The 268,595-nt window shown below is 41.8% G+C and overlaps 7 protein-coding genes and 1 long non-coding RNA gene across 11 annotated transcripts; 5 read left to right on the top strand and 3 right to left on the bottom strand.

The window, feature by feature from the left end:
* Window positions 1-14,885: 14,885 nt before the first annotated feature.
* Window positions 14,886-27,287, bottom strand: LOC117269430 (alpha-2B adrenergic receptor). Its single transcript, XM_033646432.2, has 2 exons — window positions 26,617-27,287; window positions 14,886-22,437 (listed from the first exon to the last, which is right to left on the bottom strand). Exon 2 carries the CDS (start codon window positions 22,291-22,293, stop codon window positions 20,722-20,724), a length of 1,572 nt encoding a protein of 523 aa, XP_033502323.2. The 5' UTR covers window positions 22,294-22,437; window positions 26,617-27,287; the 3' UTR covers window positions 14,886-20,721.
* Window positions 27,288-42,771: 15,484 nt separating this feature from the next.
* Window positions 42,772-46,373, bottom strand: LOC117270183 (low choriolytic enzyme). The gene is made up of 10 exons (XM_033647697.2): window positions 46,261-46,373; window positions 46,154-46,186; window positions 46,008-46,073; window positions 45,862-45,911; window positions 44,988-45,057; window positions 44,795-44,909; window positions 44,453-44,625; window positions 43,391-43,472; window positions 43,110-43,231; window positions 42,772-43,018 (listed from the first exon to the last, which is right to left on the bottom strand). Exons 1-10 carry the CDS (start codon window positions 46,310-46,312, stop codon window positions 42,921-42,923), a joined length of 861 nt encoding a protein of 286 aa, XP_033503588.2. The 5' UTR covers window positions 46,313-46,373; the 3' UTR covers window positions 42,772-42,920.
* Window positions 46,374-47,347: 974 nt separating this feature from the next.
* zcchc9 (zinc finger, CCHC domain containing 9) lies at window positions 47,348-50,989 on the top strand. The gene is made up of 6 exons (XM_033646325.2): window positions 47,348-47,478; window positions 48,220-48,609; window positions 49,990-50,140; window positions 50,238-50,330; window positions 50,409-50,477; window positions 50,698-50,989. Exons 2-6 carry the CDS (start codon window positions 48,241-48,243, stop codon window positions 50,808-50,810), a joined length of 795 nt encoding a protein of 264 aa, XP_033502216.2. The 5' UTR covers window positions 47,348-47,478; window positions 48,220-48,240; the 3' UTR covers window positions 50,811-50,989.
* A 21,922-nt stretch (window positions 50,990-72,911) lies between these two features.
* On the top strand, window positions 72,912-128,952 carry LOC117269545 (DNA repair protein XRCC4-like). 2 transcript variants are annotated; one of them, XM_078161898.1, is made up of 8 exons: window positions 72,912-73,044; window positions 80,931-81,074; window positions 83,620-83,810; window positions 100,281-100,447; window positions 102,415-102,546; window positions 104,444-104,580; window positions 110,484-110,604; window positions 126,398-128,952. In XM_078161898.1, exons 2-8 carry the CDS (start codon window positions 80,933-80,935, stop codon window positions 126,504-126,506), a joined length of 999 nt encoding a protein of 332 aa, XP_078018024.1. In that variant the 5' UTR covers window positions 72,912-73,044; window positions 80,931-80,932; the 3' UTR covers window positions 126,507-128,952. The 2 variants fall into 2 exon arrangements, with proteins under 2 accessions (XP_078018024.1, XP_033502510.2); XM_033646619.2 differs by lacking the exons at window positions 110,484-110,604; window positions 126,398-128,952 and adding an exon at window positions 105,025-105,190.
* LOC144458723 (uncharacterized) lies at window positions 87,316-99,217 on the top strand. The gene is made up of 2 exons (XR_013488110.1): window positions 87,316-96,381; window positions 96,588-99,217. It is a non-coding gene; the product is annotated as an uncharacterized LOC144458723 (long non-coding RNA).
* Window positions 128,953-131,194: 2,242 nt separating the features above from the next.
* vcanb (versican b) lies at window positions 131,195-185,782 on the top strand. 2 transcript variants are annotated; one of them, XM_078162401.1, is made up of 16 exons: window positions 131,195-131,407; window positions 135,389-135,466; window positions 137,660-138,085; window positions 142,084-142,258; window positions 142,600-142,727; window positions 144,430-144,726; window positions 155,006-155,722; window positions 162,415-162,602; window positions 162,913-164,332; window positions 166,115-166,228; window positions 166,337-166,450; window positions 177,669-177,827; window positions 178,729-178,811; window positions 180,356-180,500; window positions 182,408-182,590; window positions 182,695-185,782. In XM_078162401.1, exons 2-16 carry the CDS (start codon window positions 135,400-135,402, stop codon window positions 182,922-182,924), a joined length of 4,446 nt encoding a protein of 1,481 aa, XP_078018527.1. In that variant the 5' UTR covers window positions 131,195-131,407; window positions 135,389-135,399; the 3' UTR covers window positions 182,925-185,782. The 2 variants fall into 2 exon arrangements, with proteins under 2 accessions (XP_078018527.1, XP_078018528.1); XM_078162402.1 differs by having other exon boundaries at window positions 131,196-131,407; window positions 137,675-138,085.
* Window positions 185,783-189,557: 3,775 nt separating this feature from the next.
* hapln1b (hyaluronan and proteoglycan link protein 1b) lies at window positions 189,558-233,453 on the bottom strand. Of its 2 annotated transcripts, none has more exons than XM_033647750.2 (6): window positions 233,067-233,453; window positions 205,450-205,584; window positions 201,147-201,310; window positions 200,436-200,634; window positions 199,775-200,077; window positions 189,558-196,047 (listed from the first exon to the last, which is right to left on the bottom strand). In XM_033647750.2, the coding sequence occupies exons 2-6, from the start codon at window positions 205,553-205,555 to the stop codon at window positions 195,758-195,760; spliced, it is 1,062 nt and encodes a 353-aa protein (XP_033503641.1). In that variant the 5' UTR covers window positions 205,556-205,584; window positions 233,067-233,453; the 3' UTR covers window positions 189,558-195,757. The 2 variants fall into 2 exon arrangements, with proteins under 2 accessions (XP_033503641.1, XP_033503642.1); XM_033647751.2 differs by lacking the exon at window positions 233,067-233,453 and adding an exon at window positions 206,036-206,097.
* Window positions 233,454-251,541: 18,088 nt separating this feature from the next.
* cetn3 (centrin 3) lies at window positions 251,542-257,834 on the top strand. The gene is made up of 5 exons (XM_033646393.2): window positions 251,542-251,676; window positions 253,603-253,738; window positions 254,597-254,711; window positions 255,396-255,587; window positions 257,231-257,834. The coding sequence occupies exons 1-5, from the start codon at window positions 251,660-251,662 to the stop codon at window positions 257,272-257,274; spliced, it is 504 nt and encodes a 167-aa protein (XP_033502284.2). The 5' UTR covers window positions 251,542-251,659; the 3' UTR covers window positions 257,275-257,834.
* Window positions 257,835-268,595: the final 10,761 nt, after the last annotated feature.

Below are 268,595 nucleotides of genomic sequence, written 5' to 3'. Positions count from 1 at the left end.
ACAGCGTTTACTCTGCTCTGTCTAATCCAGCCAGCTACATCGGTTCTGCTCCTCAGGACAGATGGCTGCAAGAAGCAGAGAGAACGTCAATGACAACCACTCAAGTTGAAACACTGCCAAACATCCAGAAAAACCTCCAGAGAAATGTGTAAGCAAAGCGTGTCTCTGTGACCCTACAGAAGTGCAGCGTCAGCAGAATGCGTCTCGCAGAGATTGCTCGAATCACCACAGCAGCAGCATAAATGCATGACTAACAGCTGTAACCCTGAGCTCTGCGAGAGCAGCCGCTCATGTAAATATCCACATCCCAAAATCAATTATGCGCTCCTCGTGCTGCTGAACGGCCCTCCAGCTCGTCCTGAAGGTGCACACTCCAACACGCACTTCAAACACTCACCTGGTGATTCGACAAACTCAGGCGCTGTTCAACTAAAAATACTCTTGAGTGGTGCACCGCTGTTGTTAACTTTCCAAATCTGTTACTTAACACCTGAAACGCTACCACTGCAGCTGAGGCGACGAGTGCAGTGAGCTCATGAATATGTAGACAGATATAATATATGATGAGCAGCAGAGAGTTTATCTCTCAGATAAAGTCTCTGCCCTTAGAAATCCCTCAGAGAAACATTAAAGCTGCAAAGAACCGATCAAACTCTGCACAGCTTTCTGCACAGATTAAAGAAAAACTGCTTCTTTTAATGTCATTTATTCATTGTCATTTCTGACAAAAAAAACCAACATTGACTTAAAGGAGCTATATGTAAGAAATCTAAAGCAAATAGTTGTAAAATCCTCCTCATATGTCACAGAGACTAAGGAATAATGTTCATATAACATACTGATCTCACCGACAACAATAGTACAGCCAGAATATTTGCATTTAAAAAAAATTTTACGGTCTGCAAATCATGTTTATGTTTTGAATTTGTGTTTTGGCCTGTTGCGCCACCCACCGCCGTCTACCAGTCATGTTACGGCTGAGCTACAATGGCTGACGGTGCAACTAAACCTCATTATGAGTCCCAAAAATGCCAAGACAGAACTCTGAGATAGAGATGCTTGTGAACGGTGGAGACGGTTGAAAGCGGAGAAGAATTTGAAATCGGATGTCGAAGTGGCTACTCTTCTCCTCGACAGGTAAGCTTTAGCCAAAGTTGGCTAACTAGCATCATAGCTAGATGGGGATGGACATTTCGAATACTTTCAACTGTTATTCATTTTCAATCATGCATTGTAGCCCATGTGCACGTGGGTCATTGACCCGACTGATTTTTTTGAGAAACAAACATTAGCAGCACGGCAAGCAGCATTAGCAGTGTCCCGGTACATAGCATTAGCAGCCGGCTCCTCCTCAGCTGTATCCCAGCAGCAGCGTTAGCAGCAGAGAAGACGGACTTGCTCGAATGGTCCACTGGAAAACCGAAAATCAAGGATGCAGCGACACGGCCCTGCCACAGCAGCTGCCCGTGGGCAAACAAATCACCCCCAGTTTCCGACACGACTCGCGGCAGTATTGAGACAGGCTACATGTCATTTTCAATGAAGCTGGTGACGTGAAGCTACAAATTGACGCCCTACACTTGCCGCTGCAATGGTTGTGAGGCCCCACAAATAAAAGTTTAGCTGGCTTCAACTTCTTTCAGCGCTCAAATGACACAGTGAAGTGTCACTTAGACATTTGTTTTTGTTTCTAACTGTGGTTCTGTGTCATTTAGATAGCGAACCCTATGCTAGCTTTCTATGCATCACGGTGCACACAGGGATGCAATAGGGCGACGGGGCTATTGATCATAATCATAGATCGTTCAGGCGAGTTGCTCTGTAGCAGACACACACAAGCTCTTGATGATGTAATGTTGTTAATGAGCACTCGAACAACACTTCAACGATGACTCGCGATAATGTAGCAAGTCGCGCTGTTGCTCATAGTATGAAGAGAACTGAAGTGTCACTTTCGACTGAAATAAAGCCGATAAATCAAAATCCGGTCTTTTCTTTACTAAACTAGTGTTTTGTCATGTTGCCTGCTAATGTTGCAGCGCTGCTCTCCTTTACTACAGCCTCTACGGTGCCTCATTTCACTCCATATACAAGTGAAGATAAGTGTGTTTGAATGTGAAAAATTATTTGGGTACATGAGTGATTGACTGATGATGCAATCTCTAAAGTATAAACGGATATCTGCTACACACATGCAGACTCTTAGGCAAGATTTTGGTAACTGGAAGCAGTCTGGTTTCTGTTTGTTGTCCTTTTGTAGTCTGAGTAGCAGGACCCACCCACCAAAGTGGGTTTAAGGCCCTGATCACACAGAGAGCGTTTTGCAGGTCTTTTTCTTTCTTTTTTTAAATTGAATTGTTCTGGTTGAGGGTGAGAGGCTGTCAGCAGATAAACAGAGATCTGTGTGGGTACATGAGACCCTAAAAACAAGGCTGGATCATGCGGAGTACCACCAGTTGGTCCAGCAGCTTCTCCTCCATGATGGACGTACAAGAAATGGACATACATGCTTTCACACCTGCTGTTTTCTTTTAAGATGGCAGTAACTGCAGTTTGTAGAGTTGTATAGCTCTGGGTATTCAGCGACCGCTACCACCAGTTTCTCCTCCATTGTTTACCAACTGTAAACTTGTTGTCGTGACCACCACAGAAGGCCCGCCTCCCAAATCATCCGATTGGACGATGGGAAAAAAGCGAGGATGACATGTGGTGCTTTTCTGGTCTGAGTTGAGGTTTTTTCAGCTCGAGTTCAGAGCACTGCGGCAAAAACGTCAGGGGCCCTGAGCGCAGAAACCTGAGGTGTGTAGCTACGAAAAAACAGCGAGCAAAAAGCTTCATTCTCATAAAAATCGATTACAAAAAGCTGCTAAAACCTTTACTTACTCTGAGTAAGTATTTCACAGATCATTTTTATTTCCGGGCTGGGTATCATACAGACCTATTATATGCCAACACGGTGCCTGCAATGCCTGGTTGCCTGCAGGACGCCAATGAGTTGCCGTAAGGCACGCTCTAAAAATAACTGCGGTTAAACCAGTTGTCACTCACATCTCTGTGGTTAAATCAGCCATCACTACAACTGTAGTGCAACCACACACTGACACTCTTGGTAAATGCGTTCATATGGTGCAGGCTGAGCTGACAGGGAGAGATAGTGACGGACGTGGCAAAGTTAGCAGAAGGATGCACATGTGTGACTGTGTCCGATTTCAAATAAGATGTTAACAAAGGGTTTGTAATGATGTGGTTGGGATAAAAAAGACTGGCCAGCTGGAGAAAAAAACGCCAATTAACAGTAATAACCAGTCCACACCTACGTCAGACCGATAGCTGATGGGTTCCAAGATGGCGGATGACATCACTGAAGGAGACATACCTGTAAATAAACAGCTTTACCTCAAGTTAACTTCATTTTAAGTTCACTCAACAGTCATGTCTCTCCATCCAGGATCCCACCAAACTCTTAGCTATTTTTATCAGTTTTTTTGGACTTTTCAGCATCAATGTCACCACATACAAACAGTAAACAAGCTGCTGTTTGGCGTCCATGTTTGTTTTGGTACAAGAACAAGAGACAGTCGGTGTTGTCATTGGATTTGTGTTCTCCTCTACCTCTGGAGCTCCAGTGGCTCAGTGTGTTTCTGGTGTATTTACTCAGTCGTCAGGTTTATGCTCCTTCCTGACTGTCATACACTAAAGCATCTTTATGTGTGGTTTGTCCAGTCTGTGTAGTCTTCAGCTCGTCTTCTGAGCTTTAGAAATGTTTTTTTTAGGAGATAAAGACATAATTTTTATCCAAATATCAAAGAGCAGCACATAAAATGTAAGGAGGATAAATGTACACTGTGACACTGTAGAAAGAAACGTCCTTTTACCAAAGAGTTTGGGCATTTTGTGTCATTAGTAGTTAATTGTATTTGTTATATTTGTCTTGGTATATTACTTTTTTGCCGTTTCAGTTGAGAGGACCGTCACAAAACCTAAATATTATGACCTTATGAAGTTGATATATTGAACTTATTTCCACATGCAGCAGTTACACGGCGACATGATGATTCATTCATTAGTCTTTGTGTTTGTGTCCTCCTGATGAATGTCAGTCCAGTTTTCCCTTTTTCAATATTTTTAGCTCTGTCTTTGGTCTCCACACTCAACGTGTCTTCATACATACTATTTATAGATAGATAGATAGATAGATAGATAGATAGATAGATGGCTTTATTGATCTTCTGGGTGAAAGTCCTGTGTTTGGTGACCAATCCACCATCCCAACCTGCCCATCCACTCAGGTCACGTGATTGCAGCCTTACTGTATCCGTGGGTTATGCACAAATTAGTGGCTCATGATTATGTGGGATTTGTATGAATTTTTGTGGATTACTTTTCGTGGGAAAACGTACTAACAGTGCCTGAGAACAGCATGACCAACTCCTGTAGGAAATATCTGTCTCTTTAGCTCTTTAGCTGTTAGAGTACTGTGGCTTTTTACAGCTTTTACTCTAAAAACAATGCTATGAGAGCGATGAGAGTTAACCACAACACAAAAACAAACAGCTGAAAGATACTCCAAATGCTCTCTAGCGAACAGGAGTGATACTTCTCTATGAGTTCTTCATTGACACCTTTGTGAGCTATAGAGGTGTTGATTAGCCTGACATTGCCAAACCAATTCACAAGTACGAGTTAAGGCCTTTTACACAACATGTCCATGACTAAAGTTTGAAATTGTCTGTTTGGTGCAGAGCAGGTAGAGTACTATGGATTTTAACAGTTTGTTTGGTGAAAAGAGCTGCTGAAAATGAGGATGATGTGAACGCTGAGAAGAGTGAAACAAAATGTAGGCAGTAAATGTGATGTTAAACCCAAAACAAGGAGCTAAAAGAGGCTAAATGGCCTCATGTCTCTGTGTGTGTTTGTCACTAACAGTGATTACGTTCACATAGTAATTTGACCCATTGTTACTTAAAAAAACATGGGTGCAAATAAATGAGAATGATAAAATATACTATTTGTGTGTGTGTGTGTGTGTGTGTGTGTGTGTGTGTGTGTGTGTGTGTGTGTGGTCCTCTGCTCTCATACGATTAGTCTCTGCAGAGATGGGGTCTGACATTTAACCATGTCACAGCAGACCCTCGAGCACAACAGCTACTTTCTAACAGGATAACATCCTTATTTGTTATTGGATTATTACACACACACACACACACACACACACACACACACATTTCTGTCTTTCTGGTTGGTGCTTCTCTCTTTTTCTCACGCTTATCTTTACATTCAACACAAAGAGATGATAAGAGATCAGACTGTATTACTGATCCCTGAGCGGACATTTAAACGTTACAGCCGCACAGAGATGCCAAGAGGTAACAAATATAAAGAACCATTTAAATGAAAGCAAATAAAACAAGAAATTAATGACATTAGAGGGCATTAACGACTATATGCAAAGTATATTTTATGATAGCTTGTGATTGTGCCAAAATGTGTGCAATACAAGTGACTAAGAACTTTAGTCGACCAACAGTCGTCATCAGGGTCCATCAGTGGACTAGTCTCCTGCATGTTCCTGATATGAATGTAATGATTAAATGATATATTTTGGTGGTTTGAGTTGAAGGTGTGAGAAAGAATAGTATCAGTAACATTGTTAACACTGTGCTACATTACAGAGAAACACAAAACCGTACTAATGAACCTTCATTAATATAGGCTTATATTTTATCTACAAGTGCACGTCACACACTGAGCAAGCCGCCTGTTAACGACGCTGTGGGCTAATGGGCATGTAGCTACTTCCATGTTTCAGATGATACGTCATGTTTGTAGTCGACCAATGAAGATGAGTTTACATATCACCTTGGGTTCGTCCTTCACCTTCTCAAAATGATCCCACACTTTGGATTTCCTGCCCGACATGTTATTAACTAGCCTGTGGAATAACCGCAGGTACCAGCCCTGGAAATTAACCTGACTCCTGTCTGACTGCTGAGCGTGGACACTTCCTGTGTCTGTCCTTTCAAATTAAAGTCCCACATGGTCCAGTCATATAGGTTTGGATTTATTTTGACAAGGTGCAGCTCCTAATAGAGTTTCACATTTGTTTTTGTTTTTTCCTGGGACGAATGACCTTTCTGTTTGGCTGTTAGGGGGCTGTCCTATCGAACACATCGTGGTAACATCATAATTAACCTTAACCATAATTAACAGCTGCTAACAGCTACCAGCTAACGTTAACTAGCTCTCCTCCTGCTGATGTCAACACAGATTTGTTGTAAAAAGATGTAGCGTTATCAGGGAAACAATAGGACGCATCACCTAATGTGACGATAGTGAGTTTCCTGCGTCCCAAACATATTTCCTGTCGTCCCTTGGATGCTGTTAGTCTCTGTTTGTTTAGGAATAATGCTGAGTAATGGTTGAATTAAATCATTGATTGATAAAGTGGACGAAGGACATCCATCAGCACAGTAACCTACAACACGGAGAGATAAAATACACACACAAGCGCAGAGTCTGTTCTAGGATTTGTTCGCTGATGAGTTTATACTGTAGAAAGAGGGGCAGTGTGAAGAGTTGAATGCATGACACACACACACACACACACACTCACACTCACAGCAGGTGAATTTCCATGCAGCTGACTTGCATTGAGACTCTTTGTCCCTGATTGCATTGGTGTGAATCGGCAGGTTTTTAGAACGTTGCAGAACGGCGCATTGCAAGTAATTGCCTGTTTCAACTCATCTTGTTGCGAATCTTTGGTCTGAACTGGGCTTTATGCGTGCAAATCACCGCCAGAGATTTTAAAAGTAGCTGTTAGCAGTTAGCAGCTAACCCAAAGAAGAAGAACAGTGGCCAAAAATGTCCGCAAACTGGGAAAACAATAAAGTCCAGGAGCTCCTTACCCTCCAAGCAGAGGACAAGATCAGCAGCCATGTGACAGGGACAAAAAATGCTTGATATTGTCATTTTATTTTGTAACTTTAAGTTAAGTATGTCATGTGACGACGCCCAACCATGATTCTTTTCCGAAACCAAACCTTACTGGCAGGGGCACTAATTTGTAAGACATCATATTAACTGGTGTATGAGGATTTACTTAGTTACTTCCCACCCCAGTTATAGTGGTAAGAAATATGGCTGAATGTAAAATAAATAGTCTTATAGATATGTGGCTACTTCCTGTATTAGTACTCCCAGAGTAATGAGAAATACTGGTAGAGGGGCAAGGTGCAGGTGAATGGTAGTAAATTGTATGAACACTTCTTTATTTTTACACTATAAATAATTTTTATTTAAGACTTTATTCGCTGCCAGCAGTAGGAATCTTTTACCACCTCAGAATATGTACTGTATATTATTCATGTTACAGTAGCTCCGTGACTGCGAGTCATGTCAGTAAATCACAGTGTCCCCCCGAAGTCACCTGGCACTTGGAGCTACACCACGTTAGCCCATCCTCCTCCACCCCCTCAGCTGCCTCCCGCTGACACCCGTCACTTATCTTGACAAGCTGTCTGCAGCAGGAGCCGTCACCCGAGGCAGAGGCAGCCGCCGTGAAAGCACCACAGGCAACGAGGCAGCAGCAGAAAGAGAAGAAAAACAAAAGAAAAGGCCAGTGGTCACGGTGTTTCTTTGTTATTGCAGTGGCTTTCCTGTGGAGCAGGCTGCTACACCTCACCCATGACCACAGGATAAAGATGCACATTCAGAGATATCACCGGAAAGTCAGGCAGCAGGATTCGTGCACAGACACTGGAGCTCTGAAGAAATAGTGGAACGCTGCGGGAAATACGCTGACTTGCTTTCTTTGTGGGGGTGAAAGGAGAAAATGGATGTCAGTCTCATGTTGAGTGTTAGAGAAATCACAAAACAAGAAGGTTTACACATACAAAGAATTTGTCTTGGTGTTTTGGTGCAGAACGATAAAAACTGTCTGACATGATATAAAACAGAAAAAATTAACAATAGAAAATATAAGAAATGTGTAAAAACAAAAATAGGGCTGTCAAGTGATTTAAAACCGTCAGTTCAAATGACTTCCTCAGTTTCCGTCTGAACGTCTGGTCGAGTGTGGCTTGACGAGGCTGGCTGCTAGCATTAGCATCAGAGGCTGTGCTAGCTCAGACCTCTGGGTTTGCTGCTAAATGCTTTGTGTTGAGGTGAAATTTCAGGCTTGAAGTTCTCCGATAGGACGGAAATTCCTCACTGCAGAAACTGCAGAGAGCAGTACTCCTATCAACAGTTCAATTTGGGTGTTTTTATATGTAAATGTTCCATTCACAGGGTCGAGCAGCGTCGCCTCGTCTACTCCATCATGTGACAAAGCCAAAAAATGTTATTTGTGTATTTTTTCTGTGATAAATTCATCGAAATTATCACATTATTTTGACAGCCCTAGTAAAAACATATCTGTTTTACAGTTTGTGCAGTAATGTTCAGTATATTGAGCGGGGGATGTGCAGGGATTCACAGTGACATACAGAGCTGGAGTCACAAAGTGGTTAGCTTAGCTTAGCATAAATACTGGAGACAGGGGGAAACAGCTAGCCTAGCTCTGTTCAGAGTTAAAAAATACACATACCAACCAGACGAAACTGCAGCTCAGGTTTTATTTGCTCTGGCGTTCCCTCCCGTTCAGACAGATTTCCAGCCAACCTGTTCTGGCTCGACCAATCACAACCATTTATCTAATATGAGGCAGGTTTGATAGGATGACTGACAACTTGTGGAGGTGATGAGGTCATTTTTGTCTCCAACAATCTCACGCTAGAGACACTGCAGTGTGCATAAAGTCACATTCACCCTTTCACACACACGTTCACACACTGGTGGCCGAGGCTATCATGCAAGATGCCACCTGCTACTTGGTTACCATTCACACGCTCTCACCCAGCCAGCGGGAGCAATTTGGGGTTCAGTATCTTGCCCAAAGACACTTTGACATGCAGACTGGAGGAGCCGGGGATCAACCTGCCAATCTTCTGATTAGTGGACGACCTGCTCTACCTGCTCTCTAAACCACAGCTGCCCCCTCATTTTCGAAAGCAACCAAGATGGCTGCAGCTGATGTGAAGCTTCCTGTTGAGGTGCTTTTTTTTTAAATTGTCTCAAAAACAGTAACAGTCGTTTACAGACATACTGATGCTGCACCATCACAGCTCATCACTGTGACACGTTTCGTTGCTCTGACTGGTTGGAGCTATATCCACTTGTGTCCAGAGGCATTTTGATCTACGGATGTTGATAACATCTCTTCGAAATCGAAAACGAACCAGCCTCTGCACACCAAGTCCATAGTTTTCATATGTGTTTTTTAAAATCCGTCATAAACATACAAAAACCGATACGCACAGACACCTCGCTCAGATGTGTTTGATTGTTGTGTTTATTGTGAAAATTCACAATAGGAGATAAACTGAAAAGACACATTTCCTCCCTTGCTTCTCTCCTCTGGAGTTACTTCCCCGGCTGTCACCACTCTCTGCCCGTGTCTTGCATTTGGCACGGCGGCTACATGAAGGGGCTGAGCTGTCCTCCCTCTCTGTCTCCACACTGTCACTGTCTGTCCATGTGCGCTCCACGTCCTACTCCTCATCCTCATCATCCACCTGAATATTTCTATCTGACCTGTCGAAAGTAAGCTATCCATGGTTATGTAATGATGCTGTGCACCCAGTTCTCCTCTCTCATTGCAGATGTATGCGTCCCTACAGGTTCTGCCACATTTACTTCGCTGCTTCTTGGTCAAACAACTCTCTAAAGGCTTTTGACGGATGTGAAAAAACACAAATAATCGAACCTGTTCTGAAACTTTAATGACTGACGTAAGTTTCAGAGTCAATTTGCAAATGTGATTGACACAAGTTGACGTTTTTATTTTTAAACGTGTGACAATTTCAGTGTGCAAAGACCTTAACTGACAGTTGGTCACGTTGCCAGGCTCACCAACACCTCTAAAAATTGCAAAGGTATTACATTTAGTGACAAACTCATGAAGTGTCACTCCTGATGTCTGTAGAGCATTTTGAGCAACTTTTTGCTCTTTGTTTTGATGCTCTGGTGCAAAACTTTACTGTTCTGCTTCACTCTAAGAGAAAAATCCTGTAAAAAGCCAGTGTGCACTTCCTGCTCTGCAGCAAACAGCAGACAGACACAGTTAGAGACGAGCTGGTGGACACAGTGGAGCATCTAACAGTTAAAGAGACAAGTGCTGGATGTGGAAATAATCAACTGTTTGATAATAAGGGACAGATGTGCCGCCCACCACTGACTGGACAAGCCACAATTTTGTTGTCTTTACATTTCTCTTTGTGTACCTATTAAACGAAGGAAATTCAAGGTGTTAATAAAGAGCTGCAGAGGTGTTAGGTGTATTTTCTTCTGTTTGGACAGAGCCAGGGAAGCTGCTTTCAGCTGCTTATATCTTATGTTAAACTAACTACATCCTGAATACGAACAGATATGAGGTTGATATCGATGCTCACGTCTTACTCTCAGAAAGAAAGAGAAAAACTGGAATATTCTCCTCTGCTGTACTTCTTCTTGTCATTTGTCACTTTCTATTTGAGCATCTGGAGTCTGACGAGACTTCCCGTCTTATCTTTGTCAACATTTATGCTTCTGTGTATTGATATGAATCTTATTTTTATTAAATACACATGCACAAACAGTCCAAACACTTTGGTACACAGTAATTGGAGCTCAGCTAATGTGCGCTGTGTTGTTGTGACTTGAGATTTATACGAGGGACTGTTTAAAATGTTTTGCTTTATACAATTTTAAATAATGCCCCGTACATGCATTGCAGTCTTTATGACCGGGCTGCATGAATATGTAATCTGGCTGAATTATTCACAGCACTTTACCTCCCAAGTCATGGCGAGTTCAGTCACATGTGATAATGTACAGTGTCACTAACACGCACATACAGCAGACACATTGATGGTGTTGGTGTGTGGTGTGCAAGAGAAGGTGCTGACATAAATATCAGCAGGCAGATAGAGCCTGTAAATGGACCAGTGTCCCGAGGAACTACGTGTGTTGCATGCAGCTCGTGATAACTGATGGTCATCGTCAACGCCACTAAGCGTCTGTGTCCTTTATGCACAGAGATGCAGCGGGTTGGAGTTCATGATATTTCATTTATGAGATTAACACTCACATCCAGTCTCAGACCTGCAAGCAGTGATGAGGGATGTATTCCATGCCCCTCGGCATTTGATAGTGACGCACAGGGCACTCTTTATTGTCTCTATGTGACCCACAGCTGAAACACATTGTAACATGTGGTTAATGTTGTGAAACAGTAACGGTTAGGTTTTGGTAACAAGACTACTTTGTTAGGTTGAGAAAAGACACGTCATCTTTTTGATTAAAAAAATATGTTTGGCACGGAATGGAATGAAATGGAACATGACTTAAATATGTCAGGTGAGTGACATCAGTATGCAAAGACCCAACATAAAACATAAATGACATAAAGTTGCATTAAAGCAACATTTTACAAGGGACACAAACTGGGTACTCCCGGGTCAAAGTCCTGTGTTTGTTTGACCCATCCACCTCCACACCCAACCACCCTAAGCGGACTCTTTCTGCACATGGGATTTGTTGATAAGAATAAAAAATATGTGGTTAGGTTTACACAAAGAACAACACAAAAAAATACATTTGGCCATAGTTTAGGGAAGATCATGTTTTTGCTTGAAATATCTGGTTTAACAAGTAAAATACTGCCGTGAAACACAGCATTGTCTCAATAAAAACAACTGATTTTCATGGTTCTATCCACAGTGCAAGAACAGTGATGGGTCGCTAAAAAAAGAACCATGTGTGGTGCCAAAAAATCTGCTGGAAAAAAAGCAACTGGTCGCTAAAACCACCCATGTTTGGGACCTAAAACGCTGCTGGAAACAAACTTGCTAAAGTTTGCTACCTAAAAATCCATCAGAAAACCAGCAACAAAATGCCAGTGAAAAGACAGCAACAGGTCGCTAAAAACAACCAAGTTTGGCATCTTATTCACTGCTGGAAAAAAAACAGTTGCTAAAAAACACTTAAGCTTGGTACCAAAAAACATGTTGAAAAAAAAAAAGCAACAAAAAGCCTCTGAAAGACAGCATGGGTCGCGAAAATCACCCACATTTGGTATCTAAAAAAGCCGCTTGAAACACATTTATGAGTTGCTAAAAATCACCTTTGTCTTGTAGCCTACCAAAAACACCTGCTAGAAACACAGGGACAAGTCGCTAAAAAACACCTACATTTGGTACCTAAAAATCTGTTGGAAAAACATTAACAATTGCTAAAAATACCGATGTTTGGTTACTAAAAAAGTACGTGTCACTCAAAATCATCCATGTGTGGAAGCCTACCAAAAATTCCACTGGGAAAAACAGTAACAAGACGCAAAAAACACCCATGTTTGGTATCTAAAAAAAACACTGGAAACACAGGTATGTATCACTAAAAACAGCCATGTTTGATATCTAAAACTCCGCTGTAAACACAGGGACAGGTTGCTCAAAAACACCTGTGTTTGGCACCTTAAATACTGCTGGAAACACAGGGACATGTGGCTTAAAAACACCCATGTTTGGTATCAAAAACTATGTTGGAACAAAAGCAACAAAAAGCCACAGGACAGACAGCTAGAAACACCCATATTTGGTACCAAAATAACCGCTTGAAACACAGGTATAGGTTGCTAAAAATCTGCCATGTCTTTTAGCCTACCAAAAAATATGCTGGGAAAATTGCCACAGGCTGCTAAAAACATCCACATTTGGTATCTTAAATACCGCTGGAAACACAGGGACAGGTTGCTAAAAAGCTACTGTGAATGCCCATGTCTGGGATCCAAAAAGCCGCTGAAAACACGGGTACAAGCCACCAAAAATCATCCATGTCTGGAAGCCTTCCAAAAAAAAAACCATTTGAAAAACAGTAACAGCTGTTGCTAAAAACATCCATGTTTGGTATCTTAAAAGCCACTGGAAACACAGGGAGGGGTTGCTAAAAAACAACAATGTTTTAGGAACCAAACAGCAAGGGTTCACTAAAAATGCCCTTATTTGGTACCTAAATGTAGCCTCGCGTCACCAGGCTCTAGAGAGCTAGAGCCGTCTAGAGAGCGGATCCGGAATTCACCAAATTCACCAAAGTAAAAGTGTTAACCAGAGTAAAACTTTAAATTCTGGCGAACCATCGTCTCATCGCATCCTTTTGACAGGTGTAACATTATCAGGCAGTGATGTTGGCGATGCCATATTGGTGTTGTTGTGGTTGATAGAGCATGCTGCATGGTGAGCATCACTCAGTTTTCCTCTCTCTTTCGCCCCTACTGCCCCAAACTTTATCAAAAAATGGATTTACAAACTACAGGTATAATGTACAAAACTAGGATCAAGTGCCTATTAAATAAAAAACTGAAATAGACAATAACTTGTAATACAATTAAATACAATAAAAGAAAAAGGTTAACTTAATGGCTTGCGACTTTTCTTGTAAATTATATTCTTTAAATTAAAAAGTTTCACCGCATTTTTATTAGCTTGGTGCTTTTATTTTGACGGAAAGGCACATCCATCGAATTCCGGATCCTGTCTCTCTCGCCCTGGTTCTGGTTCCTTACCAAAACAGCCACCCACATTTTGCACTTGACAAGCTGCTGGGAAAACAGTGATGTGTTGCTTGTTTGTTGGTCTTGTACAGTTGTCTGCAGCTTGTCAAACATCTCACCTTGGTGTCATGCCCTCCACCATCCTCTCCACCTCCTGGTACACTACATCACTTAAGTCACCGTGATATGACACATATGAAACATACAAATGTAACGTATTCGTAGTGTGCAGAAACATACAATGCCAACATCTTCTTCCGGTGACTGAACTGTGTCCTGCAGTGGGGTTAAAACTGATATATATAGAATACATAATCTGTATTTTACAGCATTTTCCTATCATGAATATCTTGAGGAGACAGCATGTGACACTGAGCTGTTACCGTGATGTTAACTGATTGATGAAGCATCGCTGCTGAACATCGTGACTGACGGAGACAAATGATGTCGGCTTTAATATGGTATAATAAAAAAGACATTAAAAATCCAATACCATAATACCTTGGAGCTATGAAACTGTCATCACAGATATACAGAAGTGAATATAATATTCCACTCTCTTAAAATGTCTCCAGCACAGTATGAGATCATTCGACACCCGAGTGGACTTTATGATGTTTGGACATTAAGAGTTTCCTTAGATGTTCAGAGTTAAAGTGGTGCTGAGAGAATAAAGTTTGGAGCCTTCAGAATGTTTTTCAGGAATGAGATAAATGTAAAAGTGTTTTTTGAAAAATAACTCCCCGGCTCCTGCAGACAGAACACTGGGAGATGATAAGAGCTGTCCTAATTACACTAAATTATACCACTGGAGGACTTTAACACCTTTAATTATATTCAAATCATAAGTGCGTCTTCACTGAAGGAAGTAAACAACACATTCTGCTATTTGGCTCTCTGACAGCTCATAGTTCACAGGTATTAAACAGGGCGAGCTAATTAGTTAATTATCACCTTTAATATTACAGATACGTTTATTTGAAGGACGTGTGGTTTTTTCTTTGGTAAATTATTAGGTGTGTGTGTGTGTGTGATAACATGGTGCTGACAGGAGGTCTAATGTGCCTATTTTTCCATAGCAATATGTTGTATTTTATATTCTGGTCGAAGGTCAGTGAAGCAGACAAAGATAATTCCCCTGAAACACTTTGACAGAGAGCAGCAATGCTAAATTGTCTGATTCCATTATTCTTTGCTCTGTAAGTGCTCGCAGTCGATCCCACCCACTGTCCCCTGAAACAGCAAGCATCAGTGCGTGTAGCTTCTCACCATGTTCTTTATTCAAACCCTTTAATATGAAGAGATTTTCAAAATAAAAGCATAGCACTGGGACACAACAACACAGGAGAGCAGAGATAGAAGGTACAACAAGGCAATACGGAGAGGTAATTATTCTAAACTTAAAGTCCAGCTGAAATCACAAAAGCTCTCTCTTTCTGCAGCAAAAAATAAGTTAGAATTTGTTGGTGATGTTATTTTCAGTGTTGAAAGGATGTGATTGATTGACAGGTGAGATGAAGCACTGAGACCATGAGGGTTTGTTTGGTAGCTCGCTTAGCAAGTCGAGGTTTTGAATGGATTGCTGTGAAATTTGGTTCATGCATTCATGTTCTCCTCAGGATGAATTGTTATAATATTAATGACCACATATCTGCAGAACTAATGGCATTTCCATTAGCCTCTGTTGCCTACTTAGTGCTCAGTGCTAATTAGCAAATATTAGCATGCTAACATTTGCTAGCATTAGATAAGTACAGCCTCACAGAGCTGCTAGCATTGCTGTGGACTTTTAGGGTCCTATTTAAATGATCTGTAGCTCATGGTCTAAAGTGCATGGTGCAAGTGCATTACGTGGCGTCCAGCTCCACTTTGCTAATTAAATGGTGCATAATCTAGGCACAGAGTAAGGTGCACGGGGGAAAGGGGTTGTAAAACAGCAAAACTGTAGTTGTAAACTTGACAGATAAACAGCACTAAACTTTTAGCATCAAATATAATCAATAAAGTTAGGCCTGCCAGTGTTAGCAGCGGGTTTTTCGGCGCTTGTGTCAACAGGTTAGAGCAGCCACACTGCCCGCGTGAGCAGTGTTGCTCAGGTGTGGCTCAGCTGCTGCTCGGGTGCGGAACATCTATAGATTCTGAGGCTAACTGATTTTTTTTTTTTTCATGTGACGTGCGTGGTCCTGAAATGGTCTTTTGACAGTTTCAATGTCGAGATCACTCACAGACATGAAGAAATGTAAATACTTCCGTTTCACTCAACCTCTCTGTTTCTGTTTCTGTGGCGAGGCTTTTTATCATGAAATATTTGCATGACCGTGTTGTTGACGATGCAGTGGCAATTGCATGGTTCCATGAATGAGTGGAGTGTTGGCTTTTAATTGAGGAAATACAGTAGATACAGGAACAAGCAAACTCTGCAGGAGCGCTACAGCAACAACGCCGTATATGTGAACACTGCAAGCAAGCGAGCCATAGAAGTTCAGCAAAGTAGCCGTCGCACGCTGCTCATGCATGCAGTGTGGCCTGGGCCTTACACCGCTCCTCCTCCATAAATGTGCACAACGTCTCTCTTAATGGGAAGTTGGACAGCAGCTCTGCTCTGCTCTCTGCTATCTTCAGATTTTACAGATTATCATTGAAATTTTCTCAAATTATGTATGATTTCACCCACCTGCAACCCATCTGCATATCTGATATCTGCGTCCCTGTGTGTGTAATAAGCAGAGTGCATGAGTGTTGTGAAACCGCATAATGCGTCCTTTAAATAGCAGGAAAATACTGCGCCATTCTGACTTTAGACCATGTCGCTGGTCAATGGCACAATCGCTTTCTGCTGCCTCAAAATAGCAAAATGCCTACAATTCGCCTGACCACCACTCATTTTAAAACCTACACAGCCATGGGCACACAGATGTGCACAAATATATTTACTACCTACACAACGTGGGCGCTGACTGTGGAAATGACAACTGCGTCAGTCTGAAACTAGCTGTAACAGTTGCTCTGCATTGTGCACCACTTTGCACCACGTGTAAAACAGGAACTTACGTTTTGTTTCTCAAAACAGAGCACAGGATTTAAGGGATAATTCTGGAGGTCTGCTGCAGAAAAAAACATGCAATTCAATTTCAGCCGGACTTTAAAACAATCAGCGAGAATACTGTTTTATGTTGAAGCTAATACACTGTACAAAAGCTGATTCCAACACCAGTTATCTTACAAGTGTATACAGTACTGGATGCTTCCGTCAAGCAAATTTCTATTGGCTTTCAAAAGGATAAAAGAAGTGCATTTTTGAAAAAACATGCAGCTGCAGTCACACACGCGCACACACACACAGACCGTATTCACACACCCACAACATCAGATCAGTCCAGAGTGAGGAGGAGCATCTTCATCGGGGATTCTACTCATCGTCAGGGTCATTGCCGAGTTCAGATACAGTCTGTATTGCTTTGGCAGAGAGCACACTGAAAAGGATACGAAGCCCTGTCCATCATGTTCATTAAATATTGACAAATGAATCTAAAAGTACTAATACCACACGTGGAAAATACTCCACTACAAGTAAAAGTTCTGCATTCAAAACCTTAAGTGTATTTAACATACTTAAAGTAAGAGTATTCACCATGCAGTCAGTGTTTTCCTTATTCTGTCTGATGTTTTTGGATTAATATTCCTGCTGCATTAATGTGTATGTGTCATTTTACTGCTGTAAATGTTTCAGGTTGTGCTCATTTTAACTCCTTTATATACTTTATATCTAAAGCAATGCATCATATTCTATAAGATCATCATATGTTCGTAGTGTGGCTGTCCTGTGAGAGCCATGCATCCCGAAAGTAAACTTTTCATGGTGTCAGAGAAACAGCTTTGTGACGATGCATTTTCCAGCTGATCCAAGAGGGATTTTAAAGAGTTTATTTAGCTTGAGAAGAAGGATGTTCTCAACACATAAAGGAGCTCTTCATTCTTCAGTTTATCACAAACATTCAGCATCAAAACATCTGGAGATATGATGGTTTTCACTGGACAGGAAGGGGATCAAAAGTTGGGAATCTGAAAAGTAACTAAAGCTGTCAGACAAATTTAGTGTAGGATTGTCAGTTTCGGTTACTTTTGCTTTCGATTGGCTGACACCTATGAACTAACTGGGTAATTTTTAAGAACAAAAGATGTAAAATACAAGAGGCCTTTGCTTTAGTCTCGTGCTCCACTGCCTCAGTGAGCTTCAGCGCTGCATTTCAAAGTGCTAACCATTTAGAGGTGGTGAAATTCAAATGTGTTGTGGTGTAAATGCTTTACGTATTATTTTATTTTCTTTGCTAATAGATGGGGGCATTAACGTGAAAACATGCCTACTGCCTACCCTCAGGTCTCCACTGTTTTTTTGGTCACTCTGCACTGCGCACCGCCCAGGTCAGGTGGGTGCTAACGCTAGCTAGCTAGTGGTGCCGCTCATTCAACGATTACCGCTGATAATGCCCATAGATTTCTAATAATACCAAGATACTGGATGGCAAGATGTTGCCGATTGATCCCATTGGCATTGTTCACCTGGCGTATACGCCAAAAACAGTTCCTAGCTCCTGGGTGAATAGGCGCAGTAGTGTTTCTGCTGCTGGCCCTGCCCGCAAGTTCCTGCCTGGCTCATAGACTTTACATTGTGATGACGTCACTGATTTTACAAATATAAAGAGTCATAATTAAGCTTCTTTGCAGCTTGAAGTGTCCTGTCAACAGTTTTACAGACATCTCTTTTATAATGGTAGTCTATGGGGAAAATTCTTTTTGGTACACAAGGGATTTTTGTCACAGCAAATCTGCAATGGCTACTGGGAAAAATTGGCTGTAAGACTGGACAGCGTTCCTGAGGCCTGGTAACGCCCTCCTGGTGGGATGTGTTGCTGACTCTGTGCCCACCCTCCGGTCTACCCCCAGGGTAGCACCGCTTCATTTTGAGCTGCCAAACCCCTTTTGCATTTTTAACTATGTTAGCACCATAGCCGTGTTGACACTTCTAACGATGGTAACAGAGCTAACAGTGATAACATTTTCAACAATGCTAAAGGGGGTTTTACGGCTCAAAATTAAGCCGCATAATGTTACACACTGGAGCAAGCTGGGGGGATACCAGACGGTGGGCACAGTGTTTCCATGGAAACGTTGTTGGGTTGGGATGGTGTTACCAGCCGAAACTGCAGGAAAAGCGACACCACAAGCTAGCTAGCTCTTAACAGAAACATCCCCCTGCAGAGCGGGAGAGGCACCACCATTTTAGACTTGTGCATGTGCGAGTACCAGACTCCCAGTTGTACGGATGGAGATTGCTAAATACATATTTTAAATCGTTGTTGTAAAAATAACATTAACCTTACGTTCACAAATGGTTGTTTAAAGCAGAAATAGAAAACGTTTCTACTACCTAGCGCACTAGCTAACACTGTCTCCATATTAGCTCCTTAATCATGGACCAATAGAGACTTTCACCACTGGTTATTTTAGGAAGACCACTCAAAGGAAACGTTGTCTTTGTTTAGATTAACATTTTATAGTCGAAATAGACAACTTTTCAGCTCACTTAGCTAGCATTAATTATGCTATAATTTAACACGTTTTCTCGCAGTGGTCCTTCTAAAATGAGCAGTAGCTGAAGTTACTATATTCCATTATGATCGGGGGGTTGATACGCAGACGCTAGCTAGCATTAGCATAGCTAGCTAGTTGAAATGTTGCCTACTCCCACTACGGTGAAGTGATTGGCTGCATTAAAAACTAATACGTTTTTGACTGACAGGGGATTGTAAGCCTCTGATTGGCCACATTAAAAAATGATTGATAGATACCCCGTCCTCTCGAGCTCGTGCATGCATGCACACGTCTAAAATGGTGGCTCTGAAATTCACACATGCGCACTCCGTCTCTGCATGATGATATTGGATCCAGGTTGTGCACAGTGTAGTAAACTTAAGAGTAGCTAAATGTACCTATCGACTGACATGTGTAACCGGTCAAAAATATTCTTGGTGGTTAACCGATTAACGATTAACCACTGACATCCCTCAGGTGCAGTAAAAAGTATAATATTTAAGATGAAGTGGAGTAGAAGTATAAAGTTGCATACAATAGAAATACTTAAGTAGCCTCAAATTTTATCTTGAGTACAGTACTTGAGTAAATGTACTTCGTTACATTCCACCACTGCCTCAAACACATGCACTGACTTCCTGCGTTATTTTTAGTTTCCAGGACGGAGAAGAAAAAAATCGCAGGTGGAGAAAAGATTAAAGGAGGTGGGGGGAGCAAACACCTCAGCTCGTATCACATTCACACAACGAGTTTCCATCTTTCATGCAGCCTCTGCTGATTCTCTTGCTCTAGTTTTTCCTTGTTAAAGCCTCTGGCTATCACCTTAATGAGAGATTCCCAGAGAGAGGTGTAACACCCAGCACTTCACAGAGACTTGGGAATAACAGCTCCATCCGTCATAACGTACATGACAAAGTTACAGCTTTACATGGAGGAAGAAGCAGAAGGAAAACAGTGAAGGGAATAGGCACAGAGAGGAAGGATGCTCACATTTTCCCTGATCTTGTGTTCTTTGAGTGCCCATTTTATCTCCGATAAAGGACACTTAGTGATATTTGTTCTCTTCCAGTAAGACCCTTAGGCAACCCTCCTCTACTCCCATGCACACACACTCACACAAAAACACATCATTTGTACTTTAAATTACTGAACACAGACCCTGTATCCTCTTGACTTCCGTTTCAAAATATAATCAAATCATTCTTCTTCAGAGTAATTGAATATACAATTACAGCATATTCTTAAATAACATTAAAGATAATTGTTTTGGCCACTTGACTGTGGCTTTCTGAAATCTCCCTCTTTGTTGGTGCTGCTGTGACTCAGCCAACAGCATTCAGACAAACAAGGCGAAGAGACAATGGACGCAATTTCCTCCTAATGTACAAGTGTTTATGTCGATTCTGAAGAAGGTCAATCCCGGTCAAAAACAGAAAGAAATAAATTGTTCAGATAAACTGTCTTTGTGTCCGCCAGCAGTTCAAAACACAACACTTTTCTTTCTAGAAGAACGTACCCTTTGTGTCCCTGCACAGTATCCTCTTGAAGGCCTTCCTGAAATCGTTGTTGAAGATGGTGTAAATGACCGGGTTGAGGCAGGAGTTGCAGTAGCCAATCCAAAAGAAGAACTTAAATAAGGGGTTTGGGATGCTGCAAGTCTCGGGGCACACCGCCTGAAGAGAGTAAGAGAAGAAGAAGGGGAACCAGCAGATCACAAACACTCCCATCACGACAGCCAACACGAAGGTGAACCTCTTCTCCCTGTTCACCATGGCTTTGCGGCGGGATGTGGGCGTCCCCTGAGTCTTAGGTGTCTCCTCAGGTACCAGTTTGGTGCCAGATGCTGTGGCCACTGTGTTTTTGTATCTGGACGCCAGGTTCAGCATCTGAACTTTGAACCCTTTATTTTGGGATGATCCCAAAGTTTGCTCGCCAGTCTTGTTCATCTCGTGTTTGCTGTGAACGCCTTCCTCGCCCATTTCAGAGCCAGAGCTGGACGAGTTGTCGTGTTGCGCTTCCCCCCCTTTGTCAGGATGCATCTGGGACTCTTTGTTAGGAACAGCTGAGAGGATTTGGCTGTCACGTTGGGGAATTGAGGGGGAAGAGGTGGATTTTTGGATCGGAGCTGCACTGGAATTAGCAGGGTGGTGCTGAGTGTCCTGGCTTGTGGTTTTCTCAGGCAGTTTTTGAAGTGATGACGGGGTGGAATCACAGCCAGACATTTTGGTCAGGACTTTTTCTTGTTGGCCGGCCGGCGTACCTACTTGATCCCCGTTCTGTTGTGACTGCTCGGATAACTTCGGCGGAGGCTCATTAGTTCCGACATTGGCATTTCCTCCTGCTGCTGCTTTATGTTTCTGTCCAGGCGGGCAGCGTGTATGCTGCTTAGCGATCTGATAAATCCTCACATACACCAGGATCATTATCACACAGGGGGCGAAGAAAGAGCCAATGGTGGAGTAGAGAATATACCAGCGTTCATTGTTTAGCTCACACACCTCTTCACCTCCCTCGCTCTTGTCCAGCGTGAGAAGAGGAGGGAAAGAGATGACAGCAGAGATCAGCCAGACTACAATAATGGCCGCCTTGATTCGTGTTGGAGTACGTTTGGCGCCGTAGGACACGGGCCGAGAGATTGACAGGTAGCGATCCAGTGCGATAGCGCACAGGTGCACAATGGAGGAGGTGCAGAAGAGAACATCCAGCGCCAGGTAGATCTCACACCAAATGGAGCTGAACGCCCAGTAGCCCTGCAGCTCGTTGGCCAACGAGAAGGGGATAATAAGGGTGGCCACTAAAATATCTGCTGCAGCCAGCGACACCAGGAAGAGGTTCTGAGCCCCCCTCAGGGATCGGGATGTAAGGACGGCGATGATGACCAGGATGTTCCCAACGATAGTGAGGATCATCATGAAGGTGATTGCGATGGCAAAAGCTGCGGTGGCTTGCGGGGTGTAAGGTGAGGTCCTGGTGGTGCTCCGGTTGCAGGGGCGGGACCCGGAGACGAGGCTGATGTTCCTGTTGGGGAGACCGCCAAGCTCCGACAGGCAGGGGGCATCTGGAGCAGCTGCCATGGTGGTGACGGGGGGAAAATTACAAAATGAGAGACGGTGACAGGGTGTTTCTGTGGTGAACCATTGAGAAACTGGATTTTTTTTTCCAGTTAGAGGAGAGACTGAGGGGCCGGATGGTTGTCGGTCAAGGTGAAGCCATGTGATCTACAAGAGAGAGACACACATGACGGTCAAGATATAAGTATAATCCATGTTGTTTGCATGTTGTATATATAGATAGATAGATAGAGAGATAGAGAGATTTCTAGACTATAAGCAACAAAATATGATAAACACACAATACATACACAGTGGCAACTGGGAGGACAGTGAGAATTCCTAGTCGTCTGGTACTATAACAACACTTGTACTTAGTATTTTCATGTCATGCAACTTCATACTTCTAGTTTAGAAGACACTAAACATTGTTAAAATTAAACAACAACTTCTGAACTTTTCTGGTTTATCTAACACAAGACATCAGTTTATATACTGAACAAAAATTTAAAAGCGGTTGGATGTACTGCCAAATTCACGGAGATGACATTATAGACAGTTTATGGTAGTGAAGTGAATTTGTGTGCATTTTCTTTGCCAATGTTCTGAAAATTCGCTTTTAATTTGACTCTTGTTCTTCTGTAAGCCACTGGGTTTATGTCACATTCTGTACACTTAACATCTACTGCATCTGTACATTGTGGTGATCCCAAGCACCTTCTGTCCACCCCAGATTGCTCCCAGTGGTCAGTTGCTGGCCTGACCACCAGAGCCAATTTAAGCTCAGATAAGATGGATAACATAAAACTTTATTCATCCTGAGGGAAACTGTTGTTCAGCAGTTGCAATAAAGTTTGTGCAGTGAGCTGCATGGTAGCATTTGGTGTTTGAGTGCAAATTTTAAAGTGCCTTTGATAAAAGAACTATATGCTTTCCTGACCTGAATCAAGGTTTCTGAAAGCCAGTTCACATTATTGTGGATAATACGCTTTTGTGTGTATGCTGAGGAATGAACAGTGTATCTGTGCTGCTGTCCGTTCAAATTTAATTGCCTTTATTGTGCAGCCAATCATTGTTTACGACTGCAGGAACTAAAAGACAGACAGTAAACTAAGAAGTTGGCATTTCACATTTCTAGAAGTGGACAACAACAAACTGAACACTGATAGAGACAACCAACAAACACGACGTATGCTTGGCGAAATATCAGCACCTTATGGAGGCCTTGAGAAGCGAGGTGAAGTTTATCTCCTACGTATGGGATGTAATTTTCTGCATAGGAGATAAACTTTTGGCTTTACTAGGCTGTTTTCAGAGTGAGAGAGAGCTGTGCAGAATGAAGCGCTTAGTTCATGATACAAAGGGCATTAAAAGTTTAACCTAATGCAGTGTAAACAGAAGGTTTTACCTTCTCACATCCAAGCCACACTGCCTGTGTGAGCAGCATGTGTGCATTGTGGAACCTCTTTTTTTTTGTTTGTTTGTTTGTTTGTCTTTTTTTTTCAGTGCCCGTGTAAACAGGTTTAAGCAGCCACACCACCTGCATGAGCAGCATGGCTCACGCTCTGCACTGGTACGAAAACTCACCTATTGTTTCACTTATTGCAAAACTAGCCGATGAAAATGGTCTTTTTATTGACATCATACCACCTTATACTCCAATTTCAACGCGTCTATCTATCCCAGATGTGACAAACACTCAAAATACTCCACACTTCCTGTTTCCATTTCAAAATAAAAGCCACCTGACAATATTTCCGTGGTAAGAAACCCATTCTTGGAACCCATCTGCTGTATTCAGCGTCTGACTTCCAGCAGACGGCGATACAGCCTCTGGGGGCAGACCCCCGATTTTTTGGCATTCCGGTTTAATTTGGGCGGAGGAGGCGAATTTCCGTTTCCAACTTCCATTTATGTATAAGTAAATATGCTGAAACATTGCAATGGATTCAGAGTTTGCAGTGACAGCAATTATGTTTCACCTCGTTAGTTCACCGCACGGACTGTTTAACCTGGCAACAACTGCAGCCGGCTCAAACGCGATTGATCAATAGCCTTGCGTCACCAGGCTCTTCACATCCTATGCAGAAAATTACGTCCCAGGCTCTTCACATAAAGTGAAGAGCCTGGGACGTAATTTTCTGCATAGGAGATAAACTTTTGGCTTTACTAGGCTGTTTTCAGAGTGAGAGAGAGCTGTGCAGAATGAAGCGCTTAGTTCATGATACAAAGGGCATTAAAAGTTTAACCTAATGCAGTGTAAACAAAAGGTTTTACCTTCTCACGTCCAAGCCACACTGCCTGTGTGAGCAGCATGTGTGCATTGTGGAACCTCTTTTTTTTTTTGTTTGTTTGTTTGTTTGTCTGAAACCAGGCTCTTCACATAAAGTGAAGAGCCTGGTTTCTATTCACTCCAAATTTTGTCTGGATTCTGGTTCCGGTCTAGAGAGCGGATGCCGAATTCACCAAATTCACCAAAGTAAAAGTGTTCACCAAAGTAAAACTTTAAATTCTGGCGCACCATCGATTTGGGGTGATGAGGGGTGTAAGAAAATCGATTAACTTAATGGCTTGGGGCTTTTCTTGTAAATTATATTCTTTAAATTAAAGTTTCACTGCATTTTTATTAGCTTGGTGCTTTTATTTTGACGGAAAGACGCATCCATCGAATTCCGGATCCTGTCTCACTCGCCCTGGTTCCGGTTCCTTACCAAAACGGCCACTAACAGCCCCAGACTAATTGATCAATATCACGCGGACTACAAACAGCCTACAACTGGAAACCAGGGCTCTTCCGCTCTTCTTCTGGAGGCAAGATCTCCGGGGTTTGGCTACAGACTGTCTGTAGAGTCTGTATATAGAGACTATAAGAAACCCTCCTCTTGTTGGTGAGCAATCATTACCAGTACAGCCAGCATGGTGGTTAGCATTGTTACCTCACGGTAAGAGGGTTCCTGGTTCAAACCCAGGGTGGGGGAGCCCTTCTGTGTGGAGTTTGCATGTTCTCCCTGTGTCAGCGTGGGTTTCCTCCAGGTGCTCCAGCTTCCTCCCACAGTCCAAAGACATGCAAGTTAATTGGTGACTCTAAATTGTCCGTAGGTGTGAATGTGAGTGTGAATGGTTGTCTGTCTCTATGTGTCAGCCCTGTGATAGTCTGGTGACCTGTCCAGGGTGAACCCTGCCTCTCGCCCGATGTCAGCTGGGATAGGCTGCAGCCTCCCATGATCCCTAACAGGATAAGCGGTTACAGAAAATGAATGAATTAATAAATTAATGATACACCACCAATATAAATCTCTGATTAACCCACCACACGCATTTCAAATAGAAGCCAACAGGTCGGGTTTGCTGCTGTTTCAGCACCATGGAGAGCTGCTGCTTAAGTGGCAACCACCATGCCACGTAGAAGATAACATCCAGTGCATCGGTGATAGTATCTCACATGTAGGAGATTAACTTGGCCAATATTGCCTGTAATATCTCAAAGCTTCCGTTGCATCTACCAAAACGCAGTTTGAGTCTCTGAAACAGCAATCTACTGCTAACCACATTAGCACTGTAGCTAAGGTGGGACACACAGCACAGGACCTTTGCTTTGCTTCTGTAATGTGAAAACACCTTCAGGACAGAGGGTCCCATATACCGTACACACTGTGAAGAAGATGTCTGTGATTTGTAATATTTTGCTTTATACAGTAAATAAATCTGACTCGACTCCTGTTTGCTTGTATTTTTAAATGTTATTTTTTGCAGAGTCAGGTCAGGCATGATGATGATGAGGATGATGAGGGTAGATGGAAGCAGAGAGACGGATTAAAGTATTTTTGTCAGGATCTTTTTAGTAAATAAGACGAGTCAGTGCAGGACTATATTGTTATATTTTCAGAAACCTACAGTTAATTTTAATGTGTTTTGTTTTTTTGAAGCTGCCACATTTGAGGCTTGTTGCCTTTTATTGCAACATTTTCCTTATTTAGGTTTTATGATCCTTTTCCATAATGAAATCATACTCTATATGTCCATTTCTGCAGCTCTTTCTGCTCATTGGTTGGTTTAATATTCCTTATTTGTGCAAGTCGTTTAGTCCAGTAAGATTATGTTGTTGTGGGGCACAAGCTGCCTGCGCCCATATATTCTTTACGCCAATTGTCCAAATTCAAACAGTAAATTTTCAGTGTTTACTCCATAAAACGAGCCCTCTCACAGGCAGACAGCCAGATATTTCCACAGTAAACATGCTGCTCAACAGAAGGGAATCAGTTATTTTCCTGAATCTCTGATGCAGACGTGAGTGTGTAGGAATAATCTCCAGCTGCAGCCTTAAAATAAATGTAAATTCTGACTTACAGGAATATGTGGAGCTTCACTTGAGCTGCGTCAGTGCGTCATTCCACGTGAAGAACTTTAAAAGTTTATTTTCGTGCACGGATTTGCAGAATACGGACTAAACTATCCGGTGGAGCTCCACTTTGTGTCCGGTAACAGAGGCAGAGAGTCCACCCTGGGTGCACTGATCTCCTCAGAAGCGCCGGGTCAGGACTGAAGACAGCAGAGCAGGGAAATATAAAATCCAGCTCGGTGTGTGGAGATAATGTTGGAAATAAATTCGACACTTTAAAGTTTTCTTTCAAAGTAAAACACAGGATTGTGGACACCCAGAATGAAAAGCTGATATATCCGTGTGCGGGGCTCCTCTCTACATCCCGGGTTGTGGTGTCAGTCCGGCCGCTGGAGACTCTGTGCTCTCACTGGGAGATGTGGAGGAACTGATGCGGATGTTACCGGATAAACGACGACGCGCTTTTTACGCACAGCTTCTTCTTGTGGTGTCCAAAGTGTCCACGGACCGGCGGTGCGCTTCATGTCCACTCTGAGAGCTAAAGGTGAACCAGCGTGTGTGAGCGTCACATGTGGGGTGGATTTCACTTTCACTGACATGGGAAACGTTTCATCTGTCATTTTCATGTCGTTTGGCGCGTGTACAGCGATTTATTTTACGCACGCAGCTTCTTACTAATGATTTTAATGATCAGCAGCCGCTGTTTTCATAATCCAGTGATTAAACAAGTCATTTTAAAAGCAAACATTCACGTTACAGCTTCTCAAATGTCAGGGTTTGCTTCTTTTCTTGGTCACGTTGACAGTAAACGGAATATTTTGGGGGTTTTGGTTGGTTGGAGTATGAATAGATAAATAGATAAACAGATAAATAAAAGAAAAGAAAAAACGCGAGGAGTCATGTTGGACTCTGAAATTAAAATCTGTAATTTTCCACAGTGTTTTGACCTTTGAATACATTTTGCTGAAAAAAACATTTTTGAACAATTTAAAATGCACAAACTCCTAATTATGATGATAACATTTATTTATACAGCACCTTGGAAAACATTTTTGCTTTAAAAAATATTGAATTGTTTATCGATTATCAAAATATTTAATATCACAAACAGAATACTCAAGAAAACTGAATATTTCTGTGATGTGGGACTGTTGGATGAAGAAAATAAGACACTTGAAGACGTCACATTGCACTCTGGAAAAGGTAGACTTTTATTTAGGCTATGTAGTATTTTCTATCTTTTTACTGACTAGAACTAGAGGTTCTTAAGTTAATGTTCACCCTTTGAAATATTTGGTCAGATAAGTGCATTTTTGCAGTTCAACATGTCATTATCTGACTGATTTTTTATAATGGTCATTATAATAGAATTATTTTAGGAATAATGCATGACTGGTAGTTTTGAAATTAACATTAAAAAATATATAGCTGCAAGCACAATTTGGGGTTCTTTAAAAGTTGAGAGCTGGGTAAGATCAGGACTTTTGACCGTTCAGGACGCTGCATTAAAGATAACCAACAGATTTTATGACAATCAGACACATGGCTGTTCATTAACGTCGTAATTTCTTCCTTCTCCTTACTGTTGCTTCCTGTTGGTCAACCGCAGGAACATTCTGGGGACATGCTGTTATAGTTAAAGGCGCCATATGTAAGAATGTGGCCAAAACGGTTACTGCACTCAAATTCAAAATACCGCGAGTCGTGTCCGCCCCCCCTCCCCTACAGATTTGAGGCTGCTGGACAGCAGCACGCTGGAGACTGACGGCAAAAATAGAAGTCCTGCGTATCTGTTGTGGAGGGCTCCGGAGTGCCGCAGCTGAGACGGAGCCAGAACGCAGCACAGCCGCAGCCAGCGGAAACACACACATTGACTAGAACTGAATCCTAAAAAATGAATAACAGTTGAAAGTATTCGAAATGTCCATCCCCGTCGAGCTATGATGCTAGTTAGCCAACTTTGGCTAAAGCTTACCTGTCGAGGAGAAGAGTAGCCACTTCGACATCTGATTTCAAATTCTTCTCCGCTTTCAACCGTCTCCACCGTTCAAAAGCATCTCCTATATAGACCCTCGCTTTGCCTCGAGTTTTGTCTTGGCGTTTTTGGGAATCATAACAAGGTGGTTTGGGTTTAGTTGCACCGTCAGCCATTGTAGCTCAGTCGTAACTGTAACTGATGCTGAGACTCTACTGACTGCGTGACTGGGAGACGGCGGTGGGTGGCGCAACAGGCCAAAACACAAATTCAAAACATAAACATGATTTGCAGACCGTAAATTTTTTTTAAATGCGAATATTCTGGCTGTACTATTGTTGTCGGGGAGATCAGTATGTTATATGAACATTATTCCTTAGTCTCTGTGACATATTAGGATGATTTTATGACTATTTGCTTTAGATTTCTTACATATAGCTCTTTTAAGTTAAAAAAGTCCACTGAGTTTGGTGATGTTTGAACAAACCCTCGTTGATATATGGCCAAATTTTGTGAAACACCATTGCCCTTGTTTGGAACTTGTGGCGCCCCCTATTGACTGATTTCAAAATAATTTAACACATGTGGTTCCTGGTTATTAATTAACATACTCTGCAAGTTTTGTAATGTTTGAACAGTACATTTCTGATTTATAGTCTGATTTGTGTTATGCCACACCCATTTTTTTGCATGTGTTGCGCCCCCTAGTGGTCAATTTAAATAAAAATTTCAGGATATGTTCCTGGTGCCTCTTCAGACATTGCCTGCAAAGTTTGTGGTGATTGGCCACGTCCCCTCTAAAGTTCATTGGTTAAATCTTCAAAAAGCAATCAGATATCAATAACAGTTAAAGCATCTGTGATAAAATTCAGGAAAAAATCTGACATCATTCTGCTGGTTTTAGGTATATTGTCAAATATTTTGGTGACATTTGGTTAAAAATGAGATGAAATAAAAAATGTTGTGCAAACTGTACAAATTACAACAAGATATTGAATTTCACTGTGGGCGAACCGTTAAACAATAATAATAATAATAATAATAATAATAATAATAATAATGAAACAGCACGAAAACAATAGGGTTTCAGCCCTTCAGGCTTGAACCCCTAAAAATCTTATGTATCTGCAGTACTCCAAAGTACCCCTAGGAGTACTCATACCCCCATTTAAGACACACATGACTAAACCATTGATCTATTAATTGAAATAATTACTCACTCGCTCACTCACCCCTCCCGTCGGGTAAGTGACGGTGGCCTCGTAGGACAAAAAGCCTTGCGCAGACGGCAGAGTTTTTCGAGTTTTTCAGGAGTATCTAGCGACGAGGTGAATATTTATTTAGGAATCTAAACCATGTTACGATATGTTATAGCTTACCAGTGAGATATAGGTTATCTGTGAGATATTTGTTAGGAGTGTTTTATTTCTAATTGTTTTGGTAACACGAGCAAACATTAGCACGGTAATGCTAAAATAACACGTTTTATGTGATAGTCACGGCACAGTGCAGCAAATATAGGTTGGTACGATTATAATATATGTGTTTCCAGAGTGTTCTTCCACAGGACACAGGGAGATGAGGGAGAGGGAGAGGAGAAAAACCAGGGAGAGGGAGGGGGCGAGGTGGTAGAGGCGGTGCAGGAACGGCCAGGTGAAGAGGTGTGTGTCGGCCACCCTCTCCTCCGCCAGAGGAATCAACAGGTTAGGCTGTAGGCTAGGCTAACCATTTAGCTGTAGCTCTGGGATAACGTTAGCCAAGGCTAGGATAACGTTAGCACGTAAAAGTAGCCGTCACTCAAACTTAGACGAGAGGGAAAAGTAGTTGCAAACATGAAGCCAAAATGATTCTAAAATATCAGATTGAATTACCTGTCTAGCAGAAAGCAGGCAACCTCTGCATCCCTTGTGAAATCCTTCTTTCCACCTGGAATAAGCAACGCCGATATTCACTCGCGTTTTGTCCCGTCCTCGCTTATCTGATCTTTTTCTTTTATTTGGTGGCGTGGTTTCCCTCTTACGGGGCAAAACGTGTGTGGTCCTCCATTTAAAGTGCGACAGAATCATAAAAGTACAAAGCAGGTTCACGCAGAAGTGCCCCGGATTGAGTTTCACCTTAACCGTCTCCAGTGACGGCAAGTTCTAGGTAAACGCAAAAGGCAAAGCGCGTATATCCCTTTTGGCCACTGTATTCAAATACGGCGACGCAAGACGGCAGCCTCCAGCAGACCCTGCCTGTGTATATATAGAGAAATCATTCTAAGCCTATGAGAAAGCTTCCATTTGTATGTGAATTGCATTACACTTTAGCAAATATATATTTATGAAAGCAATAGTTGATATTTGCTAATAAACAACCACGTAAATTACACATTGTAACTTTAAAACCAGGTTTCTGGCTACCTCAAATTATGTTGCCATACCTTGATTACAGTGTAAGTTATTCATATTCATTTTGTCCGTAAGGGTCCTCAGATCAAAAGAATCAAAAGAGTATTGTTTTAACAGGATAAAGTGGTGTTGTGTCAGTGTGCCAGGTGCTGTAGCTCTCTCTCTGATGCTCTGTCTGTTGGAGCTAGATCAAATAAATGATTCATAATTGACCTAACCTTTAAGAAACACGTTAAGCATGTGTGTAAAACCGTAAAATTCAGGTATATTCAAAACCAACTCCCCTTCGATGCTGCAAAAACACACATGCATTCAATTATTTTTTCACATATTTCTCACTGTATTTACAAGCTGGTCACAATCTGGAGAAGCAACACGCTGCATCATGTTATCACCACTGTAACATCATTCAAAGGCATGATCTACTGACCTTTGACAGCTGCGTGTGCTTTACTGATGCCAGTCTAGTGTACAAAGTGATTAAAGAGTTCACACAGCTACAGCTGGAACTCAGTACCAAGTGAGATCAGACAAATTTAAGATGAAATCATGGCTAAAATCAACCCAGTCATGTTCCCATCACACATGAACTCACACTTGACGCAGAATTTCTGTACAAGTAATATTCGTATTGGTTAAAATAAACAATTTGATTGTTTTTCCCATCTTTGCTGAGCAACAGTTTTGTGTGACAAATAATAGCCCGGGCTATTTATTGAAGTTTGACAGTGTGATCTCCTCGTTCATTATGACTCTGACGTCTCTGCTGCTTTAAAAATGTGAGTTAGCTCAACTTAGATTGAATAAGTTGGTTCAAAATCGTCTTTAAAATACAGAAAAGAGGCCCATCAACCAGTGCATGCTGGGAAGTCTGCTCATACACTGATTATGCTTCTTTAAATACTCAATGAGTTGAGTGAACTCTCAACAGTTCATTCACTCAACACATTAAAGGTCACATGAACTTATTAGCTCAGCAGTGGCTTTGATTAACTAAAAAACTAGACATTTTTTGAGTTAACTTTAAAACTTTATGTTGATATTTATGTTTAGTTCATGACAAAAAATAGTTCCCTTGTGATAAACTTGTCTCTATCTCATCATCATGAATCACGAGCTGACTTCCAGAGCAGATAATGACCCCTGTCGTCTGTATTCCCGGGACACTGAGCCCAGAATCAATCCCTTCAGAGTGTGCTGGATAAATCTTCTTCCCTCTGGCTCTCGTCCCTGTCACAGCCTGCAGAAATCCTCCGTAACCTCACATCACATGAACTCACCTGCCCCGGTCTTCTCTATCATTTCCGTGTTTGTATTTCTAAGTTTGGCGCGTTTGACCAAATTATTTCCTTTAATTACCCTCTGCACACGCTGTAATTAAAAGACTATTAGTGGCTGTTTGTAATTCAGGTCCTTTATGATCTCTGGACTCGTTTGCTCTGTTTTAACGAAGCCAGCGTTGTGTTGAATATCTGATATAATGCCATGGAAATGTATGCATATCAGGAGCTGCTCTGTGGGCGGATTCCTGCAGGAGACACAGAGGATTAATGTTCTGGGAGCTGCTGCAGAGAATTGGGGGATTTTTTGTGACAGCTGATGATCATTTATGTACATCTGAATTCATCACAGCTGCTCAGTGGAAGCTTAAATTTTTCTTTGTGTCTGTGGTTGTTGCAGTTCAGCTGACAGCAGATGAAAATCAGTGACCAATCAGCAGCTCATTTTCTCCCATTACACACACTTCTTTTAGCTAATTGTTGTGTTTTCGTTACCATAGAATGAACCGTATATATCTACATAGGGAGCAGGTCCTTGTCTGGAGATCTCAGAGTGCACTGCCAGGTTTCTACATCAGAAAACACAGATTTGTAACACAACACTGGTGGAATCCATACCTTTATCTCTCTAAATCCCTGAGTCTGTTTGTGTTGGAGAGGAGGAGACCACTGTGGATAATTCATCTCCCTGTAGAAACCTCCTGAACATCTGGGTCGTAACTTATCAGAGAAAAAAGGTGAACACATATTAGCAGGCGATGGGCTAATGGCAGTCTGCAACATGCCAAACAGCATTGAACAAGCAGATTTTTTTAACACATGAAAGACCCCAACCATGTCCTCCATCATGAGTACCTACTTCTCCCCTCAGGCAGACCCTTCAGAGTCCCCCAGTGCAGCTTAGCCACTTTAAAAAATATTTTGTCCCGTTGCCCATTAAAGCCTTAATTGGGAAGCTAATTGCATCTTGTTGGCTGATGGCAGTTTGTACATGTACTGTAGGTACTGAGTGTGTTAATAGCGACAGCTCTGTGTATGGACTGTTTAGATGTAGGAACTGTATGTATAACTGTACGTTCACACCAACAGCGACCACAACTTCCAAAACAGCGGAAGTCATTCATTTTCAACGAGAGCCTGGTGACCTGGTCGTCAGCTGCGCGTCTTGGGCAACCAAGGTGACCGGAGCGGTCCGGAGGGGAGTTAAAACTCATTTAATGCTGACGTGGTTCAATGAAACGGTCCCAGAGAACAAGCCATGTAACTTTGGTTCCTACAGCACTCTTGTTCCGACAATGGATATCGAGAAGTTTATTACTTGCGTTCGCGCCCACTCAGTCCTTTATTATGTGTCGCTGTTTGGACCAAAATAAAAAGAAAGAGGCTTGGGACTGCGTCGTGGAGGTAGTTAGTTGGTCTGGTGAGTTTTAAAGTGTGTAATGTTTGTAATAGAGGAGAGGATTGCAGGCTAATGTTGCGACGTAGCATGCAAGTCTTCCTTGCTATGAGCTTTTTGACTGGACAACAGCAAGCAGCAACTATTCAAGCCAGTAGTCCGCTTTGCAGCTCCTTTAAATTGACAAGCACGATCGAACGTTCAATGATTCACGTGATGAGCAACTAGAGCGACCAAAGCTGCCACAAATATTTTTGACAGTCGTGCTTCTTGGGTGACCGCGAGAGACTTTGCCTCTTTGGAAGCTTCTGGTCTGAATGCACAGTAACTCTTTTGTATCTTTTAATGGCAGGTGCCACATGTATCCATGGCAAATTTACTTCAGGACAATAAAGTCCTGCGTGAGATTTTGACGACTTTGGAGTGAGACCTGGTTGGTTTTGGAGAGGACAAGACCTCTGTGGATAATTTGGCTCCCAGAAAAACTTCCTCAGCGTCTGGATCTTAAGTTATCAGAGTAAAAAGGTGAGCACACATTAGCAGGTGCTAGTGGCCTGTCTCTAACATGCCAAACAGCAGTAGAGAAAAACTAATTTGTAACTTGAAACTGCTTTATTCAGTGTTTTGGACAACAAACACTGAAGGAATTCTAACCAGGAGAAGTTTCAGCTGGTTGCAATCTGCAATCCTCACCACTAGGTGCCACTAAAACTCCTTAAATTTTACTCAGTGCTCCTTTAAAGCACAGAACTCATTTGTGCATTCATCAACATGTTTGTTCTTTGAATCCTCACATGCAAAATATTTGAGACAAACCTGGTTCGTATTTTCAGCTGCAATTCATCATCTTGAAATTTAGCTACAGCAGTTAAGATGTGCAACATTACTACAACATGTCATGTTAAATTCACTCAAAATTCTCAAACAGTCTCACCACAGAGGCCAAAGCAGGGTTTTCCATGATGTACAACGTTACCTTACAGCTGCTTTGGATTCTTATCTTCAAAACAATGAGAGGCTTCAGGGATGAGGCTCTGACACATTTGACTGTCGTGATTTAAAGCTTGATAAAAGGTAAATGATGTTGGTGTCAGTGATAAGCTCTTTGTATTTATTTCCCTGTAACTCATGACCTCAACGTTTGAATGAGTGACGACTGTTCGCAGGATAAATAGACGGTCTGTTCCGGTCTAAGCAGATGTTCACAATGGAAAAGAGACAAAACAAAGTTTATTCAAAGCAGCTGATGTGCAGACTAAATATAGCTGATGTGGAGTGTGCTGTGATGCACAAAGGAAATGCAGGAGCTGCACATGCAGGTGGAAATACATTGTTGTTGGAGGTGAAACAGTTGCAGAAAGATCTTAGAAAAAAGGTACACCTTAAAGACAATTGGCTTCCTGTCTGTGAAGTATAACTGGCAGTTTGACGGACGTCTTACATATTGCATTACGTTCTGTCATGGGCGGATTATGAGACAGTGGGTCCCTGGGCACAAACATGCAAAAGGTCCCACGATATAGGAGCAAGGCTCACAACATGCTGTGGTTTTGCCTCTCTTTGCTTTTGTTATGTGTCTCTTTGCAGTTCCTTTGCATCTCTTTGTGGTCATTTTAAATCTCTTCCTGGTCGGGAGGTGTTAAAGTAATACTTCACCCACACAGTGACCATTTGTTAACTAATATTGATGCAGTGTTACCTTGAATTTGTGAAGATACCTCCCTCACATGCCTCAGTGGAAAACAACGAACATATTGATTTATAGATTGATTGGGGAGCACGTTTAACAACAAATAGTCCATACATGGTCACTTCTGGCTCCAAAACACCAAGATGGCGACAGCTGAAATGCAAAACTCAAGGCTTTAAAACAGGAGTCCACAAACCAATGGGTGGCATCACAGTTGCAACGTCCTTTTTTTCATACAGTCTATGACTTTCACTAAAACCTTAGTATTGGGGTCTGACTGTGAAGACAGCATAGATACGTTTCACTTTCAGTTCAGTTCTAAATAATAAGGTTTCAGTCAAAATGTGTTTGAAGTACTGAGCATACAACTGGATAACTGAGACTTGAAGTAAAAATATTCACAGTAAATGTGTTTCTATTTGCCTCAGTGCCGGCAACAGCCATGGCCCAAGGCTGTATGTATGTACGTCCATCCGTCTGTCCATCCATTGTGAATGCGATATTTCAGGAATGCCTTGAGGGAGAAAGCCAAATTTGGCACAAATGTCCACTTGGACTCAACAACAAAGTAATCATATTTTGGTGGCAAGTCAGAGGCCAAGGTCACTGTGACCTTGTCTGTCTCATTCTTGTGAATGTGATATCTCAAGAGCAACGTTAGGGATTTTTTTTTTTCAAAATCCACACAAAACTTTCACTTGAAGGTCAAAGGTCAAGGTCACTGTGACCTTGTGTCCATCTCATTCTCATGATCTTGATATTTCAAGAATGCCTTGAGGGAATTTCTTCAAATTTGGCGCAAACGTCCACTTGGACTCAACAACAAAGTAAGTATATATTTTGGTGGGCATAAGTCAAAGGTCAAGGTCATTGTGACCATGTCTGACTCATTCTTGTGAATGTGATATCTCAAGAGCAATGTTAGGGATTTTTTTTTTCAAAATCCACAAAAACTTTCACTTGAAGGTCAAAGGTCAAGGTCACTGTAACCTTGTGTCCATCTCATTCTCATGATCTTGATATTTCAAGAATGCCTTGAGGGAATTTCTTCAAATTTGGCACAAACGCCACTTGGACTCAACGATGATGCAATTATATTTGGTGACCATAGGTCAAAGGTCAAGGTCACTCTGACCTTGCCTGTCTCATTCTTGTGAACGCAATATCTGAAGAATACTTTTGGGTAATTTTTTCAAAATTGACACGAACTTTCACGTGGTGGTCAAAGGTCAAGGTCACTGTAACCCTGCGTCCATTTCTTTCTCGTGAACTTGACACTTCAAGAATGCCTTTCTTGAAATTTGGCACAAACGTCCACTTGGACTCAAGAATAAACTGATTAGAATTTGGGCCATAACACGAGAATTCATATGCTAATTATGACAAAATTTCACACTTAGAGGATCAAATGATGAAGTGATGACATTTTATATCCAAAAGGTCAAATGTCAACTTCACTGTGACATCATCATGTTCTGCATAAAACACTTTTTTTCTGGCAATTACTCAACTCAGCCTTAAAACTGCTGACTGTATGGATCTCAGACTTGTGTGCAGTCAAGCATCAGGTTTCACTGACATGGATGTAAACTGTGTGTACAACTTGACTGGTGTGCAGAGGCGTGTAACGGCGAGGTGGTAATTCTAGTTTCAGTGTTTTTCTGTTTGTGGTCTCCGATTTCCTCCAGTTGGTCGGGTATGCAGGTTGTTTAACACAATACAGCAGCATCAGCTTATCTCCCAACACCAGGTAGGAACTCATTTCCAAAGGGGTCAGTGTTAAACCCTGTGTCCTTCAGTCCTCACCAAGTCCTTTCTTATTTCTTAAGTTTAAATTAGTCTAAAAGTTGTAAATGTGTTTTTTACTCTGAGGCACCTTTAGGGATCAGGAAGGTTTCAAACCGCTGCTTTCCTGTAATCTCAGCTACCTGCCAAATATTTATCTCCAGCTCAGGTTATTGTCATGCAGGTCGGCTGCTCTGACATTTACACCTGACATATAATATCAAACAGTGAAGCCCAGAGAACCATTACTGTCAAATCAAGTTGACAGAATGAGGACAGAAACTTACACAAACTGTAGTTTGAGCATGAGATGTTTCACTCTCCAGCTCCAGACAGTTTCTACTGTTTAATGACGGAGGACAGATGGGTCAGATATATTCAGAATGCTGACGATTACATAATACAGGAACGATGGAGTACAGTACATTAAGACATTAGATAAATCTCTTAAATTAAACATACATCTCTTCCTCCATTAGGCAGGCAATAAAGTAAATGAATAAAAAAACTAAATAAATATCAGTGTTTATATGTATAATTACTCCTCACCACTGCTTACAGTAGGTCAGGTGACAACAGCTAAACCATCTCCATGACAACTGAACAAACTCAAGCTGATGATGAAGACTGTGAGATGCGTCTGAAAGCTCTGGAACATTTAAGTATGTGGATCCTTGGTTAAAGAGGAGCTTCAGTATTTTTCAACCAGGACTCTGTGTTCCTGTATTTTTGTTTCTAAGTTACTAATGAAAATAAAACATTTTTTAAAATATATCTAGTATTGAGAGAGAGCGCTGCAGCCACAGCGGCAAAACAGGCTGCAATGTTACCACTTGGGGCAATTGTACACCATCACTGTACGTCCAAAAAAGGTGTTTGTTTTTGCCACTGACAGGCTCAGATTGTTATTCCAAGTGTCTGACAACATTCCGGAAAGGATCCCTACAGAGAAACAGTTTTCTTTACCTTTCATTCGTCTTGTTGTTATTGTGACAGTCTCGCTGAAGGAGAAGTCTGAAATCTCGTGAGAAGTGACTTGTTGCAGAAAAAACAGTGGTGGAAATATGAGTGAGAGGTGGAGAGAGGAGCACTGGGAAGAGTGTTGTTTTGGAGCACAGAAAGTGTATTTTAAGGCCAAAAACACACCAGCAGCGATTCAAAAGAATACGCCCCTATTTTTTTCAATGTACAACCCCACACCCACGTTAGCTAGACGTGCATCAGCGCTTACGCCACTGTCCTATTTCCAGCCTTGCTCCCCCCACCCCCCACTCACTCTCTGCTTGTACATACCAGCTCCCGTAGCAGCTCGACTCCTCTCCTCACCATGAATGTATAAAGAGAACTTTGTTGCTGTTGTTGTGTCGCATGTGTGACAAAGACTGGATGAGGAGAGACTCGTTGTTGAGGTCAAGAAATATCTCGAGCAAAACAACCCATGATACCGTTAAGCTAACGCAGAGGTTGAAGAGGTACAGATCTTTCGGTGAAAGACGTAGTAACTTAGTTGGGTCGTCTGTTAACTAACTGCAGTGCGACGCATCCATGTGTGCTACAGACAGCACTTTTCACACGTCACATGATGTGCCATGTCGCAGTGGCGCCAGTATCTAAAAAGGTTATCAATGTCATGGGTGAATATCATAGACTGTAAAAATAATGGACGTAGCTGCCATGACGTCACCCATTGGTTTTTGGACTGAGTTTGGCGTTTTAACCGTCACCATCTTGGTTTTTTGGAGCCAGAAGTGACCATATTTGGGTGAGAGGGTGGAGCTGTGGAGCTGTGCTGTTATGAATGTTGAAATCAACCATAGAGACCAAAACCATTTTTTGCACCAGGCTGTAAACATGTTTATTTCTGCTGTAAAGTTGAGTATTTCAACATGGAGGTCAGTGGGAATTGACTCATTTTTTAAGAGCCAACCTCAAGTGGCCATTAGCAATATGGTGCACTATATTGATTGTACACAATTGCACTGAGTGGTTACATGTGTCGCCGCTGCAGCACTCTCTCTCAATACTCCAAATATTTAAAAAGATATTTGTCATTTAGACACAAAACATGGAGAAATGTTGATTTGGGGTTTGAAAGAGTACATTTATTGGAAAAACTGCATCTCAGATGTTTTAAATATATCCCAAAAGTTGAAATGACAACCTGCAATAATATGGTCCATGGGGAGTTAGGAAGATATCCACTCTGTACTGCAGGTAAAGGGAATTATTGGCTACTGGGAGAGGGTAAAGAAACTAAACTCAGTCGAATAATATACAACTATTTGCTCAGCCTAATACAGGTGTATATGTGTCACCATGGGTCTTGCAGGTTCATAACAACACTTTTTGGAAGTGTCTGAAGTGTCTGAAGTGTTTGAAGTGTCTCTTTACCTTTCACCTGATCCGCTCTGTGTGTTATTGCTTCGTTAAGCAGAAGTCTCTCTCTGAAACATCACGAGATGTCACCAGATGTGTGTGTGAGGTCTCTAGTTTATAGAACCGCTCCGTACTGGACCAGTTTCAAAAGCTGTTGTTCACATCAGTTTCTTTCATCAGTTTACACAGGGAAATAGGGTCCAGGGTGAAAAATTCTTCATGAAATTATTCATGTGATCACATGATGTCATACATCTGAGCTCACTTTGCCACTTTTGAAGGATAACATCAGCATTGTTTTTAAACCTATGGCTTCATGACGACATATACAGTATCTCACATAAGTGAGTACACCCCTCCCATTTTTGCAAATATTTCATGATATCTTTTCATGGGACAACACTATAGAAATGACATGGTGCTCTTCACCAAGGTGCCACACATGCTGAAAGAGTCCCTTGCCTACAGTCAAGTATAGTGGTGGCAGCATCATGGTTTGGGGCTGCATGAGTGCTGCTGGCTCTGGGGAGCTCGGTTCATTTAGGGAAACATGAATTCCAAGCAGAGCATGATCGCCCCTCTTCAGAAACTGGGCTGCAAGTTTTCATTATCAAGTTTTCCAACATGATAATGACCCAAAACACACCTAGAAGATGACAACTGCCTTGCTGAGGAAGCTGAAGGTGAAGGTGATGAACTGGCCAAGTATGTATCCAGCCTTAAACTCACCTGTGCACCTGTGGGGCATCCTCAAGCTGAAGGTGGGGTAGCGCAAGGTGTCTTCACATCCATCTGCTCCATGATGTCATCATGGAGGAGTGGGAGAGGATTCCTGAAGCAACCTGTGAGCTCTGGTGAATTCCATGCCCAAAAGGGTTAAGGCAGTGCTAGATAATAATGGTTGGCACACAAAATATTGACACTTTAGGCACAATTTGGACGTGTTCACTGTGCGGTATACTCACTTATGTTGCCAGCTGTTTAGATGTTGATGGCTGTGTTTTGAGTAATTTTCAGAGGAAGGTAAATCTATACTACTATACAAGCTGTACACTGACTACTTTAAGTTATATCAAAGTGTCATTTCTATAGTGTTGTCCCATGAAAAGATATAATGAAATATTTGCAAAAATGGGAGGGGTGTACTCACTTATGTGAGATACTGTATATGTCGTCATGAAGCCATAGGTTTAACCAGAGAAGTAGCAGTTGCATGGAAAACAGACAGGACATTTGTAATTTCAGAGTAAACAACACCAGAATTCCTGAAGTCAGTGGGAGATATAAAGAGCTGGACAGACACCAGAGGATCTGCAGCCTCTGTGATGATAACCCTGTGGGAGGAGAGTATCATATGTTGTTTGAGTGTCCGAATGTAACTTTAATGACATACAGAGAAAGGTATTTGCTTAAGTATTATTTCCGTCTATTTTTAAATTAACTTTGTTATTACAATCAGATGAGCCAGAAGTTATTGTGCTTTGTGTTTGTGTGCCATACCATGTGATATAGTCCTTAAATGAAAAATGACTCACTGAATGAAAATTGAGATTTCTTTAATTATTTGATACAGATTTCAGATTACAGTTAAACAAGAGACACAGTATGTATCTGTATGAATGAGAGCTGGTGTACAGTTTTGTAATATTAGTGATTTATTTTCTACATAAGCAAGTAAAAAGCTTCATTGTCATTAAAAAATTACAAAAAGCCGCCTCCAGCTGCTAAAACTCTTTCTGTGTGATCGGGGCCAAAGAAGAACTAGGGTGATTTTCCGGCAGGTCAGTGTCCTCTGGCTCTGAATGTGATTCTGGCTCTGGTGGCTCAAACATGTTTGGCTGCACAAATCCAATAAAGCTGCAACATGGAGCATCCATTGTCATGCTACTGTTGAAATAGGCTTTCCTGTGAGGGGGTGTGGCTTCATGACATCCCAGCATCTCAGAGCAAAGGATAAGCCTATTTTTTCATGATTTTGAAACGCAATTTTATACTTGCCGAATTTTTTAATTATTCAGTTTTGGCTGGGTGCTTTATTATGGAAGCGTATTGCATTCACTTGACAAATAAAAAAGCCCCGTTTTTCGGAGTAATTTTTTTCTGTTTTTTGGAGTACTTTATTTATTTTTCTGTTTTTTTTGTGTATTTTTTTCTGTTTTTCTGAGTAATATTTTTTCCCTGTTTTTCCATGGTAATTTCTTTCTGTTTTTCATGGTAATTTTATTCTGTTTTTTTTTTGTGGTAATTTTTTTCCATTTTTTTTGTGTTATATTTTTATGTTTTTTTGGGGGTATTTTTTTATTTTCTTTTTTTTGGTGGTAATTTTTTTTCTGTTTTTTTTTGTGTTTTTTTTCTGTTTTTCATCGTAATTTTTTTATATATTTTTTTGGTGGTAATTTTTTTTCCATTTTTTTGTGTTATATTTTTCTGTTTTGGGGGGGTATTTTCTGGGTTTTTTTTCTTGTGGTAATTTTTTTTCTGTTTTTTTTTCTTGTGGTAATTTTTTTCTGTTTTTTTTTTTCTTGGTAATTTTTTTCTGCTTTTTTTTTTTGTGGTAATTTTTTTGTTTTTCGGGATATTTTTTTTCCTGAACGAGGAGACGAGATATTTCAAAATCATGCCTTACCCTTATTGAAACCATAGTTGAAATTGTCTAGGAGCAGGAGCACGGATGCAAAATACATCCATGAGCAGGAGTCACCATGGATGCAGGGGTCACTTGCAGGTGCCAGGTGGGAGCTTCTCACGAGATTTTGAAGTATCTCGTCTCCTCGTTCAGGAAAAAAAACACCCCGAAAAACAGAAAATATTACTCAGAAAAACAGGGCTTTTTTTATTTGTCAAGTGAATGCAATACAATACGCTTCCGTGCTTTATGACACAATTTCTGTGGTGTGACTCACTCATTACATATATTGATATTTATTTTTGCTTTTCTCAGACTTTAAAAACGTAATCATTCCCTTTGATTTCTTTCAGAGATCTCTACAAAACTATTAATATTGAAAAAGGGCTGAAATGTTTTTACTGCATTGGCAGGTTTTTTATGCCGTCAGCAAAGTTAGGTTTTCAGAACACAGTTATTGACAGAAATGACACAAAGTTTGGGATTTTATTGCAGTGTATTGACTCAATGTTGAGCTGAGTAAAGTTTTCACTCTTTCCCTCAATCTGAAACTTTCTTTTTTATTTCAGGCATCAGCATTTGGAAAGTACCTTTTTCACCAAACAAAAACTTCAGCTTGTCGTGTGACACCAGTGAAGACAAATGTGAGGTGTATAGTTTGGTTTTATTAATAAATAAAGTCAGACAGTTCAGTCTAGGTGCTGGTGTGATTGTGCCCTCTAGTGGTAGCGTTGAGGTGCTGCAGAGAGGCAGATGAGGCAGGAGCAGACGTGTGAGCTTGTGTTCCTCGTCCTTCATGCAGACGCCACATCGTGCATAGGCACATACATGTTTGCAATCTCCTTCCTGACATCGCTGCTTTCCTTCTCTTTTGTCTTTTGTTCTGGGGCGTCTGGTAAAGAGAGGAGGGAGGAGAAGGACAGTTAAGCATCATGGGCCTTGTGTGTTATACTTTCAGTAGCCAGGTGTCAGTAACAATATACCACAGCTGTAGAGAAGTCGAACTCTCTCGATGTCCATCTTTGTCATCTTGTCTCTCTGTCCCATGCCCTTCACATCAGTGTTCGGTACGATGGTGGGGAGGCCGTTCAAAGAAAAATACCCACTGAAACAGATCAGAACCTCACAAACTAACCATCCATCTGTTTTTATCTGCGTATCCAGGGCTGGGTCGAGGGGGCAGCGAGTTAAGCAAGGTTTTTCCAAACAAAATAACACTTACAGAAAAATACTTTTACATGCTTTAGTATTCTGGACACGTTACCTTCCATAGTGCATGATGGAAGTTATGTCGTAACGAAGATCGAAGGTTTTGCCTTGCTGCTTTTTGAAGTTTCTCTCCATCCCTGAAACACATCTGTATTAATTTCACACAGAGAGCAGACAACAGGAAAATGCTGGTAGTGTACGTCTCTGCAAATTATGATTGTTACATTTGTATGTTTCATATCAACGTTTATGAAGCGGTGAAGTTTTTATAGTAATCTTAATTCATAAAGTGCTGATCATGTCAGTAAATAAAACAGACAGGACATGAAAACAACTTTTAAAAGAACGGATAAAAACACTTTAGTGTATAAAAACTGAGGAAATAATAGACAGTCTAAATGAACTGAAATCTCAAGAGAAATAAGGAAAGACTCTCCAAGAAGAGACTTGAAACAGATCACTCACTCGGCCGACCTGATTTCCTCGGGCAGACTGTTCCAGAGCCTCGGGGCCCTGACAGCAAAGTGCTTTTTGAGTGATTGTGATTTTTGAGTTTCAATATTTGTTTTCACTTTTATCTGCTGAAGGAGGAAGTTTCTCTTGACGTGCCTGCAGGATTTGGTGATATCACAACTACTTTGAAGCCGATCAGGGTCCAGTATGCAACTCAAAAACCAGCTCACAAACACTGAGAATGGACTCAGCAGTTAAACTTCATTCTCCCCCCAGGGCTGGATTTATATCTCTAGGGGAGGTGGCACTGGTTCTCTCTTTGGAGCTCATATGTTAGCCTATAATTGTTCACATATTGACGAACTAGCACCATTAAAAGTTTGCTGAATTATCTGTTAGCAGCTGTTTGCAGTGGACCCATGGATGTACAGAAAACTGTCACTGATAACTCTGATACTGATGATTCTCAGGAAAGTTCTGCAGCGTCTTTTTTTTAAATTTTTATTTCTAAGCAGATTTAAGGACGTGATATCAGTATGTTTTCAGGTGTCACTGAATTATGACTCCCTTCAACTCTCTCTTTATCAAAACCATACTGACATCAAAGCAGAGGATTTTTACACATCTAGAGATGATCCCAGTGACATGAGTAAAGACATATTACCGTCCATGATATTACTGGGAAGAACGGTGATGTACTGTTCACGGTCTTCCCTCGTGTGTTCATGGTGGAAGCCCAGAGCGTGGAGAATCTCATGGACGATGTTCCCCACCTTGCACAGGGGCCCGACGAACACGTGCTGCTCAGCGCCGATGAAGCCCACGTATGATGCACAACTAGAATATGACAAACACAAGGTCTTTATGTGACCTGAAGGATTTGTTGACAGACCTTTCCAGCTGCCCATCAGCATCATTAAATGTTGAACTGAGGTTGTGGCGTTTTGCCTCCAGACAGCCTGAGTCCGCCTCTGATTCATGGTGCAGTATTAAAACCTTTTCATACCCTTTGCTGATGACGAAGAGCAGGTAGTTGGTCTCAGAGGTTCGCTTGTGGAAGGACACACAGGTGTGTTTGGACACCATCGCCATGGCAGAGAGAATGTCGTCTGTCCGACTTTCTGCAAAAGACCCAACAGTAAAATGAAGGCTGCTGTGAGTAGAAACATGAGCCAGTGATTGGCTGTCAGGCTGCTTACCTAACTCTGGGCTGATGACGTACGGTATCTCAGGTGTTGGCCATGTGCTCTCCACTGCGTTCCTGTCATTCTGCAGGCTCAGATAATACAAATCAGCTTTGTGCACTTACACAGAAACACTTCTTGAAACCATAATTCTCTTTGGGCTCTTCTCTAACATATTGATTATATCTAATGGTGCATGTACGGTATGGAGTCTTCATGTTCTCCCCATGTCAGCGTGGGTTTCCTCCAGGTGCTCCAGCTTCCTCCCACAGTCCAAAGACATGCAGGTTAATTGGTGACTCTAAATTGTCCGTCGGTGTGAATGTGAGTGTGAATGGTTGTCTGTCTCTGTGTATCAGCCCTGTGATAGTCTGGTGCCTCTCACCCAGTGTCAGCTGGGATAGGCTCCAGCCCCCCTGTGACCCTCAAGAGGATAAGCGGTTAGAAGCTAGCTTGGCAGACATCTCACCAGCCACCATCCCCTCCACCCCATGACGTCAAAGTCAGCTCATATATTACATCACTTCAGAAATAAAGATATGATCCACAGGACACACGCAAATGTATTCCTGGTTTGGCAGAAACGTACAATGCCAACAGTTTACTCTGGTGACTGGGCCGGTTAAACGTGTTGATTTCTCAAACTTTGAAAACCTCTGTGGTTTTTCCTGCAGGCACTGTGTAACTACAAATGTAATCGAGTGGCATGATGGGAAATGTAGGCTCTAAAAGTCTGCTTCTCTCAGCTGCTGCTGCTGCTTCAGTTTTGACTGTTCTTGTGCCTGAATGTGTCTCCAAACTTTGTGCAGTACATGTCTGGGCTTCTCTTAAGAACAGCAGTTAAAACATATTTTTTTTTATAAAGGAACAATGATGTGGTTTCACTCACTGACAGCACCATGTCTCCCTCCAACACTGCAGAGCTGTGGGTCATCAGCTCTGTCCAAATGGGATCAAGGAAAAGAATGTTAACAGATATTCTGTCTGTGTTTCCTCCCAGCTGCAGACATTAAACATGTCAGCTAACACACTGACCTTCTAAAGTCTCAGGGTTAGACTCCATATAATCCAACATCCTGTTGAACCAGTCCTTCTGACTCTCTGTAAAAACACATTTACACATTAAAGTAACTCATGTAAACACCTTGATCGATCCAGACTTAAATCAGAATCAACTGTACCTTTTTTAACTTCAGGTAGAGGACTGGAGTCGACTGAGAAACACAAGACATCAGAGAATAAATCATCAGTTCATCAGAGAGTGAAATCAAATGTGTTGATTTCTCACCATCTTTACAGGATCCAACCAGCAGAAGAGCAGCGAGGAGCCGATGCAGCATGTTCTCCGGACACACAGACTGATGCTTTCACTCCCTCGTTAGTCACATTAAGTAAAATCACCTGTGAGCTGCGGCCTCATTCATGATCTCCTGTTACTACCAGTCAAAAAGTTCATATAATATGAGGCATTATTATAGATTAAAATATCCAGCAGTAAATGAAATAGATAAATTTAGCTCCACTTTAAACAGCTGCGTCATGTAAATGCTGCTTACATGTTAATATTTCTGCTTTGATAATAAATTAAATGCAATATTTCGGCCAAGAACAATAAAACTCTGCCAGAGGCTCTTCTGCCTGATGAGTACTTTTACTTTTGATACTTAAAGTACATTTAGCTGATTATAATTTTGTGCTTTTGCTCAGATGAAGTTTTGAATGCAGGACTTTGCAGGTACTTTTACAGTGTGGTATTGCGCCATCCTTCACTAAAGAAAGGGTGGAGCTTTTAATGTTATAATTTACAGCTACCATGACTCATAAAAATGTCTATTGCTCATGACCATATAGAGTCTATTTCACAGACAAATTATATAATTATGCAATAGCAATTTGTATGTTTTTTACAAAGTAAATAAGAAAATATTGGAGTGAAAACCTGCATTAACTGATTTTTTGGCCACTGAGAGGAAGTTAAAAAAGCTGTGAACACATTACGGTCTTAATGGAAGCAAAGGAAGGCCTTATTTATTTGAATATTTGAATAGCAACTCAATATCTAAGTAATTTTGAAATTCAAATACCACTGAAATATGCCCCTTTGAAAAATATCTGGCGTAATGTTGTTTGAATCCTCCTCTGTGAAGTTTATTCCAAACCCAAAACCCACATTTTCCAATTGCAGTTAGTTGTGCAAAATCAATTTACTATCCAATTAATCATATTTCCATTTTTTAATATTTATTTATTTACTTATTTGGCCGAAAAAATGCCCTCCAATGAATGATAAGGGAAAAGAAAACACTGACTGAAGTACTGCGTTAATCAAATATATCCTTCAGAGGTCTGATAAACGTTATTTACACTAGGATACAGCAGGTGGCGGTGTGCAGCTTGTCCGAGCCGCCAGTGAAAACAGAGAAGAAGAAAAAGACAGCGAGAAACCGTAGAAGAAGACAGAACACCTCCAGGCAAAACACAAACGCATGGCTGGGAATCTCTCACGGTAATGTTGTTTATAGCTCACATTTACATATTTTAAACGACACGTTATGTAGTCAACACTTATTTTGAACTGCCCTGCTGTGTGTCGTCACCTCACTAGTTTTAGAAAATTGTGTTTTACGTCAAAAACAAAGATAACGCTCTTTGAGTAAGCTAGCTTAGCTGCTACATGCTAACAGGCGAAACAGAGAAACGTCAGCGAAGGTAATGAGAGGTGTTTTCTCGTGTAATAATTTCTCCTAACGATGTTTAAATGGTAGTTAGATTCAGTAGCTCCAGACAGTGTCAGTAACGTGGTATTTGTTTTGTTAAATTTAGCATTAAAGGTTCATTTTGTGCTTCAAACTGATTAGAAAGTGGTGGAGGAAGGATTCAGATCCTTTACTGAGGTAAAAGTATGCACCAGCAAAATGTACTTAAAGTACTCTCTGTGCAGTTAAAGTGTTTTTTGAATAATATTACTGACGCATTAATGTGTATGTGTCATTTTACTGCTGTAGATGTTTAAGGTTGTGCTCATTTTAACGCCTTTATATACTGTTGGGTAATTTAATCTACAGTAATGCATCATAGTCTATAAGATCATCATATGTTTGTTCGTGGCTGTCCTGTGAGAACAACTATGCTCTAAAAAGTCAGTTAATCACGAACATTTACCATCAACACATCTGGAGAAACAGTCTTGACTTGAACAAAAGTATGAAATACTCTATTCCACCTGAAATACTCTTTCTCCCTTCAGCTTCAGTCAGAGAGTGCCGTCATGACGAGGTGGGCCAGAGCCAATAACGTCCATAAACACAAGCCAGCTGAGGCCACCCCATGGAGTCAGCTGAGAGGAGGAAGAGGAAGAGGAGGGGGAGGAGGGCCTCAGAGGGACCAGCTGAGAGGGACTCAGCCTGGTGGATCAGCTGTGAAAAAACCCAACCGACCCAAGAAGGAGTACCTCAACGAGGACGTGAATGGCTTCATGGAGTATCTGAAGCACAGCGGACAGCCTCTGCCCAGAGGAGATAAAGGAGGGACGGAGGGGGAGCGGGAGCTCAGGGAGGAGGTGGAAACGGCCCTGAAAAAAGACAGAAGAAGAGAGGACAGGAGGGTGAAGAGGCAGAACGACAAGAAGAACAAAATGGTGAGTGATGTTCCAGATACTGACGCAGGGCTTGAGGTCATCAAAACGTCTCAGAGGACGAAATCAGAACGGCCTCAGTGTCACACACATTTAGTCTGAAGATTGGGACGAGAAGCATTCAACCAACTGTCATAAGCTATAAAATCACTCAGGAGATGGAGGGCTGAGACATTGAGTGGGAGGACAGATGTTCATTAAACTTTTTAAAAGATCGTTATGGCAAAAATTAAAAAACTTTTATGACCTGTGTGAGATGCAGGCAGGGCTCAGACCATCTGTCAAGTGAGACTAAACATTTTCATTGGTCGCATGGGTGTGCCTGACATTTAGCTGGTCTGTCTCCGTCTGAAGCTTTCTTTCATTTTATCTGATTTTTTACCACCCACATAAAAAATAAGGCGTGTGTATGTGTAAAACTGCGCCCTGTACACTTCTTTGAGTGACATCACAACTTTAAAACACCAGTAATCAAAAGTGAAGAAAAGTATTGATAATTTTTCCGTCAGTAAAAAAACTGTGGTGTCCGTTACATTTGTCCTCAGCCCAGACGTGACATCATTGGCAGAGGTAACGGCTCTAACGCCTGTCTCCCTGTCCCCTAATCCTGACCCTCCTTGCTGGTCACAACAGGGCTGTACAGTGCGACATACTCTATATATGCCACATGTTTGTTTGATGTGAAGATCCATGTGTGAGGTAAATTGACAGGGCGTTGCTATTTTACTTGGTAGGTGTAGTTTATCGTGTGATGGTGTGGCTGCGTGTGGATGCAGGCGACAGGTTTGATAATAAAAATGCAGTGTAGTGATGGTACAGACATTTCACACATCAGACGACCTCGCTTTCTGCAAGGATGGTTGATGAGCTGACGCTGGATCGTGACGTCAAGGAAACATTTGAGAGAATGTTGGTTTTCCCTGAGGAGAGACTGCACGGATTATAAAAAATCCAAACTCTAAGGGGCAGTGCATCGAAAACACGTCTCCAGCATGGTTCTCTGCCCATCTGCATCCGCGTAGTCCCAAAGCATTGGATGTGCACGAACAGTTGAAAACCTGCCGCATGCAACCCCTGCAAAGGGCTGTGTCTAATGGTGTGACGTCACTTTGGCCGCACAGATGCTCAAATATTGGACACTTTTATTTTAAAGAATCAGAAGTTATGAATCCTTAAAACACAACTTCAGACTTCAAAGTGGGGAATTCAAATCACATAAGGTCAGATATTTTTCAAAGTAAAATAAGTGCATGAATAATTGTCCGTCTCTGGTGTATGACTGGTTTTAGTCCTGGTTTATTGCCTTAATATTCCCTCTGATTTTTCTCCTGCCTCTCATCACTCTCCTCGTTCCCTTCTCTCCTTGTCTCCTTCTCTGTGCAGCTGTGTTTTAACTGCAGGAAGCCCGGTCACGGTTTGGCTGACTGCCCGGAGGCGGACAGAGACGAGGAGATGGGCCGAGGCATCTGTTACCGCTGCGGCTCCACCGAACACGAAATCCAGAAATGTCGAGCCAAAGTGGACCCTGCTCTGGGTGAGGACAACCTGCAGACTCTCTGCTGGACACCTGTGATACATTAATATTTAATTCTGCTTTGATAATGTTTAATGTTCCTGTGTGTGTGTTTCAGGTGAACACCCATTTGCTAAGTGCTTCATCTGCGGTCAGACTGGACACTTGTCGCGGGGCTGCCCTGATAATCCCAAAGGACTTTATGCACAAGGTACAAACACAGATGTTCAACACAATGTAGAGTTAATTATTTTTCCACCAGTTTACATGATGCTGTGTGTGTCTGCAGGAGGCTCCTGTCGTGTTTGTGGTTCAGTGGAACATTTTCAGAAGGACTGTCCAGAGCACCAGGCTGCAAGTGAGTCTCTCCTGTCTCCATCTTTAAACTGATTCCTCTGGGTTTCCTGCACGGTTTTACGGATCAAATCACTGTGACGTCACACTAACAACGACAGTCACTTCGGGTACACAAAGAGTGTTGGCTTGCCACCGTCAGACAACTCTGATGGATCGCATAATTTGAAGCACGATCTCGTCTCCCAAACCTGATGTCTAACCTTTAATGTGTCTCCCTCCAGCTCACACAGTGACAGTTCCCTGGTTGTCCAACAACATGAGTGCAGACTATGAGGAAGTCCATGTCCCAGTGAAGAAAGCCAAACCCAAACAGACCAAAGTGGTGAAGTTCTGATCTGCAGAGATTCTCTACAGCTGATTGATCACTGGGACTCTGCTCAGGAGCTTCTCTCTTTCTGGACTCTGATAAATGGACTAATTATCTGCTGACATGCAGTGAAAATGTGCCTCAGACACATTCTGACTCTCTTTGTGTATATTTGAAATCCTTTTAATAAAAACATGTATCGTATATTTACAGTGTTACTTTGCTCTCGTTCTGTAACAATATGTTTGTTACATTAGTTGTTACAGTTACAAAAGTATGATGAACTTGTTTCTTAACAAACAAACTCATATCCATTTCCCAAAACTTAACTCAAGGTCCACTTACCACATTTTTCTAGAGCATCAAACTGCATCTGACATTCTTTCTCAGCAGATGGCAACTGACAGACTCAGTCTGCTCAGGAAAACTGAGCAAAAAGCTTGTAAGTGGACCTTGAGTTAGACCAGGAAACACATCAATCAATCAATATCAATAATTTGTACCTGTGAATGTTATTTCATGAGTTTATTTTCAACCTTGGAAACAGACGTTGACAAAACAATCACTGCATGCTCCATGTAGTAACTGTTGTAGAGCTTTTGATCATATAACATGATCATCAGCAGATAGAATTTTAATTATCGATTAATTTGCAGATTATTTTTTCAATTAATTAATTGTGCTTTTTTTAACCAAGAAAAACAAGTTTAAATAGAAAAATACAGTTATAAAATACAATGTAAGAGATAAATATTTGATTAAATAAAAGGCAGCAGCAAATGTAAATGTCTTCAGCCTTAATTTAAAAGAACTGAGAGTTGCAGCAGACCCTCTGTTTTCTGGGAGTTTGTTCCAGATATGTGGTGCATAAAAACTAAATGCTGCCTCTCCATGTGTTGTCTTGACTCTTGGAACCAAAGCAGACCTGTCCCAGAAGACCTGAGAGGCCTCAATGGCTCAAAACATTGCAGAAGAACACCACATAGAGCATGAAACAGGTTTTAAAACATATGGCACAGAGGTCTGAATTAGATAAAATATGAATATGAATTATCAGAAATACAAGGACATCAAAGGCACAAACAAAGATTGATAAAATAAAAGCAGTAGATATGCCAATAAATATAACAAGTGTCAAAAAAAGTGAAAATTATAAACTTCCTAGAGGCCAAGTTGATGTCCTCAGGTAGCATGTTTTGTTCAACCAGCAGTCAAAACCCCCAACATCATCGATTTACTAACCTTACCTCACAGCTGAGAATCTGCAAATTGGTCATGTTTGGTATTTTTGCTGTAATAAAATAAAAAATCCGATTCAAACGATTCATCATTGATCTAAATAGTTATAGATTGTTTCAGCTCTTGTTAGCATCGAGATTAATCCCGTTCTTTATGGATCTTTGTACTTTCTTTTCTGAGGATGAACTGTGAGTGATACGACAGTGATTAATCTGATTGTATCTCTCACTGAAAAGCCTTTAAACAACAATATGAAAAACAAACGTATTTACATGCACAACACTGGAATTCATTTGTACTGTTGAAGTCGTGACTTCTTCTCATGTGAGAGAATTAACAGCAGCTGCACGACAGACCACAACAGAGAGCGAGACACATTGTGAAATTTGTGATCATAAATCTTAAAATAATCTGTTATTAGTTATTCTTTCAGTGTAACTGAGTGTGTTTAGTATTATAGTTGTTGAGTTGGGAGTTGGTGTGTAATCCCGAGACTGTGTGTGTGAACAGAATTGCCTTCTTGAACAGTGTTAGCGGGCTGCGATACGTTAAATCCAGAATGTTACAGCGGATGTGCTGAAGTGTCATGTGACTGCTTTTAATGTATTCTTTTACCTCTGCAAAGATGTGTTGTAGTTAATCTGGATTTCTCAAAAACACCCTGACACTTGAGAAACCCTCTTAGGAGACTTTTCCTCTGTAGACCTCCTTGTAAACTCCGCAAATGGCAGTTAATCACCTTTTAAAAATGGGTTTGGCATCATGGATACTGCCTTTAAATCATGCAGAACTTCTGTAGTTGTTGGTGATGCCTCCTCTTCAGTTTCCACTCTGTGGTGTTCCCCAGGGCTGCGTCCTCGGCCCCCGTTTTTTTCTCATGCTTTCCCAAGCTGACATTATTCCCAATATTCATTGTTGCTGTTTTGTGGACGACACTCAGATCTTTTCTGCTTGAAACCAGCAAAGAAGCCACTTACATCCCTTAATATGGTGGTTCCCAACTGGTGGGTTGTGGGTCCATTCTGAACGGACCACAGGTGACTCGCAAATGTGTCAACTTTGCAAAAAACACACTTTAATTTTGAAGGACAGTGAATTTATGGCACAGAGCTGTTATTTTGAAGTGTTGTTTTCAGCTGTAGAGTGAGTGACCACTGGACAACAACTTAACAGAGACAGCAAACTAGCTTGACGACATGGCCAAATGCAAGTATGACGCTGACTGTATTAGACTGTGTGGAACTTTAATTAATGACTAAGGAGAAATCTGGACACCATGGCTGGACCAGTTGGGAACCACTGACCTTACATCTTGTCCCTTTGAAAACAAGTGTCAGAAAAGTTTCTCCAGCTAAATTAAGATGAATTTTTAATGATTGTATGTGGTCATCCAAAGGGTTCTAAATCATCAGGTCTGCTACTTGACTGTTTTCAGTTTTCAGTTTAAAGCCAAAAGAAAAAAAAGATCACATGCTTTTTATATCAGTCCTGTTATCACCACTCTTCACTGACTGGTAGAAAAATTGCCCATACTCTATAAAAAACCCCCCCACTTAATTCCATGTGTAAAGGAGTTCAGAGGCACAAAGTGTCACTTGTGACTTTGGTTTGAATGCAGCTGTAATGTGAAGGTTCGGCCACTCAGGGGCAGCACTGATCCAATCTGAGCTGCTCTGCAGAGAGTTGGTGTGAAGGTCATCCTGCTGCTCTGTTAATGATGGAGACGTGCTGTTATGCAGAATGAGAGAGGGTGTATGTGTAAACATTTAGATGACTATTACTGAAGAAATGTCTGTGAACAAACTGGTTTAAAAATACCAGTAATAAACCCTGTGTTAATACATGCAGGAAGCAGCAGTGTAAAAACCCATGCTGAAGAGCGATGCTGTGGATTCATCAACACACAGAGATACAGTCACTGGTCACAGAGAAGTTAATGTGATAATGAGGTGGATGAAGACGGTGCATGTTGCAGGAGAAATCAGGGAAGCTGGTTTGGGATGTTCATTGTAATATCTGGAAGCGGAAGGGCTCGTTCCTCATGGAGCCAGCAGTGTAAGATGTAACTTCCACAGTACTGAGGAAATTCTTTCAAAAACTTAAGCTGAGACATTAAAGAAGTGGCTCACAATTAGTTGACGTGTTGCTTACAGCTTGCAATATAAAGATGTGGAAATTCATATTGTAGTGTAAGAGCATAAGAGAGAGTCGAGTGTATTAATGTGCCGGACAGACTTGCATTGTAGGTGTTGATCCATAAGATTAAAAGACAAATAAATACATAAAATGAATTCATAAATACACAGCATTACACATACAAATTTAAATGTAAAAGAGCAATATAATTTACATAATATAAGCTAGAGTAGGCAGAAATTTCCACCCTCCTCCTCCAGTTCTTCCCTCTCCGTCCTAAGCCCCTCCCACCAGACAACCACGGGCATGTTTCACACATTGATTTGTTTAATCTTATTTCATTGTAGAGCTGTACACAGATCAGTCTCTCAGCCCCTCCTTGCCCTGCTCTTTCTTTGTTTAACAGACCACAAGAGACAAGAATTAACTGCTAGGTACCCCACATCCCTGCGCCTCACTCCCTGGGCTGTGGACTGCTTCTCTGGGAGGAGAGCAGGCAGCAGCACCTGGTGTCACAGCAGCGGCAGCACCAGTTCAAACCTGTGTAACGGCAGCAACAGAAAGTTTGCAGATCCAGTGGGGAGTTGAGGCCATCTGGTCCCTCAAATTCAGGTTGCTGCTGACTCAGGGTCTGTCTCTGGAGCTGTTGCCCACTCTCCTCCCAGCGAGGTGGTCTGTAGTGGTGGGGAAAGAGGCGGAGGGCACACTGATTCGGGGTTTTAGCTAATATTAGCTGCATAAATGTGACCTTGAAGCTGCAGCCATGAGTCCTTAACTTCAGTTAGCAGAAGGCTAAACTATTAGCAACATTTTCTCTCCATCTCTGAATCACTTCACCAATATTGACGTGCCTTTTGTTACATTTATTGTCAGATTTTGCCCCATGATGCCAAAATAAAACATCCTACCCCAGCTTTAAACCATTTCAGCCACTTTGTGTCAGACAAATTGCCGCTTAGTTTGTTATTTGACATTTTTGTGAACATGTTTTTGCAGCATCTCTCACTAATTATATTTACTTTTACTATTTAGTTTTCTAAACACATACTTGTCCCTTCTGTCCACCACTTCTCTCTGCATTTGCCCCAAAACTTAAAAATGATGATTGTCAGATAGTTGTGTGCAGTAAGACCTGATTGTGACAAGCACATCTTTTCCTCTTTAAAGGATGTTTCAGAGCTACAAGTTAAACTTCCTTCACATGGATGCAAGGGAATAATGTGATAATACGGTGGTCTCTTAGCAGTTTCCACAGCAGGGGGAGGACAGAGCTTTTTGTGACCGATCAATAAGACTGTCAACACCCTGACTTCATTAAAAAAAAAACAACCCTCAAACATAATGCGTCAGCAGCTGAAGAGTACAAACACATTGCAGACGCTCAGAGAGACTCTCAGAGGAATCATCAGAAACTGCAGACGAGCACACTGGACTGTTTTCACTCCAGACTCTCAATGGAGATAAAGCTTTTTGTTTTCTAGGACACAGAGCAGAGATCCCTGCGTAGTGTGTGTGTGTCTGTGTGTGGGTGTGTGCGTGTGTGTGTGTGTGTGTACCCCCGGAGAGTGTGTAAAAAGATCTTACATCACTGATGATGCAGAGGTTTCTGGGAACTCCTTGGCTCTTTGAAAAGCTGACCAGGGTTCAGTCCGCAGCAGACAAAACTCATATGTTAGCACACAAGAAAACACTGAGACTGATTTCCAGATTCTGAATCAGACTATTTTAGAGCCACATTATGGCCTCTGGTGCAGTCACAGATCGAGTTATGATACATATTAAATCACCAATAACTGGGAGTCATGTCAGTTTTATCTGCACAGCCCAATATGATAAATTACATGTTCCCTAAAGGGGCTGCAGACCCTCTGTCCTTACATGATCTTGTATGCTGTTAGACTGACCTAGCATGGCTCAAAAGAAGCATCTCTTAGAGGAATACTTCACCCATAAAATGACCATTTGAATGTATTCATTCACCCCTTTGTTTTTCTCTCACGCCTCCAAGGTGAACAGATATTAAAAGTAGTATAGTTTTAACAAAAATGCGTGTGCTTTTGAAGTACTGAGCTTACGACTAGATAAGGAGACTTGGATTATGTTGCATGATTTGTGTAGTTTTTGTATAGTTTTTATGTTTTTAAATGTCCCCATCAATGTAGACACACACAAGTTTTCTTCGTGGATTTGAGGTGAAGGCCCAGACACATCAAGCTGACAGTCAGCTATCAGTGCAACACATTCTCACTTCGACATCGTCACATATCGACGTTTGGTTGTGGACTTTCCATGCTGAGATATGACGTCAAGGTCCCCTAGGTGCGTTGGTTGTTGACGTTCTGGGACGCTGTGTCAACTTCAGCCTCTTCGTTTTCACAGGAAATGTACAGTTTGCATACAGTCTCTTCGAAAATAATGCTATAATAATGACGTTTTTTCTCCCTTCAACAACAAAGGCACGTGGTTATGTTTTGCCTACATGTGCACATGGTTTGGTTTAGGCAAAAAATAGCACATGGCTGGGTTTAGGAAATAGAAAAAAAACAGGGTTTGGCTTTACAATCTTTATAGAAGTGAACACCGGCCTCCAATGTGAAAGTCCTGACCACCCCACTCTGACTTTCGCCACCAAAACTTCCATTGTTGTCCTGCTGCATTTCCCCCGATGTTGCTGGGAACTGTTAAACAATAATGCCGACCGGCCATTTATAAGTCAGAACGCCGCAAGTCACTGACCAAGCACCAAATTTCGATGACTTTGTAGCCAGACCGGGTTTGTTGGTCAATGTCAGGCTGTTAGTCAGCATCTGTCCCCTTAGTTTTTGCAGTGTGTCCCACACTGCTGACCCTCGTTGGCTGTTTTCGGCCGATTCAACATGTTGAATCGTGTCGGAGCCAGCGGAGTGGACTGGCAGTTCAGCTCAGCACATGAGAAGAGAAATGGAAGTAAGGAAAGCAAACAAACGGCCAAAGTCATGAGGGAGTGAAATCAAAACAAACTTGTTACATAAGGTAAGATTATTTTTTATCCACTGAGCTCTTTGTGTTCACTAGAACACAGTGAATATAATTTGTTCTTTCAACATCAGGTTGTGTTGTTAATGTGCTAACTGGCTAACTAGCATCTTGAATCCATCCTGTTGGTCTTCAGGTTTCCCTTTTTGAATGATGAATACAGACCAGGCACAGAACGTACATAGTAGTTGGCTGTTAGCTGTAGTCTTTGCGGTGTGTTCAGGTGCAACTCTTTGGCCGAGACACAGGTGACGTGAGGTAATGCAACAGTCGGCCTATGTCGCCACTATTTCTGTGATGTTTGTTGTGTCTGGGCCTTTACAGGTGGCGAGTAATTGATATAGAGATGGTCATTTTGTGGTTGAAGTATTCCTTGAGCAGATTAGCTGAAAGATTGTGTTAAATACGCTTATTTACTAGGGATGCACCGAAATGAAAATTTGTGGCCGAAGCCGAAGCCAAATAATATTAAACACTTGGCCGAATACCGAGTATCGAATACCGAATATCGTTGTTTAGTTTTTCATTAGTTTTTGCAGATGAACCCCCTCCAGATTAGTGTTGTCACGGTACCAAAATTGGATCCCACTGTATGATACCAATGAAAATATCATGGTTCTGAGTAGCATCACGATACCACAACGAAAATGAGACAGATGTGCCTTTTGTCATTTATAAAAAGATAAATCACTTTTCTATAATATATCAATGATATTTCAATGGAATAAATTACTTATTGACTTATTCATACTTCAAAAACAGCATCAATAAGTGATTAACATAGGGGGGATCAAAATAAAATAAATAAATAAAATAAGAATCAACCAGCCACCCTCCTCCCCTGACAAGTCCCTTCATAAGTAAAGAACAGTCCCTAAAGTGCGGTGAGGTTTGTGGGCCGTGAACGGCTCGTTTCTCCTCTGACACGTCACATACCTGTGTTCGGCTGGCTCAGCTGTTCAGGTACTTCTGGGCAGTCATGACGCCAAGAAGAGGATATTATTGGAGCCGACTGATCCGTCGCCAGTAAGCCGATGGCCACCGTATTTGACAGGAAAACATTCCTGTCTGTGTCTGTGACCCCCGTTCAACCTACAATCGGAGGCATTTGCCTTTCGTTTCTGCTGCTGGTTGAAATCTGTAGGCTGCTCGCACAGCGTGCTGAATGATTTAAGCCTATTTTGCTCGCTCAAAACTATTTTTAGTTGCAAATGCGAGTGCAGTGACGGACGGATTGCCACACTGCCGACATTTTACTCCGCCCGTCATGGCACGCTGTTTGATTGCGTTATCAACCATCACTTATTGATGCTGCGCTATTATTCGGCCTTGCTTTTAACTTATTCCAATATTCGGACGAATATATTCGGTTACCGAATATTCGGTGCATCCCTATTATTTACTTTTGTTCTGAGAGTGAGTTGAGAAGATGGACTCTTATGTCTGTGTGTTTAAGCTCCAGTGTGTAGGATTTAGGAGGATATATCGGAAGAGATGGAATATAATATAATGGATATGGTTTCTTTAGTGTATAACCACCTGAAAATAAGGATCGTGTTTTTGTTACCTTACAATGAGCAGTATCTACATAGGGAGCAAGTTCTTGTCTACAGAAAATGCTGTGTTGCACCACCATGTTTATACAGTAGTACAGAACGGACACCAAACACTGGCTTTTTGTGTCGGCCACTGTAGTTAGCAGCCCCTCTGTGACAAGCAGCGTCAGAAAAACACAGATTTTTTTTTTAGGTGAAACTGCTTTATTAAGTGTTTTGACTGGTTTCAAACTCAAAGTCAGTTTGTTTTGGAGAGGAAGCAGATAATTCAGCTCCTGTTAAAAACCTCCTGAACAATGAACACTGAAGGAATCGTAACCAGGAGAAGTTTCAGCTGGTTGAAATCTGCAATCCTCACCACAAGATGCCACTAAATCCTTCTACATCCTACACACTGGACCTTTAAGTACAGAGCTGGACGTTTTCCAGTGATGAGAGCATAGGTTTCTAGATATGGTCAGTAGGCACGATGGTACAAAACCTGGCAACAGGAACATAACTAGGAACCAGTGAAGAAAGGCTTGAACAGGTGGGATGTGGTCTGTATAGCCACCCAGATGTATTCTTTAACGCGCATACGTTATATCCTGCTGTTTGTTTTCTGGTGGTTATTACCACAATCTTGTTCATGTTTGAGCTGTATCACATCGTCCTCTTAAGTCTGCCTCCAAAACTAATTAGTGAATTGACTTGCAGAGGAAACACTGTGTACATTTGCATTATGTTTGTGTCTTGTCATATTATTATTAATGAGACTGTATGATTTACGTATTTGTTCCGTTCACCAGGTGCTTATACGAGTTGTTTTTGCTCCACAGAGTCCCTGGTTGGGTAACAGTGCAGTATAAAGTAAATAAAGATGGGGGGGCACACAGAGCCTCCTGGAGGTTGCCCTCAGAAGACCCCCTGCGTGCTGGTTTCCACAGAGCCTGATGCGTTCTCATGGAGGCGAAGTGAAACTGCAGCCAGACAGCTGCACACTGCCAGCTCGCTGAGGCTGATTACACAATTTACCCATCCATAGTGTGTGTGTGTGTGTGTGTGTGTGTGTGTGTGTGTGTGTGTGTGTGCGCCTCATAACAAAAGCACAGAGGGCTCATTCACTGATGTCTCCTGGATCCAATTTAAGAGGAGCTGAGAGGGGGTCTTTCCTCCAACTATTGTCTTGCTGTTACTCAATTGCCCAACATCCACTCTTCATCCTGCTCTGCTCCTCTGAGCCTATACATACGTCTTCAGAGATGCTCCATCTGAGCATCTTTTATCATCATAGTGTTTATTTCTCCCAAGACGACGACTACGATGAAAAATACTCACTGGCAATTTCTTTTAACCAGGCTAACCACATGATGCAGCCTGTCAGCCCAGCACTCCGGTTCAGACTGAAATATCTCATCAACTATCGGATGGATTGTGATGACATTTTGTAGAGATGTTTATGTTTCCACAAGGGAACTTTTCATCTAGCGCCATCATCAGGTCAACATTGTAATGTGTCTAATACTTTGGTTTGTGACCAATGCATTCATGACATTCCCATCAGCCTCAGCTGTACAACTTCTGTATTTAGCGCTAAATAGCCAATGCTTCTAGCACACACTGGGGCAGTTTGTAGCTGAGTGTGAAGCGGTCGGGATGAGAGTCAGCACCTCTAAGTCTAAGGCCATGGTTCCCTGCCAGATGGAGCTCAAGAATCTCAGGGTCTTGTTCCCGAGTGAGGGTATAATGGAGTGTGAGCTGGACAGACAGTTTGGAGAGGCGTCAGCAGTGATGCAGCCATTGTGCTGAAACATCATGGCGAAGAGGAAGCAAGGAAATGAAAGGCAAAGCTTTCGATTTACCGGTCCATCTATGTCCCAACCCTCACCTATGGTCACGAACTCTGGGTAGCGACCGAAAGAATGAGATCGCGGATACAAGAAGCCGAAATTAGGTTCCTCCGTAGGGTGGATGGGCTCAGCCTTAGAGATAGGGTAAGGAGATCAGATATCCAGAGGGAGCTCGGAGTAGAGCCGCTGCTCTTTCACGTTGAAAGGGGTCAGTTGAGGTGGTTCGGGCATCTGATCAGGATCCTCCTGGACGCCTTCCATTAGAGGTGTTCTGGGCATGTCCCACTGGTAGGAGGCCCCGGGGCAGACCCAGAACACACTGGAGGGATTTCATATCTCGTCTGGCCTGGGAACACCTTGGGGTCCCTCAGGAGGAGCTGGAAAGCGTTGCTGGGGAGAGGGACTTCTGGGGTGCTTTGGTCAGTGTTCATTTTGTCCGTATTTGTGCACATTTTCCAAACAGACGAAATGGAGCAGTACCACCAGAGATCATGGAGACAGTGTAGCATTCTTCAAGCGAGATATGACCTTAGGAGATGAGGAAGAAATTTAAACAATGGCAGAACTGAACAAATCAATCATATAGTGAAGAGAATTGTTACTGCCACAGTTTCTGGCAGCTCACTGAGGTCCCTTTAACAGTAAATATCCATAATCCCTGCCACGTTCTGAGACCCCACTCTCTGCCCCTCTTCATCACTCCTGTCTCCAAAACTAGGCCAGTCCTAATGAACTTCACTGCCCACATTTATGGACTTTGTTGTAACATTTTTACTGTAAAAACTAAGAGGGAGTTTTCTCCTTTTTTTGCTAATGTAGCCAAACTTCACAGCAGCATCACAGGTTAATTGTCCTGACCTAAATGCCTTCACATCCAAACCTACTGCAAGCCACTGTAATGGAAACCTCATTTGTCCCCTGTAGCAGGGTGGAGGTCCTCTGGACTAGAAACAATAAATTCTATGTGAAACAAAGTTGGCAAAAACCAGCTGAAACCCAGAAGTATCCAGAAGGAGCCAAACCAACAGTGAATGTATCAGTTAGATTAAGTATTGTGTGTGTATCTACAGCCTGGTGTGTCTTTTTCCTCTGTAGCTGTTAATAACACATCAGAGAGCCACACATGTTTCTTCATTACCATGAACACACTGTATTTTACTTTGACTCAATCCCACATACACCGTCCTGCTGTCACAAATACTCACTAGATCAGGGGTCTTCAGTGTTTTTCAGGCCAAGGACCCCTTAGCTAAAAGAGACCTGGAACAGGGACCCCGAACTACATATTGTATAAAACAGATTTGGATTTGAGATCCAAATCTTCTCTCGTCTGCACTTGCCTGTAGCTGCTAAGTCAGCAGCTGCTGGGCGGCAGTCCATGGGGACTTGGCTAGAGAGCCAGAGGGTCAAGTTCAAGTCCCTGTACCGACCAAGTACAGAGTGCGGACTGGTAGCTTGAGAGGTATATGTCAGCAGATTGAAAAAAATTAATGTATCCTCAGGGATTAAAGAAGTATATGTTCTTCTTCTTCTTTCTTTGTAGCCTGTTTAGGTGCATCAGCTTCACCCTTTGTACTTTCGCCGCTTGTTTCAGAGGTGGACAGTCGGACTATATCAGAGTAGTCTCGCCACCAGACAATCAGAGATCTCCGCCTTCTGATAGTCTGGGGACACTCCTTTCTAAAGTGTGTTTAACACACCGGAGAAAACGGCCGGCAACAAAGCAACGCCTCTTGCATTTTTTTAAAGGACACGCCCTCCCGGAAATGTGCACTCCCCCTTTTCTCGTCCGCAAGGAAACAAACACACAGAGAGCTTGAAAATGGATGCCGAGAGATTTAGCTCCGTTTTAAAACGTGTGCTCAGTCCACAAGATTGTGGAAATGAAGGACTTAAAGCGACTTTGTTTAAAACTTTTAATGCAGTCGGACTATGTTTACGAGCACAAGAGTTCAGTGAGCCGCCAAAGGACCGCCCTGCAGATTTACTATTGGTTCTGCAACGTAGGGAGTTTTTTAAACTCTGAAATTGTATCTGCCCATCTAAACACAAAATCAGGGAGAAAGACATCAGTCTTTAGTTAAGCAAAGTGTCTAAAAAACTGACTATTCAGTGCATCCCTATTATTTACTTTTGTTCTGAGAGTGAGTTGAGAAGATGGACTCTTATGTCTGTGTGTTTAAGCTCCAGTGCGTAGGATTTAGGAGGATATATCGGAAGAGATGACTTGTGAGTCTAATATCAGAGTCTTGCTCTAAAAGTTACAAAATGATCCATTATATTTCACGTGAATGTCTGTACATTTGAAATAATAATACAGCTAACTGGCCAGTATGTGTTAATAGTACATACGTGTTAGCTAACGAGTTTACCTCACTGTTATGGATAAGTGCTGCTCAGTGATTTAGTGTTAGCTAGCTCACGTGAGTGCCCAAGAATTCATCAGTAACCATTAGCTTATCATTTATCATTTATATTGTATAATAACACGTTGGAATTATGTGAATGTGTATTTTTAGACATTTTAATTTTCTGGAATAAAAAAAACTTGAATTAAAACTTAAATTATCATTCAATATGTTTGCAGCCCCCCTGCAGTAACTCTGCGGACCCCCTAAGAGTCCCAGACCTGCTGTTCAGGACCCAGGCACTAGAGCATCAAATGTGTATTAATCCACCACTGAAAATAGTCCCCAACAAATGCATTATTTCCTCCTGTTTGTTCAGCCCTGTCTCCCAGAAATTACGTTTCTTTTATGAGAAAATGTTGCTACTTAATGTAACTGGCAAGTCGCAGAAATGTCAATACAGAATGGATCAGCAAAATGTTGACACCATATTTGTTTAGTTTCGCCAAAATAAGCAATCCTGCAATACACTGTGAACTTAAAGTGACTACAGCATTATTTTTTATTATTACCTTTTTCAAATTAATATTAATTAATATAAATAATCTTTCCCTAGACTCAACCAAAGTGCTTTGTTGTCTTAACCACAGACAGGAGTCTGGACACAAACATAGGGTTCTGTAGTCACAGTCTACTTTGTGTCTGCCATCCATTCCAACAGCCTCTCGATTCCAGCTTGTTTTATTAATTCAAAGAAACGTTATGTCTGAACATAATCCAGGCAGCAATTATGCTGTCATCCCAGCATATGAATGCAGTTTAGCCATGTACAAATGTAATTTCTAGGAGACAGGTTTGGTATGTTTGATAAAAACTACAGTTACCAGCTTTTAAAGGAAAATAATGAGCCTTTTTTTTTTTTAAATCAATCAATGTTTCTAAGGTGACGTAGTAAATGAGCTGACTCTGCCATCAGTAGGTGGAGGAGATGGTGGATGATGTGAGCTGCCAAGCTGTAGATTATTGTTCAAGACCAACAAACAAAAGTCATCGCTGTGTTTCCGTCTGCTTTTTAGACACGGATCATGGGCATTTTTTGGTGACCCACTGATGTTTTTCCAGCGGGGATAGTGCCACGAAGAATAATTGTTTTTGCAAAGACATTGCCGCATTTCTTGCTGCAGTAGTGCCATGAAAAGCAAGTACTTTAAGCCAAAACGTAATCTTTTTTTCTGCCGATCGCGTTGATCTCTGACACACAAAGCCATCACTTGAACAGATGGATGAATCCAGTAAAGGACCTTGGTGGGACAAAGACAGGACTCAAAGAGACCACAGGGAGCTCAGTTTGTCCTCGGGCAGACACAACTAGCAGGAAATGCTTGTTACCTAAATATTGAGCTGGAAGTCATTACTGCAGGATCAAGCCTCAAGTGCTTGACGCACGGACACGTTCATGCACATGTGTCTGCTCGGGGCCATTAGGTGCAGGCAATGCTAAAGACGGGCGGAAGGAAGGATCCCTGAGTGGTACAGAGGAGGAGATGAAAGTGAAGAGTTAATGACAGAGAAACTGAGGGCCCCGTGTGGATCTGTTAGGACTCTCTTGGAGCTAATAAGACTGTTGTGTCTGCTCGGCCCTCTGGTGCTGCCACGAGCCACCGGGAAACATGTTTCTGTTTATCTGAGGAGTCCCAGCAAGTTCTAAAAGCTCTGGTGGGTCCATGATACAGTCTGAGTCACTGTCTCATGGCTTATAGAGTAAATTACTGTTTGTTCCAAACTAAATCATGAGTATTTTAAACCTTTAAAGGATGATTCTGTTCAGTTTTCTCTCCAGTTCCGTTGTTTTACCCATCATCTTTCTCAGTAACAATAAAACTGCACTCACCAAGTCAGTAGCTGAGATCAGCCAACTGATTTTCGTGAGTTTCTTGACCCGTCGCTAGAAAGAAGTCAAACAGGATCAGGATACATGAGCAAATAAAACCCTACACTTAGTCAAACTTACATGTGATAGCAAATGAAACTGAACATTAAATTTGTTACCAACCTGTCTGTTGTAAATAGATCTGCAACGATAAGTCAATTAATCGATTAGTTGATTGAAAGAAAAATATCAGCCAACTTGTTTGATAACTGAATAATCGTTTTACTCATTTTTCAAGCAAAAAACGTCAAACACTTGCTGGCTCTAGCTTCTTAGGGTGCGCTCACACCTGTCCTGTTTGGTTCGGTTCAGTTGAACTCAAGTTCATTTGCCCCCTCAGTGCGGTTCATTTGGGCAGGTGTGAACACAGCAATCACACTCAGGTGCGCGAAACAACCAGACCAAGACCTCCTTGAAGAGGTGATCTAAAATTTAATTTTGAATTGTGCAAATTTGCAGGAAAGCCCAATCAGTCTTTTTTCAGCATTGGCAGTATAAAAACAAAATCGGGGAGTGCAGCAAAATGCCGCCTACCTACTTTTGTTTATACAGAATGCGCCTTTTTCGGGGCAATGGGGGGCGTGAGCAAGTAACAAAACGTGTAGCTCAGCGTGTGACGTAAACAGTGACGTGGGAGGGAAGCCGCGGCTGGTAAGGCGGCGATTCTTTCGTAAATCGGCCCGTCCTTCACCGTCCCCGTCATCTGACTCTTCGTTTGCGAGGACAAGGAGGGCGCGTAATTCCATTTCTCCCCAGTTGCTCATCTTTACAGTGTCTGTCAGGTTTGTGTTTCCATCTTGCTACTAGCTGCTCGCTAATTCCTGCTATCAGCTGTTTCCTGTTTATCCACCGCCAGTGGGTCGCACGTGCGGCGTCATCAACAGCTCCTCCCACAAGTCATCAACAGCCCCTCTGTCTTTTTAAACTAAAAGGGTTCCGCCAATATGTCTACCCTACAAGGTGGAAAATTGGGCACCTCGGATCAACTTGCCATTCCGCCTCTGTGTGTCTAAACGCTCGTAACTGGTCGGCAAATCGGCCCAACATTTGGAGAAAATCTGGCAGTCATCCCATTAGTCCGACGGTCTGCAGTGCTGAATGGCTCATGGCGGGCGTATTTCTACCTTGATGGTGCGCCACGACCGGCTCTGGGTCAGCTGGGAAAGGCTTGAGGCGAAGCAGGCTCACGGCTTATGTGTTTGCCACTTTCTTTTTCATTTTAACCCACATCATGATCTTTTCCTGACCCTAACCAAGTGGTTTTTGTGCCTAAACCTAACCAGACCTTAACCACAGGGCATCATGATGATTTCGGAATGGACTTCGGAACAATGGGTTTAATATGGTCGGAACAATGGGATGTCGGACCAATGGGATGTCGGACCAATGGGCAGTTCCCTGACATGACCTGTATGCTCTTGTCTTGTTAGTCTTGTTTGTCTTGGGTTGTCTCCACTTGTTTTATTTTTGTTCTTATATTTATTCCTAATGCACCTTCAGGTGTGGCACTCCCAATTTCGTTGTATAGGTGTCTGTACAATGACAATAAAGGCTATCTTGAATCTTGAATCTTAAACATGAGCATGTTACAGTCCTGGAGGATTATTAATGTGCACCTCCTCCTGTACTGCCTTAATATGCACATTCAGCACATCCAATGTATCAAAACATTGTTTCCTAGTTGGAGCCGCGCCTCGTTTTCAAACTGTATGGTTTGACTAAAATGAACAATGACAGCAATATAGTCCACGATGAGCAGCGCTAAAATCAACCTGCATAGTTGTCCCTCCATTGTGACATTAGAAAGTGTCACATTTATCTTGCAAGTGTCATGAAAATACCTCTTGAGATACAAATGCTGCTAGATCACTGGTAATTAACACTTTTCCCTGTGCAGGAAACTCTATGCAACTGAATGTCAGAGTAACGTCTAGTACTGAGGTCATAGATGAGGTCAAATGTTATCATAACTGCTGGCCAATACCACAACAATAAAGTACAAGTTGTTCTAAACTCGAATGACCCTTTAAAATAGACTCTTGTCCACCTTCCAAACACTGCACTCAACTATTCAGATCAGATCTTCTGAGCCTGTTCCCATCAACACCCACCACTCTAACCAGAGACCAGAATCTTACCCTCCATGTGCCAATCTAAATAAATGACCCAGGTCCTGGAGACAGCGCCGGTTTGTTGACCTTCTCTATCGCCAGGCCCTCAGAGGTCTGTGAGCATCGACCAGCCTCCAACTCTCTGAATAAACTCTTTATTCTGAACAGCTGCTGTGGTGCTGACTCTGTGTAGTCAGAAACACATACAAGGCTTCTAATACTGTCTAGGGATCGTCCTATTTGGAGCGTTCAGGAGTAGGTTAGCTAACGTATTTAAATCTGACTGGTTATCATTCAGCACTGTTTGAATGGCAGGAGGAGGCCACAGACATTATGACTGAGAAACCCACCAGATCTTGAGTAACGATGCTTCACTCGGCCAGTATAAAGAGCATTTCCAGGAATAACAAAGTTGCCAGGATGTGTTTGACCACACATCCAGCTACATTACTGGACAGCATAAGAAAAGACCTTTGTTTTACAAAATTGTTGCACACCACACACGTCCGTAACGCCAAATTAAATCGCTGTCTTTCGAAGGCTCAGCGTTCTCCAACAGTACGAGGAGGTCGATCTCATACAGTCAGAGAGGACTGAATATGTTGCACAGTAATAACTTCAACAATAAAAACAATAACAAAAACACAAGCACAGATGTGTTTACATAGATGTCTGGAAGCCAGCTTCGTTAACTGATTGAGGCCGGATTATGAAGGCCTGTGGGCAGGATGGAGGAGGTTGTGCTCACCGTGTCCAAAACTGACTGTATCAGGACCTCTAATTAAACACAGGCTCTGCACTGTGATGGTGCTGTGTATGAAGGCCGTGATTTAGTACATGGAGGAACATCAGTTTCCCTACATGAAACTGTCAGAGGAGTGAAAACATGTAATTCTAATGTGTGCAGAAGTGTTAAAGCTGTTAATTGCTTTTTTGGCCACTTGGGGGCAGCAGAACGAGCCATAAAACTTACATTGACATAGCATCACCTTATAGAGTTGACATGTTGAACTTGTGAGCAAACAGTTGCTTATTTCTGTTTCTTTACAGAACAACATGATGATTCATTTTTGTATTTGTGCCACCTGATGAATGTTAGTCCAATATTCTCTCTCCTTTAGCTCTGTTTTTGGTCTCCAGCAGCTCCTGAGGGAAATATCTGTCTCTTTAGCTGCTAAATGCTTCACTATGTTCACCAGCTAGTCTCTGACTGTGACTGTTATCCATCCATCCATTTTCATCCGCTTATCCGGGGCTTGGTTGTGGGGGCAGCAGGCCAAGCACAGCACCCCAGACATCCCTCTCCCCTGCAACACTTTCCAGCTCCTCCTGGAGGACCCCAAGGTATCTCCAGACCAGATGAGATATGTAATCCCTCCAGCATGTTCGGGGTCTGCCCCGGGGCCTCCTACCAGTGAGACATGCCCTGAATATCTTTAACGGGAGGCACCCAGGAAGCATCCTGATCAGATGCCTGAACCACCTCAACTGACCCCTTTCGACGCGAAGGAGCAGCGGCTCTACTCCGAGCTCCTTATCCTATCTCTAAGGCTGCCACCCCACAAAGGAAACTTATTTCAGCTGCTTTCCTCACCTATGGTCATGTGTCTGTTAGAGTTCAATATTTATACAAGAGGACAAAGCTAATTGTCTCGTAATAACAGATTAATATGTCTCCATTCTCAAGGGTAGAATTCTAGAAGATAACGCGATAATATATCAGGAGAAAATTACTTTTGTTTTCTCGAAATCAAGAACTTGAGAATGAGCATTTGGTTTGTTTGATCACACCTAATTCCAGGTGTTATCAAGAACATTATCAGTCCAGAATTTTTCACATATTTCAAATTATTTTAGTGGCAAAAAAATGTTTTATAGAAAATCTGAGTTGCAGTTGTTTTCAGCCCGTTAATCTTCCTCGGGTTGGGGAAATGAAGTGTCTTTTTTTATCACCACTGGAGGGCACCAAAGTCAAGATTTTTTTAATTCACCATCAAAGGAACGTATTACTGATTTATTACGATAAATAAAATTGCTTTTTTAATCATATAAGAGTGGATCTTATGAGCAGGAATAATTCCTGATCCTGTCATACACTCCATGAAAGATTATTTATAATTATCTGACCCTTAAATCAACAAGAGAACATTACAGAAATCAAAGAAGGACACAGCCTCTGAGGGACTTCCTAAAAAAATAATAATAACGGCCTATAAAAGAAATTAAATAATGAGAAATACAAACAGATAAACAGGAAGGAATTACTGCGGGGATCAACTCAAACATCTAAGCAAAAACAACAGCAAGGTCATCACTGGGTCTTTTATCCCAGTAGCTTTCACCGCTTCAGGGTAGGACATGTTGCTAAGTAAGAAGCAGAGAGCTCCATCAGACTGTCAAGCTTTCTGTTCTCACACCGCTAATACACCATTTACAATAACAGTGGCAGATTTACCATTAAAATTCATGGTGATTTTTGAAACAATGGGTCCTCGATTTCAGAATTTGTAAGAGCTTTTATTTCAGTAAACAACCCAAACACCAGAAAAAATGTTGACATTATGTGTCTCAGTAAACCACAGATACTATGTAGTATTTCTTTTACTACAGCTCCATGTGCACCAACACTTCAACATGTGGAGAATCCAAACACTGGCAGACATGGTTATGGTTGCTCAGCTATTATTGAACAATCAGCGTTCTGGGGAGGAGGGTTTAGCAAGCTTGTTGGGCAATTTGTGGTCGTCTCTTTTTATAAACAAGTCCAAGCTGACTCTGAGAATCTCCGACTGAAACTTAATATTTCCCACAGTCCTGCACTCATGTGATCACGCACTCAGAGGCCACCTGGGAGAGCTGCACAGGTAACTCTGTGAACTCCAGTCATGCATGCAACGCTGAACTACTGCACACACACACACACACACACACACACTGTAAATCCCCACAGAAAAACAGCTGATCTGGGCCTCAGTGTGTGGGTTTCTTTAATAGAAAGCGCTTTAATGTCCGAGCAGCCTCTTAGAGCAATTATTCTTGGAGAGAGTGTCTGTTTGCAGAACTCCGATCATGCTCTTGCAGTAATCCCTTCATTTCCCTCTCTGCAACATGTGGCACACAGCTTGTTTCCTTTGCCTCTCTGACGAGGAAACCAAAACAACCCAGAGGAGGGGAGATCATTATATTCTAACTTTAACATGCTTCATCTCATCGGATGTAACATTTGTCTGTAGTTACTGCTGTTCTTAATATGCAGATGAGTTGCTCCAGTGTGTCATTAAAGTTTACGTCTGTCAGGAGGACACAACATCTAAGACTGACAATGAGAAGTTTAAAGGCCACTTTTAGTGACCAGCATTCTTATAAATTGTCTCAAAAATGGTTCGACGTGGTAATGATTGCATGCAAACATGCAGATAAACAAGAAAACTCAATATTGATTATTGAGTTAATGTATTTTTCGGGTGCTCCAGCCATTCTGGAAATGTCCAGTCAAAGGATAAGTCCCATAATATTCTATATTTTCCTTATTTTTGATGAATCCCACATGCAGAGCCAAACCAAAGCCACCATTACTGTAATCTATTTAAGGTACTTCTACTGTACCCATGTATTTCCATTTCATGCTAAGTTATCATAGCACAAATGCTGAATATTCAGATACTACTATTTTGCCTTTACCACCCTCCTGAAATATGACATCATGAAAGAAAGTACGAAAGTATAATATTTCCCTCTTGGATGTAGTAGAGTAGAAGTATAAAGTAGCACAAAACTTTGAATTTGTACCCGAGTAGGCTACCCTACAGTACTTCAGTACATGTACTTACTTTCTGCCACTGGAATTAATATTCATGTTGAAGATGGCGGTGCTGTTTGGGCTGAGAAAGCCATGCGTAAGTAAGGTAAAGGAGGTTGTTGGGTTGGTGCGGGGAGCAGTGAGACCTGGCATTAGGGGAGTGTCTCTGGGACGCCAGAGATCACTGTCTAGCCTCCTGGAGGTGTCGTGGGACTAACTAGATGAAACACTGGTGAAAGGAGGTTCCCACCCGATGACCCCAAAGACATGTTAATTATCACTGCTCACAAGTCTGTATAGTTAAGCCTTGCCATAATAGCTTATCATAGGGTTTAGGAGGTTATTCACTGAGCGCTGATCCTTTCTCTAGAGCACACACTTCTTGTGTTTGTTTGAATACGTTCTGCCTTGTGTTTAAATGTGCACGATTAAGTAAGTTTAGTTTCTTTACAGATTCAGATTATTAATACAAAATATAATCAGCTAATAAATGATGAAGTCAGTGGCATAAGGTTATTACAATGGGCCCCAGCTCACACTAATATGACTGGCCTGATAGTGTGCGCTATCGTGCACATATTGTCTTGATTTGAGGCTTGACACTGGATAACATTAACATACATTTTACCCAGCAATCATCAATGCACATCTGTATATCAAAAAAAGGAGAAATTATCAATTTAATTTCACAATTTTAATAGTTTATAATAGTTTATTTGGATTAAGCATTTTTATTTTATTTTACAAAATAAGAAAAAAAAACATGAAGAAGTTGGGTTTGCCTTTTTTTTAAGAGCATACATAGCAACTGGCACTGTTTTTTAATTTAATGAGAGTTCCTCTTTGAACACAGGCATATTTACAACCTCATAAGGGTCCATTCTCCACCCAACACACTGTTGGAGGGCCCGCTCTCTCCATTGCACTGTCTATATTTACACCCCTGGATGAAGTATTATTATAGATTAAACTACCCCGCAGTATATAAAGTCATGAAGATGAGCTCTACCTTTACCAGCTGCAACATTAAAGCAATGAACACATTAAAGCATCAATAGTTATAATCCAATTTAATATAAATTATTTTGAAAGTACTTTCACTTATATTTTTCTAATTCTGATATATATTGTATTTTTTTGTATTGTCTTTATTCTATAAGTATTTTATTGCCATCCAACTTGCTTTTCTCTCTTTGCTATTTGAGCTGCTGTAACATGTAAATTCCCTGGTGTGGAATCAATAAAGTTTTATCTCATCTTATCATATCTTACTTGTAACACAGTATATATACACTGTAGTATTAATACTTTTAAAATTTAATTTAGAAAAAGAACGTGTTCAAAACATCAGGTACTTAATTACTGATATACACTCATATAAAATAAGAAACCCTATGTATGACAAAAAGTATGTGAAAAGTGTAAGTACCAGTATTTTAAGATAGTTACATAAAAATAACAAACAAACAAAAACAAAGATTAAAAAACAAAAACAACAAAATAAAAAAAGGAATCAGGGGAACAAGCATGGAAAGAAAAACATCTATTCAATCAGAGGATTCGGGGGGAAAAATTGGATAATTTTCCAAAAGCTAATCACTTCTGAGCAGTGGTGTAAATTTGTTGCAACGGGCCCCAGTGCACGCTATTATGACAGGCCCTAAGGGACGCTACTTGTTATGCACCCGAACTAGCTACTGTTTAATCTTATCGTCACATGATCAAATATAGACTTGACACTGGACAACAGCAACACACATATCAACCAGAAATCATCATGGCATATATGTAAAGGACAAAAATACCAAAGAAAATAAGGAATTATTCTTTTAATTACATCGTTTTTATACCTTATTTATAGCTGATGTAGAGCAAGCACATATTTTATATTTTTTAACATATTTTGTTGCACGTTGCTACTGACTATTTTACAAAATGGAAGAAAGAAAGAAAAAAGGAAAAATAAAGTCTTAAAAATAATAATAGAAAATATTAAATCTGTGATCTAAATTACTCTCAAGGACCAGTTTATGCCTAATGTATAGTTGGAGGGCCCCTCTCTATGGGCCCTCTCACCCCATGGGCCCCCACTATCTATATCTACGCCCCTGCCTCTGAGTACAGGACTGAAACCACGTTGCTGTGTTGTGGTGCCGCCCACCTCTTATTTAACCAGCTGTTCGGCTGCGTCGCATGATGATGACGTAGCAGCTAACTTTCCCCGCTGCAGCTGCGAGCTGTTTGAACCGAAGATAACTTTTACTCCTCAAAACAAAGCGTCAGCAGGAGAAGCTGCAGGTAAGAGAAACCTTACATGTCGTTACTGGAGGTGTGACCGAGTCTTTCTTCTTCTTCTTCTTCTTCTTCTTCTTCTTCTTCTGTGTCCTCGCGTGTCTTAGCTTCCGCCTCTGTGTTTACAAACAGCGTCTGTGTCAGAGTTAGCATCGAGCTAACTCATTCATTCAGTGTTGTTGGATGACAGGGAGGTTTTCCTGTGTCCGGTGTCACTGGAGGTTCAGCTGGACATCAAACACTGTGAAACACCTGGGTATATTTAATCGAGGGAAATGAGGGATTAGTTTATCCTATTATAGTTTCCAGAAGATTCACTGTGTGGACAGAAACAACGGCTATGCTAACACCTTAATATTATACATCCAAAAGCAGTAAAAATCTTTTATGACAGATTGTAAAACAGTCTTTACATCTCTAATGTGAGCATTTTCTGCCTTTCTCTGTCTTATATGACGCTGCAACCAGTGCTGCAATGTAACCAAGTACATTTACTCAAGTACTGCTGTTCTACAATTTGAGGTACTTTTACTTCACTTGAGTGTTTCCATTTTATGCTACTTTGTACATCTCAGAGGGAAATACTGTACTTTTTAACTGCACTACATTTGTTTTAGCTACTTTACAGATTTAAATTATTGACACAACATATTACAAGTTAAACTACCCAGGTGGAAATAATCAAAATGTGCTCCAAGGTTCAAGATTCAACGTCAACTTTATTGTCCCCTAATGTGGGAAATTTGTCTTGGGCACTTTCACAGTACTGCAGCCATAAAACTACAGCATGCAACATAGTAAATAAACAAATCAACATTCTACACCAAATGTAACAATAATAAAACAAAACAAAAGATAAATAAATAACATCAAGTGCTAAAAAATATCTCTAACAAAACGCAAATCATCATAATCAGTGCCTGTTCTGATTTTATCTGCCATTATTTAAAAGCTTTATAGACAAAGGTATAAATTCATTTTTAAATCTCTTCAGTCTGCAACAGATTACAGGCACTGCAGTATGGATCAACTGAAACAGAAAGAGAGGTTACCGGACCAAGCTGTGATACTGTACCTGATTAGGCTCTGTAGGACTGCCAAAACTATGAACTCTCAGATGACGTGAGAAATGCAGCCATTAACGTGTGTTCCAGGTTAGTGAGCTGTCAACAAAGACACTGAGATATTTATATGAGGGGACCTGTGTGATGGTTTGGTTGTGGACGACCACAGGCCTGTGGTTACTGACTGCTGTAGGGTCAAACACCATCTCTTGTGTCTTATTGATATTCAGAACAAGGTGGTTGTCCTCAAACATCCACCTTTACCAGCTGCAACATTAACGTGCAGCAATAATTATAATCTAATAATGTGATATACATTAGGGGTGTAAATCACCAGCTTAATCACGATACAATATTATATCGATTTGTTTGGATGTTTGTTTGGATCACAAAGTCTGTCACAATACGATTTTGATTCGATTCAGGAGCCTGCGATCGATATGACGTGATATCATATGCCCATCTAACACAATCATTTACATCAACTCACAAAAACAACTAGAATATGATTTGACCATTTTATTTCTGAGCTCTGTTTGTTGTTTGAGTGGAGGCGCGCTTGCCCAGAAATGGTGACACAGACGTGCTATGTGAATTTCAAAATAAATGTGTATCTTTAAGATGACGATATGGATCGATGTTTTCATTTTGCATCGATATAATCGGATCGTTAATCAATGAATCGATGTATCGATGTGGATCGATGTATCGTTACACCCCTAATATATATATTTTCCGGAAAGGGCCATTCTGCATAATAAGTACTTAAAAACATTTTATTCATTCTTCTTCTTCCTCTTATTATTATTATTATTGTATTTTTACATTTTCCACCATTATTTTGGTTACAGGCCAGAGCTTGATAAAATAATACACAGATGAATATTGCAGTAATTAGATAAGATAAAAAATAATAACAAAAAAAACAAAATTAGAAGAATAACAAAAAATAAAACAAACAACTCAGATTAAATTAAGTTAGGGAGAAATAAATACATTTTAAAATTCTGGGGTGGAGTTGTAATGATGCATTTATGACCCATAAACACACACATTTGCACATGTTCCTAACACAGTGTCAGGGGTCAGAGGAGTACTTAAGCACTTTAAAGTGGACACCACCAAAATTAAGAATTCCAAAATATTATTTCCATGGCCTAGTGAAGTTTCATCAATATTCTTTCTTTCTTCCTTTTTTTATGCCTCAGCGCCGGCAATACCCGGCAACCTTGAGAGAATATTTCAAATTTGGCACAAACGTCCACTTGGACTCAAGAGTGAACTGATTAGATTATGGTGGTCAAAGGTCACTGTGACCTTGCCTTTCTCGTTCTTGTGAATGTGATATGTCAAACACCCACAGGGACGTTCACTCGGACTCAACGATGAGCTCATGAGAATTCCGTGGTCGAAGGTCAAACTTTACTGTGACCTAACTCAAGAATTCATACGCTAATTATGACACAACTTCATATGAATGTCTGACATGACTGAATGATGAAGTGATGGCATTTTAAAACCAAAAGGTCAAATGTCAGCTTCACTGTGACATCATAATGTTCTGCATAAAACACTTTTCTGGCCATTATTAAGCGTCATAACCAGCCCCATACAGAATCTACACCTGAGAACTCGACCTGCAGCTAGCTTTGTTAAAAACACAGGAAATAGCTAATTAAATAACCACATCTTGTACAATTTAATTATTGAATGTAAAGTTGCTAAAAGTCCTAAATTACCAGAACAAATAGAAATAATGGTGGTTGTGTCTGTGGTGCAGAGACAGATGCACTTCCTGCTGCAGAAGAAGCACAGTGTCTTTAAATGTAATAAGTGACACTTTCCAGAAGTGAGAAGTTCTCGGCCTGTGTGTATATTTAGCTGTGAAGCAGGTGTTGTTAGGATGTTGTTAAAGATGCGGCTGCTGTTGTTGCTCTGCTGAGACGTGTGTGTGTGGCTGTGTTAGGAAGCATGCTGCTGTGGTTGGTCGCTGCTTTACTGTGCTGAGCCTGTACTTACAGACCTAATGAGAGGTTGTGTATTACTGCATTACAGTGCTTATGGTGCTATGATGACACGGTTACATGGAGCTGGACTAATCATTTACACTTCGGTCATTTACACCTGCAAACTGCAGCCAGGATAACTAGTGTTTACATAACACTCACTCCAGCGTTAGGTGTGCGCATGTTTCTGCTAAGTGAACAGATGATGAATGTTGTTTTTTGGTGTTGATTAAACAGATTAATCAGGGTGAAAAAAATCAAGAACAAAAGAATCCAGACATTATAAAACTGAAGCATGTACGCTCACCAGCCACTTTATTAGGTACACCTTGCTGGTGCCAGGTTGGACTGCCTTAATTCTTGGTGTCACAGATTCAACAAGGTGCTGGAAACATTCCTCAGAGATGTTGGTCCATACTGACATGATGACATCACACAGTTGCTGCAGATTTGTCAGCTGCACATCCATGATGAGAATCTCCCGTTCCAGCACATCCCAAAGGTGCTCTATTGGACTGAGATCTGGTGACTGTGGAGGCCATTGGAGTACAGTGAACTCATTGTCATGTTTGTGATGATGTGAGCTTTGTGACATGGTGCGTTATCCTGCTGGAAGTAGCCATCAGAAGATGGGTACACTGTGGTCATAAAGGGATGGACACGCTCAGCAACAATACTCAGGTAGGCTGTGGTGTTTAAACCATGCTCAGTTGGTACTAAGAAAATCTCCCCCACACCATTACACCACCAGCAGCAGCCTGAAGCGTTGATACAAGGCAGGATGGATCCATGCTTCCATCTGAATGTGGTTTTCCCAATCTTCTATTGTCCAGTTTTGGTGAGCCTGTGTGAACTGTAGCCTCAGTTTCCTGTTGTTAGCTGACAGGAGTGGCACCTGGTGTGGTCTTCTGCTGCTGTAGCCCATCTGCTTCAAGGTTGGACAAGGTGTTGTTGCTTCAGAGATGGTCTTCTGCAGACCTTGGTTGGAACCAGTGCTTATTTGACTTCCCGTTGCCTTTCTATCATCTTGAATCAGTCTGGCCATTCTCCTCTGACCTCTGGCATCAACAAGGCATTTTGGCTCACTGGATATTTTCTCTTTTTGGGACCATCCTCTGTAAACCCTAGAGATGGTTGTGCTGAAAATCCCAGTAAAAACTCAGACCAGCCCGTCTGGCACCAACAACCATGCCACATTCAAAGTCACTTAAATCACCTTTCTTCATCATTCTGATGCTCAGTTTGAACTTCAGCAGCTCATCTTCACCATGTCTACATGACTAAATGCATTGAGCTGCTGCAGTTGAACAGGTGTACCTAATAAAATGGCCGGTGAGTGTATATGAATACAATTATAATTAAATAACAGATAAGATTCGATAAAACTTTTATTTATCCAGAGGGAAATAGTTGTGCAGCAGTTGCAGTACTGAGTGGGAAAGAGTGCAAATAAACAATAAAAAATGATCAGATTATATATATTCTTTATATGTTAGACTATATTTTATTCCCATATTATAATCTATGCTCTATTTTCTATGTCTTAGAGTCTCATTTTTAACTTGCATGATTTTCTTGTTATCCATATTTAATGAGCACTATTAGAAGGAGTCTGATAACTACAACTTCATTGCCAACATGTGTTTATTGCGTACGACAATAAACAGTTGAATCTTGAGTATAGCAGCTCTAAACCAGCTAACAACAGGCCGGCCTTGTTTGTTTCCTCTTGTGGGGGCTTTGTGGTTTCTCGTGGCCAAGCCTTATGGGGTCTCTGATGGTTTACAGATCCATTTTCCCCTCGGACCTTCAGTACGTCTTCTGTTCTCTCTGTACAACTATAGCTTGACCCCCTGCAAACGCTGCGGCTCTGATAAATTCACAGCACGAAAAAGTAGCTGCGTTCTGTGCAATTAGTGGCTGTTTTCCAGGAAGGTCACAGCCAACGGTGAAGGGAGTTAAATATACTGTAAAGTGTTGGCTGGCACGTGAACAGCAGGCTGGGACACATGCCAGGAGAGTGATGTAAGAACAGCTGCACTGACACACCTCCAGCAGCAGGACTGTCAGCTTACACACTGAGTTTAAGTGTTTTACTGTTTGGGATTGAATCTGAAGCTAAATAAATAAATAAGAACTTCAGAACGACTTTAATTTGACAGAAAATGACATGAATCTAATTTGAAGTGATCTGATGAGACTTGGAGTCGTCATTGCAGGTGCATGCTTTTTCCTCTCTGCAGCAGTGCAAGCAGATCTCTTTCATCAACTCATTCATCAACAGTTTCATCAACTAAACAATAAAAAATACTCTATACAAACGTCACATAGGCCCATAGCTCAGAGATACCTGCTCGTAATTTAAGTCTCAAATCACAGTGAATTTGTGGATAGTGTTTTCAGTGTTTCTAGATTTTCTGTTAAGATTATCATTGTGTGTCATTTAAATCCACGCCACTGACATTTTACTGTCTGTCAGTCTCAGACACTTTGGCCACTGTTTCATCTCATAAAATATGAAGCAGCCGACTTCATTCATGGTTCTGATGATGCCGCTTGTCATTAACAGCCCCTCCTCTTTCACATGAACGCACTCGTGGCTGGATAGGAAAACCCAGAGTTGACTGAACTAGTTGATAACCAGCTTTGCAGTACCAGTTATCCAGATGTCCAATGTTAGGGTTAGTCAAACCAGATAATGAGAGTGTAAGTTGAACTGGCTTTGTAGTACAGGCCTCTGGTCGGGACCAGTTTATGTTCCGAGTTTTGGCTTGAAATTGGCACAAAGAACCTTTCACAGTTCCTTGAGTCGCGTCACACTATAGTCAGTATTCAATATTATGAGCGATACAGATTGTCAGCAGAGAGAAGATGTCGTAAATGCACTTTATCCAACTTGTTGAGCCATAAAAACAGAATGACAGGGTTCTTACGCAAGTGTGGAAAGTATGGAAATAAATTTGATTAATTTCCAGGTATTAAAAAGTATGGAAAATGAAAAATAAAGTATGGAAAAATATTTATGTTTCCAGACTATTACCACTGTTCTAAAATACTGTTTTCTAAAATAGAAAATTAAGTATTTCCAAAAATAATTTAATCAATCTGGATCGTGCTTTATGCCGGGCCAAGCACAGTTTGTGTGAAAGCAAACATCTCAGAAAACATACCACCCCTTTTACCTGATTGACAAGTGGTATGTCCAGTCCGCTGCCCCATGACCCTCCTCCAGCCCCCCAGGTATCAAGTTTCACTCCAACACTGCACTTTCTACAAGAAGACGAGTTTCACGTGGTTCACAATGGGTAGATGCAAGTTTGTGGATGGATGGCTTGACAATACTGTATATAAATACTGGTTGGCCAAGGATTCCCAATTCACACACACAGCTAGATGCAAGCTTTGTGTGAAATCGTTTGACATCGCCAATGTGGGGGAGAAGGCGATTCTGAGCCACATGAAAGGAAAAAACACAGACTTCTCATTACTGCATCGCTTGCACCCAGAGTCCCAACCTTTTTGCCTCAGCCCAGACATTGAACTTACCTGAGTTTTTATTTGCATGCCATTATGGTACTTGGCTACAATCGCCTATTAAGAATAATTAAAGGGCCAGTGTGTAAAATGGGTTGAAAACAGTGACATCAGTGGTCAAATTCTAGATTGCAGGGCTCACTCGCTCACTCCTCCCGTCGGGTAAATGATGGTGGCCTCGTAGGGACAAAAAGCCTTGCGCACGAGTTTTTCAGGAGTAGGTCTTTCCTCACGAGCAGGAGACCAGAGGAGCGTTTGGGAAAAAGGCCCGTTTATTTGAGCACTCCAGAAACTCCGGTAACACTCCAGGGGGTAAAAGACTCTGTCCCAAACTCTGACTCTTCTAGCGTAACACACACACACCATACACACATACTCGTTTACCATTCCTAGCGGGCACCCCCTCCCCTCTCTGCTCAATCTCCAGCCCGCACACTGACTGACAGCGTAGCCGGTAAACAGAGCTCAGCTGTTTATTTAGCCTAGCAATATCTCTGGACTATAGTAGCTGCAATGGACGACTTTGAACGCGATTTTGAAGAGTTTCTTGTAGCGGACACAGACCCAGAGCCATACCTGTTTGAGCCGGAGCATACAGATGAGGAACTCCATGTGTTGGATGCTGAGCGGGCGAGAAGAGAGGCTGAATGCACAGAATGGGATTCGGTGCTACTGCTGCCATCGTTGGGGAGATATATCACCAGGAGGAAAAGCGCCGCAGAGAGTGCATCACAAGGAGTGAAGTTGCGTCTTCTTTTCCTCGCAGATGACGGTTCGGGTTCATTCTCTCCTGTTGCGTGATAAGTGTGGTCCATTCGCAAACTTTATAACTAAAAAAACTTTTCACTACTCTCTATCGACGAACTAATAACACTCTCTGCTGTTTCCTCCTCCTTCTTCCTTCCTTCCGCTGTCCTCGTTGGTTCATTTATACACGCGAAACGCGTTCTCTGGCTGGCTGGATTATCCGCTCGGTCTGCCTTACATACAAGATGGCGATCTCTCTAAAGCAAGGCCCTTGCTATATATATATATATATGTATATATATATATATATAAAAACCCCCATATATGAATTTACAATTATATAAAACACAAAAAGGCAGAAAATCTACATATTGTAGTGGCTGAAAATGGACATCTTTTAGTATTGTTGCTTGAAATATTGCTTAAATTCTGAAAATACTTGCTGATTAATATCTTTATGCATTTATCAATGTACTGTTACAGCTGTACTCATGTTGCAGACATGTTGCTGACACTCAGGTTTATCTGCTGTTTTCTGCAGGGATGACGGTGTCTGTGCGTGAGATCTACGTCTCATCGGAGCCTGACTCCTCCTACTTCCTGCGACTGGACTGGAGAGGGCAGGACTTAGGCTCAGGCTTCCAGTTGCTGCTGACTGACGGACAGGACGCCTGGAGAGGAGACGGTAAAAACATACAAATGTCACCCAGCGTGACCTCACAACTCACATTTCAACATGTCTGACCTGACAGAGTTATGCTCACCTGATACCTGGACGACCTCACCTGTCTGACCACACACACACACACACACACACACCTTTCTCACCTCACCTGTCAACACTTCAGAGTGTCGTTGACCTTGTCAGCTTCACTCAGAGGAAGATTTATTGTGTACCTACAACAGCCTGAATTCTCTGAGGTGACACAGAACTGAAGGTGTTTAAACTTTCCGCTATCTCATCACGAGTTGAGTATCGTTAAAATTTTACTGCTTAATGGCATCAATACTTTTTTATTTTTCACCCCCCCTCGTAAATTTTATTAAGAGGGAGGATTTATGACCCACCTTTGCTCATCACTTGAACATCTTATCCATGTTGCCGTAAAAGTTGAGCTTGAAAGTTAGCTGATTCTTGACCTCAGAAACAAACAGACTCCACTCGAGCTCCACATATTCTCCTCTGGGGCCCTAAAACTACCACTATTTCATCAACTGAGCAATATTCATCTTCTGATGAAGATGTTGTGGAAAGGTGGAAAGCTCCAGAACAAACAAGTTCTACTCCACATATTAGTGTTAAGTTATTTGATATCTGTAATTGTTATAACTGTTTATTCTTGTTTTTTACTTTAAGTGAAGTTTTGTTTTTTTTTCTTTTTTACCCTTTATCAAGCTGACAAGGATGTTACATTTTACAGTGGTGGAAGAAGTAATCAAATCTTGTACACAAAGCCACGTTATATAAATTTCTTACCTTGAAATAACAGCTTCAGAATCGTGTAGATGGTACCCTGATATGTATTAGGGAGAATGGTGCCTCTGTCATTCCCACTCTGCACCAAACTTTTGTTGTTACATTATTGGGCCTCTTCTGCTGTCACTTTTGGCCCCGCCATGTCAAGCAATGCCGCGCTGATTTGTATTTCCATTATAAGGTTTAAGGTTTCAAACTGTTGATCTTGTCCTGACGTATACTGTAGTGATCTGTCTCACGCTTAACGGGAAAACAGTGGCAGCAGAAGCCCTTTTTAAACAGGAATTGTTCAAATTTGCAGGAAAGCCCAATCAGTCTTCTTTCAGCATTGGCAGTATAAAAACAAAATTGGGGAGTGCAGCAAAATGCTCGGTTAATGGCCTCTTCGTTTGCGAGGACAAGGAGGGTGCGCAATTCCTTGTCTCCCCAGTTGCTCATCTTTACAGTGTCTGTCAGGTTTGTGTTTCCCTCTTGCTACTAGCTGCTCGCTAATTCCTGCCATCAGCTGTTTCCTGTTTATCCACCGCCAGTGGGTCGCACATGCGGTGTCATCAACAGCTCCTCCCACAAGTCTTCAACAGCCCCTCCCATTGTGGAAGGGCGCCTCAGTCTGTTTAAACTGAAAGGGTTCCACCCATATGATTACCCTATGAGGCGGAAAATTGGGCACCTCGGATCAACTCACCAGTCCGACTGTGTGTGTCTAAATGCTCACAGTTTGCTTGCAAAACGGCTCAACATTCGCGGAAAATCTGGCAGTGTAAAAGGGCCTTCTAGTATATCCTAGCCAAATCCAGTGTTTCTCATACATTAATTTATTTGTGGCGGCCCCCAGAATATCAGCATTGACTGCCACATATTCTATTTTTTTTACTATCTAAAATGGGTTAAATCTTATTTAATAGTAAAGCTATACGCAGTGCATTAAGTCAATCAGCCCCTCCTCCACCTGCTCTTTCTCTCTGTTTATCATAAAACAAATGAGACAAGAATTAGCTTGCTAGCCACCCCATGGTCCCTCTGCCTCTTTCCTGCCACTAGGAGGCTACCTCACCAGGAGAAGAGTGGACAGCAGCTACTTCTATAAGTGGATGGACCTTCATTAGTGGCTGTAGCAACTCAGATTCATCCAGCACAAACCATCCAGCGCCAGGGGACTACAGCAGACTGGAAAGTTTGTCGATCCAGCGAGGAGTCGGGGCAGTCTGGGATCAAAGACATGATGCTGGGGTTTGTGCTGAATGTATTCGAGTTGCTGACATGGATGTCAAAAGAGACCTGGATACAGCGTTGCAGGCGAGACCAGGCTGATTCCTTTGAAAGCTGCTCAGTGGCTCTTGAAGTCAAAGAGATCAACTGCTGCGTAGAAAATTACTCAGATGATCAGCACTGCTTCTACATGATTGGGCACTTTAGAGACTTACGCCATCCTAGCCAGCTACTTCCAGTTTGTGGGCAGAATGTGGACAAAATGGGACAAAGTGGAATAAGATGTTTTACAAGGGTTGTGACACTCAAAAAAATGATCCACTGATTTTTAAGTTGTCTCTTTCACAGTGTAAGTCTATGGGAAGAAGTATTTCTGGGCTCAATGGCATCACATGACAGACCCACAAGTTCCAATATTGTTTATTTGTTTAGTTCTTCTTTCTGCTAATTTATCTTGCTGTTTCCAACACTTAGTTTTCCTCAGGCTGATTCTGTGTCGCCCTCTTTGTAAATCTAACATTCCTTATGTGCCATTTATTTACAGTGAGTGAGTCAGTGGTGTGTGAGGAGGCGGAGGAGCTGGAGATGCAGACGGAGAGGTACATCCAGGACCTCCAGCAGGCGCTGACCGAGACACAAAGCTCCGTCACTTACAGCTTCACCCTGACGCCGTCTCCACCCGACCACAGCTCCACCGTCACGCTGGCGTATGAGAAGGTTCAGAAGGACATCTCTGTGAGTGTCATCAGTCTTTACAGTGTCTCAGTGTGATACACAGATAACTGATAAACTGAGCGTGTGTTTATTTAAATCTTCCCTCCTTCCCAGCAGACGAGTCACAGGGTTAATTTCAAAAGCAGGCGTTTGTTTTCACTGTGCAGCTTTATCAGTTAAATGTAAGGTGACTGTTGATATTTCACGTGACGTCAGTGCTGCGTTTGATGACTTCCTTAATCCCCCCTGGGTGTTCAAAAGCTGCAGAGGAAAGCCTGTTTTGATTTCTTGACTGAGCTGAGGAAGTGATGAATAGAGTGTGAAATAGTCACAGTGTTGCCTCACCAGAGACCTGTAGTTAAATTAACAGACCTAATACTTTAAGAACTGAGAATAATCACATGCTTTAGATCTATGAAGCACCTTTAAATGGCTCCTACAGTCTGTTGCTGTATTTGCTCTGATGTGAGTTTCATGCTGTTCAAATCATCTGCAGGTCACACAACAGTTTAGCCGTCACAGCTGCTGCAAACTGTTTACAGATCAGTGCTTTTGGTCTTAATAAATTTATTATGCAGTACATTTTTCTATCATTATGCATCACTGGCTTTAAATGTTGCTCCACTTGTACTGTCATACTTTAGTTGAGCTTCTCAAGACACCTCAGAGCAAAACATCTCTTTTCTTGCAGTTTTCTGGTATAAATGTTCCTCAGAGGATGAAGTTTAAATCAGCAACAACAATTTTTGGCCTCCAACAAACTTTACACTGTACACACTGACATATCATCACCTTTCAAAGGAACAGTGTGTAAGATAAACTGGCATCCGGCAGTGATAATTGCAGATTGCAACCAGCTGAATCTTCTCCTGTGTGCAAAACGTGAACTCGCGATGAGGGGTTCAGGAGGTTTTTACCAGGAGCAAAATTATCCACAGAGGTCTCTTCCTCCTCAAAAAAACTCAGACCAGGTGATAAAAACCCTGAATAAAGCAGGTTCATGTTAAAAAAAGTAGTGTTTTTCAGATGCTGTTTAGCTCGGCGCAGACAGGCTCTAGCCCAGCACCTGCTAATGTGTGCTCACCTCTTTGCTCTGATAACTTAAGATCCAGACGTTCAGGAGGTTTTAACTGGGAGCTGAATTATGCACAGAGGTGTCTTCCTCTCCAAAACAAACAGACTCTGTGATTAAAACAGGTAAAAACACAGAATAAAGCAGATATATGTATATTATAATAATGCTGGCGTTTTTCCAACGCTTTAGTTGCGGAGGGGCTGCGAACTTCAATGACTGATGCAAAAGCGCAAATGTCCCTGTCTAAAGTCACTGAGTACGTTTACATGCACAGTTAAGTCAAGCTACAGTTACAGCTCGACTAGGCCATTCAATCAGATTACTGTCCTTGTCCCAGTATACAAGCACGGGAGGGGAATTGATTTAATTGACCCAAGTATGTCCGACTCCGCTACAATAGGTGGAGATATGCCCCCTTTCAGCTTGTTAGTATTGGACCTTTTTACAGTTGACCTATTACGTCACCAGTGGTGTAGTGGAGAGTATACTCAGGTATACGGAGCACACTCACCTCTTTTTCTAATGGTTTACAGTATACCCACCTATCCAGCCAAAAAGTCACTGGAATATATTGGAGAGTAAACTTGTTCTCTCCTCGACAACTCACCCATCTACCTTGCAGTACCCCCACCTCATCAACTACCACTACACCACTGTGCATCACAGACCACAGCTACCGTTAGCTAGCAGCTAACTGGTACCATGGTGGACAACTTTACAGCTCTGTACATTTTGTCCGTCCAAAAAGTCACGGCTCTCGATGTAGATTTTGCCACGTTGTTACCGGCTTCTTCCTCTGTTACGCATTTAACGCTATTCAGCTTCCGGGTCAAAACCTGGGGCGGAAACTGTGGAGCATGCCCAGAGTGCCTCAGCCATTTTGGAGTAATTTGACCCCCAATCACATTATCTGGTTGTGTTAGTCCAACTTTCAGAAAATTCGATTTAGTACGATTTTTTTCATGTATTGTAAGGGTCCAGTTTTAGTCGGGCTAACACAATAAATTTGTTTTCTCTAGTGCCATGTAAACGCTCTAAGTGTTTGGTTTGTCCGTTCTGTATGGAGCTACATTAGGGTCAGAAGTTTTGTACTTGAAAAAATAAAATTTGAAACTGAAAATTCATGTGTTGATCTGGAATTTTGTAAAATACAACAATGTATTCAAAATAAAAATAAGTGTATGAAACGTTTTTTCAGGTTAAATATAATTTTGATTCACTTCGGTAACTCTTTTGAATGAATAATTTATTTTCACTTTTCACTTCCATATATATTTTGACATTTGAGGTCTTATTTTTTTCAGTTGCATGTTTTATCTTTTCAGATTCAGATCTTATTTTTTACAGTTTCAAATCTTATTTTTTCACTTTCAGATCTTTTTTTTTTTTCCAGTTTCAAATCTGTTTTTTGAGTTTCAGACTTTTGACCCTGATGTGGCGTGGGGGGCGTGGCATCAACTGAGAGGGTTGTGGAATCATGAGTGACAGTGCCTTCAGGGAATGTAGGAACTGAAAAAATTCTGACTCAACACTTACATACAGCATATTCATGTGACTGGCAGTGTAAAAATTGATGCCAGTGACAAACTTCCATTTAGAAATCTATTTTAGACAGTACTGAGCACCAATTGCTGTAAAAGAGCGATAAATTATGCCAGATTTTGCAGATCAACAGCCACATTTTAAGTGCTGATATGTCCGATTTCCACATAGCACTGTGAGCACAGCGTAGTGTCCGTTTTGCTTGCGATGATGGCATCCAGTCGGTCGGGTCAATCTGCTGGAGCCCATACATTCAGCACACAGGTGAGAAATGTTAACGAAGTTTTGGGAAATCATAACAAGTATTAAGGGGTCGTTTTTGTGACAACATACATTTTCACAGCTCCATCGTCACGGCCCTGTTGATGCTTCCACATCTAGACGTGTCCCCTGGATGAAACCTTTGAGCTTGGGGAAAAGGAAACAATCCTAAAACACCTCCCTACTCACCTGACCTGGCTCCAGGTGATTTTTGTGGCACCAGGTGAGTGTGCTGGATGTATGGGCTCCAGCAGATTGACCCGACCGACCGGACGCCATCATCGCAAGCAAAACGGACACTACGCTGCGTTCACAGTGCTATGTGGAAATCGGACATATCAGCACTTAAAATGTGGCTGTTGAACTGCAAAATCTGGCATAATTTATCGCTCTTATACCGCAATTGGTGCTCAGTACTGTCTAAAACAGATTTCTAAATGGAAGTTTGTCACTGACATGTTGATGCCACGCCCCCCACGCCACATCAGGGTCAAAAGTCTGAAACTCAAAAAACAGATCTGAAACTGAAAAAAAAAGATCTGAAAGTGAAAAAAAGATTTGAAAGTGAAAAAATAAGATTTGAAACTGTAAAAAATAAGATCTGAATCTGAAAAGATAAAACATACAACTGAAAAAAAATAAGACCTCAAGTGTCAAAATATATATGGAAGTGAAAAGTGAAAATAAATTATTCATTCAAAAGAATTACCAAAGTGAATCAAAATTATACGCTTATTTTTATTTTGAATACATTGTTGTATTTTTCAAAATTCAAGATCAACCCATGAATTTTCAGTTTCAAATTTTATTTTTTCAAGTACAAAACTTTTGACCCTAATGTAGCTCCATAGTTCTGGGCTACAGTAGAAACTTGGCTGTGCAACATAAGGGACTCGAAGACAAGAAACCGCTCCCTACGTAGCCATAAACCTGACTTACTGCTGAATTAGCAAACTTTCTGTTGCTGCCATCGCATGAGCCGCTCTCCTCTTATTAGATAGTCAGTTCAACGTCTGACTGGTTAGCACAAGCTAACAGAGCAGCAGCATCTAACATCCAACACCAAGCCAGTGCCAACAAAGTCACACAGACACCAAAGCAGGTTGACTCTGTCGTTACAAGCGTTAATAATTATGAGGTAATGTTAGTTCAGACAGCTCACACTCCCACAGTAGAAGCTGTAACCCATACAGTCTGTGGTGTGGTGTATTTGACAGAGGTGGCACTTCAGCGTGCTGAGATGACAATTTGCTAAAAGACGAAAGAAAATAGTTGGTAGATTCATTTTCAAATATTTCTGACTCATTATTAGCATCTTTGCTATTGATTTGGGAAGACACATGTTGTTAGGAGACCACACAAATAACTGATACCAAGGAACGCATGTTAAAGTATAACAATAATGTATCTGTACTGGGAGATGGAGGGAAGCTGAGCAGCATGATGGTGTTTAGCAATAATCGACTGAATAATCCCTGTTCAGGGGTCAGTTGTGTGAACACACACACTGATGGAGGCACAAAAACTTGTTACCATGGCAGTTATGACCGAGTGGAAATCTAAGTGCGTCTGTTGCAATTTTTAAAACTGAGAGTTAGGAACAGTGGTTTTACAGAAGTGTGCTGGTGTGTGTCATCGGAGGGTTTCTCTTGCTCAACATAAAAAAAAAAAAAATAAAAAAAAAACAGTAATTCATCTGTCATAAAGTTATGAGTCATAATGAAAGGCTGCTGCTAATGCCGGCTCATTCCCCTCTAATCGCAGCTCCTGTTAAAGCTGCAAAACACAGAAAGAGCCCAAAAGTGAGACCCTCACACACACACATACAGGTGTTACCTCAGGTGGTTAGCATACCAAACGTCTGTGTGTGTGTGTGTGTGTGTGTGTGTGTGTGTGTTTGTGCGTTTGTGGTGACGCATGTTTCCTGTAACACGGCTGACTTCCACCTCAAATAAGAAACATGTAAGACGGAGACATTTGGTATTAATGTTGGTTTGTGTTTGGCAAATGTTTTGTGTTATTAAATCCACTGACTTCAATAGATTTAAAGGCTTATTCTCACAACTGATATAGTATTGTGTTCGGTATAATCACAATCAGATGCTCACTGTGACGAATGTTACCAAATTAATGTGCATTTTTCAACAAATCTTTTTATTTAAGTGGAACAGAACAACATCTTTATTAATCGAGAGAAGGGGATTGTCTTTAGCTCACCAAAAAACATTAAAGCAGCACAAGAATATACCAACTATAGAACAAATATGGTAAGAAAAAAATCATCCAAGTATACTAGTGGACAGAAGTCCTTAACTACTCCTTGCTAAAATCAATAGACAACCCGATTGTGCATCATACCCTTAAAATAGGAATTGTGCAAATTTGCAGGAAAGCCCAATCAGTCTTTTTTCAGCATTGGCAGTATAAAAACAAAATCGGGGAGTGCAGCAAAATGCCGCCTGCCTACTTTTGTTTATACAGAATGGGCCTTTTTCGGGGCAATGGGGGGCGTGAGCAAGTGACAAAACGTGTAGCTCAGCGTGTGACGTAAACAGTGACGTGGGAGGGAAGCTGTGGCTGGTCAGTCCTTCGGCGATTCTCTCGTAAGTCGGCCCGTCCTTCACCGTCCCCGTCATCTGACGGTTAATGGCCTCTTCATTTGCGAGGGCAAGGAGGGTGCGCAATTCCTTGTCTCCCCAGTTGCTCATCTTTACAGCGTCTGTCAGGTTTGCGTTTCCCTCTTGCTACTATCCTGCTATCAGCTGTTTCCTGTTTATCCACCGCCAGTGGGTCACACGTGCGGCGTCATCAACAGCTCCTCCCACAAGTCATCAACAGCCCCTCCCGTGGCGGAGGGCTGCCTCGGTCTGTTTAAACTTAAAGGGTTCCGCAAATATGTCTACCCTACGTGGCGGAAAATTGGGCGCCTCAGATCAGCTCGCCTTTCCGCCTCTGTGTGTATAAACGCTTGCCGGCAAATTGGCCCGACATTCGTGGAAAATCTGGCAGTGTAAAAGAGGCTAAAGTGTGGGCCCAGTTTAGGAAGTCCTTTGGTCACAGAGACTTCTTTCTTCAGAGTCTAGTCACCTCTAACCATCTTTTCACCCCATCTCGATCTGACTCAGCGTCTTTGCTTTGGCACAGGAATGGCATCAGTTGGTTAAAAGACATGTTCGAAGATGACTGCTTTGTCTCTATCGATAAATTATCAGTACAACCCACCCAAATAACATTTTTTCCCAGTATTCACAGGTCAGATAAAAGCCTGTGTCCACCAAACACTTTCGGTATGGTACCTTTGGAACCAACAGTAACCCTTCAGACATGGTACCTAGACCCTAGTGTTTCCACCACAGACAGTCCTCTTAAATGTGGGCGGGGTTGTTGTCACTCACTGCTCCGTCCAGCACTCACTGTGTTTCCTCCTTTATCAGTCTGCACCTGGTTTATCGTCCACAGAACGAGGCTGCACGCCCACATTTTCAGAACAAAATAGAACAGGCTGCAGTGAGAGTCTCTCTCCATGGGATATTTAAAGACAAGTTAACGTTCCATCTTAAAAGTCCAGTGAATTAAGTTATTTTTTCTCCGACTACAGCTGCTCATTTTATACTTACCATTTACTAATAAAACTCTCCACAGTATGAACAGTGGTTACATGAGCCTCAAAACCAGACACAACTCAGCCCTGAGCAGAGTGACCGTCCTCTACTGACCAATCAGACTGCAGTGTTCACAGCTCCACCTTTTAGTACCAGATCTGTGTGCTAGGTACCCCAACAGAGGGGGGACCAAACATGGGGACGGTATAGAACGGTTCTATTGGTACCATCCACAACTTTTCACTCTGGAAACACAAAAAAAAAGATGTACTGAACTGAACTGAACCGTACTGCTCGATGGAAACGGGGCTTAAGGTAACCAAAATGCAACGATTCTTGGTTTCAGGTGATTCTACACTAATAAATACATAGTTATGAATATTATATCCCATTTCTGCCAATAGATGCCCCTAAATCCCACACACCAAACTTTCAGAGTCTCAAACTGAAGAAACAAAAGATGCGAGTTGTCTGTTAGGATGCTCATGGCTTCATCTCAGCTTCATCAGTCGTTCTGTATCCCAAATCACTTTCCTGTTAACTGTTTTTACCCCTGAGCCTGCAGTTCAGGTGACCAAGCCATGACGTCAAGTGGAACATTAAAACATGTAATCAGAGTTTTGCAAACTATTTCCAAGAGTGACTTATTCAGTTGGAAGCTGCTGAGAAGATGAAGCAGTTGTGTGCATTTCTGGAAAATATGGGAGTTTCAGAGAAGCTCAGTTGGCGGTCAGGGACTGAAGCAAGACATTTGAGACCTGCCTGGTTTTTGTTTTTTGGCATCTAAAATCTTTATTACAGACAGTAGAGATATCACAGATGACAGGAATTGGACTCAAACCAAGGACCTCGAACACTGTGATTCATGGTGGGCATCTTAACCCTTTAGCTGCAGGGGATTTTCAACAAGTTCACCATGAAGTACAACCAAGCCTCTGGTGCTGAAAAATTAAGCCAACATAAAGTGCCAAAAACTGCAGTTCCTCTAATGGCCACTTGTGGCTGGCTCTAAGAGCGAGTCAATCCTCAGTAGTCCCCCAAAAATGGTTTTAGTCTCTATAGAGAGCATTCAATACTCATGACAGCTGCATTCATGACAATTTTTTTTTTGGCGCCCATGTTAACAGGTTAGAACAGCCACATGGCCCGCGTAAGCAGTGTTGCTTAGGCGTGGTTCGGCTGCTGCTCAGCTGCGGGACATAGAGAATAGGAGTCCGTGTGACACGCACCGCAAATATAGACTGTGAAAGTGGTCTTTTGATAATAAATATGCCATCGTACCACCTTTAACTACAGTTCAATGTCTATATTTGTCACAGACATGAAAAATATACATATATATATTGTACCTCACTGACTGATGGTTCATGAAGCTTTATTTTCCACAATATTCTCTAAAGATACCATGAATGCACTGTAAGAGCTACAATGAAACAAAACAAAAACAAAATATTACATTTCTTTCTTAGCGTAACAAACCGGAGGCACACTGAGCTAACAGCAACATAGTGTATTTTCTAACGTCCACATGCTCATTTAAACTCACAGAAACCATTAAAAGATTTTATAAAGTAACACAATGTTAAACACAATATGAAATAAAATGTAGACAAACCTTGTGCCTTTATCAGCCAGGCGCTAAACCTTTACTGTCGTTACGTAGACGTATTAGTCTCACACTAACGGAACTGAATTCTTTCAAAACAAAAGCATCCGCCTTTACTTTTTAACTTCCTGGCTTTTGCCTTTCAAGATGAGAGCATGCATTTACAATTCAACTAACAAAATAAAAGCAAATTTAAATAGAATGTGGCGAAGGTCATTTACATACATATATATATATTTTAACAATGGGGGGAAGACATATTTTCAGGACTGTGTTGTTGAAAAAGCTGTGGCTTGCACTGCTCTATAACTTTGTAGAGTGCCAGCTTTTAATCGTGGAAATACAGTCCTGCAGCAGCAATGCTGTCTGTGTGAACACCGCAAGAGTGCAAGCTGCAGCAGTTCAATAAGGTGGACGTTAGATGGTGTGGCCCGAGCACCATCACATCAGTGTAGTTACTAGATGATGGTTTAAACAATCACTTCATTCATTAAATATGTGGCCTTTGCTGTGTCATATAGCTCCGCTACAGTTTATAAACCTAATAATTTCTTCTGATGTTACGAGCACTCTTTATTTATTCCACCATAAACACAGAGGGGACCCTGAACATACAGGTTTTTTTCTTTAGGTTGTTCACATGAGAAATGTCTGAAGGAATAAACTTGCTGAACTCAAATGGTTTGTATTAGAACAGATTCTCTAACTAAAAATGAAAGAAAAGTATAAATGAAACTTCAGCTATAATGTGAACTGGAACCATTGCCATGCCTCATGACTTTCCCAGGAGACTCCCGTTTTTCATTGCCTACTCCCGATATCCTCCCGTATGTCACAGTTCTCCTATATTTCTCCAGATTTATGACAAACTCCCACACCCTTTTTTCTTTTTCGATGTAACTACTGGCACTGTACAGCGTGTATTCGCCCTACGACTCTTGAAGTCTACTGTTTCCACATGGACAACAATACAGCCACACCAATATTCGTTTCCTGGTGTGCACGTGACTTAGAACGGACACACTCAGGACACACCTCGTCCTCCTCAGCGACTGAGAGATGGAGAAAGAAATGGAGAGTCCTAAGAGAAAGAAACACTGGAGGAAAAAATAATTCCCATTTCTTACAGAAAGTATTAAAGGACAGGGGAATGCATTTTGTAAAATCTGCCCCATTGATTTTTCCGTCAAGCACGGCGGTCACACGGTGTGAAGAAGTGACTGAATAAAAACTGATTCATTAGTTTATGCCAGAGATTCACGCAAAAAGGGAAATTTATTCTGTATTTTTTCCAGAGAATTAGAATGAAAACTCCCTGCTTTAATTTTGAAATCCTTCCTATTTTTGAGGTCTAATGGTTGGCAAGTACGACTAAAACAGGAAGTGAAAATAAAAAAATTACTTTGAGATGACTTACTCTGAATAAGTACTGCTTTCAATTTCTCATTTGATGCGTGGAGAAAGTGTACTGCTGCTGCTGCTGTGATTAATTTCTAGAACTGGTGTTTGACTGTTGGACTTATTATAGGAAACTGTGACAACAACTAAAGATGAATCAGAGCAAAACTCAAGTGCTCGTTGTCAGAGAACAAAAACTGAAAATGTAAATTTTAAATAAATGGAAAACTAAAACAAAACAAACCTACATTATAGCTGCTCAGTACATTCTCTCTTTTCTTTTACATTTTAACCTTCCCCTGTGTGTCTGAGCGACTCGGCCCACTTGTCCTGGATCAGTGGGAGTCAGTGAAGGATAAATATGAAGAGTGTGTGCTTCATGCATAAATTAATTCAGCACTGCAGCTGAACAATGATTTGACATCGCAGGTGTTCTCTACTGGGGCTTGGTTGGTATTTTGTTAGTTTCCACTGTGTGTGTGTGTGGGAACTTGTGTGGTCGACAAGTATCCCAGCATGCATTTCACATGAATCAGAGGTGATGGCAGACGATGTGAGCCAGACTGTTGCTGTGTCACTAAATTCTTTCATTTTAAGGCAACAAATTGACTGTCGAGATTTTCAGTATGTGGGTGATTTATTAAAGATATCGCCCACTGGAGAATTTGCGCCAGTGTTTTCAAAGATGCGAGCAGCAGCAGCTCTTCGGTAATTCAGCGGTGGCTCTGTTGTCTCTGTGGTGATTTAAACATGAGATGTAATAACTTTTAGAATATAAATTATGCCATGAATGTTGAAATCAAATGTTTGTTGCTGCCAAAATTGGTTTGTGTTGGGTAAAGTGTATGTTTTCAGTGATGATCATCCTCCAGTAGAATGAACCCTACTGGAGGATGATCCTCTGACTTTCAGTGAAGTGCCACCATGAGGTTTTTGGTTTCTCTGTGTGGTCATCAGTGAAATATCTCGACCACTATTGCATGGATTATGATGAAATGTGGTTCATCATTCATGTTCCCTTCAGAATCATTTGTTATAACTACGGTGGTCTCTGACTTTTCATCAGCAGCATTTTAATGTGTTCAACACTTTGGTTTATGACCAAATACCTGCAGAACTAAAGGCATTCCCATCGGTCTCAGCTGTAGCTGATGCTTTTATACACCCCTAATGTGCAATGCAGATGCTAAAGGCACCTTTTTGCATCCCTTTAACATCTGTATGTGACACACAGCGGTCTCCTGGGTGAAACTCGTAAAGCATGATTGTCAAGTAATCGTCAAACTGTTGGTTAGGTTTAGAAACTTAATGTGTTGGGCTGAATAAGTTCGCAACTGATTGTAAATACATCATGTGAGTGACGTCAGTGCATGATGACCACGTTCAAACAACATTGGATTTTGGTTTCACACGGGACACGAACAGTGGTCTCCTGGCTGAAAGTTTTGTTTGTCTGACCCATCCAACTCCTCTCCATCCCGCATTAGATGGACTTTCTCGCTCTTTATAGTTCATCAGTTTCTCTGAGAGTCGAATTATGCAGCAGCTGAAGTTAGCTGAAAGCCTTGTGCATCCCATAGAGATGCCAAATGGTGCCACTGGTGTCGGTATCAAATACCAAGAGGCTTGATAGAGCGTTGATTTTGGCGACCTGGTAATGAGGATAGGCTGACCCTTCTGACTGCCTATGGTTGCTGTGCAGCTTACGAGGTTATTTTATCTATGTATTTGTGCATATCTTTCAGGATAAATGGGTGATTTTTTTTCCCCCAGGAGATATTTACTACTCAGTCCACTCCTCCATTGTTACCTCCGCCAAGGAGGTTATGTTTTCGCCAGCGTTGGTCTGTTTGTCAAGAATACATAAAGTTTATTGGGTGACTGAATGGGGGTTTTCCTGACTCAATGACACAGTATGTACAAGACGCTGCTGTTGATTACAACTCCCTCCCAACTTGAATAAATACACCACAGTGTCTCCATGGTGAAGGTATATATAACCTAATAATAATGATAGTGATGCAAATAACCTAATTGTGATGCAGGCTGCAAAATCTGATGCGGAGAGGGAGGGAATATCACCTGCTTGGCGGAGGTCTGCACTAGGCATGTGCCAGTATGAGATTTTGAAGGTATGATAACCGTGGGCAAAAATACCACGGTAATCGGTAGTAATAATAATAATAATAATAATAAAACAGGCGTCGTCCTATTTTTGTGCTCTACACTTTAAAACGGTAGGCTAATATTCATTTGACCGTTCATGAGCGACAGCACGTACCAGGCATCTCCTGTCAGTGCAACGCATCATCACACCAGTTGTTTAAATGTGTAATATAGACCCGTTAAAAGTAATAGAGCCATTTCTTAACTTCGCGATGGTCACTCCGCCCACCAGCTTGTTTAGCTCCTCGTCGTTGCGGACAGCCAGCTGCCGGTGACGGGGATGATACGGGTCTTCTTTTTGTCGCGGGCAGCGTTTCCAACCAACTCCAGGATCTCAGCGGTCAGATACTCCAGCACAGCCACCAGGTAGACGGGGGCACCGGCACTGACACGCTCCGCATAGTTTCCATTGCACAGCAGCCTGTGAACACGGCCCACTGGGAACTGGAGCTCAGCACGGGAGGAGCGGGTCTTTGCCTTTGCTCTGGGGGTTCTTCTGATAGCCTAAATGGTCCCACACCACCAACTTCGTCCTTTTCGCCGGTGGGAAAAGTTCAGCTTCGCCTCCTCCAGCCATGTTTGCAGTTTGCACGTGAGTGGATTTACACTAATTACTGACGTACTGACTGACTGACTGAGGCTGCCCCCCCAGTAATTGTGCTGACTGCAGCGGCTGCACATGCATGATTTCAGAGTGTGTGCCAGGTGAAATGTACGACTGGCACAGAGTTATTTCTGAGTTTTGAGTTCCTGAAGTTCCCATTTATGACCCGTAACCCTTATGACCGTACCATTTATACCGTCGGCCTTTACCGTCGGAACGGAAAATGGGCGGTTAGTGACACTGTGACATTCTTTTACCGTGGTAAACCGTGACGCCGGTAACCAGCACGTGCCTAGTTTGCACTCTCTGAGTGCTTTTCTAGTTAGTCCACCATGGAGGTTGAAGTTGACCTTAAATGTTCTGTGTGTAGGATTTAGTGGCATCTAGTGGTGAGGTTGCAGATTGCAACCAACTCAAACTTCTCCAAGCATGTAGGAGAACTACACGAATGGTCCTATGTAGAGCCAGTGTTTGGTTTGTCTGTTCTGTGCTACTATAGAACAACATGGCGATCTCTGTAGACGAGGACGCGCTCTGTATGTAGATATAAACAGCTCATTCTATGCTAACGAAACCACAACGATTCTTAAGCTGAGTTCAGACCAATGATCTGGACGAGCCGAAACCATTTTAGAATGTCTGAGCTCGACTCAAGCCAGCTGATGGTGTCACCTTCAACTCTGGTTTTAGAACCTGTTTCAACAGCCAGTCGGCTTGTCGAGAAGTCCTCTGGTCAAGTCAAAATGACCACAGACGGCGTGTTGGCTTGTTGCGGCAGGTGTTTTGTCTCCGCCGAGCCCTCTGTTTCTGTCCTCATGGTGTGCTGGTCTCGGATAGTGGTACGGTGGGGGATGTATGTAGGCTTTAGATTTAGAGAATCCACACTTAAATGAAAGTGCTGTTGTTTGAATAAACAGAGTGTTCTGTTCCTACATGAATTAATGACTGGTTAAGGTCATCACACATTGACTCTGCTTGGCGCTCTGCTGCTCTGAGAGTGTGTAGTTCTGAATAACTGAAAGGTACTGTACATTCCAACAGAATTCAGCTATCCATTTTCTAAATGCTTTTTATCTGAAATTTACATTACAGTGACACTAGTGTAGTCACTGGTCCTCCTGTTCTTTGCAGCATGAGCTTCTGAGTTCAGCTTGACAGGTTCAAACTCCCGAGGATGTGAGTTCAAACTGTGTTGACAAAGTTCCATTCTTTCACCATAAACATGCAGGTTCATTAATGACTTTAACATTCAGCAGCTCTGCAGTATATCAGCACCAACTCTCACCCAGTCTGGCAGTAAATCTAGAATAGGTGGAGCTGCTCTCAGAGGTTTCTCCCCAAATAAAAGCATCCAGCAGTTAATTAGTGTGAATCAGTGAGTCAGAAACAGCTTTTGAAACAGTAGCGTCTCTATGACAACATGGGAAACCTTTGCCCACATCAACAGTGTGCAGCCAACCCCGCTGGTGTCTCACGCCAGTCAACAACATCAAACTGCGAGCAGTAGCTTCTCAGTCAGGTGACAGCTCAACTTCTTGTTTGTGCTTAACAGCTTAATGCACACTGAGTGAGTATGATGAGGCAACAACTGGAAGTGTTTGAGCTCAGAAGAGGTATTTCCACTTCCAGCAGTATTTTAGTCTGAGCTTATTTACTTAACATTTCTAAGAGGTGGTGAAGTAATAGCTGGCAAATATTAGACGCTTGTAAATAAGCAGGTGTGATGGAGGAACACAGAGGAGGGTGGGAAGACATGGAGGATGACATGAGACATGAATGGTTGGTTTCTGTCACATTATGACGTATCGTCGTGTAAGCAGAGGACGTGCATATCTCGGTTAATGACTTAAACAGAAAATTCAAATAATCTCACCGATTACTGAAATTTGACCCACAAGGTCCATAAACACTCCGTCTCTTCTGTCTTTGCGTCAATAAAAGAAATAATGTCTATTTGTTGTGTTGTAGATTAACTGGTTCACGCAGTAGCTCGATCACCACACTTTGACTGTTTATCTCTGTTGTTAACTGGTCTGTACACACACACACACACATCTGCACACACACAGCTGTAAAGGTCAGTTATTTAAGGAGCTGCTGGTCACAGAGGTCAGTGGTGATAGTCGTTGCTCTGCCTCTTATCTGTGTGTAAACATGTCTGAAGGTAGATGATGTTTCCCAGAGGACAGTGGTCTTTATGTGTCAGTGACCAGGTCAAACATGTTACATGAGGAGTGGAGCATCCAGATACAAGTGGTGACCTTAATCACACTCATTAACTTGGATCAACCCAATCGTTAGAAAAAAATTTGGCATTATGAATTTCTGCAAACCACAGGCACATTAAACTGCATTATTTTGTCAGGAATACATTCAAACAATTCTCAAACGCCACTGTGATGTGGTGGCAAAAAACGTTCAGGTCAGGTGGCTCAAATCCCGCTGGAAAATACTGAGATAGGTTGGTGAAAAACTTGGTGAAAACTAAGTCCCAAAGCACAAACGCTAGGGAAATACCACAATATGTCAGTGAAAAACGTCCAGGTTTTGTGGCAAAAATGTCACAGGGAAACGCCTTAATGTGTTGATTAAAATGTTGGGGTTTGTTGGGAATAGAATGATGTTACGTGTTTTACTATAAGTTGTGTTTCACTATATAAGTTTTAGATGTGTGAACAATGAGAATACTGAGATGATTTCAGCTGATCTGAATGTGTTTGCTTTGCAGAAGTGGAGAAGTACAGGAGAGGAAGAGACATGAAGTCTGAGGAGCACATACCGCAATGCTTAGATAATTAATTTCATATATGGTAAAAAGAATAGAAAGTGATATACAGATAGTAAGGTACAGCACGTGTAGGGAGTTGTGTTGTTCTCTTGTCTTTCAAAACAGGAACCACGCCCCCACCGCCAGCGGGAAGGAGTCAGATTAACACGAGGCAGGGGCGTGGTGTGGTGAAGGAGGAAGTGGAACTGCCAATGAGAAGAGGACAACGCCTTGCGTGCACAATGACACTCTGTTACGCTCAAATATACTGGGTCAGGGAAAGGACAGGAGGTCAGACTTCGTGAACTGACACACCTTTGTTGTTCGTCAGGGACGTGAAGTTGAGACCCAGAGCTCTGTAATTTTATTCCTTTACTGCTTAATAAACTACATTAACTGAGACCGAATATCTTCTCCTATTGCTTCATTAAAGAACACGCAGGACTGAGCTCACACATAGCACATTAGAGAGTAGGATGGGACTCCTAGTCCATCAGGTTCCATGGGTCAACGCTGATTGGAAATACCGTGATGTGCTGGTGAAAAAAGTCCAGGTTCCGTGGCTCATGGTGTGTTCGTTTTGTACTCGAAGGTCAGAAATTCCCAGTTCCCAGTCAGAAGTTTAAACTCGAAAGCACACTGAGATCGGATTTCCGACTCGGAAACTCGGAGCAACTGCATCAACGGCAACTTACGAATTCAAGATGGCTGCCGGTCACATACATAGCACGTAAACACTCTGCTACAGTACTGTTTATAGCAATTTTATCTTACTTGTTTTACATTAGGTTAGCCTCATCTGCAGCGTTCATCAGTTGGAGTGCATGTTTTGAAGCTGTCAATACTCCGAGAGTGCAAGGGCAACAAAGGCTTTCTTGCGGGCGTCCATGTTTTTTTCCGACTTGTTCATCGTTGTCAACTAGAATTCAAAAACTGCTGTCAACTCGGAGGTGACGTCATTCCCACTTCTGACCTCCAAGTACCAAACAAACGCACCATCATATGCCAGTGGAAGATGCTGTGATGGGTTGAAAAAAAACTGCCAGGTTCTGTGGCACAAACGCTGCTGGGAAACACTGAGTGTGTCAGTGAAAACTGTTGCTGCTAAAAACACCTAGGTTCGATGCCACATAAACCAGTGGAGATGACGTTAAGGGTTGCTAAAAAAACACAGCTGTTATTGTTTGTTGGTTTGAACAGTGGTCTGCCACTTGGCAGAGATCTGAGATTACATCAGTATAGGAAGGTTGATATGATAAATCTGAAATGTACAAATGTGACAGTGTGCATGTCTCAACACATGGACATGATGCATATATTTATAATTTCAATTGCGAAGTTTTACTCTGCATTCTCCAAAGAATCATAGGAACTAACGTTACTTGTACCTCGTACTCGAAATGCTTAAAACAAGCTGGTACCCTGTGAAAATTCAGTGTTTCCTGATTTCTTTTCACTCTCTTCTTCCAGTTAAGGTTGGGCTCTGTTTTGCTGAAGGCCATCCCGGAGCCGGCGGAGGCAGTGAGAGAGTTACTGATCCACAGCCTGCAGAGGGGAAACACACTGGAACACCACAACCAGAAACTGGAGGACGAGAACCAAAGACTGAGACGAGAACAGCAACGCATCACTGCAGAGTAAACACACGCAAAACACAGAAGAACCAAAGTCTCCTCAGCTCCAAACCAGAACCAGGCGGGTCGGGATGATTTCCACATTGGAAAAATCCTGAAGTTTCATTATTACCCTCTGAAAGTTTGGGGAAAATTTTGTTAATAAGATTATTTTGGGAGATATAAGGGCACGAGAGTGCGAATGCAGGACTTTTACATGTAGTGTAGTAATTTTAGTGTCATGTTACTACTTTTACTTTAGTAAAATATCTGAATACTTCTTCTACCATTGTTGAAATGAAACTTCTGAAATACATCTGTGTACAGTTATGTCTGAACATACAAAAACATTGCCTAAAATCAACAAAAAAATATTTAAAATCAGGAATTACATGATGATAGAATGATTCAGTTAGACTGTAACTACTTTGTGGTTTGTAAAGAAAAGGGTTAAGTCAAGTTTTACATGTGGGAACCCTGCACAGCCCACTCTGGCATCAGGGTTAAAATCACAAGTTTTAAGTTCCCTTAAAATCCATCACATTGAGTTATTACCCAACTCATGTAACAGTGTGTGGGGAGGGGCCGTCATCCTGTAGCTGTACGTCACTTTGAGCTATGAACTGATGTCACAGCTGTGAGTGTGAGTTGATCACAGTCAGTGAAGTATGAGGAGCCGCTGTGATTCACATGACTCAGCATTAGTTATTTTAATGTAAAGGATAAGGCAAGTGTTGTAATATATTTGTGTTATAGTCGACAAATCACATGAAAGGATTCAAACCAACCATGTGTTCGTCTGTCTCTCAGTACTTTCTGACTTCCTGTCTGTGGCTCTCAGCTCCAAGCTAACTGGCTCCTACTGAAGACAGAGTTCTCTCACACTTGCCCCGTTTAGCAGTCACACTCAGGTGTGCACCAAAACAACTGGGCCAAGACCTTCTTGAAGAGGTGGTCTCAGTCTGGTTCCAAAGGAACTCTGGTGCGGTTGGTTTGTGGTGAGAAGGTGTTCCGACCTGGATGTGAAGCAACGGCAGTCACATGACACATTGTTTGGGTTAAACATGAGCATGTTACAGTCCTGGAGGATTATTAATGTGCACCTCCTCCTGTACTGCCTTAATATGCACATTCAGCACATCCAATGCATCAAAACATTGTTTTCTAGTTGGAGCCGCGCCTCGTTTTCAAACTGTATGCTTTGACTAAAATGAACAATGACAGCAATATAGTCCACGATGAGCAGCGCTAAAATCAACCTGCGTAGTTGTCCCTCCATTGTGACATTAGAAAGTGTCACATTTATCTTGCAAGTGTACTCTTCTTCAACGTTTGCTTTACTTCCTGGATTTTTCCCGCGTGGAAATTCTGACCAATCAAGAGCAGCTTTCATACACAAGGCATTTGATCTGGTCCTTTTGTAAATGCTGCTGTGAAAACATGAACTCTAGGCAATTATACAACTTTGGAGCAAAATTAGTCCCTGATTCAGACCAAAGGAGACGACTCTAGGTCTGAGAGCACCCTAAACACTTTAAAAGCAAGTTTCATGTCTAAAAAGTCTCAGCTGGTCAGTTTTTAACAAACAAAGAGGAAGAGGATTTGTTGGGAACTATTTTCAGTGGTGGATTAATCCACATTTGTAATAAAAGGAATTACACAGTTAATACTTTTGTTGGTTTGGATGTTTTCGTTTGATTTGTTGACAGTAAGAAAAGTATAGAATATCACCAGACTTTACTTTAAAGATCTTTTTATTAAAAAACAAGACCTGCTTTGAAGTTAATACCCAGGGCCGCTCAACTCGTGTGATTCATGGCTCTGTAATCGCTCCCTCGACTGCTCTATCCATCACTGATCAGCAGCAGAGGTGTAATGTTGCTAAAAGGAAACATTTGTGTACTTTTCATGTCATCCAGGGGAAGGTTTCAGTCACTGATGAAGTGTGAGCTCCAGATAATAAGACGTGTGTGTGTTTCTGTATATTACAGACTGAAGCGCTATGCTGGTGGTAAAGAAGCCTTGGAGGCAGAGCTGTACTCTCGCTTTGTTTTGGTCCTGAACGAGAAGAAAGCAAAGATCCGCAGTCTGCAGGAAACTGTGACACACCTGCAGGAAACCAGGTATACTACACACTTATATTTGTTTACCCTGTCATCCTGTAAATCCCCTAAATATGAGCTTTACTAAACAGTACTTTGAAGTGGTGCCAGGTTTTTCTAATGAACAACTGTTTTGCGCACAAAGTCCTGCAAGTAATATTTTAATCATGTTTTGGCCTTACTGCATTTTGCAAGAGAAAAAAAAAGATTTAAAATCGTGAATTGGCCCCTAAGCTTGAAAAAAAAAAAATCACAATGATGATTTTTGGGCTTTATTACACAGCCCTACCTTCAACTGCTATGTTACTGACATCTCAACTGCTGTCATTTTTTAGAATTTGACTGTAACAGCATTCAGTACTCACACACCAGCTGGCTGTCATGTTTAAAATGAAAACACTGACGGGGGCCGATTGTGTGGGAAGAACTGCAAAAACAAGGGTGCAGGTGCTAGCTGACGGCCCAACATTGACCAGCACCTGGCTGTCGGCTTGGTGTGTCAGGGCTGTAGTCAGCCCTTGACAGCTTATCTTTGACTGATTCAGCATGTTGAATCGGTGTTGGAGACGGTGGAGCCTGTCACTTAGAGAAATCACCCTGATTGGCAGTTTAGCTCAGCACACGAGACGAGAAACTGAAGTGAGGAACGTAAACAAATGGCTAAACATCAGGAGGGAGTGAGACCAAACAATCTTGTTACATATGGTAAGATTATGTTTTTAGTCATGGAGCGCTTCAGCAGCAGCGGTTCGTAATTGTTTGTGCTATTGTTCACTGGTGCACGGTAAATATAATTTGTTCTTTCGATCAGGTTATGTTGATAATGTGCTAACTGGCTAACTAGCATCTTGAATCTGTCCTGTTGGTCTTTTGGTTTCCCTTTTAGAATGACGAATACAGACCACTGCCACCTGCTGCTATGGAGAGTAGTTTCCTCTTACACAGTCGCAGAATGTACATGCTAGTTGGTTGTAGTCTTTGTGGTGTGTTCAAGTGCAACTTTTTGGCTGAGGCAGGCAGCATGAGGTGATGCAACAGTCGGCCTTTGTCGCCACTAGTTCTTCGATTTGAGTTTGGTGTGTCTGGGCCTTAACATTTGTGACTTTAAGAATAATCCCTGCTCATCTGTTTTCATCACTTTCACATCTGCTGAAGCCCACTGCAGTGATAACCTTCGACTTATAAATCAGCTTCTTTCATATACATATAAGTTAAGCTGCATTCAGTGCTCACATTTTGACTGATACTTCAAACCTTTTCAGAGCTTTAATTGCCACCATAACTTCTCTGGTGCTTTAACTGTAGCTCTCAACATCTGGTAAATTACAAACATTTAAATAATTTCAATTTTACATTGCTAAAAACAAGAGAACTGTTTCACCTGCAGATTTTCAACACTTGTCTATAGGTCTGTACCCAAATTAGATTTTTTTGTTCCAACTAGATACAAAGATTTCTTTGTTTTTGTCTCTTCTAGAGACAGTATACCCTGGCTCCAGCGTTTACATCAGTCTCTTGAATCCTGCACCCTCAATACTTAAGGTTGACATTGTGGCAGGCTGCTACAAATAAATGAATGTATGGAGACATTAAATAATGCACACTGACTGAAGAAGAAAAAAAAAGATTGCTCAACTTGAAAAATTTCAAGTTGACTGAGGGTTCACCAACGGATGGTTCATCTCATCGACTCTCAGGGATCACTTTTCTAATTGCTCAATAAATTGCTCAAGACTTTTTGACGTCTGTTCCTGTGATCACTGCAATTCTCCGATTCATCTCTTTTGTTGCAAAAGTCATGTGATATTTAATTATTGTTTAATTCATTTTAATTAAAGTCTGATGATTATTATCTTAACTATCATGTCTCATGTTCTTTGACTGAAATGAATCATGTACTCTCTGGTCTCTGTTGTAGTTCTGAGGGACAGAAAAAAGGGGGTTCAGAAAAGTCAGAGCGGACAGCAGGTCAGGAGGAAGATGATTATGGAGGAAGTACTGATGAGGAGTCAGAGGAAGCACACGCGACTGCAGCCTCCACTTCATCGACACAGGGTAAGATCTCTATCAGCGAAGCCTCTTAGCTTCCAGCCTGGGTTTCCTCAAACTTAACCCCTTAATGTGAATCATCAAAGTGAACTTAGTTGTTTGTGTCCTCTCACACATATAGCTGCATCAATTTATCAATGAGTTGTGAATTAAATTGGTAAATTTGAGTACATTTTAAAGAAAAAAAAAAGGTCAAATTCTCTGATTTAAGCTTCTTAAATTTTAATATTTTTTGGTTTCTTTCCTCCTCTATGACAGTAAACTAAATATACTTAGGTATATTCTGGTGATCCACTGACTAAGTGAGCTTTAGCGCCTCATCTCAAAATGCTATTCATGCAGAGGTGGTGAAATTTTAATGTTTTGTCATGTAAATGTTCTGCCATTTATTTTTTGTCAGCTTTTCTGACAGACAGCTAACTAGCGGCACACTCATGGCAATTACCGCAGGTAACCAAGCGGCAGCATCCAAAGCTGGAAAGTGAAGCCAACACAGAAGTGCCAAAAACTGCAGTTCCTCTAATGGCCACTTGAGACTGGCTCCAAGAGTGAGTCAATCCCCACAGACCCTAATGTTAATATGTCCAACTTTACAGCAGAAATAAACATGTTTACAGCCTGGTACAAAAAACTGTTGTGGTCTCTATAGCTAATTTCCACCTTCATGACAGCTGTACAGGGGGTGAATTTATTTATAACTCACCTGTGTACATTTTATTAAGGTTTAAAGTTACGCATAATTAAAGTCGGGCTGCTTTGAGTGACAGGCTGTCTGAGGTTAGTGCCCACCCCTCGCTCCTCCACAGCTCCAGCCTCTCACTCAAATATTGTCACCTCTGGCTCAAAAACATAAAGACATCAGTGGCTAAAATGTTGAACTCCAGACTTCAAAATGGGAGTCCACAAATCCGTGAGTGACGTCACAATAGCTGCGGCCATCATTTTTACAAACTACGCTTGTACCGCCATCCTGATGACAACATGGTCTCGCTGCGGCACATCGTGGCCACGTTCCAATCTCCCCCAGGTACCCACAGTGAGTAAGCAGCTCAGATTTGAGCCGCAAAACTCCTTTAGCACTTTTAACTATGTTAGCACCAGCAGCTGTGCTAACGCTGCTAATGGCAGCTAACAGAAGCTAACTATGCTAAAGGGGGTTTGTGGCTCAAAACTGAGCCGCTTGCTCACTGGGGTGACCTGGGGGCAGACCAGAGGGTAGGCACAATGTTTCCACAGCAACAGTGTTGGGTTGGGATGATCAGTAACTGCTGAATGAGCGGCGCTGCTAGCTTATGTTAGCTCCCACCAGACCTGGGTGATGCGCAGTGCAGTTAACTGAAGAGTAGCAAAATTAACCTATAGACTGACATGCACAACCGGTCAAAAATATTCTCTGCTGTTAACCGTTGACATGCCTACTATTTATACAACAAGGGCGTAGCCGTGAAAATGTCAACTGCGTCGGCTTTGAACTGGCTTTTCACCAAGTGTAAGATGGGCTCTTTATGTTTTTAAACGTAAACTGCTCTCTCCTGTGTTGCATGATTTTGTGCCTGAGCCTCCGGATGTGTCTCTTGCCTTTAAAGGATATTTTTAAAGTGTTTTGACTGGCTTCCAGCTCATGATTGATAACTCAAGAGGGCAATTTTAACAATTGAATCATGTTCCAACTCCACAGCAGCTTGCTCCACTGATGAGCCCCCATCGTCTGGTTAAAGTGCTGCTAATCAGTAACATCAAGTAAAAGCATAAACTCCCCAACTTGCCACACACTTTCAGCACTGTGTCAAAATTCCTTAAAAGGGGAACTCTTCCAGGAGCAGCAGTTACAGGCAAAACGGTCATGACCTTGTCTCAGTCATACTTTTTAAGTGAACATACAGACAGTTATGGAGTAAGTTTTTCAGGCGGGAACTCGACAGAAAGTGCTTCATCCTGTCATATAAACGAATAAGTCAACATGAAATCACTTATGGCAGAAAATTGCAGTTGCAGGTGTTCTGCCTTTCACGGCTGATGGGAAACACCTGCTGTGACATCACTGATTGAAGTGTGGGCAAATATGAGACATGTGTCACAACACACCGGTAATTAGTGCCACAGCGTTGTAAAAAAAAAAAAATGCAAAATGTGTTTTTATTGTAAAGAATTTCACATTAAAAGTTACACTGTGTAAAATATGACTTAATATTATATGTCTGGGAGCTGTTGTCATGAGAGCTGAGTGTGTTTGCACCATTGCTGAGACCTTCTGTGTTTTTCATGCCCAGAAAGTAACCATGACATCACTGCAGAGTTATGTAATGCAGAGTCGTGGGCCTCCGCGAGCTGACATCCCAAAACACCTTTAAATACAAGCAGCTTCATAACGTTGACGTTTCACTTCATCAACCTCCAGACTTGTGCTCCCAGATGGGCCTGGCTGTGATTAATGTGCCACCAGCAGGAGGGTGGATGTATGTGGTGTAGGTGTGTGTTACAGTAAGAGCATAAGTTACCCATCATGGAGCTGAACTGTGCTGTCAGACGGAGTTTTAGGGGAGTTTTTGCCCTCCTCTCAGCTGTTTACATCCCTGATTTTTCCACTTTCTCACATATGTTAAATCGACCGCAGCCAGGTTGGGTTCGTTTTGATACGTCAAGGCTTTTTTCGGCAACGTAGGTGTCCCTGTTCTCCGGGCCTTCCCCTCCATCTGATGAGGGAAAGCTTGCAGGATGTGTGTTGTCTCTGTTGCCACGACAGTGACTCAGACGGCCGCGTGTTGCCAGTGTGAGCCAACAGATAGAAGGAAGGGAGGGGAGGTTTTAGGAAATTAGTGGTTTCAGTTTGTGTGTGTATGGGTTTGTTTTGTGTGGTATGTATAGAGACTGCTGCTGTTGCTGCTGTTGTTGATGCTGAGAGAGGCTTTACTGAAAGATCCATTCAACAAAACAATCTGTTGTTGATGTCAAACTGTCTTTGAGCCCATTTTGGTGAAGTAAGTGTGTGTGGATAAAAACTTTTTAATAATCCCGCCCAGTAAGAAGTAATTTTCTTGGCACCTTGTAGCTCCTTGTTCGTAGATTTTTAATTACAAGCTTCTACTGAATGGTTGACATGTCCAACATTTATTTGTCTCCATTAAAGTAAGATAAGAATTTCTTTAACGTTTTTCATTCCGTATTTTATGGATTAGAGCCATGTTCGTGTAAAACCCAACAAATACGCTGCGAACAAAGTAAATGTGAAATCTTTTTATGCCTTCATGCTGTTGATAGCTGCTCCAATGGTTTTTGGGTTGTTATCTCAAGAACACCTCAAGGAATTTCTCCAAATTTGGCACAAACGTCCACTTGGGCTCAGAGACGAACTGACTGAATTTTGGTCATCAAAGGTCAGTGTGACCACATTTGTCTTATTCCCATGAATGTGATGTCTTATGAACACCTTGAGGGAATTTCTTCAAATTTGGCACAAACATACGTGGACTCAGAGATGAACTGATTGAATTTTAATGGTCAAAGGTCACTGTGACCTCACGAAACATGTTTTTGTCCATAACTCAGGAATTCTTACGCTAATTACAATAATATTTCACATAAATGTCTAACAATATAAAATGATGAAGTGATGACATTTTATAAACAAAAGGTCAAAGATCAGCTTCACTGTGACATCATAATTTTCTGCAACAACACTTGTCTAGTGGGGGGGCAGTGTAGACAAGCTGTAAAGACAAAAACTGACATATTATCACCTTCTAAAGCTGATAAGCAAACAGTTGCTTCATTACACATTCAGCTATCCATATAATTGAACATAGCATTAGTTCAGGCAGGACACGAAGCTCAGCTCACATCCCAGCTACATCAGCTGATCTCAAACAGCCCAATCAACTGATGGATCAGCTAATTGATGGAAGGGAGTCAGCCAATATATCACATGATTCCTTTCTATGCAACCAATCGGCGAATCTCATTCATGGCACCCTATTTAAACTGCTCTGGCCTGCCTACTGTTGCTGCTTCCTCTGCAAGCCGCTTTGCAACCTGCCTCCACCCCAGCTCCTCCTTTTCCTGTGTGTCTGACTTATCAGTGTCATTTCTGTTTGTCATTGATGCTGCTCTGTTCTGTCCCTGGGGGGTCTTTGCTGCTGCTCTCCCTGCCTTAGACTTTCCATGTAGGCGCATGGAAGGGCAGAGAGGTTTGTTCTCTCTGCTGTAAGCTTTCTACATAGGCGCGTGGAAGAGACTTTCTGTGTAGGCGCGAGGAAAGGCAGCGAGGCCTCGGAAATCACCAAATACAATACTGCAAATTGAAATAAAATTGTCTTTGATGAAAGTGCTCCTTACTGAAATAAATGTTCTGTCTATTTTTAGCTCTGTTTTTGGTCTTCACCAAGTCCTGAGGGAAATATGTCTCTTTAGCTGCTAAATGCTCTGCTATATTTGCCAGATAGTTTCTAACTGTGTCTGCTGTCGGACTCTGGAGCTTCTTAGCTCTAAAATCTTTTCTTTTTTTTCTCATCTGCATTTTCCTGCTGCTGCTGGAAATGATGACAATGAGACCAAAACACACAAGTAGTTGGGCTGTTAAACCAAATCAGTCAATTGAAGGACTTAATAAAGCTCTATGGAGCTGAACCACAGAGTAGGTGATTAATTTCCGTGAGTTTAACACATACAATATCACAACTTAAAACCTGACTGTAGTTAAAAAAATAAAATGGAGGAAGGGGATAGAAACACCTGACACCTGCTGTCCACTTTGTTATGGTTCCAGTGTTCATTGGGGTCTTTGAGTTTAACAGACAGCTTTAACAGACTGCTCCAGAGACCTGAGTCAGTGTGTTCTTAGAAACCAGTGGAGAAAATGTGGAAACCAGTCACTGAAACTGAACGGAGAGAAATATATCAGCGCAGATCAATTCAAGAAAAGGAAGAACACGTAATTTGAAGGATGTTTGCACATTTTCCACCTTCGCCATCCTGCTGTTCTTTGATCCCTGGAGAACGTGCTGGTTTGCGGGCGGAGATCAGAGCCATCTGCCTCGCCGTTGTTCCATACACTCGTCGCGGTGTTCTCATGTTAATGGACAGAGGAGAGGTGGTGAAAGCAGAGTCACACTCCAGCAGATGTTGGCTGCTCGGCAGCAGAAGAATGACACGTAAAAAAGAATATTCAGCTGCTCTGAATTACATGACTTAGTGTCATGGTGTCATAGATTCAACAAGGTGCTGGAAACATTCCTCAGAGATTTTGGTCCATACTGATATGATGACATCACACAGTTGCTGCAGATTTGTCGGCTGCACATCCATGATGAGAATCGAGTGGCACCTGGTGTGGTCTTCTGCTGCTGTAGCCCATCTGCTTCAAGGTTGGACAAGGTGTTGTTGCTTCAGAGATGGTCTTCTGCAGACCTTGGTTGGAACCAGTGGTTATTTGACTTCCTGTTGCCTTTCTATCATCTTGAACCAGTCTGGCCATTCTCCTCTGACCTCTGGCATCAACAAGGCATTTTGGCTCACTGGATATTTTCTCTTTTTGGGACCATCCTCTGTAAACCCTAGAGATGGTTGTGCTGAAAATCCAAGTAAATACTCAGACCAGCCCGTCTGGCACCAACAACCATGCCACGTTCAAAGTCACTTAAATCACCTTTCTTCATCATTCTGATGCTCAGTTTGAACTTCAGCAGCTCGTCTTGAGTTGCTGCCACGTGATTGGCTGATTAGCTATTTGCATTAACAAACAGTTGAACGGCTGTACCTAATGAAGTGGTCAGTGAGTGTATTTTCCCATACTTTTGTGTCTCAGTGACTAATGGAAACAACAACTTTTGAAATTGTTGGATGTTTAAGTCTCACTAAACTACACTTTGAATTTACTATTATGCATAAACATGACTGTCTCATGTCCTCTTCAGAACGCTCTACTGCGAGCCCATTGGACGACAGCCTGAAGGACATCACAGACGTGGCCCCTAGTCGCAAGCGGCGCTTTCGTAACCTTGAAGCCCCTAACCCATCAAGCTCCCAGAGAAAGAGGTACATGACTGCACCGCAGCACAGCCACAACAACATGTAATGTCATTAACACGTGTCACTGTTACTGTTTGTTATGACAATGTGTAAGGAGTTGTTCCTCCTGCTCTGTGGTTTCAGTCTGTTTTGGAGCAGTTTACAGGCTCTGTAGCTAGTTAACTGATGTCATCAGATATGTTCATTCAGCCGGGTGTGACACCTCTAACCAAAAATAGGACACAATAACACACATTTGATCTATTTAAATGCACTTTATTGTCGCCAGCAGAGGTTAAACACACCTCCCTTCTCCCTGTAGAACAAATATACAAGATGTAGAGATGATGTGTCTGTGTTGTCTCATCTTTCTTCTGTCTTGCTTCACCTCCTCCCCCTCCTCTCTCTCGTCTCCCCCTCTTGAATGGGAAAATCAAACATCATAAAGTTCCCTGTCAGAGCTCTTATTTATGTCGGGGTCATCTGCAGTGGCTCTCTGAACATTCACATGCGTGGAGGTTGCCCCCTAAATTGCCGTTGACACAAAAGACTACAGTCTCATTCACACTGACTGACTGCAACACAATCAGTGACGTAAATATGCGAAGGAATGTGCTGAGCAAAGTGTGTGTTTCACAGGAGATAAACACACACACATAAACATCTGAAAACCCTGCTGTTGGTCTGTGGTGTTGGTTTGTTTCACAAAGACGATTGTGAAAAATATGAATCCATTCCACAGTGAACGAATAACAAAAAAACTATTGTAAACAAACACCATGGCGACTATGCTAGTACATTTTTATGACTCCGCGGCGTCCGTCCATCTCATTATATCGATTCATTCATTTTCCTTCACCACTTATCCTGTTGGGGGTCACGGGGGGCTGGAGCCTATCCCCGCTGACGTTAGGTGAGAGGCAGGGTACACCCTGGACAGGTCACCAGACTATCACAGGGCTGACACATAGAGACAGACAACCATTCACACTCACATTCACACCTACGGACAATTTAGAGTCACCAATTAACCTGCATGTCTTTGGACTGTGGGAGGAAGCTGGAGCACCTGGAGAAAACCCACGCTGACACAGGGAGAACATGCAAACTCTGCACAGAAGGGCTCCCCCACCCTGGGGTTCAAACAGGAGCCCTCTTGCTGTGAGGCAACAATGCTAACCACTGCACCACTGTGCCGCCCCAACTTGTTATAGTGAATACAATATCTCAAGAATGGCCGAGGTAGGGATGTCAGTTTCAGTTATTTAAAAAGCCCAGTATCCATTAAGTGGTAACTTATGGTTAATGTTTTGGGGGGGAAATGCAAATCTACGTGAAATACAAGAGGCTTTTTCTTTCAGTCCAGCATTTTTTTTATTTAACCTTTATTTAACCAGGAAGATCCCATTGAGATTAACAACCTCTTTTTCAAGGGTTAGGGTTATAGAGGTGGTGAAATTTTAATGTTTTGTGATGCCTTTTATTTTATTTTCTGTTGGCCTTGTTGAGAGACAGCCGGTGAGCCGCATTAACATGTAGAAACATGGCGCCGACAGCCTTCCCTCCGATCTCCACTGGTTAGCTAGCCACTGCACACCATCCAGGGTTCAGGGTCCATGCGTCCTTTACGTTGGCATGGATGTTAACCAATATATCCACCAGTGGGCAGCCCAGCGTTAAAAGTTTATGACAACAACAAACTCAAAAACAAACATGGCGACTGTGGAGGAGATATTGATAATGTACCTCTTGCATAAAAGACAAAAACAGAGGCAGCGTTGTAGGAGGTGGTGGTCGGTGAGGCCGTTAAATACATCGCGACTGGAGGACGTAGAATTCTTTTCCTCAAAAAGTTCCTCCATTGTTATTTCTTCTTCGTGTCTCACTAGAGCTACGTATCGGGTAGTGACAGCAACACTGCCCCCACGGTTTCCGGTGGTACTGCTCCGTTTGGCCCGTATCCGTAAGCTTTATGGAAATGTGCAGAAATATGGACAAAATGAACACGGAGCACGGACAGAAGGCTCCGTCCGTATCCGGATCCATATTTAACATTGAGCATAAATGGGCTTTAAGACTGCTACAGTGCTAACAGAGCTAACAGTGCTAAGATAGTGAGCAATACTAAAGGGGGTTTGCAGCCTAAAACTGAGCCGCCTACTCACTGGGGCTACCTGAGGGAAGACTGGAGGGTGGGCATGTTTCCACAGCAACACTGTTGGCTCAGGACAGTCTTACCAGTGAGCTGCGTTGCCAGCTAGCTCCCACCAGACCCAGTTGTTGGGCAGTGCAGTAAACTAGGAAGTAGCTAAATTAACCTTTTGACTGACATGTAACCAGTCAGAAATATTCCTGTGGTATCTTTAGCCTGGAGGGAATGTCAGTACTCCAGACACAAATGTCCACTTGGACTTGGCAGTTAACTGATTAGAATTTGGTGTTTAATGGTCAAAGGTCAACTTCACTGTAACATCATAATGTTTCCTGGCCATTACTCAACACCGTAACTCAGAAACATCAGGGGAGACATTCGGTCAGAGAGTGAATTGGTGACAACAATCTTGAAACTGTGCTGATTTGTGGCTTCTTTGCAGCAACATCCATATTTGAAGCATCATCTGTTGTCATGGCGTCATGTGAGTCTGGACAGACATGGATGTAAACTGTTAACTTGAGTGGTTGGCAGAGAGTTAACACAGATTAGACTGTCTGTGTTTTCCATCTGTTGTCTTCTGACTTGGTGTTGGTAGTAGAGTCGCTCACAGTAAAACTGCCTCTTTGTCAACATCGCTGAAGATGTGGTCATCTTGATTGAGTAAACTTACTTAGAACTGTGTCTGGACAAACAGAACGGGGGATTTTGTGTTTGAGGTCAGTGTGAGCTCCGCATCATAGATCTCAAATGTGCCACGAAGAAGACTCTTTAATTTTCTCATTGTCTTTCAGCTCTGCGGTCCTTATGTTGTGTGTTATGTTGTGAAATTAATGAAATATTTGCCAAAATGCCGGCATGAGGATGTCACAAGCAGCTGTCATCGATATACACAAGTAAAAACATCCTCACTTCTGGTGCAGACACAATTAAAGCATAAAATACTGTAGTGGAGTGTGTCCTTGTCGCTAGGGGACGTACAGTGGATACAGGGCAAATTAAAATGACCTAATGACCTCAGAGTCCTGATTGCAAACAATATATGACACTCATATATGACAAGTGATGCTGCAGAGCTCACTGAAGAAGTAGAGCAGCTGTGTGACCTTGTCCCAGTGTCCAAGCTCCCGTAGCAGCAGTTTCCACTCCTGCTCTGTCCAGAGAGAACACCCAGCTGTTCACCTTCAGGCCGTTATCACGTTTACAACATTCCTCGGAGAGGGAATATCAAATTCAAGCTCTGCAGAGTTTTTATTGGTGGTAAAAGAGCAGCGTTTTCCTGCAGGTTTATGATTTGTGCTGCTGGTCTTTTCTATCTGTTTTATCTCTCTCCAGCAGAGCAGCTGGTGATGAGCAGAGCTCGCCTCAGGAGGTGAGGCCTTTTTACACTGTGGACTTTATGTAGAGACACAGCTCCACTAATGAGAGCGTGGAAAACATCAGGAGGCTGCGTCAGGTCCCGTGTTGTTATTTGTTCGTGTCAGGATCTTTGGAGAGGAATCAAGAAGGGTTGGTTCACCAAATTACAAATTATTCCACTAGCATAACGGCTGTAGGAAAACAATGATACACTTAAGTAAGGTGATATTATGTTTTGTTAATTAGTAACTCACATGTGAAGACTTGTGACAGTGGTTAGTTTTGTGTTGTTTTTAAGTCTCCACCTGGACAGCAGTGTTGTGTCTTCAGCCATTTGACTCTTCCACTTCAACATAACATATCACTCCCTCCACGATTTCATGGACTGCTTTTGGGATTGTTGTGGCCTGAAATGCCAGATTTCACAGCAGCTTTTGTAAAAAAAATTTGATGCATGTTGCTGTTTTTACGCGTTTTTGGCACATGTATTATGGGAGCACGTGAAAATGCTCCGTGAGCCACTCTCCTCCTGCCCTCTCTGCCCGGTAAGCACAAGCTAACACAGCAGCAGCAGCTAACATTCGACACCAAGCCGTTAAACAGTCCCAACAGTCTCACACTGACACCGGAGCGGTACGACTCTGTTCTTAATCCATTAATGAATGTTGGCTAATGTTAACTGAGTGTTGCCAATGGTTAGCCCTGTCACTGTGTCTGTGAGTCTGTCACAAGTGCAGCAGTAGTCTCATGTAGGCTTGTCACGATACCAGAATTTCAGTAGTCGATACCAATACCAGTGAATTTCCACGATTCTCAATACCACAATAAAAATGAAAAAACAGAAATTGAAACTCACTCACCTTGAATTCAGGGTGTCCGTCTTTTAAGTGTTTAGCCAGGTTTGAAGTGTTTCTTCCTTTGGTCTGGAAACTTCGGAGACACCGTTTGCACACTGGTTTTTGCGAGTTTATAATTACTCCGCTTTCATCTGCCTCAAATGCAAAATATCTCAACACACCACTCCGACTACCTGACTTTTCCACAGCACTTGTTAGAGCTTAGATTCTCTGCCTGAGCCCAAACCCGAACCCGAACCCGAACCCGACCTGACCGTAATTTCCCGCCACTATCCTCGGGCTCGGACGGGTCGGGCTCCTCATTATAAACCTAGGCTATGGAACCAACTACTTGGCGCCTCCCCTTAACGGCGCACCTGTGGAGGGGCTGAGCGAATCAATACACTGCACTCAGCTCTACAATGAAATGAGATTTTATTAGGGCTGTACCTGACTCAGAATTATGCCAGTCGAATCCAGTTCAGCCGTTCAATACAAATATATGACGACTCCTGTTTTTTTTGTTTTTTTTTTTTTTCATATTAAGTTTTAAAGTTTTAACAGGACAGGAAAATAGTAAACAAGCTAATTGAGCTAACCACCGATCGGAAAATGTGCTGCAACATTTTTTTACAACACTAGACAAAACTAAAAGCCAGACTGTATCGTATTAAGTTATTGCGAGCTGTAAATTCACCACTTCCAAGCAGAAGCGAGAAGATAATGTTGTCTTAAAGCCTTGCGGTGAAAAGCCTCTCTTCCTCTGTGCTGCTGCACCTTGTTCACAGCCCACTCCACAACTAAAAACAAGTGCTCAACTTGAAGCAATCTCAGTTGACTGTGGGGTCTCCAACTAATGATTAAAATCTCTGACTTTCAGGGGGCAGCTCCAAATCTTACCCGTTTGAATAATAAAAGTTGCAGTGATTGGACAAATTGCAAGGTCTCACAGTGATTGGCTGAATTTGCTTTAATTGTTGTAATTGCGACATCCTGGAGGGGCTGACATATTGCTAGTAGGGGTGGGAAAAAATCAATACTCCTAAGTATCGCAATGTTTTGAGATTGTTTTAACGATTTTTAAAACAATTTCTTTCAAATGATTATTTTTTTGGGCTTTTTCGCCTTTAATGGACAGAACAGAGTGAAGAGTGTGAAGTGGGGAGAGAGACAGAGCGGGGGGACGACGTGCAGCAAAGGGTTGCAAGCCGGAGTCGAACTTGCGACCGCTGCAGTGAGGCATCGCCTCTTAAAACAATTTCTTAATGCCTGAATCGACATAATTAAAATGAGAAGGTGGAAAGAAGTCCACAAGTAACGTGACATCACATTTATTGAGAAAAACAAAGTCAAAGCCAGAAAGCAGAAACGGGTGGAGGGTCAGAGGTCACAGACCTTCAGCTGCTCCAAAGACAACTTGAATTCAGCCAGCCCGGCGTAAACTCCTCACTGGATCAGCAAACTTGCTGTTGCTCCCGTTTCACAGATTAGACCCAACCTGCTGTGAACCCTGGGACTGGGGTTTACACCAGCTGATTTAGCAGCTGCTACTAAGACTGTTGGAGGAGCTTCCGCCTGCTCTCCTCTCAGTGAATAGTCTCAGAGCGGCAGGAGGAGGCGGAAGGACTGTGGGGTGGCTAGCTAGTGAGCAATATCTTGGTACAAATCAACTGCTTTTTGTGGCACTCTCCTGACAGGAAGTGCTGCAACTTCTCGTTGTGTTTGTTGGTCTTGAACAGCGGTCTGCAGCTTGGCAGCCATCTTATCTAAGTGTCACGCAGTCCACCACCTCCTGATGACAAAGTCAGCTCATATACTACGTTAGAAACCTTGATAAGATGTAACGTATCTGTGGTTTGCAGAAATGTACATCTACATCTTCTTCTGGTGACTGGGCTTTAAAGTTATAGATGTTGCTGGTTATCCAGACGTCTCGATCGAGGCTGTAGAAATCAAATAGACAGATATCTGAAATCCTAGATACCACCAGAGTTAAGTGAGAACATGAACCAGCCCTTTGATTATCTTGGATTTTGGTAAATGCCATTCTTCTCAGGTCTGAACACAGTGCAGCAGGGGCATTTCTGAGGGAGGTCTAAGGACATGAACTGTGAAGCCAAAGTCAGTCAGCCGGCCTCAAAGAAACAATTATGCAACTTTCTTCTCTTTTTCTCTCCTTCTCTTTCTTCTCCTCACACTCCTCTCTGTTGTATCTTTAGTCTCTGTATCTACACTCAAAGTCAGACCATCACACAGCTCTGAAGCACTGTTGCCGCACATCCAAAAACCTCACAATACCAGCGCTTTAATTCCCATATCTCCCGTTTGCCAGTTTCTTTTTGGATGTGGCCATTTAGAAAATATTCCAAAGAAATGTCTCAATCTGATGTTGTTTCTAACAGAGGGAGAATAAACTGTGTCCAAGCTCCTGCGAGTGCCAGCGACTGTAAACTGTGCCACATGCAGATGGCCGTAAGTGGTGCCATCCATCCCCAGCTGCTGTCCATAGTTGGTAGCAGTGCCCATTAACCGGGCCTTATTACCAGCTCTGACTGCTGCAACAAGAAGCAGCAGTGAGCTGATGAGCAGCTGGGGCTGGCTGGATGTTTGATCGCTGCAGAAGCTGCCTCCCTCTGAGCTGGCAAACAGCAGCCGCAGAAGAGAGGCCTTTGTGTGAGGAGGTGGGGGGGTCGGAGCTGCTGGCACTCCTACACCCACCTCATTGTTTTTTTTTCCCATTTCCATCACTACTCAACCCGTTCACCTTCCTCTGTTACCTCCATGTTTTCTACGTGCAGGTCGTCCACAGGGAGGATAGAGAGGAGGAGGAGGAGGAGGAGGAGGGAGTGAAACAGCCTGAAGAGAATTAAATGAAGGCCACATGAGCAGAAGACGAGGATGACTAATTAAAGAAATTCCTCAACATTTTCGGAAATGAGCTTATTTGTTTTCAGAGCTTGAGATGAGAAGAGTTAGGGCCAGGACACATGCTGCGTCTTTAGCCGCCTGGAAAACGCAAGGTCGGGCGTTGGGTGCTTCTCTGTGCGAAGTTTCAAAACCACAGAGGCAGACTGCGTCGAAAGTTGCAAAGCGACCATAACCAGCACCAAATCATAGCATGCTTACCAAAAATCCAGATTTCGGAGCTCATCTGGATCTGATACCGAAGAAAATGAAGCTGTCGACCAGCTGTGATTGGTCATTCCTCGCCACACATTCCAAAAGTTGGGGCACAGCCATCACGCCCTGAAATACAGGTGCTTGGGAACAGTTTTGAGCGCACCTTCTGCATTTCTCCATTGAAAACAATGTTTTTGAGGGCGGTTAAAACGTGGAATGTGTATGAGCCCTTGGGCTGTGGTTAGCTTAGTTTAGCTTAGCATAAAGATTGGAAGCAGGGGAAACGGTTAGCCCCACCAACACCTTTTAAAACTCACTAATCAACATGTTTTATCACGTTTATTTAATATGTACTTAAACAGAAATGTAAAAACAGTGACTGTGTGCAGCCTCTTTACGTCAAAGTGAGGTTGCCAGGTTTGCTATCTTCATACCTGTACAGACACCACAACCAAATTCAGCAACCTGTGCGTCAAAATTTGCCAACTAGAAGGAGCTGCTGGTTCCAGAAGTGTTTTTGCCCTGTCTATATTCCAATTTAAGATTTTTCTTTAAATAATATCCTTAATGTTTCTGAGCAAAGGGACATGGGACTCATTCATTCATTTAACCACTCATCCTGTTAGGGATTTTGGGGGTGCTGGAGCCTATCCCAGCTGACACTGGGCAAGAGGCGTCCATGGGCAGCCCCCTCTCTCTGACATCTCTCCATTTAGTGCATGTAAAGGTCCTGTTTGTGCATGTGTGTGTTAAAAAAAAATTTAATTTCCCCTTATGGATTACTGAAGTATATCTTCTTCTAAGCTTCTTGTACCTTCAGCTTTGTATCAAAGACCCAGGTATTTTCTGAAGACGTTGAAGAAAGTTGGTTGAACAAATAGTTTTGGTACTTATATCCCACTGAAACCACAAACTGTAGTTTTCACACTTGTTTTCAAACAGAAAAAACAAGGTATAACAAGTTGATCAGTGAGCTGTAGAAGTGCTGGCAGACGTAGACTAGCTGTTTCCCATTGCTTCCAGTCTTTATGCTAAGCTAAGCTAACCACATCCTGGCTCCGGCTCTGTACTTCACACAGATGTGAAATTGATGTCCATGTTCTCACTTCACTCTCAGAAAGAATTCAGTTGAAGTGTTCCTTTATCAAAACAAATCTCTTGATGTTTGTCTGTGTCTGACACTTCCTCAGAAAAGTAGACACGTTTTAGATTTGTGTTAAACAGCCGGTTTTCGGTCAAATTCTTATTTTGACTCGGTGTAGTTCCTGTTAACATGTCCTTGAGATGTAAGTGTTTGTGTACTCAAAGGACCATTTTCCCATGAAAAGAGACTTACAGTGAAACACACTCTCTCTGCTTCACACACGGACCGGCTCTGTAAATGATCAAACATCGCTCCTAGCCATCGCAGATAATCACTACAAGACATGAGGCTGCTCCAGCTTTACTGTGTGCAGATACTGAGAGGGTTTATAGTGCTGCGTCCCTCTAGCATGATCCAACTCAGCTGTTAAATGTATAACATTTGTAGAACATGTGAATAAATGGGTGTGTTTCAGTCAGAGGAAAGAATCCATTACAGCAGTGGTCACCAACTCTGAAGGGTCACGGGATCAATCTCAGAGGATACAAGATGGGGGAAACATATTCCTGCTCAGAAGTACTCAGGTCTTTTAGTGAAGTAAAAGTAGTAATACACAGTGTAAAAGTATGCCGCTACATGCTAAAGTCCTGCATTAAAAATTGTACTTGATTAAAAGTACAAAAGCTGTAGCATCACTGGTACTTTAGGTGCTAAAATCTTAAGTACTCCTTATGCAAAAGAGCCCATTTCAGAATCATAGACAGTATATTATAAAACTGGATTCAACCCCTACAGCCACATGGGCCGTATATACCTACCCTCTAACATGACCCACAAGAGCACTTCCTAAATTAAGGCCCCAACCTGTGCAAGATAGAAAAGGCCGTCTACTGTATGACCGTCAGCGGTCGCAGTTTTAAACAAATGAGTCATGTTGTGAAACTGTTGCTTTTGCACCAAAACTCTGTGTTTACCTTTAGCTGGATTCAGACATGTTCCTCTGCCTGTTGCTGCTCCCTCTCTCTCCTCGTCCGCTCTTCAGTTTCAATGAGCTCTGCGTCCGTGTACGTCCGTGTACTCCGTGTTCAAATAAATACGGGCGCTCATCAAATTCAAATGGCTCATCCAGATCCAGTTGGTCAAAATCGGGTCAAAATTCAGCCATGACTACTCCAAACAGAGTAACTCCTTGTGTTTGTAAGGTCACTCCAGCGGTAACTTCCTGCAACAACTCAAATCTCGCGAGACGTGAGATTTCAGAGCCAGACTTTCAGGTCCTGTTTATACGACAACGATTTCAACTGAAAACGGTAAGCATTGCATTTTGGCCGATTGTTTACACAACAGCGGCGTTTTGGGTGCCTGAAAACGCAACGATTCGAAAACGGGTTCCAGAGTGCAACTTTTTGGAAACAGCAGCATCTCCGTTGTCATGTAACCTTGCAATATGCAGTTCCTGCTTGTTCTTTGGGCATTTTCCTTTCAGTTTTGTCTTCAGCAAGTGAAATGCATGTTCAATCGGATTCAGGTCAGGTGATTGACTTGGCCATTGCAGAACATTCCACTTCTTTGCCTTTAAAAAGTCTTTGGCTGTTTCACAGTATGCTTCGGGTCATTGTCCATCTGCATTGTGAAGTGCCGTCCAATGAGTTTTGAAGCATTTGGCTGAATATGAGCAGATAATATTGCCCGAAACACTTCAGAATTCATTCTGCTGCTTTTGTCAACAGTCACATCATCAATAAATATAAGAGATCCAGTTCCACTGGCAGCCATACATGCCCACGCCATTACACTACCACCACCATGCTTCACTGATGAGGTGGTATGCTTTGGATCTTGAGCAGTTCCTTCCCTTCTCCATACTTTTCTCTTTCCATCATTCTGGTACAAGTTGATCTTTGTCTCATCTGTCCATAAGATGTTGTTCCAGAACTGTACAGGCCCTTTCAGATGTTCCTTGGCAAACTCTAATCTGGCCTTCCTGTTTTTGAGGCTCACCAATGGTTTACACCTTGTGGTGAAACCTCTGTATTTCCTCTGGTGAAGTCGTCTCTTAATTGTTGACTTGGACACAGATACACCCACCTCCTGGAGAGTTTTCTTGATCTGGCCAACTGTTGTGAAGGGGTTTTTCTTGACGAGGGAAAGGATTCGTCTGTCATCCACCACACTCGTTTTCCGTGGTCTTCCAGGTCTTTTGGTGTTGCTGAGCTCACCAGTGCGTTCTCTCTTTTTAAGAATGTACCAAACAGTTGATTTGGCCACACCTAATGTTTTTGCTATCTCTCTGATGGGTTTGTTTTGATTTTTCAGCCTAATGATGGCTTGCTTCACTGATAGTGACAGCTCTTTGGACTTCATATTGAGAGATGACCTCACCAGATTCCAAATGAATATCCCACACTTGAAATGAACTCTAGGCCTTTTATCTGCTCCTTGTAAGTGAAATAACGAGGGAATAACACACACCTGGCTGAGTAGCCAATTGTCCAATTACTTTTGGTCCCTTAAAAAGGTGGAAGGCACATATAAAATGTGTTGTAATTCCTACACCGTTCACCTGATTTGGATGTAAATACCCTCAAAAGCTCAGAGTCTGCACTTAAAGCACATCTTGATTGTTTCATTTCAAATCCATTGTAGTGTTGTACAGAGCTGGAATGCTGAAAATTGTGTCAATGTCCAAATATTTATGGATCTGACTGTATCTCAACAAGGCCGTGAGGGAGCTTTCTCAAATTTTGCGCAAACTTCCTCTTGGGACTGATCCGATTAGAATTTTGTGGTTGAAGGTCACAGGTGACTGTGACCTCACAAAACATGTTTTTGGCTACAACTCAGTAATTCAAATGCTAATTCTGACAAAATTTCACACAGATGTCTGTCCCACTTTTTAGTATTTATAAATACTTCTCTGGCCATTATTTAAAGTCATATCTCAGGAGCAAAAGGGGAAACATTTGGTCAGATGCCAAATTTGTGACACTAATATCAGGTGCCCATTTTGGAACAGTGCTGATTGTATAGATCGTCTGTGCTGCTGGGAGGAAGATGTGTGTGAACTGTGAAGCATTCATGTTTTCACAGACATGGATGTAAACTGTAACTGCAACTTGACTGGTGTGCAGAGGCATACAACCGCAAGGTGGTAATTTTAGTTTTCTTGTAATTTGGTGCACTGAACCTTTAAGTGACAGAACTTCGACACAACTAATCCTTCTGCCCGGCTTGTTCCAAACTAAGCCTCTGTTTAGTTTCTTAAGCTACAAACTAGCACATAATTGGTGTGCATGCTGCAGCTCTGGTATGTCACCAGACCAGCTCTTTGTGGGGGCTCCACAGCGCCCCATCATGCCTGAGCTTAACTTCACCTCTCAGGGCTGAAACCGCTCTGGTCATGTCCCCCTCTGCCATGTGTTCAAGTCTCCGGTGGTCCTCTGTGGCAGCGTTGGACAGCTCCCCCTCTCCACAGAACACATCTCTTGTTTCCTCTTAACTGGTTCCAGCAGCGCTGCAGTGTTTGTCATACAGTTGGTAATGATTTAAACAAGCTCAGGGCCTCTCCTCTCTCTCCTCTGCTTTCTCACATCGCTCTTTTTCTTCTCGTTCCCATTCAGCTAATCATCGTTACAGCGGGGCTGGATTGGAGGGCAGAGAGTCGCAATCATATGTTCTCGTTTCTTGTGACTTAAAGCTGGAGATTCTGTGATGTTGGTGGTCCTCAGGTCACCTGGGAGTTATGTTTGTCAGTCACTGTGATGTGAGTGCTCCATACTGGATGGTTTACAGCAGTTACCTTTCTCCACAGAGGTTATATTTTAGTGACCTTATGCAACTATATCCATTTTTTATTCATTCCATATCTGCCTTTGTCCAGGGGGGGCCCCCAAATATTTTTGATAGGGGTGACCAGATGTGACCCCTCAAACTCTTGGGGTGGCAGCAAAACCAAAAGCCATCACTGAATTTCAGGAACTCTATTATGCAGGCCCTTTGAAAACTATGTCAATCAGTCCCTCCAGGATTTCACGTGGAATTGTTGCAGCTTGAAAAACTGCGATGCATGTTGTGATGTTTACAGGTTGGGTGTTTTTTGCAGTGAACTTGCGGGGGCAAGTGAAAATTGCAGAAACAGTCGCAATGCTGTCTCGCATTTGGAGCCTGTTATTATTTGCATTTAGTGGTTTCCACAGAATTAGAATCTATTTGTGATGGTAGAAGGAGTGGGTAGAGTGGGCACTTTTGCTGATGTTCAACACAGCGCTGAAGGATCGTCTCTGTGAGTTGCTCTCTCTGCTCAGTTAGCGCCAGCTAACACAGTAGCAGGGGCCAACATCCAACAGCCTCAACAATCACACCAACACCAAAACCTGTACCAGTTGTACAGCTAACATTTTGAGTTCCACAACAGTTCATGTTTTATGGTCCAATGTGTAGGATTTAGGGGGATATATTGGCAGAAATTAAATATTCATCATTATGTTTTCTTTAGTGTATAATCACCTGATAATAAGAATTATTGTGTTTTCGTTGCTTTAGAATGAGCTGTTTATATTTACATACAGAGCAGGTCTCTTCCACAGAGTCTGCCATGTTGTTTCTACCGTAACCCAGAACGGATAAACCAAACACTGGCTCTACAAAGGGCCATTTGCTTTTTCTTGGTGGCCACTGTAGTTCTTCCACATGCTTGGCACACAGTAGAAGTTTCAGTTTGTTGCAATCTGCGACCTCACCCTTAAGGCCCGCTTCCACTGAAGAAGTTCCTGGTACTATTTGGGGGGCAGGAACTTTACAGGAACGTCCTCTCGCTCGGCCCTCTCAACGGCCGTGTCTCCACTGAGAGAGCGGAGTAGGAGGAAGGTTCCTGTAAAGTTACCGGGCTCTGGATGTGACGTAATCGTTGCACAACCATTTTGACCGGGGTGACGCGGCAAAGAAACAAAGAAGAAGAACAACAAAGAAGAAGAAGCAGTAGTACGAAGCAGAAGTAAGAAGAAGAAAGCAGACATAAGAAAGACAATATATCTTGCTTTTCTTCTTAGGACTCCTTTTAAAAATGCGACTCCTCGTCTGCTGAGTTTTCAAAATGCCGGCTATTTTGTCGCTTTCTGTTGACGTCACATCCCGCCTTGAGTATATCCAATCAGCACCAAGTAAACCCCAAGCCCCACCCAGGAGTTTTTCAGGGCCGTTCTGAGTACCTACTCCGAGGCAGGGACTTGTTTAGCCCCTGTAAAAGTTCCGAAACTCTGTCCTTCAAGGGTGGTTCCTGCGGTGGAGACGTGCACCAACGGCCCCGGCCCCGTAAATTTACCCCCCAAGTTCCTGCGGTGGAAACGGGCCTTTAGATGCCACTAAATTCTTTGCACTGGACCTTTAAAGTAAAAGTTTGACTTTTGATTTTGAGAATTAAGGTTGTTGTTTTTCTTGCCAAGAGTCAGACGAGAGGACTGACACCACTCTCATGTTTTTATGGTGAATATGTAGCTACCACCAGCGGCTGGTTAGCATAGCTTAGCATGAAGACTGGAAACGGGGGGAAACAGTTAGCCTGGCTCTGTCTGGTGATAGCAAAAGGCCCGTTTCCACTGAAGAAGTTCCTGGTACTATTTGGGGGGCAGGAACTACTACAGGAACGTCCTCTCGCTCGGCCCTCTCAACCGCCGTGTCTCCACTGAGAGAGCGGAGTAGGAGGAAAGTTCCTGTGAAGTTACCGGGCTCTGGATGTGACGTAATCGTTGTGCTACCATTTTGACCGGGCTGACGTAGGGACACCGTTAGCTGTTAGCAGTGTCTGTAATAACTCCGGTCATGGTCCATGAAAAAAATATTTTTTCCAGCGGATGTCTTAGTTACAACATGATTGAGCTAACTGGAGTAGTTTCATGTCGTATCCGACAACGGGCTGATGTCCTGATGTTAGCTTTGCTGCTGCTGTTAGCTGTCCCTGTCAGCTGCAGCCACTGATGCTTTCTAGACATCGTGATTTCCCAAAACTGAATAAATACCACACATAGCAACACAAAACTGCTTTGCTAGCTCAATCATGTTGTAACTAAGATATCCACCGGAAAAAATATGTTTTTCACGCACCAGCCCCAGCCAGGAGTTTCTCGGGGCCGTTCTGAGTACCTTCTTCCGAGGCAGGGACTTGTTTAGTCCCTGTAAAAGTTCTGGAACTCTGTCCTTCGGGGGTGGTTCCTGCGGTGGAGACACGCACCAACAGCCCCGGCCCTGTAAAATTACCCTGAAGTTCCTGCGGTGGAAACGGGCCTAAAATCCACCCATCAGCACCTCTTAAGATCACTGAATAACACGCCATATCATGTTTGTTTAATCTGTAGAAAAACTGAAGTGTAAAAATGACAAATCACTGTTTGACAAGGGACTATTTTATTTTTATTTTTTATTTTTATGTCTTCACAGTTCTCATCCAAGAAATCGTCCAGCACATAACCCCGTTCAATGGTGATTTATCGTTTTTACACTTTGTAAGATGACATGTTAATCGGTGAGTTTTAAAGGAGCCGGTAGGTGGATTTTATTGGCTTTGGACAGAGCCAGTCTAGCTGTTTCCAGTTTGTATGCTAAGCTAAGCTAACAAGCTGCTGGCTGTAGCTTCATGTATATCTTAAAGACATGAGATTAGTGTCAGTCTTCTTATCTTACTCTTGACAAAACAACCAATAAGCACGCTGTCCATCATGTCAGTCTGTTTCCCTAAGACTTACAATTTGCTCTCGTCAAAGCAGCAGCCTCTCAGGATAAAGCACTGCTGACCTCTCACGTCATCGCCTCTTGCCATCATTTCTACCCACTGTGCATGTTTGATCCTTCCGTCAGCCTCTATATGTCTGACATTTTGTTTCCTGACTCCTAAACATCATATGGTGTTACATTCAAGTGAAGGCAGAATATATGAGCGTCAGTAGAGCTGCAGACTGGAGGAGAACACGAGCCTCGACGTGGTAAAACACACAGGTAGTCGTCAAGACCAGCATTTGATGTAGACCACTTAAGGTGGGGGAGCTGCTGGGCCACAATTACACATACGCACACACACATCTACCTACCTACACACAGGTATAAAAGTTGCCCATGTGTTTCTAGTCTTGCTCCTTATGGGCCACATGATACACTTCCCGTCTCAACAGGAAAACTCTCCTGTAAACCAGCCTCATTAGCCCACTGACCTGTTCTGTGTGTGTGTGTGTGTGTGTGTGTGTGTGTGTGTGTGTGTGTGTGTGTGTGTGTGTTGCACAGGGCCGACCCCCCTGCAGGATCCAGTAAGCAGCAGCAGACTCCCCCCCAGCGCTCCACAGATGCTGCAGCAGCAATTTCAGCAGAGGAGGACCTGTTTGATGACTTTTGACCCTTCAATTCCACACTGGTTCCACTGGTCTGTACAACGACAGAACAGTGGTATATTATTTGGTAAAGGTGTCATATTTTTATACTGGAGTTATGTATTAAGGTTCACGGATCGCAGTAAAATTATTTCTAAGGAACTGATCCGGTTACAAGGGAGAAAAACAATGTGCCTCTGTAAGGTGTTTTTCTACGACAAGCCTCCAAAACAGCTTTACTTCACTTCACTCATTTGGTGTTTTGATGATGCTGGTGTTCTCTTAGGTGTTCAACCACTTAAAGGATCCCTAAAATCTCAAGAACCACCTGAGGATCCTAAAGTGACACCAAAACCACCAAAATCAACCCTAGAAAGTCATTAAGAATCACTGCAATGAGCTTAAGATCCTGATTGAGCCTCAGCAACACCTAAACATTCTAACTGATTGCTAGAACCCCTAAAATCTCCTTCAGGCCCACTACAACCACCGATAGGACACCTAGAACATCCCAAATGATTGCAAGAACTACCTAGAAGAACTTACTACCTCCCGAAGGACTACTTAAACCATATAAAGGAACCCTAGAACCTCCTAAAGGACCCCTTGAACTGCCTAAAGGAATGAAGAACATCCTAATGTGACGCTTCGACCACCTACAGATTCCAAAGAAGTACTAGGACCACACCCTCAAACCACCTTAATAAACCAGGACCTCTTAAAAGATTGAAAGGAAACCTAGATATTATGGAGGATCGCTCAGGTTACGTAACGGAAGTGTGAAACATCCTATAGATTGCTAGAACCACCTAAAGAATTTTAAGGATTGCAAGAACCACCTAAGGGAATCCTAGAACATCATGAAGGTTTCCTTAAGTCACCAATTGGAAGTGTAGAACATTGTAAATGACCACTAGAACCACCTTAAGATCTCAAAGGATTGCTAGAACCACCTTAGGTAATCCTAGAACATCATGAAGGTGATTGCCAGAATCACCGAAAGATGTTAAGGATTGTTCGAATCACCTATAAAAAATCTAGAACATAACCCTAACCCTAATGAAAGCGTAGAACATTCTAAATGATCGCTAGAACAACCTTAAGATCTTAAAGGGATGCTAGAACCACCTACAGGAATCATAGAACATCACAATGGATTGCTAGAGCCACCAAACAGAAGCCTAGAACATCGTACATGATCGCTAGAACCACTTTAAGACCTTAAAGGATTGCTAGAACCACCCTAAGGAATCCTTGAACATCATGAAGCATTCCTGGAGCCACTTCATTTGAGTCTAGAACATCCTAAGTCATTGGTAGAACCACCTAAAAATCTTCAAGGATTGCCCAAACAATCTAAGCAAACCTTACCAGAACCTAAATGATTGCTATAGCCATCTAAAGTAAAACTAGAACCTCATAAAGGATTGCTGCAACCACCTTAAGATCATAAATGATCACTACAACCACTTAAAGGAACACTAGAACATTATAAATGATCGTTAGAACCACAGTAAAATCATAGAGCATCTCTAGAACCAGTTAAGGCAACCCTAACTATTCCTGTAGGATTTCCTGAACCACCTAGAAAAATTAAAACCTCATAAAGAATCACTACAACCATCTAAAGATCCTAAATGATCCCTGGAAACACCTACAGAAACCCCAGAATATTCTAAATGATTGCTGGAAACGCCTAAAGGAACCCTTTAAATCTCCTACACCTAGGACATCCCAACTGATCGCAACAACCACCTAAATGAACCCCAGAAAATCCCATAGGCCCACTTGAACAGCCTAAAGGGAGACATAGAACACCCTAACAGGTTGCTAGAACTTCTTCAAGATCCTAAAGGAATACTCAAAACACATAAAAGAACGCCTAAAATCTCCCTTAGGCCTTCCTAGCACAATAGATCTTAAATGGTCCCAAGAACCACCTAAAGGAACCCCTAAAATCTCCTTCAGGCCCACTAAGACCACCTGTGGGATATCTAGGACATCCCAAGTAATTGTCGGCCACCTAAAGGAACCCTACAGGAACCTGAACGATTGCTATAACCACCTAAATTAACCCTAGAACCTTGTAAAGAATTGCTGCAACCACGTTAAGATCCTAAATGATTAGTAGAACCCAATAAATATTCTGAAGGATCTCTAGAAACACAGAAAGTGGCTCTTCTTCCTAAAGGATTGCTAGAACCACCTAAACAACCCTAGAACCTCCATGATGTGGTGTCTTGGAAGGCCACAGTGAGCCTAATGTCCTGTATGGAAGATTCCGCGTTCACTGTGTTTCTCCACTCATTTATTTCTTAACCCTGTCGCCTGTCTGAAGTTCTGCAGGATTATGGTGTATTTTAAAAGCTGGGAAGAACTTTTAACTTTTGTAATGTGCTTCATGAACTGAAAATGAATTGTGATTTTAATATTTGTAATAAACAGTGTGATCATGTTATTTTGTCATATAAATTAGGTTCTGTGTGTGTTTTTTTAAAAGTTACCTTTAAAGGAGAACCAATTTTAAATGTCAAAATCAATGTGCTAATCAAGGGACCTGAGTCAAGCTTGTTTTCAATGATATGCAACTCTGGACTGTGAAGTTAAGCAAGACTTGTGGTTCTTCATACGTGGCTGATGGTTAACTAGTTGTGCACCATGCTCATACTGGTTCTCTCAGTTTGAGGGCTTTGAAGGCAGCGGTGGACTTGAGAGTAACTAGTTTGTACAGTGTGTTGTCCGACCACATCTGAAGGCAAAAGGCGTCGTTACGGGGCGTGATAATCGTTTAAATGTGGGAACAATGCTGCACGGTTTCAGACTGTCTCTCCTGGAAGGCAGTCATAGTGTTTCATCCTGTCCAGGGGCAACTTATGGTTATTCTCAGTTAAATCAGCTCCACTACAGCAGTTGCTTTTATAAATTGAAAGCTTTGTGATTTAAGAGGCTTTTACAACTGTCGGATACAAAAAACCACACTGGTAACTATAGTTTACCAGTACGGCAGCACAAGTACTTCCCATATGGGGTTTTGTCCATATCCAGTGCTCAAAGTGGGCCAAGACACGCCAGTACACGGTATTGTTACTTCTACTTTTTACTCTTTGGTGGACCGTTACTTTGCCTTCTTACAAGCTGGTCTATCTATATCAGGTTCTTAATTGATGGCCCCATATGAACTGCATTACCCAGGGGGCAACGGGGAAATACGTGGCGCTCACCTGTTCCCATGCTCGCCTGCCTGCTTTCTTTGTCGGCAGCGAGTCTAACATTACATTACAGTAATGTTGGCCCGGCTTGAAAAATGGCAACACAAAGAGAGTAGAGTCAGAGGACGAAACATATCAAATCCTACGTTAATAAATGCAGCCCGGGAGCAGCAGGTTAATGTTATTCTCACTCCTATAGATGTTTTCCCATTTCCCATTTTTGCGCCAATTCATTCCATTGAGAATTGCTTGCCTTGTGCATACACTGACAATTAGTTTCTGGGTTTACTTCCACAGTTACCGGCCTGCTGAATATGAACAGTGGTGTTTCTTCTGCTGGCCCCGCACTCAAGTTCTCACTAAGCATTAATACCATAGTCTGTATTTGTCAAGCAGTAAAGGAAACAGATTAATGATGCTGGTTAGCCAGTTAGTACATTAACAACACAACCTGATGTGGAAAGAACAAATTATATTTACCGCATGCCAGTGAACAGTAACACATTTTCGAACCGTCTCTGCGAAAGAGCTCATTGGCTAAAAAATAATCTCACTTAATATAACAAGGTTTTTTTAATATATCTCACTCCCTCTTGACTTTAGCTCCTTGTTTACTTTCCTCACTTCCATTTCTCTTCTTGTGCACTGAGCTAAACTGCCAATCAGAGTGATTTCACTTATTGACAGGCTCCGCTGCTGATTCAACAGGCTGACTCGACCAAAAAAAGCTGACAAGGGCCAATGTTGCAGGACACACCGCAAAAACTTTGGTGACAGACGCTCACAAATGGCCCGATATTGACCAAGGGCCAATATTGTCAGGGCCCAAACACAAAAACTTGACTCACTCACAGAAAATTAACCTGGAATGGTGTGTTCACTGGTATTGCAATATGTTTTTAAATCTGTGGCGTCCTGAATGTTTTATGAACAGCCCGGACTTCTCAGACTCTATTAGCGAGTTACTGCTCAGAGGGAACTCATTCAGCGGCTCCTCTGGCAGCAGCACAGCGTCTCTCCCTCTCCTCCCTTGCAACTATTAACTATATTGATACTACTAATATTGTAATACAAATACTATTAATATTGTAACAGAATCTGAATCTCACTCTGAGTTACTGTTGTTGTTCACAAACTAAAGAAATGAGAGATCATTTTAGTTTTTACTGAATATTTGAAGGTAAACTGTACTAATTTGTCATATCGTCAAAAATATCGTTATCGCTAGAATACCCTGAAATATCGTGATATTATTTTAGGGCCCACCCCTAGAAGAGCAATATTAAATCAGTGCAGTGTCCCTTTAATGTCTCTCAGTGTCTCCCTCCCATTCCTTCACTCCTCTGTCTCTAACACTCTCTCCCACTCAGGCTTCCCCCTTCCTCACTTCCTCCATCTCACTTCTGTCGCCCCGCCCCTCCCTCCTTCTCCCCCCGCGCTGGGCGGTGTATTATCGGGGGAGGTGTACGGACATGTGCGCCCCTCCTCTGCCTAATGTCTGGATAATAGCGCGTGTAAAGTGGATTTGAACTTGCAGCCGGTGCTGAGAGGAGGAAGAGGTCCGAGCAGCAGACATCACTGCAGAAACAGGCGCTGTCGCACTGTGTGCGGTTTGTTTGGGACCTGCGTGGATTTTCTTCTGGAAAAGTTTGAAGTGATAAAGCAGCACGAGCCAAGTGGACTTTTAGATTTTTTTTTTTATTTTTAGGATTTACAAGGTAAGATTTTCAGTTTTCTTCCTGCACAGAATATTCTCAAAGTGTGTCTAAATCTTACTGAAGATGCAGGATTCATTTAGATCTTTACTGTAAATCAGTGCAGTGATCTGCATGTGTGCATGAACCCGCCTGAGGAGCAGATCTGTTGGCTGGGCAGGAATGTTCCCACACTGATAATCCCTCATGATAAGACATCCCATTGATAAAAGTGACAGTTGGGACCAATTAGGTCCATTTACATCCATTCACAGTCTAACCACTTGATCACTTGATAAGCTTTATCACCACAGCTGGGCTCTCTCTGCTCCTGCTGCAGCTGTGGTCACATCTGTCACTGAAACTTCTGCCTCTCTGGCATCTTAAAAGTGATATAATTAACTATAATCGTTATAAATATATAAAACTCTGTTGGACAACCAATGTTAGGAAATACTTTCCAGCAAAACATCTAAAGCATAGATATAAAGTACAAAAGCTCAGTACAGTCAGTGTCAGGGATTAACTAGTTACATGTAGTTACTGAGAAAAAAAAGAAATTAAAGTTTCTTATCAAAAATATTGGTGACATCATTACATCTGAATTTTACTATTTTATTTATTTTATTTTATTTTTTGTAAAAAGTTTATATTTATAATTTAACATTCATTATTGCTTTGCTATTTGCTGTTTTCTTCTGCCATATTTCTGGACATTTTTTAGGCTTTATTCCCAAGTTTGTTAGAAAAGTAATCAAATGTAATAAGTTACATTACTTTGAAGTAATTTAAATTGCCACATTACTTTTGATTTTGATCTGTACCCTTTTACATTTCAAAAGTAACCTTCCTAACTCTGGATACAGCACAGAGTTTATTTACAGGTCACATATTTAAACTGTGCAGGGTTACAAATATTGTAAGAGTGAAAAGAAACTTATAATAAATGATATGTGGATAGTGTAGTAATGTGAGTACATACAGTTGGTAAATCAAAGCTTACATGCAGTGGAAGGTGTACTAGAGCTGTAACAGCAACAGGAAGTTATTAAGCAGCGATTTTGATAATAATTTCAGTCAGTTTTTAATCAAAAATTCCAAATATTGCTGATTTTATTTGTCTTATTTTAAAATAAATGAAATATTTCAAAGTTTTGGACGGCTATTGGGACTCCAGTAAGGGCACTTTTTTTCTCCATGTGTTTTATATTTGATAGTGAAAACTATTTGTAGATTAATCGGTGATAATTAAAATCATTTCTAGTTGCAGCTCTTCTCAGATTCTGTTCTTTAGCAGAAGTTTATTTCAGTAAAAGTACAGAAGTATTGTCAGCTAAATGTGCTCTAAGTATTAAAAGTAAAAGTACTTATGGTGCAGCAGAGCTGTCCCTGCAAGTGTCATATTACATATTATAATATTAAATGACATGTTCTTTACTGTGTTGAGACAATCTTTAAAGTCCCTCTTGAGCTTAACTGTGCAGGATGATGTTTGTTTTCACATCACTGTGCTGGAGGAGGACAGTTTCTCTGAGCTCACCTTAAATCTCAGTTTACCATCTGGCTGTACCTGCAGGATTTGTGACATCACAACTAGTTTGGAGCCAATTAGGGTCCAGTGTGGAACTTGCATCACCAGTGTGATGTGGAAACATACACTGAGACTTTTCAGTGAAGTAGGAGACCTCTTGTGTCCAGCAGCTCAACTTCTGAGAAAATATTTGGGTATTTTCAAATTCTGGATTCATCAATGAGAGAAGGGAGGAGGAGATTCAACTTGTAGAGATTTTAAAGAGGCAACTTTAGAAAAGTTTTTTGGGTATTATTCAAAGCAGAGTATGTTTTTATGTCTTAAACATGTCTGAGGGGAATCGTTGAGTAAAAGAACAGAAGTCAAAATATCAGAATAAAGGTACTTAAAGTATCAAAACTAAAAGTACTTATTATGCAGCAGAACTTCCCCCTATCAGAGTCTTACTGTCATTCATCATAATTAGGGTCCAGGCAGCTAAGCTAGGTATTCTTCTTCTTTCTTCTTTCTTCTTCTGAGGAAATCATACTTCCCATGGGTGAAAACTCACCAAACTTTGCACAAAGGTCCAGTCTCATGCCAGATATCCTCAGCTGTAAACTCAAGCCAATAGTCCTGATGGTGGCGCTACAGCAAGCGCCTAAAGTTCAAAACTTTGAAAATTCATAACAAATCAACCATACGTGCTACAACTTCGCAAATTTCTTCAAACTGTAGCCCCAATACTGAAGAAACTTTTGTACATTTAAACCTATTAAAAATTATGAAGTTCATCACTCTGTTTTTTTCAAAAACTGTAAAACTTCTTAAACCTATCTCCTCCCACAATTTTTGCTCAATTGACACCAAACGTGCTACAGAGCATCTTCAGACTGTCCTACAAAAATGACCCACACATATTTTTGATTTATCAAAAATTGAGCCTGCAGTGCATCAAAATGTTTGACTGTAAACGGTACTGTAAACATATACATGCAAATTCTTGCTAAATAAATCTTCAATGTTCATGAAAAAAAGACAAAATTCTAGAGTCATGGTAGATGATGTGTGGCAAATTTCGGAATTTTATCTCAAAAACTGAATTTTTGACAGCATTTTGAATTTTGCTCTAATGTGAACAATTGGAGTCAATGTAAAAATGGTAATTTTAAACATCAGTTTTTCACTTATGGAACAAATCAATCATTGTTACAAACAAATTACCAACATCTCCATGCTGTCTAGATACAATATGTGTATTTTCAGATTTTTGTTTCGATAACTGAATTTTTTACAGTGGTTTGAAATCTGCTTTTCCATGCACGGATGGCTGCTAAACCTGCACATCTGGCTTAGTCAATTTGTGAAGCTACACATGAATTGTCACTGACTAATTAGCTCAGTGAGATAGAAATTGATTCTTAGTCTCAGAAGTTGTGAGTTCAAGCCTCAGCTGATGCAAAAGGCAGATTGTGTTGCTAAATTCCTAAATGTCTTCCAGTTCTTCTGCTTGTTGCTCAGAATTGCCTAAAAATGCCTGGACCCGACCCATCACTGCGCAGCAGCTATAATATGGTTTTATTATTACTTTTTTTTTTGTGTAAGCCACACTTTAATGTTCCTCTGGTCAAAGTGGAGCTAATTTTAATCACTTCTTATGTATTTTTATGTATTTTTTTATCTGCAAAGTCACTTAAACTAAGTTAATTAAAGTTGGAACTCATTATTGTTTTTATTATCAATGAATCTGCAGCTTGTTTTCTCCATTAATCGATTATCTGATTTGTTGTATGCATGTTTTGAGTTTCCACAGCACACTCAAATGCATTCAAACTTCTTGTTTTATTCAACCAACACTCCAGAACTCAAATATAATCAGTTTAATATCACATATAGAAAAGAAAAACATAAAATGTTCACTCTGGAATTAGTGACAAATAACAATTGCTCCAGTAATAAAATCGTTGCCGATTATTTTCAAGTAGCAGAAAATGGAAAAACTTAAGTAACATACCTCAAAACTGTACTCAACCTCCTGCGACCATGTGAGAGCCTGGTCTCACTCTGAAGTCGTTGAAATCCAGCCCTTGCGGTGACTTGCAGCGTCAGAAACCAACAAGAAAAGGCGTCCTTTAACCTTATACTTCATTCTGCTTAACTGAGACCTGCTGTCCTCATTCGTGGACACATGTATGCGCCATCTAGTGGTAGCAAGACCACAATACACTAATGAAATAAGCCGTTTTATACTTTATTGCACATGAGTGACTACTACAATGAGCCCATCGTCCTCATGAGGACATCAGTTCAAAAACTACTTCCAGTTCAAAGACAGTGCTTAGTTTTCTACACTTATCAGGTCCCTCTCATCCCAAATAGCTCAGAGAAAAACACACACTAAACACAAGTTCAGGTCTCAGGAGGTTAACTATCAGTGTTTCCTCTCCATCCCTGATGTTTGTATTATTTTATGACTCTGCTCTCTGTCTCTCCAGATTGTGTTGAGATGCTTCTACACGTCCTCACACACCTGCTCTGCCTGGTGTGTTTGTGTTCCGCTCGTCCTCAACCAGGTGAGTCCAGTCCAACAGAAAATTAAAAGACTGAAGCTTAAATCCAAAAAACTCCATCACCAATATTTTCCCCTCCTCGTGCTCTCTCTGTTTCTCTCTGATGAAGACGTAATAACACGTGAGACAGGTTTCAGGTCCAACACTGACAAAGTGGAAAATGATTATTACTCCAACACAAGAGGCTCTGAACACATGCTTTCCACTCATCCCTGGTTACACACACACACGCAACTTTCTGCATCTTTGTAGCAGGAATCAGTGTGTGGGAGCCAGAGTCTGATTGCTGCTGTGTTTGCTGCCAGTTGTAGAAATGCTCCAGATACTTTTCAATGGCCCCAGAAAAATGGATCTTTTCTTGTCTGTCAGCCTGATGCATTACTCATGTGTTCATCCTGTTTCACACCAGTTTGGGGAAACTGAACATGTACTCCAGGCAGAGCTGCTGGGTTGAAAAGATTAAGGAGGGCGTCTTCTGCTCCTTTGATCATCTTTTTAAATAATCAGTGTTGGAAAAAGTACTCAGATCTTTCACTCAAGAAAAGTAGAAATACCACAGTGTGGAAATATGGTTACAAGTGAAATTGATGCATTCAAATTTTTAGTAAAAAAACAACAGTATTGGCATCAAAAAATGAATAAACCTGGCGTAGGCAGTTTTCTGATAAGGGCAAAAAAACAGCAGTATTTGAAAATACTCTCTCCTCCTGCAGCTCCACCCTCTCTGTCTTAAGCTCCTCCCACCAGATGACAGTTACCCTGTGTTTCCCATCTATCTGTATTTATCAGACCACAAATGAGACAAGAATTAGCAAGCTAACCCCGCGGGACTGCTTCACCAGGGAGAGAGCGGGTAACTGGGTCTTCCTTGTGTAACAGCAGCAACAGAAAGTTTGCTGATCCAGTGGGAAGTCGGGGCTTTCAAAACCACCGGAGTTGGGATTTGTGCTAACTGGATTCGGCTTGCTGTGGCCGCTAACTGGGGCTCCATCTCCGCAGCTGTTGCCTGCTCTCCTCTTGGCGAGATGGTCTGTGGTGGCGGGGAGCGAGGCAGACAGGCTTTAGCTAATATTAGCTTCATAAACGTGAACTTGAAGCCACAACAGTGAGCCTTTAATAGTGATGCACCGATCTGATATCTGGATCGAATATCGGCCCCGATATCATCAAAATAGATGGATCGGGTATCAGAAAATGCAACCTATACCTGAGGCGATCCTTTCCCGTTAAATCTATTGTGACGCGAGCTACGTCATACGTCATGGAGCAAAGGAGAGAATCTGCTGTGTGGAGGTATTTCACACTATTTCAACTGCTGCTGCACAATTGTTTATTTTTGTTAAACATAAATAGTTCATCATTGCATTAATTTTGTTTCTTTTTATCAATGCCTGATGCATCTAGTCTTTTCTGTTCTACATGTAAAGGTATATAGCTTTTTAGGTTAACCATGGTATCGGATCGGTATCAGATATTCAAAGCCACAGCATCGGGATCGGGATCCAAACTGAAAAAGCTGGATCGGTGCATCTCTAGCCTTTAACTAAAGTTACTAGAAGGCTAAACTATTTGCAACAAGTTTTATTTGGTTTATTGTCAGACTCTCTTTCTGATAAGTCCATCTTCATTGTTTGGGTTGCTTTGCTGTGTCGTTGCCAATGCTGGAATAGCAACTTTCTCTGCAGGATTCTCCACCATTGAATCAGGCTTTCACCATTTGAAGGGACGTGCACACATGTGCATTTGTAGAACAGCCAATAGGAACGCCCTCTCTCTGAAATGACCTGTCTCCCATCACGGGCTAGATTTTCTAAAGCCTGAAAACAGAGCCAAGAGGAGGTGCAGGGGTCTACTTTTCTCCCAGACCACTTGAATTACAATAAACTCAAAGTTTATTATGGGATTTTAGCCCAGTGGAGCCAAAATAAAACTGCCTGCCCCAGCTTTAATGCATCAACAATTAACATCCAGTATTGTTCTGAAATGGGCCATTCTCCATAATGAGTACTTTTGGTATGTTAAAGCTGGATTAGACAGTTTTATTTTGATGTTTTTTGGCAAAAATCCCATAATATGGTCTGAGAGAAAACTCTAATATGTAAAAATATTCTCTAGTTTAGCTCCTAAATGAGAAGATTTTCTGTAGATCTTCGACTAAAGTTGCTGTTTCATGTTATGGCTCACACACTCATGCAGGATCCTGTCTTCCAGCACCACCACACACAATGACGATACACACGAACCCTCCTGTGACCGGCTCTCTGGCAAGCCGGGTGGTGCTTCCCTGCCACTTCTCCATCCCAAGCGGCCCGACACACACTCCTCCACCCGGACCTCCCGTCCCCGCCGCTCACACCACCCCGAATCCCGCGGAGGAGCTCAGGATCAAGTGGACCAAACTGGAGGAAGCAGGAGAGAAGGTGGTGCTGGTGGCGCAGGGAGTGGTGGTGAAGGTGGGGCAGGACTACAGGGGCAGGGTGTCGGTGCCCAGCCATCCGCTGTCTGTCGGGGACGCCTCCCTGATCATCGTGCGGCTCAGGGCCAGCGACGCAGGGCTTTACCGCTGTGAGGTCATGCACGGGATGGAGGATACCCAGGACACCGTCAGCCTCAACGTCACCGGTGAGTACAACAAACACACCCTGCCAACTCTACACTTTTATTGGTCAAATTAACAGTCAGTATGTGACTTAATCCAGATGTGTGAACGCACATACTGTTTTCTTTAAAGCTGCACTAATTTGAAGGTCTTAAAATGAGGTGTCGTCAGCCATATTGTTGGCGTTTTGCTATTTTGAGGCAGCAGTGAGTGATTGCACCACTGACCAACAAAATCCTGGTCTAAAGTCAGAATGGCGCAGCATCTTCCTGCTATTTAAAAGGCTTATAATTCAGATAGTAGGATGCACCTACATAGGCAGTGTACATACACTCTGCTTGTTACACACAGGGACGTGTGGATGGGTTGCAGGTGGATGAAATAACACATCATTAATAAGGAAAATGTTAATGACATTCTGTAAAATGTGAACATAGCAGAGATCAGAGCAGAGCTGCTGTCAGATGCCCCATTAAGAGAGACGCTGTGCACATTTACACACGAGGAATAGCGTAACTTCATTGATTATTTCAGAAGCTAAAAGTTTAGTTCTGTTTCTTCTGTGAAGTCTATGAGTACAGCTTTAATTTTGATGCTTAAATGTCCAATGATATGTGCTGCAGTGACATAACTGCTTCTCCAATTTGCCAAATCTACTATGTAAATAGCAGTGCGTCAGGTGCAGGCACACCTGGCTTTTAAAGGGCATGGGAGATGACACTCAACCCAAAGATTTTCAGTTTAGTATTAGCTGTTTGAGCATCACATTCTCACTCCGACCTTTTCACATATTTAAGCAATATCACACTCAAGCTTGTGATGTTGTACTCGTATATCGTCACAGCTGTGATTTGGTCATAGGCACGAGATAACATCACGAGCTCAAGTGTGATATTGCTTTTATACAACAGTTCAACAGTTAAATAAGCAAGGCTGATTAAGAAATGTTGAAAAATTTAAGCATTTTATTTGTCTTCCGCCAACAAAAATAGTTCCCTCAGGACTCCGCTGTCACCACTGCTATGTAACGCAGACATGGTGCGCCAGGCACTTACTCTTTATAAACATTTATCTGCACGTTTCCATTAATTGTGCAGCCGGTGAAATAAGTCTCTGGTGACTGCATGGTGGACTGTCGCTTCACAGGCACAGCCGACTCTGCCTTCTGATCTGACAGTATGTTGCTCCGTCGTTTTCTGCTCTCCATGGATGGCTTCCAGTAGCTTTTTAACAAGCTCTCAGACATGCAAGACAAAAGGTATATTTAGGGCCCGACTCCTTATCAGAAGACTAACTTTACACATAGCCTAAGTTAAAACAACATCATACCTGTGCCCACTCACTGTCATGATCTCCCTCGCTTCAAGACCCGCATCTGACAGCTTCTGTATGGCAGTCGCCCTGAGGCTGTGATTGGTGTAGATAGCTGTTGTCCCCGCCTCTTTACACATCTTCGGCAGCATCTGTGCGAGTGAGTTTATTCCCAGCAGAGCTTTAGTGTACCAGATATTGTCTGTGTGAGCTGCCGTCATCCTGGGCTTCAGATAAAGGGCATTTGCATCTGGTGGAAGTTTGTTTAAATACTGTTCCAGGGATGCAATGCAACTGCTGACCTAACTGACACTAACCGTCAGTTTTGATTTGATTTTTGATTGCAATCAGCTGTGAGGCGGAGTGATACATACACAGTGAAATAACCATGATGCTGTACTCCAATATCATCACGGTTTTACTGTCTCTCGACCAATCAGATTGCAGGGCCGGAACTAACTATTATATAATGAGAGTTTTGGTCATGGGCTTTTTACTTCCACGTACGACAAACAACAAACACACATGGTTGGATTCAGGCAATAAAAGCCTAAGAAGCACAGGGGAAAGAAAAGAAAAGGAAAAACGAACAGGGTTTGGCTTTATGGCGGCCAGCCACAATTAAAACATCCACCGCCACAAATAGATTTTCTATCTTTGGAGATGGACCACTCATATGCTTGGTTATTGGAGTGCAGAGCATAGTCAGGGCAGAGATGGAACAGCAGAACAACAGGCACACTGAAAATGAACGCATTCAGCCTACTGGGTCTGAAAGTTTGCATTCACTCGCAGCAGCTGCTCCTCTCGGATCTGATCAGCTCTAAACGCAAACACCACTCTCTCAGGTGAAAGTCAGCGTTTGTTGGACTCATCCACCACCCCTCCTGCCCGCCCCATTCAGACTTTTGCCACCTTATTTTTCGTCCTTGTCCCGCTGCGTTTCCCCCTCAGGCTGACGATAGAGGACGCCTTTTTTCATTGGATCCTGACGCCGCAAGTCACTGCCCAAGCGCCAGATTTCAATGACTTCTGAGTGAGACCGGGCTTGTTTGAAGCGACTTAAACAAGTTAATTAGCAAATTGTTGCAGATAAATGATCTGGCCTTTTAAAAACTTGAGCACAATAAACCCGTTTATACAACACGCTAAACACAACTCAAGAGGCAGTAAGTGATTGGTCCTTCTGTATAAACAGCAGTCTATATATAAACATCACTTCATATATTCAGTTGTAGTGAATGTCAAAGATTTGCGGTGTTTGTCCGTCAGAGGGAATCCAGTGGAAATCCCACAGAGCCGTGAGGACACTGACCCTCACTCCCAGACATTTACACAGATTCCACATTTATACTGAACAGGACTCTTTGTTGAGCAGCTCCACACAAAGACGCTCCCTATGAGTGACACACAACTCTCCATTTCACAGCTCAGCCCATCTATTCACATCCTCCTGCAGCTCTGCCAGGATTATAATAATCCTCCCATCCAGCTGGAAATAAAGGAGCTAATGACACAAGACAACAGATACATATAGTATCAGGATGACAGCTGAAATCGCTGCAAGCTCTTGTTTCTCTATACTGTCGTGTAATGATAGGCGGAGTGATCCGGTTTCTGTCAGGAATCTGAAGTGTGATAATGTCAACAGGAGATGATCTCTGTCTCGTCAGGTAGAACAGGTTCAGAAATGGACAGAAGTTTCCTCAACTTCATCTTCTGCACTTTAACTTTAACAGTAATGTTGTTAACAATAGAAATCTTCACTTGCTACCAGTTGATAACCAACATGAGGTGTGCTTGTTGTGAGACAGTTGCTTAAGGGGTCTTAAAAGTCACCAAATTTATCAAGAAAGATGCTACGATCCTGTTCCTTTTCCCCACTGACGATGTTTGGTAGCTGACTGTTTGAGCTCCTCTGTGGCTTTGATGAAATGAAACTTTCCCAGTTGAATTATCAGCACAAAGGATGAACAGTTGCTTCGGGAAGTATCAGATTATTTGATAAAAACTCCCAGGTACAAGCCTGTGGACATAGAAAAGGAGAAAAAGAGAGAAGTGAACTGTCACTCCTAAGATGCATCTCAGCAAAAACCATCCAAACACAGCCTAAAATTCTGTTATGTGCATCACTAACGGTGAGCTGTAAAAGTAAAGATTGCCCTTCATCTTAAAATGAGAATGAGTAACTCTTGAAATAAGGAATAAGTGGTCATGTCCACCAAAGTGTTTTTTTCTAAGGCCGGAAGTTTTTAAATTCTTTGTAATGTGAGTGCTGCGAATTTATGCTACCTTACAAATGCCAACAGAGTGACAAGGTGCTAAGTGTCTATTCTGCGCTAAATGCTGCACCATTGACTTTTTTTTTCTGATCGCTGAAAATTGTTCATTTTGGGTAAACCGTTGCGCTCATCACTATCACTTTAGTAGGTTCCCCGTGCTCCCCTACCCATGGTGGTGGGTTTTATTTACAACTGCAACAACCAAGTGTTTCAGATTCACTCAAGCTCTGATTTGCAACTCTGACTGGTTTCTTCTCGACAGCAGCAGCAGCCGAGGCTCATGGGTATTGTGGTATATTCACAAAAAAAGTTGAAATGATTAAAACTTGACATTAAGGATCCTAAGAAGAGCACTTTCTGGTACCAGCGTCCCCTCACACATCACAGCTCTTCGTCTAATGTAGCTACTGTCTCTGCTCTCTGTCCAGGCGTGGTGTTCCACTACAGAGCCAACACCAGCAGATACACTCTGGATTTTTCTGAAGCTGTGGAGGCGTGTCGCTCCGTAGACGCCCACATCGCTACACCTGAACAGCTCGCTGTTGCTTTTGAGGACGGCTTTGATCAGTGTGACGCAGGATGGCTCTCCGACCAGACTGTCAGGTGTGTGTATATCTGCACCGTTTGTTTGATAAAATCTGTGTTGTCACTCCGTTTTTATCTGTCTTTGACATTTCTGAAACCAAGTGAGAAAAAATCTAAAATCAGGAACATCTCAATGTGTTTCTAATCAGTTTAAGTATTTTATAAAATTAAGTTTCATTTGTCTTGATTCTGCAGCGACCGCCTGCCGTATACTTTCTGTTTCATGACACTCATTAAAAACGGGTTTGAAAATGATCATTACACATGCAGAAGATCAGATTTGTAGGACTCAAACATTGTCAAAAATGTTTGATTTGTTTGCAGTTAAATCATGAATGTCAATTTTTTGTTTTTTCCAGGTACCCAATCACAGTTCCTCGTCCCGGCTGTGCAGGTAATCTGATGAGCAAACCAGGAGTGAGAACGTACGGCGTCCGCGACCCCACGGAGAAATACGACGTCTACTGCTACGTAGATAAAATACACGGTAAACACAAAGTACAGAAGTTATATCAGTATCATGTCTGTGTGTCTGAATGCAGAGTTGGAGTCAGAGCATTGTTAGCTTAGCTTAGCTTAGCATAAAGACTGGAAGCAGGAGGAAACAGTTAGCCTGGCTCTGTACAAAAGTCCAAGAAACACTTACCAGCAGATTTAAAGTTCACTGATTAACATGATGTATCCCATATGTTTAATCTAGACACAAGCAGAAACATAAAAACTGCTTTAAGGGGAGTTAAATGCTGGACATAGTTTAACTATTTGAAACTAAAGTTATATATAAAAACAACAATGGAAAACATACAATACAGTGTCTTTATGTCATGTTTAAGTTTCTTTGGACAGAAGCTTTTGCTTTAATGTAATATTAATGCAGGATGTGCTGGTACCCGTGATGGGGCCTCCTTGGATCGGACTTAGCTCTGACCTGTGGAGACATGGACACAGGTCAGGGTTTCCCGCTCATTCATCTATTTATGGCGGCCTGCCACAATTAAAACATCCGCCGCCACAAATAGATTTTCTATCTTTGGAGATGGACCACTCATACGTTTGGTTATCGGAGTGCAGAGCAGAGTCGGGGCAGAGGTAGACTCACAAGTTAGTCTTTAGACGCTTTGCTTAACTAAAGACTGATGTCTTTCTCCATGATTTTGTGTTTAGATGGGCGGATACAATTTCAGAGTTTAAAAAAACTCCCTACGTTGCAGAACCAATAGTAAATCCGCAGGGCGGTCCTTCGGTGGCTCGCTGAACTCTTGTGTTCGTAAACATAGTCCGACTGCGTTAAAAGTTTTAAACAAAGTCGCTGTAAGTCCTTCTTTTCCACAATCTTGTGGACTGAACACACGTTTGATAAAACAGAGTTAAATCTCTCGGCATCCATTTTCAAGCTCTCTGTATGTTTGTTTCCTTGCGGACGAGAAAAGGGGGAGCGCACATTTCCAGGAGGGCGCGTCCTTTTCAAAAATGCAAGAGGTGTTGCTTTGTTGCCGGCCGTTTTCTCCAGTGTGTTAAACACACTTTAGAAAGGAGTGTCCCCAGACTATCAGAAGGCGGAGATCTCTGATTGTCTGGTGGCGAGACTAGGGCAGAGATGGAACAGCAGAACACCAGTCACAATGAAAATGAACACATTCAGTCTGCTGGGTCTAAAAGTTTGCATTCACTCGCAGCAGCTGCTCCTCTCAGATCTGATCAGCTCTGAACGGCTCGACAGATCAATTATCCACCCTGCAAGCAACAAACTGCTGCTGAAGAGAACAAACTCATGGAGAGCTCCACCTACGTGGTGTTCACAGACCACAAAAACCTCTGAATTTAGAGAGAGGACACAGAATGATACACAGGGACACACTTTTAGAAGCTAAGCCACGAGAGGTGTGTTTGGTCTGCAGCAGTGTTTGGGTGTGTGGTGCGTGTCAAGGACCTAAAGTTTCTCAGCAGAACATTGCACTGATATGAGGTGATCTGTGTTTTTCACTCTACCTCTTGGTGGCTTCAAGAGCGGGCTGGTTGGTGTAAGTGTAACAGGGGCTTATTGCTTAAATCGTCACCTAGTAACTACATCTATAACAACTTGAGATGCATGAAGATGTGAACTGTAATATGAGCACAACATGTATCATTAACTGATGAAGCTACGTACCAAACCTTCAACTGACTTTGTGTGTCTCTTCTGTCTGTAGGTGACGTCTTCTACCCTCCCTCCCTCAAGGATAAAGTCACCCTGGAGCAGGCGAGACAAGAGTGTGTGAAGCACGACGCAGTGTTGGCGTCACCTGGTCACCTGTTCGCAGCCTGGAGGGCCGGACTCAACCGCTGTGACTACGGCTGGCTGTCTGACGGCAGCGTCCGCTACCCTGTCACCGTCCCCAGGCCGCAGTGTGGAGGAGGCCTGCTGGGGGTTCGCACACTCTACAAGTTTGAAAACCTAACAGGGTTCCCGGACCCCACTGACAGGCATGGACTGTACTGCTTCAAAGGTAAGACTGAAACACACAACTCTGCTGTCTGTTACTGTCTGACACAGCCTCACGTCATCAGGTGGATTTGTAATATCGGGGAGGACGTCTGGCAGCTCTCACCAGATATTTAAGTTACTGTTGTGGCTGGTGTGAAGTGCATCCTGCTGTGGGCTGTCAGAAGCTGCAGCCTGAATCACACCAGTGTGGAGACTCTGAGCAGCAGGAGGAGGGAGTGACGGACAGACGATACTTAGACGTTGTTCCATATGGTTAGGCACACGTTTTGGCACACAGGACTGAATCTGTAGCTGCTGTTACTCTTTGCAGCGTCACTGAAGGTGTTGATTCCTGTACTTAAGGTCTTTGCAATCCCTAAGCAAAGGGAATATCTTATAAATATCTTCCAAATGAAATGACCCCCCAGAATGAATCTGACACCTCTGTCAGCAGGACCACATCATTTATTAATTCCTCCCAAAACTGGAGCAAAAGTAAAATAGTTTTCTGATTTTCTGATGCAGAAAAACCCAAATAATTTGGTACCAACAATTGTGGTCGTGGTTATAAGAAATCAGTGTCGGGTGGAAACAGTAAGGGGGCAATCACACCGAGATGAAACACCAGAAACGCGACGTCAGTAAAACCATTGTTTTCCTATGATACGTCGCGTCTGACCGGCGTTCAAGCGTCTTTTTAGACGGCCGTTTTTCCGGCGTTTTTGTAGACGTGTGTTTTTAGACGCGCGAAGACACTAATAAGTTAAAATATTTTCAACTTAGTAGCTAGCGCGCATTGAATAAGCGCTTCCAGTGTTTCAAGCGTCTTTGAAGCGTCCGCGTCTCTAGCGTTTCATTTCTGTGTGATCGCCGCCTAACAGCAGCCTCTGAATCTGACTTCGTAGACCCATCCAATCACTTGACTTCTACTTTCCGTTGGCTTTGTAGCTGTAGAACGTCACACTGTATTCCTTTGCTACCAGCAGACAAGAGTCATATATCTCATGGCCATTAGAGGGCTTTGCATGACGGCATATTAGAGCCATCGTTAGTAAAAAAAATAATAATAATATTAATAAACAAAAATGGGGCTGGGTGAGGGGATAATATTCCAATAAAAAAAAATCTGAATTTTCAAGATTTAAGTGGTAAACTCACGAGATAAAAACTTACAGATGTTCTGAGATTAATGTTGTAAATTTACTGGACAAAAAAAAATCTATCCAAGTTTTTCTTTTTGTTTTTAACCTGAATATTATTATATTATATATTTAACCCCTCCCTGAACTCAGTTTTACCTACAGCACACTGATATGCCACCATAGCTTTGTCACTGTAACGGAAACATGTGTAAAATACGTAGTGACGTGTAGTTGTGTGATTGATGACAAAAGACAGCTTGAGAGAGAAGTTGCTCCACACACCAATCAAACCAATCACCAACTGATTGGACTGTCAAACTGTCTGTTTCGGAGAGTTGTTGGAAAGGAGGTTTTAGACACCTCAAGACAATCCAAGCACTCAAGGAGTGATCCAACAGAATCCTCAAAAGCAACGAATGTGACAAATTCTAACTGACTCCTCTTGGAACATTTCTGGTTTTGTTCATGAGTGAGAAAGTGGAAAAGTCTGCAGGATTCATCACTGGAAGCTGTTTGAACTTATTGTTATATTGGGTTTTGCTCTTGTAGCTAAGGATACATCTGCAGCAGAAAATTAACTTAACAAAACCCCCTTAGAGCATTGATAAGCACATTAGGATAGAATCGTCTTTATTTAAGGATATTTCCTGAAGGGATTAGGGCTGCACAATGTGCAAAGAAAATCACACTGCAGCTACTTTAACAGATGTGATCGCGATATGAGGCCTGATTTTAGTGGTATTGATAAATTATTGCATTTCATTGTCACTTTTTCATTGTCAAACATGTTCCATTACATCTGGAATATGATTTGTAGGCCAGGGCGTCTCTGTAGCACCACAATGCTTCATTTATAAAGGCATGTGTGACACATTTTACCTTCATCGAAAACTTGCAGCTCCTGCAATTTAGATATTGCACTTGTCTTGGCCATATTATGATTTAGATAATATTTTGATGAACTGGGCGTAGAGATGCACCGATCCAGCTTTTTCAGTTTGGATACCGATCCCGATGCTGTGGCCACAGAAACCACTATTCAATGCAACTATCTGCAATCAGCACATAAATGTATCTCTATATCTCCCGTCACATCTGATGTCAGATCAAAGGGGATTGGCACAGTTTGGCACAATTGGCACGTGTAATGGAAACCCAACCTGATTTGATTAACACAGCTGCAAACTAATGAGTTCACATCCCTCTCAGCCAACCACAAACAGCCACAGCATCAGATAGGGAGTATATATTCAGCATCTGTCATCTTAGAAAAGTCAAAAGAAAAGAAACAGAGTGAGACTGCGAGAGAGAAAGAGAGAGAAACGCAACATTGATTTACAATTGTGGTGACCTCCTCCCAGGCTACCTTTGCATCATCAGCCCGTGGAGGTCTGCTCGCAGTTCCGTATATTCGGACACTGCGAGCTTGGACCTCCCGGACCAAAACATCTGTTTCATCCTGGGAGAAGTTTGGCCGTCTGACACTGCTGCTCTCTTCTGCCAAGGCGAATTGAGTAAACTCTCATTACGCCTTTGCGCGGCGCATTTCAGGGCGAGGAGAGGAGCTCATTTGATTGGTGTGAAGTGAATGGGCTGTGTAAAACCCACTCCACGCCTTCTTTCCTCCCTCTTTCCGACTTGCGCAGGTAGGAGGGACGGAGGTGGGATAGAGGAGTAGCTGCGCCAGGCGCACGGTGTGCCAAACTTACAAAATCCGCCTGGCCACACCCAGTTGGCGAAGCGCAGGTGCGCTGCCTCGCCTGGTCTGCGAAACTAGAGGCCGATATATGTACCATAGGGTGCACTAGGGCCCGTTGTAACTACCGTACGTCACTGGTCACCTCTTTGATCCATTGGTTGTGTGATGGAGGGGTTACATCCTTAGATTTTAATGGAATTGAGAATCTAGCTAGTAGAGAGGAAAAGAAAAGGCAACAACCATCGTTAAGTGAGCAAGGACCCCAGAATCATCTGGAGCTGAGAGTATTTCCTCCACTTCCATTTAATCATCGACACAGATTCAGTCCAGCTCTCTGCCTTTGTGCACACTCCAGTCTGACTCTCCTCCAAATGTCCAAATCACTGAAGGTCTTGATTCGTGAGGTCACAAGAAGTCTGCAGCTCCCCACATAAACGCTGAGGTGTGTTGCAGCACAAACATGCCACAATGTGCGGCCGTCTAAAAGCAGCGGGGCGTTTAGATGTGGCAGCAGAGGGAGAACAAACCCAAACAACAGGAGAGTAAACTCCCACTGCCCTGTTTATGGTGGGCCACGCTCTTTTTTTTTTTTATGAGGGGAAAACCCAACTCATGCACTCTAACACAGATACAGCAGAAAGGGGACAGGTCCCTAATGCTTCACAGCTGGACCCTGCCCAAACACACAGACAGACAGACAGACAGATGGAGGGAGGGAGGAGAGAGGAGGAGGAGTGCAGATCTCCCATAACTAACATCAACATTAAAAACCAGAAATCAGAAACACAAACCTGTAAAAAGAGCGTCTCTATTAGTGCGGTGTGAAGGAGGTAGGAGCCGAGAAGGAACCGATTACACACGTCAGCTCTGATGCCCTACACATGACATAATTGCAAACAGTCGCATGTTTGGCGCGGAGTAAAGGTACTTTCTGAACCTGACGGCTGTGTAATGTGTTCTGCCAGGCGCTGAGTGAGGTGGCAGGGCCGCAGGAGGCAGACGCAGAGGTAATGGTACAGTGAAGTGACAGACCCCAGCCCAGCCAGATGACTGCAGCTCGCCAAACACATGACATCATATCTGGGCTGGGCCGAGCGGTGCGAAAGACCAGAACACAGCTAATCCCTCAGAGACTGCAGGCCAGTTAACACCTATAGTATGTGAAGTGGTGGAAGAAGCACTCAGAGCAGCCTGAAGATACTCTGTTAGTCCTGCGTTAAAACCTTCTCAAGTATCAAAGTATTATCAGAAAGGTGCGAGTGTTGACAGGCAGCTGCGTGACATATTGGAGCACTTACACTTCCATTGTGAACATGGCGTCACCTTTCACATATTAAAACATGAAACAAACAGAAATGTTTTTTAACACGGGTTTTCCATCATTTGAGTTTCAGCTGGAGCTCTTTTAATGACATCATCCTGTTGTGTCCTCTTCTGCAGTGGTGTAATGGCATACCATGCAGGATTTGTTGTTTACTGTTAGTAACGGTGGTGCAGTGGTTAGCATTGTCACCCCACAGCAAGAGGGTTCCACCCCCCATCTGGTGTTGAAGCCCATCTGTGCGGAGTTTGCATGTTCTCCCTGTGTCAGCGTGGGTTTCCTCCAGGTGCTCCAGCTTCCTCCCACAGTCCAAAGACATGCAGGTTAATTGGTGAGCGTGTTGAAAATGTTGAAAAATGTCGGTCTGTCTCGCCCAAACCCCAAAATTACGTCATCTAATGTCTTGTTTTATACTCACGCCAAAGGGTTTTAGTTCACCGTCATGGGAGAGTGTGTAAAGCTGCCAATATTTGAACGTAAGAAGCCGCAATAAGAGAATTTTGGGGTACTTTTATACTACTTTTCTATGATTCAAACCGATTAGTCAACTACTAAAATAGTCACCAATTATTTTAAAAGTCGATTAGTCATCGATTAGTCGACTAATCTTTGCAGCCCTAGCTGTAAGCTGTTAGCTGTTAGCTGTTAGCAGTTAGCAGTTAGCAGTTAGCAGCAGGTGGCCAGAACTAACAGCTAACAGAGGTTACACTGAGTTACATAATGATACGGTCAAGCTCTATTCAGTCAAAATGACAATTGGGCTAAGGTAAATTCTAACATTCTCATGATGTGTTCAATGTGATCTTGTAAAATGTAGTTTTTGGCGAGAAACCCAGATAAATACAGCTGCTTAAAGGAGAATGTTTAAGGAGGTAGATGTGGTCATGATAAATATCTGATGGACTGATATTTGTTTAGGTCTGAGGGTGACGATCTTGACTGCTCAGCTTGTTGTGACATCTTATCTTACTATATACTGACAAAAACTCTGTCTGTGTGTGTGTGTTCCATGTTTTTCTCCTCACTGACTTGGTCAATCCATGTGAAATTTGGCACAGTGGTAGAGGGTCATGGGAGGATGCCAATGAAGCAACATTACATCAATTGGCCAAAGGGGGGCGCTATAGCAACCGATTGAAATTGCAAACTTTGAATGGGCATATCTCATGCCCCGTATGTCGTAGAGACATGAAGCTTTGCACAGAGATGCCTCTCCTCATGAGGAACACATTTGCCTCAAGAACCCATAACTTCCAGTTATATAGATTTTCCGCCATTTTGAATTTTTTGAAAAACACTTCAAATGGATCTCTTCCTAGGAAGTTTGACCGACCGCACCTGAACGCTGTGCTTAGAAACATCCTGAACACAGCAACATCAGAAGAAACTAAAGGGCCATACACATGCCGCGTCTTTAACCGCCTGGAAAACAGGAGGTCGGGCGCTACTCTTGTGCCTTTTTTGTGCCACCTTTTAAGTAGAGATGTACCGATACCACTTTTTCCTTCGCGATACCAATTCCAATCCCTGAACCTTAGGTATCTGCCGATACCGAGTACCGATCCGATACAGCGTGTAAAATAAAAATGGATGGGATATGAATTGTTGTATGTCTCAACTCCTAAAACTCTATGAAAAATATTAATAAATAAATACATAATAGTAGAATGAATGCCATAAAACTTTTTTTTATTATTATTATCCAGTGTTGACACAGATCAAGACACAGGTTAAAGTGCAGCCACACAATTTGGTAAAAAAGACATTTTAAAGGCTACAGTAGAATGCTTTTTAAACTCCGCTCCGTTTCCATTTCGTTTGCCTGTAGCGTGCATGTGCGTAATGACGTGAGGCATTACATGGTACATTGGATTGGTCATAGGCTGTACTCGCCGATACCCGGTTCTGCATTTTAGGCAGTATCTGAGGCATTTCCGATACTGGTATTGTTATCGGTACAACTCTACTTTTAAGAGCACAGCGGCAGGTTGCGTCTGAGGTTGCTAAGCAACCGTAACAAGCGTCATAGAAGCATCATTTACCTGAAATCCTGAGTGCAGAGCTGATCTTCCTCCAGGCGCTGTTTATAAGTGTGTAGGCCTATCGTCTGTGGGACAGATGTAAAGCTCTGGGTAGCCCTGCACTAACATGATCAACTTTTACGTATTTATCAGACTGAATATTTACAGAAGATGGGAAAGATATCTGTCGCTGTGATTGGTTGGTCCTCTTCACATGACATGCAGTGCACTCTGCTGCGTTCCTGAAGTTGAACTCTGTTTATCTCGGGGCACAGCCATCGCACCCTGAAAAATAGGCGCTTGGGAACACGGTGCGCGGCACTCTGGCACCGCTCTGGTGTTTGAGCTCCTGCAGTGCGTCTACATTTAAACAATGAATTTTAGGGCGCAAAAAACGCGGCATGTGCACAGCCCTTAAGAAAATCCAGTTAGAGGACAGATGCATACACCGCCACACACTGCGAGTGGGTTATACGTGATAATTGAGAGGAATTACTTCTGTTTGACATTGCTTTTTAGGAAAATACTACATAGTTAATCTTTAATGGCACCAGCTGGAGAATTAGCTCCACCAGCTGTTTGTCTCTATCAGCCAACAAACTCATATGCACACAAACGTAGTGGATGGAAACAAGCGTTCATTCAAGTTTTATTTAGTCAGTTTTTGGGGAATTTTGGTTTTTAGATGGAAACTTTTTGTAAGAGGTCACAATCTGAAAAGACCTGAAAACACCATTTAAACCTACTGGATTTATACTCATCCAAATGTTTTTAATGTTAAAAAAATGTTCTCAATAGTAGCTCTAGCTGTCATAAAGTAAAAAGTACAATATTTCCCTCTGGAATATAGAAGTAAAAGCAAATGGAAATACTCAAGTAAAGTACTTAAACAATGTTCGCAAGAGAAAGAGAAAAGGGGAACCCCTCCTAATACCACCCGCCCACGCCTCCCACCCATCCCTATGTGCTCCTGACAGCCAGCGCGGAGGGACGGAGGGGAGTCAATTACGTAGCGTTTATTAAAGCATTATGCCAGTGACGTTCAAAGCCGGCTGCTTTCTCCCAAGACACCAACTACATGAACTCAGCACTTAGACCTCCACAAAGGAGAGCATTGTGTGTGTGTTTAGGAGTCCCATTTCCTGTCTTTGCTCATATGGTATGTATTCCATCATAATGAGATATAAATCTTTGTGACCATCACAGCAGAGCTCGTTACAACAAAAGCCGTATGGTCTGTGCAGGGCTGTAAATAGTTTGTGTTTAGAGGAGAAAGATGGATTCAGGCTATAGAAAGAGAAACTGGTTCACTGTGAAAGCCACAAAGAAAAACACGGCTCCTCTGGCCACACTCAGGTCTTCATTAGTGACTGTTTTTATTCTGACACGGCTGGCACCGCAGTCTGTTTTATTTCTGACAGGTGACTTCATGTTTTAAAAATCAAAGCTGCTACATTTCCTTTTATAGCTGTCTGTAAGCTAACGGCCGTCTGACAGCTGCATGATTAGCCTTTTCCAGATAGTGCAGTTTTCTTTTTGTAATGAGTCACGATGATACAGGTTTATTCTGTAAACATTTAAACTTGGATACTATACAACTATAGCAGGACTGGACTACGTGCTTCATCCCTGTGATGACAAATGATGTATACTTTACATGACTGCAGAGCATACCACCTCTCTTTGGGATGATTTTCTGCCTCTTTAGGCAGCCATGATTATTTTTAACGTGATATAAATCAAGGTTGCTCTTCGGTGTGGCATTCACCGCCACCTGGGCATTTGAGTATCTGATGACTACACCTGATGGACTGTGCAGTGTTACTCAAACATTCATGAAGCTTGATCAAAAACAAACTGATGAAATGCAGAGAAACCTAAAATGATATTTTAGGTTTTAAAGACAAAACAAACCTGATTCGCTTTGACAGAGAAGTTGTGAAGTCTATTTTAGACAGTAACTGAATCTTTTTCTTTAATTGGAGTATCCTGGATCATTTAATGACACTATAGTTTGTATTATGGCCATCATTTAAATGGTTTTTAAAGGGACAGTTCACCCCAAAATCAAAAATGCATATGTTTCCTCTTACCTGTAGTGCTGTTTATCAGTCTAGGTAGTTTTGGTGTGAGCTGCAGAGTGCTGGAGATATCAGCCGTAGAGATGTCTGCCTTCTCTCCAGTATAATGAAAATAGATGGTACTCGGCTTGTGGTGCTCAAAGTGACAAAAAAATACATTTGAAAAACTCAACATCAATGTCTCTTTGCAGAAATCATGACCTGGTTACTCAAGATAATCCACAGACCTTGTTGTGAGCAGTTTCATGTAGGAACTATTTTCTTTCTACTGAACTACACCTGCCAACTGTATCACTACTCAGAGGGAAGTGTGCATCCACTGCTAGCTCACCTAGCACCACTGAGCTAGCTAACGTTACAGCTCAGCTGAGGAGGACACCATTAATATTTACATCTCGCGCTGTCATGAGCACGAGCCTCTCGTCCATGAGTAGATGCACATGTCCTTCTGTGCAGTGATTCGGTTGGCAGGTGTAGTTGAGTAGAAAGAAAATAGTTCCGACATGAAACTGCTCTCAACAAGGTCTGTGGATTATCTTCAGTAACCAGGTCATGATTTCTGGAGAGAGACACTGATGTTGAGTTTTTCAAATGTATTTTGAAAGCTGATCTAGTTCCATTATACTGGAGAGAAGGCAGACATCTCTACAACTGATATCTCCAACACTCACACCAAAACCATTTGGATTGATTGAGCACTACGGGTAAGAGGAAAAATATGTATATTTGATTTTGGGGTGAACTGTCCCTTTAAAATATAGTCAGAGAAGTTCAGAGTTTTCCGTGAGGATGGCTCTAAATACTCCAATACCCATGAGCCTTAGCCGATGTTGCTATGGAGAAGGAGACATTATCTCTTTCCATGACTTCTTGAGATACTAAAATGTTAGTTTTCTCAGAAATCCATAACTGTATACTGTATGTATTGTACCAAGTCATCAGAGTCTCTGCTCCTGCCCAAAAAGGTAGGAAATCAATGTACAAAGAAATGTGGTATGCTTTAGAAAAAGCTTCACAGTAATGTAAAGGCATGAAAATAATTTAGTCTTTTCAAATTATATTGGACCTGATGGACGGAATTCTGATTCTATAAAGTTTTAACATCCTGAGACCCGAGTTGTTTTTTAGTTTTTGGTAAGCATTTTGTATTTTCTCCAAGCTATTTGGATTTTTAATAGTCACAAGTTCGTAACAAAGTACGAAACTGTTTATTTCAATGCCTAAAAATGGCTGTGCAAAAACAAAATTGCAAACAATGCAACATTTGTTCAATGTTTCGTAACTATGGGTGAGGGGGGCACTGCTCAAGTCTAAAACTGTTTGAAAGTGTTCATTCAACGCCTGTACATGGCTGTGCAAAACAAAACTGCAAATAATACAACATATCTAAATGTCTTAGTTTGTTCCTGGTTATATAATTCAAGCTAGGACTGTCCATTTTGTCTCTAGGAACAGCCTGTTATAGCGAATAATAATAAAGTCCCAGTGTCGTCAAATGAGTACCTCCTAATTCTCAGTGTCAAATTTGTTGCCATATCAAACTACAAACATTATTAAGCATAAATAAACAAATTTCAATCATAAAATGTGATCAGGTTTTGGACCTTGTCCACTTTTGTGTTGGAATCGGCTGACTTGGCAGAGAGGGCTGCCATCTTGTTTTTACATGAGTGTATGGTGCTTGTGCCACCACAAGATGGCACATGAAAGTGTCCACGAATGAGGACAACAGGTTTAAGTTAAGCAGGATGAAGTGTAAGGTTCAGGAGACCAAAATGTGATGTCCTCATATGACGCAGGAGGTTTTAAACTATGGTTCCTTTTGTTCTGATTGTGTGGGGAACAAGACTTATGGGCCAGTGTGCATGGCGACATCCTGCAATACCAACTTTGACCACTAGGCTGATGAGTTTCAGTATCATTAAAATATGAATTTGGTCATTTCTTTTATTACTGACGTTTCTGTTTGGCAGCTGAGTCTCTGCAGGCTGAGGTTTTAAATCTTCCTCTCTCCTTCTCTGTGTCCTTCTCTTACAGCTAAAGAACCAGAGCCGACTACTGAGAGTCCACCGATGATCCCAGCTGAGTACAAACCTGACAGCCCCGTATACGCTCCACACACTCCAACACCCGGACCAGCCCTAGTTCCTGAAAGAGCTGAAATTCAAAGAGCCCCCACAGCCACACCACACCAACACACCTCCCCTCACACTGTCATATTAGATGACTACGATATTCGAGATTTTGACTCGCACAAAGTAGAGTCGGTACCAGTTAGAGGAGACATTTTGCTCCCCATGCAGCTCCCTCCTTTACCCACCACCCGCTCCCAGCCCGCACACCTTGACATCTTCTACGGGGGAACGGAGGCAGGCCAGGTGGGGTCAGGCCGAGGGGAGAGCAGCGGCAGCACTGATGGAGGCAGCAGTGATGACAGCTCAAGTGGCGCTGAGGTGGGAGTAGTGGTGACCCCAACACGGGTGTGGGTGGAAGCAACGTCCAGACGGTCACAGCTTCTAGAGACAGCTCCAGGGGTGGTCATTCCAGAAATCCACACCCCAGGATCAGACGTCACTGCTGGGGCCGGAGAGGAGGGGCAACAACCGGCTGTTGTTTTTAAAGAAGACGTCACCTCTGGAACTCCACCGACGTTTGACCTCGACCCATCACTGGCTCTTCCTGTAGACAGGGAGTCTTCAGCCAAACCACCTTTCCATCTCATCATCGTCAGCTTGCACGACCAAAATCAGTCAAGTAAGTCTGGGTCAGCTGGTGTGATGGATAAAATCATATGTGTGAGATATGTAAGAGTCTAATCTTAAGTCTTAAGTGTCTGTTGGTCATTCTCCAAAACGTTGCCTTAAACATGTTTGGTAATTGCGACTGATTGCAGCTACCGATGACGTCAGCTCCATTTCCCTCCTCAGGCCCTACTCTCCTACGTGTCACTCCCTCCAGGATCTCACCAAACTGGACATTTTTACCTTGTTTTTTCTTTTGGCCTTTTCAGCACAAATGTCGCTGCATTTAAACAAGCTGCTGGTTGGCCCCCATGTTTGTTGTGGTATGTGAACATGTGACAGTCAGCGTCCATGTTTGTTTCAGTACGAGAACATGTAACAGTTGGCATCCATATTTGCTTGGGTACAAAAATGTGACAGTTGGCATCACTGATTGTTTTGGTAAAAGAACATGTCACAGTTGCGTCCGTGTTTGTTTGACAGTTGGTGTCCATGTTTGTTTTTGTACAAGAACATGCAACTTTTGGCGTCCATGTTTATTTCGGGACAAGCATACATAACACTTGGCGTCATCGTTTGTTTCGGCACAAGAGCACGTGCCACTTGGTGGCCATGTTTGTTTTGGTACAAAAGCACATGACAGTTAGCGTCCATGTTTGTTTTAGTATGAGAATGTGTGTCAGTTGGCATCCATGTTTGTTTTGACAGTTGGCAGCCATGTTTGTTCTGGTATGAGAACATGTGTTGGTTGGCGACCATGTTTGTTTTGGGATGAAAACGTGTCAGTTGGCAGCCTTGTTTATTCTAGTATAAAAACACGTGTCAGTTGGCGGCCATGTTTGTTTTGGTATAAGAACATGTGACAGTTAGCAGCCATGTTTGTTTTGGTACGTGAACACGTGTCAGTTGGCGTCCATGTTTGTTTTGGTACGAGAACACGTGTCAGTTAGCCGCCATGTTTGTTTTGGTACGAGAACACGTGTCAGTTAGTGTCCATGTTTGTTTTGGTATGAGAACACGTGTTAGTTAGCAGCCATGTTTGTTTTGGTATTAGAACACGTGTCAGTTAGTGTCCATGTTTGTTTTGGTATGAGAACACGTGTCACTTAGCGTCCATGTTTGTTTTGGTATTAGAACACGTGTCAGTTAGCCGCCATGTTTGTTTTGGTATTAGAACACGTGTCAGTTAGTGTCCATGTTTGTTTTGGTATGAGAACACGTGTCAGTTAGCCGCCAAGTTTGTTTTGGTATTAGAACACGTGTCAGTTAGCGTCCATGTTTGTTTTGGTATTAGAACACGTGTCAGTTAGCAGCCATGTTTGTTTTGGTACGAGAACACGTGTCAGTTAGCCGCCATGTTTGTTTTGGTACAAGAACATGTGTCAGTTAGCAGCCATGTTTGTTTTGGTACGAGAACATGTGTCAGTTGCCGTCCATGTTTGTTTTGGTATTAGAACACGTGTCAGTTAGCAGCCATGTTTGTTTTGGTACGAGAACACGTGTCAGTTAGCAGCCATGTTTGTTTTGGTACGAGAACATGTGTCAGTTGCCGTCCATGTTTGTTTTGGTATTAGAACACGTGTCAGTTGCCATCATGTTTGTTTTGGTATTAGAACACGTGTCAGTTAGTGTCCATGTTTGTTTTGGTATTAGAACATGTGTCAGTTAGCAGCCATGTTTGTTTTGGTATTAGAACACATGTCAGTTGCCGTCCATGTTTGTTTTGGTACGAGAACACGTGTCAGTTAGCCGCCATGCATGTTTTGGTATGACAACATGCAACAGTTGGCATCCGTGGTTGTTTTGGGACAAGAGTACGTGTCAGTTGCCGTCCATGTTTGTTTTGGTATGAGAACACGTGTCACTTGGCATCCATGATTGTTTTTGTACAACAACATGCAACAGCTGGTGTCCATATTTGTTTTTAAAGTTGGCATCCATGTTTGTTTTAACAGTTGGTGTCCATGTTTGTTTATGTACACGAACATGCAACAGTTGGCGGCTATGATTGTTTTGTTTGTATGTTCTCAGTCATCACATTTGGTGTTCAGAGTTTTTGCTTTTTGCTTGATCAAAGAAAACAAAAGAAGGTGAATATACCAGCTGGACAAGAGTTTAAAAATTAGACTACACAGAGGAGTACATGGCAGGCATATTGAATTCACACAGATCTTTACAAATTATATTTAAATCAGTATTTAATTTTTTAAAATCAAAAAGTAGTTTTAATTTAAAAAAACACTGTTGTGGGATGATGGAAAGACTGTTTCAGAGGTTTAACTTGGAATTAAAGAGAAAAAAGACAACTTTCATGACATGATTCACAGTGAACTGTCCACTGGTCAACTCACGGACCATAACGTCATTAGAAAAACACTGCTGGAAGGTCAAACCCCAGTATGGATGCAGTGGGATTCACAGACTGACCTCCAGAGTGTGATTACTGCAGAAATATGGCGGACAGTAACCAGTATTTCACAGCCGTCTTCTGTTTGACATCCCTGACCTCAGCTGAACCGCAACACATTTTCCACATATGTTTACTGTAATGTGTTTCCCCCCTGCACCTTTCGCAAGCCTTTTGTGCTTTGGACCGAAACGTTCTCACATTTCACGTGAAACTGTTCCATCTTTCAGCGGGAACATTTATCTGTCAGTGACCTCATGTTTGTTGCACTGTGCTGTCAGGGACTCTACAGTAATCTGCTGTGGCTGATTAGTGTTGTTTGTTGTCTTCGTAGGAAACAGCGAAGAGTTTGTTACCTTTTGTTTGCTGACAGATTCTCACACACACACACACAGTTTGCAGAGCCAGATGTGGAAAGTTATGAAGTCAGTCATCTCTGCTGGGCCAGTTTTGTAGCTTAACATATTGTAAACACATCACAGTGTGTCCAGTGGGGAAAGCAGCTTCATGAATAGTCAAATACATCAGAGCAAATTAATCTGTCGTTTCACAAAGACACACTGGTGGTCCGACGCAGTGATTAACCACCTCTAAAGAGCTCAGTGTTCAGCTCTCTAAATATCCGTAGACAGAGATGAGAGGACCCCAAATATTTGACCTTAATTGTCTTCTCTCGAGGGAGCTGCTTGAGTTGCCACAACTAACTCCTCCAACTGTTTCCACATTCTCTGATTCTCTGTCTTTCCCCATTTGTCTGTATTAGCTCTATTCCCACTATGGAGGGATTACTGAATCAGGCCCAGGGACCCCGAATGCTCAGGGGGCCCCAAAGTCTAAATGTCTTTAACTAACATTTCTTGTTGGAGAGTTCTCAGTCAAAAGTGCCAAAGAGATGTTTTCTTTGCTCCAAATCTTTTGATTGTATCAGCTGATACTGCGTCTGATCTAATATTTGTCTTTATTATATTTTTATTAATATTCCCTGACATGATACAGCTGCTCAACATTTATAAAGTAACTTTTTACTGCCCTTTCGCATGGAAAGTTTCAAGTGTTTAGAACAAAGATTCGCAATGACATGAAAAAGTTTTGCCGAAGAAAGTTGCAGCGGTGTGAACTGGCCGCTCTGAGCTTGGCTCAAGCCAATCAGCTCATTGTGAAGTCTGCTGGTGAAGTCCAAATGACTGCAGACGGCGTGTTTGCTTGCTGCAGCATGGGCTCCGTCCCCACCGAGCCCTGTTTCCATCCTCATAGTGTGCCGGTGTTGGACGGTGCTGCTGCTCGCTGTACGTGCTGTTTTACACCGTTTCATCACTACTACAAATGCAGCTGTAGCCAGTATCTCACTATCACTATCCTCATTCATATTTTAAGAAGCTACAAATTATATTCAGCCACAAAATAAGTCTGAAAAGCTGCAAATCAGAACAGAAGTAGAGAGCTGTTGCATAGAGATGATACACCGTCTCATCTAGTTGCATTGGTGTGAACCGGCAGGTTTTTAGAACGTTGCAGAACGGTGCTTAGCAAGTAGTCTTCTGTTTCAACTCGTCTCGTTGCGAAGCTTTGGTCTGAACTGGGCTTTACACCCGACAGTGATGCATTTAATTTTGACTTGACCAGCAGACTTCACCACAAGCTGATTGGCTGTTGAAACAGGTGACGAGCTTTACGTTCTAAAACCAGCCACCAGTGATTTGACCGGCTGAGTCGTATGTGACATACTGAAGAGCATAAAAAAATATCGACGCACAGAATGTCAGCACAGGGGTCATCTCTGCTGTGGGACGCCGTTTTCTGCTTCCATGAAGTCCATCTCATCTTTAAGTGGAATGTCGTTGCTAGCACGCAGCATCTGACATGCAGCCTGGGCTTGATTGGAAATTCAAACTTATCTGCAGCTTTGAGAGCATTTGTTTGCACTTACCTTAACACAAGTAACCTATGATTCAACTTGTAAGCTAGGAAATGTGATGGAGTAAGAGAGAAAGTTGACAGAAATATAAAAACTCCAGACAGACACACACACACACACACACACACACACACACACACACACACCCTGGTGGGTTTTTTTGTCTCTCTGTGGTAATTTTGAGTCTCTTCATGGTCGGTACGTGTTAATTTGACATTTGACATTTTGCAGGTGAAGGCCAGAGGGGCCCCCTGACACTTTGGGCCCCTGGGCCTGTGCCCGGTAGGCCTGTCCAGTAATCCACTCATGAACCTGAGGAGCACATTAAGAAAACAGGCGTGGCTAAAGCGATTTAAAAACAGCAGAATGAAACCACAAACTAAAACAAACAAAAGTTTACAAAACACAATAATGTGCTAACTAACCCTGACTGGAACAAACACCTTCAGGAGGATCTGACCACAGGGGTCATCAATAACTTCCTTAACACCAATCACGTCTCCAGTGAGAGAAAGAGTGATGATAAAGCATGCATTAGGCCTCATACCTGGGTTTGCCTCAATGTGAGTGGGGGTTTGGTGCAGGGGCCACACACACACACGCAAATTACAGCGCTCATGTGTTTGTTACCCCCTCAGCCAAGTGGTGCCATCTTCCAGCAGTTGTTTATTATTGAAATGCTGAAGGCGTATCCTGTTGCAGAGGTAATACATCATCACATAAAGCAGCCGCCGGTTTGTGTGAGGCCCCCGACTCACTGTTTCCACGTCTTGAGGAAATTAGGAAAATTGAAGCATCGAGTGCTTTAATGAAAACTCTTCCTGTTTCATGTTGGATCAAGTTCCGAGTCACACAGAGGCTTTTTAGACTTGTTGCGTCTAACCCAGGTTAACTCCTTAGATTTGTTTAGCTGGAAGAGGAGCTCATAATCCAGTCACAGCGTGCGCTTCTCCTCACACGAGATAACCAGACTCAGGTCTGTGTTTATGTCACGTTCAGCTCTGTTTTTCTCACAGTTTCCACAATATAGCTTCCATGTGTACCGTAAAGTCTTAATGAAGAGACACAAGCATGCTTTGTTAGAGAGCGGCCCCTGGCACCCACTGACCTTCATCAGAAGCTGATTGTTAACCGACCAGATACACACCCTGGCTTCCTTTAATCAATATCAGACACATGCTGCACTGAGGAAGATGTTTTTAGGGCCGAGTTTCAAAGCCAGTTACGTTTTTACTGCTGAGTTTAATTATGAGTTTCTAAAAAAAACTGTCCAATCAAACCAAAAGTTGTTTGGAGCTTGGTTAGATCAGTCATATGCGTCATATTTACCCTTTTTTTCTTTAAAGCTGGGGCAGAAATCTGGAAAAGGCAAAAAAAAGGCAGGATTTGAAAATACTCCCTCCCTCTCTGTCCTAAGCTCCAGACAAACATGAGCATATGCACACGCTTCATACAGTAACCCTGTATTTCCCATACAGTAATTTATTTAATCTCATTTCATTGTAGAGTTGCCCCCAATGTATTTGCTCAGCCTCCCTTTGTCCCTGCTTTCCCCTTCCTGTTTAACAGACCACAAATGAGACAGGAATTAGCTGCTAGCCACCCCACGATCCCTCTGCCTCACTCCACGCTACTGTGGACTGCCTCCCCGGGAGGAGAGCACACAGAAACTTGGGAGATGGACCCTTGGTCTGCAGCTGTAGTGGCTTGAATTCAGTTAGCACAAACCCCCAGCACCTGGTGGCACAGCAGGCTGGTGGCCAGTGGCAGCACCAGGTTCAACCTGTGTAACAGCAGCAACAGAAAGTTTACTGATCAAGTGAGGAGTCAGGGCTGTCTGGTCCCCTGGATCTGGGGTTTGTGCTGGCTGGATTGGGATTGCTGCTGTCTGGGGGTCTGTCTCCAGAGGTGCTGGCCGCTTGTCTCCTGGTAAGGTGGTCTGTGGTGGCGGGGAGTGAGGCAGAGGACACACACTTTGATTCAAGGCTCTAGCTAACGTTAACTTAATAAACGTAACCCTGAAGCTGCAGCCGTGAGCCTTTAACTCCTTTAGCTAAAGGCTAAACTATTAGCAAAATTTTCTCTCCATCTCTGAAACATAACGATACTGACTCATTATCGTTTATTTTACTCATCTTCCCCTTTCATCATCTTTTAGAAAATTGTGAGAAAAATGTCCTCAAAACTTCCCAGACAAACACACAGTCACGTCCTCAAACTGCTTGTTTTGTCCAAACCTACAGATGTGATAAAAAATGTTGAATTGCATTAATGGAGGAATAACCAAACAAAATTATCATTTCTTTCGCCGTATTGTCTGCATTTCTTCTACTTGACTTTTGAACTTGGCATCTTGTTTGTCTGTTTCCTGTTCGTCTGTCAGTTGACCAGATCGTGGACATCTTAAAGCAGCCTGTGGTCGACGGCTCCCACTTACAATTCCCGCGGATCACTGACCTGTCGCAGATCTCTAGTGAAGCTGTTCTCCACAGCAGCGGAGACCTCGACTCTCTGGATGCTTCCCCCATCAGCCTGCCTCCAACTGTCAGCTTTGTCAATGGAAAACATGAGGTATCGTCCATACACTGAAGTGTTTCATCAACAGATTAAAATTTTAAATTGGGTCTTTTTTTTTTTTTTGCAGTTTTGGGCGTCATTTCTCTTGGTTTTGAACTAACTAACATACTGTTCACTGTCTGGGTTTAGTAAGAGATAAGCAGTTAAAATGTCCAATAACATCACTACTTTTCTATTTAGTTTAGATGTTGTTGAGAAAAACAGGTTGTCAGTCAACATTTTTGGTCATAGTCTTCACTGATGAAATAACGCTGATAGGAACGATGTCCAAAGTTACAATCCATCTACCTTTTGTTCCATTCAGGTGACATTTGCTCCAAAGCTGCCGGAGGAAGCCAGAGGAGACCAGTTTGAGACAGCCACACCTGTTCAGGTAGAGGAGGTGCCAGAAGAAGAAGAAGAAGAAGAAGGAGAAGAAGAAGAAGAAAAAGAGAAAGAGGTGGAGGAGGAGAGCGTGACGACCTTTGACTACGGTGTCATAGAAATCCAAACAGAAGAGACACCTACAGAGGAGACACCCATAGAGGACACCAGTGAGACAATCCCTCATCCAGATACATACCCAGATGTAGTTCCAGACTTGGGCGTTGACGGTGACACGGCCCCTGATGTCTTTCCTGACTTAGAGGAAGTCAAAACTCAAGAACCAGGTGATCAGACAGCAACAAGAACCACCACCATGACCCCGTATATTCACTCAGTGTCATCAGCAGCACCCACCACACCATCAGGACCAGTCCCTCCCAGTGTCTCCCAGCCTGTCACCATTGGAATCTCCACCTACGAGGACATGGAAGGCTCTGCAAGCCGTGGCATTGATGAGACTACACAGGAGGGCTCTGCAGACGGCGCTCTGCCCACCCCGGCTGCAGGAAGCCAGTCTGGTGTCATGACTGATGAGACTGAAGGGCCGGAGCTTCCTACTTTAGTACCAGACACACAGTCACCAGAGACAACCACACAGACACAGACGCAGACAGAAGACTTCGAAGGATCTGCCTCTGGAGAGGACGAAGCGTCAGGACAAGACCCACAGGAGACGCCCAGCTTTGCCAGCACGCTATCACCGACACCTGCAGCAAGTACGACAGTAACAGAAGGGCCTGTAGTTGTGCCGGCTGTTGACACAGTCACAGAAGCAGACTCAGGTGCAGAGCAGCTGTCCAGAGAGGGGGAGGTTTCTGGGGAGCAGGGTGGTCTGGTTGACCCTCAGAGAGAGGTCACTATTGCTGTTTTCCCAGATGTGGCAGCTGTGACTTTTGAGGATCAAACCACATTCGCCACAAACATTAAGGACGTGACCTCAGAGCCTAGCACACCAGAATTCTCCACACACCCCTCCCATGTTGCCACAGATGATAAGAAACATCCCGCTGTTATGGCCGAGCCTGCAGCCACAACCCCTGAAGACCACACCCCACCTGCCAGTGAGCTGCACAGAGACCAGACTGAGCATTCTACCACCATCTCCACCCAGACGATGCTTTCCACCACCTCGCCCTTGTACACTTTCGACCGCATCACCCACTCTGTCCCCCAGTGGGCTCTGAGCCCCGACCCCGCTGCCACACCTCTACCAGATGATGAATTTGTGGACTATGACACAGAGATTGCCCCCCTTCTGCCAGAGTCACGCCCTCCGATACCAGAAAGGATCCTCACAGCCACAGAGCACCCAGACAGCACCACTTATTCTGTGGAGGCCAGCACTGTGAACGTCCAAGGTACATGATCCTCATTGTTCTTTAGGCTGCTCTCAGACCTAGAGTCGTCTCCTTTGGTCTGAATCAGGGACTCATGTTGTCACAAAGTTGTATAATTGCCTAGAGTTGGTTCGTGTTCTCACGGCAGCATTTACAAGAGGACCAGATCAAATGCCTTGTGTGAGAAAGCTGCTCTTGATTGGTCAGAATTTCCATGTGGGAAAAATCCAGGAAGTAAAGCAAACGTTGAAGAAGAGTACACTTGCAAGATAAATGTGACACTTTCTAATGTCACAATGGAGGGACAACTACGCAGGTTGATTTTAGCGCTGCTCATCGTGGACTATATTGCTGTCATTGTTCATTTTAGTCAAACCATACAGTTTGAAAACGAGGCGCGGCTCCAACTAGAAAACAATGTTTTGATGCATTGGATGTGCTGAATGTGCATATTAAGGCAGTACAGGAGGAGGTGCACATTAATAATCCTCCAGGACTGTAACATGCTCATGTTTAACCCAAACAATGTGTCATGTGACTGCAGTTGCTTCACATCCAGGTCGGAACACCTTCACACCACAAACCAACTGCACCAGAGTTTGTTTGGAACCGGACTGAGACCACCTCTTCAAGAAGGTCTCGGTCTGGTTGTTTTGGTGCACACCTGAGTGTGACTGCTGTGTTCACACCTGCCCAAACGAACCACACTGAGGGGGCAAATGAACTTGAGTTCAGTTGAACCAAACCAGACAGGGCAGGTGTGAAAGCACCCTTAATTTGTTCTTAAGCTTCAGTGGTTTACCTCTGGTCTCTTCAGCCTAATCACCAGAATAAATGTTGGCAGTGTACGTTTCTACGAACTGTGGATACATTACATCTGCACATTATAATGTAGCAAATGCGTAGAAACTTTACATTTTAACAGTGCTGTTGCTAGATGTTTAGGTAGAGGTTTAGGCATAAAACGCACTTGCTTATGGTTAGAAAAAGATCATGACTTGGCTTGATATGCCTGCTTTAAGTGCCACAATCCCTGCTGGAAGATAGCAATGTCTAGGTAAAAAACAACCACTTTTTGTGGCATTATTCCTGTAGGAGATGCAGCAATGTCTCAATAAAAAAAACAATCACTTTTGCTGCCACTATCCCGGCAGAGAACGCAAGAAAGTCTCGGTAAAAAAAATAAATAAATAAAATATATATATATAAATTTTTGGTGCCACTATCCCCACCGGAAATGCAGCAATGTCTCTGCAAAAAATAACCACTTTTTGTGGCACTATCCCCACTGGAAAAACGGCAACATGTCGCCACAAAACACCCGTGTTTGGTGCCTGAAAACACAGCAACGACTTGCCAAAAAGTCTTCACACCATCCACAATCCCCTCCACTTTGCGATGACAGAGTCAGCTCTCATATAGATCATATCAAATGCCACCTGTAACCTCACAAAATAATGTCACCACCTTAAGTGATGTTCTTAAGCTTGGGAAGTAATGTAATAGTTAGCCGGGCATGCTAACGTTAGAGCAGACAATTCATAAAGCTTTTGCTCGTGTGTTTTTGGTTTATTGTGGTTGCAACTTCCCTCTCAGCCACCTTAAAGAGGTACTTGAGTAAATATACTTAGTTACATTCCACCGCTGCTGTTGCTAAGCTATTATTGGACAGTCTCTGGTCAGGGTTTAATAAATAGTTAATTATGGAGAACACCTAAACTGCAGTACATCATAGCACTGCTAATGATTCATGTTACTGGTGTTATTTAACAGACTCATGTTTGCATTGTGTCGTTTGTGTAGATCTGCTGCCGTGCTCAACCAGTGTGTGTCACAATGGAGGCTCCTGCTTCCAAAAGGGGGAACAAAATATCTGCGTGTGTGCACCTGGATACACTGGGCAGCTCTGTGAAATAGGTATACACACACACACACACACACGTCCTGTCTTTAAGCTAACCATATTGACCCCATACTGACAGATGAATGATGCGGGATAATGTGGCCTGTGTTGTGTGTCTGCAGATGTTGATGAGTGCCAGTGTAACCCGTGTCTAAATGGAGCCACCTGTCTGGATGGAGTCAACTCCTTCACCTGTCTCTGCCTGCCCAGCTACTCAGGAGAGCTCTGTGAACAAGGTCAGCTGCACCTGAGCCACGACAGAGTGCTACTGTCACGCTATGAATGTGCAAAGTCAAGGTAGTGCTGCAGTCTCTGACAGACAAATAATGAACGGACAATACGGCTTTTAAATTTGGGCCTTGTCTTAGTTTTGGCCATTATTAAAAGTCCAACTCCAGACACATTTAAAGTAAAATACTAATACTCATGTTTTGTTTCAGTTTTCCAATATAAAAGCATCACCGAGATGTAAGTGTTACCGTTAGGCCTGGACTCAGATGAAGAGTCTGTATTACACCAAAATTGGCGACTAGTAGATGTACCAGAATAGTAAGTGTAGTCAGCATCTTTTCATAAAATAAGTACATTTTTGATGTGTCAAACTTATGTACGTACAGTAAAATAACTCAACATTAACATTTGTAGTGCGTCTCAAATCACATAATTCCGTCAGTACACTTCCATGTAGCATCATATGTGCACTATGTACTCATTGATGTAGTGTGCAAATTAGGGTAGTGTTGTCTCAAACCAAACACAGCCGTTGTGCACTTAACGGAAATGACGGCCGCAAATTAGCTAGTTAGCAAACTAGCATTGGCATTTGCGTTCGCGGTACCAAATCATTACAGACTGCTAAATGAACCCAATCAACATACTGCTGGCTTATACCTGACAACAGTATAGTGGTGCTTAGTGCAAAAAACACATGTATTTGTACAATGCGGCGACGTTCACTGTCGCACAGTCCTCGGCCGCCATTTCCAGTTTGAAAAGTGGTCCCTCCCCTTCCACTACGTAGCCAAGATGGCAACCACTGAGAGCGAGAAGTGTCCATAGTTCCACACTCAGCTTCTTGACCGTTTTGAGTGCACCATCTAGGTACTCATAGTGCACTGCATTTTTCCATACTTTTCTGTCTGAACGCACTCAAAATATGAAGTGTAAGTACAGAAGTACGCGATTTTAGACACAGCATTGGTTTCACCCAGGACACATACAGCGTGTCCTGAGTGAAAGTCCTGTGTTTGTTCAACCCATCCGTCCACCCTGACCTCCAGCCTTCACAGACTTTGTCTCTCTTTATACTACGTCACCTGGCTTCCTCCTTTGCGCCTGTCATAATTACTTTGGCCACTAGAGGTCACCACCTAACAATAAACACGTCCTTTTAATGGACTAACAGCGTTCTGAACCTACCAGTAGGTGTAGCAGGCCTCTTTTAACACTTACCTATGAGGCTGATAACGTCCATTCAGTAGAGTGATAACTATGGTGTTTAATTAGTCTCAAAACCTATGCGTACACACAACAGTATCCGTGGGCGGAAAAACATTCTTGCAAGGGAGCATTTCTGCTCTGCACGCACAAAATGAGGTCTGCCAGCACAGTCGAGTGCGCTGTCAACCGTGTCTACACGCGCACTCGACTCTCCCAGAGCTGTAGAATAGAACAAGGGCTCTGGGAGACCTCAGGCACTGTCCCCGTCTCCAGTCTCAAAATGCAACGTTTTGCATTGTGCTACTTTCGATATCGTGCAAGTGTTGAGCAAAATCGAGCAGGTAATAAACAGAGAGTTGAGCATGCGTGTAGGGACGGTTGAGGGCGCGTGTAGAGAGGGTCAAGCACGTGCTTGGAGCACCCGTGGATGCTTTTCCGGTTGCGGACACTGTTGTGTGTGTCATCACACCAGTACACGTTTGCATCAAGAAAAATTAAATAAAACCAGACAAGTTGGAAACAAACCCAGAGTTTATCGAGATTACCTAAACCAGTGGTTCCCAACTGGTGGGTCACGGTCCAAAAGTAAGTCACAGGTCCATTCTGAATGGACCACAAGTGACTCGCAAGCGCGTCAAGTTTGTAAAAACACACTTTATTTTTGAGTACAGTGAATTTTCGGCACAAAGCTTTTACTTTGAAGTGTCATTTCCTGCTGTAGAGTGAGTAACTAACGGACAGCTGCTTGACAGAGACAGCAAACTAGCTCGTCCACATGGCCAAACACAAGTATGACACTGATACATTAAACTGTGTGGACCCTGAACTAATGACTAAGGAGAAATCTGGACCCCATGAATGGACCAGTTGGGAACCACTGAACTAAACAAATTTATTTGGAGGTCAAACTGAAAATGAGCTCACCTTTAAAACGTTAGTAATGATCCCTTGTTGCAGCTTACACTATAGTTAGCAGAGTCGGTCAGAACTGAAGTTTATAAACTGTGATGGATGTTTTAAATGGACTGTTTGGATTTTCAATTTGCCGTGTCTTTGAAATAAGTTTGTGTAACCTGGAGACGGAGGTTATTTTCATTTCACTGCTCATGTTCCTCCATTTGTCAGACTTCTGATGGCCCTAGCGCCCCAAGCTAATAAATATGTAGATTAATTAGTGCACACAGTGACAGACGTGCACTCAGGTGGATACAGCATGTAGTCTCCAGTCATGACAGTGTTTAGTGCTTAGCTGTGCTCCAGCACTGGGCGTTGGCTCCTCTGCAGATTAGTTCCAGCCTCTCGTCCAATATTTCTGTCATTACTCAGCAACTAATCGAGGTTCATACGCACAAGCGGACTCCAAGGATTAATATTTTCCATGAAAAAGATGTCTCTCTCGATATTATTTAAACAAAAGTAATTGGAATAATAAGGTCACATTCCTTGTTTCTAATAGTGGGGGCTGCTTGTTATTCTAACACTGAACTGAAGGCTGATTTAGCATCAGTTGTACTAACAGATTTAATCGTCGGGGTATTATTTCTAAGGAAGAAAATAAATAATTGTTAAAGGTTTGTTGGGATTTTTATCAGTGAACTTGAACTCTTAAACTTTTGTTCAGCTTATCGCAGGGTGAGAGCGCACTTTAATCAGACAGGGAAGCAGGCTTTGTGCATTTTATATACTTGTACACACACATTTATGTACTTATATTTATTCATTGGTGGATGAAGTATTTTGATCTTGAGTTATAAAAGAAAATGTTATTTAAGTAAAAGTATTAGCATCAATATATACGAAAAAGTCCTCATTATGCAGAATGGGCATTTCATAATAACATATACAGTACAGGCCAAAAGTTTGGACACACCTTCTCATTCAATGCGTTTTCTTTATTTTCATGACTATTTACATTGTAGATTCTCACTGAAGGCATCAAAACTATGAATGAACACATGTGGAGTTATGTACTTAACAAAAAAAGGTGAAATAACTGAAAACATGTTTTATATTCTAGTTTCTTCAAAATAGCCACCCTTTGCTCTGATTACTGCTTTGCACACTCTTGGCATTCTCTCCATGAGCTTCAAGAGGTAGTCACCTGAAATGGTTTCCACTTCACAGGTGTGCCTTATCAGGGTTAATTAGTGGAATTTCTTGCTTTATCAATGGGGTTGGGACCATCAGTTGTGTTGTGCAGAAGTCAGGTTAATACACAGCCGACAGCCCTATTGGACAACTGTTAAAATTCATATTATGGCAAGAACCAATCAGCTAACTAAAGAAAAACGAGTGGCCATCATTACTTTAAGAAATGAAGGTCAGTCAGTCCGGAAAATTGCAAAAAATTTAAATGTGTCCCCAAGTGGAGTCGCAAAAACCATCAAGCGCTACAACGAAACTGGCACACATGAGGACCGACCCAGGAAAGGAAGACCAAGAGTCACCTCTGCTTCTGAGGATAAGTTCATCCGAGTCACCAGCCTCAGAAATTGCAAGTTAACAGCAGCTCAGATCAGAGACCAGATGAATGCCACACAGAGTTCTAGCAGCAGACCCATCTCTAGAACAACTGTTTTCTCTCCATGAGCTTCAAGAGGTAGTCACCTGAAATGGTTTTCCAACAGTCTTGAAGGAGTTCCCAGAGGTGTTTAGCACTTGTTGGCCCCTTTGCCTTCACTCTGCGGTCCAGCTCACCCCAAACCATCTCGATTGGGTTCAGGTCCGGTGACTGTGGAGGCCAGGTCATCTGCCGCAGCACTCCATCACTCTCCTTCTTGGTCAAATAGCCCTTACACAGCCTGGAGGTGTGTTTGGGGTCATTGTCCTGTTGAAAAATAAATGATGGTCCAACTAAACGCAAACCGGATGGGATGGCATGTCGCTGCAGGATGCTGTGGTAGCCATGCTGGTTCAGTGTGCCTTCAATTTTGAATAAATCCCCAACAGTGTCACCAGCAAAACACCCCCACACCATCACACCTCCTCCTCCATGCTTCACAGTGGGAACCAGGCATGTGGAATCCATCCGTTCACCTTTTCTGCGTCTCACAAAGACACGGCGGTTGGAACCAAAGATCTCAAATTTGGACTCATCAGACCAAAGCACAGATTTCCACTGGTCTAATGTCCATTCCTTGTGTTTCTTGGCCCAAACAAATCTCTTCTGCTTGTTGCCTCTCCTTAGCAGTGGTTTCCTAGCAGCTATTTGACCATGAAGGCCTGATTTGTGCAGTCTCCTCTTAACAGTTGTTCTAGAGATGGGTCTGCTGCTAAAACTCTGTGTGGCATTCATCTGGTCTCTGATCTGAGCTGCTGTTAACTTGCGATTTCTGAGGCTGGTGACTCGGATGAACTTATCCTCAGAAGCAGAGGTGACTCTTGGTCTTCCTTTCCTGGGTCGGTCCTCATGTGTGCCAGTTTCGTTGTAGCGCTTGATGGTTTTTGCGACTCCACTTGGGGACACATTTAAATTTTTTGCAATTTTCCGGACTGACTGACCATCATTTCTTAAAGTAATGATGGCCACTCGTTTTTCTTTAGTTAGCTGATTGGTTCTTGCCATAATATGAATTTTAACAGTTGTCCAATAGGGCTGTCGGCTGTGCATTAACCTGACTTCTGCACAACACAACTGATGGTCCCAACCCCATTGATAAAGCAAGAAATTCCACTAATTAACCCTGATAAGGCACACCTGTGAAGTGGAAACCATTTCAGGTGACTACCTCTTGAAGCTCATGGAGAGAATGCCAAGAGTGTGCAAAGCAGTAATCAGAGCAAAGGGTGGCTATTTTGAAGAAACTAGAATATAAAACATGTTTTCAGTTATTTCACCTTTTTTTGTTAAGTACATAACTCCACATGTGTTCATTCATAGTTTTGATGCCTTCAGTGAGAATCTACAATGTAAATAGTCATGAAAATAAAGAAAACGCATTGAATGAGAAGGTGTGTCCAAACTTTTGGCCTGTACTGTATATTACCAGTATATTACTGGATTATAATTAAGATGCATTAATGTGTTCATCACTTTAATGTTGCAGTTAAGGTGGAGCTTTGATTACTTCATATATATGACTTTATACACTGTGTTACATGAATGCTGCTGTTCTACTAAATGTCCAGCTGAACACGTTCAGACTCTAAAAATCATCGAATATGAGTACTGAACAGCCAAATCTGATTCAACTGACATATTTATGAGCCCAAAATACTTCATTACAAGTACAAGTCGAGCCAAATATGTCCTTTCACTAACCAGACAGTAACTGTATTTACCATGAGTGCACACTGGTTGGCGTGTGCAGGTATTTTGGGCTCAGTGAATAAAGGTGAGAAGGACATTGTTGCAGTCAGGTGTTTGACCCTGGAAGGGCTAATGGTTTTTGACTGCTGTGGCGCAGAAGATTGTTCGACGTGCTGAAAGCTGTGTGTTCGTTTTTTTGGCTGAAAATGAAGAAGTGGACATTTATTCAACTGTATGCATGCTGGTGTGAAAAACTATGATGACTGTCATTTTCTAAATGCAAAACAACAAATGGAAGCCCTTTTTAGACAGGAAGTGTGCAAATTTGCAGGAAAGCCCAATCAGTCTTCTTTTTAGGGCTGTACCCAAATATTTGGATATTCGAATATTTGTTTCTATGGGTCGGTATTTGTTATGAAAATTTGGTATTCGATATTTGTTTTTTTATTTACTTTTTTTTTTACATATTTTTTTGGTGCTAAATGTAGTCTTTTTATTGTTGGTAAATGTAGGTTATCAATAAAAATCCAAACTTTTAAATTGCATTGTTAAAAATGTGAAAATATAGTATCACCTATAACTGAGCTTGTGCGCACGGCACACTTGAGCGCATCCGTCTGAGGCTGTGGATCAATGCCAGGTTTTACCACTTTATCACTATTCCCTCTAACTTGTAGCTGTTTTTTCATTATATTTTGAATTTAATATGAATTATGGAACCGTTTTTGTCAACGTTTGTTTCCCCCGTTTTGTACAATAAATTATTGTTTAAAGTTTCAACAAGTTTCTTTTGGAGTGCGTGACACAAGTGTGTTTTGAAAACGACCGTGGACTGTCACCTGCTCAATGCATCAGTACCTTTGGATGCCATGACAGTAATAGCCAATAATGTCAAAATATCATTTACAGACCGATTTAACAGACGATCACTGCTGCCTGACCCGCAGGTCCATTTGCGGGTCCCGTGGGTTACAGGTCAACCCGCGCATCACTAGTCAGCTCAGTCTATAAGGCTGTACACAACAGTAAGGCTATAGACATTATATTCTATTCAGGCCGGCAGAACCAGCAGCGCATCGACTCTACAGTGCACGGCACTGCTGATTAACCATTTTATTGCAGCACAGAGTGTCTGCCAGCAACCAATTACTTGCAGAGGCTTCCTACAACTTGTTTCAACGGTTCCGATTGTTGTGCCATCACATTTTTTTGTGGTTTGAGAGCAAAGATCCGGTCGCCGCTGTGCAAAACTCCGCAGCGCAATTAGGTCCGAAAAAACCCCGGAGTCCGCTGCCCGCCGTGAATGAATATTCGAATATTCATTATAAATTCTGCCCAAGCTCCAAATGTTAAAAAATAGTATTCGGGACAGCCCTACTTCTTTCAGCATTGGCAGTATAAAACCAAAATCGGGGAGTGCAGCAAAATGCCGCCTACCTACTTTTGTTTATACAGAATGTGCCTTTTTCGGGGCAATGGGGGGCGTGAGCAAGTAACAAATGTGTAGCTCAGCGTGTGACGTAAACAGTGACGTGGGAGGGAAGCCACGGCTAGTCAGGCGGCGATTCTCTCATAAATCGGCCCGTTCTTCACCGTCCCCGTCATCTGACGGTTAATGGCCTCTTCGTTTGCGAGGACAAGGAGGGCACGCAATTCCTTGTCTCTCCAGTTGCTCATCTTTACAGTGTCTGTCAGGTTTGTGTTTCCCTCTTGCTACTAGCTGCTCGCTAATTCCTGCTATCAGCTGTTTCCGGTTTATCCGCCGCCAGTGGGTCACACGTACGGCGTCATCAACAGCTCCTCCCACAAGTCCTCAACAGCTCCTCCAGTGGCGGAAGGCCGCCTCTGTCTTTTTAAACAAGGGTTCCAGCAATATGTCTACCCTACGAGGCGGAAAATTGGGCACCTCAGATCAACTCGCCAATCCGGCTCTGTGTGTCTAAACGCTCACAGCTTGCTGGCAAAACGGCCCAACATTCGCCGAAAATCTGGCAGTGTAAAAGGGGCTGGAGGCTGCAAGCGCATCAGCGAGGTCAGGCTGGGTTAAATATCGCGACTAAAGTACTCTACTTAGCTCCTACATTATTAGTCAAAACAATGCAACAATAAATGAAAATTAAAATGTTTAAAGAAATAGAATGGTTATTCATTTCCATATAATTTTCTGTCAAAGCCACAGGGAGCCACTGGAGACGGGCAAAAGAGCCACACTTTGATTCGGTCTATATGGGCACATTTTTTGTTTCAGAACTGAGAACGCTACGATACAATAAAGCAAATTTGAATATAAAGAAGAAAACAAACACTGTGGGGCCACAAAATCAGGCTCCCGTTGATCGTCTGTGGAGCAGCTCCAGACTTCATACCCTATGACATCACAAGTTTGAGACCTTTTACCATGACGATCTGACCTACATTAAAATATATATAAGAAGAGAAAAACAATGGAAATATACAGTAGATGAAGAATGTTTTTCTTTCCCACCTTTTATTGTCTTTCCTTCTGTTTATTGTCCGTCCTCAGCTGAGAGGTGGAGTGAACAGAAAGTGGAAACCCCCGCACCCGTATTCCCAGTCTGCAGGGTGTTTCCATCATGTGCATCCATGTATGCAGGATATATGCAGTGTGCACAACATCACGTAGATGTGCGTGTGTTCCATCCATCCTGATACGTGCAGCAGCAGATAGACGCACACAGCTGTTCTCTCGCAGCTTTCTGCCAGTGGAAAGATGGAGAGAAAAAACAGATAATTGCTGCATTATTCTGCCAGAAAGCTTTTGCAGCTGTGTGGCATTAAATCAGTGGTAAATACGGTTAAATACTGCCTCGGACTTACTCAACTTCTCCTTCATCTCCTGGACCAAGCTGTGTTTAGGCTGGCTTTCTGTCCTAAACTGATTCTGTGCTCTCAAACTGCCAGCAGCAGAGTCATGGATTAAAGCTCCAGAGACCTCACCTGACCCTCCAGGTGGCTGCACAGCGGAGTTATTACGATGAGGCGGGTTGATGATAGTGAATGCCTCGAAGCCTCGACAGCAGCTTTCCATCATGGCTCTATTGGCACGCGCGTTAGTCTGAAGCCACTGATACAAAACATCCATTGTTTACTGAGCCTGACAAAGCACAGAGCTGATTATACGGCTTACAGTCGTTGTATATCGGACTAAATGTGTGTGTGTTAGTGTGTGTTTGTGCGCTTTTGACCTGCAGACAACTAGAGAGTTATGAAGGTTAATAAAGTCCAACTGTTCGTTCAGTGAGAGGCCTTTGTACCCGCAGCTGGACCTCAGCTCTCTCTGTCTCTGGTCTGAACAGAGGTCGAACGGAAACAGAGACGAGACAATTTGATCACGGAGTGTACCCATTTATCAGCCGCATGTCAGTGTCAGCTGATATTCACCTTATTGACAGCAGTGGCCGATGTTTTTTCTGTTGTGTCACATCAATTTTACGCAGGCTGAAAAGCAGAGCTCGAGACGAACATCGTCCTGACGTCCCAGGAACAATAGAAAATGTGTCTTGGACAAACAGGGCCACCTTCAGGACAAAAGGCCGCCGTAAACTCGCTATCGACACGTCAGAGGATGCACCCTGTTGTTTCCCTGATAATGCTACATCGTAAACAACAAATCTGTGTTGACATCAGCAGGAGGAGAGCTAGTTAACGTTAGCTATTAGTAGGGCTGCAACAATTATTTTCATTGTCGACTAATCTGTCGATTATTTCTTCGATTAGTCGACTAATCATTTTATCGAAAAATGTGTTCAAATGTTGAAAAATGTCGGTCTGTCTCTCCCAAACCTCAAAATTATGTCATCTAATGTCTTCTTTCATACTCATGGGTTTTAGTTCACCATCATGGGAGAGTGTGTAAAGCTGCCAATATTTGAATGTAAGAAGCTGCAATAAGAGTATTTTGGGGCACTTTTATAGTACTTTTCTATGACTCAAATCGATAAGTCGACTACTAAAATGGTCACCGATCATTTTAATAGTCAGTTAGTCATTGATTAGTCGACTAATTATTGCAGCCCTAGCTGTTAGCTGTTAGCAGCAGGTGGCCAGAACTAACAGCTAATCTTGTAAAATGTAGTTTTTGGCGGGAAACCCAGATAAATACAGCTGCTTAAATGAGAATGTTTAAGGAGGTAGATGTGGTCATGATAAATATCTGATGGATTGATATTTGTTTAGGTCTGAGGGTGACGATCTTGACTGCTCAGCTTGTTGTGACATCTTATCTTACTATATACTGACAAAAACTCTGTCTGTGTGTGTTCCACGTTTTTCTCCTCACTGACTTGGTCAATCCATGTGAAATTTGGCACAGTGGTAGAGGGTCATGGGAGGATGCCAATGAAGCAATATTACATCATTTGGCCAAAGGGGGGCGCTATAGCAACCGATTGAAATTGCAAACTTTGAATGGGTATATCTCATGCCCCGTATGTCGTAGAGACATGAAGCTTTGCACAGAGATGCCTCTCCTCATGAGGAACACATTTGCCTCAAGAACCCATAACTTCCGCTTATATAGATTTTCTGCCATTTTGAATTTTTTGAAAAACAGTTCAAATGGATCTCTTCCTAGGAAGTTTGAGTGATCTGCATGAAACTGGGTGAACATAATCTAGGGACCAATATCTAAAGTTCCCTCTTGGCAAAAGTTGGAAAACTTACTAAAACTGAGCTTCTATAAGGCAATGAATATTGCGGAGGGCGTGGCTCATCACATAAAGGTGTATAACATCTCAAGGGTTTCACCCATCACCACGCAACTTTGTAGGCATATGACCACACATAATCTGAGGGGACCCCTCCATTATTGACCCCATCAAACAAAATGGGGGCGCTAGAGAGCTCATTTCTTATCTAGGCCTAACCGCCTTATGGATTTTTACTAAACTTGGTAGATATGTAGAACAGGACGCCTCAAGGTGACTGGAGAAATTTAACTCTAATTGGCAACTGAGTGGCGCTATAACAACAGAAAAATGCTTCAAAATGGCTAAAATGTGACCGATCGCTGTGGCTCCCCCTGTGGACCACTGTTGTTGTTTCTAATGTTTGGTATGACTAAGTCATGGTATGGTATGCTGTACATAATCATGGAAACTGTCAGTATGTCATTCTGTCAGTCAGTCATTCTGTCTGTCCCACGTTTTTCTACTCACTGACGTGGTCAATCTATGTGAAACTGCACTTTGAGGATTGGCATAGGTAGAAGGTGATAAAGCTACCAATGAGTATGGACTAGTCTCAACAACTATCAGATGTATAAAGTGCTGCAAGAATGAGTCCCAAAACCCAGAAATGAGTTCGAATTTTTGTTGATGTTTTGCTGAAATTTGTTGATTTCATAAGGGATGCAGGGGACACGCCTCCTTCAATATTTAGAGCATGTGCATGTGTTCACCACATGTTAAAAACATGAAAGCAGCAGAGGACTTTTATTTTTAGGACATTTACACCATAAATTGTTGCCGAAATGGCACAAACTGATGCACATAAAGTCACCAGAGTACTGAATTTAAGAGTCTGACTGGCGGAGGACCCCAAACCCCCCACTGTATACATGAACCCCCAATGATGCTGAATATATTAAGCTGTGTGGAGCTTGAACTAATGACTAAAGAGAAATCCCGACCCCGTGGCTGGACCACATCATATGTTGTTATAGTACATCCTACAGATGTGTGCACCAATGCCTTGTTATAGACAGTAATTTATGACACTGTATTTTTTCACCTTGTTTTTTGCAGACACTGAGGTTTGTGGATTCGGTTGGCAGAAGTTTCAGTCTCACTGCTACAAGTACTTCACACACCGCCGGACGTGGGACGCTGCTGAGAGGGAGTGTCGGCTGCACGGTGCCCACCTGGCCAGCATCCTGTCACAGGAGGAGCAACTGTTTGTCAACCGTAAGTCTGCAATGTTGCACTGATGTTGCACGAATTGAGGATCCTGTGACAACAGCGATCAACAGCCTCATTTAAAGGACAGTTCCAGTTTTCAGCCACGTCACTTTGGTGCAGACTGATATTTCTGAACTATTGGGTGCATTTCTAAGAAATTTGGTTTAGACGTTCATGTTTACTCTCCAAACTGTTAAGTGAAAACATCTGCTGCTGCTTCCTTGTTTAACTCTGACTCAGAATTTACTGAACTGGTTTCAGCACACAGTTTTATAATTAAGTGGATTATCATAAAAGAAATGTGCCGCTGCATTCACATTGATGTTTGCACCAACAGATTCTTCTTTAGAGCCAAAACTTCCAAATCTCAGACTCCAGCTGTTGAAAAACTGATTTTGTCTTTAAGATACTGAGACTATTGTTGTTCCTTCCACTGATAAACTAAACTCTGTGACTATCTAGAAGCACTGCTGCTGTTTTATAGGCCAGTGCACTTTGAGAAAACAGCGTGTTTAGAGAGAGGACAGTTGCATCTGTGCTCTAATCCAATGATGAGTGTCAGTAAGATAAAATAAAGTCTTTAAACAGAGACTTTCCATACACACAATCAGACTTGAGCAGCATGTAAACTGTCTCTCACTTTATTGGGGACACTGAGATGAAATGGACTTGTGCCGTTCATTAAAAGCTGCTCAGCCTGAACGTCTCTTCTGATTTCTGCTCTCGTGTTTGTTCACACTCTTGATTATCACTTCTGCTGCTGCTGCTGCTGTACACATGTTCACACCACAAGCGTGTAAATCAACACATCGTCTCCTCCTCTCTCACTCGCTCCTCTCGAGACCTCTCTGCATTGTGACACTAACACAGACTCTAAGTTTAACTCTGATGTGTTTTGCCTCTGCAGGTCTGGGCAGTGACTACCAGTGGCTCGGCCTGAACGACAAGATGTTTGAGAGAGACTTCAGGTGGACTGATGGAAACCCATTGGTGAGGCAATTCAATAGATCAGTCTGTGGAAGAACCACGAGCATCTAATGAAAATATTTAATCTATAAAATCAGAAGGAAGCCTTGTATTGTAGCCTCCTCCAGTCTGATTGTCGAAGTATCCTTGAGCAAGATATTGAACCCCAAATGATGATGGCTGTTCCATCGGTGTGTTTAAACCATGTAGCAGGTGGCAGTAGCTGTGTGAATGGGTGAATGTGAATGTGAATGAACTTTGGCGTAGAACTGGACTGAAGAACAAGGGACCAGCTGCAGAGCTTCCCGTCCTCTAAAGCCCCATTTCCACTGAGCAGTACCGTTCAGTTCAGATTGGTACTTTTTTTTTCTGTTTCCAGTGTAAAAAGTTATGGATGGTACCAACAGAAGCGTTCCGTACCGTCCCCATGTTTGGTCCCCCCTCTGTTGGGGTACCTAGCACACAGATCTGGTACTAAAAGGTGGAGCTGTGAACACTGCAGTCTGATTGGTCAGTAGAGGACGGTCACTCTGCTCAGGGCTGAGTTGTGTCTGGTTTTGAGGCTCATGTAACCACTGTTCATACTGTGGAGAGTTCTATTAGTAAACTGTAACTATAAAATGAAAGGATGTTTTGCTGCCTCTCACAGCAGCTGGAGTCTGAGAGAAAATAACTTCATTCACTGGGCCGACTGCCAGTGGCTTTTAAGGTGGAACGTTAACTTGTAATGTTACTCACTTACTGTTTGGTGGAAACGGGGCTTTATTAAGAAGTTAAGTTTTCTAATGTTGTTAAAGGTGTAAACATCAATGGCTTTAATGGTCAAACATTACACTCACAAATACATAATCTATTTAGGGATGTTTAGGCGACACTGTTGCACGTCTTCTTCTGCTGTTTATTTGAAACAAAGCAGAAACATAAAACACGTCCTGTGTGCTGGTCGTGATGCAGCACCTCATATGTATTTACTCACGATGACACATTCTCACACACATTGTGCGTCTGCTGGGAAACACTAAGCTGTTGCAGCATGTGAGCTGGACTCTGCAGTGAAAGCGAGGCCTGAAACCTGACACTGGGGGGACTCTGCTGTTGTCATGTGTTATCATTCAGAACAGAGGCACACCCTGCCCGGGGTGAAGCTCTGTACGTACAGCAGAGCGCCTGTTTTGTGTAGCATGTAGTTTATGTAGTTTTGTTTTCTCTCGGTTTTTCTTTTTAAACAAACCAGAGCAGCTGATTTGTGGGTTTGCTCCTGCAGGAAGCTTTAGGTTTGTTTGGGCCTGTGGAGCTGGCCGTCCCAGCAGCACCACTGTCTGCTGTCTCTGTGAATTACATCCAATATGCATCATCTCCTCATGGGGATATGCACACATGAGCAGTATCGATCATGGCAGGATAATCACAGAAATCATCTTGAGTGTCTCGGTATGATGCACTCGAGTTTGAGATGCAGCACAATCAGGAATGTCTGGGGATTAAGTAATACCTCACTGCGCATTTATAGCTGAGTTTATTGGGTGTTTGACAATAAAGTGAAAGAGGGAAAATGTGTGTTGTGGCAGCAATACGACCACTGGAGGCCGAACCAGCCGGACAGCTTCTTCCAGTCAGGAGAGGACTGTGTGGTGATGATCTGGCACGAGGGAGGACAGTGGAACGACGTGCCCTGCAACTATCACCTGACCTTCACCTGCAAGAAGGGGACAGGTACACACACACGGACACACATGTACACACTCTAAAGATTTCGCAGGTAAAAGTCAACAACACAACTCAGCCTGTAAAAACAGTAAGGCTGCCCCCTGATAGTCGACGAAACCCAAAAACAAACCTGAAATTTTATCAGGAGCTGCCCCTTGTCAAAATAAATCCAAACCTATATGACTGGAGCATGTGTGACTTTAATTTGAAAGGACAGACACAGGAAGTGTCCACGCTCAGCAGTCAGACAGGAGTCAGGTTAATTTCCAGGGCTGGTACCTGCGGTTATTCCACAGGCTAGTTAATAACATGTCGGGCAGGAAATCCAAAGTGTGGGATCATTTTGAGAAGGTGAAGGACGAACCCAAGGTGATATGTAAACTCATCTTCATTGGTCGACTACAAACATGACGTGTCATCTGAAACATGGAAGTAGCTACATGCCCATTAGCCCACAGCGTCATTAACAGGCGGCTCGCTCAGTGTGTGACGTGCACTTGTAGATAAAATATAGGCCTATATTAATGAAGGTTCATTAGTACGGTTTTGTATTTCTCTGTAATGTAGCACAGTGTTAACAATGTTACTGATACTATTCTTTCTCACACCTTCAACTCAAACCACCAAAATATATCATTTAATCATTACATTCATATCAGAAACATGCAGGAGACTAGTCCACTGATGGACCCTGATGACGACTGTTGGTGTACTAGAAAGATTCTATGTCGGGGGGGCAGCCCTAAAAAACAGTAAAATAAAATGTATGCTATGCCAATCCTATGTATCTCTGAGAAAATAACAAAAGTCACATCATTTGAGGCGTCTGGGCTTCATCTCGAGACAAACAGAGAGCCTGGAGATTCTGAGATGTGCATGGGTACTTACCATGCAGCTATCCTGTTGCATTATGGGAATTGTAGGATAAAGTGTTTTCAGAAAAGTCAGGATATCTCGGCCTCTGCTGCTTTGATTTATTCCTTTCTCACAAGTCTCCTGTACAATATGAAGTTGTCGGAGTATTTAATGATGCGTGTCCTCTAGGACATCTTTAGATGCAAGGGGTCATTGACTCTTTCCAACAATGGACACTTGATGAGCCAACCACTAGGCATGTGGGCTGTGACAAAAATAGTCCACTGAATTGTGTTTCTGAAACATTTGAGACAAGAACAACATGGATCTGTCTTCATTTTAGTTCAGCAACAGCAGTGGTTCCCAACTGGTGGGTCACGGGTCCGTTCTGAATGGACCGCAGGTGACTCACAAACATGTTAAGTTTGTAAGAAAACACACTTTATTTTTAAGTACAGTGAATTGCCGGCACAGAGCTTTTATTTTGAAGTGCCGTGTCGTGCTGTAGAATGAGTGACGAAGGGACAGCTGCTTGACAGAGACAGCAAAGTAGCCCCAACAACATGGCCAAACGCCAGTATGATGCTGAACATATTTAACTGTGTGGACCTTGAACTAAAGAGTAAGGAGAAATCTGGACCCTGTGGCTGCACCAGTTGGGAACTACAGTTAGTTTAAAAGTTTTTGGGGAGTTTCCAGAGGCAGCAAGTCACACTGGAAGCCCCTGATTTGCATAACGTAGCCTAAAATCGACATTATGCAAATGAGGAGCAGTTGCCTTGTCTCTTGAAACACAACAAACCTGAACTTTGCGCTCAGCTTTACGGAGCTTTTTAGCATCTTTGTGGTCACTGTTTTGGTTTTAGAGCCTAAAACTTTATTGTTTTAGGTTTACGTCCGTTTACAGCAGTTGCATTTGCATAAAACATAAAATTAAAAACAACTTTACAGCGTTGATATGACGTCAGATGTACTCAAAGTGTGTTGCGCTGCCTCCTAGTGGTCATAAAATCAGTAAATAGAAGTTTGAGTGAGCTCTTCCTGTTCTCTGCCATCAGTCTCATGCGGGCAGCCCCCTGTGGTGAAGGATGCTCGTGTGTTCGGGGCCATGAAGCCTCGCTACGAGATCAGTACCCTGCTCCGCTATCACTGTAAACAGGGCTTCATCCAGAGACACGCCCCGACTATACGCTGCCGGGCCAACGGCCAGTGGGACATGCCCAAAGTCACCTGCACAAGCCGTGAGTGTTTCAGACTCTTTGGTTCACAATCACAAGGCTGTGTGTACTGTGCAACATTTAGAAATGTTTTCACTTCTAATGCTCTTTTCCATCCGTCTTCTCAGCCGCCACCTACCACAGGTCAATCAGTCTCCGGCGCCGCAACAACCAGAACAACGAGCTACAGAACCTGCGCTATAACCACCACATCCATCACACCAAGAGTCATCAGAAACACAATCAAAACCAAGAGCAGCAGAAGAGTTACAAGTTCTTTCAGAGCTTGTGGACCCCTTTCCAGAGGGAGAAGAGGCACCAGCAGCAAACACACGTCGGGGACCAGATGAGACACTGATTGGGTTTGTGGGTTTGTAAATGAGTGTTGGCAGCCGAGCACAGTAGGCTGGCTACGTCGGTCCAGAGGCATCGATAGACAGAGAGACAAACTGTCTATCAATGTCTCTCTGAAGGACAAGAGGCGTGTTTTACCCGTGCATTGTCCCCAGAAACACTCCAGGATCTGAACTGTAACACTAGAGAGATTTAAGTTTCATGTGTAAAGTTAGCTCACTGATTATATCAAGTCACAACGCTCTAAACAAGACGGCTGGTACCTTAATGGCTTCACTGTGTGGTCGTCTTAATGCACCACATCAGCGGCCTGTGAGTCAGAGTTCATGACCTGGCAGAGGATCTGAACAGTCTGTCAGTCCGTCTTATTTTAAAGGTGCCCTGTGGATGAAAATTAACATTCATTGTTTTGTATCCTTGAGGCCTCACAAGTTTTTCACAATAATCACAGAGATATTTGTGGTTTATTTTTATAAGAGTGAGCCCTGTAGTTTAGAGACTTTACATATTGTTACTGACAGACTATAAAGCACAGAAGCATAATGCATTCACTGAAGAAAAGAAATCACGCTCTGTTTTTCGAGATTATTATCTCACAACTATGAGAAGTTTTTATGGGAAATATTCTGCTGTCGTTTTTTCTGAATCAAGAAGATAATCTCAGACAAACAAGAATATAAGAAATTATTATCTCGTTAATTCGGAAAAACGAGCAGATTTTTTTCCGTGAACTTTTTTTCACAAAATTCTAAGATAATAAACACAAGAATTGGCAAGATTATTATCTCGTTAATTTAGATTCAGAAATTATAAAAAAAAAAATTAATTACGGATAGATCATAATCTTGTAAAGAAAAACAGCAGCTTTTTTTCGAATTAAATGTTTTTTACGGAATTTTAAGATGAAAAAAAAAACAAGAATTCACAAAATATTTTAATAAATTAACAACAGGTGATAATTACTCATTTTTTTCATTACATTTTGTCTCAGAATCCTGAGATTAAAAAAAAGAGAATTTCCAAGATTATTTATCTTGTAATTTATGAGATTATCTTGTTATTTTAAAAAAAAGGCAGATTTTCTTTAATAAAATGTCATCTCAGAATTTTGAGATAATAAAAGAACAAATATTTCCAGGATTATCACCTCATTAATTTACAAGGTTGCTATTTTGTTAATTCAGAGAACAAAAGCAATTTTTATTATTCATAGAATTTTTTCTCAGAATTCTAAGATGATAAAAACAAGTTTCCAACATTATTATCTTCTTCATTTAGGAAATGATTATCTTGTTAATTCAGAAAAACAAGAACAGATTTTTTTCTCAGAATTCTGAGATTATTTTTAAAAAAAATAATTTACAAGATGATTATTTTAGTCATTTATGACATAATTATCTTGTAAACTGAGACAAACAAGAGTACTTTTCTTAATTTATACTTTTTTTTTTCAAAAGTGAATTTACAAGATTATCATTTCGATAATTCAGAAAAACGAGCAGAATTTTTTTCCGAAAATTTCCACTCAGAATTCGGAGATAATAAAATAACAAAAATTTGGAAATCATTACCTCATTATTGTCGAGATTGTTATTTTTTTAATTCAGGAAAATGAGAGCAAATATTTTATTCATACATTTTTTTCTCAAAATTCTGGGACAATAAAAAACAAGTATTTTCCAACATAATTATCTTGTTATGTACAAGATTATTATCCTGTAAATTTAGGAGATAATTTTCTTGTAAACTGGGACAAACAAAAGCACTTTTTTTTTATTCATAAAAGTTTTCTCGGAATTTTGATATAGCTAAAAAAAAAAAAGAATAAAAGATTAATAATAAAAAAGATTATTAATATTGATTATTATCTCCATAATTCAGAAAAACAGCAGAATTTCATTTTAGAATTCTGAGACAATAATCTTGTTAATTCAGAATAATATTTCAAATATTTCTTTCTGAAGTAAATGCATTATGCTTCCATATTAGAGAGCATGAATTCATCACTTTAAATTATTATCATAGAGCATTTTCCACTTTGTCCAGTTTCAATTTATTGTTGCTTATCAGGACCCATTTTTACTGGCTAATTTCCACATGTAGATTTTTGTACAAAATATTTTTAGCTGAGAAAAGTTTTTTAAATAAAAAGGAGAGGTGAGATTTAAAGAGACAGCACACAGAGCTGGAGGGGAGATTATTATGAATGTGTGTGTGCTGTGGCTATTAATCATAGGATATATAATATAGATACTATATGAAGCCATATAAATTTAACTTATTGTATACTTTAAAACTATGAATGGACTGTGATATTAAATAAAGGTCATTGGAACTGAAGTGATTCTGTTAATGATGACTTTCCTTGCTGTTTACAGATCTGATCATGTAGTACATCAGCTTGTCCAGGTGCTTTTTAATGTGCTGTGACTCAAAATCAACCCAACAAATTCACCACCAAACCGCTCCGGATTGTTTCACTCATTTTCTACAATATTCAGTCACAAGGTTTTACGTTAGCGGTACTGTAGATATTGCTTTTTGCTACAGATCTGGAATCTGTGTTTTTAATCCAACAAATAAGGGAATGTGAAACAAGATGTTTTTATGTGACCTTCTCCTCTTCATGTTCTGTATACATCTTTCATTTTATATATTGTTTGTCAATGTATATGCATTTTTTTAAATGTTCTTTACTCCATGTGGTTGATGGGGTTCACTGTATCTGTGGCACAAGAGCTCATTTTTATGTAATCATTGTTTCTTTCTTCATTTGAGTTACTGTAAAAAAAGAAAGTTTCCATCATCCTGGTTTCAGTGTCATTGTCAGCTGAGTGTGCAATAATAGGAACTATTATAACACAACCTGTCTTTGTGCAGTTTCATTTTACAACACTTTATTAAATGACAATTTAATTTTTCTAATTGTTAACAAATCCCATTAAAACACCAAAACCACATCCCAGACGCCAGAATAAATGTTGGAATTGTACGTTTCTGCAACACCATGTTACATTAGTGTATTAATGATACTAGTTACCTGGAGAGGTTGGAAAAAGATTTCTTCCCTGTTCCAAAACCAAAATCAAACCCTGAAAAGTGTAGGGTTAGCTAGCTAGCTACTGAAGATATAGCCTACTGAATGTATACACATGCTGCTTTTGCTTTTTAATGATTACTAGTCCATACCCATTGAGTGCACAGTTGCCCACGTACAGTTTCACATGGTGTGTGTTTGGGATACAGGTCATAGGAAACTGCAGATTAAATAGTCAACTGAACCCATTAAGAAGAGCAATGTATTCAGACAGAGTTTTTGTGAATTTGATAGTACGATGTCTGATGAACAATTTCCTGAACCTGCTGTCCTACTATTCGGCCACAGGGGGAGCCACAGCGATCGGTCACATTTTAGCCATTTTGAAGCATTTTTCTGTTGTTATAGCGCCACCCAGTTGCCAATTAGAGTTAAATTTCTCCAGTCACCTTGAGGCGTCCTGTTCTACATATCTACCAAGTTTAGTAAAAATCCATATGGCGGTTAGGCCTAGATAAGAAATTAGCCTACAAAGTTGCGTGGTGATGGGTGAAACCCTTGAGATGTTATACACCTTTATGTGATGAGCCACGCCCTCCGCAATATTCATTGCCTTATAGAAGCTCAGTTTTAGTAAGTTTTCCAACTTTTGCCAAGAGGGAACTTTAGATATTGGTCCCTAGATTATGTTCACCCAGTTTCATGCAGATCGCTCAAACTTCCTAGGAAGAGATCCATTTGAAGTGTTTTTCAAAAAATTCAAAATGGTGGAAAATCTATATAAGCGGAAGTTATGGGTTCTTGGGGCAAATGTGTTCCTCATGAGGAGAGGCATCTCTGTGCAAAGTTTCATGTCTCTACGACATACGGGGAATGAGATATGACCATTCAAAGTTTGCAATTTCAATCGGTTGCTATAGCGCCCCCCTTTGGCCAATTGATGTAATATTGCTTCATTGGCATCCTCCCATGACCCTCTACCACTGTGCCAAATTTCACATGGATTGACCAAGTCAGTGAGGAGAAAAACCTGGAACACACACACACACAGACAGAGTTTTCGTCATTATATAGTAAGATAGGATAACAGTGAAACAAAGACCGGCCCTGCTGTACAGGAACCAGTGAAGGGAAGCAGGGAAACTTTGCTGATATTCAACCAGCTGTGTGTCATCGCAGTGTGCGCAGATATACGGCGTATGGCTTCCCCCGAAGATCCCTGGGCATTCGGCGGCAGAGGACCGAGTCCTGGCAGCAGTGGTTCACTTTTACACTGTGATCTGTAGCCTATAGTTCGGCTTTAGCTTCTAACTATCTTTGTCTTTTTAACCTGTTGTTGCTGCTGAGTCAGTTTGACATCCTGGATATATCCTTCAAACACAGACTGTAGACCCCTCTGTCTGCTTCTCTCTGGAATCAATGTTTCATTTTTCAAAAATATGATAATGTTTCTTCAGGGAGCGCAGTTAGTGACAGTGTGGGCTCCATGCTTACTGTGACAGCTTGTCGGACGGGGCTTAGCGAAAGGTCAGTTGCCGCTGATGTCTCGCTATTATCTGATGTTGTTTGTTAGATTTGAAGAGTGGTCTGTAGCTCGGCAGCTTTCTTGCTTAGGTTTTACGTAATCCAGCTCCTCCAGCTCCAGATGTCAAAGTCGGCTCATATGTAATCAGAAGTAAATCACTTTAGAAACGTTGATATGGTACCTATGAAACGTGCAAATGTAACATATCAGTGGTTTGCAGAAACTTACAATGCCAACATTTTCCCCTGGCGACTGGGCTGTGAAAACCAACATGGCACATATTGGAACATTTAGCAGTTAAAGAGACAGATATTTGCCTCAGGAGCTGGTGGAGACCAAAAACAGAGCTAAAAGAGAGAATGTTGGACTCGGACTGTTAAAGCAATTGATAATATGTCTATGTTGTGTTTATAGCTCATTCCACTGCCCCCTATTGGTCAAAAGATATTACTGTAGCTTTAAAAAACGGCTCACTAATATATGGTTTGATTTTTATAAAAACGCTAAATCATTTCTCAGGAGTCTTTCACATCAGTGACCCGGGCCTGAATACAAGTACTCGTGACCACAGAGCCCATTTCATTTGGGCATGTTATGTTGATCCAAGCCTGGGTCCACTTGTAAATCATTCATGTATCCAGGTACAGTTGGCATCAGGCGTGAAAACCAGCTGTACCAAAACACGAAAGTGAACTGCTTCATATCAGGAGCAGCAGTTGGCCAGTAGAGTTGCAGACGAATTTGTCAGCACTGCTGGTCTCCTCTGAAATCTGTGCATGTCTGCAGTGTGAGCTGATCTGGGTGTTGGGTTGATGAGGAACGAAGGCGAGATGGTCGTTCTTGTCATCTCCAAAAAAACATTAACAAATGTCACGTGAATGATGACACCATTGTTCTCTGTTAACTGCTGAGAGGGGGGGCAATCGCACTTAGGTATGGTGTGAATTCATCGTACCTAAAATGAAAACGCCTGTAAAGCAGCTGGTCGCTGTGCATTTCAGCAAATGTTGCTTAAAGAGTAACTTAACAGCAGGCTGGAAAGTTGAATTTTGCTGCCCTCTCTGGCTGAAGGTTTCAGGCCTGTTCGACCCTCACCACCCAGAAACACTGATGTCACAGAGTCCTGGATCACGCCTCTACATCTCTGCAGCAAGGTAAGAAGTTAAGCAAGAACAAGCTGTGTTAGGAACTGTTAAGTTATTCTTTAACCAGGATTTGTTGGGGACTATTTTCAGTGGCGGATTAATCCACATTTGGTGCTCTAGGGCGTTTTTGTGGCTGCAGGATGGTGTATGTAGGATTGACACAAAATAAACTAGTGTGTGTGTTCATGGCGATGAAGAATAATGTCAATGACTCACTGATGTGTTTTTCTTACAATTGTGGAGCTGTATGACACAGAGGAAGAAGATATATCAGGCTGTAGATACAAACTAAACTCAGTGTTTTTTGTTGGGAATCTGTCACAGTAAGAAAAATATATAATATTAACAGATTTTTCTTTCAGTCACTGTGGCTTGTTGGTCAGCAGATGGCGCCTCCTGAGTTGAGGAGTTGCTAAAAAAAGATTAATTTCGAGCTTTTATTTAGATGTTTACCTTTCTAATACTGGAGGAAAATAGATTTAATTGCATTCTGATAAACGGTGGTCTGACACCTGCCTCTCAAACAAACAGCCTCTGAGAAACCAGCGTGTGAACATGAATCACCATAAAACCCAGCACGTCACCAACATGCCGTCACTCAGGTCCTTAAACAACTCCATGCTTCGCTGTGTTTCAGTTACAAGATCAACTGAAAGCAGCACCATGAATGGCGTCGGTGTTTCTGGCGTGCAGCACCCCTCCCTGTGGAAACATTACTGCATTACCTAGGAACTACACCTGGCACTGTGTGCGAGGCGAGCAGCCATCCTCAAGTCAATTACAGCCCCGGCTCCAGCCGACGTGAACTCTGCTGACTTTTATTTTTTATTTTTGCTTGACTGCAGTGTGATTGCTCATAAGTTGTCATGATGTATTTGGGATAATAGGCGAACTCAATGAGCCCTGTGTAAAGAGACGGAGGCAGAGACGTGGTTTATGTACTGTTTTATTGTCCTTTTGTCTTTGGGTCCCACAAGGTTTCCTTGTAATGCTGCAGTTATTAACAAGGCCGGCAAAGTTGGTCAGATTACACACAGAGTAAAAAGGCAACAGATGTGGGCTGTCTTTAAATCTTTTCAGGGGCAGTTTGGCATTTTGGGAAATACGCTCTCATGTCTGTACACTAAATATGAAGCTTTAGCCAGCGGGCAGTTAGCTTAGATTAGCATAAAGACTGGAAACAGCTAGTCCAGCGTTTAAAAATACACCTTACAGCACCTCTTAAGGTCACCAATTAATATGTTACATCTTATTTGTTTAATCCATCCAACAGCTGAGTTAGCTGGTTAGCTTTAGGCCTTGTCTACACTATAGAAGGATAAAATAATACGTAGCTACCGTGACATCATCCATTGTTTTGTGAGCTCTCATTGTGAAGCCTCGAGTATTGCATTTCAGTCGTCACCATCTTGGTTTTGGGAGCCAGAAGTGACCATATTTGGGTGCAAGGCTGGAGTTGTGCAAGAGCAAGATGTGGATCTGACTTGGATGCGGCCACACCCTTAATTATGCGTAACTTTAGCCTTAATAAAATGTAAACGTGCGAGTTGTATAAACATTCACCCTCTGTACAGTTGTCATGAACGGGTAAATTAACTATAGAGCTTGAACATGTTTATTTCTGCTGTAAAGTTGGGCATTTTATCATTGAGGTCTATGAGGATTGACTCACTCTTGGAGTCAGCCTCAAGTGGCCATTAGAGGAACTGCAGTTTTTGGCACTTCAGCGTTGGCTTCAGATGTTGCTGCTTGGTCTACATGAATACAGTTATTTTCCTCCATGTTTTGGCCTCTCGTCTACACGCAAACAGTTTAAGTCACTAAAATAGAGATGTTTGAAGACACCTCAGTCAATACACTCTCAATCCGACCTTGTCACATATCGACGTTTGGTCATGGACCTTCCACGTCCACATATGACGTGAAAGGTACCCTGGGTGTGTTGGTTGTTGATGTTCTGGGACGCCGTGTCACGTTCTGCCTGTTACATGCATTGTCGTCTTTCAAAATACACAGTTTTCTCTTTCATAAATACTGCGTCAGTACAACTACGCAAATTAAGGGTTTGGCTTTAGAATCTTAAGCGTAAATAGCCCTCCCCTCCCCTCCCTCCCACCCTACTCAGACTTTCGCTGCTTTAACTTTTGTTCTTGTCCCACCGCGTTTCCCCCTGACACCGCCAAGCACCATTAAACTATAACGGCGACTGGCCGAGTATCATGCCGACGTTAAAGGACAGCTTTTTTCGTCAGTGTGTCACCACTGACACCACAAGTCACTGCCGAAGCACCGGATTTCGACGACTTCAGAGGGAGAACTTTGTGTCTGTGTGGACGTGTGAAAGGGAGCGTGAGAAAGTTGACATCATCTCCTCAATTCACAAATGCCCATTGCTTCTTTGTGTAATGGGCAGAAACAGCAACGACAACAGCAGACTATGGGTTTGTTTATTATTACCTTTTCGTCCGTCCACACATAAGCCACATTACAGTTTCTCTACAGCACTTTAGGCCGTGGACCTGAAAGATGTTAAGTAAGTAGGAATCAAACGTATGAATATGTATGAATAAAGAAAGTTAGCTACTATTGTTTGACTTGTTACAGAATTTTCCTCACGGTTATTTAATGTATTGTTGACGCAGCCTTTATCGCCACCTACTGGCCTGGCAAGCAAGACCCGAGGGATAGCACCAAGCTTTGAAGCCATAGTGGCCAAACGTGGAATTACAACTTCCTGGTCCATCATGTGATGTCATTGGGCCCAGCAAGACTTTTCCCCATAGATTTACATTGTGAAAGAGGCGTTTGTAAATCATTGGATACATTTTTTTGAGCTTCACAACCCCCACAAAATGACTCGTTTCACTATCAGGATTTGATCCATTCAGTCCAATAACATTTCAAAATTCTAGATGAGCCTCATGATTGAATTTACTTTTATTCCCATTCAAGTTACCGCTTTTTCGTGTCATGGAAATCTACTTTTTTGGCTTCGAGCACCACTGAGCAATGTTTATAGGAATGAACGGCAACACCTCTCCAATGCTGTATCCAGTTCTCTTTCTAAATCCATAACGTGGACAGAGATATTTTGTAAATGATGGTCGTGTGGACAGAATTTTTACTTCAAATGGAAGGCAAAAAAATCTGATTTGGATGATGTCCATAGACATGTAGCCTTAGTTATGTCGTCAGAGCTAGGCTAGCTGTTTCCCTTTGTTTCCAGTCTTTATGCTAAGCTACGCTAACCAGCTGCGACTGTTGCTTCATAATTAACGTACAGATCAAAGTGGTGTGAATCTACATCTCTTCTAATCAACATAACATATGTTTTTGTTTAACGTGAACACAAGCATAAATGTAAAAACAGGAAGTTGTGGTTTCATGGGGAGTTACAAACTCTGACGTCCTCAAGTATTTCAGTGAGGTTGCACTCCCCAAAATGTCAAAGTATCCCTTTAACAATCTGACACTTAACATTGTTTGCAAAATGTTTACAATAACTGAAAATAATACAAGTTAAAAGGAACCTTTTTTTTGTTTTGTAATCCCTCAGAAGACTCTTCAGTGAGTGTTTCACTTCACAGCTGCTTTTCTGTAAAATCACTGTTAAGTTTCCCACATTGTCTAATCATTACTGAGATCTATTTATACAAGTCTGTCAAGCAGTTCTGCAGTGATAAGTGTGGCTGATTGTTCAGTGGCTTGTCAAAGGTGGAGCCAAGTAAAGCTGACCGTGTACCAGGCCCAAGTGGATGACCTAAACCAGTATCTGGGCCAGCTGGGCCTGCGTACAGTGAGCTTACACTTGATCAATGTGCACCGATTACTCTCTGATAACCTTACATGGAAGAAGCCCTTTGTGCCTCCACGCAGGAATTATTGGTATTTTGAATGTATTGTATTTCTGTCTCACGCAGCAGGCTGGGTGCAGGTTGGCTGCAGGCCCGCTGTGTCGGCTGGTTCAGAGTCTCTGCAGAGCTCAGATAACAATCAGGGCGCCAGTCGCTGCCAGGAGAACCATGCTCACTCTGTGACCTCAGCACTTTGTACGTTACTCCATGATTCAGCAACGCAAACCTCACGGGGAAAATCTGCATATTTTTATTTGCATTTTATCCAGCTGCATCTTGGTTGCACAGATGTCTAGTGTGTCATCAAATGTGTGAACTTCAGCACCTGGCGTTGGTTTGGTTTAGTCTCTGACAAAAATGTACCTTTTTAATTTTACGTCATCTGCACACTCTTTGTGTTCAGAGAGAACACTGAGCAAATTTTTGAGAACATCAAGCAGCTTTTAGACGTGGAAAGATTGTGGACAAAGTCAAAGATGCAGATTCACCCAGGCAGCATAATTTCACGCATGCCAAAAATGTCTCAGCTTGAGCTAAAAACCTGCGTGAATCTTGGCACTTTATGAATCATTAACAAAAAGAGAATAAAATATATATCAGGAGTTTCTGGTGAGTCAAAGGTCCTGTATTCAAATTCGTGCAAATACATAAGGTGAAAATTCCCTTCGCTGTCCGCCTGACAGCACCATGAGACTGCAGCTGTCGCATTATTTGATATGTTGTTGCCAAAGTTAAAGCTTTTGTTGAATACAGTTGTCATTCTCTCACGTGTCTAAGTTTAGACGAGCAACCAAAGGGTCATAGAAACAGAGATCTAGATGAAGATTTAGACTTTTGACAGCCGACATTAATCCTGAACTCATTCCTGCCGGTAGTCTTTGGGATTGTGGATGAACTGGTCCATGAATCTGTTATATTTTTTCTCTTCCCAAGACTCACTGGCATTAGCTAATATTACTGTCAGAGACATATCTTTACCAAAATGAATGATGTTGCCCTTAAGTGCACCAGGTCAAGCAACTAAATCCACCTCTGAATTTGAGCGGCATAGTTGTTTTACCAACGTCTGATTCCACCACTGAGTCTACACTAAAACATTAATTAATAAATGTCCATTCATCAGGCACTATCATCATCATTTAGTTTTTATTCTTGGACAGAACCATGCAATATTTTGTGTTCCCTCATAATAAAGTAGATTTTTTTTCTCACAATAAATTTAGCATTTTCTTGCAATACTTTTATGTTCTCTTACAATCAATTTTGCGTTCTTGCAATACTTTTGCATTTTATTAAGATAAATTTCTTGTTCCCTGACGATACTTTTGCATTCTCTCGCAATAAATTTTGGTTTCCATGACAATACTTTTGATTTCTCTCAAAATAAATTTTGAGTTCTCCCATAATCAGTTTTGCTTTCTCTCGCAATAAATTTTGTGTTCTCTGACAAAACTTTTGCATTGTCCCGCAATCAATTTTGGGACAATCAACAACTTATGTAGCAGTGCTGCAAAAACACTTTAATTTACAAGGCGATCTTTAACGCTATCTCACCAGAGTGACAACACAAATGCTGTGATTAAATCTAAAAGGAGTCGGACTCTTCTTGTTACCTGCAACCTAAGAATAGACCTATGTAACATTAATTTTTAAAGGTTTTACATCTTAACTGGACAGTTTGCTATCAACTACTGCGGTTTTCTTATCCTGTGTAGCTAAACGATTGCAAGAGAATGTCAAAATAATAATAATATTAATCACCTCGACCCTTGGAGGCTCCGTATGATACTTTTCCTGTCACAGAAAAAAAGGTTGTCAGTAATTAATTTTCTTAGTTTTTGTTGAAGAAAGTAACTGATCAGATGTTTGTAAAATTTCCACACTCTGCGCTGGCCACTACTATAGCTAACAAGTTTTTTTGTGTTTAGACTCAAGCAAAGATTTTATTCGTGGGATCATGAAAATACCTTAAAAGGTTCGATCCACTGCTGGATGACAGGTTAAAGAAACAAAGTTTAGACTCTTCCTCAAAGGTTTACCTGGGGAACCCTCTGAGTCCGATTCATGGAGTTACAAACGCAGGGCTGACGTCACAGATGAGGCCAGCCCGGGCTCTGCTCGTTCACTATAAGAAACTACAGTATTTGTATCAAAAATAGCAGTTTATCAAGGCGCTAGATAGATAGCTAGATAGAGTGTGTAGATCTACACTGACAGCTGCTTTGTGCTGGAGGAAGCTAAGTCATGCTCTGAAGTCTAAGATGAAGCCAAACAGAGAGATACAGCAACAAGAGTGACTCTGCAGCACAGTTCCTATTCATGCCAGGCATTTTCTACTGCTGCACAGGGCGAACTACTGTTTGCCTCGTCTCTCCTCCTTTAGGCATCTTCTACATATTCAGTGCAAAAAAATTCTTCTTTTTTTTTCCTTAGTATTGTGGAGTTTGTTTGTTTTTTTCCACCCTTATGTTACGCTTTATGTAAACCAAAGAGACTCAGATAGTTTGGCCAAGAAGAGAAAAAATAATAATGTAAATATTTCTACAGTATATCAAAAAATAGTCATAAACAGAATTACATTTCTAGATTATAACATTCTACATATTTAGAAAACATAAACAATGTTGGATTTTTCTTATTCAGTTTGGTGATGATGTTTGGTCCAACACATTCGTATAAAAACATAAAATACTGGACGGTAAGATGAAGTACAAAGTACCAGTCGTAGCACCTTGTTAAGTATGGACAGCAAAGATCGGTTTAGTTGTGCGAGGCTTGTATTCCTACCTGATGACAAGTATCACAGGGTTTTCTTTCAGCTGTGTTTCGTGGCTTTGTTGTTGTTGTTGTTCCAGGTCTTGAACAAAACAAGATAAGTGCCCAAAGTATCCGTCCAACCACAAGTCTTTCTGCTGTGAAACTGTTCTCAGTTCAGACGTGTTGTTCCTTCTTATACGACATGCCTGGTCCACTGAATGACAGTATGGCTGTAGCTGTGATATCCTCCAACCCTCACCCCCCAAAACAACCCACCCACCCCCTTCAAAGGCATTGATTAAATAATATGAACCTTAAATATGTGTAAACTAACCCTCAGAGAGTGTCAGGTCCCAGATTACAAAGCAACACCATGTCTGACAATAATGTCTTAAGGTTCAATGAAATAAAGCATCACAGTTTGAATGCGTCTCTTTTTCCACTAGTGTGTTCACTAGTGTATGAATGTGTGTGTGTGTGTGTGTGTGTGTGTGTGCATGCTCTGTGTGTGTTTGCAGCTCAGTTGTGGCCCTTGAAGCAATACACTCCGTACAGCTTGTGCTTTTTGTCGGGGAAGCCGTTGAACCTCACGGCAGCCTCCGTGGGGCTGCAGCGCCGGCGGGGTCGGGAGATGGGATAACGGACGCTGCCGTCAGCCAACCAGCCAGCGTCGCAGCGGTCGTAGCCTAGCAGCTTCCAGGCGGCGAACATTTGGCCGACCTTGGCAATCTGAGCACCATCTTTTTGACACGCCTGGACCGCCTCGTCGTAGGTTAACTTAGAGGGGTGGATCAGGTAGTAGAACCGACCTGGGAGGGCAGAAAGAGAAAGACAGATAAGCACAGAGGTATAAAAAAGGCAACTAGAATTAACTCCTTGAGGCTGTATGCCTCCGCAGTCCAGGCAAGGTACAGTTTATATCCATGTCTGTGAAAACATGGATGCTTCACACACATCTTCCCCGCGGCAGCACAGAAGATCTACACAATCAGCACAGTTTCAGGGTGGACACCCAAGATTCCATCCATCCATCTGTTTTCATCCACTTATGCTTGACCAGGTTGTGGGGGCACCCCAGACATCCCTCTCCCCAGCAACGCTTCCCACCTCCTCCTGGGGGACCCCATGGCGTTCCCAGGCCAAATGAGATATGTAATCTCTCCAGCGTGTTCTGGGTCTGCCCCGGGGCCTCCTACCAGTGGGACGTGCCCGAAACACCTCCAGCAGGAGGCGACCAGGAGGATCCTGATCAGATCCCCGAACCACCTCAACTGACCCCTTTCGACGCGAAGGAGCAGCCGCTCTACTCTGAGCTCCCTCCGGATGTCCGAGCTCCTCCTCCTATCTCTAAGGCTGAGCCCAGACACCCTACGAAGGAAACTCGTTTCGGCTGCTTGTATCCACAGTAGGGTTGGGTCGGTATGAGAAAAAAACGAAAACGGTCCGGTTTTTGTAAAAAAAAAAAAACAAACGCATCGAGTCGGTAATACTGGATTTTCGCCACTTGGGGGCGCAATTGACTCATTTAAAATAAAAAACGACCTTAAGACAACAGAGTGACAGTAACAAGTTGTTTCTTTTATTCCTTACAAATAAATTTTGCAGCTTACTCAATCAGTGCAAACAAGGGTTGCCTCCTTCGTCTGGCTCAAAGCCAAAGTGATGCCATAGTGGCGCATTCTTTGATTTCTTTAAGACTAAATTGTCCGCCATTATCGACTCCCCGTCACTGTTAAACAAACTCCAGGCTACAGTAGAGGCCTCGGCGCATGCGCACTCGCACCCCCTAGCTCAGTCCCCGCCCCACCCCCCTCTCTCTCCTGCTCACTGTGTGCTTGGTGAAGAGGCAGACACAGGTGCTCACAGACTCGGGTGTACTATAAGCGGAGCGGACTCCATCTAAAAATGTATTTGAAAAATCCCCACAATGTGAAAAATACATGCCGAACAGTCTTTTGTGTGACACTGGTGCGCGGAGCAGAGTCCGCGCGGTCATGCTTTGCGCGCACAGGGCTTGCGGACGTCCACTTTTACCGGGCGGACCTCCCCGGAGTCCGCTCCGTGTATGTTCCGCCCAAGTATGCGGTCCGGTCGGTCTCAAAAAAAAAAAAAAACCCAGTCCAAAACGGAGTACTGAACTGAACTGGTATTACCGAGAACTGACCCAACCCTAATCCGCAGTCTCATTCTTTCAATCACTACCCAGAGCTCATGACCATAGGTGAGGGTTGGGACGTAGATGGACCAGTAAATCGAAAGCTTTGCCAAGATAAGCGTGTTGATAATGGCCAGAAAAGTGTTTTTGCAGAATGTTCATCACTTCATCATTTTATCCTGTGAGACATTTGTGTCTTTTATGACTTTTGTCATATTAAGCGTATGAATTGCATATGAACTGAGTTATTTTTGAAGAAATTACCTCAAGGCCTTCTTGAGATACTGCATTTGCGACAATGGGACAGGTGCAAGGTCACAATGACCTTGATCTTTGACCTTTGACTACCAATATCTAATCGGGTCATTGTTAATTCCAAGTGGATGTTTGCACCAAATTCAAAAAAATTCCCTCAAGGTGTTCTTGAGATAAAGTGCTCACAAGAAGAAGACAGACAAGGTCACAGTGGCCTTTATCTTTGAATTGAATTAGTTTTAGGTTAAGTCCAGGTGGACCTTTGTGCCTTGAAAAATCACATTCACAAGAATGGGACGGACAGACAACCTGAAAACACAATGCCTCCAGCTGTGGGTATCGTTGGCACAGAGGCATAAAAATCAAAAGCATCAGAGCTGGCACAAATAAAAGTATCTTGTCCTCAGGCATTAAGCTTTTATCAGTGTAGGGTATCTATATCGATTAAATCTCCTTTAGGGACGTTATTGGAAGGGCAGCGTATTTCACCCTCCAGCCAGCTGCCATTTTGTCTGGGAACCACATGAATCTGCAAGCTCATGTTTTATTTGCTCTGGCAGATACCTCAGGTCTCCCCTCGCTTTGGACAGATTTCCAGGAGTCTGAAACCTGCCAGGTCAGTTACAAGCGTTTATCTAATGTAGGGCGTGTTTGAGACAAAGATTGTAAAGAGGAGCATCATTAAAGAATTGTAAAAAACGACAAAGATGGCTACAGCTGATGTGGAACTTTCTATTGAAGCTGCTATGCATCAGTACTGAACCAAGCAGGCAACCTCGGGGGCTGATAAATGAACACAAGTGCCAAAAACTGCAGTTCCTCTAATGGCCCCTTGAGGCTGGCTCCAAAAGCGAATCAGTCCTCATATATTGGGTATATTCAGGTACAAAAAATGGTTTTAGTCTCTATAGCTAATTTCAGCATTCATGACAACTGTACAGTGGTGAAGTTTTTTTATAACTCACCCGTTCACATTTTATGAAAGCTTAAAGTTATTTAAAATTAAGGCCGTGGCTGCTTTGAGTCACAGGTGGATGCCATCCACTGGCAAGTTGCTACCACTGCAACAACATTGGTTAGTCATAGCTGTCGCTATTTCAGTGTTTTTTCAGTTCACTTAAGTTAATTACTATGTTCTGGTCATCTAAAAAAGTATTTTTCCGCATTTGGTAGAATTAAAAAACCCTCTAAGGACTCGGATGTTCAGTTTTTTGGGAAAGTACATTTTGTCTTAATGGTTTTAAGCCTTTTTTTTGCTAGCAAAAATTAACATTAGCATAATCACAGTTACCCATAGACTGTAAATGCACCATGCTGGCCAAGCTAGCAGCCAGCAGCTAGCATTAAGGTTACCTCCACTCTTTGTCTACATATGGTCGCTCCTTATCAGTTCTGGCTCTAAATCCAAGATGGCGACAGCTAGAATGTGGAATTTGAGGCTTTAGAGTGGGAATCCACAAACCAATGCGTGACATCACAGTGGCTACATTCACTATTTTTTTTAACAGTCTAGGTATTGAACAAACTGGGAGGTATATTTTTGCTAAAAGAAGAATAATCAACTCAGGTATTTATACCTACATGAGTATTTCTATTTCCTGTTGGGTGACAGTTCTACTCCATACTTGAACTTTTTACTGCACTAGATTTATTTGACAGCTATTGTTATCAGCTACTTTGATTTTACACACAAAATGAACTGCATTAATTATATTAAAGGCCAGACATATGCTGGGATTTACATGATGAGGTCACCATGTACTAAAAAGGACAACACTGTAACTTGTCCCACAATTTGTGCACAGGAACAAAAAAGATTATGTATAATTACTTTTCCTTTTAATACTTTATGTACACTTTGCTGGGATTACTATGGTACTTTGGCTCAAATACAAGAACCAAAATTGTGGGACTTTTACCTGGAACGGAGTATTTGTAAATTGTGTTATTGTTACTTTTACAAAAGGAAACTGTCTTTTCTTTGTTTTCAGTCAACAGTGAAAAAGGTCTGAGCTACCAGCCTGCTGGGTTTTATTGGACTATTGTCTTTAGAAGCAACCTGGTTAAATCAAGGTAAACACACACACACACACACACACACACACATAGGTTATAACGTCCTTTACCTTTGTAGTGGGAGGTGAAGCAGAACACATCGTAGTGGTTCCCATCTTTGTCTCTCAGGCCGTAGTTACGAATGCCCGGCACCGTGTTCTTGCCTCCGCAGGGTTCTCTGGGTGTGACGATGGGATACTGGACTGAGCCATCGCTCAGCCAGCCGGCGTTGCACCAGTCCAGCTTTCCTCGCCACGCGTCGTACAGCTGGTCAAAGGAGGCCACGATGGCGTCCTGGTCACGACACGCCCGCTCAGCATCGTAGAAGTTGAGGTTGTAGCGACCCAGGCGGGGGAAGTAGGGGAAGACGACACCTACGGATGTGATAGATGACCTGCAGTTAGCAGATAGAACGAGGATCTGTCCTCCGGGGTTTGTATCTGATCCTGTTATTTAACCTAATGACCGATAGTGAAAGCGCGTCCCGCTGCGTAAGCACAGCTGTTTCCCTGCCAGCACTTTTGGCTGCGGGCAGTAATGGCTGATACCTCAAACATAATGAAGCTGCTCTGACACTGATGTACACTCTGCTTACAGAACACACTGGCTCCTGACTTTGCCCCGAGCACTCACTGCTCGTGCTGCTAAATTTAGTCTGACTGCAGCCTGTTACAGAGCCGTGACATTTAATAGACATTTTATTTTTAGGGTCATTTTAAAGAGTTCGTTCACCTTCCAGGTCGAGGGACACCACCACTGTTCCGTCTTCCAGTCCGTCGATAACTTCGCATTTATATCTCCCATAATCCTCCAGGGTGAGCTCTGTGATAACCAGAGAGGCATCCATGGGAGAAGAGCCCTGCAGGTGGACGCGCCCGTGGAAACTGCCGTAACTCCTTTTGTGATAATCCATGGCGACAAATACATCCAGCTGGAGCAAGACAGAGAGGATCAGTCTGTTATTATTCTAACAATTAATTTAAGATTGTAGAACAGATGAACTTTTACAGGTAAAAGGGTCAATGTATTTGGAATAATAATGGTTCATTATTATATTTTTATCACAGAGCAAGCAGGCTGATTCTTAAGGCCCTGACACACCAAGGTGATGGCCGCTGAGCTTTTCGGGGAGTAAAATCACTCTGATCAGAAGTTCAGCTCAGTGCATGAGAAGAGAAAGTGAGGAAAGTAAACAAATGGCTAAAGTCAAGAGGCCGTTATATCTAAACAAATTTATTATATTGGGTAAGATTACCTAGCCACAGTTTTAGCCATTGAACTCTTAGGCAGAACACACTGTCCAGAATCCAAAGCACCCAAGTCCCAAACATCACAGCTGAGAACTTCCTACTAAACTGCTACACTTGCATTCTCTAAACTTTTGCATTACGGACATCTAAAAACACAGTTAACCTACAGTAGTATTTTAAAATAAACAGTGACCTCTTTCAGGTAGTCCGAGGTCAGCTTGGTCCATTTGATCCTCATCTTCCGACTGGGTGTCAGTGATGGGTCCATGTGGATCTTGCATGGTAACGTGGCGTTCCCTCCTCGCCTCGACACCACCTTCGATTGGTCTGTCGACACTGAGAGTCGAGGGCCATTCTCTGAAACACAGGGACGTAATTACACCCAAGAAAAAAAACACATCAAGTGCTTCTCTGCCTGGACCTATTTTCATACAAACACAGACTGATACACTTTGCACTAATCAATTTTAAGAGTGTTTCTTATTTGCAGATACAATGAGCATTTGATTTCAGGATACAAACTTTTAAATTATTAGTTAACAATTTTGAAATATACACTTATGTTCTCTTTCCAGGAGAATATAAAGTCATGTCTGTATGTTAGATGCTAAGTTTGGGTCAGGATGCAGTTAGCCTAGCTTAGCATAAACACTGGAAGCAGGGGGAAACAGCTAGCCTGACTCTGTTCACAGAACTAATTCTGCGTTCACACTATGAGCGACACAGCAACAGCATTACCAGCGACATTATTGTTGAGTCGCCATGGAGGTGGTGCTCAAGTTGGGAACTGCCCATTGGTCCGACAGCCCGTTGTTCCAACCATATTAAACTCATTGTTCCGAAGTCCCGTTGTTCCGAAATCATCATGATGCCCTGTGGTTAAGGTCTGGTTAGGTTTAGGCACAAAAACCACTTGGTTAGGGTCAGGAAAAGATCATGGTGTGGGTTAAAATGAAAAAGAAAGTGGCAAACACATAAGCCGTCAGCCTGCTTCGCCTCAAGCCTTTCCCAGCTGACCCAGAGCCGGTCGCGGCGCACCATACGCCCGCCGCGAGCCGTTCAGCACCGCGGACAGTCGGACTAATGGGATGTTGGACCAATGGGTTGTCAGACCAATGACATGGACCCCTCAAGTTCTTGTTACCTTAGCTACGTCATTAGGGGTTGTGTGTGTCTGCTACTGGCCACAAAACACCTCGACTGAACGCCATCTACAGTTTGTATGCGGTCATAAAAATATTTGCTTTTGAGCCCCATTTTTCACATTTTGCTGCCCCACTGCGTCCCTGTATGCGCTGCGATGCACAGAAAGCTAACACAGCATCAGTTAACAAAAGCTAACTAACATAAAACCATCGTCAGGTCAACTTTCATTTGTGTCAGGTGTCAGTTTGTAGCTTCATGTCATATTGGTCAGAATTTCCATGTGGGAAAATCCAGGAAGTAAAGCAAACGATGAAGAAACTTGCAAGATGAATGTGACACTTTCTAATGTCACAGTGGAGGGACAACTACGCAGGGTGATTTTAGCGCTGCTCATCGTGGACTAGTTCTGCAGGTATTTCTCAAAATGTAGAAGCAGTCCTTTAACACAGCAGTAGTTCTCAGCAGGGGCCGATTACCTACAGTTTTTATGAGCTTGGATGTGTGCAGCCTTCCCAAGGTGAAATAAATCAATAACTGGAACTATTAAATAATGTCCTATCACCTGTCAGCCTGCCAGGTTATATATGTGTTTCGTACAAACAAGCGTGTACACACACTGTTACTACACACAGAGCATTTACATTAACATGTGATTGTGTGACCTTCAGCCTCCAACACTAACAGGGTTTCTGATTGGCTGTTTAACCACCGCAGCGTTTCATCTTGTCTGCTGTGTAAGCACGTGTGTGTGTGTTTGTCAATTGGACTGATCAAACAGCTGATGGCTCATTGATCCTGAGTTGTGTACTCTTAAAGGGAGAGCTGGCATTTTCTTTGATCTGCTTCTTCAGCTTCAGCTGCTCAGTGTTTGTATCTGGTGTTACTGACAGTCTGAAGCCTCAGTCTGGTGCTTAAATGTTAACCCTTCATTTATTTGTCTTTATTACATAGTGTTTTATCAATGGAGCTGAAAGTTAATGTTAAAGTACCAACATACAGCTGGTTAGTTAGTCGGTTGGTTAGTACCATGTCATGTGTTAGCTAGTAATTAGTTGGTTATAACTAAAAAAAAAAAAAAAATTATATGTTATATGAGTTACAGAAGCAAGTTATTCTTTTCAGTTAGTTATGTACTATGTTATTTGTTTGTTATTGGTTGGTATTTATTTTGGTTTTAGTCACTGGTTACATGTTAGTTATCAGTTAGTTGTTAGTTAGAAACTGGTCTGAGAGTAAGTTATATGTTACGTAGTTGTTAAATTATTAGTTCTGAGTTACTTGTTAATGTGTTATAAGTTATTTCGCAGATATCAGTTTTTGACTTGATTAAATTATTAGTTAGCTATTTGTTTTCAGTTGGTTAAATAGATAGTGGTTGTTAATGGTTTCTTGGGTTTTAATTATTCATTATGTTTGTTAGTTACAGCAGCAAGTTTGTGTTTTCAATTAGTTATTTAGTAAGTCATTGGTTTGTTATTGGTGACTAGTTAGTTACTTTGTGTTTGGTTACTAGTTAGATGTTAGGTAGTTATCAGTTAGTTTTGGTTCGTTAGTTAAATACTGGTCTGTTAGTAAATATATTAGTTGTTATATGATTAGTTATTAGTTAATTGTTGATGAGTCACTAGTTAGCTAGTTATTATTCAGATATAATTTTTAAATGTTTATTAAATTACTACTTAGTTGGTGTTTTCAATTAGTTAAGTAGTAAGTTATTACTTTACTTTAGTTAGTTACTAGTTAGATGTTACTTATAAGTTAGTTGTTAGTTAGATACTGGTGTGTTAGTAAGTTATAAGATAGTTTTAAATAGTTATTAGTTACTTGCTCATTAGTTACTAATAGGTTAGTTACTAGATAGCAGTTTTTAATGATCCATTGTATTAGTAAGCTAGTAGGTGTTTACAGTTAGTTAGTTTGTTAGTTAATTTATTTGTTATGTGTTAGTTGTTAAATTGTTACTTATTGCTTAGTTATTTACTTGTTAGATTCTAATTATTTATTAAAAAGTAAATAGGCAAGTTATCATTGTCATTGAATTATTTAGATACCAGAAAGTCAGTAGTTCATTACTTGTGAGTGGTTAGTTATAATTTTGTTTTTATTTACTGTTTTTATTACTAATTAGATGTTAGTCACTGGTTATAAGTTAGATACTGGTCTGTTATTGAATTAGTGGTCAGTTAGTTAGTTAGTTAGTTAGTTAGTTAGTTAGTTATGTGTTAATTGATATATGGTAAGTTCATAGTGATTGGTTAATAATTATTTCTTATATTAGTTAATAGCAAGTTAGTATTTTCAATTAAATATGTAGTTCATTATTAGATAGTAGTCATTATTTGTTTTGATTTACTAATTTAAAGTTAGTTATCTGTTTTTGCTTATTAGTTAGATACTGGTATGATAGTAAGTTATGTGTTAGCTGTTTTTATTAGTTATTACTTAGATATTAGTTTTTATTAATTTATTATATTACTAGTTAGTTAGCTAGTTTGCATTTTAAATTAGTCAGTTCGTCAATGCTTGTTAGTTTTTAGTTATTTGTTAGGTGATAGTTTGTTTTTAGTTACTAGTTTTGTTAGTTTCTAAGTCATTGTTAGTTATGAGTTTTTGGTTAATTATTTTAAGTTATTAGTTTGTTTATTATGTATTATTTTTTAAATTATTAATTAGTTTATATTTGTATATCATGCCAAAAACATTGACCCATAAAGGGTTCAAATTAAATATATTCATGTGCATAATTCTGCATACATTTACACTGAAAACCACATCTACAAGCCCAAATTTCATCATTTTGTCATTTCCAAGACCTTCACCTTCAACTAACTGGTTAATTTGAATGTTTCATTTGTGCTCAGATTTTTTACATCGTCTATATTTACAGAACAAATTTCTGTTTATCTTAGTAAAAGTACTGCACAGTAAAGAACAATGGGGGAAGAATACTAATTTGGCACACTGAAGAAATCTTTTCTTTTTTCCTTCTGACAAACTCTTTGGTTTTGACACAAAGATCAGCTTGTGAGATAAATTATATAAAACATATTCGTGGCACCTCGGGCTGTGTTTTTCTTGCAGTGTTTGAAATCTTGACAAAGTTTTCATCTGTTGGTGATGAGATAACTCTTATCTCGCTGAGCTAATAATCCCCACATAGCAGCGTTATCTCTGAGTCACAGCAGCAGAACCAACTGATAAACTGAGGAAACTAATGACACTGCAGAGTGAGTGTCGCCAACGAAACTCAGGAAAGGACACAGGAAGAGGTCTCCGTCTATTCTGCAAAAACTCTGCATGACATTGTCACACACACACACACACACACACATATACACACACACACTCACCTGTGACATAGATGGTTCTCGAGTGCTCCAGTTCAGGATACAGAGTGTCTAAATCATTCGTAGCTACACTCAGTGAGATCAACGCACAGATCAGCACAGGAATCATCTTCACTCACCAAACTGGGGGTCTGATCACTGCAGAGAGACAGGAGGGGGTCACAGTCATGTACAGTGAGATGACGCTCAGAGAAGAGCTTTACTTCAGTGCTGTCACATACTGTAGGGGCAACACATCGGGAAAGGAAAGTTATTCATCTGCATGCAGCTCAGTTGAGGACACTGTGCAGCGTTTCTATCTGCAGTGCTGTTTCTCCCCTCCAACGCTCTGTAATTACTGTGAGAGTGCAGAACAGTCTGCAGCACATACACACACACACACACACACACACACACACATTCAAAACCCCAAATTCTCAATTCAAAGTTGTCTCAAAATACAAAAACTCAACATGTCACAAACATCACTTTGAATCATCCTCAATGCACAAACCAGACATCCCGTTAAAAGCTTCACACTACACACACACACACAACACAATAAACACACTGTGGATTAAACACACATGTAAACATAAACAGTACATACTGTGCAGTGAACGGTCCCTGTCATCCAACATGTCCCGGTGACACTGACAGTCCACAACTTCAGAGGGAGACTGTGCCACAGTGCAGCGTCACCCCCACACCTCAGGCTTCATTCACACACACACACACACACACACACACACACACACTGCAGCCCACCCTCTACACACTCACCCTGAGCACAGAGGGATTCACCATTTCACTTCCACTTTAGCAATCTGTGTTATGGAAGTCCAGGGATGCCAATATTAAATTAAAGTCACTGAATTAAGTTGAAAATTCATTTTTCTTTTTGAAAAAGATTCCACTTTAATTCAAAAATCACATTTCTCATGCCTGCATGTTTCTGATATGAATGTAATGATTAAATGATATATTTTGGTGGTTTGAGTTGAAGGTGTGAGAAAGAATAGTATCAGTAACATTGTTAACACTGTGCTACATTACAGAGAAATACAAAACCGTACTAATGAACCTTCATTAATATAGGCCTATATTTTATCTCCAAGTGCACGTCACACACTGAGTGAGCCGCCTGTTAATGACGCTGTGGGCTAATGGGCATGTAGCTACTTCCATGTTTCAGATGATACGTCATGTTTGTAGTCGACCAATGAAGATGAGTTTACATATCACCTTGGGTTCGTCCTTCACCTTCTCAAAATGATCCCACACTTTGGATTTCCTGCCCGCCTTATGTTAGTGACCAAAATACTTGTTTCTCCTAAACGTAATATGTATTTATTGCATATTATTCTGAATAAATGCAGAGCTGTACAACACATTCTCACTCCGACCTCATCACATATTGACGTTTGGTCATGGACTTTCCACGTCCACATGTGACGTGCAAGGTACCCTGTGTGTGTTGGTTGTTGATGTTCTCGGACACCGTGTCAACTTCAGCCTGTTACATGCATTGTCCTCTTTCAAAATACACTTCTGTTTCCACTGGAAATTTAACATTCACATACAGTCTCTTTCAAAATAAAAGCACTACGTCGGTACAACACCACGGATTCAACAACAAACACACAAACACATGTGGTTGGGTTTAGGAAAAAAGAACAGGGTTTGGCTTTAGAATCTTACAGGACACGAACATCGCTCTCTCGGGTGAAAGTTGGTGTTTGTTGGACCCATCCACCACTACTCTCAACCACCCCTGTCAGACTTTCACCTCTTTTTCTTTCGTCTTTCTCCCCCTGCATTTCCCCCTGACGCCACTGGGTGCCATTAAACTAGAACGGCAATCGGCCGCGTTTCATGCCGATGTTAAAGGATGCCTTTTTTCGTTGGTTTCCAACGCTGCAAGTCACTGCTCAAGAACTGGATTTCAAGTGAGACCAGGCTCAGCTGACTTGCTGTGTTCTGACTAAATAACTCTGGATTACATTAGAAATTAGTGGTGATTAATGAATATGTAGTGTATTAAATGAACACGCACGGCCCTGGGATCACATTTCACCTACTCATCAACAACTGCATTGGCTCCCAATAAAACATCGCATCCATTTAAAACTACTTCTTCTGGTTTTCAAATCTGTCCACGGCTTGGCCCCTCCTTATCTGTCCGGCCCTCTTCCACACACTTCTTCTTTTGATAATTATGTCAAATTACATTTTGATTAACATTTCTAAAACAGAACTATGAAATTGTTCTGAAGTCATGCACTGGTAAAATAAAAGACTGAAGTGGTTAACTGATTATCAAAATTGTTGCCAATTAATTTCCGATTAATCATAATTTTAATATTGGCAGCCCTGGACTTCCATACTGTGTCAGTGTGTGTCTTTTGAGGCTTGTGCGTGTGTTCAGGAATTGTGTGTGTGTGTGAGTGGACAGTCATTTGGATTGATCCCTCCTCCACTAACTCCCCCTCCCTCCAACCCCCCCACCCTTATCTTCATTCACTCCATCCCAAATTGCTGATGCGCTGGCCCCCTCTGCCAGGTGGAGCTCCTGCAGTCAGCAGAATAACTCTGCAGCACACACACACTGTGCCAGTTACACACACATCACTTAATACCCCTCCCTGCCTGAAAATAGTCATTACGCATACCAGGCCAGGACGAGATGTGGGGGGGTTGCAGCCATAAGTAGGTGGAGCATGAGGGGAGTATATGTGGGAAAACTGTGACATGTCCTTTTAAAAAAGGGTAAAAACTTTGATTGTGTTCTCTGCAGGACACAAGGAGAGCAGGTGATGTGTGAAATGAGAATAGAGGAGATGAAGACAGTGAGATACAGCAGGAAAAAAGCTGAAGCAGGAGGGAGGGAGGACTGAGAGGACTCTGCAGCAGCAGAAATGATGCAGGGCGCTGAGGCTTCACGCTCCATTAGCACCAGAGGTGGAATCGAACACGTGCAATTACTCAAGTACAAATGGGAAGTATCAGTACTTTACTTGAGTCGTCCCGTTTCAGGAGACTTTATACTTCTACTCCACTAAAATAATACTGCATGTTTACTCCACAGCATTTGTCTGACATTTAACTTATCTTTAGGTACTCAACATATTAAGATTTTATTTAGAGAAAATTATGAAAAACTTTTAAAATATCATGTATTATACAGAAGAAACCAGACACTATGAAATTTGAACTTCAATGAATAATCAGTTGGTTGACGTGTCAATTATTAAAAAAATTAATCAACTTTTTGATAATGGATTAATCATTAATGCAGAATTTAGTTAAACACTTCATAGTTTCAGCTCCTCAAATATGACAATTTGACTTTAAGTGAAAGAACCATTTGACAATTGGTACTGAGTAGGGGTGCTTTCACACCTGCCCTGTTCGGTTCAGTTCAATCAAACTCAAGTCCGTTTGCCCCCTCAGTGTGGTTCATTTGGGCAGGTGTGAACACAGCAGTCACACTCAGGTGTGCACTAAAACAACTGGACTGAGACCTTCTTGAAGAGGTGGTCTCAGTCCGGTTCCAAAGGAACTCTGGTGCGGTTGGTTTGTGGTGAGAAGGTTTTCCGACCTGGATGTGAAGCAACTGCAGTCACATGACACACTGTTTGGGTTAAACATGAGCATGTTACAGTAGGCTGACCAAACGTCCTCTTTTGTCCGGACATGTCCACTTTTCACGTCCTGTCCGGGGCGTCCGGGGGGTTTTTATAAACTGATGATAATGTCCGGTTTTCTGTGTGTTTGTCTGTGTGTGTGTTTGTGTGTGTGTTAGAGTGCGGCACGGGCGGCATATTTCTGTCCGAACCCGAACCGAGCCCAACATTTTTTAATGACCAAAGCACTGAGTTTGTGTCACACAGTTGTTACGGTTACAGGCTATTTAACAGACCTCCGTATTTGAGACAGGAGCGGGAGGCGGGAGACAAAATAAGATAAAATAGGAAAAACCTGTCTCCCTCTCCCTCTCTCCTCGCTGGAAGTCTAAGACTTCCAGCGAGGAGAGAGGTAGAAACAAACAGCCAATGTGTGTCTGTGTGTGTTATGTTCAGGTGTTGTCACGTAAATAACAGTGCCCAAGCAATAAACAGGACAGACAATAGGGTTTTATTTATTTTTACACTACATTTTCACTGAAAGCTGACCGAATCCGACCCGAGCCCGAATACAATTTATAACTACATTTCTGACCAAACTTGGCCGACACGTCGGGTACCGTCGGGCTCGGATCGCCACACTCTAGTGTGTGTATGTGTCTCCTATAGAGGCCTATCTGAATTTCTGTCTTTGAGAGATATTATTTTGTAATATAACTGAATTTTCTATCCATACATATAAATTTTAAATATATTAAAATTATAAGGCATCTTTGAGTAAACTGCGAGTATCATTTAAGTAGGCTATGTCGTGGCCAGCCGAGTGTCCTCTTTTTTGGAAAACAAGATATGGTCACCCTACTGTTACAGTCCTGGAGGATTATTAATGTGCACCTCCTCCTGTACTGCCTTAATATGCACATTCAGCACATCCAATGCATCAAAACATTGTTTTCTAGTTGGAGCCGCGCCTCGTTTTCAAACTGTATGCTTTGACTAAAATGAACAATGACAGCAATATAGTCCACGATGAGCAGCGCTAAAATCAACCTGCGTAGTTGTCCCTCCATTGTGACATTAGAAAGTGTCACATTTATCTTGCAAGTGTACTCTTCTTCAACGTTTGCTTTACTTCCTGGATTTTTCCCACATGGAAATTCTGACCAATCAAGAGCAGCTTTCTCACACAAGGCATTTGATCTGGTCCTCTTGTAAATGCTGCCGTGAGAACACGAACCAACTCTAGGTGATTATACAACTTTGTGGCAACATGAGTCCCTGATTCAGACCAAAGGAGACGACTCCAGGTCTGAAAGCACCCTGGGATTTAGTGGCATCTAGCGGTGAGGTTGCAGAGCTAAAGCTTCTCCTGTGTGACAAGAGTTGAGAAAAACTATGGTGGCGAATGCAAAAATGCAAAAACACAAATGGCCCTGTCCAGAGCCAGTTTGTCTGTTCTGGGCTTCTGTAGTAACATAGTGGATATAAGAGGACAATCTCACTCTGTAGATATAAAGACTCATTCTAATGTTTTGCGTTGCGTTAAGGCCTTTGCACACTGCGTCAGTTTCTTTCGTCTGAAATTTTCACATACTAGAAATTAATACGATCTCACTTCATGTCAATCATGTTTGCACAGTGAGTCCGGAGGAACGGGGTGCACAGAATTATTTCTTAACTCAGACAGCTCACTTTCATCAGGTCAGATAGTGATATTCAGGTGGATGATGATGATGATGATGATGAAGAGGAGGAGGATACAGAGGACAGCTCTGCCCCCTCATGCCAAAAGTGTAATTTCTCTTTTTTTGTTCTACAATTTTGCACAGTTTTAGTTACAGACTCTCCCTGTGCCTCTGTACACTTATTTTTTGAGTATAATTTCTTCACCAAAAAAACAAAAGATTGCATATTGATAACATCACTATATTATCGTCACCATAAATTCTTCTGGCCACAATAATCATGTAGTAAAAATCTGAATGTCATGCCAGCCTTAATCTGAATACTTCTTCCACTACTATTAAAACTAAATTCAATAGATAGATAGATTAAATATCAATAATCATTGGGGTTATGAGGGGCTTTGCGCCAAAAATAACTGAGGAAATTAAATGCTTTTCCCCCAAGAGCACCTCACATGTTGCACTCTCTGCAGACTTAAACTGTCACAGCATCATATGTCCTTATACCTGTCTGTGAGAGGAACCTTCAGCATGCTGTCTGAGGACAAATAGATGACGACACACACTCACACACACACCTGGCCTATAAAGACGTGGCCTTGTTTACCCTCCACACAGATGGACGCTGAGGAATGCTGTCACTGTGGAGGACACACACACACACACACACACACACACTGATGACGTCTTATCCATGTGTAAGTTCTCCGTCACCAACAGCTGAGTGTGTCTGCGGTGCTGCACTGTAGAGGCTCATATTCATCCTCACAGACTCGCAGTAAATCAAATCAAGAGCAACATGAAAACAATATGTAGCTGTGGGATGAGATCAGACTCCGTGATTGGTTCATTAACTTATTGTCCCAGTAACAACAGTGGGACTCCTCCCAGTCCCTGGAGTCACTGCTGAATGCCAAGAGAGTGATTGTTGCTGTGAACACACCAACACAAACACATGCACTCACACACTCATCAATACCGAGGGAGATTTATTGTGAAAGGTCAGCAGTGTGTGTGCATGTATGTGCTGGCATGTGTGTAACGTTGGCAGCTGATTGTGTCAATAAAGATTAAAAAGAAAAAACAGTTACAGTATGATAGTTATATGGAAAATGTTACATCAGCCAAAAAATATTACTGAGCTGGTTCTTTTCGCCACGTCAGCAGCAGCGGTGACTCAACCCACCACTGTGGCTCAGACTAACATGTCTTATTCCTAGGTTGTCAAATACTGACCCTTTGTCACACCCTTTGGCGTCACATAGCGATGCACAGGGCACCCTTTGGTGTCACTTTCTCGCTCTTAATACCATGTCAGTAGTTGTTAACAGCGAGTATTGCTGTGGATGGGTTTACACTGTAGTTAGATGAAAGCCTGGTACGTCACACAGAGATGCTAAAGGGTGCCTTTAGCTTCGATATCACATGCCAAGGGGCGTGACAAAGCGTCTGTATTTGACGACCTTAGGATGAGAAAAGACCGCTCAGACTGAAATATCTCAGCAACTATGGGATAGATTCTTATGCAATTTTAATTCGACATTCATGTTCCTCTCAGAATGAATTGTAATAGCTTTGGTGATTGACTTTTCCTCTAGCGCCATCATCAGGTCAACATTTTAACGTCTCAAATACTTTGGTTTGCGACCTAATACCTGCAGAACTAAAGGCGTTCCCATTAGCCTCAGCTGGACTTGGAATGTGTCTCAAATCACATACTTGCATACTTGCATGGTGCATGAATTTCAACAGTGTAGTGTCGTCTCAAATCGCACACGGCCGATTTGCGCTTATCACTAGTGATGACGGCTTTTTTTAACCGCCATATCTTTTTCGTCATCTTCTTTTAAACAGCAAATTGCCAACATTTGACAGCTATCTCCACCCAAACATAAACCAAACTTGCTCCACATCGTCAGTGCTGATTAGACTTAACTGCTACAGCTAGGAACAAGTTAGCTAGCTAGCGAATACTTACGTTAGCTAGCAAGCTAATATTAGCACTCATATTGCTTGTGGTACCAAATCATTACAGACCCAACAAGCATTACTGACAGCTTCTATTTGACAACATACTTACTGCAGAAAACATGTATAACTAACAGGCTCCTTGTTGTCCCCAGCTGCCACGTCAAAAGTTGAGAAGTTTGCTACGTCACAAAGATGGCGACCGTTTAGGGTGAGAAGTGTCCATCATTCCACACTCAACTGACTTTTCTCCATGGACTTACATGGTGAAAAGAGACATCTGTAAATCAGTAGATACACTTTTTTGAGCGTCACAACCCCCTACAAAATAATTCGTTTCACTATCAGGATTTGATCCATTCAGTCCCATAATATTTATAAACTATAAAAAAGCCACAAGATTAAATTATTTTATCCCCCTTCAAGTTGGAAGTTGGCCACTCCGCCAATGGAAGTAAGACACTTGCCAGCACTCAGTTGTGCTCAACCCCCGTAAATGTCTCGTGTCCCTGCTCTATGGGCTGCACAGTACTGAAATAGTGCCAATCATCTCTGGATCATCCGGCTAATTCTAAACGGGGTAGCTGAACCATTCAGGCTTCATGCACAGCTAAGCAGCTCTCATGAGAATGAATGGGCCTTCATGTAGTATCCAGTCCATCTAATACATCTATGGTTACATTTCTGGGGAGGTGCACATCAGGCGATATTGTAGGGTACATGTCTACGAGCATACGTTGTGGATACAGCATCAGTTCAGAGATTCATCCACGAATTCATCACTTCCAGACTGGACTACTGCAAAAGTCTCCTCTACTGTTCATCATCCAAAACACTCAAGAAACTACAGTATATCCAGAACTCAGCTGTTTGTCTTCTCACACACTCCTACAAACCCAGACTACATCACTCCCGTCCTTCATAACCTCTACTGGCTCCCCATCCCCCAGTGTATCCACTTCAAACTCCTCATCATCACCTATGAAGCTCCCACCCCCACCTGTCTGAGCTCCTCCACCAGCACACTCTTGGGTCCACTGATGCCAACCTCCTGCTAAAGCATTTCCAATGTATTTTTATTAATTCAATGCAAAACTATAACCCATGCTAAAGGCTGCATCAGGACCAGAATGACTTTGAATATGCTGATATTCACACATGAGCATGAGGCTTTGTCAAATGGTCAAAAAAGTCCAAACTCTGGCAAAACTCTGTCCTATCCTGTCCATTTTTTGGCAGAAAACACAAATAACAAATGCATGAGTGTGTTTTCACAGCAGCCACGAGGGTCAAAGAAAACAAAACTGCCTCGACACTGAGGTCAAATAAACTGTAGAGGCAGCTCGGGCCTTCATGGGGAACCTAACACTTTCAACATTTACTTTGTGCATCTGCTCAATCAGTCGCTGTTCAGCATCCACGTTTATTTTACCAACTTAGATGTGCACGTGTTACCAGGTTACATCCTCTAACGTGTATACTTGAGGTGGAAGTGTCAGTGCTGGACCTCCAGTATTTTAAACTTCAGTCACAATTATGAGCTGGCACACACACACTTAAAGTTTCCATGCCTTGTTTGGTTCTTCTCTTTGACTCAGTCTGTACAGTTTCTGTTAACAGCAGATTCTCTACAGTAACGTGTTCCATTAGAGCCGTGTTTATACGACCTTTAACCTTCCTCTCCAAATGATAAACACTTTTAGAAGGTTCAGACAGCTAACAGCACAACAACCTGGCTCGAGTCCAGTCTCACAGAGCTGCGCTTTCATTTGTCTCCAGCTTTATGAAAATGCAACACAAGGAGAAGTCTTTTAAGTGCACTCAGTGACTCAGTGTGTGGTGGCCTCTCCGCTCCCTCTCTAACACTCTGATGTCTTCATACAGGTCCTGATTGCCCAACCACACACACAGCTGCACCTCCTCCTCTTCCAGTGTATCGACAAGGTGTTCTGTCATGTTGAGGACAACGTTTTGCTCTTTGGAAATCATGAGGTAATGAATGTTTGTGTGTATCACCTGTTCCAGTGAAGGGACACACCTGCTCTGCTGTTTTGTTAGTCATAATGTGTGCCAAGAAAACACACCTAAAACACCTCAATGATACACCAGCACCAGTTTAACCTTCCAGACTGCTCAAATCTCTGATCTGCTCAGTGCCTCAGATTGGTGTTGTGTTCGCTGGCAGATTGGAGAACAAGATCAACCAATCAGAGCTTTACAAATGGTGAAGTCTTGCTAAATATATACTTCTTCAGTCCTCTAAATTGACTGTATTCCGTTTTTTAATATAATTCTTTTATAAATTGTCTTATTTTCTGTTTTGTTTTGTATGTTAATGTTTCATATAAACAACCCAATCTTCAGAGTAAATGTTGGCAGTTATGTTTGTACATTATGTAGAGGATACGCTGGAACTTCACTCTTCAGTAATGCTGTGGTTAACCTGTGGTTAAGTTTAAGCACAAAAAAACACTTAGTTATGGTTCGGAAAAGATCATGTTTTGGCTTAAAATGCCCAGTTTGGTTGGAATAGTCCCAACTGGAAACACAGCAATGTTACTGTAGAAACAATTGCTTTTTGTGGCACTATCCTGAAGGAAAGGCAGCAATGCCATCGTAAAAAACAGCCACTTCCCATGGCGTTATCCCAGCTGGTAACACAACATTGTCTTGGTTAAAAATGACTGCTTTTTGTGGCACTATCACAACAAAAAATGTAGCAATTTTGTTGTAACATACAGCCGCTTTTCATGCACTATCCCAGCTGGAAACACAATGATATTGCCACTGGAAATGCAGCAACATCTCAGTAAAAAACAACCAATTTTTGGCACTATCATGGCAAGAAATGCAGCAATGTTGTTGTGAAATAAAGGCCACTTTTCATGGTGCTGTCCCAGCTGGAAATGCAAAGATGTCTCAGTTAAAAAACAACCACTTTTCATGGCACTATCCAAAAACAACCGCAGCAATTTCACCACAAAAAAAACTATCCTGGCACTATCCTTGCAGGAAACGCAACAATGTCACAACAAAAAACAACCACATTTTTGGCACTATCCTGGCGGCAAATGCGACAATTTTGCTGTAAAAAACAGTTGCTTTTCGTGGCACTACCCCGTAGGAAATGCAGTGATGTCTCAGTAAAAAACAGACACTGTTTGTGCCACTATCCCAGCAAAAAATGCAGCAATGTTGCTGTATTATACAGCCAATTTTCATGCACTATGCCGGCTGGAAACGCAATAGCATTGCCATTGGAAATGCAGCAACATCTCAATAAAAACAACTTCTTTTTTGGCACTATCCTGGCAGCAAATGCAGCAATGTTGCTGTGAAAAAAGGCCACTTTTCATTGTGCTGTCCCAGCTGGAAATGCAAAGATGTCTCAGTTACAAAACAACTACTTTTCGTGGTGCTATCTGGCTGGCAACACAGCAATGTCTTGCTTAAAAACAACCGCTTTTCATTGCACTGTCCCTGAAGAACCGCAGCAATGTCACCACAAAAAAAGCTTTTTGGCACTATATCCTTGCAGGAAACGCAACAATGTCACAACAAAAAACAAGCACATTTTTGGCACTATACTGGCAGCAAATGCAGCAATGTTGCTGTAAAAAACAGTTGCTTTTCATGGCACTGTTCCAGCAGGAAATGCAGTGATGTCTCAGTAAAAAACAGTCACTGTTTGTGGTCCTATCCCAGCTGGAAAAACAACAATGTCTCTATTAAAAGCAACCGCTTTTCGTGGCACTATCCCAGCAGGAAATGCAGCAATGTCATCGTAAAAAACAACCACTTTTTTGGCACTATCCTGGCAGGAAACGCAACAGTTTCTTCCTTAAAGCAACTGCTTTTCTTGGCACCATCGCCATTGGAAACGCAGCAGTCTCCGTATAAAACAGCTGCTTTTTTTGGCATTGTTGCCATGTGCCAAACACAGGGCTGGGTCTCTAAAGAACATCCAAGTTTGATGCCTAAAATTCCAGTGGAAACAACAATGACTCACTAAAAAACAGCCAGTTTTGTTGTGTGTTGGTCTTTGACAGTGGTTTGCAGTTTGGCAGGCATCTTGTGTAGGTGTCATGCCATCCATTCACTTTAAAAATGTTGGTATGACACATATGACACATACAAATGTAACGTATCTGGTTTGCAGAAATGTACATTGCCAACATTTTCTTCTGGTGACTGGACTGTGTCTGCTCCCTGCATTAAAATAATACAGATGTGTTTCACTTTCACTGAAGCTACACAGTCTGTGCAGTGAAAGTGAAACACATCATAGTGGTATTTTAGGCATCCAAGTCTAAGTACTTCTCCTACCTCTGTTCCCAAGTGTAGATGTTTGATACTTTAGGAGTATCAAATCTTATTTGTCCTGTGAGACCTCAGGTTCTTCATTCCCACTGACACTGGAGACACCCCACTGGCCTGAAGCTGACAGATATTTATGATGAAGGTGCAAAGGGAGCGAGCGTCCACTTGACCCTGACAAACCTCCTTCAGAAGGAGAACTAAATGAACTGTGAAACGGCAAAAGCCTTAAAGTCTGACAGAGATCCGAGGGGACAGTCAGAGAGAGAAGAGACAGAAGACAGAGGAGACTTATATCACAGTAAAAAAGACGTGGATGATAAAACTTCATGAGTCAAAAACATCGGACAAATACATTTTTACAAAAGAGATACATAATCTAACCATTAGACCCATACACAGTGTTGTTGACCTGAATATACGTAACAGAGAGACGCAAGATGATCGATCAGTTACCAAGCTGCCGTGGCTCAAAAGAAAAGCACTAGCATGTGAACATAAAGTCTTAAATCAAATTTCTTTGATTCATTCTGCTTAAATATTTTACAGCAGTTGCATGTTTCTCAATCACAGTCATCATCAGTGCGTCTACATGAGCCGGGTACAAGTCTGAGCTAAAGGTGTGTGTTATGTGTGTGTGAAGTTTTATGAAGCAGCTTCATAAATCTGGTCATGAGCTCTTTGATGGTGAAACTTTATCTGAGACCATTAAAACATCCAACTCCTTTATAGGGTGTGGGAACTGTTCTGTCCATCACCACACACACACACACACACACACACACACACACACACACACACTGTTGTTGTATTAAAACATGCCTTTTGCTGCTTCTTGTTTTCCTATTTTACTCAGAGTGTGTTATTTCATGCTGTACAAGTTAACCAGATGAACATTCACCAAACCAACAGCCAGTCTTCATCCTGGAAGTCTTTTCTCTTATAAAAACCAAAATACACTGTTTCAAATCTCCTCTGATGAAGCAGAAACCTTTTTGTCATTTGTTCAATTTTATTTTCAAATGTTGGATCACTGACTACGTTTACATGCACGCTAATGTTCCACATTATTGCAAATATTCCACATTTGATACGGCATTTTCTGTTTGGATGTTCTGAATTAAGCCTTTTTCTGAATGTGGCTTTTTCCAGTTAAGACATGTGGGACATGCTGATATTATTCAGGTTGTAGGGGCATTATTTGGACATGTGTACAGTGCATTCACAATACGTGTCTTCACCGGGGTTTTTACTGCAGTGTGTGACACATGGCCTTGTCTGTTTACAGTCAGCTCTGTACGTTGTAAACAAACAATGCTGTGTGAATGCTGACAGCTGTTTTAGATTTAGTCTTAGCCTTGAGACGTAAATGCTTCTTAGTTTCAGTAACATTTTAGTCATTTTTATCCTTCATTGTTTTAGTCTATTTTTAGTCGACTTAAATTCATGACATGGCGGCTGCTTGCTCTGCTGCCATTCAGCAGCTAACAAACGGAGCTAGCTGCTAACAGCCACCACTGCAACTGACAAACTCCACAAATCCTTTCAGCAGCTCCACCATCCACAGTCAGACACACACAAGTCATTATGTTGAATTACAGCTCACATGAATGGCTAACGCTGCTCTGGTGTGAGTGTTTTTGCTGGATAGTGAAACGTCCTGGTGCAGACTATTTACTGGAGTTAACAGCCTGTTCTTATGTGGCATTTGAAGATTAGTACAAGTGCAGCCATTCTCGGCTTTCAATGTCCGATAGTCCACCAACATTTTTGGCCGCATCTTGTCTCCTTAACAAAATTGAAGCATAGATTTTGTCTTAGTTTTTATTACCACAATCTGTTTTTTGCATGTCATTGTTTCGTTTTCGGCACGGAAATTTTTCGTTGTAGTTTTTATCAACGAAATTAACACTGTGTGGTAGAGATGCATGCCTAAACGAAATGCTCACACTCCTGGTTGGAAGGAGAAACACACCTTTTAAACACAATTAAAGACTTGAATATCAACCGGTTTCTGGAATATGCACAAATATCATGAGAGAGGGAGGCTGTGTTCGCCACCAGTGGATAATGCTGAAAAGAACTATTTTGATGCAAAGAAGCACAACTGCACAAGCGAAGGCTGTTCTACTTCTCTATATTTTGACATGATAAACGTCATGTTAGGGCTTGACGTAGAGTATACACAGCTGCATGTGAACAGGAATATGAGAGGAATATTCATGTTCATCACCCACGTAAACAGCTTTGTTGGAATATTATCTATTTCAGAATAAGAGCAAAAACTATCATTCTTATCGTCTTTGTTTTCTGTTCTGCTGCCACAGGAGGAAGTAATGAGCCCATGATGAACCACAGTGAGGTGAAGAAGAAGCCACACACACAAAAACACAGATTTGAAGGAACAATGTAAAGGTGAGATTTATGCTTTATCAGAAGTGTTTTCAAACTGTATTTTTCAACTCTACAAGAGAAAACACTTCAGTGATGAAGACAACCCGGCCAAGGCCTTTTCACAGAGCTTGTCTGTGGGAAACATTTGAGACCATGTGGGCTGTTTCACAACAACACAAACCTAAAATCCATCAGCTGACACAAATATTCTGTTGATAGATTAACTGTTTAATGACGAATACCAAGCGTCCACTTTTCCAGCTTCACACATGTGATGATTTCCTTCTTTTTGTCCGTTTTATATCTGTTAACTGATGTGGATTCTGGACTCTTTGAAGACGTCTTGTTGGGATCCCTGAACATGTACTGGACATTTTCTGACATTTCATTTACTATGAAAAACTAATCAAGAGACAGATCAATGATGAAAATAATCATTAGCTGCATCCCTGCTGTCATTTCATTAATAAGATCTATATTATTTATTAAACAGGTCGTTAACAGGTTGTGTTTATCTCTTTAGAAATGAAAGAAAATTAATGACTGAAAGGATTCTGCACCTTTATCTCCCCTTAAAGGTTTAACTTTGTTGATGCATCAGTTTAACATTACTTGACTGTTGGAGACTGAAATCTCCAGAGGGCCCCCCTGGACTCTGTATTTATGTGATGTGAGGGACCACAGCAGCTCTGGGGGCCCAGCAGGCGGTCAGATACACGTATGGATTCTATTATGCTCATGTCTGACTGACGTCAACACTGATTAATGTTGACGAACATGATGTCAGGCTCTGGATTATATTTCTGTTTCAGTTATGTCAGAGAGGAGGTGTGTGTTAAAGACGCAGTGAGACCTGTGTTTACATGAGATCACTGATATCACAAGAGCAGGGTTGGTCCAACAAGGTTTAAGAAATTTAAAATTCCAGTGTTTACTCTGGACAGTTATATCTGCGTTGTTGTTTTTTAATATTGTCAATCAATAAATGTCTTTTTTCTGTCTCCATGATGCCGGTCGTCCACTGACTACAGGGACGGAGGTTCGATCTCCAGCACTCTGATTCACAGTATGTCGTTGACATCAATGTGTGAGTGCGTGTGATTGGGTGAATGGCAAGCACTTCGCTTAAAAGCAGTAATGCTGCGTTAAGATGAGGTTGTGTTAACCATGATTATGAGAGGAGTCCCTTTGAACGCCCCTCTTATGTTGTATCTACGACTTAGTAAGTGGAAGCTCAGAGTTCACAAGTTGTGACGTGTTTCCTGACAGTGGACTTTTTTTGGTGAATGGTCCGTTAATACATAGTAATTTTAGTTGTGTAGAGTTGGTCTATGTACCTTTATAATATGTCTGAGGAAAATGTTGATGTTCCCAATGGCCTCATCTCTTTCCTCTGACACAATATCTTACCGTTACCTGCATTACATGACTGACTCGCTAGCTTGCTAAATTGTTATGTTGTGTTCACACCGGCCGCGAATAAAGGTATTCATACAAGTGGATTACAAGTAAAGTCAGTGTAAAGACATGGTTAGACACGAATTCCCACTGGGTGGCGCAATGGACGTGATGCGAATGACGTGGAATACATGAATTAAGCGGTACAAATTAACCGAGTCGTGGGATTTTGTTTCATACACTTATTCGTGAGATTTGAAAAATCTGTACTTCGGCGACCAATTCGCACTGCGATAGCCAATCAGCATTGAGATCCTCCAGGGATGTACGACACCGAGGTTGTACCGACGGAAGTTCATTCATCGATTCAGCAATTTCACATTATTTGCGCATATGAAGCAAGCCAACAGAAAATATTCTAGCGTTCAAACTCGCACTAGTGACGCAAAGCAAAAACTCACATCGCATTTGGTGTCAACACAACATTAGACTTGGTGATTTCCAGATACCGACAGTAGCATCCATGTTGCCGTTGCCTAGCAGCAGTGCTCTCACGACTTACCGTCACAGGGGTCAAACTGTCGTAGTCACAAAACTATCACTAAGTTTAAATGTCCCTGTCTGAGAATAACTAATAATTAATGCTGATGCATAATGAATTATGTTGCATTACCGTTCCTTACCTTGTGGGCGATTTAGGATTTTTGCGTAACAGTATAGAAAAACAAAGCTTTTGAATCCTGATTACCATGGCAACAGTTGAAGCTTCGAAGCATTGGGGTCAGCCTTAAGCCCAGTTTGTGACGCGACAAAACTGTTTTAAAATGTTGCAGAGAAAAGTTGCAGCAGTGTGAACTGGCCTGTCTGAACTCGACTCAAGCTGGTCAAATCTCTGGCAACTGGTTTTAGAACATAAAGCTCGTCACCTGTTTCTAGAGTCAGTTAGCCTGTAGTGAAGTCCACTGGTCAAGTCAAAATGACCGCAGACAGCGTGTTCAGTTGCTGCAGCAGGTGCTCCGTCCCTGCTGAGCCCTCTGTTTCTGTCCTCACGGTGTGCTGGTGTGAGATGATGGGTCGCTGCTGCTGCTGCTCACTGTATGTGCTTATGCCCCGCCCACACACACATTCTACTTGACTTAATAATGGGCACTGCTTCTTTATATTATTGAGGCATATTGATTATGAATACAGTCCATCTGATGCTCGTTTTGTTGCCGTTCCATCACTACTACAAATGCAGCTGTAGCCAGTATCTCACTATCACTATCCTCATTTATATTTTAAGAAGCTACAAATTATATTCAGCCACAAAATGAGCCTGAAAAACTCGAAATCAAAATGGAAGCAGAGAGTTGTTGACTAGAGATGATACACCGTCTCATCTAGCTGCATTGCTGTGAACTGGCAGGTTTTTAGAACGTTACTGAACTGGGTTTAAAATGTAGGGTAGCTAATTTCAATCAGTGTGAACTGAACTTTGAGCTCTTGTGAAATGCGAAAGAGCACAGCAGCGAATATCGGAACCACATTTCATCGCTATCCATCCTGTGTTGTTTCACTCAGCTGTTCTCACAAAAATTGACAGAAGTCGTCCTGTAAAAAGCTTGAGAAAAAAGTCTAAATCCTCATATTAGCACACATCTGACAACTGTCGACATGGACCATTAGAAAAGTGGAGGAAGTGTCAGACACTATCAGACGATCTGACAAGCACTTTGTTTGCAGGATGGATGCGAATTCTACGTCTGACATGACTAAACAATTACAGATAGACACAAAGCTCTGTTCTGGTCTGGTCGACAGTTTCGTGGTGTAAATAGCTCTAATGTGCTGCTATCTACGTGACGTCTTCCCCCCACTGAGACCGCTGCTGTTCAGAGCTCTGGGAAACGTTTCAGATCACCCAGCCGACACTGTTAAACAGATAAGAGGTCAGCCCCAGAGTCACTGCACTGATTCAAACAATCAACACTTTTGTTCACATAAAACAGGACTTTAAGTTCTGTCTGTAAGCATAAAGTTAAAAATAGCAAAAATCAAAGGAGAAATTCTGTCATTATTCAAACAGAAAGCATGGAAACCTCCTCCCACCAACCGAACACAGACTTCAGTTTTGAGGGTGTGTTGACCTGAACTAAAGTCCAGTGTGTGTGCAGGTATTTCCTCAGGAGAGCTGCTATATTGAGAGCTGAAACACCCTGATGTAACAGCAGCTATGAGACAACCTGCTCTGGAAACCTCACCACACACCGACACTTGTGAGAGCTCATATGTATTTGTCTGTGGGTGGGGTAGGAAGTGCTGGGTGGGGTATTTACTGTACACACAGCCCAGGTTATTCACAAATAGCTCACGGCACAGCACGTATATTTTCCTCAGTGGTTAAACTGGTGGGTTCAAACCGGTCCACTACCTACCGAGCGGCACGTCAGCGTCACACCACCACGCTGCTACAAAGAGTCCTCAGTGTGGAGCACAGTGGGTCTGTGAGGTGGCAGGAGTGGGAATAAGGCTTAAAGTCTCTCACGACCAATCAGGACGCTCCATATGAAGGGCTCGGAAATAGCAGACTTCCTGTCAATGAGTCTTGAACCTCAGCTCTCTGTATGTTCAGTAATCAAACTTTATGGGGAGACATTTTCTTGTCAGGTATCCAGCAGCAGGTTGAATCTCTAGAGTTATTTTCATCATCTCACAGGTGGCGACTGTAAATGTTCACCTCAAAGAAGCAGTTCAACATTTGATGGAGAGTTAGATGTTTAGATTGATACCACTCTTATATGTACTGGTTAAATATGAGGCTACAGCCAGCAGCTGGTTAGCTTAGCTTAGCATAAAGACTTGAAGCAGAGGGAAACAGCTAGCCTGGCTCCAAAGTAAAATAACTGCTTGACATGTGTAAGCGTTTCCAATCTGATGCCACCACTGACAAGACATCATAATTTGTCTTCCACATCGTTACACAGCACTGCTACGAAAATAACTTATTGCTTTCCATGTCTGTGAAAACATGGATGCTTCACGCACATCTTCAGCACAGCAGCACAGAAGATTGATATAGTCAGCACAGTTTAGACGAGTGTCACTGATTCAATATCTGACCAAATGTCTCCACTTCTGTTCCTGAGATATGACGCTGAGTAATGGTCAGAAAAGTGTTTCATGCTGAACATGATGATGTCACAGTGAAGTTGACCTTTGACCTTTTGAATATAAGATCACATCACTTCATTGTTTTATCCTATTAAACAGTCGTGTAAAATTTCGTCATGAAAAGCACATGAATTCTTGAGTTATGGCCAGAAACATGCTTTGTGAGGTCACAGTGACCTTGACCTTTGACCTTCAACCACCAAATTCTATTCAGTTCATTATTGAGTCAAGTGCACATTTGTGCCAAAATTTGAGGAAATTCCATCAAGGCCTGTTAAGATATCATGATCACATGAATGAGACAGACGCAAGGTCACATTCACGTTGACCTTTGACCACCAAGTTCGAATCCGTTCATCGCCAAGTGGACGTTTGTGCCAAAATTTGAGGAAATTCCCTCAAGGCCTGTTAAGAAACTGTGATCACATGAATGAGACAGACGCAAGGTCACATTCACATTGACCTTTGACCACCAAGTTCTAACGCGTTCATCGCCAAGTGGACGTTTGTGCCAAATTTGAGGAAATTCCCTCAAGGCCTGTTAAGATATTGTGATCACATGAATGAGACAGACACAAGGTCACATTCACGTTGACCTTTGACCACCAAGTTCTAATCCGTTCATCGCCAAGTGGACGTTTGTGCTAAATTTGAGGAAATTCCATCAAGGCCTCTTGAGATATCGCAATCACATGAATGAGACAGATGCAAGGTCACATTCACGTTGACCTTTGACCACCAAGTTCTAATCCGTTCATCGCCAAGCGGACGTTTGTGCTAAATTTAAGGAAATTCCATCAAGGCCTCTTGAGATATCGCAATCACATGAATGAGACAGACGCAAGGTCACATTCACGTTGACCTTTGGCCACCAAGTTCTAATCCGTTCATCGCCAAGTGGATGTTTGTGCCAAATTTGAGGAAATTCCCTCAAGGCCTGTTAAGATATTGTGATCACATGAATGAGACAGACGCAAGGTCACATTCACGTTGACCTTTGGACACCAAGTTCTAATCTGTTCATCGCCAAGTGGACGTTTGTGCTAAATTTAAGGAAATTCCATCAAGGCCTCTTGAGATATCGCAATCACATGAATGAGACAGACGCAAGGTCACATTCACGTTGACCTTTGGCCACCAAGTTCTAATCCGTTCATCGCCAAGTGGACGTTTGTGCCAAATTTAAGGAAATTCCATCAAGGCCTGTTAAGATATCGTGATCATATGAATGAGACAGACGCAAGGTCACATTCACATTGACCTTTGACCACCAAGTTCTAATCCGTTCATCACCAAGTGGACGTTTGTGCTAAATTTAAGGAAATTCCATCAAGGCCTGTTAAGATATCGTGATCATATGAATGAGACAGACGCAAGGTCACATTCACATTGACCTTTGACCACCAAGTTCTAATCCGTTCATCACCAAGTGGACGTTTGTGCTAAATTTGAGGAAATTCAATCAAGGCCTATTGAGATATCGCAATCACATGAATGAGACAGACGCAAGGTCACATTCATGTTGACCTTTGACCACCAAGTTCTAACGCGTTCATCGCCAAGTGGACGTTTGTGCCAAATTTGAGGAAATTCCCTCAAGGCCTGTTAAGATATTGTGATCACATGAATGAGACAGACGCAAGGTCACATTCACGTTGACCTTTGGCCACCAAGTTCTAATCCGTTCATCGCCAAGTGGACGTTTGTGCCAAATTTAAGGAAATTCCATCAAGGCCTGTTAAGATATTGTGATCACATGAATGAGACAGACGCAAGGTCACATTCACGTTGACCTTTGGCCACCAAGTTCTAATCCGTTCATCGCCAAGTGGATATTTGTGCCAAATTTAAGGAAATTCCATCAAGGCCTCTTAAGATATTGTGATCACATGAATGAGACAGACGCAAGGTCACATTCACATTGACCTTTGACCACTAAGTTCTAATCCGTTCATCGCCAAGTGGACGTTTGTGCTAAATTTAAGGAAATTCCCTCAAGACCTGTTAAGATATTGTGATCACGTGAATGAGACAGACGCAAGGTCACATTCACATTGACCTTTGACCACTAAGTTCTAATCCGTTCATCGCCAAGTGGACGTTTGTGCCAAATTTAAGGAAATTCCATCAAGGCCTCTTGAGATATCGCAATCACATGAATGAGACAGACGCAAGGTCACATTCACGTTGACCTTTGGCCACCAAGTTCTAATCCGTTCATCGCCAAGTGGAAATTTGTGCCAAATTTAAGGAAATTCCATCAAGGCCTCTTAAGATATTGTGATCACATGAATGAGACAGACGCAAGGTCACATTCACATTGACCTTTGACCACTAAGTTCTAATCCGTTCATCGCCAAGTGGACGTTTGTGCTAAATTTAAGGAAATTCCATCAAGCCCTCTTGAGATATCGCAATCACATGAATGAGACAGACGCAAGGTCACATTCACGTTGACCTTTGACCACCAAGTTCTAATCCGTTCATCGCCAAGTGGACGTTTGTGCCAAATTTAAGGAAATTCCATCAAGGCCTCTTAAGATATTGTGATCACATGAATGAGACAGATGCAAGGTCACATTCACATTGACCTTTGACCACTAAGTTCTAATCCGTTCATCGCCAAGTGGACGTTTGTGCCAAATTTAAGGAAATTCCATCAAGGCCTCTTAAGATATTGTGATCACATGAATGAGACAGACGCAAGGTCACATTCACATTGACCTTTGACCACCAAGTTCTAATCCGTTCATCGCCAAGTGGACATTTGTGCCAAATTTAAGGAAATTCCATCAAGGCCTCTTAAGATATTGTGATCACATGAATGAGACAGACGCAAGGTCACATTCACATTGACCTTTGACCACTAAGTTCTAATCCGTTCATCGCCAAGTGGACGTTTGTGCTAAATTTAAGGAAATTCCATCAAGCCCTCTTGAGATATCGCAATCACATGAATGAGACAGACGCAAGGTCACATTCACGTCGACCTTTGGCCACCAAGTTCTAATCTGTTCATCGCCAAGTGGACGTTTGTGCCAAATTTGAGGAAATTCCCTCAAGGCCTGTTAAGATATTGTGATCACATGAATGAGACAGAAGCAAGGTCACATTCACGTTGACGTTTGACCACCAAGTTCTAATCTGTTCATCGCCAAGTGGACGTTTGTGCCAAATTTAAGGAAATTCCATCAAGGCCTCTTAAGATATTGTGATCACATGAATGAGACAGATGCAAGGTCACATTCACATTGACCTTTGACCACTAAGTTCTAATCCGTTCATCTCAAGTGGACGTTTGTGCCAAATTTAAGGGAATTCCCTCAAGGCATTCTTAAGATATTGTGTTAACCGAAATGGGACAGATAATGCCTCCAGCCATGCTAGTCATCAGCACAGAGGCATAAAAAGCATTTTCTGATTAGACAGCTCTGTGGTTCAGGTTTGGTTTATTATTTGTATAGATGTCATTTTTGTGCCTAAACCTAACCAAACCTGAACCATAGTGTTGTCAGAGCAGAAAACAGATTATTTTTTTCCAGTGCTAATGATTGCGCGTCATATGTGGGCGTGGAAAGTCCATGACCACACGTCAATATGTGACGAGGTCAGAGTGAGAATGTGTTGGCCAACCCTGACAACTTCTGACGAAAAGACTTCAGGAAGTCTTTATGCTAAGCTAAGCTAAGCTAATCACCTCTCATGTATCATTATATCATATATTTCTTTTTTGCCTTTTTCAACTAATTACACTTTTCTGGGGGATCAGCTGCATTTCTTTCAGGTCATCTCTAGTGATCTCAAGAACTCAGATTAATTTCAGGTGTTTCACTGGGTCCATCTTGAAGGACTTTTGTCCTCGTTTCACTGTGTTTATAGAAGGAAATGAGATCTAACCCTGAAGCTCAGAGCTTTAACCCGTTTCATATCACACGTCACACTCGGCCGTGACCAGTGCTGAACTTTGACCTGTGGCTTTCACCCCTGACACCTTGAGATCAGGTATAAAGAGAGAATAAATCACAGTGGCATGCTGGGAAGAAGAACCACATCATCTTTTAACTGTACGGCTCTCCTCAGGGTCAAGGTGGGCAGTTACCAGAGACGGGCGAGCGGTTCAGGGGGACAAAGAGTCGTATATTATCCTCTCACAGTGGGGGAGGATGGGGTGAGGAGACAGGGGAGGATGGTCTGAGGGTGACAGTTGAGATTTTCTGCTCTTTAAAGCGTCATGAGGATGAGTGGTGTCTTTGTGCTTCACTGTCATAGCTGAGAAGTTCAAAGGTTTAATAATCAGGATGTGTGTCCCAATGTAGGTCCTTCTTCTTCTTCTCTCTCCCATTAATCATGTGACGACCCCTCAGATTGATCTGGTCAACCTTTGGAGGGGCCCAACCCCTAGCTTGGGCATAGTCTTCTTTCAAAATACACTCCCGTTTTCACAGGACGTACAGTTTACATACAGTCTCTTTCACAGTACACAGAATATGTCAGTACAACAACGCAGTCATTGTGAGTGTCTTTGTGTCTCTTTGCAGCTGTTTTACACCTCTTTGTTGTCCTGTTATGTCTCTTTGTAGTTGTTTTACGCTTCTTTGTGGTCAGTTTGTGTCTCTTTGTGTTAATTTTGAATCTCTTTGTAGTTGCTTTGCACCCAAGTATTGCCCCTTTGGACTTTTTTTGCCCGTTTTGTAGACCTTGCAAGTCTCTTTGTGTCTCTTTGTAGTTGTTTTATGTTTCTTTGTGGTCAGTTGTTGGGTTTCTCGCTGGTCGGCACGTGTTTGTTTGAGTGCCATTTTTTCAGGTAAAGGCTAGGGAGGCCCTGACACTTTGGACCTCTGGGCCTGTGCCCAGTTAGCCCAGTTATTAAGCTATCCATGCGACTATCCTACAGATTATCTGTAGAGGTCTCTTCTGCCCCAAAACAAACGGACCAGGTGATTAAAACTGGTAAAAACACTGAATAAAGACACTGTTTCAGAGACGGCGGCCCGCCACCACTTGCTAATGTATTCTCACCTTTTGTGATCCAGATGTTCAGGAGGTTTTTCTGGGGAGCCAAATTTTCCACAGAGGTCTCTTCATTTATAAACATTGCGTACGCACAAAACGAGGCCCGAAAGAGGCACACTCCACCTTCCACTCAAAAGTCAGGATGTATAAAAACAGACTTGAAGGGAGAAACTTTGACCCATGCCTATGAACACTTTGGAGGTGGGAAACTACCGACGCAGATGGTGAGGTGGGAGCCTGATTGTAGAAATTGTCAAATATTTTTTAGCACACACACATTTTTATTTTGGATCCTACGCATTGTTTTATGAATGAGAGCCCAGGTGATTAAAACCGGTAAAAACACTGAATAAAACAGTTTCACAGTACAAATCAGTGTTTTTCCAACGCTGCTCATTGCAGATGGGCTTCTAACTGTGGTAGTGGATACGAAAACACAGAAACAGTGTTTGGTTTGTCCTCTCTGGGCTACTGTAGAAACATGGCAGTGAAATAATATAACAATTCAAACTTTCACATGATTATACACTAAAGAAAACGCACTTACTGTATTATATTCAATGTCCCCCTAACCCCTACTCACTGGACCTTTGAACACTTTTACCTTACGTTTTTGCATATGTGACACTTTGTGCAAACTAGTTTGTTCTGGATTTAAAGGAATAATTATTGTTTGCTGTGAGGAAACCAGGAATGAATGTGATGGTTGGAAACCTGAGGACAGTGCTTCACGTTCAGACGCCTACAAATAGATCTTGTGGCTCATCTGAATTTCATTTGTTTGAGGTTTCAACACAGTCTGTCAATGTTTTCACCCTGAAAAAATGTTTTTGCTTCATTTATATTTCTGCTAAATAGGGGGAAAGTTCAGAAAACATGTCCTCAAGAGGCTGCACAAATAGTAATGAAAACACACACACACACAAACACACACAAACACACAAAAACACACACACTTGGACTATTTAGAAGAACATTTCCTTTCAAGCTGCAGCCAGTAGATGGCAAATACATTAGTCAACACGACAGAAACTTCTATTCATAAAGAGACTTCTTCTTCATTAACATCGAAAGCCACATATTCCTGCACACACACACACACACACACACACACACACACACACACACAGTCACATTCAGTTAACCTGTTGTTTCCTGATCACCATTTAAACAAATTGAGGTCGACTGTGTGTGTGTGTGTGTGTGTGTGTGTGTCGCTGCAGAGAATACACCCCCTCTTTTCATTTCAGGGGTTGACACGGGCCACTGCAGGCGACAGTGTGTGTGTGTGTGTGTTTGTGTGTGTATGTGTTTGTGTGTGCTGGTTGGGTGCAGAGTAATGGGTGGGGTGGGGGTGTCAGGGTGGAGCCGCCATGTCTAAGCCAGCACACAGAGCGGGGTTGTTGGGCTGCGAGCGTCTCGCAGCGCCTCGATGTTCTGGGCTCTAAATCACTTGTTGTGCTGCACAACACCGACCACAATTATGAGAACTGTTACAAATATGACGGACTGACAGACGACGAGTGGATCAGCGAGGAAAGCAAACAAAACCTCAGTTTGTTGAGGAGGCAATTTCACACTCCAGTTAGTTGATGCAAGTTGCATCTGAGTGGTTTTAATCAGAGGAGTTAAAGGAATAGTTTGACATTTAGGGAGATTCTTGTGGAGAGTCTGATGTTCAGATTAATACAACTCTCATCTCTGTATAGTAAATATGAAGCTACAGCCAGCAGCCAGTTAGCTTAGCTTAGCATAAAGACTGGAAACAGAGGGAAACAGCTAGCCTAGCTCCGTCCAAAGGAAACAAAATCCAACTCGCAGAAATGGAATATAAGTGTGTTTTCTTTAGTGTATAATCACCTGAAAATAAGAACTGTTGTTTTCTTTACCTTAGAATGAGACGTTTCTGTCTACATACGAAGCGGGTCCTTGTCTACGGAGATCGTCATGTTGCACCGCCATGTTTCTACAGTAGCCCAGAACAGACAAACCAAACACTGACTGACCACCATAGATAAAAGTTGAACTGCTATCTAGCTGGTCAAATCACTGGTGGCTGGTGTGAACGTTCAGTGAACTTTACTATAAGGTACATCCTCACCATGTTTCTTATCCTTAACATTACCTCCATAACTTTACGTTAAGGACATCACATCCAAGTTGGTGATTGTTGGACTTTTGCTGCCTTAACTTTCGTCCTTGTACGGTCGCGTTTCCCCCTGAAGCTGCTGGGCAGCGTTGAACCATAACAGCAACCATACGCGTGTCATGCCGACCTTAAAGGATGCCTTTTTTTATTGGTTTCTGACACCGTGAGTCACTGCCCAAGCACCGGATTTCTATGACTTTGGAGTGAGACCGAGTTTGAAAAAATGTCCTTTCATGTCGGCATGATACAAGGCCACGTTACAATCTCCCACCCACCCTCCTTGGACTTTCGCCGCCTTAACTTTCGATCTTGTCCCGCCGCGTTCCCCCCGATGCTGCTGAGTGCCATTGAACTATAACAGCGACCGGCTGCATATCATGCAACGCTAAAAGGACGGCTTTTTTCATCAGTGTCTGACACCACAGGTTACTGCCCAAGTGCTGGATTTTGACGATTTCTGGGTTGTCAAGCACAGGACTTTCACACAGGAGACTGAGGTTTGAGTCAACATTGGCTTATCATTTATAGACTTAGTTGACTTATTGTTTACATTTTTTAGGATGTATGAAGCTGCTAAATGTACACTGTGTATATGTGTACATAACACAGGAACAGAAATATACACTCGGGTGTAAGCAGCTTTGTTGGCTACAGACATCCGCCACATTTTAATGTTGTAGCAGGTCGACGTGGAGACAACAGCAACTACTTTTTCATTAATTTATCATATTTTGTTGACTGTTTATATAAATTTTATTCCATAGACTAACTAAAGCTGTCAGGTGAATGTAGTGGTGTATAAAGTAAATTAAAAGTACCTAAAGTACCGAATCTTTTTCAAACAGCATTCATTCAGTTATATTCTCTTTAACATGCTCAGTCACATTCTCAGTCAGATAAAGGAAGACGTCAGGGTCCCTCAGTCCCTATATCCACCATCACACAGTCCAACATGGTGGTGGAAATATTCAGACTTGGCTTTTTATGAATCAACTCCTCTTTCACCGAAAACAACAACTTTCCACAGCAGAACTGTGAACGTAACATGCACCAAACACCAGATCTGTCTGAAAAAACCAGACCTCAACCTCTCCTACACTGCAACATCACACACAGTCTCTGATACACCAGGACAGAGCTGCAATAATGTCAGATTCTAGAATAAATACCAAACAAGTCATTCAGGCAGTGTGTCTGCTTCACAGATCAAAGTCAGATATAGAAAAGGACACAAGTCCAAAATGTTTGTCAGTCCAAAGGAATCCATTACAACCTCATTTTAGTTTACAAAAACAGTCAGCAAGACAATGACGAACAGCAAATACTAACAAACTGTTTTTACTTATATTAGTGATAAAATATATTTGTATGTCCCTTAATTGACCTCATTATTGATCAAATATCTATCTTGTATACGTTACTTTTAGTATTAATTACCTTTCGCTTAAAAATGGAAGATTGATGGTGAAGCTACTTTTTGTAGTTCTGGAGTTATAGACTGATGTTTTCATTTTTAATCAGTCAGTTATTAAGATTCTGATTGTGTAAGTGGTTATGTTGATGATAACTGCTGCTGTTACTCATTTTCTTCACCTTACAATGTATTTTCAGAAATTACCTGTACATTTTGTAAGCACTTTGTATCAAAATGGCGTTATAAATAAAGTTGATGTGATTATTTTATTTGATTATAGACTTTTGGACCTCATTGTTAGTGAGTTATTCCAATCAATAAAGCAATTAATCACATGACATCATGACAGATGCATAATCCCTCTCTGCCGCGTGTTTTCTGTTTCTATCTCAGCTGTGGTTACCCGAAGTGACAGAAACAAAGTGTGTGTGCCATCACTTCACCAAGCAACACCCCATGTCAAACAATAAATGTCCTTAAAGCATTATTTGCAGATTTTAATGGGAAGAATAAAAGTAGTGTACCTGCTGAGCGCGCTGTCTGAACCCTCCGGCGGTCAGGATGCGGAATGAAGCGCAAAATGATTACGCACGTCAAGGTACGACGAACCAGGCGGTGTGGATGTTTTCAGCCTCTCCTGGCTGCTCTCCGAGGAACAGGCGCACTCCTCCTTGTGTATGTGCGCGCGGTGTGTGTGTGTGTGTGTGTGTGTGTGTTTGCGCGCGGGGATAAGAGGAGTGTGCGCTCTGACGCATGCAGGTGAAATTTTATGCAAAGCTGCGGGAAACTCCGGTGAGTTGTGCAGGGTTACTCCCAGATGTGTTGCTCCAAACCGGCTCCAGCACGCAGTGACATGAGGAGAGTGTCTGCGGGTCGGTCAGTGTGCATCAGTGCAGAGGAGATCCTGGAGGATCTGCAGGCTCTGGGTTGTTGTTTTCAGTACCCAGCCCCTGTTGCTCAATCTGTGATGGGAAGTTTGATTCAGTCTCCGCCTGTCTCACAGCTCTTAGTCCCTAAATGTGATGTGTTCCAAAAAAAAGAAGCTAATTTTACCATTAAATACCTGTAAGATTCAAAAGCCACCTCACTGTCAGCAGTTTTTACCACAACACTTAATCTTATATTGAACTTTATAACAGGAGATAAGTGAAAATAAAGCAACAATAAGCAGGATTACTCATTTATCTGTTGAACTTTGACCTAAAACTGCCCAGACATGAGACACAGACTCAGACAGCAGGGCTGTGGCTACGATTTTGGTAGTCCAAGTTGCCCCCAGTGCACCCCCACCTTCATGTTTTATTATTTGAATTTTTTATGTTTTACTCACTCAGTTAATTTAAAATTTAATTCAGCTCTGTTTTCCATACATTTTATTTTCTAAAATAAAGCTCTGTTAACTGATATACCAAAAATGTCACAGACCAACCCAGTCTCACTCCAGAGCTGTCGAAATCCGGCGCTTGGGCAGTGACTTCAGGCGTCAGACGCTAACGAAAAAAGCTGTCATTGAACGTCGGTGCGATACCCGGCTGATCATCGTTATGGTTTAACAACACTCAGTGGCATCAGCTGGAAACGCAGCGGGACACGAACGAGCGTTGTGGGTGGGTGTTAGGGGTGGTGGATGGGTCCAACAAACATTGACTTTCACCCAGGAGAGTGGTGTTCGCGTCCTGTTAAATTATGACCTGTTCTTTTTTTCTAAACCCAACGACCTGCATTAGTTGTTGACATGTTGTCCCAGAATGTCAACAACCAACGCACCCAGGGTACCTTGCATGTCATATGTGGACGTGGAAAGTCCATGACCAAACGTCAATATGTGACTAGGTCGGATTGAGAATGTGTTGGTTTATAAGGTTGTTGTATTGAACCTGAAAACGTTCTAAGTGCCAACTGAAATGTGACTGTAACATTAAGTACCGAAAACGTCCCAGACATCAGGCTAGCTCTATAGTTATTTACTATATTTTTTCAAGGGTTAAAGGTCGTCAACTTTGAAAGAAAACTCCACTGATTAATTGCACTTCATCAGAACTGATGCAGCAGAACCAAAGATGACTTTTATTTCATGCATTCTTTTTCCTTGTTGAAACCTGCTGCATACATTACCCACAATGCAACTAGATCGGCGACAGTTCAGCCGAAGATATGTATTGATATTTTACGACCTCTGAAGCTCATTTATTTACTTATGAGTTAGTTATTTATATCATCTTGTTTGCATGTTTTTTTTATTTATTTATTGTTAATTGTATGTTACTTCTGTCATTTTCGATGTAGGGCTATTATTTGTAGTGTACTTGAGTATTTTTACAGAGTATTTGCCATCCTGTCCTGGTATGGCCAAAGTGATAGCTGCGTCCGCATACTTGGCATTAAGTCAAACATGTTCTCTGTCGGTGTTGGCCTCCGCCAGGGTTGTCCCTTGTCAACGACTGAAGCTGGGGAACCTCAGAATTGCATTTCTTTGCAGACGATGTGGTTCTGTTGGCTTCATCACACTGTGACCTCCAGCATGCACTGGGGCAGTTTGTAGCCAAGTGTGAAGTCGTCAGGATGAGAGTCAGCACCTCCAAATCTGAGACCATGATTCTCTGCCAGAAAACGGTGGACTGCCCGCTCTGACTAGGGAGAGAGTTACTGCCTCAATCAAAGGAGTTCAAGTATCTTGGGGTTTTGTACACGAGTGAGGGTAGAATGGAGCCTGAAGCGAAGGCAAAGCTTTTGATTTACTGGTCCATCTACATCCCAACCCTCACCTATGGTCATGAGCTCTGGGCAGTGACCGAAAGAATGAGATCGCGGATACAAGTGGCCGAAATGAGTTTCCTCTGTGGGGTGTCTGGGCTCAGCCTTAGAGATAGGGTGAGGAGCTCGGACATCCAGACTGGAGAGGAGTAGAGCTGCTGCTCCTTGGCGTCGAAAGGGGTCAGTTGAGGTGGTCCGGGCATCTGATCAGGATGCCTCCCGTTAGAGGTGTTCCGGGCACGTTCCACTGGTAGGAGGCCCTGGGGCAGACCCAGAACACACTGGAGGGATTATATATCTCATCTGGCCTGGGAGCACCTCAGGGTCCCCCAGGAGGAGCTGGAAAGTGTTGCTGGGGAGAGGGACATCTGGGGTGCTTGCTCAGCCTGCTGCCCCCGCGACCCGGCCCAGGATAAGGGCATGAAAACAGATGGATGGTTGGCTGGTATTAGTTCTTTAACTGCAGTAAAGGACCTGGAGATATTCCATATACAAGAGGCTGAGCTGTATGGGACGTGTCCCAGAGGACTCCTTCCTATGTTTACATCTGTGAAAAGAGTCCTCAGTGTAATTGGGAACAGTTCCTGGGTGTTGGGTTGGTCCCCGTTCAGACGAACCACACACTGTTTCACAACATATTCACCAGAGAATTCATTATCACATTCCCCCTCATCCAGCCATCTCTGCTTATCTCTCTGTCTCGCCCTGCTTCACCGTCACCTGATTTATAACACCTCACTACCTTTATTTTCTCTCCACTGTCTCTCAAACCGGCACATCTGTTGTTTTTGGGGGACAAAAGCTCATTACAGTGACGGACTGTTAAAGAGCGAGCGGGCACAGAGCCACATGTCAAACTGTTTAGTCTCACAGCTTCTCAGGGTTACTGAGGACGTAATAAAGACAGACTCATTAAGGCTTTAATATTACAAAGATGATAAAACATCCACATTGATTGTGATCATTTACTTTCCCTCTGGAGACTTAGTCAGCATTTTGTAATGGACTTGTTATTAGCGTTGGAAGAAGAATACCTAGATCTTATACTGAAGTAAAAGTACAGATACCATGCTCCACTACAAGTAAAAGTTGCACATAACACCTTAAGTTAAGAGTTTCCTCGAAATAAATTTGGCTACACAAAACACCCTAATGCAGTGGTTCCCAACTGGTGAGGCATGGTCCAAAAGTGGGTCACGATCCATTCTGAATGGATCGCAAGTGACTCACAATTTTCAGCACAGAGCTTTTATTTTGAAGTGCCATTTCCTGCTCTAGAGTGAGGAACTAATTGGCAGAGACAGCAAACTAGCCAAATGCAAGTATGACACTACATATATTCAACTCTGTGGACCTTGAACTAATGACTTAAAGGGCCAGTGTGTAATATTTGGCATGGTTTATTGTCAATCTGAATCTGAATCTGAATATTCTACCCATTAATATGTTTATACAAGTGTATGATCGCTATAAAATAAAATTCGTTTGGTTTTCGTAGCCTTATAATTATGCTTTTATATATATATATATAGCAAGGGCCTTGCTTTAGAGAGGTCGCCATCTTGCGCTGCCATGTATGTACGGCAGATCGAGTGGACAATCCAGCCAGCCAGAGAACGCGTTTCGCGTGTATAAATGAACCAACGAAGACAGCGGAAGGAAGGAAGAAGGAGGAGGAAACAGCAGAGAGTGTTAGTAGTTCGTCGATAGAGAGTAGTGAAAAGTTTTTTTAGTTATAAAGTTTGCGAATGGACCACACTTACCACACAACAGGAGAGAATGAACCTGAACGTCATCTGCGAGGAAAAGAAAACGCAACTTCACTCCTTGTGATGCACTCTCTGCGGCGCTTTTCCTCCTGGTGATATATCTCCCCAACAATGGCAGCAGTGGCACCGAATCCCATTCTGTGTATTCAGCCTCTCTTCTCACCCGCTCAGCATCAAACACATGGAGTTCCTCATCTGTATGCTCCGGCTCAAACAGGTATGGCTCTGGGTCTGTGTCCGCTACAAGAAACTCTTCAAAATCGCGTTCAAAGTCGTCCATTGCAGCTACTATAGTCCGGAGATATTGCTAGGCTAAATCGTGAGGGATTCATTACAGTATCGTAACATGGTTTAGATTTCTAAATAAACATTCACCTCGTCGCTAGATAGACCTACTCCTGAAAAACTCTTGTCTGCGCAAGGCTTTTTGTCCCTACGAGGCCACCGTCATTTACCTGACGGGAGGGGTGAGCGAGTGAGCCCTGCAATCTAGAATTTGACCACTGATGTCACTGTTTTCAACCCATTTTACACACTGGCCCTTTAAGAGAAATCAGGACCCCGTGGTTGGACCAGTTAGGAACCACTTCCCTGCAGTCTTCTCCTTAAGATTTCCTTTACTTGAAATCATTGACCCAGCGTCCAAACAGAAGAGGCAGGTTAGACTTCTAGTTGTACAGAATGAGACGTCTGGCTAGCAATGATGAAGCACAGGTCTGGGCTCGGAGGAGACCCAGATCTCTTCGGGCCACACCAAGTATTGCCAACTGGCTCTACTAAGGAATACTAAGGAAACCTATTAAGGAATTCTGTGCAACTGTGCAACAAGTCCCCCAGCTAAGGAGAATTTAAGCCTTGAGTGTCATACTCAAGGAGAAATCTAAATGTGTTTTGTGCAACTAGTCTTTAAATTCAACATCTTACTTAAAGTAACAGTAAGTATTTTGCAGTGAAATGTTCCCTGACAGTACTTTCCTTTTCTATCTGGTGTGTTTGGATTAATATTACTGCTGCATTAATATGTATGTGTCATTTTACAGCTGTAGATGTTTAAGGTTGTGCTCATTTCAACTCCTTTATTTACGGTTGGGTGGTTTCATCTACAGCGATGCATCATATTCTATAAGATCATCATATGTCTGTAGTGTAGCTGTCCTGTGAGAACCATGCATCTTTAAGAAGTCAGAAAAATGGCCAAGTTCTCAGCTCTGTGACGATGCATTTTCCAGCTGATCCGAGAGGTTTTTAAAGAGTTTATTGAGCTTAAGAAGGAGGAGAATTTACAGTAAATGTACTAAGTTACATTCCAGCGCTGCTTGCCAACGTAACAGGCTTCAATTATCTTAGAAACAGACGGACGGACGGACAGACAAATGTTGTATTTGTTTTTGGGTGTGCACTATTTACTTTCTGTTCAGTTTAGACTTCCAGGCAGTCCCTCTCCTTATATCTCAAGTATGCAGCAGCTTTGATGTAACATGCAGGTGGTTTACTGCTTCTCCAGACCAAAACACTGCAAAGCCAAAATAATAACCACCCTGTGAAAAACAAAATCTGTCCACAAACAAGCAAAATATTGTGTCATCTAGAAACTAAATTTAAAAACGCAGTGAGCTTAAAGTTTTCAGCTCTTTGTTTTGTTTTTTTTTATGGCCCACAGCTTTACTGTTCTGGTTCACTCTCATCACTGTCAGAGCACCGTTTTCAGAAAAAAGGTTGTAAAAAGACACTGTTCACTACCTGCTCAGCAGCAAACAGCAGACAGACACAGTCAAAGACTAGCTGATAAACATAGTGGAGCTTTTCGCAGCTGAGGAGGCAGATATATCCCTCAGGAGGTGGTAGAGACCAAAACTAGAGCTAAAAAAGAGAGAATATTGGACTAGGACAAAGACTCCTAAGCCCTGTTTCCACCAAGCACTTTCAGTATGGTACCTTTGGAACCAACAGTAACCCTTCAGACATGGTACCTAGACCCTAGTGTTTCCACCGCAGACAGTACTCTTAAATGTGGGCGGGGTTGTTGTCACTCACTGCTCCGTCCAGCACTCACTGTATTTCCTCCTTTATCAGTCTGCACGTTGTTTATCGTCCACAGAACGAGGCTGCACGCCCACATTTTCAGAACAAAATAAACCAGGCTGCAGTGAGAGTCTCTCTCCATGGGATATTTAAAAATAGCAGCTTTGTGCATTTAGTCCTTCTCAGGCAAGCTCAGGGGTTTAGTGTTGCTGGAGCCCACAGGAACAACGCTACCCCAAGGACTACAAACCTTCAAGGGCTTTTTTTTCTCTTTGCATTCACACCATCAATAGGGACACTGACGTGACGCACTGTAAGCTGGCTGGTGTTTGGTATAGCAACCTCACTTTCAGTTAACATACAGTCTCTTTCAAAATAAAAGCACTACGTTGGTACAACACAGCAAATTGACTTTTTCCCTCAAAAACAAATACATGTGGTTGGACTTAGGAAAAAAAAACTGGGTTTGGCTTTACAATCTTTACAATATTTGGGTGGCAAAGACCAGCCTCCCAGGTAAAAGCACATATCCACCCCCATTCCCACATGCCCTACTTGGACTTTACGCCCCCTTAACCTACGTTGTTGCCTGGCCATGTTTCTTCCTGACACTGCTGTTGGGCACCCAGCTACATATCATACTGATCATTTTCGTCAGTGTCTGACGCGTAAGTCACTGCCCAAAAGCTGGTATTTGACAACTTCGGAATTTGGAGACCAGGTTGCTGAAACAGCTTACATTCAAGCAACAAAGATTTATTGCTGTCTTAATTATCATCTGTCTGTCGGGAACAAAGGTGGCAGTGAGGTTACATTGTTTTAGAACAACAAAGATCAACAGAGCAGTCGTAAACAGGACATTTTTATATTTAATGTGGAGGATTTGTTGGTTATTTTATTCTGCAGTAGTCTGTTTTATGACAAGCTAGACTTTAAGTCTCTATGATCTCATCCTACAGCAATCAACAAGATAAAATGAGAAGATATTTGAAATAAGCAAAGGTATACAGATTGAATATCATACTGAGAACACTTAATTTAAATATGTAATGCAAGAGCTGCTTGAGAAGCAAAAATGAGACTTGTTCATACAGGACACAGTGAATTTGCAGAACTCAGGTTTCTGGGCTGTAAAGCCAAACGAGCCTCGTGCATTCACTCCGCTCACTCTGCTAAAACTGCACCATTAACTGCACCATTGTTGCGGTCAGCGAGCTTCACAGCAGAAGGTTAAAGTAATAAAGAGTTGAAAAGGTCAGCGATCACACTGTCGGCTGAACAACAGCTTCGTCTGTGAGAGTAAATCTTGTTGTGAACTTAATGAGTTTGAGGATAAACTGTTTTCATGTGATGGCGGCAGACCTGAGAGCACGCCCACTGGACTGTTACAAGCCGGTCAAGTTGCCTCTTTTATTAAAATTACATGGCCAAAAGTATACGGACACACAAACATTACACCTGTAATTAATGTGTGCTAGTTTGTCCCTGAATCAAATTTGTGCCGTTCCCCAACAACTAGTTATCTTGGTTGTTTCCTTGTTTCTTGAAAATCCTTTGTGGTACACCATTTTATACAAGTAGTAAAATCTGCATCCAACCAAGAGCTGCAGCTTGAAGCTACACCCCCCACCCTGTGTGTGCAGAGAGTGTGGACAGGGGGTCTTTGTGCTGGTTCAGGGTGGGGTTCAGGGGGACCTGGTGTAATGACACAAACACACACACATGCTGAACACTGGGACTTTGACATGTTACAGCCCCTCCCCAACAACCTAAATGACTTGTAGTGAGTGCCATTCACAATTCATGGAGCACAAGAAGCGTTTTTGTTTTGTTTTTATTGTTTACATCTTGTATTTTATTTATTAACAAATCCTGAGCACAATGACCTTCTTACATCTGTTAAGGTTCTCCATATGTGGCTCAGTAACGTAGTTTGATTTGATTGTTGATGGTTTGACAAAAGTCTGGATTTTTCAGTTCTTTAAAGCTGGAGTAAAATATATCTGGAGTTGTTGTCATAGCAACTGAAACTCAAACCTGCAGTAGTTTGTTGGTTAACGAACAAAAACTTTCACAGAAACCTAAAAATATGAACTCTTTTTCAAATAAAATGATTCATTAGAGTTAGGATTAAAAGTATGGTGGCCCTAAGAGTCAAAACACAACATTTCAGAAAGCATGACATTCGACAAAACATGACATTTCACAAAATACAAAGTTTCAACATTTAACAAAACACGACATTTACAAAACATGACATTTCAGAAAACACATTTTACAAAACACAAACATTTCACAAAACACGATATTTTGACATCTCAAAAAATATGTCCTTTCAAAATATACAAAATTTTAAAAATTTCACAAAATCCGACATTTGCAAAACACAACAAAATTTCAAGTACAACATTTCACAAAACACAACATTCTGACATTTCATAAAAGACAAAATTTCATAAAATACGACATTGAACAAAATATGACATTTAAAATAAACATTTCACAAAATGCTTAAACATTTTGACATTTCACGAAACACAAAATTTCACAAAATATGACATTTTAATATTACACAAAGACAGCATTCCACAAAACACAGTGACATTTCATAACACACAAACATTTAAAGCTATAGTGCATAACTTCTACAGGTCCGTAAATGTCCATTTCACCCAAGCCACTACTAGAGGAGATGACACAATGCTGATTAAGCCGATCGGCTCCTCTAACATCTCGCGTTTTTTTTCAATATATATCATTTTTAGTATGCGTGTAGGCTGGCGACATTCCCGCGCTGGCGCACAGGAAATGCTTCCTCACAACAAGAAGGGAGAGGGAGGACAAGCGGAGAGTGTCACAGCAAGAAGTAGAGCGCAGGTAGAAAGAGAAAGCAACATGGTGGAGAAGCGGCCGAGACACGGTTCAGAAGTGGATCCTACCACAAAGAAAAAGCCTGGACGTTCAGCTGAAGGTCTGTTAGCAAAGAAGGAAAGTGACCGACGGAGAAGGCAAACAAGGATTTGCATTGGCGTCGCTTTTCCTCAGTGGAGAGCCCTGAAGGAAGAAATTGGGCTGAGGGCAGACACGGATGTTGCCTTGCTGCTGTTGGATAAGTAAGTGACTTGGTTTATAATTATATTATGAGTAGTATGTGTTGCTGTTACATGTACTGGACCTAGTACTTTATTATTTTCTTGGAAATGGTGCTATGAACGTAATGTAATGTTAGCAGCCTGGTGTTCCACCTCCACCTGTTCGTGAAGCGAGTGTTACTCTGCTTACACGGTGTGTGGCGACTGGCGAGTGTTACTCTGTGTACACAGTGTGTGGCGAGTGTTACTCTGTGTACATGGAAGTGCCGCCAGCTTATTAGTTGTAACAACGCATTATCTGCTGGGAGGCGACAGAAGTTACACACTATAGCTTTAAGTGAAAACGACATTTCACAAAACACAACATTTTGACATACGAAAAATACGAAATTCTAACGAAATTACAAAACAGGACATTTTCACATTTCACAAAATAAAAAATTGTAGCTTGTCATTTCGCAATACACACTGAAATTAAACAAAACATGACAACATTTCAGACAACACATTTCACAAAACTCTAAAATATTTCACAGAAGAGGTCATTTAATAAAACACAGCATTTAAACATTTCACTAAACAAAATGAATTTATCACCACATTTCATTTTTCTTGTGAATAAGATGCACGTTTGCACTTTTGGGCTTCAAAACTAAAGAACAAGCTGCAGATACATTTAAGCGGAGCTCTGAGGAGCAGAACAATCCAGGCTTGTGAGTCAAATCATCAACAATCAGATCAGAGTAATTCGTTTATCCCCGTTTGCAGAGCCGACCTCCTGCAGGGCGTTGATCTGATCTTCAATAAACCTCCCGTAAGTGGAGCTGAGCTCCTGAATCAAACTCTGTCAGAGTCAAAACAGAAGCTGCTTTCTGAGTCCAGGTCTGCTCCCTCCTCCACCCTCCACCCCCCTCCGTCTCCAACAGGCTGCATGTCTGTTTACACCACACGTCCTCACATCAAAAAGCTGCCTCTGTGCAGCCGGCTGGTTCTGGATAAGGTAAATACCCTCTTGGGTCATTACGCCACCTCCTCATGTTCAGCTCTGCAACAAGACGTGAGTTCAAGGCCTGAAACACAACCTCAGTCTGAGAGGTGGAGGTCAAACACAGGACAGCAGTATTTCACTGACCTCACGTATACTTTGATATCCAGGAGCACGTGTTTAACCAGCCGCTCTCGCTGATGGATTAAAGTCAACACATTCTCACTCCGACCTCGTCACACATCGATGTTTAATCATGGACTTTCCATGTCCACATATGACGTCCAAGGTACCCTGGGTGTGTGTTGGTTGTTGATGTTCTGGGACACCGTTTAAAGTTCTGCCTGTTACATGCATTGTGTTCTTTCAAAATACACTTCTGTTTTCACAAGAAATTTACTGTGTGCATACAGTCTCTTTCAAAATAAAAGCACTGCGTCGGTACATCATCACAAATTGACGTCTTTTTCCTAACGCATGTGGGTGGGTTTAGGAATAAAGAACTGGGTTTGGCTTTATAATCGTATGGAAAGCAAACACCAGCGTCCCAGGTGAAAGTCAGTGTTTGTCAGACCCATCCACCACCCCTCCCAGCCGCCCTACTCAGACTTCCTCCCTCTAAGCTTACATCGTTCTCCCGCCACGTTTCCCCCTAACACTGCCGATGACCGGCCATTTACCATGCCAGTGTGGAAGGATGGCTTTCTAATCTTACGGGACGCCGCTTTCCCAGGTGAAAGTCAGTGTTTGTTGGACCCATCCACTGCCCCTCCCATCATCCTCACTGGGACGTTCCTCGCCTTAACTTTAGTTCTTGCCCCGACACATTTCCCCTGACACTACAGGTCACCATTAAACTATAATGCGATCAGCCACGTATTATGCTGATGTGAAAGAACGCCTTTGTTCGACGGTGTCTGATGCTGCAAGTCACTTCCCAAGTGCCAGATTTCGACGACTTGGGAGTGAGACTAGGTTGTAAAAGAAGCTGATATCCTACTGGGACCCAGAAGAAAAAAAGTTTTGATATCAAGATTTGTTTTATGTAATTTAAGTATTAGACTTGAAAGAAAGATTTTGTATCAAAAAGAATTCAAAAATATTATTTTTTTTTTTTTTTTTTCACATGTCCTCTGTAGAGGACAGCGGGACTTAGTCGGGTCTTAGTCAATAAGTTTCAATTGATTTACAATGGGACTATGGGGTATTTCATGCTTTATCTCTAAATATATGTGCTACAAAGGACTTTTACTCCCCTGGAATTATTATGTGGCTGTCTTCAATGCTTAACACTATGATGGATAGCTGTAGCAAGGCAGAGTGTATTCTTAATAGCTATACCAATGGGCCTGATGTTGCAGTCAGGGTGCAGGATTGGTACCCTGTACCACTGGGTTTAAGGGCCTAGTGGTCCAACTGCACTCACCCCTCACTATCTATGATGTGATGAGGTGTAATGCTTGCTATGTAGACATTTAACACTTGCCCAGGCAATAAGAAGTGATGGGGAGCCCCATAGTTTGACCCATGACCCCTATGTGACAGACCCCAAAGACCAGGTAAACTTTATTGTGTGTGGTGGCCTAGGAAGGGTAAAGAACAGTAGAGTGAAGCTTTATAGATACTATTGTATGTGTGAATACACTCTCAGCAAGAACTGTCATTGTTTAAAGGAAATAGAACAAGAAGTTTCTCAAAATCCTCCTGTTAGGTAGTATCCTACCATAGATGCATGGGAATTTATGTTCACCTAAGGTGTTCTTATTTTCCAATAAACCTCCAAATTCTTGCATACACATTACTTCAGAGTCTCACTCCAAGCCAAATTTCTGCTTTCACACTGACTAACCTTTAAAATGTATTAAAGGCTAACAACAAGCCCCCCAGGCTTGTTGTTAGCTAGCTAGTTAGCTAGTTAGCCAGCTAGATATTATAACGTGGTTCGGTGCAACATTGCTGTATGAGCCATATTTAATTTATCATTTATTATTTACTCATTGAAATGGTTCCTCTGTTCCACTAGGGGGCTGTATTTGGTGTTGCGGCGGCTGCCACTGACCTGGGGTCAACTCAGGCCATTTAACCTGGTCAGCGTTGCCAGGTGTACGATAATTAGCGTATTTGTACGATAATTTGGCCCTCTGTACGATGTACGATCAATAATCCCAAAAAAGGCCAAATGTACGATAATTTGACGATTTCATGAATGTGTGGTTGTAATCAGTATGCCGGAGTTTTTTTTTGTGAGCCCTGAAGGCATCTGTTCCCATGTGACATATTTCCAGCCAATCGCACTTTGCTTAGCGTGAGATACGGGTGACGTTTGTCTCTGAACAATGAGCACGATTGGCTGAATGGGCAGCTGTACCCGCCCCACGAGGCGCTAGGACCCGTCAGGAAGTCGAGTGAGAATGAGATTCAGAACAGAAGAAGAAGAAGAGGAAAAACAGAAGTAAGGAAAATGGGAAAAAAGTAAACCAAAAAAGTAAACACTAGAGTGACTATGTTTGCCTATAGCGCATCAGTAGGATTGTTATTTTGGTTATGACGGATGTACGATAATGTCCCTCAAAATACGATAATTTTGAGTCTTTGGTACGATAATCCTACATTTCCCACCTGGCAAAGCTGAACCTGGTTCAGACAGGGTTTTGTCATGCTAATTTGGGGGAAGCAAATAGTTTTTGCGCTCACTGTGCTTTGTGAAGTAACCCGCGTTATTATTTTTATGTTGTCAGATGTGACGTTATTGCCTGCTGTACAGACTTTACGAAACATAAGTGGAAAATAAATTGCCGGATTATTCTAAGTTCTAAAGGAGGACTCGCATTGCTTTCTTTGAGTGCACATCAAAACAATTAACGTAGCCAAGTTAGCATTAGCAGCCAGTAGTGGCTACAGTATAGGACTTAGCCAATACAATTGCAAAACAGTAACCATTCACGACATCAAAATTTCATAACACCTTACAAAATCGCAATACACAGTTGCAATATAGGCTACGTAACGCTCATATTACATTCTCGTTTTCCATTATTATTCAGTGATGAATAGAGAGACAAATTTACATTGCCTGCCTGGAACGTTACCCATACAGCAGTCCGGCGACAACGTTCACGCAACCATGGAAATCAGCCTTGGCATTCTGCTACGGCAACTCCACTTGGACAAACCACACGCAGAACTGCAATACTTGAACCGATAGTAATAATAACAGGGAATTGTTATGAATCCTTTACAGTACATTGCATATTAATTTTATCATATAGTCTGCCTTAAAATTGTGCCCTACATACATTTTACATTTTAATATACTGTATATGTTTTTTTAATCATTTTATGTCTTTTTTCTAATTCCTATTTCTCACACAGGTGTTATGGCACAGCCTGAGGAGCCACATGCATGCATTGCATTGCAAGCCAATGAGACTTATTATCAAAATCTAGCTACCTGACACCTTCAGCTGTCTCCGTCACTCACATCACCTTTGTGTTGCAGGTCGTAACGGTCCGTTGAGAGTCTCCCGTGTCCAAGTGCAGCCTCACAGAGCTGCTGGCACGGCTGCAGAAGAAATAGTCCACATTAAATATGTTGACAGTGAGATCTGTGGAATGGGGCTTGTGAATATTACAGGCTTGTGGAGAAATCTCAGAAATCTCAAAATCTGGACAAATAAAACCAGTAAATTAGGTAGGCTCAAACAAATACAGCATATTTGTGCAGACTCCGTCACACCCAGCTCTTTTTCAGCATTAAGCTTTAGTACACATGAGGGAGATCATGTTCCTCAGCAGGGTGGGACTCAATGTTGTGTAGATAGGTTTGTCATTTACCATGTGCGTCCTCTTTAGAAGTCATTTCGGAGTTACCATTTTACTGGGAGGGCTGCATGTTTCATTATTTCGGGGATTTTTTTGCTGATTTTTTGGTAGTAAATGCTGGAGAAATGACACTGTCACAGTGACATGTGAGCCATCAGGTCGACGCCATCATTCAATTAATCCTGCAGGTTTTTAAGTGAAGGGAGAAGCTGGTTCTGAGTGACAGAGCGGACTCTTCACTAAGATGAGATACAACTTCTCTGTCAGCCTCTATCATCAGCACACACATGTGAAACAGGACACACGCTCTGAGATAGGCAGAGACCCAGCGGCACCTTCTTTACAGGAGCGTCACTGCTGGTGAGAACACTCTGTGGGAAATACATGATAGTGGTGAAAAGGATGTCAGAGGTCAACAAGGGAAGAAAGACTTTGAAGAGTTGATGTGGACAGGGTGGGTCAGCAGACAGCTCTGGGAAGTGTTTTTCAGACGTGTCTTTATTCCCGTCAACTAACTGACAACCAATCAACAGATAAGTGGAGGAAAACGTGAGGAAACACAGAGGTCTTCAGTAAATACTTGACGTCCTGCGATCCCGTGTTCTCATATGACGACATCACATTTTGCTGCATCTTGTTCCTCATTCTGACCTGTTGTCCTCGTCCGTGGACACTTATGTGACATCTAGTGGTCGCAAAAGCACAACACTTGCCTGATATCAGACAGAACTGTCAACTCGATACTCTATGTTTCCATCTTCAGTCTGACATTGCATCCACTCTAACTGATTTCTATGGAGAAATTTCTACTAACTAATCACTACAGACCGACATATCCACCTGAATCGAATGTATTTTTAAGTCCAATACTAAGCCGGCATACGCCTGTGGTGCACTGAGTAGCCTAAGTTTGCACACCACTTATCGTAGCTGGCAGATCTGCCGCTAAGGTCCTGTTTATACGATTTCAACTGAAAACAGTAAACTTAAGTTGTGTTTTGGCTGATCGTTTACATGACAGTGACGTTTTGGGTGCCTGAAAATTCAACGTTTTGAAAACAGGTTCCAGAGCACAATCTTTTAGAAACAGCACCGTCTTCGTTGTCATGTAAACTTGCAACATGCAGTTCCTGTGAAAATGGAGACTTTTCACACATGCGCATTGCAGTTCCAATCACAGTCAACCATCACAGCAACAATGGCGGACTCCCGAGCTCTGTTTGTGCTGCTCACTTTATTGAATTTATCAATGCCTCTCCAGCAAAGTGTAGATTTACTGTAGCCACTCCACCTTGTCGTCCTTCCACACAAACCTTAGTGCGGTTGCCATTTTGTTTGTTTTTACATCACTGCTCTGTAGAAGGAAGTGCATATGCACAGGCACATGTTGTTTCATTACACAGTCACACTGCCAGCTACTGGCCTGGCATGTATACTGCAGTGTTTTTGGTCATTTTTTGGTTAACAAAACGTTGTTGTCTGAACGGTGAACTTTTTTCTATACGACAATGAGAAACTATTCTGTTTTCAGTGTCATTTCCATGTAAACATGGCCTAAATTTCAGTTGCAAAAGCGGTGTTTGTCTCACCAGGACCACATGACCCACGTAACTGTCTGAGAGACATTATTTACTGGAATTTATTTGAAATGCTTTTCATATTTTCTGTCATAATTTCATTAAAAACTGATACAAAATCTAAAAAATAATTAGTTAAAAATGTAACTTTAATTCAAAAATGACTTGAAACATACCACCTTTAAAAATATTGTTCAGAGAAAGAAAAACGTATTGTACATTTATTTTGATCTAGAGTAATAGGTTTGGGGGTCGCACCTGTTGCATTATGGGCGGAGGCAGTATGGCGGCAGGGAGGCCAACATGGTTGCAGAGGAAGTACCTACGGCCCCAAATTTATAATATTCAGCATGGTCCAAGAGGTGCACACGGTAATTATGGACATTTCAATATATTTTCTAATGTTGTGCTAACTTTTTGTGACCTGTCTATTATCAGGAAATTCACATGAGAGACTATTGTTGGGCACGTCTAAATGCTGGACATCTGCTGAGAGACTGTAAAAGTAATTTAGAGATTTGTATTTTAAACCTTGTTTGTAAGTTTTTTTTTATTTTTGGAGTTTTCATGTTGTCTGCGGGGATTGAAATTTTTGCAATTTTTCAGGACTATTGAAAATAAACCCATCGTCCCCATATGAGGACAATGCCTAGTTTTTTCATACTTATCAGGTCCTGCTCAGAGAAATTAAAATAACTGATACAAAAATATTTAAAAATGTATTAAACAAAGGTCTGGGTCTCATGAGGTTCAAGCAAATACTGAAGTCAAAATTCTAAATGTGGAAATTCACAAATGTGGTATTAATATCCAGCATTTATCTCCCATGCGGGTTTGAAAAGAGGAACACACTGAAATGTTCTTTCACTCAATGACTGAATAATCCATGAGGCGTCTGAAATGTGTGTCTGGTGCCTTTATCTCTCTGCAGACTGTCTGAGCATCGCCCGGCCTGGGTAACAAGAGCCGGGTCAGGACGTTCCTTTCAGCTGTCAATTCTTTAGTTGTGTCATAGTAACAGCAGTGATTAATGTCCGCCAGCAGATGTCAGTGACTCCACTGGTTTGATTCAGAGGAAAGGACACACTGCTGATCATATGTGTGATATTGTACATGCAGTTTTACGGTATGTAGGCTTTTAAAATTCTACAAGTGTGTCACCTGATAGCTTTAAAGCAGTGTCTGAGTGGGTGAATGACAAAGCAATATGCTGCAGAGCTGTGAAAGTATTTGTGTCTGTCTGTAACTGCAGAAATCAATGATTATCAATGAATTAATCATTAGATATTGATCATGCAGCTGACTCACAGTCCAGCTGTAGGCTGAGGCCCCTGTGCATCAGTGAGTAAATCCTAATACACTGGATTCAAGTCAGTGGAGTGGACGGAAGTCTGTGTTGTTGTTATTTTTGAACATATGTTTATTGATCCTAAACATTTAAGGAGTTACACAAACATATACGATATAAATAAATAATTAATTAATAATATAATGTAATATAAAATAAAATAAAAATCATAATAATTGTGGTTAAAATAAATAAATAAAATAAAATATAAACTAAAATACAACTACTACTACTTCTAATGATAATAATAATAATAATAATAATAATAATAATGATAATGCAGTAGATCAGTAAAATAAAATAAAATTTAATTAAAAAATGAATTTAAAAATTCATCATAATAATAATGGTAAAATCTTTTAAAAAAATGACATAGGTAAAAATAAATAAATAAATAATAAAATACGACTACTACTTATAATAAATATAATTATAATAATAATGCAGTAGAACAGTATGATAAAATAAAATAGATAAATTAAATTAAATTAAATTAAATAATAAGTTTAAAAATTAATCATAATAATAGTGGTAAAATCTTTTAAAGAACGACATATGAAAAAATAAATAAATAATAAAATATGATTACTGCTACTTATGATAATAATAATAATAATAATAATAATAATGCAGTAGGACAAAAACATATATAGTTTAAGCAGGCATTTAGGACTGAGTACAACACACTTACCTCAAATAACTTTGCGTCCTGTATTTAAGCATTGCGTTTTCAAGGCATCTTCAATGTCATAATTTTTTTACAAATTCCAAAAATATTTCCCAAATATCAATAAACTCAGAAGCCCTATTTCTCACTTTATAGGCGAGTTTTTCAAGAGCCAAACTTGCTGTCAAATCCTTCAACCAATGGCCAAGATACATGCAACTCACATTCTTCCAGCAGAGCTCAACTGAACGCCTCTCCTGTAGCAAACATAATTCAACCATTATTTTCTCCTTCCTAGGCAGAATAAAACTGTCTGGAAACATGCCTAACAAGCAGAGCCGAGGTAATGGGGATGAGGTCAGTCCGTATGTTTTTATTTAAATTTGTGCATAACAAAGTCTGTGAGTAGAAAAATAGAAACTGAACATGGTATCAGCTCTGTGTGTAACTCATAAGACACATTTGTTCCTCATATTGTCACAGTAACAAATGACGTCTTTAAAATCAAAATGACAAGGTTTCATGCTGAGAAATGCTGCTAAAGTTAAAATGACCAGAAAACGAATATGCTGCATGTTAAAACGTCCAAGTGCAGCAGAACTGAGTGAGTTATTAGTGCTGTATAATAAAGTGTGGGAGGAAGGTAGCTGTTGTTATAACGTGGCGTACACAGTAATGCATCAATAATCCAATAACACTATTATTTTATTTAATAAACTTTAAGTATATTTTGATGTTTATACATTTATACTTTCACCTGAGACAGGATTTACTGCAGGACTTTACCTGTAACAGAGTATTTCCACACTGTGGTGGTGGGACTACCTGTGCTCAACAACCTCCACTAGGTGGCGGTAATGTCAGCTGCAGTTAAAGCCCCAAAGAAGAAGACGACGTGTTGAATGGCTGTGACGTACACCAATCAGAGCACACAATACCGCTGCCTGGTAACCAGCGACCAATAGGAAACTTCCATATGAGCGCGTATACACGGATTTGTTGTGGTGTCGCTGTGATAGCTGTGTGTTTAGCGACAATAACGGCTCGTTTCAGCGTTTTAAGACTTTAAAGTCCACCCGAAATGAGTCTGACAGTAAGGTAAACCTCCTCGTCTCAACTACTTACATTAATTTATTCAACACAGTTTGTTTTAATGTGGCAAAGTGAAGCCGAAAACGCTAACGGTAATTCTGTGACGTTAGCTAGCGTTAGCATGTCTGGCTTTTATTATCAGTGTTAGCGGTGTTTGAGAGCTCAGCAACAAAGCTTATTCACAGTTTAGAGTTTAAGCATGTTAAGAAAGATGTCGCCAACTATCAAGCTGCTTCTGTAGCTTTCTGATTTGCTTCTTACCGTTTCTTTAAGACAGAATAAAACGCTAACGGTCACAGTTCAGTGTAGCAAGTGAGTGTTTCCTGTTGTGTGGAAGTTAAACAGGTGTTTCATTAAATTCTGTGACACCTGAGAGTCTGTGACCTGAGGAGGAAATGTTACTGGTGGAAAGTACATTTACTCGAGCGTTGTACTTGAGTACAAATTAGAGGTACCTGTACTTTACTTAGTATTTCCATTTTATGCTGCTTTATACTTCTGCTCCTCTACATCTCAGTGGCGAACACTTTTTACTGCAGTACATCTTAGAGGTATATATTGTACCTGTTACTGCACTACATCTATTTTATTTTTATTATTTTAATCTTTAAGTCTTATTTTAATCTTAAGTACTAGTGTTAAACACTGTAGCATAATGCACAATCTATTCTATTTTATTTCATTGTTTTATATATACATACTTCTGTTTCATTCTCTTATTCTTACTCCTTATAATCCTCTATTCTTTACATCAGAGCGACTGTAACGAATCACAATACCTCTTTGGGATCAATAAAGTATCTCTGATTCTGATCTCAGAGTAAAATATTGTACTTTTTACTACACAACCTTAAATATGTACCGCAGTAAAATTGAACCTTCACATGAATGAAGCAGTAATATTAATAAAGGAATCACACAGAATATGGAAAGCACTGACTTTACTCAAGTAAAGGATCTGAGGTCTTCCACCACTGGAATTTTAAGCTGCAGTATATTGCCTCTATAATGTTGTCATTTAGGGCTGCAACGATTAGTTGACTAATCGATGACTGATCGAAAATTAACATAATTGGTGACTATTTTAGTAGTCAACTATCGGTTTGAGTAATTTTTCATAGAAAAGTACTATAAAAGTACCCCAAAATACTCTTATTGCAGCTTCTTACGTTCAAATATTGGCAGCTTTACACACTCTCCCATGACGGTGAACTAAAACCCTTTGGCGTGAGTACGAAACAAGACATTAGATGACATAATTGTGGGGTTTGGAAGAGACAGACCAACATTTTTCAATATTTCAACACATTTTTCGATAAAATGCTTAGTCGACTAATCGAAGAAATAATCGACAGATTAGTCAACAATGAAAATAATCGTTAGTTGCAGCCCTATTGTCGTTATGCTTGAGGGCATACTTGATTTTGATAGTTGTTACCACAAATGTCACCTCCATAGTATTGGGGTCACAAATTTTGATAGTTGTGGTTTCGGTAGGGCTGCACAATGTGATAAAAGAAAATCATATTACAATTGTTTTGACAGATATTGCAATATGAGTCGTAATTTTTGTGTTTCATTTTTTACTGACAGAAATTCAAGCTCCGATTTGGATATTGCACTTAGCCATATTGCAGTTTCAATAATATTTAAACTAATTTTGCAGCCCTATATTAAGATGCATCAAATTCTGTGACATTAGAGGATTATTTCATTGAAACGACCAAATACTGAGTATTAGTGTTTAACAGAAAGGTCTTTACACTAGAGTTTGTGTTATCACAGCTATCTAAATTTGTGACCCTGTCTAAACATGGAGGCATCTTTGGTAATACAAGTATATGATAAATTTAACTTGAATGTTTGCAGTGGGAATATTCCTTCCTGACTGGGTCACAGAATTTGATGTAACACTGGCCTCTGTGTTTCCAGAACTGAACTTGCAGCAGACAAAAACAAGCGCAAGAAGAGGAGAGAGCTCACCGAGGACCAGAAACATGAAATCAAAGAAGCTTTCGAGCTGTTTGACACAGACAAAGATAAAGAAATTGACTATCACGAGCTGAAGGTGAATCATGAAGGACATGTTCAAAGGAAGAGGTTGCTGTGGTCAAGTGTACTTAAGTGTGATACATTCAAATTGTAAAACTATTTACAGATAGATATGTTGTTAAGATTGTTTTATATAATGCCTCAGCACCTGTAAATGTTTCTGATCATATTTGGGATGTTACACATGGAACATTTATAACCCTTTATCCATGACCACAACAGTGTCCAGTTTTCTAATTGTCTGCGTTGGTGCAGGTGTGTGTTTGACTCCTCCACGTCCAATCAGATCTGTTGTTTCTACACCGACTGACTAACTGCTGAGGATGAACTCAGTTTGGTTTCTGGCTGCGTTCAACACTTTGCAGATTAACTTTTATATCCAAACTTCATTATTGAAGCTGTCAGTAAAATGTGTCCTCTGCGTTACTGATTACAGACCATCTTTACTTTATTAATCATCGTCAACACACACATGAATATGGCGGAGCCGTCATCAGAGGATATTATGTTTACATGACAACATATTCTGTCACGCAGAAGATGAATAGCATCACCACTCTTGTTTTCTTTTAACAGTGATCAGATGAGAAACTAAATCCAGCAGAGTTCAGACAGCCAGCAGATGAGTTCATTCTCACATGTTAAGGTACAGACATGATGGAGAGTCGCTGAGACGCAGAGAAATACAAGACATTCATCTGCACACAGATAATCAGGAACAGACTTACTGTTAGAATCATGAATACAGGGGTATAAATAACCTCTCTTTGTTCGAAGATCAGAACCAGGATTCTAAGTTTCATGTAAAGTACTTAGTGATTGATTATGTTTAGGATTAATTTACTATATATACTCGTGTTAAAAATGCCAACAGGTGGCCATGCGTGCACTCGGCTTTGAGGTGAAGAAGGTGGATGTTTTGAAGATTCTTAAAGATTATGACAGAGAAGGAAACGGCAAAATAACATTTGAGGATTTCAATGAAGTTGGTAAGTCTGCTTTCGACCAAAATAACCCAGTGCCAAGTAGAGTTGAAGCGTCTCCAGTCAGTTGATACCTGTATTTGATCCTTTTTGCACTGGGAGACTGATCCCAGACTTTCTGACCTCCTGCCTGATCAGCAAACTTTATGTTGCTGCCGTCTCTGGTGCCGCTCTGTGCCCAGCCAATAGTCAGTTCATCATGCCAAGATCCCCCCAAAACATTCGATTAGTATGGCTATACTACTCGTCACTCCATTCACATCATGGGTATTGAAAGTAGTCTCTGTAAAGTTCCTGAGGGTGGTATTGTGATTATTTAAACGATACCCTAAAGCACAGAGAGGTGTTGTAATAAATGTTATATCAGAGGGGCTGATAGGAGGGCAAAGGTGAATCACGATACACAGTGTGAATAAAAGCGCCAACGGGTAGGAAACAGTCACTTTTTTTGTCGTAGCTTTTACACACTGCAGTGCCAGAAACAGGCTGTGAAACCAAAGAGGAAACAAAAGGTGTGAAAAACTATTATAAATAGTAAGAAATACGAGAGAGCTGTGACCCCTGGAGGAAACACGGAAAGGGTATTAATACATGTGAATTTCCCAGGAAGAACGAGGGGGTTGGAAAGTTTGCCTCACACTCACTAAAAGTTCTCAAGTAAATCCTCAATATGTTCACATCTTTCCGCAGTGACCGATCGCATCCTGGAGCGAGACCCAAAGGAGGAGATCATGAAGGCCTTCAAGCTGTTTGATGATGACGAGTCAGGGAAGATCAGTCTGAGGAACCTGAGACGAGTCGCTCGGGAACTCGGGGAGAACATCAGCGACGAGGAGCTGCGCAGCATGATCGACGAGTTCGACACCGACGGAGACGGTGAAAGTAAGTCATCGAGTCATCATTACAAAGTACTTAGTTCAGTGATGCAGCGACGTTCATCTTGAGGTGAACAAAGGAGCTTATACTTCACTGTACTGTCTTTAACAATGACACCTTTCATTTGTTCTAACATGACTGAAAAGTAACGTGTTCTTACATGGCATGTGACAGATACCTGGACAGACACTATGTCCTGTAAATGCTGGAGATCCAGAACTACAACTACAACATATTCTCATAGAACAGTTTGTGTGATATCATACAAATTTGCAGCCCAAGAATGACATTACGTTGTTACTGTGGTTAAGTTTATGAAAAGAAACATGGTGAGGACAAACTTTAAAATGACTCTAAGCTCACACGGATCCGAACACGTGACCCAGGGGGAAAGTCCCAGTCGCGAGTCCAGTTTTTTGTGACCCATACACAGCCCCAACCTGCCTCCTTACAAGCACTCTGCACTGCTTCCTTGTTTACTGTCGTCAGGGCATTGGTCACATGATTACAGCCTTTCAAAATACGTGGGATATGTGCGAATTTGGGTGCACTGCTTTTTGTAGGCAAACATAGAAGAAATTGTGAACAGCCCGACTCATTTATGATGTTTTTATTCTTCACTTCAGCCAGTGAAACCCAGCGTTACTGAAGTGTTTCCGTGCAGTTTATTCATCACTTCACATTCATGTAGCGCAGAGTGTAATGTTACTCTGGGCACAGACGGAGCAGCAGAACAGCAGGTGCAGTGAAAGTGAAACTTTTACTTTATTTTACTTTATTTATTGTGCTGGGTCTCAGAGTTTTCCTTCCTTCACAAACAGCTGCTCCTCTCATCCATCTGTGTGATCTAATCCGATCTGATAGGATCAGCTGATCTGATCATCCACTCGGGCTGGGTATCTTTAAAAAAAAAAAAAATTGATATTGATACAGATACCTTGACTTTGAGACCATTTCCTGAATTAAATCCGTTTTAACAAGATGACATTACGCATTACCGTAAAAAACATTTTTTATGTTCTTTACATTTTTACAAACATCAATAAATGCAACTGTTAATAAGCAGAAATCTAACGGGCGGCCTTCAGATTATGACAGCTGCCCTCTCTCCTCCACCCACGACTCAAAACGAACAAACCCGCAAAAGCCTCAGAATTTAGACAGGGGACACAGACTGATACACAAGGACAAGGACATACACAAGGTCAGCCAAAAGGAGGTTCACTAATGTGGAAAAAGGGCACACAATGTCATGGAACAAAACGAGTGGTATTGATTATATTGTACTGATTATAGCTGTGCAGGCAACATCATTATGTATGTGGCTAAATGTATTTTTGATGTTTAAAATGTAAAGAAAATTGACTAGAGCTGAAATTAGTTGAACAACTGATGAGTTGATGGACAAAAGATTTATCTGCAACTGTTATGAGTCAATTATTTGCAGCTGCTCTTCGTCATATGTGAAAGCAAATTAAATATATTTGGGTACATTTGAAGACGTCACTGTGGCCTTTAACAGACATTTTCCTGACATTTTATAGACTTGTGGATTAGTAGATTAATTGACAATATGGTCAGGATTAGTGGCACATCCTTGAGATGTAGTCACAATGAACATTAAAGCAAACACACTTGTTTTTCTCCAGTAAATCAGGAGGAGTTCCTCTCCATCATGACCGGAGACTCCTGATGAGGAGTTTAATCCAAGTTGAGGACTTTTGTGTAGGATCAGTCGTCCACGTCGTGAGAAGCTGAGTGACTGAACATCTGTCGGCGTGAGCATGAAGGTAAACAAGTGTCAGCCTCCTCTGGAGGGTCTGACGTGGACTGGAGTTACTCACTGGCCTTGTGGTTTATACTTGATTCGTTACATTAAAGGAGCGGACTGTCTGCCTCTTTGCTCGAGTCAGTCTCTCCTGAAGATGTAAACTGTTGTCAAAGATGTTGATATCATGACGCCATCCTTTTATTCTGACTTACTCTGAGTGTTGTCGACTTTTACACGATGCTGTCTTAATAAAAACATGCACATTCACCTCAAAAGTAAATTTGATGTTAGTTAATTGTTTTATATTTGGAGGAGACAAATGGAGACATTTTATGTTTCTTCCTGAAGTCATTATGTAACACAGTTCATACTTTAGAGGACCATTTTTGACTGGTTGTATTTACAGTTTCCACAACGTGAGTGTTTGTATGTGCTATTTATTTTGTATCTTAACAATAAATCTGTTTGCTAATAAAACACTACATTTATGATTTTCATTTACGCCCAACAAGCAAGACTGAGGCCAAGCACCTGCGTCACTTGTTAGCATTTTGCATCTGTTTATGGCCCTTTTTTGTCTTTTTGTAGTCATATTACATCTCTTTGCAGTAGTTTTGCTTCTCTCTGCAGTTGTTTTGTTCCTATTTGTGGTCGTTTTTACATGTGTGGTCATTTTGCATCTCTTTGTTGTCGCTTTACATCATTTTGTGGCCACGTTGCATCTTTTTGTTGTATTTTTTTGTCTCAACTCCTGTTGGACCTCTTTGTAGTCGTTTTTTGTCTGTAGTCCTGTTGCATGTCTTTACAGTCGTTTCACATCTCTTTGCAGTCGTGTTGCATTTCTTTGCTGTCTTGTTGCATCTCTGTTAAGTCATATCGCATCTCATTGCCGCTGTTTTTTTTTTTTTTTGTTTTTTTTTAAGATTTTTTTTGGCCATTTTGCCTTTAATGGACAGGAAAGGTAAGCGTGAAGGGGGGAGAGAGAGAGGGGATGACATGCAGCAAAGGGCCACACACTGGATTCGAACCCGGGCTGCTGCGGCAACAGCCTTGTACATGGGGCGCCTGCTCTATCCACTAAGCCACCGACGTTCCTCATTGCTGCTGTTTTGCATCTCTTTTTTGTCATGTTGCATCTCGTGGTTGTTTTACATGTCTTTGAGGTCATGTTGCATGTGTTTTCGGTCATTTCTTAAGGTTGTGTTGGATCTCTTTGTAGTCGTTTTGCATCTGAAGTCCTATTGCATCTTTTTTGCGATCGTGTTGTGTCTCTGCAATCTTTATGCAGCTGTTTTGCGTCTCTTTGAGATAGTGTTGCTTCTCTTTGCTTTCTTGTTGCATCTCTTTTTAGTCATGTTGCATGTCTTCTTGTTGCATCGTTTTTTAGTCATGTTGCATGTCTTGCATCTCTTTTTAGTCTTGTTGCATCTCTTGTTGCATCGGTTTTAGTCATGTTGCACGTCTTCTTGTTGCATCATTTTTAGTCGTTGCATGTCTTGCATCTCTTTTTAGTCGTTGCATCTCATTATGTTGCATCGTTTTTTTAGTCTTGCTGCATCTCTTCCTGTTGCATCATTTTTAGTCGTTGCATGTCTTGCATCTCTTTTTAGTCATGTTGCATCTCTTGTTGCATCGTTTTTTAGTCATGTTGCATGTCTTGCATCTCTTTTTAGTCTTATTGCATGATCTCTTTTTAGTCGTTTTGTATCTCTTTGTAGTCATGAAGTCCGACTGCATCGTTGTGCAGTGCATCTTTTGCAGTTGTTTTGCATCTTCTTTGCTGTCATGTTGCATCTCTTTTTTGGCGTTTTGTGTCTCTTTGTAGTCATGTTTAATTTTTTTGTGGTTGTTTAACATGTCTCCTCCTGTCATTTTGTATCTCTTTGCTGTCTTGTTGCATCCTTTTTAAGTCGTATTGCATCTCTCTTAGTCGTGTTGCATCTCTTTGCAGTTGTTTTGCAGGTCTTTGTAGCTTGTTGCATCTGTTTGTGGTCGTTTGGCACTTCTTTGCTGTGGTGTTGCATCTTGCAGTAGATTTGTGTTTGTAGTCATGTTATGTCTCTTTGCAATAGTTATATGTTTCCTTGTGGTCTCTTTGTGGTTGTTTTGCATCTCTTCATGGTCGTTCTGCATCTGTTAGTGGTGTTTGATCTCTTTGCGTCGCTTTGTGTAGGTGGTGTAATAGTTGTAGGTGGAGTTGATGTACCCTCATGACACTAAGTCTTACTGTGCCCTTTGTATATCCATCTATATGTTTTAGATCCAGTTTTGATTTTAGGAAATTATACAAAGTTGTCATCCGACATGCTGTACTTGCTGTACCTCAGCTGTCCACCAGAGGGAGTCACTCAGTCATGATTCAAAGCCTCATGACTTCCTACAGCCTAAATGTACAGTCTGATGACAGTGAACAGCTGATCTGAAAACCAGTCTCTACATATGTTCTAGATTAAGATGTATAATTTCCTTCACATGCTTGGAATGATTTACATAAGTTATGATTGCCAAACTGAAGCGCAGCTGTACGTCTAATTAATAAGTGGTGTTAAATGAACATCAACAAATGACGTAACTGCATCGAATGATAAAAGGGAAGCTTTTCACTTGAATAGCTGATGTTTAAAACCACAGTCAAACAGTATACATCAGAGTAACACAGAGAAATCCCATCTGATGATGAGGATGTATGTGCAGAAATAATAAAGCTTCTGACACACACTGAGCTCACAACAGAGATGCAGAGCACCGACCACAAACCCCTTTAGGCGGATCCTCCTGAGCTCCCTGTTATTTGGCTCCCCACAGACCTTTACATATTGAGTTAGATGAAGGTCTCTGGTCTCCAGTCGGTTAGATGAAAACATGGTTCCTGTGTCTCAGCCCCTGTCTGCTGCTCGCATGATTAAGAGGACGGTGGTTAGCTAACCCGATTTGCTTCGGTAATAACTTGAGCCAATCACACAATGACAGAGTAGAGACAGACTCGGTGGTTTTGCCCCGGTGGAACAGAGGTTTGATGTTTCTGAGGAGGACAAATGAAAGTGATGCAGTAATAAGAGGCTGACAAACACACACAATCTGCCAGTGGTGGAAGAAGTATTCAGATCTTTTACTTCAGTGAGAGTACTAATACCACACTGTGAACGCACTCCTCTTTGGTAAAGTCCTCCATTCAAAACCTTATTCGAGTAAAAGTATGTGCCAGCAAAAAGTACTTAAAGAATGAAAAGTAAAAGTACCGATGTTGCAGTAAATTGTTCCCCGTGAAGTTACAGTAAAATACAGTACTTTTACAGGAGCATACTGTCATATCATAGTAATGTAATGAGCTTTAACTTTGAGGTTGTAGTTAAATATAGTAAATCTACCAGAGCATAACTGCAGTGACATCATAGTTTACAGCTGTCTCTTCACAGTAGTTTACTGTAAAAATGATACAGTAACTTACTGTGAAAGTTAAGCCCAGTTCAGACCAAAAATTCGCAACAAGACAACTAGACGAGACGGTGTATCATCTCTAGTCAACAACTCTCTGTACTTCTGTTCTGATTTGCAGCTTTTCAGACTTATTTTGTGGCTGAATATAATTTGTAGCTTCTTAAAATCTGAATGAGGATTGTGATAGTGAGATACTGGCTACAGCTGCATTTGTAGTAGTGATGACTTTGACTCAACCAGCAGACTTCACTACAAGCTGATTGGTTGTTGAAACAGGCGACATACTTTACGTTCTAAAACCAGCCACTGGCAGTTTGACCAGCAGAGCTGCTGGTGACATCAACAGCCAACTTTTCTCTGCAACATTCTAAAACAGTTTCATCTCGTTGTGAATCTTTGGTCCAAACAGCCTGTTTTTAGCTTTGCGACGACTCATGTTCAAGCTAAATACCACTGCTTTGCAGGGCTGTCAACAAATATTCTAAATTCGAATTTAAATTCGAATTTGAAAAAAAAATGGACCTTCGAATGTGAAAATTGATATTCGATTGTGGAGAAAAAAAAAACACCACCGCAGCTGTCCTCTTTGCGAGTGGGAGATGGTGTGGATGACACAATTGGTTAACATGGGCGCCGAAAGGAAACTGGCTTCGCTTCGAGGCGCTTCGAGGCTATTGGCCTGATGGGTTGGGGGGGGGGGGGGCGCGAGCGAGAGGTCTGCGGTCGTTTATAACGTAATGTTATAGATAATTGTTTTATGTGTTTTAATGTGTAGGTATGTAAATGTTTTCAAAGACGTTTATGTTGAAATAAAAATACCTACAAGTAGTTATGTTTCCTTGTATTAATACATACAGAAGTATATTTCCTTGTATTAGTTTGCCCTCTTGTGGACATAATGCGGAAAAAAAAATTCGAATGGTTCGAACCTATGAGTTATTTTAGAACGAATATTCGAACGTCATTTTTGAGCAATTTTGACAGCCCTACTGCTTTGTCAGTGGACATACACGTCCGACTATGACGCGCTAGGTAGCCTCCTGGATTTGTTTCGGACATTCACAGATGGCATGTCAATTTACAGTTGTTACATGTGTATTGTCCTTTCAAAATAGACTTCCATTTTTAAAGTAAATGTGCAGATAAAAAAAACAAGTTACAATATAGGTAGAGCACTTCGTTTTTAGGTTTATTTCTTGAAGTTTAGGCAACAAACTTCCCTTTAGGTTTAGAAAGAAAACATCATGGTTTGCCCTAAAGTCACATGGGAAACAAGGTGAAAATCCAGAGTTCGTTAAACCCATCGTTGTGAAGGGTCCCTCTGTGTGTCAGTTTCTGATGCAGATGTCCACCGACATAGCGGCAGTAATTGACAAGTTGGTAGTAAGGTATTTAAAGAGTTTATTAAGCTTATGAATAAGGAGAATTTTCTCAAAACATAAAGGAGCTCTTCATCCTTCAATTTATACTAAAAACATTCAACATCAACACATCTGGAGATACTTGTTTTTCACTGGACAGGAAGTAACTAAAGCTGCCAGACAAATGTAGTGCAGTAAAAACAAGACGTATGAAGTTTCATAAATTGGAAACATTTAAGTGAAATACAAGTACCTCAAAATTGTACTCAAGTACAGATCTTGAGTAAATGTACTCTACTACTGCACACTGCAGAACTTCTGTTGCAGAGTGTGTGTATGTGTGTGTGGCTGAAGGTCAGCGCCGACGTTGATTATCAGAACCTGCATCTGGTCTGAGATCAGGGACAGACATCATGACTTGCCCTTGCACTGGCACATGCTCAGCTGTCGGTCCCTGGACCAGAGCAACACATGCTCCAGAAATAAACCAACCCAGTTCCTCCCCAGTTACAACCTCAAAGTCGCCCCCCTGTGGTTTCCACTATATGACTCTGACTCTGCACACACACACTCACACACACTCACACGCACACACTCCTTTGTATTGCGAGTAATCATCTGTGTTGATGAGACTTCTATAAATACATGAGTCTGGCGGACCCCGCCAGGGTCTGATTACTTTATGGTTGGTTTAATTAGTATAGGTTAGCTTGGGCTCCACATTTAGATGGGCTAATGGGATGAGAGCACATTTACTGATGTTTTACACTGATGGAGTTTTGACTTTGAGCTTTCTGTTTACTTTTTCCCCAAACTTCAAGAGCAGTCAAAGCAAGGACGATCGAGAAGCAACCAAAAGAAAAAGTCAGATCTTTTACCAAACAGTCCCGTCTCCAGGATTTTTACAATGTTGCAGTGGCAATAAATAATGCCAGTCCCTGTAATTTCTGCGCGACCTTGCAATTTTGTCCAATCACCCTCCAACCCATCACAAATAAATTCTAATTTTGTGGGAAACAAATGCATAATAAGCTCCAAATCTGAAAACTATTGCCATTTCCATTTGCCCCTGCAATTTCATCACAAAAACAAGCCCATAATTATCGGAACATGCATCACAATTTGTTTAGAAAAGCAGACGTGACATCATCTCAGGCTGCAACAATCCCAAAAACAGCCACAATATTCTGGAGGAAGTCACAATACTAAAATGTAAGAAATACGCTTTCAAGCATTAAAAATTTGCTGAGGAAAAAGTACAAATGTATTAGCATCAAAATATACTTAAAGTACAAAAAGTAAAAGTACCTATTATGCAGAATGTTCCATTTCACAATAATACATATAATATTGTATTATAATTATTTACGTATTAATGTGTTCATCTCTTAAATGTCGCAGCCGGTAAAAATAGAGCGTATTTTTTTACTTTATATACTGAATTCCATGTATCTATATCTATAATGATACATCATCATTTATTTTATCTTATATTGTGTATTATGAATCTAAATCTGCATTGAACCAGGACTCTATTTTTCCATGTTTTTGTGTCAAAGCGTGTAATGGCGACGACAAGTTTAGGAATTAGTCCAGTATTGAGAAAGGCAGCGGCAAAACTCAATTACACCATGGATGTACGTCCAATCAAAGTGCTTTTTTTTGTCACTGACAGGCTCAGATTGTTACTGTAAGTGTTTGAGCACATTACAGGAAGGATCCCTACAGAGAAAGACATTTTTGTTAGAGTAAGATCCTTTTTTGTTTAACCAGAAACAACCCTGAAATCACTGTCAACAAACCCACCAGACTCCATTTAAATAAACGGTAATTTTATTATGGTAAAACACGCTTCATTCAAAGTAAACAGAAACAAAATAAAACTCACAAACCCTGTCTTGATTTATCTTCCCGCTGTTCCAACAATCTCCAACTCTAGTTTCGTTGAAATGAACCCTTAATTCACCCAGTTAGATGTGACAACATGCTGACTCTATACACGCTAAAACTACTAATTATTTAAATGGAGTCTGGTGGGTTTGGTGATGGTGATTTCAGGGCTGTTTCTGGTTAAACAAAAAGAATCTTACTCTTAACACAAAGGTCTATCTCTGTAGGGATCCTTTCCATCATGTTGTCAGACACTTTGAATAACAGTCTGAGCCAAAACAAACACTTTTAGTTGATGTTCATTAACGGCGCACAATTGCCCCAAGTGGTTACATCACAGCCTGTTTAGTATCTGTCGGCTGCAGCGCTCTCGCTCAGTAATGGACCAGTTTCTAAACTCTTCGTCTCCCTTAGTCACTTAGACACAAAAACACGGGGAAATAGGATCCAAGTTAAAATACCAAAGCTACCCTTTAAGTTTCAGGGTGTGTGTATCATCATGAAATTGAAGTTGAAGAATTAAGAGTAGAAAAATGTCCCCTGTGACCTTTGTATTATTATATATCATGTCATGAGATTATTATAACTCATGCACATCAGTTACTTACATACAGTCCCTGACTTGTCTGTTAGGAGAACAACACAAAGAGCTGGTAAACTACATGAAAACACTTCACAGTCCGAACCTTTGAAGTGTTTTGCTGTTTTTTACTGTCATTGTGAACACGACCACAGTTACGTGTCTTTCTGTTTGCACAGTGGGCGCCTCTAAAGCGTCTCGTTTGTAACCAGAGTCACAGCTCCGCTCTTGTGTCCACCTGTCAGTCATTAGGCCAGCTATGCCGACCATGTGACAACACTTACCCTCTGACCCTCGCTGAGACAAGGGGACACGAGGGGGGCTGTTCACTGGCAGGTTTGGTTAGATGTGTGACGGCATGTTGGCATCAAACTGACATCCACAAGCGTCCGTTCATACAGACAGGACGCACATCAGTCATTTAGGTAAGTGGCTGTTATAATGATGATAAGGAAATCCTCCCGTAGGCACAGCAGAGGAAGATGTCAGCGTTCAGGATGGTTCTGTTTATGAGGTGTGTCAGCTGGGAGTGTGACACCCATGTCCAGGTGGGGGCCGTGACCTTTGACCCATCTCTCAAGAATGACCTCAACCTGCACGGCCACCATGAGTGGAGCCACATTGTGAAATGATTGGCATCTTAAGCAGCCTGCCATTGTTTTGAGTTTCATATGGACATTTTATGCATTTTTAATTCTTTATTTATTCTTTACTTTTTAGATGTTATTGTAATGGAACTAACATCATCAACTGACTAGCTAAACAACAGAAAAATTAATTAGCAATTTTTGGTTTTTATTTTTAGTCTAGTTTCTCTCCTAAATTCAGTTCCTGCATCTCTAGTTTACAGACAGTAACACTGAAAAAATCAACATAAAATTCACCAAAAAAAAACAACAAAGAAATAAAATGGATGCAGTTATTTGCTCCATATAATACTACTAATAATAACAATAATAATAACTTTATTTATATAGCACCTGTCAAAACAGAGTTACAAAGTGCTTTACAACTGGGGTGGCTGATATGGCCCTAAAATAATATCACGATATTTCAGGGTATTTTTCTGATAACGATATTCTTGACAAATTAATTTAAAAAAAAAAAAAAAAAAGTATTTTATTATTAATTTAAGAACATAGAATTGCAACAAAGTAAGTGACATAGTTTTACAGTTTACCTTAAAATATTCAGTAAAAACTAAAATGATCTCTCATTTCTTTAGTTTGTGAACAACAACAGTAACTCAGAGTGAGATTCAGATTCTGTTACAATGTTAATAGTTCAACACAATAAAATCTACCACTAATTACACATTTAAAAAGCTCCCAAATACAAAAAATGTCCCTAGGATCTATATGTATAAATCAACAGGTGATTTCCTTCTTTTAGTAAAATCCTAAATGACTGAGTTGGGGTTTTTTCCACCTGGACCTTTATGCTCTGCCATTTCTCCTCTAATCATCACGCTGTAACCTGTGACAGGCTGTTATGATACCACAACTATCACACAGTCACATATATGGAGTCTTTACACGCAGGTTTACATTACCAAAGGTTTGCGACAAAATCACTTGATGTGTGTGCACGGCGAGAGAGGAGAGGGAGAGACGCTGTGCTGCTGCCAGAGGAGCCGCTGAATGAGTTCCCTCTGAGCGGTAAGTCACTGAAAGAGTCTGAGAAGTCCGGGGCTGTTCATAAAACATTCAGGACGCCACCGTTTATTCCACACTACTGAAGCTGCTCCTCTTTTTGGAACCACTGCAGAGTCGGTAATAATTTCTCTTTCAGCCATGTTTGTTGTGCTGTGGGTAACGGTATGACATCAATATATCAACTCGTCGAAATATCGTATCCCGATATCATATTAAAATTTATACTGGTATTATCGTGAACGAGATGATATGGTACACCCCTTCTTTACCATAAAAATAAATCTAAAAAATATCTATATGAAGAAAACAGTATAAAAAGTAACATTAAATGCCAAAAGCCAAACAATAAAAGTGAGTTTTAAGATGAGATTTAAAAGAGGTGACTGAGTTTGTCTCTCTGTTCTTATACCAAAAATGGTAAATGAAAAATAAAAACCAAATTGATAAGTCGCTATATATTTGTTTTTAACAAAATGACCAATTAATTAACTGGTTCCAGCTTCTTAAGTGTGAATATTTGCTGATTTAATGCATCTTCTATGACATTAACTGAATATATTTGGGTTCCTCACATGTCTCACTATTTTCTGTTAATAATAGACTGAAACAATTAATTGATGATTAAGTAAAAACATCTTTAGAGTTATCATAAAAATAATAAATAGTTGCAACCCTGTAACGCACATTATAGCTGAAATAAATTAGTTCATGGGCTAATCGACCAAAATAAAATGCATCGTCAACAATTTTAATATTTGATTGTTTCAGTCAATTATTAACTAAAATTTAGGATTTGCTGCTTTTCTGTTTTATTTCATTGAGTTTTGGAAGAAACAAGACATTTAAAATTTTCCCACTGGTTCCAAAAAAATCCACAAACACGGATTAATTCTTAATTAACAGATTAATCGGTAATAAATGCAGCATTACATTCAAGGTATGAAGATTTATTTGTCACATGCTCTTAGGATATACAGTATGTACTGAAATACAGGCTGTGTTAAGAAGGAAATTAAGCATAATAATTAGAATAAGAGGAAAATAACAGAAACATACAGAGTAAAAAATCAAAATATATTTGATAAAGGTGTAAAAATGCAGAAGTAAATATTTGTTACATGCAAACAAGAGGCAATAACATAAAATATACGCTGTAACAAGGACAGTAAAAGTAATAGTTTATAGTGTTTTGTTAAGTTGACTTTAAATGTAATTGTATTTACTTAAGTTTGTTAACATCTAATAGGTAAACTTTCATGACAGATCACAGCTGTTTTTTAACATTTCATTACAGTAATAATTCCACAGACTGAATCATGCACAATAACAGACATGGTGAGCTCTTCATGGAGAAAGGAGACAAGGGGAGCGGACACAGACATGAGGAGGGAATGCCTCGAGACATGCTGTGGATCGCAGACTATGCCAGGCAGTTGGGTGAGGATGGATTAGTTTACACTCGCTCATGGCTTTCACAGTAACTTTATCTCTCCAACAGCACAGCTTCTCCCAGCCCACACCGCCCTGTACTTATCAGACACTCAGTAAAGTTAGAGACTTTGTATGTCTTTGTATGAGAAACTGCAAATATCAGAGTCGAGTGACTTTTCTGATCGAGTCAAGCTGTGGTGGAGGAAGTATTCAGATCCTTTACTCAAGTAAAAGTATTAATACCACTGTGAAAATACTATACTATTATAATGCTGATTATTTTCTCCATTAAAGAATTGATTGTTTGGTTTGTAAAAATAGTAAAAACAGTGAGAAATGTTGGTCACAATGACCCAGAGCCCAAAGTGACACCTTCACAATCTTTGTTTTGTTTAACCTCAACAATTTTACGTTCAGCCCAGTCATCAGAAGAAAATGGTGTATGTTTCTGCAAACCACAAATAAGTTCCATGAGTATATTTCATACATATCATATCAATGTTTCTACAGTGACATAGTATATGAGCTGATTTTGTCATGTGGAGGTGGAGGGGTCGGTGGATGGTGTGACACCTTAGAGAGATGGCTGCCAAGCTGTAGACCACTGTCTGAGACCAACAAACAACAGCAACAGTTTTTTATCAAGACATCGCCACATTTCCTGCCAGGATATTGGCAAGAAAAATGATTATTTTTTACTGAGATATCACTGATTGTCCAGCGGGGACAGTGCCACAAAAAGCTGCTCTTTTTTACCGAGACATCGCTGCATTTCCTGTCAGGGTAGTCCCACGAGAAGCTGTCGTTCTTAAATGAGACATCACTGTTTTTCCAGCAGGGATAGTGCCACAAATAGCAATTGTTTTTTACAGAGACATCGCTGCATTT

The sequence above is a fragment of the Epinephelus lanceolatus genome, chromosome 19 (genome assembly GCF_041903045.1).
Source record: "Epinephelus lanceolatus isolate andai-2023 chromosome 19, ASM4190304v1, whole genome shotgun sequence".
In the NCBI taxonomy this organism is placed as follows: domain Eukaryota; kingdom Metazoa; phylum Chordata; class Actinopteri; order Perciformes; family Serranidae; genus Epinephelus; species Epinephelus lanceolatus.
The sequence above is the reverse complement of the archived record's forward strand: the minus strand, read 5'-3'. Positions and strand labels throughout refer to the sequence as shown.

What these genes read in the sequence shown, in the direction of transcription:
- LOC117269430 (XM_033646432.2), bottom strand. Translation starts at nt 22,293, where the DNA reads ATGGCAGCTGCTCCAGATGCCCCCTGCCTGTCGGAGCTTGGCGGTCTC.
- LOC117270183 (XM_033647697.2), bottom strand. Translation starts at nt 46,312, where the DNA reads ATGCTGCATCGGCTCCTCGCTGCTCTTCTGCTGGTTGGATCCTGTAAA. An exon ending in AGGGAGACATGGTGCTGTCA is followed by an intron (nt 45,058 to 45,861) that starts GTGAGTGAAACC and finishes CTGAGCCTGCAG; the next exon opens with AATGACAGGAACGCAGTGGA. An exon ending in CGTCATCAGCCCAGAGTTAG is followed by an intron (nt 44,910 to 44,987) that starts GTAAGCAGCCTG and finishes GGTCTTTTGCAG; the next exon opens with AAAGTCGGACAGACGACATT.
- zcchc9 (XM_033646325.2), top strand. Translation starts at nt 48,241, where the DNA reads ATGACGAGGTGGGCCAGAGCCAATAACGTCCATAAACACAAGCCAGCT. An exon ending in CAAAGGACTTTATGCACAAG is followed by an intron (nt 50,331 to 50,408) that starts GTACAAACACAG and finishes GTGTGTCTGCAG; the next exon opens with GAGGCTCCTGTCGTGTTTGT. An exon ending in TCCAGAGCACCAGGCTGCAA is followed by an intron (nt 50,478 to 50,697) that starts GTGAGTCTCTCC and finishes GTCTCCCTCCAG; the next exon opens with CTCACACAGTGACAGTTCCC.
- LOC117269545 (XM_078161898.1), top strand. Translation starts at nt 80,933, where the DNA reads ATGACGGTGTCTGTGCGTGAGATCTACGTCTCATCGGAGCCTGACTCC. An exon ending in CAGCAACGCATCACTGCAGA is followed by an intron (nt 100,448 to 102,414) that starts GTAAACACACGC and finishes TGTATATTACAG; the next exon opens with ACTGAAGCGCTATGCTGGTG. An exon ending in TCAAGCTCCCAGAGAAAGAG is followed by an intron (nt 110,605 to 126,397) that starts GTACATGACTGC and finishes TGTGTTGCACAG; the next exon opens with GGCCGACCCCCCTGCAGGAT.
- vcanb (XM_078162401.1), top strand. Translation starts at nt 135,400, where the DNA reads ATGCTTCTACACGTCCTCACACACCTGCTCTGCCTGGTGTGTTTGTGT. An exon ending in GCACGACCAAAATCAGTCAA is followed by an intron (nt 155,723 to 162,414) that starts GTAAGTCTGGGT and finishes TTCGTCTGTCAG; the next exon opens with TTGACCAGATCGTGGACATC. An exon ending in CACCTGCAAGAAGGGGACAG is followed by an intron (nt 180,501 to 182,407) that starts GTACACACACAC and finishes CTCTGCCATCAG; the next exon opens with TCTCATGCGGGCAGCCCCCT.
- hapln1b (XM_033647750.2), bottom strand. Translation starts at nt 205,555, where the DNA reads ATGATTCCTGTGCTGATCTGTGCGTTGATCTCACTGAGTGTAGCTACG. An exon ending in CCTCGGACTACCTGAAAGAG is followed by an intron (nt 200,635 to 201,146) that starts GTCACTGTTTAT and finishes GTCTTGCTCCAG; the next exon opens with CTGGATGTATTTGTCGCCAT. An exon ending in GGTGTCCCTCGACCTGGAAG is followed by an intron (nt 200,078 to 200,435) that starts GTGAACGAACTC and finishes TCACATCCGTAG; the next exon opens with GTGTCGTCTTCCCCTACTTC.
- cetn3 (XM_033646393.2), top strand. An exon ending in TTGACTATCACGAGCTGAAG is followed by an intron (nt 253,739 to 254,596) that starts GTGAATCATGAA and finishes AAATGCCAACAG; the next exon opens with GTGGCCATGCGTGCACTCGG. An exon ending in TGAGGATTTCAATGAAGTTG is followed by an intron (nt 254,712 to 255,395) that starts GTAAGTCTGCTT and finishes ATCTTTCCGCAG; the next exon opens with TGACCGATCGCATCCTGGAG.